This window comes from Eulemur rufifrons, chromosome 24 (genome assembly GCF_041146395.1).
Source record: "Eulemur rufifrons isolate Redbay chromosome 24, OSU_ERuf_1, whole genome shotgun sequence".
NCBI lineage: Eukaryota > Metazoa > Chordata > Mammalia > Primates > Lemuridae > Eulemur > Eulemur rufifrons.
Window position 1 is genome coordinate 35,773,503 of NC_091006.1, and position 288,358 is coordinate 36,061,860.

Consider the following 288,358-nt stretch of genomic DNA (forward strand, 5'->3'; position numbering starts at 1 on the left):
TAGGAGAGTGTTATTTGTTTTCAGGGAAAGAGATCAGCATAAGCATTTAGCTTAAGTCCAGAATGAGCACAATTAGGGAGATACATGTGCACTTTCCTGAAAGCTTAAAAGCCAAATAAGATTTCTGAGGTATAACCAATCTTTCAGATAATCCTCACTATTATTCTCATCTAAAAAAATGAGATTTGTGATTTTCTTGGTGCATGAGAGCTTGTTCTGAAAATGGCAAGATGTATTTTCAATGGAGTAGTCACTTTCAAATATTTGAGGACTAGAAAAATGAAGCTGTATGGAAACAGATAATTATCACTTGAAGGCTCAAAAGGAAGTGGATCTGTGAACATGCAGAAAGCTAAGAGCTTTGGGAAGAACTAAGTGTTCCCAAGGATACATTTTGTTTCTCTGCCTCAAATTGATTCTGAGAATGGTAAATCCAACCTGTGGATTCAGAGGATGCTTAATGTGAAATAAGTAGTTCATTATGTTCCTCAAAAAAACTTTGTTCTTCCAAGGTATCAAAAGACTACTAAAAGCAGTCTAAAACCACATTTGTCTCATGCCAGCCTGTATGTTTTTGGCAAACAGGGCTAAGTTTTCTGTGTTTGGTTGTTTATTTGTTACTTTCATATTCTTTTCAGGGGAAATGTGACCTGGTAGAGCAGGAAGACAGACAGTGATTCTATAACCTTTCGTGTTTTATGTTTTGGTGCTTTATTTTATGTTAGGAAAATATTTCTTCTATTCATATTTCTAAAATCAATGAATGCTTCACTCATAAAAACCAGACACTCAATTTCTTAGTGGATAAATCTAATTCTTGGGAATATCGACAATATTTAAACTATGTTCTTGCTCAAAAGAAGGCATAGGATGTTATTGGGGAGGTAGACAGAAATGTATTGAAATTCACTGGGGAGATATATGAAAATGTATTGAAATTTATTGGTTAGGTGTACAGAAAATATATTCAAATTTAAGGCCAGCAATCCTTTGCCTCTTAAAGTAAGTCACTTATGACATATGGTCATCCACTACATTTGACGTTGTTGATTGCTCTCTCTATCTTAAAAATTCTCTTTGTTTTCATACTCAGACCATTTCTCTCTCTCTCTCTCTCTCCCCCCGCGCCCCCCCCCCCCAGCCAACTATGGGTTAATTTTAAATTTGTTTTATTGTAAAATCCATATAATATTTACCATCTTAACCATTTTCAAGTACTGACAAGATGTTCTTTTGTGCCTGGGATAAGCTCTAGTCCCTCAGGTGGAGCCCTTGAATAACCCTGGCTTTGGGAGGGTCCCTGCGGCTCCCTGGGGGTTGCTTGATCTCCGCCATAGCCCATGTGGGTGGAGGAGGGAGGCTGGGTGTGGTTAGGTTGTGCAGCCTGGAGAGCTTTGCAAAGCCTTGGCAGGGCTCAGAGGTGGTTTTCCCCTCCACTGGCGGAGCCTCTGGGAGGAGGGTGCTCTCCAAACTGGATGATTGTTCCTGGGGAAGGGGCTGCAATTCCCTGACTGGCTGTTGGGAGTGAGCTCTGCCCCTGTTGCATTGCCCCTGCCCTCTGATGTCTGGTTGCCTGTGGGCATGCCTGAACACGCTGCACTCAGTTGCTCTAGTAGCTCGGGCTGGGATCTTCCCCGCCAGGGCACCCTCCCTAGTCCAACAGTGCAGCTTTGAGCCTCCATGGGGCTCCCAGTTAATTTTCCCACCACTTGGGAAAGCCTATGGGAGCAGGGTCAAAGCAGGGTCTCCAGACCAGGAAGGCTGTTCATGGGGAAGGGACCAATGTCCGGACTGGCTGTTGAGAATGAGTTCTGCCCTCTTGTGTTCCCCCTGCCCCCCAGTGTCTGCTTGCAAACAGGCATGCCTGAACATGTTGCACTCAGTTGCTGTGGCACCTGGGCTGGGATCTTCCCCGCCAGAGGACCCACCCTAGTCTGGCAGCATGAGTTTCCTGTGGGGGGGATGGGTGCTTCCCAAGATCACCAGGTCTGGGACCCCCACAGTATTCTCCCATCAGGTCTGCCCACAAGGGCTCCCTCACCTCCTGAGTGCACCTCCCAAACATCCTCCCTGTGTCCCCAGGGAACCTGCCTGGGTCCAGGGGGCACGGGATCTGGCCCAAGTGTCTGACATGCTGGCATGCATCTCTGAGAAACAGCAGCAGTCGGGGAACTCCCAGACTGGGCACCCCAGGGCCACTGTGGGTCCCCAAGGGGAAAGGCATGGGCCCCAGTCTCTGTGGAAACCTGACTAGAGGACATGCCAGCTGAGGAGAGGCCGTCACTTGCTAAATTCTCAACCAAACTGCTCTCCTGGTTGCAGTGGGTGGGGGAGGGGTGGGGAAGGACAAGAGTCAGAATGGAAGGAGGCAAGCTGTCCAGCCTCTTGGGTCACTCTCCTTGGAGGGGAACCCCAAATGGGATGGCCAAGCTCTGGGATCAAGCAAGTTCTCCCCATAATTCTGTGGTCACCACCACAGTACTTGGACTCATGGGGGTGGAAAAACTTCCATGTAACTTGTTAGCCCTCTGATCCCCAAAGGAGTGTGGGAGGGAGAAAAGGATCCCTCCTTACCCCTTCACTGGGCTCTGAGCCTCTCTGGGTTTGAGCCTCACCAATATCTTTTTTCCTTTATCCGCTTCCTTCTCTGTTTCACAATTTTCCTCCATGAGGTCGTGGCAGGCTCTCGCACTTCTCTCTCTGACCTGCACCTGAGCTGCATCCCTCTCCCCTCTCCTTTCTTCCCTCTGGGGTGGTCCAGCAGGCAATGTCTCTAGTCAGCCAGCTTGCCATGTTCACTGTAGTTTTGATTTGCGTTTTTCTGATGACTAATGTAGGGTAATTCAAGGAAGCTTTATTCACAGAGATAATTTCCAGAGGTTTGGGTGTGGGGAACCACAACAGATGGTGTAATTATCTGACCAAGCTATTACCACCTCTTGGTTCCATGGGATGAGGTGAGGGAATGGTTAGTGGAATGTGGAAAAATTAAGTTGGTAAGGCTGACCGCTTTGAAGGAAGCAGAGATCTTTGATTCATCAAGAAGCATACCAGCTCAAGGTGCCCTCACAAGGAGCAAGCCAGATCAATACTCTGCCCTCACCCCCACACTCCTGGTGTCCCAACGGGGGTTCCATTGGCCACCCAACTGGAAGTCAGCAGGTATGGGAGCCCCTGCTGTAGTCTGTGTAGGTCAGTTTCCTAGGGCAGGACGTAGAATTGAGAAGGATGAAAAATGGATCTGCAAGTGCAGTGGAACATTCAGCACACAGACCTTACAGTGTAGCTGCAATGCTTGTAAACATGTGGATTCTCCCATCTCCTACTGGACAAAATTTCTCTTCTTTAAGATGGAACATGATGTAGCCTTCATTGCCTTTTTGCCTGGCAGTCTGCCTGCCCCACCATGTTACCGAATACAAGTTGCTTGTGGTTCCATATTCATCTATTAGTATTTCTCACCTTCGTGCTTTTGCTCAGGCCTTTCCTTCCAGAGGAAACGCTCTCTTCCTCCCCCGACTCCTTCCAAGAGGTAGCTGAGCCATATCCATAACATCCCACTCCCTGTCTCGTACAATCATTCTGACTTCGCTAGTTATTCCTCCTCATTACTGTGTGAATCTCTCACTCACTGCTTTCATCACATGGTTTCATTATCATCTATGTGCATTTCTCCTTAACCAGACCCTGGATTCCTTGAATAAAGACATAGCATCTTATACATGTTTATAGTCACAGGGCTAAGCCCAGTACTTCTTTGTTGAAAGAACAAATGAATTAATAATTTCTCTCTGCCTTTTATCTCTTGCTATGCATGTGCTAATAGTCAAAAGAATCACTTTCACATTTCTAACAAATGGTGTGCATCTAAGTACCTCTCAGAGGGGCTGCAGCCGGCATTAATATTGAAGTGGTAAGTAATGGCCAATTTTGTTTCCACTGTAATGGAAATTGATAGAAGGAAGGTTCACTGTGGATAATTGGATTGATTTTAGTTTTACCACTTTAATATCCAGACAGTTCTTGAAAGTGATTGTTGTAATTACAAAAAGACAAGCTGATAGAGAAAGCCATTCTTTATTTTTCTCTCTCCAATCTAGATTCACTGTGCTGGTAAAAAGACTTTCTTAATTCTCCTTCTACTACGCATTCTCTGCATACCTTCCTCAAAAGAGTTGTGTTTTCATTTTTAATTAACATCCGATCAGTGTAAATTGAAAATGGAAGATTGAGGCCGTAATAAGGGCACAAAGAATCAGTCATTGTACCAAGCAATTTTCATTTAATGTCTATGGGATATATACCTTGCGTACAGAGTACATACAGAGAAGCATAAGGTAGACTTGTAGTCTGCGTTTTAGAAACTTACACCAAACTTGCCTCAGTAAAAAGATTGGCGGGTATTAGAAGGGAGACACTTTTTCATAAATCCTGCTTTCTGTTAGTCGAGATTTGCACTAAGCTTGTTCTTATTTCTGCTGGTTGTTCTCTTTGCTTTTAGTCCCTTTGCCCTTGGGGAGCAGGTGGTGCACCAAGTGTCTTATAGACACTGTTAATTTGGAGAGAGAACTATACCCATCTCAGAAAGGTTTCAGAATAGTGGAGAAAATTTGCCAGGCATTTGTGATATTTAGAAGGGGTAAAGCCTCTCATTCACTGTAATGATCTTTCAGTCAAATGAAGTGCCAAGGAAATAAATGCTAGCATCAATACCACAGTAAATTATTTTTTATGATGATGGCATTCTAGGTGCTATTAAAATTACAGTTATATACAGAAAACTTTTATTCACCTGTGTTTTCTCTTTGCCGTGGTGCAAGGCAATAAAAATACGGTTTACAAAAGAACCCATCTCTCATTTATGTTGGGCAGCAAAACAAATAGGGGAAGAAATACAGGAAGCTCACTTAGAAAATAATAAAATTACTTCTGTGAATAGAAATGAGAATAAGAAATCACAATTGAACACATTGTAACATCAAACCTTGCTAGCAGACTAATATATGTATTAAAACATCTCTTAGTTTTAGTTGATGTATATAATGAATATCAAATTCTGTTTCTCTAACGTCCACTCTAACAGTAAACTATAAAACAAGGCACTTTTTTTTTATTCCACAATTCTAAGTATTTTTATACTGCTGAAAGTTAAAAATAGAATTTCTGGGGGAAACTGTATAGAATTTGATATGCTACGAGAGTTAATATGCTTCATTAATCGTTCATGGAATTACTTCATTTCAATTGTGACTCTATCTCACAGTGAATTAAATGTCCATTATCATAATTGCCGTCATGTTATGTTGATGTTAAATTTTGGCTAGAGCCAGCACGTGACTAACATGTAGTGGATGTCTTCCTAATTGTACATGATTACAATTATAATAGCTTTAATTTGACACATTATCTTTTCATGAATTCATTGCATACTATTTATATTATCTTCCTTACTGGAGTTTAGGTAATAAATCCCAATGCTGTGCAGGGACCAATTTGCTTTGGAGAGTTTTATCTTTGTCTTTTGAAGGTAAATAAACTAGCAGCCCTCCTGGTAATGTTCAAGAGAGAAATGCCAACCATTCTAAGTAGATTTTCCTCATGTTTCTTCAGCATGTGTTTTGTCCTGAATAGAAATAAGATTGCTGCCCTTTTAAAGAACAGCATTAAAGTCAGTGCTTGGTAGTAAGCACACACACATGTGATAATCAAATGATAATCTTCACTTAGCTTTAGAATTATACTATAAGCATAAACTGATCCCCAATCAGACCTTGCGCAATCAAATCCCCTGGTCCCAGTCCCAAAGCCCACTGAAATCACCCTGTTTCTAAGTAGTCTAGGAGGCATTGCATGGAAAATTCTGGAGTGAGAAATCCATAGACAATGCCTATGTTTGTTCTTCATTCTGTTTCTTTGTATTTCACTTTCAATGTTGTAGGTGCCTCTGGCTCTTTTATGTGCTTATGTCAAAACACACTGAAAGAACATTTCAATTCCCAAATGAAATTCACATTATTTTGGGTATTTTTAGGGCATCAAATGAAAGCAGTATACGACTGCAAAAATGCTGCCTAGCTCCCAGAATGTCAATGATCTGTGGTGTTTCTTTTGGGGCAGCCCAATAACATATCAGGAACTGGACGTGAAGGAGTACCTGCTGTCCTTCACGTAACCTCACGTTTTCTCCAAGGGCTTCTTCAACAGTTCTCTTCTCTAGTTAGAGTCAGCTCATGTCTGAGCTTCAGGACCTGACAGTTGATTTCCTGGACTTATAAAGATCATAGGTATACGTTTTAAGGAAAAGAGCTATTATCATACAAAGTCATTCTGTAGGAACATGAATAAGGCAGTGGTTGAAGTTCAGTTGAAACCTGTTTCCAGAGAAAATGCATGAATAAATACAGTTGCATAGGTTTAGGCTGACACACACGCACACAAAATTTATAAAAGGACAACAACCATTTCTTAAGTATTGGTCCTCCTGGGCTGTTTATAGAGAATTCTGGTCCTGAAACTCTAGATCTTGCAAATAGGGCTGAAAGCTTTGGCCTAACCTGCTTACTCCCTCATACATAGCCCAAATTTAGCTTGCCTTTTCAGAGTCTCCACTTGGCACTGGTACCCCCCAACAACAAGAGGATGAACATGGATCTTGCTTGTGCTGCCAACTTCCAGCCTCTTATCAAAGGTGGAAGCAATAGGTAATGCAAAATAGATTGCAAAATATAAGATGGTGGGCATCCACCAGTTCAAAAGAAAGCAAGTAACAAAAAAGGGGAGAGGATAAATACAATCTGGAATCTGTAATGACGTATCAGCCTTCCAACCTATTCTGTCCAACTTTTAAGAAAAGGGGCAATTTTTTAAATAAATGCTTTATAGCAGGAATAAAAAATATTTATAAAGGGCCAGATGGTAAATATTTTAGGCTTTCTGGGTAACATGTTGTCCGTTGCAACTACCCACCTCCACCACTGTGGTGCAGAAGCAGCACCAGTATGTAAATGGTAAGTGTGGCTGTGTTTCAATAAAACTTTAATTATGGACACTGAAATTTGAAATTCATATAATTTACACATGCATAGGATATTAGTCTTCTTTTGACTTTTTCTCATCCTTTAAAAGACATAAAAAACATTTTTGGCATGCAGTCTGTAAAACATAGGTGGTGGATAGGATTTGGCCTCGGGCCTCAGTTTGCTGATTCTTGTTTATATGTTTATTCGATGCAGAAATAGAATGATTTCCAGTCATCCACCCCTCTTGGTTATGGATGTCTGGGTAGGTGGATAATGCTTTGAGCAGAGAAAAAAGTAGATGTGGAAGTCTTTGGTTTCCAACCTACAACATACTGGTGCTCATATATACGGCATCATTGCTGAAACTAGAAAACACCATCGTCCCCGAACAGACAAGATAGAAAAATGCACCATATCTCTGGACAAATTAAATAGAAGAAAGAGTCTCCTCTAGATTAATAAAAAAGAAAAGACCTCTGGGTGGATCCAGTATGCCCCTTGCTCCTGCGGTTGCCCTTCATGTCAGGCTCACCATGTTTGACAAGTAAGGGAGAGGCAAAACTTCAGCTCTCACTTGCCCTGTGCCACCATACTCAGGAGCTCTCTCCCAGATGCTCAAATGGATTTGTTCAATTTCTTTAGAAAAAAAAAAATTTATTGCCTGGAGTAAAAGCACCTACCTCCCTAGTTTGGGCTTTGGGTCATAGAGATGGCCAGTGAAGGGGTCTACTGGTACGTAAAAACACATTCAAATATAGTGTGCTTCAGATAGACCACACTGCACTCTGAATCTCCATTGGAACTGGAGTTCCTGGGTTTCCAGGAAAGGCAGGCTACCTTCCCTGATGAAGGCCCTTTCCTTATGTTGCTCTGTCAAGTTTTATAGGTTTCCGTTAGCAGTTCACTTGCTTTTCTTTTAGGGTCTCTTACTGGTTGGCAGCTTCCCACATTTCAATCTTCATTGTTTATACAAAGAGAAGTTTTTTGAAAAAATTTCTTATTTTAGAGAGAGTGGAGAGGAAGGAAGATAAATCCATAGGCTGGGTTTGTCACCATGAGCAATGGAATAAGACTTTTTAAAAAAAATTCTCACAGTGATTACAATGGAGGTAGACCGGACCATTCTGAGAACATCGCTGAAGGGGATGTGGATCCCCTTTGTCTTTCTGTGCCCCCTCCCACCTACAGCATAAGGTTATGGTTCAAATAGGAAGTCAGACCGTCAGCTACACCGTTCATTGGCTGTGAGAATGAACACTGTTCAAAGTAATTTACAGGTATAATTTTATTTAAACTTCACAAATGAAGCAGGTAACATTGATGGTTTTCCACATTAACAGATGAGGAAATTAAAGACTGGCAAGTCTGGCAAGATTAAATAATATATTCATAGTCACTACACTATATTACAGTCAATGCCCTATACTATAGCATCACACTGTACAATGATGTTGTCTCATTGGTTTGTTGTGAGTATCAAATGGGAAACAAAGGCAAAATGTCTGGTTCGTAGTGCTCAATAATGGTTAGTTTTTCTTCTCTTTTTTGGCTAGTCTTAAGACTAAAACATATGACACTTTGTACATAGCCTTAGCTGTTGCCCTGTTTCCGCTTACCTTTTCTGTCTTTTGAATGCTTGGCTAAACCCTACCCCTGCTTCAAATCCATCCTCTTCATAAACGCTGTTCTAACTAGTCTGGTTTTTCTATTTTTTCATTCCCACAATGATCGTATTTTCTAAGACAATTTAATCATGGACAGTTGGCAGTGTTCACTGTTACTTTTTAAAAATGTGTCTAAGTTTTATTAACATGTTCTTGGAGAGACAAGTCATATTAAATGTCTGTGTTCTTCTAACAACACATAGAAGACAACTGAGCAGAGATTAAGCATTCAAATATTGGTTGATAAAGCGTGTAAGTATAAAGTCCATGAGACGCCCACCTTTAGTTCTCTAGGTGGTCTAAAGGTGGATGTGCCCTAATATGGCATCATTTTCTCATGTGAACTAGTATAAGTCTGTAAAAACAGTATATCTATTAAAAGTATACATGTGTATAAAATATATATTATAGTATATATAAAAGTATATGTACTTATATAATATATAAGTATACATAAATATTACATATATAGTTAGTATATATACTGGCATATATACACATATTATGTATGTACTACGCACACACATTTTATATGTATATATTTGTAATGTTAATGTTCTGAGGGGGGTAAATAGTAGCTCATTTATTATTGTTTTAAAACAGAGTTCAGTCCGGTACCAAATAAGTAGTAGACACCCAGAACCACTAGTTAATGACTATAACAGGAAAAGAGTTCACCATGCAGTATGAATCCATTTCTAAAAGTAGAAAAGTTATTTTTAAGTACTGAGAATTAAACTTCACAGTTACCACTCACTGTTTCCCATTCTTTATTCCCCACTTTTCTCTTCCATTAATACATTCCAAATCCTATTTTCTGCGGTGTCAAGGGACAAGAAAGAGAGAGAGGTTACACTTGCCCATTTTGTACCGTTTGCCCTTTTACTAACCCCCAGGGAACTCTTTGACTATTGTCTCTATTTCCCCATGGTCACCAAAGGAAAAAATGAATAAATAAGAAATTCTACACAATTGAAATCTTTACTGAGAACAGTGTAAAAGAAAATTCAGTAAGGGACAACAATACTAAACACTTGAAACTAAACACCAGTAGGGAGAACAGTAATTAATGCTGATTAATGGATTTCTTTGAATACCTACATTTCATATAAATATCAAAGTCAGTTTCCCTTATTCAGCAGAACTAGATTCATCTAAATTCTCACCTTAATTAATGAATCTCCCCAAAAGAAGCCAAAAAAGAAAAGATTGAATAGTAATTAAATGCTAATTTTGTACGGTTAAAATTACTGCAAATTACATGCAAATTGGAAAATATCATCAATAACGAATCTTTCTCCATGAAATTCCTGGTGCCGTTATCTGAATTTATTTCATGTTGTGTTCAGGGAGCATAGTCAGACCCCTGGGCAGGGAGCAGACCATCATTTCAGGGGCCTGGAGTTTGCTGCTGTCAGGGCAGGAGGAGCCCTGGTTGATTATAGCTTGAACTAAAGCAGTAGCAGTGGGAAAGGAGAGGTGGAAACAGATATAAGAGTTTAGAGGCGGAAGTGACAACCTTTGCTGGTCAAATTGAGATAAGGAAATGACAGGTCCTGCTCGATAGTCGTAAGACCCTAACCAAAGTCTCTGATAAAACAGGAAACGGCCAAAACCAGCTACAACCCACATGGCCATGAAAAATGACCTCAGGTTACCCTCTCTGCTCAGTACACACTAGTTATAATGTCTTAGCTACTAAAAGAAACTCCCACCAGCACCATGACAGTTTACAAATGCTATGGCAACTCCGAGAAGTTACGCTATATGGTTCAAAAAAAGGAGGAACCCTCAGTTCTGAGAACTTCTCACCCCTTTCCCAGAAATCTTATAAATAATCCTCCCTCTACTTAATGTAAATTTAAATAGAAGATATAAAATAAGACTCAGGAAATTCACAAGAGGCTACTGTCTGTTGCTCTAAGACATGGCGGTTGCCCTGTCTCTGGGGAAGTCTCCCTTTTTATCTTTTCTTATTTTGATAAACTTGCTTTTGCTTTACTCTGTCTGCTTGCTTTTGAATTCTTTCCTGCATGAAGCCAAGAACTCAGTTGGCCTTCAAACAGACCCCAGTTTCTGGGCCTACTTTCCTGTATCAAAATGAACAAAAATGAAATCTCTGAAAAAGAGGTCACGAAAACTGAGTTGTTCAAATGGAAGTAAGTCACCTTGGTTTGAAAATTTCAAATCAGTAAGTAGTACTAGAGAGAACTGGGCCTACGAAAAGTGATGTGAATTTTGTATTTCAAAAGCTGCACACAAGATCTCTACAACTTCCATGTTTGTGTTGCAGATTTTAGTGATTATGTAGCTCTTCTAGAAAAGTCTGCATTTTGCCAATTTCTGACTGTTTCCTGTTTTCCTCGGAGATGATGAAGTACAAAGTACTGCCTTTGAGCAATAATTGAGTGTTGGTTCTTCTCTATTTGATCCTTCCAGATCCACACTCCATCCTTCTCAACCTGCGTAGGGTCCAGGATACTGACTTCTGTGGGCTACATCACCTGCACTCTCCTTCCCTGTGGCTAATAGAGGCACCAGCAGGAGCTTGGCAGATGGGAAGAGAATGAAGTCAGAGTACGTATTTTCCCCAGCTCTTGGGCTGTGGTTAGGTGGTGGCTGTTTTCCTCTAACCAGAGCTGCAGCTCCTGCTGGAGCAGACTCTCTCCCACCCTCACAGCTACTGTCAGGCTGCAGGAACAGCAATACCCCACCCCTCCAGATTAGAGACGGTAGCGACTTCTAGCTGCTGGAGTTAGTAAAGTTAGAAATACTTCTTCTCCCCTAGTTGGTGCCTAACTCTCTCCCTGACTCTGTATACAGTCCCTTTATTAAATGGTTTCAGTGATCACTTTTATGTGTCCCTGATTGTTAAACAATTCATATTTTTGAAGCATTAAACCATCAATTTTTCCATGAAGTAAAGGTAATAAATTTTGTTTTTAAAAATTCCCTTTGTTGGTCCCATTTTGGGGCTCACTCCATTTTCTCTTCCACAAATCTTCTCCCCTCCCTCCAGTGAGGGCTTCTCAACCAAGTGTAGTCACATTTGTGCCCTTAAAACATTTTCTACATGCTCTAGGCTGACACTTAGCTCATCCTGTTGTAATTAATCATTCATATGTCTCCTCCTTCTCCTTAAAAGTTCCTCTGCCCTATTAATCATTGTATTCTCAGACCTTGAAGGTTGTCTAGGAAAACATGCCTAGTGAATGAGTTAATATCTTAGGATGAACTTCCCAAGAGTAGATAGAACTCTGACTGTGGCTGTGATGATATTTTATAATAGTTCAATTATTTTACGATAGTACAACAGAGTGGTTATGAACCTATCTTTGGGCAGACCATCAAGCTTGGATTCTGATTCTACCATTTACTCTAGTAAAGTATCTTGAAGATATTTAACCTGATTGCTGTGGTACCTTTATCTATGAAATGGTGATAATAACAGTACTTATTTATTAATGCTGGGTTTATGGTTGTTATATAATACATGCCAGTGAGGAGAGAGTTAAAATATCAAATTTTTAGTAAGCTAAGAGACAATTTCAGAACGAATTACAAACTAGACATAAATACATCATCAGAATCTTAATACCTCCATTAAGAGTTTTAAAAACAAATAATATTGATAATGTGGAATTGCTGGTCAAAAGATTGGTCTGTTGTTAGGCTCTAAGAATCCAGCAGAAGACCTTCTTGGCCTGGGCAGTAGTCACAAGCCACAAGGCAACAGTCTTCAAATAACTCCTGTAGACTCTCATTCTCAGGTAGCATTATGTTGTGCTTACTTGTGCAACTTTTATAGGGTAGCCTTATTTCTTTGCTCTGAGTATTAGGAACATATATATCTCACTTTGCTTTCCTAAATACAGATGACATTCACTAACCTTCTAGGGGTTTGTGAAAAATTAAAATAGGAGTGTGGACAAGGCTTCTGGATGCTAAATCCTTCAACTGGCATCATTTTATTCTGACAACCATTTCCATCACTGGTTAGAAGCAAAAATTCTAAAGGCAGACTTTTTGAGAAATGCAAAGTTGATATGTTCAATGACTCGCCCCAGGTGACACAGTTATTAATAGTAAATTGCGGAGGTGGCAATACATACAGCACAAATTAGTGTTATAGAAAGTAAGGTCAGTTTAATAAATTAATTCTCTTTTTACCACAAACTTAAAAATATGTGAGCAAGACACTATAATCTTAATTTAACAGATGAAAGTACTGAACCTCAACTGAAATTTTAAATGGCCTGTGGTTGCAAGGCAGAAAGTTTAAATGTGATTATCGAATTGGAACTGTGGAGAACTGTAGTGGCTGCCAAGTCACAAGGTGAGGGACTAAAAATAAACTTGTTCAGCTCTTACCTCTTCTAGTGCAGTATTTCTCCAACTGAGTTTCATAGATGTCTGGATGTTGGTAGATATCCCACTGGAAGCTCTCAAATTCTCCAACCCAATTTTTAAAAATCGTTTTCTGTTTGATAATAACAAAAATTAGCAAAAAACCATATCCTAGATCATCTGGATGACTACATTATAATCAAAGAATGTTGGCAATTTCAGTGTCTGTGACCGCCATTTTCTTTATGATTGCCATGATTACCATACAGTACAAATCTAATTGTTGTGTACCAATTAGAAAACAACCACCGTGAACTTAGTAGTTTGAATTGATTCCATACAAAATAAAAATATGCCAGGCTGCACTGGAATCACAAAATATTTTAGTGGAGAGAATGGTGGAAGATTTGAGCCAACACAAGAGACATGATAGTGCAAGTTTGCCGAATTCAACAAATGCAGTAGTAATCAGGACCTTATTCATTTTAGACCTGATGACCTAATTCCAGCACAGCAACTCAATCCATCCCAAGGAGTAGAGTTAGCATAGTGACTATGTACATGGACTATGGAACCACATGATCTGGTGTAAAAGCTCAGCCATGTTACTAACTGAAAGTGTGACTTCAGAAAAATTTAGCTAATTTCTCTGTGTCTCACTTTTATCACCTGGAAAATAGAGATTGTAGGGATTGTAATTCATGGACTTGTTGTAAGGCTTACAATAATATCCATGAAGCACAGAGAACAATTCCTGAAATAAAGTAAACCCTAAGTTTAAGATGCTATTATTATAGACAAATTACATTAACTTTTAAAACTGATTTATTGAGATATAACTGATATAGAATAAAATGCATACACTTACACAATTTGATAAGTTTGGATATATGAATACGCCCACGGGCCCATCACCAAAATCAAGCTAGTAAGCATACCTGTAACCCCCAAATGTTTTTTCATGATCTCTTGTAATACATCTTTCCTCCTCCTTGCTGCTCCGGTCCCAGGCAATCACTACTCTGCTTTGTGTCTATAAATCAGTTTGCATTTTCTAAAATTTTCAATACATGGAATCATAGAATATGTACTCTTTTTGTCTGGCTTCTATCACTTAGCATAATTATTTTGAATTATTCAGGTTGTTATAAGTATCAATAATTTGTTCTGTTTTATTGCTAGATACTTTCCAATTGAATGGGCACACCACAACTTGTTTATCCATTCACTTGTTGATAAATAAATGGATTTTTTTCCAGTTTTTTGTGGTTATTACAAATAAAGCTGCTATTTGCAGAAAAGTCTTTGTATGGACATATGCTTTAATTTTTCTTGGGTGCAATAGCTGGATCATATAGTAAATGTATGTTTAGCATGTTACAGAACTATAAAACTGTTTTCCAAAGTGGTTGTGTTGTTTCACCTTCCCTCCAGCATGTATGGGAATTTCAGTTCCTTGACATGGCCAGTCTCTTTCATTTTAGCCAATCCAGTAAGTATGTAATAATAACTCATGTGGTTTTACTTTTCATCTTCCTAAAGATGAAATATGTTCAGCAGCATCTTTTTCTGTACTTAATTGTCATCCATATATCTCCTCTGTTGACTTGTCCATAAAAATATTTTGCCCATTTTTATTGGGTTTTTGTATGTTTATTTTGAGTTTTGGAAGTTTTAAAAAATATATTATGGATTCAAGTCTTTTATCAGAAATGAGATGTGCGGATTTTTTTTAGTCTGTATCTTGTATTTTCATTTTCTTTCAAAGTATAGAAGTTCTTAACTTTCATGATGTGCAATGTATCAATTTTTCATTTCAAGGACTCATTCTTTTGGTGTTGTATTTAAGAAACGACACAAAGACTTTATCCTAAGTTTTCTTCCAGAAGTTTTAGGTTTTATATTACATGATGTGAGGTAGGATAAAAGTTTATTCTAGTTTTGGCTATCCAATTTTCAGCACCTTTTGGTGATAAGACTCTTCTTTCCTATTGAATTGCCTTTACACCACTGATGAAAATTAATCATAGATGTGTGGGTTTGTTTCTGAAGTCTCTGTTCTATTGCACTGATGTATTTATTTATCTTTATACCAATAACCAATACTACACCCTCTTAATTACCTTAGGTTTATAAGAAGTGTTGAAGTTAGGTAACATTAATTCTCCACTTTTGACTTTCTTTTTCTAAGTTGTTTGGGCTACTCTATGTCCTCTGAATTTGCATATAAATTTTAGAAGAAATTTATTAATTTCTACAACAAGCTTATTAAGATTTAATTGGTATTGCATTAAATCTATAGATCACTTTGGGGAGAAATTACATTTTAACAATACTGAGTTTTCCAATCCAATCTGTGAATACAGTAAATCTCTCTATTTATTTTGCTTTTCTATTTCTCTCAGTAATATTTTGTAGGTTTCAGTGTAGATGTCTTTTACAAATTTTGTGCTATTTCATTCCTAAGTCTTAAATAGCCTATTATTTAAAATTTCAGCTTCCAGTTATTCATTTGCTAGGATATAGGAACATAATTCACTGTTGTATATTGACCTTGTATATTGTCATCTTGCTACAATTTATTTATTAGTTCTAGTAGCATTTGTAGATTCTGTCTTATTTTCTACCTAGCTGACATCACCTGTAAATAAAGAAGTGGGCCATGTTCCTTTAAAAGATTCCAGAGGGTGAAATTGTTCCCTGGCCTTTTCTCAGGTTCTAGAGGGTCCATTATTCTTTGGTGGCCTCCCAGGACTCCAAAATCCACCTCCCCCATCATATTGCCTTCCCTGAGTCTGATCTTTCTACCTGCCTCTTATAAAAGTGGGACACTAGGAGACAGGACTGAGACCAGAGGCAGGGGCTTGCGGAGTGGACGCAGGTGTTAGAGTAAACAATCCTCAGGTGGATGCCAACTGGGGGGGGCTGATAACCACAGGCAAGAACCAGCTTCAACCGGCTTGTCAGCTGTCTCTGTCACCTTGCAGGAACTTTGGCTAATTATCATGTCATTTACATTGTAGCTTTAAAATTTCTTCACCATTAAAGTCACCATGGGAGTTCTGAGACAACCATATAATGTATGAAAATAAGAGGGAACTCACTATTAGGACTCACTACCCAAATTCTTAGTAAAAACCAATCGTTTAGCCTTGAATATTCCTCCCCTCGATTAGTAAGACTGCAAAAGACCAAAAACAACTTCCTTTTAGGGCAGCTGCTCTTTTTGAGCCTGCCCCTCTCTCTGTCTTGAGAGTGTACTTCTGCTTTCAATCTTTCAATAAAAAGCTGCTTGCTTGGCTTACCTGGTGTGCTTTGAAATTCTTTTCCCCACACTCACTAAGAACTTGGGCAAACCTCCACTCAGAGGCCACTAATAGTACGATTATATCAGGTTCAACCGTTCAAATCCAGGATAATCTCCCCATTTTCAGATCCTCAACTGAATCACATCTGCAAAATCCCCTTTGCATAGAAGGTAACATATTCATACGTTCTGGGAATTAGGATGCAAACTTCTTTGGGAGGGTCATTATCCAGACTATCACGGAGCTCTTAGTTAAGTACAAATTTAACAAAAGTGAATAATGCAATATAGCTATTTTAAAAGATCATATTCATAGAAATCAATAATTCTGTTTTAAGGCCACAGGTCTCCCATATAACCACACTCTCTTTCTTAGTGCAAAGCTCTAATGTCAGATCAAACAAAACTCCTCTACTTAATTCACTTTTTTTTCCTTATACTTCTCCCTCGGGAATTTGGCATTAGTTATTATATGGGGCTAGTCCAAGCACTGATTGATACTCTCAGGGCTGCACAGAGCCCCCTGCTGACTGCCCCACCTCCACACCCCTTGATGTTTAAGGTTGTCAGTGTTTGTGACCCTGGCTGTCTGCTGCTACCAGGGATATCAGAGATGAAAGGTTTATTCCGATTTGCTTGGAAGTATTAGCTTCATTGGTTAGCCACCAAAGCCAACTTTCTCTCTTCTAGGAGGCTGCGTCCATTCTACCAAAAAGAAAGTCTACAATCTACATTCCTGACCTGCACCAACATATCTTCATTCACTAGGATCGGTGGAGAGGAAATGCCTTGAACCTGGGCTTTGCAGGCAGGTAGAATTTTGACAGGCACGCTGCACCCAGCTGAGGTGAAAGAAACCCAGGACCAATTGTGAAGTCACAAAAGTTTGAATCGTATTTGTAAAATATTAAGAAATTCAGTTCGATTGGAACCTTATTCACATGTTCAGTATTCCTAAAATGAAAGTAGACAATATCACATGAGAATTTTAGCTAATAAGCTGTGATTTTTGTCACCGTGGCTTTTGTATATTTATGGGCTCAACTTATCTGAAACATGAAGCGGCTAAAATTATTCTTTATGCATAAAGAAACATAATATCATTATTGTTGGAAAACTTACCTGCTGTGCCTATAACGCTCTTGTTGACTACCTGTGGGAGGTTCATTATGATAAATTGATTAGGTTTGTGAAATCTCTGATGCAAAAATGAGAATCACTGCTAAATAAAGATATCCCCTAGTTTCTTTCATGAAGAAGCGTATTTTGCCTCTGCAGTGGTAACTCACTCCTTAAAGAGAAGCTCATGACGTGTATGAAGGAAAGAAAGCCTATTTTTCTTACTTTCTCTTTTACTGAAAGCTCTTTCGGGCTACTTCTCAAACTTAAACAAATTAAAATATGCCCATCATTATATCAAGTAGATCGTATTTCTCAAACAAGCCATTTAAAAAAGGTTTTTAAGAGGTGTCTGACTTTTGGCATTGGTAATTAAGATCCTTGTCACCCATGTAAACGGATGTCTATTGGAAGTGGCAAAGTGGAAGCCAATGGGCCTAACACTGCTGGTTTATATGTTTGGTTTTGTCAGTAGGATGTTTAAAATGTCTTAATTTCACGAGACGTTTAGGTTATCTGTTTTCCCGGATAACAGGAAGAGCTCCAATTCCTGCACGGCCTCGGTTGGATTGAACAGAGCAGGGGGCACCGCAGCTGCCCACCCACATGGTCACCTGCTGTCTGCTGCCCACGCCCCTTCACTCCTTGCAGTTTCCCTCCTGGCCCCTGTTGGCATTTGACTTTGTTATCTGATTATTCTATGCTTGGTAGTTATGTTGGAAGTTGATTGTTTAACATTTTTGCCGTTTAAACCAGTCAAAATAAATGCCACATCCCTCATAGTTTGCAAGGAAAGAAATATCAAGCCATAGATAAATCCCTGTGTAGACTTCTGAAAAACCTCTAAGGGTTTCCACCACCCTACTCCCTACACTGAGCTTAGCTTTAAACTTCCTCTCTGACTGCTCACACTACGGTAGGGAAATATAAGTGGCAAGGTTTCCTTGAGTGCAGACTTCTTGCAGATGTATAAAGCTGACAAGAGAGAATATATGTCATGTTTCACTCAGTTTCATAAAGCCACTTGGGGGGGGGCAGAAACTGTTCAATGAAAACCAACAGTTTTTTGCTTTCAATCCAAAAAAAAAAAAAAAAAGAAAGAAAGAAAAAAACCTCTATGAGCAAAAAAACCACCCAATCTTCTCATTTTTCCTTAAAAAAAAAAACCTTTTCATTATTATAATGAAATGACTCTGGTGGTAGGAGTCAAGTAGATCTTAATAAGTAGATCTTTCTAGGCATTAAAATTTACTCAAGAGTTACTGAACCCATCTTATATTCAATTTTCATCAGTAAAATGGGCTGATAATATCTAAGTCATAGCATTGTTATGAGGCTTCCAGAAAATGTATTGCAATAGCTTAGCACAGAGGAGGTAAATAACAGGCACCATGTTATTATAATTTGAGCTAAATATCTGCTTCTAACCTCTAACTTCTGTAGACAGAAACAGTTGCCAAGAACTGGATTTAGACATATTGCAGTGTTAAAAAAATGACTTCTGGTTGTTAACCCTAACCTTACATGAACTCAACCATCTGCTTTCTTTACACCTGTGCCCATAGACTTGAGCACAGCTAAGGAAAAAAAAAAAAAAAAAGAAAAAGAAGAATCATGTAATTGGCCAGATTTCATTATAAATTTTGGTTGCTGAATTTAAATAAGGACTGAACACTAGTAATCCTACTGTAATTTTCTATTTGGCTTGTTCTTCCATTTTCTGCAGAAATTATAATTTTTCACTTTTCAAAACCCCCACCCCTACGTCCCCTTTGCTCACAGCTGATGCTCACGCCTTACGCTTCATTGACAAAAGACAATTAGTGTGTCAGAAGCTGCTCCTATGTTCCTAGCAATAAATCTGCGGGGCACACATCCTTTCCATCTTCCCTCTTGTTCCAGTGAAGTTTACTTCTCCCATCACAGGCGAATTTTCTCATGTTGCATCCTCATTATGCATCCTCAAGGACTCTGACCCTTAGATACTCTCTCCATGTTCTCATCACCACTCTCCCTCTATCTCGATATTATCTTTATGCACACAAATACACGCCTTTTATCTTAAACAATTTTTCTCTTGACCCTATTTTCCCTTTCGGCTCCTGCCCCTGTCCTCTGCTCCAGCTCCACTGCAAACCATACTTTTGTGAGGAGGTATTTACATGTGCTGTGTTCCCTCCTCACATCCCAATCCTTCAACTCATTCCAATCTGGTGTCCACCCCACCCCACTGGAATACCCTTTCAACACAACCAAAGACCTTAAAGTGGTTTAATTCAAAAGATAATTTTATGTCTGTTTCTGAAATGTGATATGCTTAGGAATCACCTGGGGATCTTTTAAAATGCAGATTTAGATTTAGGAGATTTGAAGTTGTGCCCAAGATTCTGCATTGCTAACAAGGTCCCAGCTGATAAAAATGCTGCTTGTCTGTGGACCAATCTGTGAGCAGGAAGTGCTTTCACACCTTGTGTTTTGGTTTGGGTGGGTTTTTTTTTTCTTTTTTTTTCTTTTTCTTTTCTTTTTTTTTTTTTTTGTATTTTGGAGGTTTTTTTCCTCCTGGTTCCTCTTAAAAATTCTTCTATGTATTTTGCAGGTGAGGTACTTCTGTTAGGTAGATAGTAAGGGACCTCGGTCCCTCCCAGGGAAGAAGGTGGGTGCCCTGAGCAATTGCCACACCTGAAGGAGGAGGGGGCGCCCTACCAATCTGCCAATCAGAACTTAGCATGCCAACTGCAAAAGATTGCAGAGGATTCCCCAGCCCATGAGCCAAGCAGCACAGGTACAATAGGGTTTGGAAAGTGACCTAAAACAACCTAAGGCTAATTATCATGTCAAGAGAGGCTCGTGGGAGATCTGCATGCGTAGTAAGACTCAGGTTACGTAAATCCCAACTGTCCATCAAAGTGGTTCGATGGTTGCATCTGAACCCCGAGGAGGGACCAATCCAGACACTATAAAGCAAGACCCCAGACCCTACCAAGGCCCTTTTGTTACGACAGGGGGTCCGTCCGTTGTCTGTGGCAAACGTGTCTTGCTCTTACTCTGTGTACCTGTATCTTGCTCTTGCTCTGTAAACCTATCTCGTCTTTCCTCAGTGAACATCGTTTCATGCTTGCCTTGCTTTTGGTGTGCCTGGTTATTCTGTGGCCAAGAGCACACCAAGAACTGAGAACAGACTGTAACCCGACAGTTCTTAGCTTTTAGGTCTCATTTAAAAATTGGCCTCTTCCTTTCTAGACCATCCATCTAGAATAGATGCTTGACGTATTTTTTTCATAGCATTCTATTTTTTCATTTTACATTTTTTGTTTGTTTTCTTGTTTTTTGTTGACTTCCCCACTAGACAGTAAAGTCCAGATAATGAGGACTGTGTCTTCCTAATTTACTACTCTACTCTTGCATAAAGCTAGGCATATAGTAGGAGCTCAGTAAACACTGACTTAATGAGTATCGGCATAGGTAAATCTACAGGGTCATGTTTTTCAAGTTCAAATTGGAGGTTGAAAACCTTCAAAAGTGCATTGGCGGCCGGGCGCGGTGGCTCACGCCTGTAATCCTAGCACTCTGGGAGGCCGAGGCGGGTGGATTGCTCAAGGTCAGGAGTTCGAGACCAGCCTGAGCGAGACCCCGTCTCTACTAAAAATAGAAAGACATTATATGGACACCTAAAAATCTATATAGAAAAAATTAGCCGGGCATGGTGGCACATGCCTGTAGTCCCAGCTACTCGGGAGGCTGAGGCAGTAGGATCACTTGCGCCCAGGAGTTTGAGGTTGCTGTGAGCTAAGCTGACGCCACGGCACTCACTCTAGCCTGGGCAACAAAGTGAGACTCTGTCTCAACAAAAAAAAAAAAAAAAAAAAAAAAAAAGTGCATTGGCTAATCTTGGTGCTTTTTTTACCCAAACCCATTACACTGCTGGATTCTTCAGCACCTGTCACAGCTCCCTCACATTGTGAGGGTTCAATAACTGGTAGCAAAAATCCTGGTCATATTCTCCCTGGAGCATGAACCAGCAGGAGACAAAAATAACTAGAGATTCCCACAACCATTCCAGTTTCCCAGAGGTGTCTATGCTAAACAGGGACGTCATGAACCCACTGATGTTCATGTTTTGCCTTTTTTGTAACCCTGCATCTTAGAGGGTGAAAGGAAACTCAAAGTCTCTCTTTTTTGAGAAAACATAGTAAACGTGCTCACAAGTTTTCTCATTTTTATGACAGTTTTTGGAGAATATTTATCCCTTTTGATAAGATAGTAAAATCTTAGAGGAATTAATAATATATAATAATCATTTTCTCCTTTAGAATTCATAACTTATACCTTTAGGAATAAAAAGAAACACTCTGAAATCAGGACTCTAATGAGAAAAAACAAATATTCCTTCTCAGATGAGCAGGGAATCAATTTAATCCCCAAAGTGGGGAGGGAGGTGGAAACAGGGCTTTTAATCCCTCCTGAGTGCTGTAAGGTTTTATTTAGTGGGCCAACTAAATCCTCAAACTTTCAGTAAACTCTCAAATTAAGCACACAGTTGGGAAGTATATTTCACCCAACCATAAAAAGGAGAACATGTCTGTCTTAAAAGTCTACTATTAAGCATACCCTAGAAGAGACTTGGGAATTACTTGCGAAAATCATACTAGATTGAGAAACAAAAAATAAAAAAATAAACTCGGGAAAACTTCAAAGTGAAAAATCAATACCCAGGTAAGTCCCCAAGCTGGAAGCTGTCTTAACAAGTAGAACTAAAGAGACATCAATTCCTGGTAATCTGGCCATCGTTCCCAAAACAGGTACAGGTAGCACAGAGAGAGTCCTCCGAAGGGATCACCCACAGCTTCATGTTTCTTTCAGACGCTGTATGTGCTTTACAGGAGCAATTTGCCCGGACACAAATAACTCCGGGATTAGTACTTGAAGGGCTTAATACGTATCTCTGTGTTGTTTTTTATTGTGTTTATTTTTCCCTTATTTTGGATTCACCCTGCCAATTGCCTTTGCCTAAAATGACTCATAAAATGAACTTCGGTTCTTTACCAATGTTGGCCACCAATACCTGGGCCCAGATAGCAAGGAATAGTTTATCCCATAGTTAGACACTTTCAGGGGGCAAGGAGAGAGGACGGTTGTTTTGAGACTCCATTAAATAATAGTAGAATACACACACACACACACACACACACACACAAAGAGAAAATTGAATATGCTCAATAACGATCTTTTGCATTTGTATCTCATGTGACAGTTTTAAAGTTTTCATATAAATGATTCAAAGGTCTCAATGCTTATTTCTACTTTTGTTTTTTTTTTTTCCCCTCCAGGCTCTGACCAGATCTATTTATTTTTTTAAATCTCCTTTTGCTTTTTCTGTCCAATCTTTTTCCAGAACCAATGAGATTGGGAGAAAATTTGTGTCAAAAAGCCAGTATCAGTACCTAGAAAAGTAACAGACTGAATAATCTATAAATGGAAGAGTTTATCCTTTAACAAATTTCTTCTTATGTTACCATAAAGGGGTAACATCAGAAGCTAATTGTGACTGAGTTGATGATTGTTATAACTGGAATTTCTCCTTCCAGAAAAAAATACATGAAGCCCAAGCAGTTTTTATTTTATAATGCCTCAGATGATTAGGAAATTGCTTACCAGGATGGTAAAATAAAGCTTTTGCGGGGAGGCCTAACTTATCTGACAGAATAGCTTGATTAGGAGAATTCTTCCCTGAAGATCTTGGGTCAGGGATATGACACATGTCAGCAAAGTAAGAGAAAGTGCCCGAGTGTCCCTAGCAGGGATCCAGCCCTTTGCAGAGTCCTGCACCTGTGAGAAGGTCACGTCACAGCTGGACAGGCAGAATCAGCAGAGGGTTCGCAGGAATGACTGATGCCTTTTAAGAAGGAGAGCGGCTTCTCTGAAGTCAGCAGGCGGTGGTCTTTCATATTTGATACTTTCTTGTTTTCTTAAGTACCATAAAACAAACAACTGCCGCAAGCCCAGCAATAGAGAAGCAGAGTGGCTGACAGTGGAACTTTCTAACCACTGGTTGATCCTGCCCCACCCCCAGCCTGACTAAACCACAGAACGTAAAGCAAACAATAGATAACTATAGAGTAGCCAACATCACTAATTATAATGTGGATGTCAGCTGAAGTCGCCTTATCTTTTGGAGTTTAAATAAAATTGGATTGAGTTCCTTACCTTGTACCCGGGGCATGGCCTAATGGCCTCTCAAAGATTTCTGAGAGTTTGGCAGGGGGTTCACATATTTATATGCATTAGGCAGAGTTCTCCAGAGAGACGACACCAATAGGATAGATAGATTAGACAGATGGATGGACGAGAGGGGATTTGTTAGTGGGACTGGCTCACATAGTCATGGAGGCTGAGGAGTCCACAACGGGCCGGCCGCAGGCTGGAGAGGACCCTGGGACGGCAGCCGCGAGGCTCCAGTCCAAAAGCCTCAGAACAGGGGAAGCCAGTGGTGTAATTCTGAGTCTGAGACTAAAGGCCTGAGGATCTGGGGGGCTCTGCATGTCTACATGTCTACATCTTTTGTAAGCGGTGTTTTTTGTTTTTTTTTTCCTTCTTGCTAGAAATGGTTTTCCACAGTTGCTCTAGAGAGAACAGGTCTGTGCATCAGTACCACAATGAACCAGGGGTGATGCCATCAAGCACCAGGGCTTTATCTGAACACAGGTTTGGTGCCAACCTCTCCCTCTGAGACTGAGTGGCAAATACTTAACGTCTCACAAGGACTTTTTTAATATGAAGAGCAACTGTACATTCTTCTCACTTTGTATTTCTGACTTTTTACAACTGTTCTTTAGGGTTCTTAAAATGACTGTTATGAAAGTTTTTTTAATCTTGGAAAATTCAATTTACTTATTGGATACCTATGCAAAGGTATCCTCTATGTACTAAAATCTATATGGGTTTTGTTTTGGTTTTTTGTTTTTTTTTTCCTGCCATAAAGAACCATGTGGGTTGCAAATAAGCAGTTGGAAGACAATGAGGATGAGTCTTATGAAGAAAGGTAGGGGCTGGGTGTGGTGGCTCACACCTGTAATCCTAGCACTTTGGGAGGCCACAGTGGGAGGATTGCTTGAGGCCAGGAGTTCTAGAACAGGCTGAGCAAGATTGAGACTCCCTGTCTACAAAAAGTAGAAAAATTAGCCTGGAGTGTTGGCACGCATCTGTAGTCCCAGCTACTCGGGAGGCTGAGACAGGAGGGTCATTTGAGCACTGGAGTTTGAGGTTGCTGTGAGCTATGATGTCACCACTGCACTCCAGCCCGGGTGACAGAGAGAGATTGTGTCTCAAAAAAAAAAAAAAAAAATAGATGGTGAGGACTGAGAAACCAGGTGTATCTGCAGGGCTAACAAATCATCAGGGAAGCTCCAAAGAACAGACAATAGGAGAAGGTACACACTTGTGGTCGTACTTGAAAAAGTGGTTGGGAAAGGGATACAGGGGACGAAAGAGAAGACTATAGACAGAAATCCCACTGGGAAATCTGGCTACCAGGACACATAGGTAGTCAGAGAGCCAGGAGTTAGCGCACAGGATGCCTTCTCTTAAAAAGACTGAAGAGACAGAGACAAACTTTCATACCAGAAGAATTAAGATCAAGGTATAAATTCTGGCAGTATACCAAGATAGACCTGTTACTTGAATTTATTGAAACCTTGTTATATGCCTGACATTTTGCTAGATGTCGTGAATGGAGCTATGAAGAAGGTCAGGTTTCTTTTGTTTGAGTCTTGGCTGGATTTGGAAGACATACTTTAAAAAACATGTTTATTATATAAAGTGATAATGTTATGATAAAAATAGTCCCCAGGTCATTATGGGAATATTGACAAGGACAAGATTGTCTTTGCTTAGGGAAATCAAGAAAATCTTCCTAGTAAATACTGAAGTCTTGTGTCTAAAGTCTCATGACAAATTATGAGGAAAACACGTAAGATATGTCCATTTCCTCTGTAAATTAGCAACTGTGAGTGGAGTTCTTAAGGCAATTAGGTTTGGCCTGAGGCAAAAATAACTTCTTTACCAGTGGAAAGAGCATAGACTATAGCATCAGATAAACATGGAGAGAGTTATAACCTCTCTCAGAGTCAGGCTTGTGCGATTGTAAATCACATTGTATAGAGTTCCCCTGCATTCAGTAAATGGCATTGCCCATCTTCTAAATTGTTAGGAAATTGGAGTATTGGTTTTTCATCCTTTTATAGTATGTTGGTGATGTATTTATAAGTGTAGATGTAGATACAGGGAAAATTTGAACACAAGTTTGAAACAGTACTTTCTGGAGAGTATACTAATAGTATTCCCATTTAATTATTATACTTGCCATTCTAGGAATGGCAAAGAAACCTCTTAATTTATTACTTTAAAAAATACATGTTTTAAGTAAAGACTTTGGACTTTGCAGAAGAAAGGCACTTTACAGATCAATATGTGCGCTAGTTTTGTTACTGTAATAGCTAAACATTAATGTCTAGTCCAAAATTGTATAGGAAGGCTGAACGCAAAAAACAACAGCAACAAAAAAACCTAGTCAATTGGTTTCCAAATGAAAAACTATACTGCTTAGCGCTATAATGGTTTCTGTTTTATGTAACATTTTTCAAAGAAATGTGGCAATATCCTAATGAGGAATAACTAAGAAATATGAGGAAATCTTGTCCTCTGAAAATAAACATTTTACGGATTAAATGGCTCCAATGGAGGAAATAAAGGTTCTCTCTGGGTAAAACACAGAGTTAGTTACGTGAACCTACTCCCTGTGCCTAGTGTGCTCAGAAATAAAACAAAACCCAAACACAGAGAACATTGGGTTCTAATGATAACTCTATAATACTAAGTTGCCCATATTAAAGGTAAGTCTCTCATAGTAGATAAAAACGTAAGCTATTGAGAAACACATTTTAATTATTCTGAAGGTATTTATTGAGCCTCTAATACATGCCTGACAATTTGCTGTGTGGCAAAGTCACGATGGTTGGAATGCAGAGTGTACATCCCAAAAATGGCTGCAACAATAGCTCCCCTCACACATTCTTACAATGTGACTTTGACATTCTTTCCATGGAGAGGGTGAGGTCTATGTTTCATCTCTTTGAACTGAGAAAGCTTATGACTGTGGGGAAAGCGAGGCTATATAACTTGTGCAGTCGGATTACAACAGGGGATGTAGCTTCTGCCTGGATCTCTCGGGCAGCTTGCTCTTGGAATCAAGTGACCCCATGGAGAGGCCCACGTGAAGTGTAACTGAAAACTAGCCCCCATTTGCCGGCCATGTGCATGAGTCATCTTAGAGTGGATCCCTGAATCCAGCCCAATTCAAGCCATCCCAGCTGATACCACATAGAGCAGAAATAAGCCTTCCCCACTGAGACTGCCTTCCTTGTAGATTTGTGAGCAAAGTAAGTATTGTTATTGTACTCTAACTCTATGTTTTGGGATGATTTGTTACACAGCTAACCGAAACAGTGAAAAATCAATTTGATTTGCCTCCTGAAGCTCACAGTGAATGATGAATGAAATTAAATGAGCAATTATGATATAATGTGGAAATTGTTCTAATAACAGAAATATAGAGTGTCCCAAAAGTCTCCATACAAAGGAAAAATTTTGTAAGGATCATTTTGTAGATAAAGGTACTTTTAGTTACTATTTCCCATTTTCCCCATCCATGGCGACTTTTGGGACCCCTGTATGTTAATATTAGTGTGTAGGTGTATTGGGGGGATGGATTGCAGTGACGAATAAACAGCAAAGGTGACACCTGCAGGGTAAGTGAGACACGGAAGCTGCGTGTGCGACAGATGGCAAGAGCGTGTCTTGCTAGTGTGACAGTCAGTGTGGCCGTGGGGATGGGGAGCCTGGGAGAACGAAGAATAGAAAGAGAAGAAATGTGCAAAAACTAAATGAAATCAGGCCACGAAGTTTGGATTTTATCCTAACAGAGATAGTTATCCAAAGAAATCTTTTAATTAGCTAAGGACTGGGTCAGGTTTGCATTTTAGGAAGGTTGAGGACCAAAGGGAGGTACAACTAGAGGTGTGCAGATTAGTTAGGTAGTAATAACAATCCAACCCTTCTCTACCAATGGAGTTTCTCATCTTGGTTAATGGCGACTTTAGATGCTCAGATCGAAAACCTTGGAGGCACCTTTGACTTCTTTTACAGCCTCTTTCCAATCTATTTGCAAATCTTGCTTTATCAACCTTTTAAATATATCTAGAACCTGATCACTTTTCACCATCTGAATTGCTATCATCCCGGCCCAAACCATCATCTCTTACACGACCGACTGCAAAAGATTTCTACACCATCTGTCTGCTTTTACATCTGCCCCACCTACTGCATGGTCTGTTCCCAACATGGCAGGCAGAGTAAACTCTCAAAAGCCAAAATCAGATCAGCTCACTCCTCTGCTCAAATACATGCAGTGCCTCCTGTTTTACTAAGAGTAGAACCAGCGTCCTTACAATGGGATAAGAGGCTGCAACATAATCTGGCTCCCTGTTTTTTCTCTAATTCTGTCATCAACTCTTGTCCCTGTTGATCATTCTGTTCAAGACTTATCAGGACACATAAACCCAATAGGGGCATTCATTCCAGCCTTGAGCTTTTGTTTTAGCTGTGGTTTCAACTTGGAAGCCCTTCCCACTGCATCTGCATGGCTAACTTCCTCAGCCCCTTTAAATCTTTGATCAAATCTCACCTATTTAAAACTGCAATCAACAGACCCCTCATTTACCATCCATTAAGCCCCCTTACTCTGCCGCACTATTTTTCTTTTTCTCAAAGTATGTGTTACCCTGTAACATTGTACTATATAATTTATTTGTTTATTATGCCTATGGTTAATTTTCTGCCTTCACCTCTGCCTGCCCCCATTCCTGATAAAATGTAAGGAGGAGCAACGAGAGCAGGAATCATTTGTTCACTGATGTAACCAATTACCTTGAAAAGTATCTGGTATATAGCAGGCCTTCCGGTATTTGTTGAATCAATGAATTAATAAATGGTGATAAAGATAGAGGAGCTCCTCTCATTCTTTCCACAACATCCTTTATAATTTAATATGACGTTTGATTTGTCTTTTTCTCTATTGAAATTTTACAGCTGGGTTGTTTGCGTTCTTTCTTCCTTCTCCCCTCTATGACTATGACTGTTAAGTTGAGTCATCACAATTGCTGTCAGGGCTTAGCTATAAGAAAGATGAGTCTTTATGGATGACCTAGAAAGGGACAGATCATAAAATGAAATAAGTCCAAAGTCAGATCTAAGTAGTGTGTGAAATACCTACCGTGTTTACGGTGGTGCACTGATACTGTATTCAGAGATCAAGACATTGAACCTTTTAGAATCTGGGAAAATGCTACAAATGTACATCTCTTTTATGAATACTGTATGTGTTTCAGAATGTTAATAAGACTGTTTAAAGGAGACAGGGGTTGGTGGAGTGAAATACTGTGCAATTCTTCTGTGCTTAGGACCTCCCTGCGGTCTGTCGGGTCCAGGATTAGACTATTAGGAGGTCTCTCGTGCAAAGTCAGTGGATACCAGGCAGCTAAGATGTTGGATCAAATCATGTAGATCAAGGATTACTTTAGTTTCAAAGGTCAATTTTTCAAAAAAGGACAACCATGAGCAACATATCACAGTGACAATAAAATTTTATGCCATAACTTGCTGAAATATTAGGAAATCCCATAAACACTTTGTATGTAAATGCATTTATCTCTTTGACTACTGAGAGAACTTCTGTTATTATATTTAAATTTCTAAATTTTGTTTTTATATGCTATACTATACTTGCTGATGTTTTCTTATTTGTTCTTTAATGACGAACACTGGAATAGGAGTGCAAAAAATACCATAACTCACATTTCTTTTGGTCTGGATTACTCCAAACTTTAGATTTTAAGTCTGCATATAGAGAAATCAGGAAATTGTTAAAATCCACGGCAGCTTCAATTAAGATGTATAGATTTTAGGAATTTATAAAATATTCCTGATTTCTTCAGTAATATGTGATTCAGATAATTTCACCGTTTTTTCTCTCTTTAAGTTAAACCCACATTGAAGGTGGGCTAGTTCACTTATGATTTTGAAAGTTTGTTTAGGTGTTTTTATAATTAGACTTTTGCAGGTAGCAGGAAATTTTGCTTTGCCTTTCCATTGAGCAGCTGTGCTCCAGCTGGGTCTGCTTGTTATAAACGAAAATGGCTCTTTGAATTTATATTCTCTGCATGACCAAGCTTGGCATCAGATGCAGCTTCTGGATGATGGCAAAGATAAGCACCAAAGGGTGTCAGATTGAAGCTCTGGATCATGATGTGTTAGATGGCATTATCAACCATAATTGTATATTTCTATTAAAGCCAAGCGATGTGACCAATGGATCTTTGAAAAGTGAATTGTTTCCAGTCATTGAATGCTTTTTTAATGTGATTGAGATGAATCCCCATGATATGTCTATGCGGCATAATGAACTGTGAAATAAACAAGAATAGAGGTTATGGCAAAATAGGACATTTGTTGACCTGAATAATGATATTCCTTTGCTTCAGGACATAGGCTTATGGAAGAAGTAAATCATTTCTCCAATAGCGCCCGTCTATCCTCTACCCATCTACCCTCACGGAATGGAATGATGTCTTCCCGTGTCTTGCTTGTTAGAGCTGTTTTGCCTCACAAGTCGCCCTCTCTTTGCCTTCCTCATTGAAATCAATGGGCCGTGCAGAGTTTCCACTGGAAAAGTCTCTGCAGCGTGTGTATCAAGTTCCTGAAAGTCCGCAGAGCTCTATCAGTATAAAAAGACTAATTAAAGTTAGAAATTGCATTGTTTTTTTCTAAGCAATATTTGTGATTAATATCTATGAAAAACAATAGAGGGAGAGAGACTACAAAAAAGCAACATGAATATAAAATGTATACTTTGACCTTCGTAAAAATTGTTTAAATTATTATTTTTTATTATTTGCAAAAGATTTATCTACTAGAAATCAGTTATATATAATTTAAAAGTGACTTTTCTCCATCTCTGGAGAAGAGATTATTAACTTGGGTCCCACGGATATTACTACATTCTTAAACCCACTAACCTTGTTTAAAAAAAAAAAAAATGTATGCATGTTGTGCATTTCTCTGGGGAGAAAGTTATCTAGTTCTTGGTTGTTTGTTTTGTGTTATATCTAAGATCCTCAACCAGAAATGGTTAAGAATCCTACCTATGGAGCATCTTTTTCTCTAACTCATTTTTGTGACATTTTTAATTAAATGAAATATGTTCAACCTAAAGCTTGTCATTCCACCTCTACCTAGCAGTCTATAATCGCAGCGTAGTACAGGAGAAAAAAGCCCCCCACTCATTCACTCTTTTTCTAGTTTAATAAATTTTCATCATTCATTGTGCTGTTTTGCATTATATAATAAAATTTTGAGTATTGAATATACCTAATTGAAATAATGCAAGGTATAATTCAAGACTCAATGAATTAAGCAGGCACTGTTCTTGAGCAGGAATTCTTGGATTATCTACTAATACTGTGGTTTTCCCTTTTTCATTTTTGTTATCACTAACGTTGTACAGTTGGATGGTTAGGTTTAAAAATACCTTGTTAGTATTTTCAGAAAAAGCTAGGGTTTATTAAAAATAGAAACAACTTAAAGCATATAAAAAAGAGATGAAATTTTAAGTCATGTGACCAGGTTTCTGTGCATTTACCTTTCAGCATTGACATCAGATCCTTAGAGACATGAGCTCATTTTTCCTGGCTTAAACTAGGCAAATAAAATTTGTACTAAGAGTTTAACTTTCTATTCCATTTGAATTAATGAAATTCTAGCACAGGGCCCCATTTAAAACTTAACACCTGCATATTTTAGTTAAGCCCCTCCAAATGACAGTATTGATTTATAATACTTCACGAAAATCATGTTTATGTTAATCTGTGACACTCTCTGTAACTGTTTATAACTCTTTATAACCAAAATTTCTTCTACCTATCCATAGAAAATATGAGGACACAGCAAATTATTTACTCAAATCTTCCCTCCTTCTCTCCACTCCTCCAGCATTTTGAGAGGTGTCTGTGAGAAAATTCCACTTATGTTAGAGTTAACTATTTTTGCTGTGTTTAGTCTGCCTTTATATTTATATTTTTCACCATTTAACATGAGTCAGGTGAACACTTTACATGCAGTTTCTCATTTAATTCTCATCAAAAATTCCAGAGGTGAGAGTTATTGTTACTTATATTTCACGGATGAGGAAACTGAGACTGAGAAGACAAGTCACTTGCTGAAGACTATAGGGATTGTGAGTCACAAAGCCAGTCTGTCTCCTGACACACCACAAACCCTTAACTACAACTTTATATGCTTGATCCTAACTATTCCTGGATTCCACATCTGTGAATTCATCTACCTGCTAAAATTAATTAACTAATTAATTAATTCACTTATTTTTAGAGACAGGGTCTCTCTCTTTTGCCCAAGCTGGAGTGCAGTGGTGCAGTTGTAGCTCACTGGCCTCACATAGCGTTGAACTCCTGGCCTCAAGCTATCTTCTCTCTTCAGTCTCCCCAGTAGCTGGGACTGCAGGCACAAGCCACCATGCCTGGCTAAAATGTATTTCTAACCCTAAAATAAATACTGCACTTTGTGGCCATTTGCAGACGTGTGTACAGTGGCAAAAACTTTGCAATGTGCTTGTTACCAGCTGGGGTTGAACAAGGTGACGCTTTGTCTTCTTGTTTCAGCTCTCATACCATAAGCAGGTATCCTTTTCACAGTCCATTTAGTGCCACATTTTTACATTTGTGTGGTGTTTTGGTGATTTCACTATTTAAAATGTCCCACAATGAGAGTGTTGAAGTGCTATCTAGTGTTCCGCAGTATAAGAAGGTTGTGATGTGCCTCGCAGAGAAAATACATGTATTAGATAAACTTCATTTAGGCATGAGTTACAGTGCTACTCGCGACGAGTTCGATGTTAATGAATTAACAATAAATATAAAATAAAGTGTCTTTAAACAGAAACACACGTACAGCAAGGTTACATATTGGTCAGTTGGCAAAATTATTGTGACCAGAAGCCCACAGGAACCTAACCCTGTACTTCCTCTAGGAACAATGGTTCAATGTATGCTGATTCACAGTGACTTTGTAAAACAAGACAACCATGAATTGCCATGAATAATGAGAATCGACGGTGCCGCCCTTCAATAATAATCACCCTTTACTGAAGACTCAGTAGTCTAGATCCACTGTAACAGTCTTACATTTTCTACTGGCTACTTCATCTCAACCTAAAGGCATCATTACTTTTCCTGCCTCCAAAGCATTTATTTTAACGCGGATAGTGTTAATGTATTCTCACTTATCCTTGTCACAACTGAACTTTGTGAATGACCGCTGCCTATATTCTCTCTGTTTACCAACTCTCTATCCTTTACAAATCAGCTCTTACTCTCACATCAAAGTAACGCATTTCCGAATACAAATACAAACTCCAATAGTTATTTGCTGTGTGATTTTGAGTGACTGATTTCATGTCCATGAATCTCTATTTCCTATTTTGTAAAATAAGAACAGTGTTAGCAACATCTCTTATAGAATTGCTTATACTAAGTTGTAAATTAATGTTTGATTTTTAGCTCTTAGGATTAGTAAATTTGCTATCTGCAAATTACATGTACATCAAATATATTATTTGAGGCAATGACCGTTATTTTATATTCAAGTCTGCCTTATATATAGAAACATTTAACAAATCAACTTACCTTCTCAAATGTATTGGTAATTTCTTCTTTCTTGTGGATATTTTGAATCATTTTGATATAGGAAAGTGGACCCCAAACTGGGGTCTGGCCTGAAGGCCAAGTGGGTTCTTGGCTTTGTGCAGGAAAGAATTCAAGAGAGAGCTACAGAGTAAGGCAAAGGCAAGTTTACTGAAGTAACAAAGAGCAGAAGGAAGTCTTGCTCCACAGGCAGGGCAGCAGCTATCTCTCAGAGCAACAGAGAGTAGCCGCTTGTGAGTTCTTGGGGCCTTAATTCATACCTTCTATTTAATTTTATTTTAAGTGGAGGGAGAATTATTCATAAAGTTTCTGGGAAAGGGGCGAGGAGTTCCAGAACCTAGGGTTATTTTCCTTTTTAAACCACATAGGGTAACTTCTGAGAGTTGCCATGGCATTCCTAATAGCCATTGGTGGAAGCTCCTTGTACTGTGTGAATACATTACAACTAGGGAGTCATGGACAGTGAGGGCAGCCTGAGGTCGTTTTTCATGGCCACTTGAGTTCTAGCTGGTTTTAGCCAGTTTCTCCACCATCTCTTGTTTTAGCAGAGACCTTGGTTCAGATCTTGTGACTACTTACAAAGCAGGGCCTGCTGGTTCCCTGTCTCAGTTGGACTGATCACCTTTTGCTTCCTCTAGCAAGCTCCTATGTTATCTGAGCCCAATTTAGGTCAAATTAATAACCTACACTATCAAATGTGTAATTATATTTATATTTCTTACTGGTCTCAATTTTGTTTGCTGTATTTCCTCATCCTGATTTTTAGCTATTTATATTTTTCTATAAACTGCCTTTCTGAAACAAGGAAAGCCATGGATTGGTAGATGCATAGTTGAATGGATGGATGGATAAATAGATGAGTGGATAGATATATCAGTGAGACAGCATTATTACTAACTAGTCCTTGTTTTGCTTATGCTATGATTTCAATTTTAAATACTATTCTCTGTCATCCAAGTCTATCAAAATCATATCTATCTTTCAGAGTCTATTATACCCATCAATCACCCACTTACCGACTTTTTTTTTTTTAGCATTTTCTAATCCTTCCACCAGAAATGCTCTTCTCTCTTCGCACTGACCTTCACAAAACTTTGTGTATTCTTCTGTTGCAATGTTTATCTTACTCCTTTCTGTAATTCAATTTGTAGTTATTTGTGGACTTGTCTAATTTTCCTTTCTCCTCTTTTAAGTTTGTAATGGCAAGATTTATGCCCTATTCACTTTTATAACCCGTGTGTACTTAGCAAAGTATTCATAGTCATGTGCCACATAAGAACATTTTGGTCAAAGACAGACCTCATATGCCATTGGTCCCATAAGATGATAATGGAGCTGAAAATTGCCTATTGCTTAGTGACATAGCTGTCATCATAACGTCATAGCCCAATGCATCACTCACATGTTTATGGTGATGCTGTGTAAACAAACCTACCATGTGGCCAGTCATCTAAAAGTGTACAGTAATGTTCTTGGACTTCAGATTCACTCACTGACTCATCCAGAGCAACTTCCAACCGTGTAAGCTACATTCATGTTAAGTGCCCTGTGTAGCTGTACCATTTTTACCTTTTCTGTGTTTAGATTCATTTAGGTTCACAAATACTATCATTCTGTTACAATTATCTACAGTATTCAGTACAGTGACATGCTGTACAGGTTTGTAGCGTAGGGTCAATAGGCTGTACCATATAGCCTAGGTGTGTGGCAAGCTATTTGGTTTGCGTAAGTACACCCATTTATGTTTGCCCAGCGATGAAATCATCTAATGATGTATTTCCCAGAATGCATCCCCCTTGTTAAGTGATGCATGACTGTAATGGATATTTAATAAATACTTGTTGAATTTTATTGAAATGAAATTTACATGAACTTAGATTTGAAGCTGCCTCAAAATTTATTGAAACTATTATATGACCCAAACCTAAATACTATCTTTTTTTGGATATTTGGGCTGAAGTAGCTAATGATTTCCTTTTATTAATCAATTTCCCCAAGGTTAGGCAGAAAATTTCAAAATTTCTGGTTTCATGAATGGCCATATTCATTGTCTTTTCAATATTTGAATAAATAGTAATATGAGAATATGTAATAAATGACAATAACATGGATAATAAAAATTAAAAAAAAACATAATGAATACTGCTAGGAAAAAAAAACAGTACTTCTGCAGGAAGAAGAGTGAACTTTGGAACACAGAGATTGAAATTTACGCAGTGGAACTATATCCATTACATGATGATCAGAGTAGAGAAAATTGTTGAAAAACTGAGTAACAAGTAAATCTTTAAATGTTCACAGATGTATTTGTGTTTACCAGGTCAGCATCTGAAAGATGAAAAGAGTTGATTCACTGTGGGAGAATGAAGGCTTGCAGATGTTCTAAGGGATGTTAAAAGAATGGGGAGTTCTGGATTAACTAGAGCAAAGGCAAATTGGCTGAAGCAATTTATTAGAGCAGAATAAATGATCATCCTGAAAAAAATGGAGATTCTTATTAAAAATGAAGGAAACACCTGGCTGTCCTTTCATGTCTTTAAATATTGGCTAAAAACTCCAGGCAGCCACACTACCGAGTTAGCGGCTTGCGCGCGCGTGTGCCTCTCTGTGTATGTTCCATGCATCACAATCAGGCATGCAAAGCCTACAAAACGTGTGCCACAGCAAAACACTATGGCTCTATTTACGGGAATTTCTGTGTATAAATATCATAAAGTGTATAATGGTATTTGATTCTCACAGCTTTTGTGGCAGATTGTACTTTCCAAAAATGGCCATAACAATATTTTTGGTCCCACATGTTCTATCAAAATGTTTCCCCTCTCTCTTCAAGCAGTAGTCTATGTTTCCTCCTCTTAAAACTAAGAGAGCCAAGGCAGTATATGTAACCAAAATGTTTGTGCCCCCATAATATTCTGAAATTAAAAAAAAAAAAAAACAAAACTAAGAGAGCCTTGTGGCTGCCTTGATTAATAAAAGATGACAGAAATGAGTCTTTGTGATTTCTCAGACTAGGTTATCAAACATGATACAGCTTCTGCCTGGCTCTTTCTTCATGGGCTGTGCAACTTTGGAGCCTTGAGTCACCATGGGGGAATGACCATATGCACAGACCTCAGAGAGAGAGAAAGAGAGAGAGACAGACAGACAGGGAGGATGAGCACCCCAAGGGCCCCAGCTGTTTCAGCCTTTAGCTCTTTGAGTCTTGAGTCTTCACAGCTGAGGAATCAGATGATTCCAGCCCCAGCCACTGTCTGATTTCAATCTTGTGAGAGACCTTGAGCAAGAATCAGCCATCTGAGCCCAGAACCAAAAAGATAAAGCTATTGTTGTTTAAGCCACTAAGTTTTGAGGAGGTTTGTTGTGCAACAATATGTAATCACAACAGTATAATTCAGAAGACGTTAGGATGTGTCCATTTGACAAACTAGTAAAGTGATCAGAAAAGATACTTGATCTGGGTTACTTAGTAAATCTGTATCATTGTTAGGGCTGGAATTAAAATTCAGAGTTCCTGTCTCTTGTTCAGACCTCTGGTCCACTCTAGTTATAATGGGGAAAAACAAAACACATCGTAACATTCATTGGAATGAAACTTTATAATACACAATTTACTCAAAAGCTAGATTTTTAAGAAGCTGTTTATTGAACGTGAATAACTTAGTGTACTATAAATGGGTTTTCATTAGCTGAATTTATACCTCATATTAAAATGCTCTCCCAAATTAAAGCATTGTGCTTTAATTGTGTTTTTAAATTCTGATTGAACTGATGTACTTTTTAAAGTAGAACCTAAAGATATACAAATACCAATATTTTCCTACTTAGCAGTACATGGAAAAATTAAACAGTACTGCTAATGCCTGTGAGTAGTCTCACTGCTAATTAGCCACAATGTACATAAACAATTTGCACATCATCGTTTTAGGCTTCCTGTATGCAAAGTACTGAAAAGAATATAAAACAACCAGAGAATAGTACCTATCTTCAAAGAGTTTGTTATCTAGGTAGAAAGAGAAAATAGACACATATGAATAATAATTCAGATCACATATAAACCAAAGGTAAACAAATTGTTTTTTGTACAAGCTATATTTAAGTGCTGAGAGAACCAAGGGAAAAGTGGTAGACAGAACTTTTTTGGGGAAAAATTATAAATATTTAGCACACTTAAATGTGTATGTTTAAAACTCAAGTTATGAATTACGCATTTCTAAATATTTAAGCATTTAGTGATATGGTACTATATTCATTGTCCTTGTTGCTGAAAACTATTACCAACCATATGAAATTTGCCATATGAAACCATACAACAAATATGATTGAACCATTTGAAATTGCCAATTTTTGAAAGTTTTCACAGAAGTGGATATTTTATCCAGTTCAACCTGACATGTCAATTAGATGAAGATCCTGTTCTAGGCTCAAATGCCCCTACTGTCCTTCAGTCATTTTACATATATTCAGTCATCCTTTTAAAAAATTTCTGTGATAAGGGTAGCAATTTGACATGTTAATAAATACAAACTATATATTTATATTTAAATGTTAATGTTAATACATATAAACTACATTTTACTTTATCAAAATACCAGCATTTCCATCCACATTCTACATTTATAATTTTATAGCAGATTACCTGGGAGCATTTATTTTAAATTTTTAATTGCTTCCTTTTCCATTTAAGATATCTAGTAAACATTTCTAAATATTAAGATTTTTTTTTTTTTTTTTTTTTGTTTGTTTGTTTGTTTTTTTTTTTGAGACAGAGTCTCACTCTGTTGCCCGGGCTAGAGTGAGTGCCGTGGCGTCAGTCTAGCTCACAGCAACCTCAGACTCCTGGGCTTAAGCCATCCTACTACCTCAGCCTCCCGAGTAGCTGGGACTACAGGCATGCGCCACCATGCCCGGCTAATTTTTTGTATATATATATTTTAGTTGTCCATATAATTTCTTTTCTATTTTTAGTAGAGATGGGGTCTCACTCTTGCTCAGGCTGGTCTCGAACTCCTGAGCTCAAATGATCCGCCCACCTCGGCCTCCCAGAGTGCTAGGATTACAGGCGTGAGCCACCACGCCCGGCCTATTAAGATTTTTCTAAACATTTTACTAACTGCAACATTAGATTGAAGGACTAATTTCTTAAATGTAACCCTGTACTCCCACTGGAGATAAGCATCATAGGCAAAGAATAATTTTATAATAACACCGTTTTATTTCCATAGTAACTTCATTCAAGGAGCATGAAGTTCCTTATAGTCATTTTCTAAATAATCCTTTTGAAAAATCCAGTAAATAGGGGCTATTATTTGAGTGTTTGTCCCCACTAGAACTCATGCTGAAATTTAATTGCCATTGTAATAGCGTTAAAAGGTGGTCCTTTAAGAGGTGATTAGGCTGTGCGGGATCTACTGTCATGGGTGAGTTTAATGCCTTAATAAAAGGGCTTTGGGCAGGAGTGCCCCTGCGTGCTCGCTCGTGCTCTCTCTCTCTTTCTCTCCCCCTCTCTCTCCCCCACTCCTGCCTTCTCCCATGTCTTGAAGCTGCAAAAAGACCTTTCCAGATGCCAGCACCTTGATCTTGGACTTCCCAGCCTCCAGAACTGTGAGAAAACAAATTTCTCTTCATTATAAATTGCCCAGTCTTAGGCATTTTGTTATAGCAGTACAAAGTAGAAAAAGACAGTAGGACATGAAGCTAAAAAGTATAGGAAATGATTGAATTTTTGCTATGATTAGGGTTTTTAGGATGGAGTCATTAATAGTCTCTGGCCAAAATAAGAAATATAAATTTATACTTTGGGGGCATTTCTAAGGGAAACTGACTGGCTTCAGACATTAACACTTTAAACCTATCATATATCTTACAGTCTTCTTATCAGTAATTTTCTAAAAAAAATTACAGTACAGATTTTATAAAATTTATATTATGCATATGGTATCACCAGTTTTAGGCTCCTGGTTTATATATTTTGAAAGGGCTTAGAGTCCATCTACAATCATTATATTATCCCCATTGTCCAGCCTAACTAAAATTGTTACCCAGAATGTTCTAAGGTTTTGTTGCCTTTTCTCCCAGGCTTTGGGGAGCTAAGCTATGTTTTAAGGAGGCAGTCAATTGGGCAAGATGAGATCCTAGACCGCCTGTAGCTGGCCACCCACTCAGTATACACACTCCCACACATATGATATATGGAATTAAATAGCTACTTCTAAAAATGTGACTTGTATGTCATATAAGTTAATATGGAAATTGTTTACAAATGATTTTATTTGACAAACAGCTGCTGATCACTTTTTATGTGCCAAGAATTATATTAAATGCTTAGCTATATTGAATCATAATCCATATAAACTTTTATGACTTTCTTGGAGTATCTAATTTTATAGAGTTTACCTAACATTTAATAGTATTTGCATAAAAATTTTAAATATAGAACAAGAACTCATATTGCATTGTATTAAGATATTTAGATTGCTGGAATATGCTATATAACATGTGCCTCAAGCATAGACATTCTGAGTTTCCTAAATACCTCATTTGCAAAAGTTTTTCATTTCATAAAATCATTGACATTCTGAAAATGGATATGTGAGCTTTTGGGGTAAACTGGTTTTTATACTTTGCTTTCCAACTTCCCCCAGATTCAATAGCCATTGTTGAATTGCAGATGGTCCTTCCCATTTTATCTTCAGTCTTAATCCTACAAAGGTTAGTCCTGCTTTGTTTGCTCTGATGGGAAACTCTTTACTTCTAACCTTGCAAGAGCCCATACACATAACAAAATAATCCCTGGCTGGTCTGCTTTCCACAAGAGTGTGCTGCAAAAAACTTGTTCAAATTTCACCATTATCGAGGGTTGGGCACGGTCCTGGGTGTGTAAGGAAAACCTAATTTCTTTAGCGATTACATTATTGTCTTTCTTCTCTTTAGAACTTTTCCTCATTTTTTGTCTAGAGAGATGCTTTGTGCTCCCCGTTCCATGTGGTAAGTGAGTCTGGCACTGAATTCCAGCCTTCTCTCATTGTACTTGTAATACAGCCTTTCAAAAGTTGTGTTTTCTTATCTAATCCTCAAAACACGTAGGTGCTTTAGAGTCGCACATGCTCTAGAGTTATGCTGTACAATTCAGTAGCCACTAGCCACATGTAGCCATTGAGCACAGGAAATATGGCTAATCTGAGGTGTAAGTGTTAAGATGTGTTATAAGAATAAAATACATACCACATGTTCAAGACCTTGTATGGAAAAATATAAATTACGTCATTAGTACATTTTTATATTGCTTTCATGTTGAAATGATAATATTTAGGATATATTAGGCTAAATAAACTATATTATTAAAATAATTTCACCCATTTCATGGCTACTTTTTAAATGTGGTTATAAGAAATTTTTAAAATTAGATATATGGTTCTATACACTGCTCTAAAAATTGCAAAGCCTCTGATACTGAAAAGAACTCAGGCTTTTTTCTTCAAATTACATGAGATATTTGAGAGGTTTTTATGTTTTTTGTTTGTTTTTTTGGTAAAATTTTCAAATGCCTTAAAGAAGATAAACAGATACCAAATGGTTTCCTGAAAATTAGAAGCACTATTGGCTTTGGACAAAAGAAAGCTAAAAGTGGTAATTAGACCACAGTCAAAAGAATGAATAAAGTTAAAAAAAAAAGAAAGAAAGAAAAGAACAGGATCAAGTGCATTAAATCAATCAAATCGTAGGATGGTAAAGTGCAAGAAGAGAGAGACAACAATGGATATAGACTGGGAGGAACATGGTGGTGTGGGGATGTTCATAATGGTGGTATGGCTGTGTGCACCCAGGCCTTGGGGTAAGACAACTGGAAGGAACGCAGGTAGAATTACTATCATCAAATACGTGCTTCTGAATCTTGGATCTTTCTAGCTAAGCTGTGACTCTTTTCCCGTTCCCAGAACAATGCTATGAAGCAGACTTAATAAATAAAGTGAACTCCATTAAACTTGGATGGCCCTGTTACAAAGCATCATTGCAGTGATGAGTCTGTGGTCTTTATTATTTCCACTGTGTCCATGAGGAAACTGAGTATCAGAGGGGTTAAGTAACTTGCTGAAATCACAAAGCCAGTAAGGAACAAAGTTAGATTTTAACCCCATTCTATCTGATTCTAAATCTCAGTTTTACCTTTTATGTTCTTTCTCCCCTATCGAAGAAGATATAGTTTCTGCCTTTAAGTAACTCTCTGCCAAGTGAACATATACTTTATTTGTTACTGTAAATTATAAATTATTTATGGGTTAAAATCTGGACTCAACATATCTGTTTTGTTTTGTTTGCTGTGCATTTAGAGACACACATTTTTGACTGTGTTATTTTAAAATGTGTTGGGCATGAGAACTGTTCTACTGTAGTTTCTAGTCAGAGAAGTTTGGTGCTGTGTCTTTGTGTAGCAACAGAAATCTTAAAGGACTCATTTCTGTGATCAAATTGTTCTAGAGGACATTAATGGTGTCTGTGGCTTAGAGCAAAGTGGTTCTGATTATGGTATTTGGTGTTGATTGCTCAGTTCACCAAATGGATTGCCACAACTGTGTGTCTGTCTCTTTTGTGCTTTCTCTTCTCCTTTAAATCTGAGTCTATTTGCATCAGATTCTTTTCTCACTTTACCTGATTTTAATTGCGAAGGATGGAGTCTTATTCATCTCTGCAATCTCATTGCTTAGCCTAGTGCTCAGATTACAGGTGAGACATTGCCATCCATTCATGATATGAACACATTTCTATGCAGTGAACAGTCAACAAATTAGAAATTGGCTACCTTTTATGGGTTGGGTACCACATTGGGGATAGACTAGTATATATGGCTGCATGCCATTCTTATAATCTGTTGGGAGAAAGTTATACATCAGTGTGATAAATCTTGCACATCTGTAAGCCCAGGGTCTTGTGGGAACACCTTAGGAGGGAACTTAATCAGATTGGGTAAATAAATGGAAAAATTTCCAGAGAAAGTGGTATTTAAACTGAGACCTGGAGGAAAGAGGTAATCAGGAGGAAGGGATTAGAGATCTAGTGGAAGAGGAAAGATATTCCTAGCAGAAGGAAGGACAAGTAAAGACACCGTGGACCTATAATTTGTTCAATTTGGAGTTTGGTTGGAGGATATAGTTGGGAGAGGGGAGAAGAATAGGAGGAGTATGAGGAGAGAAGAGATTAAGAAAAAATGTTCAATCAACGTTTGAAGAAATAATTTTAAAAAGCAATATAGCACACAATGCAATTCATTGTGAATTTCTAAGATGATTCATTTACAGTATACATTTTAGATCATTTTATCTTATAAACATATTTTATTTAATTAAAAGATAAAAATGGATTTCAACCAGATAATACTGGAGACCTCATATGCATGTACACATATACATATTTGTTATATACCCACTTCATTACAATTCTATGGTCTGCTCCATACTTATCATTAGGGACATTTACCTCATGATAAATGGGCTTCATTAGTTGTGGTTTAAGGGATTATTATTTATTCATCTATGAAGGTTATAAAGCTTCTATTAATTCATTTTCCAGGAACTATTACTTTAAATCCCAAATGCTTTTTTATTCTTCAAATGAGATAGAAAATAGTGTATTTGTCCTATTATTTTAATGCTTGAATTTTGCTTTTAAATGAAGGCTGAAATGAATTCTACTTAATGTGATTAATCACTTTATAAATTTGGGGGAAGGCAGTAGGTTTGGTTAAGAGAATTGCATGAAGATGCATACTGCAAATTCAGTTTTAAGTGTTAGTCTTTTGGTAAATACTATGTTCTCTCATTGGTCCCTCAGGCTTTCTCTGCTCATGTAATCAAACTTCAGAATTGGGATACCATTGTCTGTGGATGTGGCTTATAACGGTCAATGAATTAAATCTAGTTTGTAATGCTCCAAAAATAATTTTAAAAAATGATTCAAAGAGAAGGTATTGTAAGTTGGTATTTAGGACTTTAAAAATACTAAAATATATTAACTGTTCTTGGATAAAGTTCTTCTATAATATTGTTGTGATAATTTTTGAAGCAAACTACTTTGTGCCACAATATTCTCTTTCCACTTTTGTACCTCATAAATCAGTGATTCTTTATGTTTCTGAACACAAGCTGGAAGAGAGATTTCTCATTTGCATTTCTATTCTTCTTCATCACAAATAATGCTGATTTGGCAGACTGTACCTGTGCTACCCACAAATGGAAATTAAGGTGAGCTTAAATTCATATGATTTTCATTTGTGACCCGACCCTTAGGTTAGGAGACTAATAAAGTATAAGCCACTTGCTTTATGAAGTTGAAAGGGAAATGGAGAGATTCATGAAGGGACTGATCAGGATTAGAAACAAGGAAAAATAAAGTACATTTCCTCTCGAGGCTCCACCCCTACCTTTAAAAACATTTATTAAGCATCTACTACGAATCAAATTTTGTAAAGAGTTACGAAGAAAATAGTCAAGTTACATACAGTCCTTTATTGGTTTTTCGTGAACGGCAGTCAGATTTTAGAGTTTTACAAATTCTTCCACTCTATGTAGTGCATGCAGTTAATACGCAGGCATGAAACTGGACTGAAACAGAGGGACTGGCATTTCGCCTTCCACTTCAGAAAGCATAAAGCCACCACAAGAGCATCCCGCACCCCCGTCGTCTTTTGCAATCGCTGCTCGCGCGCCAACGTGTGCGGTCATTTCAGATCGGGAGCCTGACCTCTTCGTTATCATCGAAACGTGTTCTCCTCCCCTCCTGCTCCCCACTGCCCACCTTGACGAGAGTGTAAAAAACTAGCTTTGCTGGGCAGACAGGACAGGGAGGTCGAATAGTCTGGAAGGAAGAGAGGTAGGGAGGGAGGGGGACAGACCCAGGGAGGCGGCGAGATGAATGAATGGGAGGCGCCGTTTTGGGGGTGGCTCCGCCGGCCCCTCCGCGCAGGGGGCCGAGCCGCGCCTCCTGCAGGCCCCGCCCCCTAGCGGCGGGCCCCGCCCCCTAGCGGCGGGCCCCGCAGGCAGCGGCAGAGCCTGTCTCTTTAAGTGACAGCTGTGGCTCGGGTCCCAGTCCCGGGCTTGACGTCAGTGCCGCCTCCCGGGCAGCCCGGAGTAGTTAGCGCCGCCGTCCGCGCTGCGGCTCGCGGCGCGCTCGCAAGCTGCGGGGCGGCGAGTTTCCTCGGCCCCGGCCCCTCCTCCGCCCTCCCCGCGGGGAGCCGAGCGCCAGCCCCGCGCCGCTCGCCAGTCTCCCTCGCACTTCCCGCCGTCGCCCCGCAGGAGCGGCCGCCCTCTCCGCCGCTCCGCCGCCGCGGCCGCTCCCGCGGAGCCCTTCTCCCGCGCGCCGCTCCTCCGATGGAGCTCGGGCGCCGCCGCCGCCGCCGCCCCGCGCCCTGAGCCGGCTGCCCTGGCCGGAGGGACGCGCCGCCCCGCCGAGGTGCCGGGCGCCCGGGCGCTCGCCGAGGCCCGGGGGCCGCGAGGGGTGCGGGCGCGCGCTCCGGGAACTGAGAAGTGCTGCTCTCTCGGGTCACTCGGTCGCCGGCGGGCAGACGATGGCACTGAAGGACACGGGCGGCGGCGGCGGCACCATCCTGCCCATTAGCGAGATGGTCTCCTCGTCCAGCGCGCCCGGCGCGTCCGCGGCCGCCGCCCCGGGGCCCTGCGCGCCGTCGCCCTTCCCCGAGGTGGTGGAGCTGAACGTGGGCGGCCAGGTCTATGTGACCAAGCACTCGACGCTGCTCAGCGTCCCGGACAGCACTCTGGCCAGCATGTTCTCGCCTTCCAGCCCCCGGGGCGGCGCCCGGCGCCGGGGCGAGCTGCCCAGGGACAGCCGCGCGCGCTTCTTCATCGACCGGGACGGCTTCCTCTTCAGGTACGTGCTGGACTACCTGCGCGACAAGCAGCTCGCGCTGCCCGAGCACTTCCCCGAGAAGGAGCGGCTGCTGCGCGAGGCCGAGTACTTCCAGCTCGCCGACTTGGTCAAGCTGCTGTCGCCCAAGGTCACCAAGCAGAACTCGCTCAACGACGAGGGCTGCCAGAGCGACCTGGAGGACAACGTCTCGCAGGGCAGCAGCGACGCCCTCCTGCTGCGCGGGGCGGCGGCGGCCGCGCCCTCGGGCCCGGGCGCGCACGGCGGCGGCGGTGGCGGCGGTGGCGGTGGCGGTGGCGGTGGCGGTGGCGGTGGCGCGCCGGACCGGCGCTCGGGCTTCCTCACGCTGGGCTACCGCGGCTCCTACACCACGGTGCGCGACAACCAGGCCGACGCCAAGTTCCGGCGCGTGGCGCGCATCATGGTATGCGGGCGCATCGCCTTGGCCAAGGAGGTCTTCGGGGACACGCTCAACGAGAGCCGCGACCCCGACCGGCAGCCCGAGAAGTACACGTCCCGCTTCTACCTCAAGTTCACCTACTTGGAGCAGGCGTTCGACCGCCTGTCCGAGGCCGGCTTCCACATGGTGGCGTGCAACTCCTCCGGCACGGCCGCGCTGGTCACCCAGTACCGCGACGACAGGGTCTGGAGCAGCTACACCGAGTACATCTTCTTCCGTAAGTCCGCACGCTCGCGTGCCCTGTCGCTCCCTGTCCCCGCCGCGACCCCGGCGGGTTCAAGACCGGCCTGGGCCCTGGCGGGGGGTCCCGGGGGGGAGGTGAGCGAATGAGTACGAGCAGCTGTCGGGGTTGACGTTTCGTCGCTTCCGAGCCCCCCTCCACTGCCTCTCTCGAACTCGGTGCCACCCCGTTCCCACGTGGTGCGCTTCGTGAACTTTATGGATCTCGCCTCTCTGCCCCGTCCCCTCCTGCACGTTCGAGGCGTCCCCGGTGACGGAGGACCGGGGAGGAGACTGGAGCACGGGGCCGTGCACGGGTCCTCCCGCATCCCTCCGCTTCCGCGGGACCCCTGGTGGGAAACGCATGTGGCTCTCCGTGCTGTCCTTGCACTGAAGCGTCCCCGCGCTGCCAGCGTCCCCTGCTGTCGGTGCGGGTGCGGCGCGGGAGCGTCGGTCACCGGTGGTGTCGGGAGGGGCGACGGGACAAGGGACCGCGGCGCCGCCGGAGCCCCTTGGGGCGGGGCGCCAGGAGTCCGGATTGTCCCGCGCCGTCACCGGCCGTGCGACTGCCCGGCGTTTGGGATGCGGGAGGTGGAAGGAACTGGAGAGCTGGGGAGTCTGAGTGCTGCTCTGGGATCAGGAAAGGGCGCGCTGTGTGCGTGTGTGTGTGCATGTGTGTGTGTGTGTGTGTGTGTGATTGTGTGTGTGCGTGTGTGTGTGTGTGTGTGATTCTGTTTCCAAGGGGGGCCGAGCCCGCTTTCCCGCGGTGCATAAATGCAGTGATTTTCCGAACTGAGAGGAGGACGGAGAGGATTTGGGAGAGCGTTTGCAATGAAGCTTTTCGTAGGGCGCTTCCGGAGCGGGCCAGACCCTGCCCGGGGCGCGGGGCGGGGTGGGGGGTGGCGGGCACAGTTCTCAGTGTCGCTTATGGAGCCAGGAAGGCAACGGCCAGGGAGCGATGTGGACAAATGAGAAGCCAGCTGGGATGGCAGCGGGGAGATTATTTTGCAAACGTTTGTGTCCTTTGGCCACAGAGGCTTTAAAACTTGCCTGCAGCCTCGGAGAGTAGCGCTGAAAGCCTGTGATGGAAATAGTGTAGCTGTATTTATTTATTCAGCGACTACACTATTTGGGAACTGAACAATTTTCTACACTCTGTGTGACTGGAGAAGGGGAAGGGGACCTCTCCGTGCACGGGTGCGAGCTTGCTGGAGGATGGCTCAGCGCTTTATGTTCTGACAACCTTGGAGGCCGGCTGACAAAACCCAGCACACCGGTTCTTAGCTTGTCTTTTTAAACCGTGCCCGATTTCTTGAGAAAACCATTTCAACAGAAAAGCAAATGAAGTGTCCACTGAAGTGGTAGATATGAACCTATTGTCTTAATTATGTAGAAGTATCACCTGATACACAGTAAAACCATTGCTGGTCAGAAAAGCCACCCGAGGGAAGATAAGATTTTATTGCTTATATAAAATCGGCATATCTTCAATATGCATTAAGTACTTTAAGTATTGTAGCATCATTCTTTACATTTTATCCCCTATCATCGTGACCTTTATCAATAACTTTTTAGATTTTAAACACTTAAAGTCATTCAACATAGATTTCCAAGCATTTCAGAAGATGAGTTAAAGTGAACTTTTGCCTTTCTTGTGTTTAGTAATTTTTGTTAAAGATGTGTAAGCATGAGTTTTCTGCTAAGTTAAGTTTCTAAAATTTTGGAAATCCTTCAGAATTTTGGTTTTTCTTTTTCCCCTAGAAAAGTTGTAGTCTTGAAAATGGTCATTACTTTCATTATAAAGAGATAATACAGGTTATATCTGAATTAGGGAAAAAAATCCCTTATCATATTTAAGTTGGAAACTTAGCCAGTTTAACTAATAAGATAATTTGAGAGATATTTGAAATTCAGGACCTGTTTCACTTCTGGACTTAGAAGTGGTGTTAAATATTCATATTATGCATAACCACTTGCAGAGTACTCTCATTGCTGATGACCTCTGAAATTCATTCATAAAAGTTTCAGAAAATCTCAGGAAGCAACTCACAACTTTCTTCATTGATTATCCTAACTTTGGGGGAAAATACACTATTCCAGATTAAATGTTGTTCATTTGAAGTGGTAATCTAGTCATTGATCAACCAAATGTAGTTGTCATTTAAATTTTGGATGTAAAATTTATCTTGAATGCTAGTATACATATATTTATTTTATTAATTTGTACAACTTACTGATATTTTCACCAGTTATTTTAAATGTGATTCCTTTTAATATTTGGTGAATGAAAATACACTGTAAATTTTTTGTTTTTCCATTCTATTCAGTTCAGTAAAGGACAGAATATAATTATCTTATTTGGCAAGTCTCTATTTAAAAAGATTATCCATATTATTCACAAAAGTAAAATTATTGGATGACCTTTTTTCTCTACTTATGTGCTAGGTGTGAAAACTTAATATCTTTTATTTTCCTTTTTGACACAATTCTTTCAACAAATATTTATTTGTTGTATAACATATTTATTTAGTGTACAATATGTATGAGTGATACTATGTTTTAAAATTCATGTTGCATGTGAATTTAGTAGCCTGAAGCAGCAATAGAATTGTAGTGTATACACTTGAGCTTCAATTTTAATGTTCGCCACCACTCCTGAGTCTCTGCTATAGAGGGGAAGAAAGTGGCAAATGGTTCAGTAATCTCAGACACTGCTATTTTCCAGATGTGTGATCTTGGCTAAATTATTTACTTGGTCTGTGTCTTAGTTTCCTCACCTGTATAACAGGGATTATCATAGTACCAATTTCATAGGATCGGAGAGTACATGTACAGTGTTTAGACCAGTGTCTGACTCATAATAAAAACTTAACAGATGTTAGCTGTTACTGTTATAAGTAATACGTTACAGACTTTATGATTATTGTCAACATTAAGTTTTAATTTTGTTTTATAATAAATATAGTTAATTTAATTGTAAAGCTAATTAGGAAGTTATTTTGCAATTAAATGATACCATACTCTACTTTGAGAAGTTTGAAACAAACAACTAAATAACTAATTTCTTTCCTGGAACTTGAATTTTTCAGGTCAAGTCACCTAAGCTTGCTAATCATACTTCAGCTGGTTTTTCTGAATTGACTCCAGCAGAACTCCCTTTTGATTCAGGGCCAAGAAGTGTTTTAGCACTATGACTGGAAACTTTGGCAATATTTTCTGATAAATACCAAGCTAGATTCATATCTCCTTAAGTGCTTATATCCAAGTCATTGAGTTCTTATGCTCAAGGTTGTGTACAAACTATTAAACATTTAATATCAGGGTCATTTGGCTACATGGACACATATCTATTCTCAGTCTTAACTCATTATTTATCAAGGTTTTTTTTTTTTTTAGTACACTGCAATATATACTAGTACTGTTAAATTCCATATTACTTTTCTAATATCGAAGATGGATTGTCCTTTCTTGGGGAAAACAGAGTGATTTATTGTGCTTTCTGTTTTGGGGGGATGTTTGGTGAGTATAGTTGTGGATGCCTTTAGCAATATATAGGAGACAAAAGGGATTTTATGTTGGCAGTGTATTGCTTAGAGAATAGATAGTTATATGATTGGAATGTGATGCATAGATCACCTGTGGTTAAAACTAGTATTCCAGATTTCTTTTATTTCTTATAATCAGAGAGTTTACAGAAAAGATAGTGCTGATTTATTGCTTTTCTCTTTTTATGCTGCTTCAGCTTTTGAACTCCATAAGCAGTTTGTGTGTGAAAGTATACCTTTTTCTGGGTTATATTTGATATTCTTTAAGTTTGATATATCCTTTTTTGCTGTTTGATGCAGGAGAGTGCCAGATATAGGAATTAATGCTATTACTGAACTGGGCTGTGAAATCAAATTTGTCTTAATGGATTTTATATCTACTCTTTCAAATTCATTCTGACTCATTTCACTGTGTTGGGTTGAAGAAAGCTAGTTGAGTTGAAAACATTCAAATAGCTACTCAGACTCAATCCTGTGTTAGCATGCTTGCTGTGTTAAGAGCTTTGTAAGACAAATCTTTAAAAAGTCATTCTGTTCAGGTGCAAAGCTTTAAAATTGTATCTTTTTTAGTCTAAACCTACTTTTTTGATCACCAAACACTATTTTATGGAAATTAATTTTGTTAGTCGTATTTTTAAAGTTGATTCTTTTCTTCCTGATTTGCTAGTTATTTTTATAATTAAAATGTAAATTTTACAATTAACACATGATTGAATGTCTTTTGAATTAGCAGGAATAAGCAAAAAGAACGGATAACTCTTTAAAAGACCAAGATTTTGATTTCATGCAGCTAGTTCCGATTTTAAGGTGGACAAAATGACAAAAACTTTGGAGTGCAGAAAGTTTGGGGGCTATGCTGTGTGGCACTGGCCTCTGTTTAAAGACACTGAACTTTTATGTCTGGCATAGTCTTACCTTTAAACTAATCTTTTTTTATAGTGCTTTGGCTTTAACTTTCCATGCCACCCTTTTACAACGTTGTGTGGGTCAATCTGTATGAAGAGGCTGAAAATGGCTATAAGCCTTATTTGGCCAGATTCTTTCCCTTTTGTAGCTTGGGATGTTAGAGCTCACAATTTTTGTATGAGTGTGTGTGTGTGTGTGTGTGAGAGAGAGAGAGAGAGAGAGAATGAGAATGAGTATGCTTGAGTTAAAAAGAAAAAAATCCTCGTTGGAAAAAAGAGAAATAATATGTATGAAGTTAGTCCCCAATTTCAAATTATTATCTATTCTATCGTGGTAAGTTATTAGCTAGCATTAGTTAAAATTGTGAAAATGATTGCCTACTTGTCATTTAAAAGTTGCTCTTTTTATATTTAATAATTTTATTTATACTCAATGTATATTTCAAAATTGCTTAGAGAGTTATTTTCAAATGTTCTCACCACAAAAGAATAATAAATAAAAGTAGCAATTTTTTCACTATGAAAGTTATATATGTAATTTTGGGGGGCATTTGTAAAAGAAAAGTAAAATTTAAAAAATCACCACTGGTAACTGTCTACATTTAATTATAGATATAATTTTTAAAGCCTTTTTTGAATTAACTTTGGGGTATTTGAATGATCTGTTACCACTTAGCAGCAAGAAGTCTGCAAGATATACTGGTGGCTTCTCTAATTGAGTACGTTCTTTTAGTAGGGAGAGGCTACAACACCAGAGATTTTGCAAGGACTTACCTAAAGGGTAGACTGACTTTATTTACAGGATTCCAAAGTCATTCCAATAAGTAAGTTAAATACTTTATATGTTGTAAATGTAATGAGAAGCCTCCAGCTGCTGGCTTGAATATAGGTGCCTTGTGTCTATCATCTGTGCACTTCTCATCATTAGTTTCTATTAACTGTACCCATTTTTAATTAGTTTCTGACTACCATACAGATTTAGTTGTAGTTTGCATTTTCAAAAATGCAAATGTATGAAGTATTCTATGCTGAGTTTGTATCATATATAAGGTTATTCCCAGGCCCATTGGCTTTTTAGTGTTTCCCTGTTGTTATTAATATTAGCCATGTAATGCTGAGAGAACCTTTGCTGTGGAATCCTTCACACTTCTCTGTGGTTGGCTGGCACACTAGGTTGGGGATATTGCATTTTTGAGGGTGTGTCATCTGTGTTCGTGTTGATCTTCCATGCTAGCTTTCTTTTTCCTTGAGAATTGTGTTGTCAGCTCCCCAGTGCGGAGGCTAAGGCCATATTAAGAACTTAATAAATGTTTATTTTCTGTATGCAAGTACAAATTAAAGAATGAACTAGAGAGGTAGGAGTCTCCGTTGGGTGGTTATGGAACTTGAGATTTAGTTTAAAATGCACTTATGGAGCAACTACTAGGCTGCAGCAAAACGTACAGAGAGACATACGGGCAAGATGTACAAATATCAGTAAGAGACCCTGTGTTTACGGTGATCACAGTAAACTTTATGTAATTGTGAATTATGTTATAGAGGGGTTATTTCGTATGTTAGCAAAAGGCAGGAGTGATTACATGAGAAGTTTTTACATAAGATCCTATACAGAATGAAAATAAGTAAAATGCTAACTAAAATGTTGGGCAGACTAAAATAATGTTATAAATCAAGTTGTCAGATTTGTAGACACACACACACAGAGACACACATTTCTTTTTGTATTTAAATTGTTGGGGGAATAGAAATTGTAAAGGATCAAAAATTAGCTGATTTCATTTCTTTAGGGTGCTGAAGATGTTGGGCAAATGCTCCATGCCCCAGCTTTCCTGCACTCACTATGTTGTGTACTTGCCTTTAAAAAAAATCTTAGAATGTAGAGTCTAGACATGTCCGGGCCTTACTGTGGTGTAACTAAATTCAAGAAATACCTGGTTATACTGATAGGTATTTGCAAAGGTGAGGATCCCGTTAACTCTGTATTGCAGTCTTGACTCTGTATTCAAAACACATCTTAATATGTGCTTAACAGGTATTAATGTTTTGTGATCGATATCACAGTATCAGTTTTACTTATATTTATTAAATGTGTGTCAAGGTAGTTAATGAAAATAAACCAATTTTTCTGGCAATAACAGCACACAGCTTTATGATTTCTAACAGGATGCTTATTAGTTGAGTGCTTTTTCAACATTAAACTTAATTAAATGTTCAGCAGTTAACTTATGATGTTATTTCTACCATATTGTAACCATTCTCCTATTAAAACCTACTTACATAGAGAGAAAAGGAAGTTAATACAACAAAAGAATATAATGAAGAAATATACAGTGTTGACTTTATGTCGTCAGAATAGTGAGTGATTTAACCATTCAGTTGTGTTTTACTTTATTTCAGAAGTTACAATAACAAAGACCTCCTTGGACATAGGATTCATAATATATTGCTCTTTCTCATAATTTTGCATAATTCAATATGCTAATTGCTGGTACAAGTAGAATAGGGAGAGCAGTATTGTGATTAGGAAGAGACAATGCCAGAATCTCTTGGCCCCCACTCTTAAGAAGCAAATCCTTGTACACAATGAATGGTTTAATACTTTCTAGTCAGATTCCTCGAAAAATTCTGGCTCTGGCTCTAGCTTTGAGATCTTGGGAAAATAAATTGCTCTCCCTTCTGATGGGAAAGAGAGGGAAACCATACTACTCACTTTAAAGGCTTTTTTATAAGGATTAAATTAAGTAATCCATGCAAAACACTTCAAATAGTATCAGGCACAAATTAAAAGCTCAATAAGTGTTAGCTATTGCAATTTATTAATTTAAGGGCCTCCAAATACACAGCCAATCTTGTTTTTCTATTTTGTTAATTCTTTGTACCAGATTTCTTCTCTTTTTCTTTTTGAAGAAATTGAAGGCAAAGCCTGTTCAAAGCTGCTCTGAAAGGATCCTGTTATCATTAGCAATTTTTACTTTTCTAAATTATTAACCTGCTAAGTATAAAATACATTGTAACACATTGCTTAGGGAGGATAAATGCACTCTTCCTGGTCCAGTGCTGGTCACTGGTCGATTTTGACACAAAAAGAATACTAGTATTCAATGAAAATTGTCGTATACTATGGGGTGTATTTAGGCAAAATACCTCTTAATCATATTCTTTATTTATATTTCTGATGAGGGCTTTTAGCTTTGATTTTCAGCAGTTTTATGCAAGAGAACAAATTGTCGCAGAGCCAGGTGGGTTCCAACATTGCTCAGAGTTTGGGCATTCGGCCAAAATTTCAGGCTAGATTTTGGATTCTAATACATATATTCACAATTTTAGGAGAACTGTGTTAGCTGTCAACTCAATCAGCTCCTATTGAAACTGCTCTGACAAATTTTTGATATAAGTTTTCTAGTTGCTCAAAGTCCAGGTATTTGAAGAAAGCAGAGATCTGAGGCAGAGGGTGGCAGCCACTCAGAAGTAATTTTCCAGTATTCTGACCTCTTTTCTTCTGGTTGGTGAGTCTGCATCTAGCGTGTGTCTTTGCAGGTGGAGGATTAAGGATTCAGGTATATAATTGCAAAATGACTTCTGCTTTTTATGAGGAAAGTTGCTACATTGGCAACTTTATAATGAGTGGTAGGAGGAAGCAGGCATAGTGGTTACGAATTATTGGTGTCATCTGTATGGTGGTTTTTAGGATGAATCTTCTAATGTTGACCCAAATTTATTTATTTTTGCTTTTTATGTATTTTTTTGAGACACGGTCTTGCTCTGTTGCTCAGACTGGAGTGCAGTGTCACAGTTGCGGCCCACTGCAACCTGCAACGCCAGGGCTTGTGCGATCCTCCTGGCTCAGCCTCCCAAGTAGCCTGCAGGTGTGCATCACCACACCTGGCTAATTTTAATGTTACTTTTTGTAGAGACATGGTCTCATTATGTTGCCCAGGCTGGTCTTGAACTCCTGGCCTCAAGTTTTCCTCCTGCCTTGGTCTCCTAAAGTGCTGAGATTACAGGCATAAGCCATCATGCCTGGCCTTGATCCTAATTTAGAATAAAAAAGAAAGATATTTGGAGTCACTGGGCTTAACCTTTATCAGTAGGTAGATTTGTTATTTTGTGCTACTTTACTTTTCTGTACTTTAGTTCTTCATGTAGAAAATGGTAAAAGTTGATCTTCTTTTTCATCCTGTCTCCATGGAATACCATTAGTAGTATGTGCCAAGTAATCTGTGCTGAATAAAAATTGAGTATTTCTTCTTGTTTTATTTTTTTTATTTTTTTTTATTTTTTTTTGAGACAGAGTCTCGCTCTGTTGCCCAGGCTAGAGTGAGTGCCGTGGCGTCAGCCTAGCTCACAGCAACCTCAAACTCCTGGGCTTAAGCGATCCTACTGCCTCAGCCTCCCGAGTAGCTGGGACTACAGGCATGCGCCACCATGCCCGGCTAATTTTTTGTATATATATATTTTAGTTGTCCATATAATTTCTTTCTATTTTTAGTAGAGACGGGGTCTCACTCTTGCTCAGGCTGGTCTTGAACTCCTGACCTCGAGCGATCCACCCGCCTCGGCCTCCCAGAGTGTTAGGATTACAGGTGTGAGCCACCGCGCCCAGCCTTCTTCTTGTTTTAATGTGTCAGACTGTCATTTCTTAAAAAGAACAGGTTGAATATGTTGCTATTCATAAAATAACTTTTTAATGCACCATCTCATTTAATAAATTTTTGAAATAATTCTGAAATATATAAACTACCAAACGAAGGGAACTCCAGTTTAGATTAATTGTAAGGGACTGAATCATTCCTCTAATTTAGTTAATTTATATGTATTCATGCATTCATTAACTGATCTAATACACCAAGCAGTCTGTCAGATGCTGAAGATGTGGTAGTAAGCAATAGTGAACACACTTCATGACTTGCATGACCAGGGCCGTGACGTGTAGATTTGCAGGTTGTGTGCACTGCTTGACTTCAGATTGCACATCGTAGGCGAATGGCACAACAACTGTTAATCTATGCACAATACTCAAATTGTGAGGCTCTGTGTGATGGGCAGGCTCATGGCCAAAGACTGACTGTATCTCCTACTAACTTTGACCACGAGAGTCTAGGCATGTGTTGGGTGAGCACTGATGTGACTCTGTAGCCACTATTGGCAATTACAAACATTGCCCTCCTAACTGTGGTTGAATAATGACCAAGTTATGTTAGAAATGAGACATTTTATTGGCATTGACCTTTTGCTAAAAATCACCTCTTTAGAGAAAAATGCAGTCTCCTAAAAATTATAATCTTTTTGGTCTCTGTATTTTACCAGACTTTCTGAGAAATTTTACTATTTTCAGAAATGCAAAATCTATTCAAGAGTCCAGATTTTGCCATATTTCTTATAGATGCTGCCTATTCCCCATGAATAAATTCTGAAGGCAAATTCAAATGAAGACTTCTCCTGGTTACCTTTGACAAGTGCTCCATATTTAAGATTAAATTAGAATTTGAAATGGTTTTGAAATATTCCTTTTCATTTCAGTCAAGTGGACCTGGGACGAGCTGATTTAGCATGCTTCAGAGACAGTAGTTAAAAGATATATAATCATGTGTAACAGAAGATAGGGAGGGACCTTGTTAACAATGGTGAATGTTGCTGGCAAATGGAACCAAGAAAAATATGGTAGGAGACCCAGCATTAAAGTTGCTGTAGCATAGTGTAATCATTTGCTTTTCTTCTGCTGGACTGATGTGTTTCTAAAGCATGCAAGATCCGTTATGATACTTCAGTTTTTACTTTCTGCATTGGCATGGTTAGATTGTGGAACAAACTTAGTTCTTTCAAGATGTCCATTTTATAGCTGCCACTGTCAAGCCATATTTATCATAATTATCAATATCATTTGGTGTTTAGCATTCATACTGTGAAGCTCAGTAATGTCCAATATTTGGTTAATTTAAAAAAGGGGAAAAAAAGATTTATCCCACAGTTTCAGTACAATTACCAGAGTCTAGGGACTAATGGCTACATTTGTTGTTAAATTGTATGCAGTATGTTACTAGATGAATTACATTCTCCCAAAAAGATATATTGAAGCCCTAACCATGCCCCCCACCCCCTGCCCAGTACGTCAGAACAGCACCGTATTTGGAAAGAGTGGCTTTACAGAGGTAATCAAGTTAAAACGAGGTCATCAGAGTGGGCTCTAATCCGGTATGACTGCTGTCCTTATGGAAAGAGGAAATGTGTACACAGGGATGGGGGTAGACACGCACATCCAGGCAGAGAACCACGTGAACATGAGAGCAAAGGTAGAGCTGATGTTTCCACAAGCCAAGGAATACTGAAAATTGCCAACAATCCACTGGCATCCAAGAGAGAAGGGTGGAACGGGTTTCCCGCATGGCTCTCAGGGGGAACTAACCCTGCCAACACCTTGATCTCAGACTCTCAGCCTTCAGAACTGTCAGATAATGAATTTCCATTGTTTAAACCTGCGGTCCCCAACCCGCAGGCCATCATGGCTCAGTTGGTCAGTGACCTGTTAGGAACCGGGCGGCACATCATCCCCTGAGCTCCACACCCCACCCCCCTGCCCCATCTCTTGGAAAAATTGTCTTCCGTGAAACAGGTCCCTGGTGCCAAAAAGGTTGGGGACCGCTGGTTTAAACTGCCCAGTTCGTGGTGCTTTATAGTTACAACTCTAGCAAACTACTACAGTAGTTTCAAACTCCTTATCTTGTGAAAAATCTGGGAAAAGCTTGAGAAGGCAATGGTTTTCAAATTCCCTGTATTTTTCAGAGGTCTTAGTTATAGACAATAGACTCTACTGTAGCTGACTTAAGCTGGAAAGAATTTATTAAGTACAATAGATTGGTCATAGGTTGGTTGGGAGGGCTGAGCTTCCAGGAACAATTCCCAACCATATCCTAGAATAAGGCTGCCAAGGGACACGCTGCTTTGCAAGGATCTGGGCACTCGGAATGAGGAAGCTGCCATGCCGCTGCGGGATCTAGCCACCCCACCTGTGCCATGATCTGTGCCAGTCAAAATAAGATCATCATCTCACTTCCTGATCCCCTTGTGCCTCAGTTCACAAGCGTGGTTGTGGAACCTGAATCACAGCTGGAACTCAGCCCACAAGAGAGTCTAGGAAATGTAGCTTTAAAAATAAAACAGTAGCAACAAATCCTCGTAACACATTATTATTGTTTGTTTAAACTATTTAATCTACACCACTCATCCTCCATAGGTAACTATTCTGATGTATAATATTGAATGGGAATCCTTACTCCAGTTCTTGGACAATGAGGATTCTGTTCTGTGGTGTTTATATATTTAATTTACATATGTTATCTCTCCCATTAATCACTTTCTTTTTAAGATCAATTCATTTTCATGTGCTCATCTAAGCCAATTGATTGTTTCTAAGGGCTTCATGTTACTTCCTGGTGTGTATTTTATGGAACTAACCTCTCCCCCGCTGGATCTGTATTCCGTTTGCCTTCAACCTGATCATGGCCAAGTCCACTGTGGACCTGTGTGACAATTATTTAAAATACACGTCTAGGAGGGGAATTGCTGGAGCACCGGGTAGGCATGTATGTCATTTGAATTAAGTACAGTCAGATTGCTCTGCAAATGGTGCACCATTCTGCACTCCTGGCCGCAGTGCGCGAGGATGCTGTTACCCCACCTCCCTGCTAATGCTTTGCAAAATTCAGTTTTCTAATTGTTGCAAAAGGAGGAGAAATGTGACATTTCATTGTTGTTTTAAATTTCATTTTTCTAATGATGAAAAATGGAATTTTTAAAAGCTCTCCAGCATTGGAAAGGTTTTCAGTGAGCTGGTCAATGTAAGGTTTAAGACCGGAGTCCACAGGAGGGGCGGCACAGTCGAAAGTTAAAGCACCCTCCTGGGTTTCGGCACCAAATGTAAGGTTTTTTGGAGTGGCCAGTGCCAGAGAAAGAAAGATGAGCAGAGTTGAAAGAGATGAATAAAGAGGCTTTATTGGAGCCCTCCCGGGTCAGGGTAACGAGTCCCAAGAGAGGGACCCAGGCGAGCTTCACGGGACCCACGGAGTGGGACCAGAGAAGTCGCCCCGCCCAGAAGTCTGAGTGGGCTTATATACGTTTTTAGGGCTGGGGGATGGGAGTTTTTCCGGAGGGAAGGTTTCCGTGGGAAGAGTGAGGAATTTCTTTGTTTCAGCTTTAGGGCGGGTATTGAGGAATAGGAGGAGCTTCCTCTTTTTTCATTAGGGAAGGGAGGGGTGCCTGCCACCAGCCTTACAGTCAAGAGGATGCATTAGTCCATCTCTTTGGCCACCTTCTTCCCCTATGAAGTTTCCAGCCACAGCAATAGCATGAGCAATACGTGCTCCTGCATAGCATGATGAAACTGCCCTTCGTGCAAATGCATATGTATTAACCTTCCCCTAAAAGGGAGGCCCCAAGTCTCATCCTCCATCTGTGGGCCATGTACAGTACATTATAGGAGGTCTGAATGTGATTCCTTGTGAAATGGTCACCTGTGATTAATGTATATATTACTTGTCCCCAGTGCATTCAATAAGCAATATCAAATAGGAGCAGAATGACTTCAGTGAAAGCTTTTCTTTCTAGAATGGGAAAATGGTAAACTCACAGCAGCCGTAAGTCTATAGCAAAGCCTTCTGTGCATAATGAAAGACTCCTTTTTCACTGGCCATAGAATAAGGTTCTTGCTAAACTTATTTGGCAGCACCTGCTTCTGCCGTTGAGTCAAATTCCCTTGCCTGTTGTCTGTCCTTCCTAGTCCCTTTCTTTGCTTTCCGGGAGATTCTTTCCTGTTAGTTGTCCCCCCTTGTCCACTTCTGGGGCCACACTGGGCAGGACACTCTCCCTGCTTCTGCACTGTACATAGCTTACTTTCCAGCTTGCAGGTTCAGGGGCTTTTGAGTTGCTTTAAGGATTAAGCAGCCTTGGCAATTCATATGGTCAGTCTTGCAGTTTTGCTGATAACAAATTCCTTCAAAGTCAACGTGCATTTTTGGTTAGTTTCGTGAGTGAATTCAGGGCAACCAAAATCTTGTGTAATGTAATTTTTTAGGGTTGAAGACTCTTCATTTTATGGCCTCTGTGAATCACTCATTTCCCCCTCTCTTAAATTAATGGTTTCAGAGGAAGGTGCCAGCTTTGTCAGCAGGGCAGTGGCCTTTGTGTGAAAGAGCACCAGTCATACCTTCTGCTAAGGCTGCAGTTTTGCAGTCACCACCTAGATTTTTGTTACCATCATTGCTTTGTTTTTTTAAAAAAAATTTATATTATGAAAATCTTAAATGTAATGAAAAAAAAAAAGACAGGCTCATTCAAAGTAAACAAATCTCCCATATATTCATCTCCTAGATTGAATAAAAATCAAAACATTACTTCATCTCTGTTTTTTTATTTTTTGCTGAAGATTTTTGCAAAGCCAAAATATTATGTTATTTCACCCCTGTACTTTAATATCTTAAAAAGTGGGTATTTTCTTGTATAATCACTATTCCATTATCAATTTATATGATTATAAACTATGTTTCAGATATTGACAAGGCAAACAATTTCTTGGGAATATCTGATATATAAGCCATAATCATATTTCCAAGATTGTCTCAAAGTATTTTTATAGTTTTTTTCTTTTTTTAAAGTCAGGACTATAGATTTGATTTTTATGTCTCTTTTCTCTCAATATAGAATGGTCCCTCCTCTCTGTCTCTCACTCTCTCTATTTCTTTACATGTAGCACCATCAGTTTGTTTATAGAGATAAGATCTTGTAAACCTGATTAATGTTCCATGTTCTGGATATGCCTGCTTGCTTTCTTCTGGTATCATTAAATTGTTCCTTTGTCCCTATATTCTGTAAATGGACATTAACTCAATCTTGACTAGATTCAAGTTCTTTTTTTTTTTTTTTTTTGGCAAGACTGTTCATAGGCATTCTGTGTACTCCATTTTGCGGACAGTGTCAGGTTGCCCCATTATTACTGATCCTCTGTGGATGTGACTGGTGCCACCAAGTGTTTGTGGTATGGTCTCATCATTGAATACTATTGCCTGATGCAAACATTAAATTAGGGGCTGTCACATTCTGACTTTCTAATGTTACTATGTTTTCCACATTTATTATTAAATAACTGGAATTTTGTAATGTAGAATTTTCTCTGAAGAATTACTTATACTGTTCGTGGAGGAAAGGTGGGGAAAATGCATAATTCTTTCTTATTTACTGCCATTTTTTCACACTGGGAGGACAGCTTATGACATACAGAAGACTATCTCAATGGAATCCAGAAATGTAGTTTTTAGCCGTCTAGCCTCTTCATGCTAGTACACAGCAGGCCCATCCACCATATCCTGCACTCTCTGTGCCTCATTTGAATTTGGGAACAACATCGGAGAGACTACAGTTTTTATTAAAATACTTACAGCTGTATTCATATTCATCCACGTCTCTGCAAAGACATCTTTGCATTACTCTCCTTATGGCATTTCTTTATATGCTAATGCATGTATAAGAGAAATGAGACTGGTAATCTTAATCTTACCATTTCCAGTGCTGCTTATTTGCAAGTTATCAATGATAAAAAGTGTAGGAAGTAGAATCTCAGTTTGGATAATAAAAAATACCTGGAGAATGTTTATGTTGTGAAAATATGTAATTTCAAAATAGGCATATTAGAGTCCAGAATAAATGAATAGCTGCTAAATTGTAAGACAGTCATAGTTGTAGTTATGTAAAGTGTATAAGCATTCTGACAAGGATTAGAAAACATCAGAGGATCTTGGTTTACCTATTGCAAATTTTGCCACTTTCTGGTTATCTTTGAGTTCAAGAAAATCACTTAAATACCATGAGATTATTTCCCCATCTCCCATTTGAAGAATGATCTGAGCATAAAGTAGATGACACTCGTTAGGTGTGTTTAGCATCCCAGTTTGAAAAAAAACACATAAATTGCTTTGCAGTATTAATAAAATATGAGGAAAGAAGGAGCTGAGGAGCTTTCCCATCCTCCATAATTTAGGCAAGATACAAGCAGAAAGGTTCTGCCTCAGCTACTTCCCAGGTGAACAACTTTTGCCTGGCATGGAATTATGAGTTTAAGTCACTGAAGTGCAAGATACAGGGCAGATAGAGGAAAATTGCAGCCGATAATAATGTCGGTACATTGTAATAAATGAACCCACAGAAGCCCATGAATGACAGCCATTACTAGGTGACTTTACCCAGAGAAATTCCCTGTTAAGCCTAAACTGGATGTTTTGGCCAAGCAGGACAAGGGGGGTAATTTCGCATTGGGCCTGCCCTCCCTTCCCTGTGGAGCGGAGCGTGTCCGACCCTCAGTGCTATTTCTTGATTGGAGTAGTGAAGGATGGTATGTACTAGGTAGATTTTTAAAATGAAATTAAAACTGGTGATTTTTTTCAGTTAGAGTGGGTGATTTCTTTTTTTATTCGATTTACTCTCCAGGCTCAGTAAAGCTTCACACTATGTCTGGCACCAAGTTGTCACTTAGCAAATGTTTATTGATTTAAGTAGGGAAGCTGTGTGGTGGTTGAGTGGAAGCATCTTACGACTAGGTGTAAGGGGGAAGGCGCTGGAGCATACCAGGGCTACGTCCACTCCCTAATCCTTCTAGTTAATAACTGTGTGACTTTGGCTAAGTCATTTATTTTCTCCAATCTTTGGTTTCCATTTTGTAAAATCATTGGAGTAATAGTACATATTCCAGAGGGTTGCTCTGAGGATTAAATGATGTGATGCATATAAAACACTTGGCATAGCACTTGATTCAAATCTAAGGTTCACTAAAGTTAACTATTTTACTTATTATTTACAGAGTAATGATGAAACAGGAGGAGGTAATTGCCTAAACTGGATGGAGTGTTCAGGGAAGGCATCAGAGAAAAGGTGACATTGCAAATTGTTGACAGAACTGTGGGCATTCAGGTGAGAGAGTTTGGGAGCTTAGCTAGTTCATGCAAAAATGGCATGCTCAGGGAATAGTTTGATTTGGCTGGAAATCAGGGAATGTGTTGGAAGAAAAATCTGGAAATGTAGGCAGAAGAAAGATGATGCAGCACATTAGATTTCAGGCAAAGGATTTCAAACCAGAAAGTGAGATGATCAAATAAGCGTTTCCAAAAAGCAACAATGGCAGCCTAGTGACACATAAAATTGGGGAAACTAAATTTGTTTGGCTAGTTGGTGGGTATTGGAAGGGTGCAGACTAGAGATGAGTCAGTGTGTGCTAGTGGAGAGAGGCAGGGAGGGAGGGATTCTAGTGCTCTGTAGATGGTGTAATCAAATGAATTTTGGGAGGAGGAATTAAAGCACCTGGCAGCTGGCCTGTGATTCGTTCATTTCCTTTACCAGGGGATGTGTTGGGAAAAAGAAAAAGAGGTAGGTGGCCTGGACTTATCTCCTTGTTAAATAGCTGGACAAGTAAAAGATGAATAATATTTCTAGAACGAAGAGACCTTATCTAGTGAAGGACTTTACCAGATGACCCAGGCTAAGGGATGACTTTCAGTGAGTAAGTGCAGAATCTATGAGGTGTGGCTCACTGGAGGACATCATTAAACTATTCATTTTTCTGAGTGGATAAAATTTCAAAGTTTTTAAACTTGCACACTTCCATCTGTGTGTGTAGCCCCATAAAAACGCCTTTGAATTCCTCATCAATCATTCTGGGCCAGAGAATGAATGTCCCATGTGCAGTAGAAGGAAGTGGGGACATAAGTGGGATGTCCCAGACCTCTCTTTGTTTCATCTGTGCCTCCATTCTTGAAATTATTAGTGACACTTGATACTCTGATCTCTGATTCATGGGAGTCTAATTCAGTCATCTGATCCTGTGTCTTAGGTCAAACTTTGTGACCTATTGGATGTGGAGAAGACCGAGAAAGAGATACAGGGAACCACTCCAGAGTCAGTGGAGTCCTTATCCTAGAGAGTTTACACTGGATGAGGGAGGCCCTGCCTCCATCCCTAAGGAGAAGATCATGAGGTCAGTTGAGACCTGTTAATTTGGGGTGTCTGTGAGTTTCAGGTGGAAATGTTCCATATGCAGTTTCTGGAGGTTGGGTAAGTGATCAGTGAGTTTGGAGCAGAAGAAAACTGTACTGAGGCTATTGAAAGAGTAGGGGGATAAAGAGGGACTTGGAAATGATACTGAGAAAGTCCAGTTAGGCATGAGAAGTATCAGAAGAGAGTAGTAATTGTGGAAGCCATGGGAAAAACGAGTTTTAAGCACAAAGAAGTGTATATTTAATGGTGTAAATGCTACAGAGAGTTGGCTGTAGATTAAGACTGAGAATATCAATTAGCTTTGCAGATCGAGAGCTTATTAGTGATTTTAGAGATAATTAAGGAAAATTATAAATTTGTAGCCGTAACAAATTGCATAACTGGATGTCGTCCCTGGTGTGGATACAGAGGTAGAGAGAGTAGATAATGGGTTGAGCCCATTTGTGGATTCTCAGTGTGGGTGTTATGGAGACTAGATCAGAGCTAGCTAAGGATGCAGAGTGGCGGATGCGAATAGTTGCTTCACTTCCACTACAGCTTTCGCCTCACCATTATCCACCTTGGTCTCAGTTCCCCCACGTGGCTCATTTTCAAGATTAAAATCACCAGAATGGAACTTCTTAAACCATCGAGGTGTATTTTGCATTCATTAGCCACATCCTTCCCAAACATTTCATTGATATTTTGAGCTGCCTTTGCTGCATTGGTTCCACGATGGAACTCATATTTGAAAATAACACGAAGTTTTGACTTATCCATGGTTTCACATAAGTTGCTCTAAGAAAAAAAAAAATGTGAAAGATAATCACAAGCCAAAATGTGCATTTGAAAGAATGAGGATGTACCTTCACAATAAAAACAAACAAACAAACAACAACAACAAAAAAAGAAGTGTCCAAGTGAAATGTCAGAGATAACAACTGTCAAACTTAGTACTTAAGGAAATTGGACATTCCATACTTAATAATCTAATAGTAAATGGTCATTCTATGCATTTTGATACACAAACCAAAAATTTAGTAATCTACCTTGGTACATTCTTCTACTTATTTTTCTTTTGGAGTTGAAAGAAACTATAGGTATTTTCTAGTCCAGAAGTATTTAATGTAAGGTACAGGGACCTTTTGGAGGTCTGTGAATACTCTAATATATATTTCACAATTTTATGTACATAATCTTGTGCACACCCTTAGGAGAGAAGGAGGTTCCTAGTATTCCTGAGATTCTCAAAGGTATCAATAATCCAAAAAATACTGATAACAATAACCAATATTTTGATTAATTTCTTCTTCATGTATGAGGAAACTGAAACCAAGGGTGGGTAAGTGGCTTTACCAGGATCGTAATTCTGGCTAGAGACAAAGTGGTCACTAGAGAAAGCTGGGCTCCTGACTTCCCCGCTGCCCTTTTCCCCTTAAGGCATTTAGTGGTCAAAGTTAAGTTGTTTTCTGCAGAGGTCATCACCTCTTATCGCAAATGCAACTACGCTGATACTAATGTCAGTCCTTAAGATACTTGTTCTATGCTCTGCATAAGTATTGAAAAATTCTGTTTATAATTTATCTTAAATAGATTTGTTTTATGCAACATGTTTTTAAAAAATTGATGCTTTTAACAAATTTTATCTTTATATTTAAAAATTGTGATAGAATGAACTTCTTTTTAACTTGTTTGTACAAATTTCCATTATGTTTCATGGCCCTGATCTGTCTCTGACTTGATTCCATTATTACTCAGCCTAATCCCTTAGTGCCTATTTTACTCTTCAAAGTAACAATTAGGCCTCCACTTCTATCATAGGATGTCAAAAATGACAAGGGGAACATTGTACAAGACATTTCTTTTATTAACTTCATAGTTTTATTTTTCATATTAAAGTCTTTTAACCATCTGGCGTACTATTTTGTATGTGGTATTCAAAGGTAGAAATCTAGTTGTTTTTTTTTTCTATAAATTAAACGATTTATTCTTTTCTCCTTATTTTATGCGCCCACATGGCTCATCACCTTGGTTTGTGACATAGCCTTACTTGTGTATTAAGTTCTTTTTTATGTTTTGGAGAGTTTCATTTGTTTAGTTTTTATTACTACTATACTATTTTTATTTTGTGATTTTGTGTATTCTTTATTAAATTGAGTCCTTTGTAGTTTTTCTTTTTCCGTTATATAGGGTATTTTATTTCTGATTATATTCTCTAGCTGGTTATTTGGTTATTTCTAGTGCAGAGAAATATTCACGATTTTTATAAATTGATTTTGCATCTGATTAAACTCTTGTTAGTTTTAAGTTTTTTTTGGTCAATTCCTTTGTTATTTCTATTCTAGACCATTATATTATCTAAATGATGGTTTTATTCTTTCCCTTCCAATATTTCTGCTTTTATTTATTTTTTACAGCCCTTGCCAGAATGTATAGTATTATCCAAAGCATATATCACCTCATTTAACCTTAATTACCTCTTTAAAAACCCTGTTTCCAAATGCAGTCACCTTCTGAGGTAATGGGGATTAGGACTTCAAAATGAATATTTGGGAGGCATAGTTAAGTCCAAAACAATGAGAATTGTCTTAAGAATGGGAATGTACTACCATTTGGTCCAGCAATCCCATTACTGGGCATCTACACAAAGGAAAAAAAGATATTCTATAAAAAAGACACCTGCACTCAGATATTTATAGCAGCACAATTCACAGTTGCAAAGATGTGGAAACAACCCAAGTGTCCATCAATACATGAGTGGACTAATAAAATATGGCATATGTATACCATGGAGTTCGACTCAGCCACAAAAAACGATGGTGATCTGGCACCTCTTGTATTATCCTGGATAGAGCTGGAGCCCATTCTACTAAGTGAAGTATCACAAGAATGGAAAAACAAGCACCATGTGTACTCACCATCACATTGGTATTAACTGATCAACACTTAAGTGCATATATAGTAATAACATTCATCTGGTGTTGGGCAGATGGGAGGGGGAGGTGGGGATGGCTATATACACACCTAATGGGTGTGGTGTGCACCATCTGGGGGATGGACATGCTTGAAGCCCTGACTCTGGCAGGGAAAAGGCGATACATATAATCTAAACATTTGTAACCCTGTAATAATTCTGGAAAAAAAAAAAAGACAGAGAATGGGAATGAAGTACTTGTTAATGTTATTAGAACAAATGTTCCTGGTAGATAGTCTCTGTGAATAAATTAGCAGATCTATATATCATTTCCATGTGCTTGGAGTTGATTTTTTAGGGTTTATATTATTTCTCTGTTCTTGCAGTTGATTTTTAGGGTAAAAACCATATGACTATGTGTTTAGCTTTTCAAGTCTCAAGTCGGAAGCAATTGCTAAACTTATTTTTATGGAAAAGCCTGATTTATAGAGAGAAAAACCTCACACCAAACAAAATTGCTTTCAGTCGATATTTCTCAAATGGTATTTAAGTGTCTTTAATAGTCTGTAACATGTTAATTTCTTCATTCTTCTGTACTAATTTCTGTCTGTAAGTGTAGAGCTGAAATTGGTTGACAGAGAAAAGAGAATGGCTGTTTACATTGTGTATCTAACTACATAGAAAAGCAGGGTCGTGTAGGAGAAAGAGCCCTGGGAGTATCTGCTACTATGTACAGAGACAAATGTAGCTAAATGGCCAGATGGCTGGATGACCAGAGGAAGAGTTGGGGAGATGGTGGGAGACCCCAGATAGTCTCCTTAAGGCCATAAGTATGTCTTTAGAAAAGATTTTCTGACCCATATTATTAAACAGTGTCTCTCTGGACCTAAAGAGTAGATGATATTCATTGAGAAAAATCAAACTGGAACCCATTTGGCTGGATTAAAGATAAATAGTTTTAAATAAGATTATCAAAATTATCTACCCAATACTGCTTTGTTAGGTATAAATTCAAGATGAATTTGTGAGATCATTTAAATATTGTTTTTACCATCAGAACCTGAAAATATGTGAGGTCTCTCTAAATGAGCTTTACTATCAAATCAAGCCACAAGGATAATTCAGAGATCTCATTAAAGACTTATTCTAGAAATTAAATTTCTCTTCAGGATAAAACTTCCGAATGTAACTTCAGAATGGGAGGTGTATGAATTTGCTGATTAGGACTCTGTGTGTTTTAAGCAGCTCACCTTCTGTTGACAGCTCAGTGGGATTCAAAAAGCTTTTACTTTTTATCACTTTTGATTCAAGTAAACAATAATCTCATGGTACATTTATTACTTACGTTTTTTTTTCATGCTAACTTTCCACCCTTCATTTGTTTTTAGATTCTGGGTTTGCCTTTAAAGGGAGACGAATTCATTGTCTCTTGAGGGCCATTGTCAAAAACTTCTTCCAGCTTAAATGAACAGAGGAATTGGGTCACTGTTTATTAAGCAGACAGACTTGTAGACAGTTTCTGGAATCACAGCTGTGTCAGTTAATGAACTGCAGCAAAGCTCTTGTTTCGCTGATATCTTGACAGTTCACAAAATAATTAGCAGCATAGCTGTTTTCACTAATGGACTATTTTGCATCTACAGTGTTGTCATTGTTTACTTCAAAAATTTCCAGAGAGGAAAAGAGCATAATCTGTTCTGTATAACGGGTATTTACTGACTGAATGAAATAAGCGAGTCAGCTTGACTAATTGAGGTCAGGGTTTCTCAACCTACCTACCACTGACATTTGGGGCCCAATAATTCTTTGTTGTGGGCGGAATGACCTGCGTAGACAGTTCAGCAGCATCCCTAGCCTCTACCCAACAGATGCCAGTAGGACACCTCCCTCCTTCCCCTCTTCCTGCTTGTGACAATGGAAAATGTCCCCAGACTACCAAATGTCCTCGGGGGGGACAAAGTTGCCCTGGTTGAGAACTGCTAACTTAGATCAGCGTTCAAATTTACCCTGGAAACTGAAGAAGTCAAAATTTATGGTTGGTAAAATAGAGTTTTAGGAGGGTCTCTTTGTTATCTAAAAACGGCAACAGCAACAATAGCAGCGGCAACAGCCACTGCAGCCACCCCAAGGCTGAGGAGATGAAAAGGAGTATTAGCCGGATATGAGCCAGCTACCAGGTACTATCCTAGGCCTCTTGGGCTGTGTTATCTGGTCCTCCTGAGAGCCCCGTGAAGGGAGCATCTTCATTCTCATTCTGCTGCCATGGGAACGGAGGCTCAGGGGGATGAAGCCCAACATCTGGTGGGTGGTACACCTGCTAGCTCCATCCCCAAACTCCTGTTCTTTCCAGCTCCTTCTACTGCACCTTTAAACCATCTTCTTCTGCAAGTTTCACTATTTCTGTCAGTGGTGACATAGTTTAAAGCATTGAGGGTTGTATTAAGTTTTAATTTTGATTTTTTTGTGATTTGTATACATTAATACAATTATTAGCTCCAATTCACATGTGATATAGTTTCCTGTTTCAAATGCTTGCAATAAAAACTGAGAGGGGAAAGCCTCCTTTAAACTACATCTATTTCATACCATTTGAGGACTTCTAATAGAGGTTCCTCCTTGGCTGTGGGTGTTGGTTCTATCTGCCCCTCCCTCCTATTTTCCCAAATTGAGAACACACTAATAAATGTACCTCAAAGGTACCCGCTCCAACAACAGATAATCGAGAAAACATTCTCATATATCATACAGCTTAATTCCCAAATTATAAGAACTTCTTTCTAATAACAAAATTTGATAGATTTAAATTGGGTACTTTTTATTGTTTCCTTTGAGAAAGGGGTCTGATAAGCAATGAGGTGGCTAGTAAGTACATGTGAAATCTAAGAGGGGCAACATTCTCAGCTAAAGATACGATTGTCAAGTTTGTGAGTTCTATTTCATCACCGGAGAATGCAGTTTATTACATGAAGTATAGACACTTAGAAGGATGTTAAGTAATAAAAATAAGCATGAATGGCATGTATTTTTAGGAACAGTTAATGCCCAAGCACAGCTCAGATGATTGTTGTTATGCACAGAGTAAATTAAATAAGGGAAAAAAGATCCATAGATAAAATTGGAAACCGTAAGCATTATCATGAATAGTCCATTGTGATTTTTTTTTTTTTTCCTGTAAGAATTCTGGGCTTTCTCCCAATAGTAGCTACATCAAACATTGCAGTATCAGAAACAGATGTTGCATGTTTTTTCTCCATGCTTTCCAAGGATTTTGTCTATTGCAGAAGGTGGGGAGGGAATAGGTAGTGATCTAATACTCCTACTGGGCATATGTTGTGATTGAACTTTTGTGAATCTATGTGGATAGGGGCTCTCCAAAGCCTAATCTTCAGCAATTTGTTCCATCTCCTGGAAGGGAATGTACACTAGATGTCACACTCGGTAAATATAAAACAAGGGGATATGAAGAAACCTAGGAACATCATAGAGGCCAGAGTTTCTCACAACTACAGACCAGAGCCGCCACTTGCCTCTTTATCACCCAGGGTTCTTGTTGAAAGGTACAGATGTCTGGGCCTCAACAGACGTATGCTGAATCACAATCTCGGTGGTAAAACCTGGACATTTGCATTTTAAATAATCTATTCCTGGTGATCCTTATGCATGTTAAAATTTAAGGACACTCAAAGTTTGAGGTCCTATGGTCACCAAAATGGGATGTATACACCCAGGGAATGCACCAAATCATCTACTGAGGAGCAGAAAGGAAATAATAAAATTTCCGTGCATATATTTTTTCTTAACCTTTAAAGTTTTTTGTTTTTTTTTAATTTGCGTATATTTTATAGTGCAGAGTACGGTAGTACATATATTGAGGGCATGTACTTAAAACTGGCTTTATGATAGGGAGTCAAACAGTTTGGAGACCAGTGATCCTCTTGCTTTGAGGAAAACCCATTTTCCGGCTCTCTCAGTCATCTGAATTAAACAAAAGAAAAGAAACAAATTAAAGAGTACCTTCATGGGTGGGGACATTTCGTAAGTCCCTTGTCTTCTTGTTGGAAATTCACTGCCTAGCTTTGTTTTTCCACCCTTTCCTAAAGAGCACCTTACACGTGCCTCTGGGTAAGAGTCATCCTAGGGACTGAAGACCACTATCCCTACTCTATTTTAAACGATTTGAGTTCTGTTAGAACCTTCATTTTCTGACTTTTTAATTTAGCTTTCCTGAGAGTCTTATAATCCTTCCTTACTTCTGTAATAATATTGTCTGAATTATTCTATTAGGAATGGTGTTTATTTCACAAGGGAGACTTTCTCAGGGTCTTCTTGATCTTTTCTCCAAACACCGGTGTTCCTGGAAGAAAATGTGAGCTCCCCGTATATCTGCAGGTCCCAGGGGCTTCACCTTCTCTTGCCAGTGTATACAGTAAGTCTCCAATAATTCACCATATGTCTGGCCCCAGGGTGGAAAACCAAGGCCTGCTTTGTGTTTTTTGTAAATAACACACCCGTGTCCAATGGTTTTACCTATTAGCTATGTCTGTTTTTGACCAAGTCTGTATGGCCTCGAAAGCTGAAAATATTTTTTTATTTGGCCTCATAAAAGAAAATTTTGCCAATCCTTGATCTTTTCTTACCAGGATCCAGAGGTAGCTTGGCCAATTAAGTCATTGCTCACCTCTTGTCTCTTCTTGTATGCACCTGACTCCCTAGGTTTTGGGCCAGTTGGTTGCCTTGTGACCTTCACACTCAAATAAGTTAAAGTTGTCAGCCTTCTATTTATCCATCGTTTTTTGTTTAAAGTTGTGAGTGATGGTCTTTCGCTCTCTATATCCCCAAGTGATTCCCCAAAGTCTCTGTCCTCCCCTGACTTTTTTCTTACAATATATTTGTTAAAGGACTGAGTAATTCAACTGATAGATTTTTCCACAGTTTGTTGTTTCTGTGTAGTATTAAAATAATATAGTACCTTGTTTTCTAAGATTTCTTGGTTTGTTTCCCAAACTCTACCTTTTTTCTGGGCCTTCTCGTTCCTTCCTCCCTTTTATCTCTATACTGCTGTTTTTTTTGTTTTTTTTTTTTTGGGGGGGGTGGGGGTGGGGGGAGACAGAGTCTTGCTCTATTGCCTGGGCTAGAGTTCAGTGGTGTCATCATAGCTCACAGCAACCTCAAATTCCTGGGCTCAAGCAATCCTCCTGCCTTAGCCTCCCGAGCAGCTGGGATTACAAGTATTCACCACCATACCCGGCTAATTTTTCTACATTTGAGTTATATGAAAGGTAATTTTCATGTGAAAAAACTGGTAATCCGTACATACATTTAAAAATTATAGTAATGTTAACTACTTTTTTTGAGCATTGACTGTCAAGTTCTGTGCTAAACACGTTGTGTGCCTAATCTTAATTAACCTTAGCAGATGCATAGCATTTGCTTTTAGCACTTAACACATGAGGAGACTGAGGCTTGACGAGACTAAGTGTGATTTGCTCAAGGTAACACAACTAGTAATGGGAAAACTGTAATTCTAACAATGGCATGTCTGATTCCAAAGCTTTGGCCACTGTGATACACTTGAATTTGCTCAGCAAGACCTGTTTTCCTTTTTTAGCTCTTCTCCATTTTCTTACCTACTGCTTTAATCCTCTCTCAAAACTTCTAAAAATAACCACCTGATAGTTTCCCAGCTTCCTCCAGGCTTGCTGCCATTGACCCCTTGCTTAATCATAAGAATACAAAACAAAAAACGTAATCTGAGATAATTGGTCAGAAAGATATTTGAATGGACAGTATTACGGTTCACATTTAATTGCCACATGAGAAAATTTCGATTCCTCTGTTGGTTCTTGCTTACTTTTTGCCTCCATTCCGATTACTGTCCTGCCCATTACAAATCCTTTGTTCTGACCACATCAGTCTGTTTACTTTCTGTAGGGCTGCTATTGAATTTCACCCTTATCTTTGCACGTGTTGCCGTGTTTTCATTAATGTCACCTCCTTTCATTGTCATGCTTTAGAGCCAGATATTCAGGTGGCCTTCTCTGTAAAGCCTCCCCCAATTTCCTCCAATGCTAAGGCACAATTTATGGCTCCTTAGTGGTCCTCACGTAGTCATTGGAAAGGATCTGTAGCATAGCTTTTATCAGAGCGTGTTTAGGTGAGTTACTTGCATGTCTCTCTGCTTACTGAGGGGTGGGGCAGCACCTTACTCATCATTCTAACCCCAGAGCCTCCATAGTGTCTGGAACACAGCAGCTATTAAAATCCATTTTGTTGGATGAACCCTTAGTATTCAGTAAGATTGTATTGCTAGTTATAAGACTTGTTTAGATTCTTGGAAAACAAACACTTAACAATTGCATACTTGTTTTATCTTTCTGTTATTACTTATCCAAAGCTATACTTTTATAAGCACGTCTAAATAGGCAAACAGTATTTTGTTTACCTATATTGGCCACAAAATCAGCCTTTTATCTTTCATGGCAGTTCTCTGAGAATTATCTGAGTGTGAATAATTTTTCTTCCTGTAGCTCATCTTGCCCAGCAAAATTAAACATTTTTAATTAACATTTGTAATCAGCTTTTCCTATTCTTAGGTCTAATGGTTTATATTCATTAAAACAAATTGAATTTTAAAGAGAAATTAAATATTGCATTTATAAAGCCAAATTTAGATTGATTTTCTTCTCCTTTCTTCCACTTCACATACTCCGTCAATGACGGTGATCTACGTTACCATCCATTCATTTATTTATTCATCAGTTTAACAAATCAAATGTATATTGAAAGCTAATACTTTTCATCTCTAGACGAGTCTAGCATTTGCCCAAATCAGGGGTGACGGAACTCTCTGGATAAGACTCTACTTTGATTTTCTAAGCCACAATGTGACAGATGTTTCAGGACATCAAAAGGACTAGACGAGACAGAATGGTTTTAGTATTCATTTCTGATCAAATACAATCCTGCACAATGTTCGCAAGTTGACTGAACTTTTCCTGGCACTCTGCCAGAGATACGCTCACACATTTTAGTTGTTCCAGTGAATTTGAGCTCAAAGTTAGTGTTATGCTCTTCCTGGGGGTTGAAAAGTGGGGGAGTCAGACCTGGCAGAGTGTCCACTGTTTCAAGGGCAGAGATCTTTGCTCCTTTCAGGGCAGAATTTTTGGGCCTTTGGGTGATACCAAAACTTAATTTTTTTTTTAAACTTCATTTGAGACACTGCAGGGCAAATTTATCTATTTTAAAATAGAAATAGGGGCAAAAGCTAGAACATTTTCTAGAAAGAAGGCTTTTCCCAGGAAATGTAAGGATATCCTATGGTTTCCTTCCTCATTCCAATGTGTAGTCTCTCGTCTTGGGAAATGGCATGTGGCTTTTTAGGGCCGCTTGTTTAGGACAGTAGGTACAGTAGAGATAGTTGGCTAATGCCACCAGGGCTGCTTGTTTAGGACAGTAGGTACAGTAGAGATAGTTGGCTAATGCCACCAGCTGCCTGCAAGAAAGGAGGCTTGTTTCTGGTGGGTGCTGGTGTGTTTTTTGTGCCTCGTGGAAGAGATTTTTCTCAAGGATCTGCTATAGACCAGGTTTCTTCCCTGAAACAATTTATAATCTAACCAGGAACACACATTACCATTGATTACAAAACAGTGTGGCAAGTTCTTTTGAACCAGTAAATTCCTAGAATAGATGGTATTATTATTTTAAAATCATTTTCAAAGATAATGTTTTCACAAATCACAACTTGTAGATGAAGTAAGTGCTCTCCTAGTGAGAAATATCATGTGAGCTGTAATTTAGACATAATTTTTAATGAGCTTTTATTTCTAATTTCTGTGGGAGACATCAGTTAGATTCTGATAGTGAGATACGAAAAAAAAAAAAAAAGACTATTCAAGAATTTAAAAGACTTACCCTCTTGGGCTATTAGCTGTAAGGGTGAAAATCCAGAAACACCGCAAGTTCCCCAACAAGACCATATTACAGTGATCACAGTTCAGAGCTGTGATCAGGTACACAGGGAGGGATTCAACCTCTGGCTCCTTATGAATCGTGTGACGTTCGACAAGTTACTTAACTGCCCTGAACATCATTTCCTCACCTGTGTGATGATGCAGAAATTATTTTGAGGATTAAAAGAGATTATGAGTGTAAAAGCTTATAGTATAGGGCCTCACATACAGCAGGCCTTCACAGTATATTTATTGCCTTCACATTATTGCAGCGAAGCCCCTAAAGTAGTTTAAAAACATTTTGAATAATTTACAACATCTATGTATTATCTTGGAGTTTTGGTATATCTACTTAAGAAAGTGTCAAAGTGAAAAATGGTGAGGTAAAGGTGCTAGGAAGAGATCGTGGCCGGACATTCTGACCTCAGAAAGAGTGTCTATGCCTCTAATCCTCAGCCTTGAGGGGCCACTCAGTTTTGTCAGGGTGCATCTTGTTAAATGGGTTCAGGAGAACCAGACTCCCTTCTTTTGACTCATTTATGATAGAGGCAATACCATGATTACAGAGATAATACAGTTCATTACCCAGAGCATGTACTCCCTATTTTACATCTCAGAAGTCAGTGTGGTCATTGGAGGTTTGAATGGTGAGCACAGAGGCAGTTCAAAGGGAGCTGCATTGTTTTGTGGAATTTTATATCCAGGTTTCTTAAAAACTCAAGGAGGTCTCCTAACCAAGCAGATTATACCTTTCCCATAATCAGAATACCTCACGGTTTCTTTCCTTGCTCAGTGAAAACCTATTGCACTTTTTGGTGTTCTTTTTCAGGACTCTGAAGACCAATGTACTGGTTTCTTATTGCTGCTGTAAACAAATTACCACAAATTTAGTAGTTTAGCACAACATAGGTTTATTATCTTACAGTTCTGGAGATGAGAATTCTGAACTGAGACTTACTGGGCTGAACTCCAGGTGTCAGCAGGGCTGTGTTCATTCTGGAGGCTCACGGGGACAGTCTGTTTCCTTGCCTTTTCCAGCTTCTAGAGGTTCCCCACATTCTTTGCCTCCTGGCACCCTTTAATCTTCAAAGACAGCAGAGTAGCATCTTCAGATCTCTCTCTCTTTCTCTCTCTCTCTTTCTCTGTCTGATTTTCCTGTCACTCTTTTTCATCTATAAGGACTCTCATAATTACATTGAGTTCTCTTACTTGCCAACGATAGATCACAAGAATATAGGTCCCATATTTTAGAGATTTCCATCTAAAGGAATGGGGATTTCTTTTCCATAGTTTGTTCTTTAAAATTGCAAGTTTCAGTTACCTGGAAAATTTATTCCATGAAACTGTGTGTTTTCTAAGAATGCTAATTCAGCTCATTATTGTTGCATATATAGAAGTTTCTTAAATTTTAAAAATTTGATAATTTGTTTCCTTGTTTAGGTGTATTCATACTTGTTGTTCGTTTAGGTAAATTATATAATAAATTTTCCTTTCTGGGAAAATACTTCCATATACTGATGCAATATATAGACACTGATGTGGTAGAATATAATAGGTTCTGTTAATATGGGATTTACTGTATTAAACGACAAAAATATAAGGGTAGAATAAGCATCTTTTGTCTGGAGATGATTTCTGGTTAGCACATAAATGATATTTTATGGCATTATCTGTTCATCCTATAGGTCCTGAATTAATATATAAATTGCAATGGCAGGGAAGCATGATCATGACAAGATGAGATTGAAAGAGTTCAGAGAAAAGAAGTCTATATTTTATTTTGTGCTTTGGACTAGCCCTTTGAATAATTGAAAATTACACGAATTCCTGGGACAATAGCCTAATCATATTGAATAATTTAACTAATTGACAATATGCCTGAAGAAATAATGGCATTAATTTTAAATTGTATTTTAAGTGTTATTGTAGTAAGTCCTTTCTTTTTCATTCCATTATTTTTTGATAGCTGTTCTGTCCAATTAAATACTATTAAAATGTGTAATATTTGGCCTATCAAGTTTATCCCAAATAAGCAAGTCTTCTAGGGATCCCTTTCATAGAAGGCTAATTTTCAAAGATATATGGCTTGATGCCCTCTCCTAGTAAATGCATTGCGTTAGGAAGTTGTACTGACTCTTCCAAGCTGGTAAACAAATGCTTAGTATCTCTTGGATACAAACATTTTTCCCATGTTTGAGAAATGATATTTTAATTGGGGAAACCATATCTTAATCAACTGTTCTTTCTTTATTAGAATAATACTTCTGCAGTGCCTTTGAAGTTCTCTAAAGTAACTCAAAAAGTCAACAAAAGGTTGGCGGCTGGAGAGAGAATGACGTTGTAAAGTAGCTAATGTAGTATTTCTCGATTGCTTCCTATTTGCCACTTAGTTAGCCTTTATAGTAATATTGTAGGGTGGAGCTGGTAGCCCCATTTGCCAGCTCAGTTTCAGAGCGATGTTAAAATATTTAATCTAGATTAGTTTGTTTGGTTTTAATCTAAACAAGTTCTCTTCTTGGTTGACCACATGAATACCTATTCTCAAGTCTCTTTCCACATTATTTACCCTGCCCAGTGATGACATAGTGCCTTCACTCTCAGTGTTCTAGATTTTCTCCCAGGTTCCCAGTATGAAAATTTTGCTTCCCTGTAATCCATGCATAGTAGCCTCCTACGGCTGCTGTAGTAAAGTACCAAAAACTGGGTGGCTTAAAACAACAGAAAGTTATTGCCTCACACTTCTGCAGCCTAGAAGTCTGAAATCTAGGTGTCAAGCAGGACCATGTTCCCTCTGAGACCCTAAGTAGACTCTTTCCTTCCCTTTCTTAGCTGCTGCTGGTGGTTGTCAATCCTTGTCGTAATTGTAGGGTTTAATAGGAAACAAATTTAGGTAGTCCTCTTCTCTCAATAACAGACTGGAAAGCTTAAAATTGTTTCTGTAGGTGATGATGAATTATTGAAGGATTTAATTCAGGGCGATGGAATGTCATGATGAAATTGGTGAAATAGAAAAATGAATGTCATGACTATATCAGGGTAAGTGGAAAGCACGAAAATGAATGAAGAGTTTATTGTAGTAATTGAGATGAGAATGACGAGAACCTGGATATTAATCAAATAGGAGATTGCTGAGGGCAGGATCTTTAGAACTTGGTTGGGGATGAAAGAGGTGAACAAGAGGATGCTGCTGCTGTGATTTGTTTTAAATAATTGGAAGAATTATGATATACTGATTGAAGTAAGGACAATGTAAAGTAGTACTTTTTTGGGAAAGAAAAGGCAATGCCTTTAGAGAATTGTGAGGTGATGTTTGGGCAGTGAACTGGACGTATCTACTGGCTGTTAGATTGATGGAACCGAAATCAAGTGTTGGCTGATGATTACAGAGAACTTAGTCGTCTGTATGTATTCAACATCTGAATTTGTGTTCTCATATTTATTTAGCTATGCTTAATTCAAACATTTAAATACCCAACTTGAGCTCTTAAAATTAACCTGAGAACAGAAACATTTGTAAATACAATATGTAAATTTGAGGACAAAAATAATGTGACAAGAAGCACAGATGGGATCTTCTTCACTGGAATCACAGGGTGTTATTTTTTTTTCCCAAAAAATGTTACTTCATTTTTTTATTTTATTTTATTTTGGTCAACACTGTCATTCCCATCGATATTTATGCTCCTAAATCCTTTTCTTGGACTTGGTATTTTATAGATCATGTTTGAGTTAAGGAAAGAGAAGAGTAGTATCTTTCAGTGCATAAAATTTTGCTTTGAAGTGAATGGTCTGAGCTGTATTTAACCCACGAAAGACACCCATTATATACTCTGATGCTGCGTGGACTACCAAGCTCAGAACTGATACTGTCTATTCACTTTCCTGATTTGGGGTATTATCCCAGTGGGGGAAGAGGAAAAGGGCTTCCCAGGTATTATAAAGAAGGAAGTGGCTGAATCTAAAAGTTATATGATACATTTTTTTTATTAGCTTTAACTTTACAAAGAAATGAAAAATGTAAGTGTTGATCCCAAAGGAAGCAAAGCTGCTAAAATATCATGTCATTCTTCTAGCATGAGCATCCATTTCTTCTTTTCTTGTCAGGTTCCCTGCAACCAAAACTTATTAGAAGGATGGCTCAGAGTGTCAACCCACGCTTCAGGATGGGAAAAACTGTACTATTGCTTGTTCTCTGAGAAAACAGGGCAAGCCCTTCAAAACTCATAGCTAGAGAGATGATTGATACACAAATTAACATTGACCACCATTAAGTTACTTTGTAGTTGTTATCTTAGGGTAAGATGAAAGTGGATAGCACCTTTTTCTTGATATGTGGAATTGTTTTTGAGCAGAGTTCCGGAGGAGAAAATAGAAGGGAAATAGAAGAATGAGATTGACCATGGCCATGCCTTCCTCTACTTTTGTGTGATTCGAAAGACCTGGCTGATCAAATCTCTGACCCTTAATAACAGAACATTTTGCAAGTGATATTTTTTTTTTAACTTAAGACCATGTAGGGGTGTTGTAAATTCTTGGTTGGAACAAAAGCTAGTATGTTTGGTTATGAATATTAGATTACGGCAGGCAGAAATTCAGATCAAAATTAAGAAGCCTCCTGATTTTTAAATTTGGAAAAAAATTACGGTTATCTATTTAGAACTGTAATTTCTTTAAGCTTTGCAAAGTAGTTTTGTCCTAAGAATCCTAGAGTATTTTACATCAAACATTGCTGAATGAAGGTGAACTGTAATTATTATGAAAGAAGAGAGGCATTTAGCACCTAAAAGTTTGACCTAAATTCTCAATATTTCGAGGACTGTTTAAAGTGAGATTGCTTGACAAGCTTCTTTACTTTTATGTGACTTTAAACATGAAATTAAAGGTAAAATGATAGAATCCTGAATGAATGTAAGTTAGGGGATTTCTTGAAATGCAAAACTTCAGGACTTTATATGTTAAACACTAAATTTCTATATCTCCTTATTTCCCTGGGTATTTGTACTTTAGGTCATTCAGCTTATTTTTCCTTCCGGATTCTATCTCCTTTGCCCTGAGGCAAAACTTGGATCATACTCAAGGGCATTCTGATGTTCCAGGAGAGCTCTGTGCAGAGTTTATACAATTAGTGCCCCATTGCAGAATGATGTGTAGACTTCAGTATAGAAATACAAAATGTCATATACAGTTGTCCTCTTGGCAAGGTCAGGCTCGTGTAGATATTGTTGATGTCACTAGTCAAGATTTTCTCTGTTGGTATTTTCAAAACTTCCTGCATATGACCTTTATGTACTTATGTGCAGAGATAGGAACAAGACATGAAAAATAATATAGTAAAACACAAGGAATGTAATGCCTGTATCTTAAGGACAGTTGAATGTCATAAACAATAACAACTCTTCCCGTTATTTTTTTTATCTTGGCCTTATAGGAAACAGTTTCAATATATGACATTTTAGATATGATTATTTCTTTTCAAAATGCAAATATATTGTATTGAAATGGACTCCTCATGTTTTTAAATATCAATAAAATGATTTCAGTTTTAGAGATTAATCAATTGAACTCTGACACTCTATAAAGATGTTGAATCTAAGAGATGTATTGGATCTCACTTCTGTAGGCACTGAATCCAGCGTAGTATCAGAGGGCTCTCTTTAAACATGAATACAAAATAAATTATGCATACAAAATTAGGTACAAAAGTGAATATATATTTCACATGAGAAAATAAATTGCAACAAATTGCAAATTCTAAAAAGATGGCTAGTGCCAGAAATATCACAAAACAACATACTTTTAAAAATTATTAATTCTCAAACACATGACTTTGGTATCTTTTTCGGTACATGTTGTCGCCTGCATGTTCTCAGTGGTTGTTATAGGCTGAATTTTGTTCCCCCAAAATTTATGTGTTGAAGCCTTAATCCCCTATACCTCAGAACGTGACTGTTTGGCAATAAGGCTTTTGAAGAGATAATAAAGTTAAAATGAGGCCTTTGGGATAGATCCTAATTCAGTCCGACTGGATCATCATAAGAACAGGAGATTAAGAGCTACAGAGAGACGTGAAGGATGTGAGCTTACAGAGGAAAGGCAGGTGGGGCCCCGGGAGAGAGGTGGCAACTACGAGCCATAAAGAGTGGCCTCAGGACAAACCAAATCGCCTGACACCTTGATCTTGGGCTTCTGTCCTCCAGAACTGTGCGAAAATAAATTTCTTTTGTTTAAGCTACCCAGCCTATGGTATTTTGTTATGGCAGCCATAGCAAACTTGTACAATGCCTCTATCTTCTCGTATTGAAATGATTTTAAAATATTTCCTATAGAAAAAATAACGGAGTCTTTCTTCTTGTAAGGTTGAAATATATTTTTTATAATTGGGATGCATAAAATATGTGACTTTACACACAGATATACTCACGTTTGACAGTACTGCTAGAGGTTTGTGATTAGCAGGGTAATTCTGATAAATAATATTTTCTCAACTTCCACTCCCCCTGCCAAAAGAAATGCTGTGTGATTGTATGTGGTGCATTGTTGCGTATATCCAACAAGAGCTATTATATCTTTAGTTTTGAGCATGTGTTGATGAATTTTTCAGTTTTAGTTTTACATTGAAATGTTTGGCAAATCAAAGAGTTTCCCAAGACTGGCTTCTGTTTTCCATGCATTTCCAACCTTGTTTCTCCCCTGATCATACGTTTCTAGTGCTGGGTGCCAAAGGGCACATTTATATCATGATACAATCTTTGGTCCTTGCCTTTGTATTACAAGGCTAAGTCAGGCCAGTGGACAGTTGGTGTGGTCTTGGAAGCCATTTGTACACTATGATGGCTAACATAATGGAATTATTTCCATATATCCCACTAAAAGCATTCCTAATTGAGCTTCTCTTTAGCCAGATTCCTGAAGTGCTTAGAACCACTTCAGTGCCAACTGACATGAGAGGAGGTGGAACAGAGTCAATGTGGGAAAAGAGAGCAATTATAATGAATTTCAGTTAAAATATCTTTTGCAAATTTTGTGAAAATCTAGTATTAAATACATTTCTAGGGTCCTTCATAGCACGTATGAGGGAGACTTGAAGCTTAAGCTTGGTTAACTTCAGGGTAAGCAGGCTTCTGAGACTCAGGAGGTTTACCTGAATTCCCACCATCCTAGACTTCTTTCTCTGTGTAGTTTTCTTTTTCTCTTTTTTTAAAGCATTGGATTTATGCATTTTTATTCCTTCAAATATATTTAAATGTCATATGACAATTAGTTTCAACTAAATAGTGATTAAACATTGATCTTCTATTAAAGGCTCTGATGACAGGAAGAAGTAGAGTCTTGGAACATTTACATTAATAGATTATTGTTTATATTACTCTACTGAGTGTAGGGTCTGTGCTTAAATGAGAAAATAAACCTTTGAGGTTGAAAGGCTTAAAATCAGAGACACTAAAATGAAAAATCAAATAACAGCATAACTAAAATCTAAGTTAAAAATATAACTCCTTGAATTGTCCTTTATTCTGTTGCTGTTCCCTAGTTATATCTTTTGCTATATAATCATTCAAATGCTCAGTCTGCTTTACCTTTATGAATTCAGTTTTTGCTCCAGAATATAGATTTTCAGTCTAAAATTTAGGATTTTAAAAATAATGTAGAAGCTTGAATTAATTAAAAGGATCATTATTGGACTACCTTATGTTTAATTCTGTATTTCAGTTTGTGGAACTTCATGGCCCTTTGTATAAAATTATTTTGGGAGAGCTATGTTGCTCTTGGCAATGTGAAAAATAGAATTCATTTATTCAATACCATAATAATGTGGCAGTTTCTGGATGGAGCAGTGAATGCATTTTGGGGCTTAGAGCGAGTATTAAGGAATGGGAATAGGAGGAGATGCCTAAATAGAATAGTAGTTGCTGCCATTTATTCATGATTTATTATGTCCCGTCCTATGTTCCACGTTCTACAAGTATTAACTCATTTAATCTTTGATACAGCTGTAAGTAGTATTTCCATCTCCATTTATAGATGAGGAGACTAAGGCCTAGAAAGGTAAAGTGACTTACACAAAAGTGACTTAAATATAGACCTTTCTGACTTCAAAATCGGTGTTCTTGACCTTTGGACTATACTGCCCTTTGTCTTTGACAGTGAGCCAGTGACAGCTTGTAGGAACAGAACAATACACTTAAAACAAGCAATGATAAAAATTCTAGTCATTCCAGAGAGTTCTGAAGGATTCAGACTTTCTGATATGGTGAGCAGAGAAAAAGTACTGAAAATGGGAATTGTAAAGTCTTGCTTGAAAGCTCTCGGCACCGTAAGCCTACAGCATGTACTTATCATATCAAACTGCATCTTAAGAAACTCAAGATAAAAAAATTATCATGAAATTTATGCATTGAACTAAAATAAAGTAGCCATTTAGTGAATTCCCATGAGATTGAGCTCGCAGAATTGAAGATGCTAAATGATCCTCTTTTCATGTCTATTTTTTTTTTTTTTCTTTCTTTCTCTCCATTCTGAGCCTGGTAACAGCATGCTAGAAGAGCTAGAAACTAGGAGATAGGAGTATCATGCTTTTGACCTGACAGCACTACTGATTGCAGCATTGGGAAAGCAGAAGAAATTCTATACTTGAAACAGTTTTTAAATGTCTTATGTCTGATTCAAACACTCAACAGTTGCTAATGGGTAGGCAATAAAGGCCCCTATTTTAGAATTTGAAGAGATTTTAGAGAAACTTGTTATTAGAAATTAACTATGACTCTGAGAAAATTTGAGCCTGTTTTATTTTAGTGATAAAATGATTCAGATTTATGTGAACAGTTACAAGCCATTGCAATGTCATACAATTTGAAAATGTAGTATAACAGTGGAGTTGGTGTTAATAGATTATCTGTTTTCTAATTAGTGTTAAGGTCTCTTTTTATCACAGAAAAAATGCAGGGTTAAAGAATGGTAGAGGGACATTCGAAGTAGTTTCAGAGGCTATGTGAAAATGTAATAAGATTTGGGTTATTTACAAAAGAACATATTTTACTTCAATACCTTTTAGAGTAGATATTCAGTCAAAGATTATCCCCCTTGCAGCTGGAGAGAGGTGAAGATGCTCCCACTTAAGTTTGGACCTTTTTCTTCTGTTGTGTGATTCATGCTATCCAACCTTAGTTATGCTCTGCCTGTGACTTGATCATTCTTTTTTTCATCTTGAAAGGGAGACTGTGATATTTAATAGAGTACGTTCTCCCAATTTTACTTGGCCAAGTCCCCAAGCCATATGCTCACTGTTGCTTTATTAGATCCCCTTTATCCTGCTGGGGGACCATCAAATGTGAACTCTCCTAGCTTTTTCTGATCTTTTCAAAGGGGTCATCGATCTCTATTTTCCTTGAGCCTTTGCCCAGGATAACTTTTCTACCTCTGAATTAGATCCCATCCTCTTCCTCCTCTGGAATCTCGCTTACATCCTCACTCTCTCCCTATTCCACTGGGTTGTTTGTCTTTACCTGCATTTAAACTAAAATTTCCACATCTCGATTTTTTTTCAGCATGACTTCCATCTGAGTGGTTTCTTTTCACTGCTGTGTCTCTTATTCCCTTCGCTTCCAAAATCTAGTTGCCTGCATTTTTTATTTTTCACTCCTCCACAGTTTGACTTCTGCCTTTTACTACTTTCTTGAAACTGTTCTTATGTAGTGGTTGAATGGAAAGACCTCCATGTGTTCCTGTAATGTTTCGAAGTGTTGATCAGCCCCCTGAGCCCCTCCCCAAATTCTCCCCTCTTGGCTTCTGTGATACAGGTCTGACTTGGTTATCTCCCAAGTGCCCAAACTTGGTTTGCTGGTTACTTTTCTTTCTCCTGTCCACTACATGTATGAAGGCATTCTTGAAGGTTTTATCATCAAATCTCTGTTCTCATTTGTTTTACTGACTTAAAATTAAATCCAACTTTCTTACCATGAACTCCAGGGGCCTGCATGCATGATCTGGGCTGGGCCTATTCTCCGACCTCGAGTCATGCTTGTCTTCTTTGGAATCAATATGCTTCCGACATCCTGGCCTTCCCTCAGTTCCAAGAGCCACGTGTGCGCTTTCTTCCGTACATGGAGTACTCAGTAGGTGCCGTGTCTTCCACACGGGGTACGTTGTGCTTGGCTCATTTTGCCAGTGTCTGTTTAAATGATCACCTTCCACAGAACAGGCTTGTTCTCCTGCTCCCCCGTGAAATCAGCTGTAGAATGAGCTCATCCTAGATACTTTTGAGAGTTTGTTCTGGATCTTTAATTTTGTGATAGACCCAAGTAACCTAAAATGATAGACTTGAAAGGCTGTTATAATGGCCAAGCGAGAAACCTTCTTGTATCCCCTTCATCAATTCTGTGTCCCCAACAGCTGGAATATAGCTGATGCACAGTGGATGCTTCATGAATAAATTAGTTGTCGTTGTGTGACTTGTCTAAGTCACTTCACTTTGTACTTCTTCATTGGTGATTATGCTTCGGTTTTGCTTCTTCTTTTTTTTTTTTTAATAGAAAAAGGGTTGGTTTATTGTAGTTCAAATACATAAACTGAACATTCAAACATCTTAAAATTAAACTTTAGAAACAAAAGTTTAACATTCAAACAGGAATATAGTTTACAGGGAATACCCAGAAGGGTAATTTGTTGTCTAATGCAGAATATTGATAAAGATCACTTAATGGTGAATAAAGTATGTTTAACCAGTGGTTCTATTCTGGTCAAATGCTTCTTATATTTCTGGTGAGAAGTGACATAGAAATTCTAATCCTTTCAGGAGTAAAGGTAGCAAGGGTTAAAGAGGATGCATGAACTCTTTGAGGCAATTGGGCATCATTTCCTTACATTCCTGATTTAGTGGATGCAATAGTCGCCTTTTTAAACTTACTCTGAAGGACTAACTTTCAGGTAATAAAGATACCTAAAAGGCTTTGAGCTCTTTAAAGGCATGGAACCATATAAATTCCAATTATTTACTTAACATATGTCATTTTAAAGATTTTCTTGTGACTTCTTTATAAAATATGACTTTTACTTTTAGCTCTTTGCCCATCAATATATGAGTGGATGTGGTATACGTACACCATGGAGTTCTGCTCAGCCACAAAAAACGATGGTGATCTAGCACCTCTTATATTATCCTGGATAGAGCTGGAGCCCATTCTCCTAAGTGAAGTATCACAAGAATGGAAAAACAAGCACTGCATGTACTCACCATCAAATTGATATTAACTGATCAACACTGATGTGCACATATAGTAGTAACATTCATCAGGTGTCGGGCAGGTGGGAGGGATAGGAGGGGTTGGGAATATTCACGCCTAGTGGGTGTGGTGCCTGCCATTTGGGGATGGACAAGCTTGAAGCTCTGACTCAGGCAGGACAAAGGCAATATATGTAACCTAAACATTTGTACCCCTGTAACATGGTGAAATAAAAAAACAAAAACAAGGAAACAAAAAAATATGACTTTTGTTTTCTGATTTTATTCTCTTAACTTAAGGATAAATACCTCAATTCTCTAGTAATGATTTTTCTACAGGAACATGCTGTGCAATGAGTCTTTTGCACTCAAAAAGAATGCATGCAGCCAAAAGGAAATTTAGTCTCTATTTTTGTTTAAATATAGAGTTAACTATAATTCATTATGCTACAACTGCTTTGTAACCACAAAAGAATTAATTCCATTTGTTAGGTACTATAATTGTAATAAATTGCACTTGAAAGAACAGTTCAAAACTCCTGTAATGTTTTCTCGCATATTAAGAGCATTTGCCAGTATATTTTAGTTTCAATACATTAGCAACAAAAATAAATCCTAACTTCTTTTTTCTAAAGAGTTACTTCATTTTTTTTTTGTAAGAAAAAGATCTCATTATTAGAAAATAGATAAGTAATAAAGGACTGCATTAAGAATAGGAAAGTTATTCAAATGTAACCATCCAGAAAATATTATTGCCAATATTATGCAGATGACATTCTAGTCATCTCTTTATATGAGACTTGATCCCTTAGCTTAATTTTGTGCTATAAGCATAAACGTTTATTTACTAAACTGATTATTTTCTTTTGTCTATATGTATATATGTTTATATGTGTGTGTGCCGGTGGGTGTATATAGAACATCCATAGCCACACCCACCCATATACACACACACACGCACACACAAACATAAACTTTCTATCTACATATATATGAATGTTCACATGTATGTGTATGCAAGTTAATGTGTGCATATACATATGTATTAGAGAGATGGGCTTAATATTTGCTACTTATAAATCAATAAATATGGTTTCTAATTGGCATGTGATCTATAAAAGAGGCTGTTAACTCAGTATTTATGTGGTTTTAATTTTTATATAAACTGATTCATTCAGGTATAGGTATGGTATCTTTATGTTATGTCCAACCAATAGCATCTCATAATCTGGCTCACAGAACCTGAGAAACCGTGGCTTAAATACATTAAGGGGTTGTTTTTTGTTCACGTCAAAGGGTCTAGATGGGGGCAGCATAGAAATGTTATCAAAATGCTATCCTGTCCCCACAAGCCAGCTACTGTACTTAGAGTCTGATATGTAGTTTGCAAGTTGACCGCTAGAGTTCAACCACCAGGTTTGCATCTTAAGCTGTAGGTAATAGGAAGACAAATAATAAAATGGGCACATTAGCTAAATTGATTCTTTTCTTTTGAGAAGCTTTCTCAAATCTCCTTCTAACAGTTTGTGTTTTCAGTCCATGGGCTTGAAATGTGTCATGAGGCCATTCCTGGATGCTAGAGATATTGGTTCTCTTAGAAAAGAAGACATGGAGAAATGATACTGAGTCTGCAACAAATGGACTCTGATGCAGATATTTCCCTAAAGGTTTAGGACAAACAGGAATTGACCTGTTTGATTTTCTTAGATGTTAATCAAAACGTTCTTCTGTGTGTGTGTGTGTGTGTGTGTGCGCGCGTGTGTGTGTATATGTGTGTTTGTGTGTATGTATGTGTATGTTTGTCCAGAATTTTCCTGTTATGATAAAATCCATAAAAAAGTTGATGAGGTTGTTTTAGATTTTTCTGACTTGACTTTGAGAATAAACAAAGTTTCAAGTATCTGTTTTAATGTGAAGATTTTAAAAACATTCCCTAAATAGTTCTTGAGGCAAACACTGGTGGGATCACACAACGTTCCTTTACCTCTCCCTTCTTTCATTGCTGTTTTTTCTATAGAGATTCAAAATCTAAACATGCCCTTTTCCTGCCTGGCTGCTAGGATTGGAGCAATCACATAGTTCTGGTTACTACATGTGGAAGGATGTCTGTTGGGAATGTGCCCAGGAAAGCTTTTGCTTTCCCATTAAAAGGGGAAAATTAGAGGTTGATATCACCCCTTTCTCCTTCCTCTTCCCGTAAACACAACTATCACGGCCAATACCTGAGCAGCTCTGTCTTGAGAACATGAAGGACCATCATGAAGGAAAAGCCTAGATAATCAGAGAGTTAAGGCCCAATATTGTTGAGTTCCTGGTCCAAGGTCTGTAGCAACATCTAAATGTTTCTGTGACATGAGAAAGTGTTTGTCACACTAAGTTTTTTCACTACTTTTAGTTAAACTCATGCCCAAATGATGCAGTATCTGATTCATAAAGTTTTGTTTTTGAGACCTTCCTCTGGTTTAGAGCTATAGTCAAAAGACCCCAGAGAAAATGCTTCACCTGTCTTAGAGCACAAATGAAATAGCAGAATGGAGTGTGGGTCAAATTATCTGATTTGAGCTCAGTGAGGTTTTATGATGTCAAGGAGACTTGGATTTGAAGCCAGGATCCTATTCTGAGGAATCAAATTAAAAATAGGAATAATAATGATTATATCATAGAGTTTTTATGATTTATATTAAATATGATAACATGAGAATACATATTGCACAAACATTGGCTTTCTTTTGGAGTATGTACTTGCAAAAAGACCAAAAAACTCTTTTTTTTCCCTTTCTAAGGTTTCTTTGAGACATATTATGGTTTTATGTTGGGGTCATGAAATTGGAAGCTTAAAGAAGTCACGTACACAAATTCTACTTCTGTGAAGTTGGGCTAGCTACTTGATTTTCAGAAACTGTGTTTCTTTGCTTGTGTAGAAGGGCAGAGTAGCACCTACCATGAACTAAACGAAATGACGCATGTGAAACCTTCGAGAGTTTACCATGTCATTGGGCAATCAGTAGATGTTAGTTTTTCTTACGATTCATTTGAGTTTGTTATTCTTAATTAGGTTTCTGGAATGAATGTTCCATTTTTTGAAATAAATATTTTTGGCACTTTCTAATGACTTAATGAGAAAGTAAAGTAATAAGAGTAAATGAAGAACACAGAATGTTGGGACAATCTTATGTTTTCTTGAACTCTATATTCTTATTGACCTATACTACATAAATTATTAGCACATTTGAAGTAATTGGAGAGCTATATATATACTTAGTATGGGCATACTAAATATCACTTATTTTTATATTAATAATATAAAAGATAGTTGAATATTCTGATGATTACTATTCAGAAAACCCGTTGTTAATGTACAATAGTTTTAAAAAATGCTCATTTGAATTTTCTAATTGAATTTTTAAATATTGAGTTTAATATTTAAAATGTTAATATTTATAATGTAGGCCTCTTTTTCATGTATTTTTCAAGTGTGAACCTTAATAGGTATTCTATTTTGAAAATATAGTATATTTACCAACATTATTGGTATAATTTTAACAAGTTTTTCTTTGTTTCATTATTCATCTTTAGCCCCACTGATGTGTGAATAACTGTTATGTAGTTTTGGAAATTTATTTAATACTAATTATTTTAGGAATATATTATTTTCAAGATCAAATCTGTATTCTTCTAACTTTCTTTATAACTTCAGGAAAATAGAATAACCTTTGTCTTTTTCCCTACCTACCATATCTCCTTTACTGAAACCTGACCCTAGTTTTGAAGAGCCAGAAGAGCTATATTTTGTTGTTATAATGCTCCTAAAAATATCACACTCCTATAAGGCCACGGAACTCTATTCACTATGATCAATGCTTAAATACGAAAGGAGAACAAACAACTCTGCTATCGTCACAATACTGCAACTTTCCCACATTTTGTGGTGTGACTGTTTCCAGCAGGAATTGGGATTCAGTGTCAGCACTTTCCGTACGACAGTGGTGATCAGTATTCTTGCTTTGTAGGCTGGAAAGAAAGTGCTTCTTTGTCCATATCTTTTCTGACAATTTGATATATTTAGGTTTATCTCATGAATATCATTTGGTGATATTTTTGGTGTTTAGTAAAAATAGATGTTTTTCAGCTGTACAGAGCCATAGTTTATAATAAAATTTATATTGCAGTGTTCAAGACAGAAATTATGATGAAGCTAGTCTGTTCTCTGTGTATAAGCCAGTCTCACCATTTTTATACTTCTCCTCATTCAACCTAGAGGCGAAGTTATATCCACCATTTGAGATTATCTTACCTGGTTATTTTTAGCTCTAGAAGTTTTTCATCATTAGCATGATCAAAAAACACTTACTAATCATCTTTTCTATGATACTTTTGCAAGCAGATCAGACTAATGGGGCCTCTAACCTTTAGATGTTCATGAATATTGCAAGGGAAACCAAGGTGGTTTGGAGCAGTTCAAAGTCTTCTCTAAGCACACCTGAACCATTGACGTAAGGTTTGACTTTGATGTTTTGGGTAATCTAACTCAGCCATAGTTGGAGCTATGTAATGACAGTTTAAATCCCAACCCACAAGCTCAATTTTTCTTTTATTAATATGCACAATATGTGGTAAATAAATGTTATTTAATATTTATTTAATGCCTTGTTTTGCAGAAGGCCAGGTCCTTCACTATACAACACTTCTGAGGCACGAGAGGGTGACATGATATGCTGACTCAGAGGACCAACTCCGTTTTCCTCAGTAGTTCTTACTGAGCTTAGGCACCAACTTAAAGGAAGGAAGAGGCTTATTCAAGGCTTTTGGGAAAGTAACAACCTATAAGCCCAGTTCTATGGGTTAATGAAATATGCACAAGTCTAAATAATATGATCTTTGCGGATTGAGGGAATGCAAAAAAGGCCACTTCACTAAATATTTGCCCTCTACTTCCCTGTCCAAGTTTTGGAAATTCTCACAATTGTCAAGGCTCATGAAGAGTCTTTTTTTAGGTCTGTACAGAACTTTGGTGTAGGTCTGGAAATTGAGTTCAAACTTACTTTTTGGCTTTAGCTTCAGGCTGAGGTTTTAGAAGGTTGATTTGCTGAATGGCAACTCTGAACTTGTGTGGAATCATATGGATTACCATGATATCAAATCAGTGTAATAGTAATAAAACAAAACATGCCATTTGTATTGGTTCTGAAAATCTGAACATTCATTTCTTTATTACTCTTGACCTTTTAACAATGTGGGGGTTATGGGCACAGACTCCTTGCACTCAAAATCTAGATGTAACTTTTGACTCCCCCCAAACTTACCTACTAATAGGCTACTGTCGATTGGAAGCCTCACTGATAACATAAACAGTTGATTAACACATATTTTGTACGTTGTATGTTATTATATACTGCATCCTTATGATAAAGTAGCCTAGAGAAAAGAAAATGTTATTAAGAAAAATCACAAGGAAGAGAAAACATATTTACTGTTCCTTAAGTGGAAGTGGATCATCATAAAAGTCTTCATCCCTTCATCCTTGTCATCTTCACATTGAAAAGGCTGAGGAGGAGGAGCAAGAGGAGGGGTCAGTCTTGCTGTCTCAGGGTGGCAAAGGCCGAGGAGGTGGAAGGGGAGGAAGGAGAGGCAGGCACACTCAGTGTACCTTTTATTGAAAGAAATCCGCATCTAAGTGGACCTGTGCAGTTCAAACCTGTGTTCTTCAGGGGTCAACTGTATCTAAAGAGTTTTTAGTTGTGGTAAAACACACTTAAAATTTACCATCTTAACCATTTTAAAGCATACAGTTCAGTGGTGTTAAGTATTGATACATTCACACTGTTGTGCAGCCGATCTCCAGAGCTCTTTTCATCTTGCAAAACTTAAACTTTATACCCATTCAACAACTACTTCCCATTCCACACCCCCGCCTCAGCCCCTGGCAACCACCGTGCTGCTGTCTCTATGAATTTGACTGTTCTGGGCAGTCGAATGGAATCATACAGTGTTTATCCTTTTGTGAATAGCTTATTTCACTTAGCATGATGTGCTTAAATTTCATCTATGTTGTAGCATGTATCAGAATTTCCTTCCTTTTTTAGGCTGACTAATAGTCCCTTTTGTTTATGTGCAATATTTTAGGCATTCATCTGTGGGTGGACACTTGGTTGCTTCCACCTTTTGGGTATTGTATGACTGCTCCAAACATGGGTGTAGAACTATCTCTTAGAGATCCTACTTTCTATTTTTGAAGGTTTATACCAAGATGTGGAATTGCTGAATCATATGGTAGTTCTATTTTCAATTTTTTGAGAAACTACCATCCTGTTTTCTGTAGCCACTGCACCATTTTACATTCCCACCAATAGTGCACAAGAATTCTGATTTCCCCACATCCTCCACTAGTCAACCCTTCTTCTTCTTCTTCTTTTTTTACTAGTAACTATCCAAATGGGAGTGAGGTTGTATCTCATTTGTGGTTTTGATTTGCATTTTCCTAATGGTTGGTGATTTTGAGCATATTTTTATATGTTTATTGGTAATTTGTATGTTTTTCTTTGGAGAAATGTCTGTTCAAGTACTTTGCTTATTGTTTAATTAGCTTGTTTTTTGTTGTTAAATTATACGAGTTCTTTATATATTCTGGAAATTAATCCCTTCGATCCCATATCAGACATATGACTTAAAAATATTTCTCCCATTTCCTGAATTGCCTTTTCATTTTGTTGATTGTGTCCTTTGATGCACAGTTTTCAACTCTGATGGAATCCAATTTACCTACTTTTCTTTTGTTGCATGCACCACATCTATGAGATCATTGTTAAATACAGTGCTTTTCCCATTTTTATCTAAGAGTTTTATAGTTTTAGTTTTTACATGTATTTCTTTGGTCAGTTTTAGTTAATTTTTATATATAGTGTAAAGTAAGAATCCAAATTCTTTCTTTTGCATGTGGATATTCAGTTTTTTCCAACACCATTTGTTAAAATCACTTGCCTTTTCCCATTGAATTAATTGTCTTGGCACCCCTGTCAAAAATCACTTCACCAAATACGTGAGGGTTTATTTCTACGCTGTCTATTCTATTTCCTTGATCTCTATGTCTGTCTTAATGCCGTACCACACCATTTTGATTACTGTAGGTTTGTAAAAAATTTTGAAATCGGCAAGTGTGAGACCTGCAATTTAGTTCTTTTTTTAACTTTTTTGGCTATGAGATTCCATATGAATAGGCTAAATTTTTCTTTTTCTGGAAAAAAGGGCACTTGGGATTAAATTTATAGGCCTCTTTGGATAGTACTGACATCTTAACAATATGTCTTCCAATCCATGAATATAGAAATGTCTTTCCATTTGTTTATCATTTCAAAAAACCAAGTTTTTGTTTCATTGATCTTTTGTATTGTTTCTTTAGTCTCAATTTTGTTTATATCTGCTGTGATCTTTATTATTTCTTTTCTTCTACTAATTTTGGGCTTGATTTACTCTTGCTTTTCTAGTTACATGGGGTGTATTTTTGGCTTGTTTATTTGAAATTTTTCTACTTTTTTGATGTAGGTATTTATTGCTATATAATTCCATCTTAATACCGGTTTAGCTATATGGAGTACAAGACAGACACAAAATACTTCCTCCAGCACTTGCTGAGTTGTGAAGACAAAGGATATTTCCTGGTGTGTGGAAAAGAGAGGCTAAGCGTGAAGTATAATCCCCTAAAGACAGGCAACCAATATGTTTTTGTCAAACATCTCATTGTTGTCATGGCTGAGAAACCGTGCACAAGGGCCGTCTTCTGTTCTACCTTCCCCGTAGTCTCTCCACCTGGGTCTGGGCACCAGGAAGCTAATCTTTATGGATCATTTCAAAGTACACTCTTACTTCTGGCTTCCGGTTAGATTTGGCAATGGAGGGTTTCTGTAGGCAATTGTAATCCAGGTGAGGTTAGAACTGGGAGCTGGAGATGCAGATCCTGGAGTTTTAGTATTTGACTATTGCTGAAGCTCAGGAGTCTTACAATCACCTTGTCAGAACTCAAGAGCAGACTTAGAAATCACACGCATTCTCCCAGTCAGCACCTTCCCACTGCACTTCTCTGCTGACTCAATTGTCTGTTGTTTTACCGCTGCTCTCCCACCCGCTCTTATTTTCTTGATTTCTCTTCTTGTGCTTCCTTCATCTGCATCGCTGGGCTACCTGATTTCTGCCTTTGTCACTTCTGTGTGGAACTGCCTGGCACTTTATCCCCTGCCTCAGACATCACCAGAACTTCCCGGAGGTCTGTCTTTCCTGTTTCTTACCTCACGCTCCCAGCTTCCACCCCTGTGTTCCCCAGCAGGTTGCCTCTGCCCATCTCTTCTAGTCACAGTGTCTGACTCCTTTATCGTTTTATACCCTTTGCTTACTCGGAAATAATTTACATAACATCTAACTCTCCAACTTGCGGTCTCATAACGTAAAATAAAAACAATTTAGGCTAAAGAATGTGATAATATGGTTAAATTATAGCATACCTCATTTTATTGCACTTCATTTTATTATGCTTTACAGATACTGTGGTGTTTTCTTACAAATGGAAGGTTGTGGCAGCCGTGTGTCAAGAAAGACTGTTGGTGCCATTTTTCCAACAGCATCTGTTCACTTCATGTCTCTGTGTCACATTTTGATAATTCTCACAATATGTCAAACTTTTTCATTATTACTGTATCTGTTATGGTGATCTGTAATCATTTATCTCTGATGTTACTACTGTAATTGTTTTGGGTGCCATGAACTGCACCCACAGATGTTGGACTTAATTGATAAATGTATGTGTTCTGAGTTTTCCATCAACCAAACATTCCCTGAGACACAGCAATATTGAAATTAGGCCAGTTAATACCCTAAAAATGACCTCTAACTGTACAAGTAAAGGCAAGAGTTTTATGTCTCTCACTTTAAATCAAAAGCTAGAAATAAGTGCAAGGTGAAGCAGCAAGTGCGGATGTAGATGCTGCAGCATGTTATCCAGAAGATCTAGCTAAGATCACCGATGAAGGTGGCTACACTGAGTGACAGATTTTCAGTGTGAATGAAACAGCCTTCTATAGGAAGAAGATGCCATCTAGGACTTTCATGGCTGGAGAGGAGAAGTCAGTGGCTTGCTCCAGAGCATCAATGATATCTGTCTTTTAGGGTCAGATGCAGCTGGTAACTTTAAAGCTGAAGCCAATGCTCATTTTCTATTCTGAAAATTCTAGGGCTAAGAATTATGCTAAATCTACTATTCTTGTGCTATATAAATGGAACAACAAAGCCTGAATGATGGCACATCTGTTTACAGCACGGTTTATTGGCTAATTGAAGCCCACTGTTGAGATCTGCTCAGAAAAAAAAGAATTCTTTGAAAATATAATTGCTTATTGACAATGTCCTTGTTCGCCCAAGAGTTCTGAAGTGGATATACAAGGAGATTAATGTCGTTCTCCTGTCTGCTAATACACAACATCCATTCTGCAGCCCATAACTAAAGGAGTAACGTTACTTTCAAATCTTATTATTTAATAAATACACTTTGTAAGGCTATGGCTGCCGGAGATAGTGATTCCTCTGATGGATCTGGGCAACGTAAATTGAAAACCTTCTAGATGCCATGACGAACATTTGTGATTCATGGACAGAGGTTAAAATAGCAATATTCAGAGGAGTTTAGAAGAAGTTGATTCCAACCCTCATGGATAACTTTGAGAGATTCAAGACTTCAGTGGAGAAAGTAACAGCACATGTGGTAAAAGTAGGAAGAAAACTAAAATTAGAAATGGAGCTTGAAGATGTGATTGTCTAGCTGCACTCTCATGATAAAACTTGAATGAGTAAGGAGTTACTTCTTATGGATGAGCAGAGGAAGTGCTTTCTATTGTGGTGGAATCTACTCTTGGTAAAGATTCTGTGAACATTGTTGAAATGACAACAAAGGATTTGGAACATTACACGAACTTAGTTGGTAAAATAGCAACAGGGTTTGTGAGGATGGACTCCAGTTTTGAAAGAAGTTCTCCTGTGGGTCAAATGCTATCAAACAGCAGCACATCCTACCTAGAAATATTTTTGAAAGGAAGAGTCAATAGTTGGAGCAAACTTCATCTTGCTTCATGTTGTCTTATTTTAAGAAACTGCCACGGACTCCCAGCCTTCAGCAACCAGCACCCTGATTAGTCAGCAGCACGTGAAGGCAAGACCCCTCCAGCTGCCGAAAGATTATAACCAGCTAAAGGCTCAGATGATTGTTAGCATTTTTTAACACTAAAGTATTTTTAAATTAAAGTATGTTCATTGTTTTTTTAGACAATGCTATTGCACACTTAATAGGCTATAAATAGTGTAAACATAACTTTTATATGCACTGGGAAACAAAAAATTGCATGACTCACTTTCTTGTGATAGTTGCTTTATTATGGTGGTCTAGAACCAAACCTGCAATATCTTCCAGATATGCTTGTATAAGGGAGTTTTTGGTTTTACCTAAAACACTATGATTTTAATAGGGTTCCACAATATTTAGGAAGCCATGTTTTGTTTGAACATAGACCATTGAGGGGGTAAGTTAGGCATAAAGTTGTTTAGACGATAGGGTGCCAGGCAGTAAATTGCTGATTTAATGTGCTAAATGACATATTCATGTCCAGAAAGAATGCATTATTTTGTTCTCTCATAGCTTACGTTGAGGAATTGTTTCTTTCCTCTCTGAATTGGCTTCATTTAATCTCAGCTTACATATTAATTTTTTTTTCCCTAACAAAGTTCCCTGCATTAGCTATCATTTATTTCCTACTCTTGAACACTTCTATAAAGGGAGTTATAGAAAATATTTAAGATATGACCAGAATTTATAAGCAGCTTACCACCATGCAGTCAGATTTCCTTAGCAGAAATTTGAACAAGAGGAGTGATTTTTACCCAAGGCTTTTCTGGTCAAAGCCATATTTACCAATTTCTATTTTGCCCAACAATGTTAGCTTTAGAGATAATTCTTTTATAGATAACTACATAAAGTATCCAATTTAGAAAAAATATATACACGTATATCTCTATATATGTTTCTTTAAAATGAATAAGATATTTTTATGTAACTAAATGTTAAAAACACAAGAAACTGAGAAATGTTCCCAGAAAACACAATATTAAAATGGTTAAATGTCTGATTTACCCATGACTTGTTCTGGATTTTAACTCGGCAATCTCTACTTGTTTACAGGTTCAAATATCACCCATAGAAATGATGTTTATTTATTGCTAGGTGTTCTATGAGGGACACAGGTTATTTTCCTTATTCATTTTTTGTAAACACTATAACCACAGATTTTTAATGCGCAAAACCAAATTCCGATGTTTGATTACTCTTATAATTGACTCCTAGGGTCAAAGCTGCCGTAAAACATCTAATATTCTTTTGAGCATCTAATATTCATCTGGTTTTGAACTACGGAGCATATACTGAATTTGCCATTATGCTCAGTTCTCCTCTATAGAAGGCAGGAAACTGTTGTTTGGGAATTGTCTCCTAGAACCCTGAACATGACCTAATTAGAATTACAGATACAACCTTTACTGGAGTTTGAATGATTCTCTGTCCAATCAATTATGGAAGACTATGCTAAGGGAATTCACCTCCCTCTTTAATCTGTTTTCATTCCTTTTATGCTAGTAAGTACTCTGACTTTTTCCCCTCAACCAGAATGGAAGCTTTTCATTCTGTGTCTTCCTTACACTGGTGTGCATTCAGCTACCACCTGAATGGAGTCACTGGTGCATAAAACCTGGGCGACCAGCTTGAAGGTAGCTTTGCAGAAAAAGGACAGAAAGAACTGAGCGGTGTCAATACCGATGACTCACTGAAGTCCAATCAAGTGTAAAATCAAGTTAGAAGCATCTCAGTGCAGATACTGAAACGTGTCAGAAGGTAGGATTTCTAGAAAGTGTGTTTTCTTCATGATTATGGAAACTTTAATCCTTTTTCAAATTATCATCACTGCCCTTCATATTGAATTATAACCTGAGCTGAGGTTGCTTTCTCTGAAACAGGTGATTTTGCAAATGCTTGGGTACAAAGAGGAGTCTAACAGGGTTATTGTTTGTTGTCTCTAGGCTTACTTCTTTACCTTATAGTTTACATAACAGCTTTTCTCCTCAAAAAACCTGTTCCTATTCTGGGTGCCAAAATCCATATTTATCTTTCTACTGCTGACTAATTCCAACAGTCGGGGGATCTACGGCATAGCTTATTTTGTCTATATTTATAGGGGTTCTTCATACACTCAGATGTGGCCCTCCACTTAATCTCACCAAAAAGTATTAATGTCACTGAGTTTTAGGAGTAATTGGCTAATTCCAGAATATGACTCATGCAGATTCCAGTTTGCCTTTAAGAAAGGTGTAAACCAGACACTAGAGAAGCTGTTCAAGAAGCTCTATCTGATGTCAGCGGAAATCATGATTTTTTATCCTCAATCTCACTGGCTGAGCATGACTGTTCATATCAGAGGCCTTCAGCTCAATGCTATCTTGATTAAAGCAAGCAAAAGATTTTCTGAAGAAAAGGTATTTTTTTTTTTTTTTACTCTGTTGGTTCATTTTTGTTTGGCGGTGGAAATTCCCTATTATAGTTTAAGGTACGACCTGTAGTGATAGCTTTAAAGATTTTATCAAATCATAGATAGCTTTGGATGGGTGATGGCTTCTATGGTGCCATTTGCTGTATTTTATACATCCAATAGCTGGAAAGGTATTTATTTAGGTTATTAAGTACGAAATGTCCGATTTCCTTAAGTACTAAGTTCGACGGTTTATATCTCTGACATTTCACTTTGACACTTCTTGGTTTATTTATTTATTTATTTATTTTTGTGAAGATACATCCTTATTCTTTCAACCACACCATTTGGCTTGTGATTATCTTTCAAAATAAATTTTAGAGCAATTTTTGTGAACTCATGGATAAGTCAAAAAATTCATGTTGTTTTTGAATATGAGTTCTGTAGTGGAACCAATGCTGTGTAGAAAGCTTGAAATATCAATGAAGTATTTAGGAAGGATGTGGCTAACGAACACACAGTACAACAGTGGTTTGAGAAGTTCCATTCTGGTGATTTTAATCTTGAAAATGAGCCACGTGGGTGACCTGAGACCAGGGTGGATAATGATGAGCTGAAAGCTGTAGTGGGAGCGAATCCATCTCAACCAACGTGTGAATTACCAGCAAGCTTTGATGTTACTATTCCAACAATATTGGACCATTTGAAACAGATGGGCAAGGCAAAGAACCTGTATAAATGGGTTCCACATGCATTCAACGAGCATCAGAAGATAAATCGTCTGGAAGCTTGCCTTTCTTTGCTGTCATGACCTAAAGGTGAGCCATTTCTACACCATATTGTTACGTGTGATAGGAATGTCTAGCTGCTTTTGAGTAGTCTGCTTAAAAGCCATAGGAGTGACTGCTATGGATACTAAGAGTCTCTAATTTAGGATCCCTGCAGGACCATTTCCACAATGAACCAGTACGTTATTTTGAACACATAAAGGACTATTCACAAGTTGGCGCAAAATTACAAGTGTGCCTAGAGGAGAAATTCTGTTTTTAACATCTCCTCTCTCTGTTCTGGTCCTTCTTACAGCATCTCATTTTACTGGAGCCTGTGATCTCTCTCTGTGTTGACTTGCAGTGAACTTCATTCACTGTTTGATGCTGGAGGCGGAAAGTTTTTAGTTGGATGCCCTAGCTCCTGATCCTTGCCCTTGGAGACTAGCTCTAGAATTACTATTACAATTTGCAGGAATATATCAAAGATATGTTTTTTAATGCCCCCTTTAACCTTAGCATAAATAACTTGGAAGTATTTCTCTTGGTTCCTAAGCTTTGATATGGCTTACAATGGAATGAAAAAGGCATAAGAGTTTCAGTTCCTTTTAATGTTTCTCCTCTAATAGTTCTGTGATTTGATACCATGGTGACAGGCATCAAGGAAATACTTAGAATTAATGATGCTTTCAGTTAATTTGAAAAAGCAATGTATTTTTAATTCCTCTAGCTTCATGGTTAAATTACCATCTTGCATACCAACTCCTTTCCAGCATAAATAAATTGAAAATAATAATTTTAAGAATCATTTTAATGCATACAAAAACATGCTTATTTTGGCCCTAATTTTGCCAGGTTATTTTAATCCAAATTATACAAAGAGAAAAATGTTAAGCAGATGGATTAAACATAAATACATTTTAATACTTTTGGTATTTAAATAATTATATTTGGAGTTGCTGAGCTATTTCTTAGTGTTTAAATATCTATTTAAAATTTTTTGGGGGTCTTAAATCGGTTAATGTTTTAATGAGGTTTTTTTTAATTCACTTTAACACAGAAGGAAGTAGCCACCTGAAGTTATCCTGTTATTCCCTTTATAATTCAGTAAAGAAGCTGTGTAGATTCTTTGTAGTACCATTTGAAATATTCTTTTTCTGTTATATTCTTACCACAATTACCCCTGGTTGGACTATTTTTATTTTAACTTCATGTCCCTCACTTTAGTATTTTCCTTCAATGTTTTTTCCCACATTCCACACCACTGTTTGATTTTCCACAAACTACTACACTGCTCATATTATTATAGTAGCTGTTCTGTAGTGTGTTGTGGAAAGGCTGTGTGTCTATCCATGTGATTTTGGACACACTCTGTACCCTCTCTAAATTTTAGTGTCTTTAACTATAACATGAGGTATTATCAGCAAACATATAAATGTTGAGGTTAAGATTAAATGAAAATAATGCATGTTCTCTTAATGCTTCTCATCTGCCTAGAGTATAAAGTTCTAAATTCTTAACTTTGCATCCAAACTCAACCAAATTTTGGGCTCAGAAAACCACTCAACCCTTACACTGGCTCACCTACATGTGGCTAACATTTTAGCTAAAGCCCATTCAGAACTCTCCTATCCCACCTTTGACTTCTCTATTTCTATACCTTCACCTCTATTTATATTTCTTCTGCCTGGAATTTTTTTCTTTCTACCTTCATCATTTGTTGAAATGCTACCAACCCATTAAAACCAGATAACAGGATATCTCCCAATTGCTGATTAAATGTAGCCTGAAGTGATCCATTTGCTTCCTGTAATGTGTAGGACACTGAGATTTTTACTTTCGTATGACACTTATCAGTTATAGTTATTTGTGTAAAGGTCTTTTATGACTATAAGGTACTCTCTAGCAAGGCCATATCATTTAGATTTTTAGTATCTATGCTTATCCTATTTTTTGAGGATTCTCTCTCATAGAGACAGATCTTTCCCTCATTAAACCATTAAAATGTTGGCAAAGTTTGGTATATTGGTGTTTTCTCCTGAATTGACTGAAGGGGACTTATTATAACATTTCAGCAGTGCAGATTATGAATCATCTGGAGTATTTTAAAATTATTATTGTCTAAAAAACTAGCTCCAATTGACTAATAGCAGAAATGTCCCCTACTGTATCAGGATTTGACAACTCTATTCCCATTCAGGAAAGAACCTGAGACATCACTAGTTAATACTTCATATTTTAAAAATATCTGTCTTATTCCTGACCCAAATCCATCATAACACGTAAGACTCTATTAGTGAATGAGTGTCCTTTTGTTCAGAAAAACATGTTAAACAATGACCCAAATAATGCATAATATCTCATCATACACAGTAAGACTAAGAAAGACTTAATAACCTGTCTAGTGCATTTTCCATATTTTCAGGCAACTTTTACCTAAACCGTTTCTGATAGGAAGACAACTCTTCTAGTCTTAGTGATCCCAAGGGAAGCTGATTTCATAGCCTCTCTTGTAAAATAAAGATCTTTACAAATGAATATGGCAAATGAACCCTAGAGCTATTACAGCAACAGAACAAATGTCAGTGAAACACTTGGAATGAGTATAATCAGGGAAGAAAAATCTCACCTTGCTTGGGATTAGGTGAGCATAACGCATATATGAAGGTTTTTAATAATGGCTTTTAGGGGAATTTTGCTTTGAAATAGAAAATGAAGAGATGGCAACAATTTGGATGGAAGGGAGAGGAAAATAAAAGAACATTTGAGAAAAATGGAGAAGAAATACTGAGAATTAAATGGAAAAAAGCCATGTGGAAAGAAATACACTTATATATGAGTAAAATATAAAAGTCATCTTTTGTTTGGTCTCATGATCAGTGTTGAACTTATTCAGAATGGTCTGTGGAGCTAGAAATTTTACCTAGGCCTAAAGAAATGATGATTGCTCTATAGTGGATTTAAGTCATGCTGTCCATGAATTAGGTCTCACAGGCAGCAAAACCAAAGGAAGAGAGTTAAATAACTAAAGAAATACATGATATTTGAATAAAATGAGTTACTTATATTGACTGTTTTGAATTTTATATTACTTCGATGCAAGAGAATGTACATGCAAAAGTAAGTTCTGCTGATATTTCTTAGATATTTTGTTTCCTCCTCTGTCTCTGAGGTGTATTTGTCCAATCTACAAATAACTGTTGACTTAAATGATCAATGAGTTTCATAAATAAATTAGTGCGTTCAAAGTCTAATTTCTTTACAAATTTTATTCTGGCATTAATTCCAATAAAATATCAATAATAAAATCATAGGCTGTTTAAGGGAAAACCAGTTATTAGAAGGCATAGTGTTTAAAAGTCTTGATGAGTACATGAATCCATGCAGGAAAACAGGTAATAAAACAAGACAAAAAATTAAGTAAAATGAATTTGCTGTGCTATTTTGCTAATATATATGGGGCTTCCAGATTTTAAAAAAAAATATTTGAAGAGTACAATTTCCTCATTTTATTCACTTTTCAGTTTTTAATTTGGATTTTTTATTGCTATTAAATATAAAATATTCAAAGCAGTCTGTGAAATAAATTTATACAAAACAAAATAACCGTAGTTCTGTGGAAAAGCCAACACTTGTGCAACCACATCCAGAACAGGAAAGACCTTTGCCAACACTGCCGTCCCCACACTGGCCTTCTCCACCACCATCTGTTCCTTGACCTCCCAAGTTAACTTTTATGCTGACTTTAATGTTACTAATTTATGCTGCTAATGTGCTTGCTTTACTTTAGAGCTTAAACTCCCAAGTGTCCATTCCTAAATATATTTAACCATGTTTTGAAGAAATGCAGTCACAAAATGTGCATTCTTCCCTGCGTAGCTTCTTTCTCCGAACATATGTGTGATACTTGCTATGTTGTGTGTATCTATACTTTGTTCATTTTCTTTGGTTTCTGATATTGATTGTATGGATATCTCACAATTTTAAAATCCACTCTACTGTTATCGATATTTGATGTGTTTCTAGTTTTTTTAAAACTTTAAATTTTTTTTTTTACTGATACATTAATATTTTGGTGAATGTGTTTCTAGTTTTTATCATCATGTCTGTTGGGTGTATGCTAAGGTGTGAGGTGTGGAATTGTTAGGTCTGAGTGTCTTCAGCTTTAGTAGCTAATGCAAACTATTTTGCAAAGTGTTTATAACTGTACACTCCCACTAGCTGTGTGATATTTTCTTCATTGCTTTACCTCTTTACCAATCTTGGTACTTGCCAGGTTTTTAAAATTCCAGCCACCCTGATTGGTATGGTGTAATATCTTAGTGTAGTTTAAATTGGCATATCTAACTAATAAGATTGAGTTCCACTGGACCTTTTGTGAAGTGTTGTTTAAATCGTTGGCCATATTTTTCTTTTGGGCCCTCTTTTTGTTCTATGTATTTGTATGATTGATAGACACACACACACACACACACGATATGAAAACCCTGGGTTGGTTATGTTTGTTATATATATTTTCTCCCAGTATGTGACTTACCTTTTCCCTCTCTTAATGCTGTATGCTGGGATCATAAATTCTTAATGTTTATGGAGTCCAATTTATCACTCCTTTTCTTCATGGTTAGTGCTTACTGTGTCCTGTTTTAAGAAATGTTGCCCTGCTCTTTCATAAAGGTGCTTTCCTATACTATATTCTAGAAGTTTTATTACTTTGTCTTTTACATTTTACTTCTATAATTTACCTGGAATTGATTTTTATGTATGACGTGAAATAGAGGACAAGTTTCATTGTATTCCACCTGGGTATTAAATTGTCCTGGAGAAATGTATTGAAAGGGACTTTCCTTTCCCCATTGTATGAAGTGCTAACTTTGTTAAAAATCAGTTGTCCATGTAAGTATGGGTCTGGTAATGGACTTTCCATTTTGTGTTCACTTGTCTGTCCTTGTGTCAAAACTGCATTGTCTTAATAATTGTATTTTTATAATTCCTGACATCCTGTAGAGCTGCAGTCCCCCAACCCGTGGGTCCATGGAAAAAATTGTCCTCCATGGAATCAGTCCCTGGTGGCAAAAAGGTTGGGGACCACTGCCGTGTAGAGTGTGTAGAGCATGTCATCCTGCCTTGTTTTCACTCAGTAGTGTCTTGGCTCTGTGCAGTCCACATTTTTGTATTAGTTTGTCAAATTACACACACACAAACACAAACAAACATAAACACACACATACATGCACCCATACACACAGTTGTGATTTATATTGGGACTTCATTCAATCCCTAGAGCAATTTGGGGAAAATCAGTCTTAATATTTTGAATCTTCCAATCCATGAACGTGATATATCTCTTTAGTTTTTTAGGTCTCCTGTAATTTTCCTTAATAAAATATTATATTTTTTCCTGTGGAGAGGTCTTGCACATCTTTTTTGAGTTTTAATCCTAGTATTTGATTGTTTTTCCTACTGTTGTACGTGGCAAGTTTTAAAAACTAAAATTAATTTTTAAAAACAATCTAGCACCCGTAAATCTTTCTAAAATGATTTTATACCTGGTTTAGTAATTCTCGCCATATATCTAAATTTAGTACTAGAACTATATATTTTATCATTTCCCTGTGATAATCTATGGATTTTGGTTTCCAGCAATAGGAGCTGATTTTGGCTACCTTTTGCAAAAGAGAATTTACAAAAAGAATATAGGTGACATTAAAGATTTCTGGATTTCTGAAGGATGTGTTTTGAAAACAAGTGGGAACCAAAGCAGCCCTACAGCACTAGGTAGCAGGAAGTAAAGTTTGATAGCACATGGCCCCTGTGATGACTTACCCACAACTGTTCTTGCTCATCCTTGCACATTTTCCGTAATTGTAATATTCACCACAGAGAACATTTAATTGGCCAGGCATAGATCTCTTCCTTACTCTTCTTAGGCAAAGAGAGTGAAAATTTGGTTTTGGGGCTTCTTTAGTAGGAGGCAATCCCTAAGAATTTATTATTGTTATTTACTACACGCATATTTTTCCATGTCTACACTCCTGACCAAGAGTGGAAGGAGGTAGGTGATGTTTCCTTTTTGAGGGGTTCCAGTAGGGCTCTATTCACTGTAAGTCCTGGGTAGGCAGTGGAGGGCTTGACTTTTTGCTCTTAAGGGGGATGTCAAATTCTACAGTCTGGTGGGCCTAGCGAAAGAATAATCTTACCAAGGCCACACACAATAAGAAATAGAGAGGAGACTGTGACTCCTTGGGTGTTTTTGAAAAGGAGATTTGGATTCTGGAGAGCAAAACCACAAGTCGCCACTCCTCCTTAGAGGAAGATGAGAGATGACAGTTTGATGCCCATCGGGCAGTTCTCGCTAAAGTTTAGTAGTAAGTGCTTTTGCTAAATGTGAGTCAATACCGTGATAGGATTTCTGGGTCTACCTTATTCTTAGCTCAATAAATAGAAATAAATATGCATGAATATATTTAGATAGATATATAGATTCAAGTAGAAGATTAGATAATTAGGAAGTCAAGACTTGGTATAATCCTTTTTAACTTCTTTTCTGTAGAAAACTATATTATTAAGTTATCTAAGAGAAATCTACCCTATAACTTAATCTTTCTAAGAGTTAAGATAAGATGTACAAAGTTTGTTTTTTTTTGCAGAGCAATGGAATTCACTTAGGGTTGGTATTTTGCCCCTTTCCTATTCCCAGGGATGGCTCCAATTTCGACTGTTACCCACAAAATGAATAAAGCTCTGCAGGTGTTTCCAGATGTGTTAGACCTGTGGAGATTAATTACATTTAGAATAATGTTTGTACATATGCAAGACTAAATGTCATAATACCATGGTAGTCTATTGCACTGCATAAGAAATTCAGAAATCTTTAAGGGCAATCGCTATCTAAAAAAGAAACTTGGCCTAGATATTGCTGGACTGTAACAATTGTCTAGTCTCCATTTGGAAGCTTCCTGGGGTGAGCAACAATACTCTTTGAGATGGCTTTCTTCATTATCAGACAATGCTGAAGTCACTTTCAATATCAGCTGTTTAAGAAAGAGGTCATGACCCTTCCTAACTTATCTTTTTTTACCTGAATGTGACTTTTTTTAATTCTAAAAATAATATGTTTCTTAAAAATACCATACAGATAGCAGAGAATTGCATGAAATAAAAACTGAAAGCTTGGAATTTTCTTCTAGTACTAAAGTAATGCTTCCTCTATGCCATTTCCACAGGTTTGTCTAAGTTCAGCCTTCTGAAGCAGGAAAATGTGTGTCTATTCTTTCTTCACATGACAACACTGCAGGTGTTTGAAGACAGCTGTCATATCCTCATTTTAGCATGTGTGTCTGTGTGTGTGAGAGACAGTGTGTGTTTCCCTTTCCAACTGAGCCATATGTTTTAAGTTGTGAAAATAATTGTTTTAGGTATAGACAAGACATTCTTAAAAGAGAAAATTGAATCATTTACTGTGTAAACGCTTTGTATGACATTTGTGCAATTTGATTTTATCACTGAAATTCAGGACAATATTGAGTAGACTGACTTGACACTCTGAATGATGTTTTAGCTGCTGCTGAATTTGTACATGAATCCTCAATATGAATGCCTGTCAGTGGAGGATAGGCACACAAATGGCATTTTTATTTTGGACACCGACTCAATAGAAAGGAACATCATTTTGTCATTAAAATGTTATGCGTCTCTATTGCAGTTTCTAAATGACGGAACTGAAAATCACAAGTCTCCTTTTGATAAAATAAAAGCCAAAGAAAGCATCACTTTAATTTGCGACATAATTACATTGAAAGATTTTTTAAAGTGCCCATGTCAGTACATGTATCACCTTCTTAATGAATAAAGGTGTCATTTCAGAGTCACATGTAAATATTCTAGTTCCCATGCACACAGTAACAGGTATTGTCAACTCTTCTCAGTAAGAAAAAAGTTGTTATTGAGACACTTGACACTATAGTAGAATGAAGAGCAAAATTGACTTGAGCCCATGATTGTCATTGAGAGATATTTCTCAATATTTTTTCTCTAACTTGTATGATTTATAAGAAAGTTATAAGATCATATAACTATTTAGCAATATGTTTTTCTAAACAGTGATGTTAAGTTAGTATCAGTAGATCTATCCTTTTAAAAAAATTACTGCTTCATAATCTATACCTTAGGTGTCCTAAAATTTATGTTCCCTTTTTAATAAATATGTAGGTCCTTTGTTTATTTGTTATTACAAATAAGGTTGCAAAGAACTTCTTTGAAAATATATATGAGTATTTCTATAACAGATCCATGGAACTGGAGTTACTGGATTCAAAATACATGATTTAAATTTTTGTCATTAATCTCTTAATGACATTGTGAAATGTCTACTCATACGAGGAGCGTCATGATGGAGCACTCGTTTCCCCACGTTCTCTCCAACACTGGAAAACAACTGCAATCTTTTACTTTTGGACAAATTGATAGTCAAAGAAAGATATCTGATTTTATTTGTTATTTATTTATTTATTTATTTTTGTTATTGAAGTTATGTATATGTGACCATTTGAATATCTTTTCCTGGGAATATCCTTTGCTCATTTTCAATTGGGTTATCTTTTATTATTGACTTATTGGAACCATTCTTAAATTAGGGTTATTATATGTTGTCTATTATGTATGATGCAAGTATTTTATTTTAGTGTGACATTTGTTCTTTGTTTATGGAATTTTTTTTGTTTTTACAGAAGACTCTTTTTTCTATTTTTTTTTTTTTTGTTGTTGAGACAGAGTCTCACTTTGTTGCCCAGGCTAGAGTGAGTGCCGTGGCGTCAGCTTAGCTCACAGCAACCTCAGACTCCTGGGCTCAAGCGATCCTACTGCCTCAGCCTCCCGAGTAGCTGGGACTACAGGCATGCGCCACTATGCCCGGCTAATTTTTTCTATATAGATTTTTAGTTGTCCATATAATGTCTTTCTATTTTTAGTAGAGACGGGGTTTCGCTCAGGCTGGTCTCGAACTCCTGACCTTGAGCAATCCACCCGCCTCGGCCTCCCAGAGTGCTAGGATTACAGGCATGAGCCACCGCGCCCGGCCTCTTTTTTCTATTTTAATCTGTCAATCTTTTATCTTACATCTTCTGGTTTTATGTCATGTTTAGGGCAGCCTTTTCCACCCCAAGATTATGAACTATTATTTTCTTTTTCTCCTACTGATAATATTTGTATTGTAACTGGATGCCAAGATAGAAAAAAAAGCAATGTAATAATTGCTAATATATATTATGAAGTGCTCACTTTGTGCTAAGTGATTTCCTGAGATCTTTAAATGTGCTAATTCATTTAATCTTCAAAACTACCTGGTAAGGTAGATTATCCCCAGTTTGGTAGATAATAACCCTGCAGCACAGAGAGATTAAGAAACTTACCAGAGATCACTCAGCAAGTAGGTGATGAGTCAGGAATCAAACCTCTGCAGTTTGGCTCTAGAGCTTGTTCGGCAAACCATAATTCATTACTCACTAATACAAACAGTTTTACTGAAGAAACCCGGAGGTGTGATATTTGAATATCTCTTTGTTTCCAGCACTATATTGCATCCGGTGGTGAACGTGGTAGAAACTTAAGTGCTTCTTCAAACTGAGTAAGTTGTAACTTGAGAAAATAAAGGAAATCAAACCAGTAGATCAAGCCATTAAAAGCCAAATTATATGTTTTGGAAATGATAAGATCTTGGTAATAAAATTCACAGATTACATAGCAGGAAGGCTTTGGTTTTAGAAGTGCTTCTTACCTTTCTCTAAAACAACAAAAATATGTTGAATAAAAGGGGAGCTTGGGAGGAACAGAGATCACTATATTTATGATTGTAAAAACAACTCTTTTCACGTAAGAAAAATATAGTAATTCAATATAATACAGCATGGCACCTAGAGATTATCTGAAATAATCACTTTATTTTACCAAAGAAGAAAATGAGATTCACAGGGGAGCATGGTGTGCATGTCCCTTGGTAGGGATTCTGAGACTAGAACTCTGGTTTCTGTCTCCTGAATTAGTGTGCTTTCCACCACCCCATTTTTCTGCTGTATATCCTTTATAATATGGTCTTGATAGAAATAATTTTTAAACTGGTAATTATGCAGTGACCCTAACTTGACATTTTATGTTTATGCTGATACTAAATTGAGCATATTAAAGAAGTGTATACCTTCAGGGCGGGGTAGGATTGGAATCTTGCCCTTGTTGAGTCCTTCCTCCATGGCTTTGGTAGAAATTTCCAACTCAGTTCCATCTTCTATATTTAGATGTTTTAATAGCATTCAAGGTTACCATAAAAAGTATAGCTGGCAGTATTTCTTTCTCTTCACATGTTGTTTTTTTACCATACCATGAAATAGAAAAAACAAACAGAACAGATGAAATCTAGAACATCTAATTAAAGAATATTTATATGTTTAAATAGGATCTTAACTATCATGTCAGACCTAATTATTCTTTAACTCTTATGTTTTATTTTATTTTGATGATACCAGGGGAGAGCATTTATTTAAAAAATGTACAATGTATAAAATAAATTCTCTACTGAAAAATATATATAGAAGTTACCTTTGTCTCCTTAAGTTTTAGCTAAATTACAGAATGGTGACCACTATATTTAGTAGTCCCATGCACATCCTCTGAAGGATATGTCCAATTCTATTGATTGCTGTAAGCGGAGTCCCCTGTGGACTTAAGTTTAATATTCTTTGTTCCCTTTTGTCAGAGAATTGGCTTTAGAAGGAGCGTCCTCTGCCATTAGGCAGTGGTGTTTAGTCTTTTGTACTGAGAGCCATTGTAGTTATTTTATGGAATTATCTGTAATTAATCTTGGGTTAATCTTAGTCAAGAGAAGAAGAATGCTTCATTCATTCATTCATTCATTCATTTATTCATTTAAATATTTATTGCACTCTTTTTCTGTGCCAGGAGTTTGGTAGTGATGGAGGAAAGGGGAGAAAAGGAGAAAAAGGTAGACTGGTGAAGAAGCCAAAGTCTTAAATCCGGAACACAGTCTCTGGACTTAGATTACTTGAGCTCCACCACTTGACCAGCTGTATTCTCTTTGTCTAATTGTTTAACCTCTTTGTTTCTCAGTTTTTTGAAAAGGGAGCAGAATGGTGTTATAGAGGAAGAGATATGGTTTAATTCATATAATGTAAATGTTAACTATATTTAGATCTTTGTTTTGCTTCAAATGCCTTTCCTTGAAGGCATTTTTTCCCTTTAAAATTGAGTTTTGAGAAAAATGACATCTTACAAGGAAAGTAGTTTACAAACGTTATATCCTACAATTTCATACTATGTTAAAGTATACCATGTTAAAGTTTTCAAAATATAATTTTAAACATGGAATCATTTGGGTCATATCTTATAGCAATCTTAAGTCATAGGCATCATGGCCATTAATTAGACTAAGCCTCTCTTCCAAGTTGCACAGACAGCAAGTATCTGAAACAAACATGGAATATGGATCATATAAATTGAATTATACTGTTTATTTCACTTGATTTTATTAATAGTTCCAGGGAACCTGACAGGGAGTAGTGAAAATGGGGATCTAAGAATATGCTAACAGATCTATAGATGAGATTAATTATTCTTTTATAATTATCAACTTATAATGCTTAGTCTTTACATATTATTTTGTCATGAAAGCAGAAACTGTTTAAAGAAATATAAGGACAGAGACTACATCAGTCATTCTTAAGTCATACATAGCAAACTGCTTGGATCTTTAGGATCTTGCTAAATTTTTGGTAAAACAGGTTAAAGATTAGAGTTGAGTGAAAATCAGTGAAAAAAAAACTTTTGATGGAAAATTAAACCTTTTTAAGCTGTAGTCAAATTCTGAACACTATGAAAGATTCAGAATAATTTAGAGACTAAGTCAGAAGGATGTATACTACTCAAGTATGAGGAGCAAAGCCTGTATGGAAAAACATTGTATGTAGTTTATGTATATTTAGGGTTCAGTACACATGTGTGTGTGTTTGTGCAATCGTATTCTAAGTTTAGATAGTGATCATTTTGCAAATGTTGATGATAATTCTCAGATTTTGTATTTAGCTATTATATAAAATATAGTGATTTATCTATACTTTTTGTTAATTTTCTTTAATGATTATGCTTAACTCTTTCAGTAACTTTATTCATTTATTAAACATTTTAAGTAACTGCACTGTACCATATGGAAGAAGAATAAGTCACATTCTTGTTTTGATATTGATATTATCAACTGGAGAAGTATTCTAATTTGGATTTCTTAATTGATCATGTTGTTTTCCTCAATTGCAAACCAAATAATTTTCACAAAAGATACTGGATATTAATTCATTCTATTTATCTATTCTATTTACGCAGAAGTCACATTCTGACAATCCTAGCTGTCAAAAAAAACTCGGGAATGAATAAGAAAAATTTCTTAATGGAAGACATTGCAAATTTCATATACGATTAAAATGGTGTTAGAACCACATATATGACAGGGAATATTTTTAAATTATGTGTAAAATTATGTTAGCTAATTTAGTAATTTGGAGATCACAAAATATTAGCAGAATGGATTAGAGTTACTAAAACCTAAAACATCGTATCATAGTTCCTAATGAGGCAGAAAACACCAGAAACAACATGCTCAGTTATAAAGCAAATGTCTTATCGATCTCATTAACTCTTGAAAAAATGACCTTATCACTGCATACTTTAGCAATCAATATTTCTAATGCTGCCTATATTGCCAAGAGAAACATAAATTACATTGTGATGTTCTCTGTTTTCAAAGTCGGAGGATAGCATATGTGTTTTGATAAATCTGTTCTCAACAATAATTGTAAATTTTAAAATAATTCTTTGTTGAATAAAGGAGTAAACTTTAATTATCTGGAAACAGAATTTCCATCATAACTGTCAGTTACTGAATTCTTCTTAGCTGACTCTAATGGTCATAAGGTTTTCGATTTGAATTTATTTTTTTATTTCAGCATATTATGGGTATACAAATGTTTATATATATTGCCTTTTCCCCACCCAAGTCAGAGCTTCAAGTGTGTTCATCCCGCAGACGGTGCACACTGCACCCATTAGGTGTGAATATACCCATCCCCTCCTCCCCTCCCTCTCTGTCCGACACCCGATGAATGTTACTACTAAATGTGCACTTAATTAAGTGTTGATCAGTTAAAACCAATTTGATGGTGAGTACATGTGGTGGTTGTTTTTCCATTCCTGGGATACTTCACTTGGTAGAATGGGCTCCAGCTCTATCCAGGATAATACAAGAGGTGCTAGATCACCAGGGTTTTTTGTGACCAAGTGGTAGTCTATGGTATACATATCCCACATTTTATTAATCCACTCATGTATTGATGGGCACTTGGGTTGTTTCCACATCTTTGCAATTGTGAATTATGCTGCTATAAACATTTGAGTGGAGATGTCTTTTTTATAGAATGTCTGTTTTTCCCTTGGGTAGATGCCCATTAATGGGATTGCTGGATCAAATGGCAGTTCCACTTTTAGTTCTTTGAGGTATCTCCATATTATTTTCCGGAGTACTGTTTCCTTGGCTGTGCAGAAGCTTTTCAATTTGACCAGGTCCCATTTATTTATTTTTATTGTTGCTGTAATTGCCTTTGGGTCTTCTTCATAATGTTTTTGCCTAGGCCAATGTCTATAAGAGTTTTTCCAACATTTTCTTCTAGAATTCTTATAGTTTCATGCTTTAGGTTTAAGTCTGTTATCCACCATGAGTTGATTTTTGTCAGACGTGAGAGCTGTGGATCCTGTTTCAGTCTTCTACATGTGGCTATCCAGTTTTCCCAGCATCTTTTATTGAATAAGGATTCTTTTCCCCAGTGTATGTTTTTGTCTGCTTTGTTGAAGATTAGATGGCTATATGAGGATGTTTTTATATCTGGGTTCTCAGTTCTGTTCCTTTGGTCTATGTCTCTGTTCTTGTACCACTACCATGCTGTTTTGGTTATAACCACGTAGTATAGCGTGAAGTCTGATCAATTGAAATGCTTGGAATGATTCATAGCTAGTTTTCCAACCCTGATAGAATAACTGGGACTAGAGTAGTTCTGGCTTAGGTGGCAACTGACAACTATTTGTCTTAGTAACAACTATTTGTGGGGTCGAGGCAAATAGTGCTTAGTGGTAGTATTAAAAGTTTATGTTAATGATCTAAGTTTCCATTTTAGATGCTGAAAAAGAAAAGCCAGTAAAACAAAAGCAAAAGAAATAATGAAATCAATAATGTTGGAGAAATAAAATGAATTAAGTGCCAAAAGAATTAGAGAAAATCTTCATTATGCAGTTATTTAAAATTGAGTTAAGAAAGTGGAAGTAGAAAAATAGAGCTTTGAGTAATGCTTTACTTTTCTAATATTTAGCTCAATTAACTGTGCCATTTTCTTTAGTGATTTTCACAGCTGACCTACAACAGTCTTTACCATGCAAAGTTGCATGCTCTTTTTTATGTAATGCAATTATTTAAATTATGGCCTTTACTCTGTCCTTCTATGTTATTTGAAGCTAGACATACTCATTAGGAAGGAAAAGTGCATTTCCAAGCAAAATTGGGCTATAATTTCTATACCTGCTGTGTGTATTCAGAGAACATTTCTCCAACTGTGATAATAATATTACATTATTTATCATGAAGGTAACTTGATGACTTATTTCACATGAAAGGCCAGTATTATGCCCTACAGGGATAACAGTGACTTTTTTAATATAAAAGTATTGATCTAATTATTTCTTTAATGTTACCAGGAGAAATATGTTGCTGCCTGCACTACCAAAGCATGATTCTGTTTTATACATATAATATAGTTATATTCAAAGTTAATTTTAAAGTCTTACAGCTTAAATGTTTTATATCATATTCTATATTATATTCTTATCTGTAACATATAACATATTCTTATTATTCTATTCTATTTATAACATAGTCATAAATGTTCATGTTGACAATGCTGACATTTTTATCTAATATAATTTTCTCATTAATTCTATTATACTAAGGATATATACAAAAATTACGACATAAAATACCTTACTTGTTAACAGTTTATTGTGTTTTAGAGTTAACTAAACATGTTTAATTAAAAAAGCTCAGGAATACTGCATTAAACAATATGAATCACAATTACTAAAAAGTCTATTTTGTTTCTCATCTACATAATATATAAATCATTTTTAAATTATGTCACATACTATAAATCAAAGAGTATGCAAACTAGTTGAGATGATAAGAAACAATTAGATTAGAAACCAACAAACAAACATGAACCTCTCTTGATGAGAGAAAAGTATCTTTATGTTTGGGGCATAAAGAGAAGGTGTAAGCTTGATCAGTATATATACTAAATATATAAACTTTTTGATTTTTTATTGTCAATCAAATTGATCCTGATTATTCTAGCTCTCTGCAGCACTTAATGTTTTCCAAATACTATATGGTAAATTGGGGCATATCAATAGTAATTTAGATAGCTGAGATCTATAGTATATTTTTGTTTAAACTATCTATATTGGTTGAATATACCTCGAGAATTTATTGCTTAATTACCAATTCTTTGTTTTGCCTTGTGTGATTTTGACCAGAGAGTACTTTTGAAACCATTTCCTTAGGGCATTTTATTCCAATCTGCCAAGAACATGTTTGAGAAAATTTCTAATCTTCTTTACTGTGTTTGAATCTGTATGATATTCATTCCCTTTTTACATTCATTATTCATGAAAATAGTTTATATAAAAATAAGGGATTTTAAAAATAACTCTTATGATAAATTAAAACCTAAATGATGACGTATTTTTCTTACTACTTAACAAAATGTACTCAAAGTAAATACTGGACTACTAGAAATAAACAAAATAAGCCCTAGAAATACCCACTATAAGATAGTAGAAATTGTCTAAAGTATTCATGGTTGAGAAACATACTGAAGTAGTTCAATTGTAGTACATCCAGAAGGTATAGGAAAGACAGTGAAGTGGTCTCTTGGGACTTGATGAAAGAATATAAAAATAAGGAAGAAGAGAATAATGGGAGCTGAAGTTTAAGCTTAAGAACAGTGAGAAAGGGAACAATTCAACTACTTACTTTTCTGTTGTTTAGAGACGTGTATGTTGCTAATACAAAGTGGGAGTTTAAAGCACTGTTTCTCAAATGGTAGCCCCATAAAATACTTCCTTTTCACATGTTTATAAGAATTCCTTAATATTAAAATTGTTTTTTAAATTCAATGAATATCTTTGAAAAATGAATGTAAGCATATTCTGAATCAATTGCTTGGCCATTATGTCAGGACTCCAGATCCTATGCGTGTTCGTACGAAGAGAGGGAGACTAAATGTGCAAAGGATGCATCTGAACCAAACCAAGCCCCATAGTGTGATGTGATCCTCTGCAACTGAAGGCTCCATAGTAGTTTGAAAAGAGAAAAATAGAATTAATTCAGTAGTTAGCACACAGGCATACGAAATTGAAAAGAACCTGTAATGTTGTGGCCAGTTAATTTTCAGGTAGTAAACACTGATTTAGTTCAGCATAATGTTATCTATTGCATTATATTAATGTGAATATTACCATCTTTTATTGGCATATAATGTAAATTATATTTGGGTTTTGTATGTTTTAAATTTATAGTTGCTAAAGCCCTAAAAAAGCTTTATAGCTCTATTAAGGCAGGACTTGTTTTATGGTGCTTCCCTTTATTGTCCTTTGCAGATACTGCATTTTTTACAAATTGAAGATTTGTGGCAACCATGCATCAAACAAGTCAATCAGTGCCATGTTGCCAAGAGCATGTGCTCATTTTGTGTCTTTCTTTTTGTTAAGTATCTTGCTTAAAAATTATTTTCCATTTCAGTGAGAGGACCATCTGTGTTACAATACAATGGTGTAGAGTATCATACTTTTCAAATATTCTTTATATCAATTTTATGGTAACTTTCTTTATATCAATTTTATGGTAACTTTTTAATCCTAACTTTATGCTTTCTACCTACCTCATTAAAAAATGTTTTGTCAGAATCAAATCTTGATTGTTTATTTGTTTTTAGTTGTCATCAAAACCCATATTTTTATGTTATCACTTATCTAATTGAAATTTAATCATTTTATGAATTTGCCTCCTATGTGTTAACATTTAGTAAGTTTTGATATGCTATTTTCATTTTGGGTTTATTCCAGATAATCTGAAATTGTATGTTTGGGTTTTACTTTGATTATAAAGCAATTGAACAAATATTTTAAAATTTACAAAGTGTATTTATTTATATAATGGACTTGTAATCTTGACACTTCCTGTTCCCTAATACTTATGGTTCTTATTTTGATGTTTTATTCCTTTGTGATAAAACTATATATAGCAGTTTATAGCTTGGGTTTTTGTCATCGTTATTTTCAAGGATTTTCTTATTTCTCCCCAAATCCGTGTTTCAGATGGTTATACATTGTGACATTATATATTTGTTTAAAAATGTTTCCATAAATTTATAACTCAATCCCTATCAGACTTTCATTAATGTAATTTATGCCTGATCAATACCCTTGTAAGTAAACCTTTATGCCCATGTCTATTTTTTTTTTTTTTTTTTAGAATAAATTCTCAGAACTACTTTGGGTAAAATTGATATAAACATGTAAAAGAACAAACCGGTGAGGATTTTGTTTGACTATGTCTAATTTAACTTAGTCCTTTATTATGTAGTGGATAGAAAATATGTTCTGTACAATTTCTGCTTCGGAATTGATTGCGGGTTTCTTGGTGACTTGGTACCCCAGGATGTATCTGCATGAGGAGGAGAATTCTGTCTTTTGTTCTTTGCCATATCATAGTAACTAGCAGAGTGCCTGGCACGTAGCAGACACCCAGTGTATTGAGTGATTTTTAAAAAATGTTCAGTGGTTCATTGGAATACAAAGTACAATATCTCCCTGTAGGGTGCTAAGTTCAATATACTATAGCTATTAACTCAACTTTATTAATTCTATTCTTCATATTCTCTACAGATGTCTTAATTTCTATCTTTTTAATTAGCTATAAATTGGTAGTGCTATCCACAATTGTATTTTGTTCAATTTTTCTCATATGTCTAATAGCCTTTGTTCCATATATTTTGGTTTTACCTTTTATAGCATATGAAGGAAAATGAATATTATATCTTCTATGAGTATTAATTAAGTGGTCCACCCTCTATTCCTTAATTTCTTTGGCACCTACTAATGTAGCCATTACTCCTGTTTGCATATGGATTTGCCTTATGCTTTTGCCTTTCATTTTAAAACATTTTCTTTCAAAAAGAATGTCCATCTTCATATAGTCTTTTTATATCACCTGTCTCATTGGCCTCAATACACCACCTCCTTACCTTAGCTCCTATGTCATCTTCTCTTTACCTTCTAATCTCTTACATGTTACTAGATAAAAAAGATCACTTAAGAAATGTGTAAAGAAATGGATGAGTGAAAAGGTCAGTTGCAGGTAGCAATCAAGACATCCCTGGAAAACTCACAGGTATACACTGCTGCTAGGGAGTCCTGGAGGACTTGACCTTGGCGCTATCTACGCAGATCACAGGCCGCTCTGCCCTTGTCGGTGGGGACAATGAGTGTGTGTCCTCAGGAGGGTGTGGATAAAGCAGGAAATGTAAGTACTGACTTACGCCTTTGCTTTAAGACGGTAGCCCAGGTTTTTATCCAGAAATTCTTCAATATAAATCTTCTCCTGGTTTGCTGGTGACTTAGTAAAGTTCATGACATTCTCTCTATGGTCTGCTATTGTGTGTAATTTGAGATGATAATACTGACTCTAGGTCACACATCTTTCCTGGTCCCTGTACCAGATTTTCTATCTTCATTTTCTATCTTCATCTTTAATATCACTCAAGAGATACAGTGTTTTCCAAGGTCTCAGATTAAGGTTGTATATTCTGTGAAGTATTCATTCTGCTGTTTCCTTATGATTAAAATGAGAAGAGTTCAGTGTCATCAGTTGGCTATTTGGCCAGTGGGGAAAAAAAAAGAATGAGATTAATCTGTGTTCATTATGGACATTAGTTAGACTATAGGGGACGTGTTGAAGTGAATAGCTCACTGCTCTTGGCCTCAGTGTTTGTGTATCAAGTGGTTCTCGATTGGGGGTAACTTTGCAGCCCCGAGAGACATTTTACAATGTCCGGAGACCTTTTTGCCTGTCACAGTTGAGGAAGTGAAAAACGAGTATGGAGGGTAAAGGCCAAGAATGCTGGTAAACATCCTACAGTTCACAGGCCAGCACTACACAACAAAGAATTACCCAGCCCGAAATGTCAGTCCTGTGGAAGTTGAGAACCTCTGTCATGTAAAACAGAGAACGTTTTTGAAACAGTGATTTCAATTTGAAACATGTGATATGTGGTGCTATAAAAATAGAATCGTTTGTGATGGAGTTTGTATAATGGATTTTTCTTTTCCTAACTCTTGAGGGTTTTAAATATGTTTGTTGTTTTTTTTTAAAGAGAAAGGCTAATATTGTGAGAAGGATCTTATTCCTCTTTTATTTCCTCACTTAAAGCTGTCCTGCCTACTTCATTGCTGGTAAAAAGCAAGTGACATAACGAGAAACTCTGTGGAAGTGCTTTTTAAGAAGTAAAATAGTACAGAAATGTAAGGTAGAATTGCAGACGAGGCCATTCAAGTCAATAACCATTTGCTGAGAACTTACCTTGTATGAACCCACTGACAATAAACACATTGAATAATATTCCATTCTTTCTTGTGTAAAGAGACTGAAACTTTTAGTCAGGATTAATAACTTTTAGAAATAGAAGCACTTGGTTGAAGCAGTGTTTAAGGGATCTTATGTAACAGCCGTGTGCGGGAGATGTGGTTGAAGGTCTCCTCTTCATTCCAACAGAGCAGATCCAGGCATCTGTTAGGAACATATTGAGATTCCGCATAGACCGTGTTTGAAAAAGAGGAGTCAACTGCTAAAAAAAATATATCAATAAAACAGGAAAAACACTGGCTGATCTAGTCCCACTCCTTCCTTGATAGTGAAGAACGCTGAAATTTAAAGGATGGGTGACTTACCCAAGACTGTAGCTAAAAATTTAATGAAATTTAGATCTTCTGACTCTGTAGAGAATTTCTTTCAGTGCACTACTTTAAACTTTATGTCTGATAAAGGTATGATGATCTGAGAGAGATTTGGTCTGTGTTTCAGTGGAGGGAATCTATTTGTTTCTGTGGAGTAACTGTGTTGTAATTTCTTATCATTTGTGCCTTATTTCAGGCTTTTGAAAAATCGAGTGCAGAAAGATGCAGTCAAATGTGGATTCTTGTAGGGCTGCGCGCGCGCTCTCTCTCTCTCTCTCTCTCTCTCTGTATATAATGTCAATCAAAATACACAAATTTTATAAAGTGCTGTCACCTCCAAAATCAATAAGAAAGATTAGCAGGGAGTTCTCTACTCAAGAATCATAATGAGTTTTGTTTGCAGATTGATTTGAATTCATATTGTGTTTATCATCAAGAACAATATCCCATTGTTAGCAGCCTTTCTATGATCTGTTTCCTCTGACCAAATCTTTTTCTCAGTGCTTCATAATATAATAAAGAATATTATATGGGTCAGACATGTTTTCCAAAAGAATATAATCTTACAATTCTAAGATGGTTAAAGTGTGTGGGAGCTAATTTTATTCCTATCAGCTTTGAATTAAATTATCTTCAACACTGGGTGTGTCCGTATGTGATTAATATTCTAGTCTTCACTTATTCCTAACAGTATGAGAGGGTAGAAAATGAAGAATATGCATTTGGGGAATGCATACAATATTCAAAGAGCTATTGCCAAACTGAGAAGGAGCAGATAGCTTCGAAAATGTTTTTTTCATATTTTATTTTTTCATGGACTTTCCTTAGAAATCATGTGAAGCTGCCATGCCTTCTCAAGGTACCTAGGATTATGGTGTTTTCCATGGATGGAAAAATTTTAACATGTTTAATCCACAAAAGTGAGAGTTTTCCTGTCTTATCATAAAACATCCATTATGCCTTAATGACATGGGATAGGATGGGAGAGGGGAAGTGTCACAAGGTGGCATGCCTCCAGCACCCTCCTCTGTGGCTCAAACAAGCAGACTGAGCTCTGAATTATCATCATGGGCACATTGTCTTTGTCATCGCCCCGTTACCATCTTCACAAGCAACTCCAGGGTGAAATTGAGTACCTGCATCTACTGCATGTTATGTCTCTTACGTATAGTGCCTCATTTAATTTTCACAGCAAGCTTTTTGGTAGCCATTTTTTATACCTGATTTATAGACATATTCACTGAGTGTCAGAGAAGTTAAGTAATTTCACTCAAGTTCACACCTCTGGTAACTGTCAGATTCTGATTTATTCCCAGTTCTCTTTGATTTTAGATTCTAGTTTTTACTTCATAGCTGCATACCATATTTTAACTACTTATTTTTTATCAGAATTGCTACTGCAAAGATGGCCTAGAGCCCCCTGCAAAGTCGCTCATATTCTGATACTGATGACTTCCAAGAAAAACAAAGCTCTGATGAAAACTGGAATTTGAAACTAAACCCAGAGATGTAAACTTTCTAAAAAGTCATAAATTAAGAAGAGAAATTGATATATTTGAGATCAGGAGAAAAAATAAAACATTAGAATTATCTAGTGACAGTGTTATGGAAAGTAAGGACAGCATTGGTCTGAGGTTTCAAGCTAATGGTGTGGGTATAGTTTTTATAGGTGAGGTCTGTCCCACATTTGTAAATCTCAAAGGAAATTCTAACAGTGCCTTACTGGTGGCTGGAAGACTCACCAAAAAATCCACCTATGTGATTCAGACATATCTAATCTGAAATCAAACATATCTAATCAAGGCTTTTAGTTATGATGAGAAATAGAATGATAATAGAAAAGCTGACAGGCTCATTGCATTTTTTTTTTTTTTTTTCTGAATTGGTGGAGCTTTTCTATATAGAACACATAGTGGATGTAGTGGCCAGATTGTGAAGTATTGAGACATGAGGTTTTATGATATATGTGTCATTTCTTGTATTTTTATATGTATTTTATTATATATATGTCATAGTATTTCTGGCAAATTTCAGCAGATGAAAGTTTCTGTGGTCTTAAATGAAAAGTCAGAGTTACACTCACTGTTGTCTCCTGTAGCTAAAATCTATGAGGTCCAATTTAGAATGGATATTTCAATGTTATGTGGTAAAGCTTATTTGCTATTTATTTAGATTTTTAAAAATGATTTCAAGATTTAGTGCCTGCTCTTTCATGCATGTTTCCCTATATGACCTGTGCAAAACATATTATTAATTTTAATTACATTTTTAAAATCTGCTTTTCTTCTTCACTGGTTGTCACCACTTAGTTACGTTGGCTTTATGACACTTAGCAATAAAATCAAGCAATTTGAGTTCTTTCTATTCTCAACTCATTTTGTTCTTTATTCAGTAAATTTGTTTTAATTGCTTATGATATAGTACAAATATTTGTGTTGGGTGCTCATGTTTTTAATCTGATTGCACAAAGCAACCTAAGGATTAATTGTATGTCTGATTATAATTAAGAATATGACAATAATGGATACATTACTTCTCTATAGAGCTTTACAGTTTATAAACTGTTTTGATATTCATTATAATTCATTTTTTAACACTTCACCTTACCTTGCTGTTACTGAAAGTAATGCTTACAGAGAGACCTTCTAAAAAAAAAAATAGAAGAGAAGGTGATATGAACTTACTAAGAAATGTGTAAAATGAGAGAGAAGGATTTTTCTTTTTCTCAAAGAATACTGTATATGAAACCTAATCTTTGCCAGAAATGCAGTGGACTTATGACTGTTCATTTCTCGATATCTCAACATGTTTTAAATACAACCAATTTTAGAAAAGAAACCAGCAAGATTGTTTTTTATCTTTAAAAAAATAGAGAATTTATTCTTAAAATATTGAAAGCCATTAACTTTTTCAATATCCTAAGGTAATACTTCTCTAATGTAATGTTCCAAAAGGAATGCTGTGCTTCTTATGGTGCCTAACCATGACCCCCAAATTTAGCAAGATTTTAAGAAAGAAATTTTAGTCTGTCAGCTATGTAGATGGAAAAACAAAAGCCCTGGGAGAGTAAGTGACTTGCACAGCAAGTCACCTAAGTGGCTACTGAATGAGGAATGAAACCCACTTCTCTTTCCTTTTGTACATCTTTCCTCTACCACCGTGGAGTGGCAAACTCAGTCTCTACTACCAGTCAATAATGAAGTAAATTTCAGAGCTCTAAAATTTTAATGGTAATGGATTTTCCAAAGTAACTTGTGGGTAGTTAAGATTCAACTTAACAAAAGCTGAAACTATTTCCCCAGCTCAGTTCAGCCACATCTATTGTTTGCTGGAAGCTTAAAAGCAACTTTCTGGATGGCACTTACCACTTAGGAGCTTGATTCTCAGGGTCCTTTTTTTCCTTTTTTTTTTTTTTAATTTCAGAATATTACAGGGGCACAAACATTTTGGTTACACGCTTTACTTTTGTGTAGTTTGAATCAAAGTTGTATGTCTGCCCATCACCAAGATAGTGTGCATTGTACCCATGAGGTGTGAATTTCCCCTTCCCCTTCCCACCCACCTGGCTGGTTTCCCTTGAGTTTTACTACTACCATGTGCACATGGGTGTTGATCGATTAGTTCTAAATTGATAGTGAGTCCATGTAGTATTTGCTTTTCCATTCTTGGGATACTCCGCTTAGAAGAATGGTCTCCAGTTCCATCCAGGTTGTTACAAAAGGTGTTAGTTCACCATTTTTTTATGCCTGAGTAGTACTCCGTGGTATACATATAACACAGTTTATTAATCCACTTTTCTATTGATGGGCACTTAGATTGATTCCACATCTTTGAAAATGTGAATTGTGCTGCAATAAACATTCTAGTGCACGTGTCTTTTTGATAAAATGATTTTTTTTTTCCCCTTTGGGAAAATACCCAGTAATGGGATTGCTGGATCAAATGGTAGGTCTACTTTTAGTTCTCTGAGGTATCAATTCTCAGGGTCTTTACTAGTGCAGAATAGTTCATAGTTTTGTATTTCTAATGGAAAATCTTTATTTTTATTGAGTATCTACCATGTATATTTCTGTACATTTTATGGCTGTCCTACCTGTACAGAGTAAAAATTGCTTTAAGCTAGGAAAAGATGTATATAGTAGAGCCATTGGGATTGCCAAAGAGTTTGTTAGTGATGTGGTCATCCAGTTCTCAGCTGTGCATAGACCTTTCCCTAGTGCAAATCTATTTGTCATAGTCAAGGAAGAAACATTTAGTAGATGTTAGGAAAGATCCTTTGAAAATACAGTAAGTCAATACAACATGGTTACCATTGCCATCAACAAATTTAGCAACTATTTGGTTTACTGGTTTTCATTTACTTGATTTTCATTCAAGTTTATTGAACCTTAATTTACATACAGCAAACTGTGCCTATACTTAAGTATACAATTCTAGGGGTTAGTTTACTTTTATGTTGATGTTTTGTCCAAAGTGCCTTCTACAAGCAATAATTCTAATCATTATGTGTTTGTATTTGAAAATGAATGCAAGGGCTTGGATCTATATGTGGGTCATCTAAATATTAGTAAAAAATAATAAATTAGTATTTAATGTGAGGCATTACTTTACTTTCCTATAAAAGAAATATCCTGGAAGCAATGTGTAAATCCTTAGTGTGCTTTGGAAATTAATATTTTAAAACTTTCTTAAATTTACTGAATATGTGTATTATAAATTGCTTAGAACAGTGTCTGACACAAAGCAAGTGCTCAATAAATGGTGGCTCTTTGTAATGGTACAGTAAATCTTCATAACAATTGTATGAATTAGAAATTATTTTTGTTGAGGCACAGAGATGTCGAATAACTTGCCCAAGATAAGACAGCTAGTTAATGGAAAATCTGGGATGTGAATACAGAAAGTTTATTTCTAGGGACTGGGTATTCTTAATTCCTGCTGTCTATAAAAATTTGAATAAAATAATAATGATGATAAGTAAATTTATCTTAGACTTGGGTGTTCTTTCTGAGCTTTGATTATTTCAATATACCCTTAGGGTTTGCTCTCAGTTCCAATATTTATAAAAATTCTTGCAACTAGAGCTATTGTGGGGAACATTATGCAAACATTCTTTATTACTCCATGTATCATATTAGAAATATTTCATTTGCCAAAAAGTACAAAGCAGAGAACTATAATTATAAGGAAATAGAGATGGTGAAGCTGAAGTTAATGTGTTTAATACTTGGAAAAAAAATGGATTCTGAGACGAATGTGCGTAGAAAACTGACAGGTCCAAACCTGACTTGATTTTCAGCTGTTTTCGGATGAATTTCTCAAACTGTTAGAAGTAGAACACAGCAAAGATTGTGTTTTCAATTTCGCTTCATGCAGAGTTTGAACTTCCGTGCTATAAAAATAAGAAAGTCTTTTGACCCCTGACTTTATATGCTTCAACTGTTTGAACTGCATTTTTATTTTCTCACAAATTAAAAACCGTATCTTTCGGCAAAGAGCCCATTAGAGGAACAAATCTTCCTTGAAAGTGTTCTGAAACAGCCTTCATTTTCATCCTTGGGGAATTTTATTTCCAAACTGAGAGCCAACTGGAGCACGTCAGAAACAGCCGATGAGTAGATGAAGTAATGACTTTCTTACATAACAAGATTAGTTTTCTCATTTGGAAAAATAAAGGGACGAGGAATACGAGCTGGTTAATTTCACTGTCAGAAAACCCATTACTCATGCATGGAAATCTTTTTGGAAAACAGCTTGCCTTCAGATATTCATATATTGGAAAGAGGAGTATCAGTTGTGGACATACATAGTAAATAACAAGAAGAGACAAACAGCTAACTAGACGAACCGTTAGGGCATACAGCGGAGGAAGAAAACGCAGATGTTTTGTGTAAGAATAGAGGAGCAGAAATGTGAAAAATAAAATGATACTGAAGCTTTAAATTGTTTAGGTAAATGGAATGGAGAGTGGAGGCAAGTATCTTGATAATTCAGTCCCCCAACTCTGCAGGTAAGTAAAATGCATGGGAGTAGATCTGAGGTTTTTTTTTACAGTGGGCTTCAATTAATCAGTTTCACTCAATCAGACTAAATTCTAACCCATAAGAGTTCAGGGCATACAGTACAAAATTGAATTCTGATTTTAAGAATAAATTAATCGAGAAATGTAGACACCGACACCTACCAAAATGGACATGCACACGATCATGTTTAATCATAGTGTCATTGGTACTGTGTTATTGTTCATGAAGATAAAAATGGCCCAGAATATAAACTAATATATGTTCAAAATGTATAAAAGACTCACTGAACATAGAAGATGCTCAGTCTCTTTAATGAATAAAACGAACAAATGATAGATACAGTACAAGGTTGTAAACATAACAGAAGCAATGGCCTGCGTGCATCCCACACAGTTTAGAGCATCTCTGAGATCTGGGCATTTGCACAGTCGCTTCCTTGGTCATAGTTGTCTTTCCTTTATATTCAGAAATTCTATCTGGAGAAGTTATACACTGAGCTGAAATTTATTTTCACCTCGCCACTCTTCAGGCAGATTAAAGGCATATTTTATATCTGCCAAGTTTCTTTCTGCCTTGTTCTTGGTGTCTTATGCCTCATTTAACAGTAGGTTGATTCTATCCCCCCATTAATTAAGGAGATGGGGATACACCTCCTTCTGTAGGGCTGTATATAAATATTTTCTAAGGGTGGGGAAAGAGCAAGACTAACCAAGCCTGCCACTAACATTTTTGTGCCCGGGGAAAGGATTTGTATCATAAGTCTGAGTATATAAAATCACATAACTAATTAGCCAGTTATTAAATAAAATAGGTTTTATCTTCATACCTTGACCAATATGTTTTCACAAGAACCTGGAGGGATAGGTTTAAATTTTGACTTCTCCAATACCTCAGAGCTGTAGAATATGGCAGTGGTGGTCCTCAGCCCCCAATCTGCAGTCTTAATTCCAGGCTCTCACCTTGCCATCCGCCTGTGTTTTAAAAGGACTTACGTACATACCTGAGGTACTCCAGTTTACACATCCCAGTTCCATACAAACCACAAGAGAAACGGCTGTGGCTAGACATCTGCATTGTATATATTCAAACAGACAACCGTATTTTAAAGTTCTTTTGGCCAGAATTGTAGAAATATAGAGATATGACATAGAAATTCTTGCCTTAACCAAGATTATTCTTTCCACCCTATTTGCTCTTATGCTGAAGTAATCTGATCTGATCTTTAAAACAATAGCATGTGATAGGCTTGGCAGATATATCACTGGATGAAGAAAATACAGTTTAAGAATGTCAAGTGATTTGTTTAAAATCACATGTAGTAATGTAAGGCCAGCCTGAAATTGGAACATGCAGATTCCAAATTCCTTACTCTTCAAAAGAGGGTAAATTGATAATATGTCGGTGAGTGTTAAGCAACCAAATATTCAGACATTTAAAAAATTCTTACATGAAGAAGATAACACATTTATCAAAAGTCTCCAAGGGGAAGCCAATATCAATATAAGAACATGAGTAGAAAAATCTTTATTCCTAAAATGTTATTAGGAACAACCTAAGGGTCAGTTGAGGGAAAACTTAATCAAAAACTTGGAAGGAAATTTTATGGTGAATATTTATTAGTAAATTTTAAGATTGCAAACTCTGAATAGTCTATTATATACACTCTTTATCAATATTTTGTAAGTATGCTGGAAGTTTCTAGGGGAACTTGGAAAAAATGGGAACAAAATTACTTTCTAAGAGTTAAACTGTGAAGTAAACATATCAGATCAGAGATATGCAAATTTGTCCTAAAAAGAAAGAGTAGCTTCTTCAATTACAAGACTAAACTTAATCTTATTGAATACAGTAAAATATCAGAAGAAAGCATGTATCCATCAGTTAGTCAGAAAATGACATATAGGAAAGAGAGGATCTCAGAAATAATAGTGGACTGTGTCAATCCAAATACAGTCTGGGGAGAGGATGTCTTTCTCAACAAATTTTCAATATTTCTGTCTCATTGTAACGGATATTTTTAAAGTGAGTATGTACTCACCAGACTGTCCGATCCTGTCATTAAGTGTTTAATTCACTTAGCCGTCTCTCTTAGTTCTAACTCAGTACTCTCTGGACCTTTTTCTGATAAAGACTTTGGTTTCTATGTAGAGTAGTCTATACTGCCTCCTTGTGCTTGCTGGTGTGATACAGACCATGAGATGATGATGTTTTATTGGGTTTCTTTCAGTTATATATCAATCAAGAGGTATTTTAGTGTGTGTTTGAAACAATTCTCTTATTAACAGATTCGTGATATTTTTGTAATGTCCCTAGCTTAAACAAACACACACAAAAAAATTACATTTTCCGGTTCTCATAAAGGATACTAAAGATAGGATAACAACAACAACAAAAAAATCAAATGATCCAAAACAATGGTGATGTTACAGAATCGTCGTATCTTTCCTGAACCATTTAGCATTTGAAAATAAAATGTCTATACTACCCAAAGTGATCTACAAATTCAGTGGAATCCCTATCAATATACCTCTTCAGATCCTCTTCAGGTACTCGGCCAGCACAGAACATGTCCCTTTCAGCAAAGTACTGGTGGTCACGTCTCCAGTGAGCAGTTTGGACAAGCTGACTTTGACTCCAGAATGATGCATCCTCTCTAACCTGTAGTACAGGACGTTCCACTCAGCATCACCAATCAACTGATAATCCTCAACTGTGTGGACCCTCATCTTGGCATTATCCTTCTCAGCTTTCAACTCGAGTTCAACATTTAAAGGGGCGACCATGTGATTACCGTACTTTTGGGGCTGCTTCTCAAACCCAGCGTAAGAGAAAGTCTTGAAGGCAACACCAGCTACCAGCTGAGACTGCGCTAGGGCTTCGCCCTGTACCTTCTTCAGTCAGTCGTTTTAAGCTGCAGCAACTCATCGGGCGTCAGCACGACATCAGCCACCGTCCTAGTGAAGAAGGCTTTGTGCTGGGAGCTCAGCTGGCATCTCAGAGCAGTCAGGGCACACTTGTCCAGCGACTTCCTCTGCTTCGTCTTACCCACCTCCTTCGTGGTCACAGAGATCTCTTTGTTCTTGTTAACTGCCAACTGGGTGGCTGTACAGAAAGCTCAAATGATGAGCTGGAGGTAAAAACCTCCCTCTATGTACATACGGTTTTACCTGTTTCAGAAACTCTGCACCAGCAAGGTCACTGAGGTGGTGCCATCACGGACTTCAGCATCTTGGGATCTGGCAATGTCTGCGAAAGTCTTGGCTCCAGGATGGACAAGATCAAGGAGTTTCAGAATTACGGCCCCATCACTGAAAATTGTTGCTTTGCCTCGACCATCCATAGTAAGCTTGTCTGTGCCGCATAGACCCAGGGTGGTTCTTACTGCTTCAGCAGTCACCTGGCAGGCACTGATGTTACTCACAAGCTAGAGGATGCCTTGGGAGCTAGCAGTCCCCTGTTTCAACAGAATAACTGCTGTGGACATGATTTTGGAAGCTTATTCAGTGGCCTGTTACTCTTCCTCTCTTCTCTGTGTCCAGGCTGCCCAGCAACCCTCAGTGCCCACTCAACAGAAGTCCCCTAAACTTACTTTCTAGGTACATCAGGATGCATTTAGGAGTTAGTTCTGTATTCATACAGTGACTATACTTCTTCTATTGCTATTTTTTTCAGGTTTTATTCCTCGGATAATTTCATATACTCTTGCATTGGGAAAAAAGTGAAGGATTGAAAGGGAAAAAAAGACCAACATTAGTATTAATCATGTCTTTATTTTATCCTGAAAAGATAACATATTATTGATCCCCAGCGATTCAAGTCCTGGCTTGAATGGCTTTTCTATTTGCAGATGCAATTAGAAAGTCTATTCAGTTCAATTTAACTCCATTCAAGTGAGTTACCTGACTTTAAATCCCCAACATTTGTTGAGTACCTAAATGTGCTTTGAGAAATAAAGAGAAATAAAACACTCCCTCTGCTCTCAAGGAGTTTTGAAAGAGCTATATACATCATTTGAAAAATTTTGAGAGAACATTCTCCATGATTATCTGAAAAGATACCTCTCCCTCCAATACGTATCACCTAACTTTTTAAAAATCATAAGTAAATACTCCTAAAATGCAAAAGAGAATCTGGATTTTGTAACAGAGTGTGGAGAATGACACATAGAAAATAATTGTGGTCTTTGATTTCTGATGGATGTCTATTTAAAAATGTATGGACAGTCTGGTTATGATTACAGGTCTCCATTAGTTTCTTCTCTTAGTTCAGTCCATTTAAGAATCTTCTGTGATGATGTCCTGTGATTAGATTAGATAATGGCAGTGATATAACCAAGAGGGATAAAAAGGCAGTATTCTACTCTTTTAATTCAATTGAGGAGTCGAGAGATGCAAATGCATTAATTTGGCCTTTGTTTTGCAGATCCTGAATCACTGCATCTTACTTCCACACTGTAAAGCACATTTGTTTCTTATCCTCTCACTTTGGATTTGTTTGGTAGCTTCATGTTTTGTTGAATGTTAACTACTGTGGGGTTTCACTCAGTTCTCAGCATTGCAAGGACAGTCTCTCCAGGTGATTGGCAAAAAGGATGGGTATTCCTGCATTGCACTGAACATACCATGTCATTTTCTATTGATTCCAGCATTTTAGTTCTGGATTTTTTTTTTTTTTTTTTTTTTTTTTTTTGCTGTTTCTATTAAGTAATTAAGACATTACTATTATTTTTCTATATAGTCAGTGTTTAGATAAAACAGCATGTTTATCACTGTCTTTTCACAACATTCTTTCTTACATCTGAGACTTCCATTCTGAAATAATTTTGCCTCTTCTTGAAGTTTGTTCATTAGAAATTCCTTTAGTATTTAATATATGGGCTGCTGGTAGAATCTGTTTTGCTTGTCTGCATATGTGTTTATCTGAACATTCTCTTGAAAGGTAGTGTTCTTGGTATAGTATATCATGGTATATAATTCTGATTGACAGGTATTTTTACTCTTAGAACTTTGAAGTTAGTAGTTTACTGTCTTTGGATTTCCATTTACGCTATTGAAAAGTATATCTGTAGGAAATTAATCATTTCTCTCTGGTTATTATTATCTTCTGCTTTTTATTACAACTTCAAATTGAAAATTAGTATTTTAATCATCTGAAAAATTCTCGGTCATTATATCTTCAAATGTTCCATTTTCCTTTTGTCTCTAGTATCTTCTCCTAAAGTTCTAATGATTCATTTAGTACAATTTCGATTTGTGTTACATGTTTTTTAATCTCTCTTTCAAATTAACTGTCTTTGTCCTTTGCTGCATAACCATTAATTACCTTTTAATTTACCTTTTTTGTCCTCAAATATATCAAAATCTACTGTTTAGCCAATCCTTTATATTTTAAAAATTTAATAAACATTTTGTATTTCTATAAGTCCTCTTTTGTTCTTTAAATTTTTTATTATGGTATAATTTACATGCAGAAAAATTGACTTAGTGTACAGTTCTGTGAGTTTTGACAAATGATATATTTATGTAACCATCATAACAATCAAGATACAGAACAATTCCATTCTCTCCAAAATTCTCTGTGTCACTCCAGGCTTAGTACAAACAAAGAGTGATTGCTAGTTGTATTTAAATATAAAGATCCATTTCTTGTTTCATTTTTCCTAACCTTGATTTGTTATATCCTATGCTTTTATAACCTCAGCTATCAACATAATGGTGGGAAGTTATAGTAGTTTATTCTAGGGACATTTAACACAATAGAACAAAAGGGTATCAATGGCATTATATTACTTTTAATCACAGTTTATTATACCCTTTAAAGTGAGTAGATTTTATGTGAAACTTCTGAATAGGAGACTGAAGATCTTCAAGGGAGTAGAGTCTAGAAGTTCTTGTAAGTGTGGTAGTCATTGTTAATGATTTCTACCATTGTTAATCATTAATGATAAGTAACCACTTTAAAGGGGAAATGAAATAAAGAGAAGACATTCATGAGCTGAGGTCTCTTTAGGCCCTAATACATAAACTTCTTTTATTCTTCCTGTGAAATCTCCTATTCACTGAGCTTCATTTCAACCAGTTGTTGATTTGACTAAATTTATTATCCCTTATTGCTTTTTAATTATCACCAAGCTGGAAATAATCAATGACTTTGCATCGGGAGTTTGCAGCACAGGAGTTTGTTGGCCCAAATCATGCTTCCAATAGTAGGAAAACTATTTTGTTTAAATGGAGAACTTCTATTTTACATAATCAATTCTGCTTATTGTCCTGATTGCATGTTTTTTCATGTGATCAACAGATATTTATTGAGCACATTGTCTGAGTCAGACATTTCAATCCTTGTGTCACCTAGAAGGATCTGTGTACCACTTACTGATCTGTCCTCATTTTTGCTTTATTCTTTTTGGGCTTAGTAAAAATAAAAAGGCTTCAATAGGGGAAAATGGATTCTCACAAATCTAGGAAAGTAGGTGGTCACTTGAGATGTTTATAGAGTCAAAATTCAGGTGTCTGGTGGACAGCTGTGTTATGTGAAGTTTTGTCAATGTAACTTCATACATGTTTCATTATTGATTTGTAACCTGAATTTGTGCTTATCATGCAGGTGAGATATTGAAGCACAATATTTTTTTTGCTAACAATTTGCTAATTTAAAGAATTTGTGCTTTTTGCTTCCCTATTTAAGAAAATTTTAAAACATTTAAAGTCCTTGTTGATAATGCTACTCGTATAGGATTTGTTTGAATTGAGCATTTAAAAACATACCATAATAGTTTATTTTTCTAGTTGTTGCATATGATTGTATTTTTCCTTGTTGCAATCAGAATGCAAAGCTGATTATTCTTTTCTGCAATCCCTAAATAGAATATTTCAAAGAAGTTTTCATTTAAAAAGAGATGGCAATACAGAGAATAATTTTCTCATAAAATACATGAGTATAATCTTTTTTTCTTCTTATAGCAATTGTAATTAGATCCATTGTGGACAGTGCTTTACGTTTATTATTCTCTCATATAACTAGCAATAAAAATCATGATTAGGAAATTACAAAAGAAGCTGTATCTCTGATAAATATCAGACCTTTGGAGGGCTATAATTTATTCTATTTTACTTATAAGTGGGCACACAATTTTAATTTAAAACAACACATTATTCTACACCTCTACAGGTCATTTTAGACAGCTCTGGATTTCCATTACTTAGGAAAAAATAGACAAGAGTCAGTTATTTTAAAATCATCTAAGGCAGTAAATTTTTATGCAAGACAAAAGGAACACACAACAGTTGTTTTATCTTAAAATTTTTGTGAAAATATCTTGGAGTTTCATCATGTAAGGATGTTGTTACATGAAAAAAGACTTGGTAGGTGGGCATCAAAACAAAATGGCATGTATATGATTTAAAGAGAAATAGGGAAGAGTGTTCCTTTGAAAAATGAGGCAGAGAGGACACTTGCAAACAGATAAGTATTTATATATGTGCTTCTTACTTTTATGTTTTTTGAAAATTTGTAAAAAACAAAAAAGTACATGTATTCACTTCTATAATTGGGATAAATGATACCTAACTAATGTTTTTGAAAGTAAATTTTAGCAATATTTATGTCTCTAACCTAGTTACATGGCAATTTTTAAAAAGGCTTAGAATAATAAGTAAACTAGTTAGATTTTATTGCCAATGATGACTTGGAATATTTTTTTACAATTGTTTGTATTTTGCCATGTTTTCACCTTTGTAGATCATCCATTTATATGAAATAAATGGGTTGTTTTAAAGTTTTGTGCATTCATTCATTATTTTATTTACTATCATTTAAAAAACACTTCATGTGTAATTTCTGTGCTATGTTCTGTTCTTTTGCATCTAATGAGGGTTACTCAGACCAGAAATGTCGTCGCCTATTTTTAAGATGGTAGCATTTTTGTCACTGGGATACAGAGCCAGTGGGCGTGAACTTTAAACTGACAGCTATCCTCAATACTTTAAAAAAAGTTCAGTGAGCTGAGGGGGTGTGTTCATATCGAGATTGTCAAGATAACTACCCGGAAGCAAGTTTTAGGGATGTTCTCTGGGGAGCTGTCAGTTCTTCCCCCGAGGTGATTTTAACATTTATTTATACCTTATTGCTGCTAAAACAAAAAATGTAGGCAAAGTCAGTGGTGGTGGGGATGCCTTTTCCTCCCTTTCCCCGTAATTCATCTTAGTTTATTTTATTAAAGAAAAAATAAAGGGATGGGATTAGGTTATTAGTGTGGAGGAGTTCTGTGAGGAAAAGTCAGAGACCTCGCTATTTCCCTACAGAAATCCAGATCTGTTCCAGGTGGTATATGTAACTGAACCTTATCCTCTTCTAATTCCAAAGCATAAGAAGCCTGATAGACCATTTATGAGAAAGGAAGGTGTCTTCAGCCTCAGTAGATCTGGAAAGACTACTATAAATCCCCATTTGAGCAAAGAGAGAAAAAGAGAAACTTCAGATCCAGGATTCTTTTTTCATTCTTGCATCTTCTCCTGGTGCATATTCCCCATTATAACTTTCATTCTGCACTTGTTTTTTTGAGTACTGACAAACTCTGCATCAGATACTATGCTGCTTGTGAGCGTAAAGAGACGACGAAGGTGATTCTTGACTCCAGTGAGTTCACGGTCTGATGGCAGGCTCAAAAATGGACACACAAACTAGAATATGTACAATGAAAAAGATATTATATCTACTGTGGGCTTTAAAAGCAAGGAGTGGCCTCTAATTATAAGAGGTCAAAAATTCCATGGAGAACCATGAACGTTTGCTGTATGGAATTACTCACAAGTGTTAGAAAGGCATCACTCCAGTGTTGTGTTCATGGAAGTTCTTACATTTGTAAGATAAACTTATTCCCGTGGACCATAAAGAATCTAAGAAGTATCATATCTCTCTATTCAGGATCTTGGAAATCTTTGCCTTGGGAGAATCAGATACAGTGTTTTACTGATACATAATTAATAATCACAGTCTCTACTCAAGATGCCTCTACGGTAGCCATAGGGAAATTATATTTCAAAGATGTTTTAAAGTACAAGGTAGTAGTAAATTAGTGTTTGCCTTAAGAATGGAACATATGCACATATATTATATTTCATTGATTCTAAGATGCTATTTAATTAATAGTTTATCAGAAAAAAGATATTATAACTCTTATGTAGAGATCTATTTAAATGTGAAAACTGTGCATCTTAGACATAGGGAACCACGTTATGCTTTAAAAAACGGTGAGTTCTTTGCATAAAAAAGCCCAAAATGTAATTTAATTTGCAAAGTAAATCAAAATTTTAGATGGCTGTTTTATTTTTACATTTGTTATAAATACTGTTCCAGTCCATTTGGATTTAATTTGTTCCTTTTATTGGGCTTATCTATTTATGGCATGCTTTTTTTCCTATTTTAAATCATTTTTTTTCAACTTAGTACTTTGCATTGGTGGCATGCTTTATGTATGTTGGTGTCTTAATTACTGAAGGTGTTACGTGGATTTTTATAATATCAATCCGGTGCTTGGCACATGGATATGCCAAGGATATATGTGAAAGTGCTCTGCTTCCGTGGTATCAAATATACTCTTTAAAATATGGAGCATTAATATTGAATGCATATAATAGTATGTCTTCACTGATATAAAAGAAAATGGAAAGGGGCCATTTTCTATTTTCTAAAGTGACCCTGAGGATACAATAATCTTTGGGTTGTCATTTCTCTTGAAGTTTTTCCGAGGCAGTTTGTATCTCTTGATTTTAGGTTGTCACTCTGGGAAATACTTAAGAATATTTTTCAGAAAATCACAGAAGCTAAAGATTAAAAAAAAAGAAACAAATACTCATCCAGCTTGTCTGGATGAATTGCCTTTACTAGAATCCAGGGAAGTAGTATTAGTGGAGCCTGCATGATACCGTTCCTCCATCTCTGTGCCATCAGAGGAACAGGGTGCTCTTGGGAATTTACTAAAGGGCAGCAAAATAGTCTACAGATTATATTGATGTCTGAGATATTCTTATTTTTTTTGAAAAATCAGAACTGATTTGTAAATTACAACGTTATGTAAGCCATTAATATATTAAAATGTCAATTTTAAATAATTTAGTAACATTATAAATGACTATTGGATCCCCATTTCTGCTCACAAATGTCTAATTAACCCACATGATACTGTTATGATACCATTGAAACTGATGCTCTTTATCGCATTAATTGTATGGAAGTGTCATTTCCAAGGTCAATCACAGGTCTTCTGTCAGGGGGACTGAATTCCCATAGCCTCTTCTTATATTGGCTATTGTGGCTAGAAGGGAATTCAGCATGGTTAGGATGGAAAGAAAGAGAACTATGGCTTCGTTGAGGGAAAGCTTATCTCTTTCTTGCCCAGCAGAGGAAAATTTAAAATCTTTCACATAGTTGTATCTAGATTTCAAAAAATGCGTTCGTGATCTCTCTTTGCACTATGCTGCCATTTCTTAACAGAATATTAGCATTCGTTTTGCTGCAAAATTGCTTTAAATACAAATATGATCGGATAAGGATTGAAAGTATTTAAACCAAGGAAAACCATTATTAATGGCCAGGCAATTAAGGGGAATTGGGTAGAGTACTTTCAAGTATCTTGGCACTTAGAATTTTTTAATTTATCTACCAAATGATTAGGCCAACTATTTTACAAAGGGAGAATCTATTGAAAGTGAATTAATGTTTAATGGATTAGCAATATTGTATATTAATGTGATCTGAATGTGTCCCCCCCAAATCCACGGGTTGGAAACTTGATCCCCAGTGCTGCAGTGTTGGGAGGGTGGAGCCTTTTCGGGGGTGTTTAGGTCATGAGGGCTCTGCTCTGACGAACGGACTCGTGCTGCTATAGAAAGGGCTTGGGGCAGTGAATTCATCACTTCTGCCATCTGACATGTGAAGACACAGCAGAAAGTTCCCACAAGATGCTGGCACCTTGATCTTGGACTTCCCAGTTTCCAGAACTGTGAGAAACAAATTTCTGTTCTTTCTAAATTATCCCGTCTGTGTTATTCTATTATAGCAGCATGGTCTGACACGTATCAAAGTAAATGGTAGATAATACTTAGGTCAAAGTTTAATGAAATATACCTACACTCAGGTACAAATAAAATACAGGTTTATTTTAAATATTTAAAATGTTTTAAGTTTTTTCTTAGCTTTCCTTCTCCTTCCCAGAAAGTCAACGAAATGATAAGGACAACTTCAGAAGGCCTACCAGGAGGGCCCTCTTGGGGCTCACATTTAAGAACCATTGAGCTCAAGGCCAAACCTAACATTGCCAGCATCTTAGTTCTAGAAGGCCCCATTAGCAGATGTGTTAACAGCCCTCTAGTTTCACTGTCTCTTTTGACAGCCTTTTATTTGCTCTTGTCTTGGAGCATTTTGTCTTACCTTTTCCCTAGTTCTTTGGTATTTTAACTGCATTCTCCTCGTCCTTAAGATTCAATGGATGTGCCTTAGGACTTTACCAGAGGAAAGTGGAACTTTAATCATGAAGGGTGCTGGTTTCTCACTCTGCTTTTAACAAATCAGCTCCACTTTCCTCTGTCCTGTATGTTGGGCTCTGCATAATATTAAGTTAAGAAAGCAAGCCCAACCTCTAAAAATGTAAGTTTGAAAACTGTACACAAAATTAACACCTAGGGTGTTACAGAGAGGCAAGGTCTTTCCGTTCTACTGAAGATGGTGTTGGGTGAGGATCCACGTAAAACCTTAGGGGACAAGTTGTGAAGAAAATCAGACTTCATCAGGAAATTTTTTTCAATATTCAGGAATAGGCACTCTATGTCAAAGTGAGCCAATGCTTTTGCAAATCAAACCCAGATAATCTCACCAGCTGCTATGGTACTGGAGAGTGATAAGGAAATGGTTTTGAACTTGATGAGAAAAAGAATAGATAATTGTTTAAAAAATATTTTTTAATTACAATAAGAAAATATGGTTTTGATTTATAAAAGCTTTGGGCAGAATGTTCTCTTATATGCTGATCTTAAGAATGCTTTGATGGCTCCTAGGCACCAGTGGGCAAATGAGACTTAGGAAATCTCCTGTTTCACAATGTCAGACTGGCTTCCATTTTTTCCTGCGTTACCACAGGAATTGGGACCCAGACACACTAAGAGGAGGGATGTCCTGAAAGTAGTAATGTTATTGTTCCCTTTGCCTTTTGTATATTTATATAGAACTTGCATGTGTCAAATCAGTCTTACGATTTAGCTCCACAATAACATGACATCAGTTATAATTTTGTGTTGGTTAGTTTTGTTAAACCCTTGCCAACAATGAGCATCATCCTTTTCCTATCCTTTGTAAATTTTTAAGCAGAAGAGCCTTTAAGTGTTTATTGTTAGAGATGTTAAACCTTTGTGTTAATAAAACAAAAATTTCAAGAAGATTATTAAGCAAAGGAATAAATGGATTTATTTTACTGTCAATGCAATAATTCTTTTCACATTTATGATAAAGAATTCTCCTTTTGGTTGGCTTTCCACAGACTATTTGACAATGTTTTCATGCTTGACCTTCTCTAACTCCAAAATGCTAAGATAATTTTCAAGTAGCTATGCTCCAGTATTTTTAACAGCTTGTTCTATTTTTGGCAGTGCTAAAAATGTTCTTGGAGTCTTTTATTTCCCTTATGTCATCAAACAATTGATTAACAACTAACCTATCTTGCCAGATTCCTAGAAAAAAAATCAAAGGCTAGAAACCCAGCCTATGAAATAATAAATATAATTTGCTTTTCTCTGACATTTTCCTATACAAATTCAATTTCTTTATGTCCTCTATGTGCTGTTTCTACCAATTACACCTTTACTACTTCTAGGCTTGAATCTATAGCTACTTACAATTGCTTTCCCAGATCAAACATAAATCAAAATGTGGAGCTGAGTTCAGAATCTTGGCAGCAGATAAGTTTAAAATCCTCCAGTAAGTATGGGAGACAAATAATCTTGTTTTAAATTTGAGCAAGTTGAGTATTTCTTTTTGGAAATAATTTGAATTCAGTATTTTGGTTGATTATATTTGATAACTGACTGAAAAGGAAAAGGTCATCACTGAGAAGAAAAAAATGCTTAAAATAGTTTTCAAAAGAAAACTACATGTTATATGCATGGAAAAATATCAAATTGAAAAAATTGAGGTGTTACTTTCCATAATAATCCTGTGCTTATATAAGATTTCCATCTGTTCAGATTCTGTTTTTTTTTTTTTTTTTAACTAGCTGAGTATTTATTTATATTTTATTTGGGTATTTTATCAACATCTCTTAATGATCTGCAATAATTTTTTATAAGCACTTATCTACACCAAATCTTGTAGATTTATTTATAAGGAGGCTTGAAAGGGACTGCAAACAACCATAGAAGCAGCAGAAAAATACCTCCCAGAGTCCCTATGTAAACATACAGCAGAAATTAGTTGAACCACTTTAGAATTCAAAATTATAATTAAAACAACTTTTAGGGGGAATTACTGGTATGTTTGATATAGAATTTAATCCTATAAGAAATCCTGTAATGATTAGGAAAACATAGGCTCTTTCAAGGTCAGAAATTATTAACGAAGACTAAATCTTACTTGATACTTCTTGGACTCTTTTTCCCCTCAGTATACCTAGTTCTTAACTAGTCATTAAAGGAAACAAATACATCACCATCTAATTGTATTTTAATAATGTATAAGTTGTTCTAAGAGCAACTTTACCAACTTTGTACTTAAATTTTCTTATACTTTTTTCTGTGATTATTTGTGCTCGGGTAATTGTATTACTATATGGTGGCAGTTTATTGCTAATGAGGTATAATATCCCATATAACATTAATATTATAACATATATTAATATATATTATAATACAATCATAAAATAATATGGGAATAATGAATTAAATTACATGAATATGAAACACTTGACAGAAAGCAGCTCACATACATCAATTTGCTTAAAGCTCACAACCATCCTAGGAGATAGACAGTATCCCTATTTTAGAGATGAGAATTCTGAAGATATCTGGATAAATAAGACTAAAATAAATAAATAAGACTAAAATTCAAATTATAGATTTTTAAACTATATCCTTTTAAAAATATGATTATTATTTTTGTAGAAAAATGTATATACACTCATTAGAAAAATTCAAACAAGTCCCAAAATCTGACCTTCTAAAAATGATTTTACCCACCTCCTCTGACTATATTCCATATAAACACCTCCCAATATATATACAGAAAGGAAGAGAAAAATTTAGACAGTTAGAAGAAATGATTTTTGAAAATGGGGTGATATATTTTCATATAAAGATAGAAAACATTGATTTAATTTTTACTTTAGTATAACTGAAATAGAAAGAACATAAGTAAAATCGAAGGCATCATTGACCTTAAAATGAGTGTTTCTTCATAAAAAGAAAAAGTTACCTATGGATTTAAGAAAATGACTATGATGACAGGGAATTGGCATCAATATGTTTTTGACTGTTTTCAATTATGCAGAGTATCCACTGCTTCTCTGCTGGAGAGAGGAGAAAATGATCACTTTACCAAACTCGCAGTTGCTATATTTCTGTATTTAAATGGACTCAGTGCTCACCGTTATATATTTTTTATTTATCACTATCTTGCTGTTGTTGAGCTATTCTGATTACTTTCTTGGCTGGCTAGATTTCACTGTCGGTTTGTGTGTATGTATGTTTCTAAAGAAAAACTTCCCTGTGCTGATTACCTATCTTTTGTGTAGCTGTCAACGTCTCTGTTGATTGTAGAAGGAACTCTTGGCTGAGGATACAATTCTGGATTTATACTTTCATGTTAGAACTGTACAGTCGTTTCTCAACCATTTTCTAGTTTTAATTATGTACAAGTTGTAAGTGCCTTTTACACAGAAATGGATTAGAAATCCTTCCCTAATATGCTAACATTTTCCGTTAGCACATGAGCTTGAAGATACTAGAAGCATTTGGCCTGGAAAAAACTTGAGAGATCTATAATAACTATGCAACCAAAGAGCTGGCAGCAAGCAGGCAGCTCTTCCTTACCCTGTCTAATCTAGTCCAGACACCCCCTTTTCCTGTGCTTTCATAGTATTCTGTGCTTCCTTTTATCCTAATATTTATGTGGTCGTTTTATAATCATCTCCATACAGGTGTAGATTGTGAATTCCTTGAATGAACGCAAAAACGTAGTAAGCATTCAATAAATGTTTCTTTGATTTGAAGGGATTAGTTTTATCTTCTATTGATTTGTAGAGGCTGCCAGGAACGCTGTTGAGTGTGATTATGAAGCTGCTGGATCAGCAAGAAAGGGAACAGACATCAATTAGTAATGTCTGCTGTGAGCTGAAGAATTAAAAGTGGTGCCAAAAGTGACAAATGTTGTTTATCCTAGATTACACACTGTTTATTTGCCACAGATGGGCAGAATCAGGACTATTAGATAAATACCCGAGGAGGTAGACTTTGGCTGAATGTGAGGAAGAGTGCTTTAATGATTGGATAGGTTTAAAACTTGAGTTTGGTGCTAGAGTCGTTGGGGTAGGTGAGTTTCCTTTTTCTGGAATTTTTGGCACATAGGTTAGCCAAATATTTGAGAAATGATAACCATTATAAACACTTCCAGCTCTATGACTAAGCTTAGAGGAAATAATTTGTCAATATGCCGAAAATATGGTTAAGAAATTAATTTTAAAGCAGAGAAACATTGGGTTTATGAAAACAATTTCTAAATTTTCAATTTTCATGAGCTTATGCATGTTTTATAGTTCAAATCTATAGAATATTTAAATGAGAATAAATAAATGCTTTTGTGTTCCATGCTTAAAAATGCTTTGAAACTATATTAAACAAATCTCCCCTAACTTAGTAAATAATACTATCATTTACCAGGTTGCTTAAGCTGAGAACCCAGTAGTTACATTAATTTCTTTTTCTTTCTCTTTCCCTCAGTCAATCAATCAAGTCCTGTGGTCTCTACCTTGGTCCTGAATCCGTCCTCTGCATCCACTCTCATCATCCTCTTTCCCTGGTTCATTGCAATGTCCCCTATTTGATCCTTCTCTTATTACCCTTCCCCTATACCACTCATTTTCCTTCCGGGAGCGAAGTTATCTGTCTTAAAACACAGATCTGATCATGTCACTTCTCTACTTAAAATACTCCAGTAGTTTCCTATCCCAGTAGCATAAAATCCAAACTTCTTACTTTTTTTTTAATTTTCGTGTTTTTTCTCTTTATTGAGCATTTTGATCTGCTACCTTGCATTAGGCAGGTTTTTAAAATAACACCATAAGCTGTATATATGACAGATAGTGACCTTTTACCTACTATAGAAGTTGTGTATATATTTTCTAATCTAGTTTCTATTGTTTTTTGTTTTTTTATTTATGGTATCCTTTATCATATACAAACATTTTCATTTAGTCACATATTTCTAACTTTTCTTTAAATTTAAGAATATTATCGGCATACAGATGTTTTGGTTACATGGATTGCTTTTGTACTGCTTGAGTCAAAGTTATAAGTGAGTCCATCACCCAGGTAGTGTACCCCCAGATAGTTTTCCCTAAAAGCTCTGAAAGAATCTCTCACTGGCCTTTCTCTCTGATATCATCTCTCTTCCTTCATCTACGTGCCTAGATACATGGGACTTTTTTTTATCTGTTAGGAAACCATTGCATTTGTGTAAGTGAGAAGCAAAGCAGTCGTGTTGGAGATGGTGAAAAGGAGTCAATTATAGATGCATTTTGAAGGTAGAGCCAATAGCAATTGCTGACAGATACTGTAACAGAGAGGATTTAAAGAGGATTGCAAAGTTTTTGGCCTGAACACTTAGAAGAGTTGGCATCAATTAAAATGAGAAACACTAAGATTTGCAGAAGATTAGGAATTCAATTTCAGAGGTGTTGAATTTGAGATGTCTAAGAGTAGGATATATGAGCATAGAGTTAAGAAGATAAGTCTGAACTTAGATAACATTTTGTGAGTTGTTGGAATATACTTGATATTAGAAGTTATGAGACTTCCTACATTTACCAATGGAGTGAATGTGGAGAAAAATGAGAAAAGGCTATCAATTAGGCTAAACAGCACTGGAATATTAAGAGATTTTTGGAGAAAGAGAGGAATCTACAAAGGAGTGTGAGAAGAAACAACCTGTGAGATGACAGAAAGCCAGAAGAGTGTGGTGTTCAAAGTCTAGAAAAAGTCATGTAACAAGGAATGGGAAAGATTAACTGTGTCAAATTGTGCTAACGGGTGAAACCAGATGAGGACTGAGAAAGGACCATTGGATTCAGTAGCAGGGAAATACCTGTTGATCTTGACAAGAGCAATTGTGGTGGAGTGGCGGAGGTGAAGATTTGAGTGGGTTTAAGAGACATAGGAGGAGAGGAATTGGAGACAGAAAATATAAACATCTCTTTCAAGGAATTTTGCTGCACAGGTAAAAAAATGATATGGGTCGCAGTTACTCATAGGTGGGTAAATATAGAATGGTGCAGAAATCTATGAAAGTTTTTTTCTGATTTTGTTTTTTAGGTTTTTCAGAGAAATAAACAGCAAAGCCATTAGTTGACAGAAATCCTCAATTTTCTCTTCTGTAAAAATGGGAGGATTTCGGTGAGCATTCATTCAATGAGAAAAGAAAATTGTTCTGCAAATTCAAGTGCGCTGTGTATAGCTATACATACTTTACAAAAGATAGTAGCTCTCTGGCCTTATGTTTCAAATGAAAAAATTTAAGTACTGTAATATTATTTCATTTTTGCAAAATGAAAAAATACTGAAATTCCTTAAGTTATAAAAGTTAGCTGTTAAAATGGTTGACTCGTAAAAAGCATCGCTTTCTATAGTAGGTTCTAAAAAAATCTTTCAGACTACAAATACCTTCCATTCTTGAAATTATAAAACCCACCAAGTACACTGCAACTGTTTTTCTAACCATCTGGCATTATTGCTTTACTAGATACAGCGAATAATCACTCCTTCCTATGACAAAGATTTTAAAATTGATTTGTCTCTTGATATATACACGTCAAGTTAAGTTTAGTCAGAAATGTATTTTATTCTTTCCAAAATTCTTATAGAGTTTTCTTCAAATTTATTCAGTTTAAAGAAAAGAATTATTATGAATCACTTTGATCTCTTAGGTTCCCTGTAAATCAGGTATTCATATAATTAAAACATTAAAAACCTACTTTCAATATGATTAAAAATATTTCTCACCTCATATTAGATATTTGGCTTGTACATTTTTACATTCAAATCTATCATTGTTGACTTTGCAGATTTGTTAAAAATAAGAGCCTGAAGACAATATTATGAGTCTGGCATTGAAAAATTATTACTATTTTTGCATTTACATGCCTAAAAAGCAAAGATGTAATTGATAGAGTACATCTTTTTGATTTGTATGATCTCCAAAGTTTGTCTCTAATTTCTCACTTTGCTGAAAACTAAAGAACATAAAGGCAAAAGAAATAATTTTTTTTCTTATAAAGACCACAACACATAGTGACTACCTAATAAAAAACACAGACATTTTTTTTTTTTTTTTTTGAGACAGAGTCTCACTCTGTTGCCTTGGCTAGAGTGCCATGGCGTCAGCCTAGTTCACAGCAACCTCAAACTCCTGGGCTTAAGCAATCCTACTGCCTCAGCCTCCCGAGTAGCTGGGACTACAGGCATGTGCCACCATGCCCAGCTAATTTTTTTCTATATATTTTTAGCTATCCAGATCATTTCTTTCTATTTTTAGTAGAGATGGGGTCTCGCACTTGCTCAGGCTGGTCTCGAACTCCTGACCTCGAGCAATCCTCCCGCCTCGACCTCCCAGAGTGCTAGGATTACAGGCATGAGCCACCGTGCCCGGCCAGATCTTATTTAATTTGCTTGAAATTATTCATCTCTTAGAGGTATCTTCACTTATATGGTCAGCTGGAAAGCTCAAACAACCGTAATTTATCAACTTTTTAAAAATAATGACTCAAAGTCACTATGAAATTCTAAAGCGTATGAAAGTATGTTTCATTCGCTGTGGCTTCAATATTTGGTATTTTATCCTTCTTTGCTTCTTTAAATATTGTTAATTCTTATTTAATTGTTATAGCACGTCAGTCCTAAACTGTTAGTCACTATAATTTCTCAGCATTTCCAGAAAAATTGACATGTGCTATATAAGATGAAAGAGAACGATCCCAAATACGCTTGATAATTTTTAAGGGATTAGATACAGGCATACCTTGGAGATACTATGGGCTTATTTCCAGACAACTGTAATAAAACAAGTCGTACACATTTCTCACTTTCCTAGTGTATATAAGTTACGTTTACACTATCCTGTAATGCACTAAGTGTGCAATAGCATTGTGTCAAAAAATGTGCATACCTTAATTTAAAAATACTTTGTTGCTAAAAAATTATAATGATCATGTGAGCCTTCACCAAGTCTTAATCCTTTTGCTGGTGGAGGGTCTTGCCTTAATGTTAAAGGCTGCTGACTAATCAGGGTGGTGTTTGCTGAAGGTTGGGGTGGCTGTGGCAATTTCTTAAAATAAGAAAACAATGAAGTTTGGTGCATCGATTGACTCTTCCTTTCACGAAAGATTTCTACATAGCATGCGATGCTGTTTGATAGCATTTGACCCACAATAGTAGAACTTCTTTCAAAACTGGAGTCAATCCTCTCAAACCCTGCCACTGATTTGTCAGCTAAGTTTATGTAATGTCATAAAGTCTTTGTTGTCATTTCAACAATGTTCACAGCATCTTTACCAAGAATAGATTCCATCTCAAGAAATTACTTTCTTTGCTCATCTATTATGTAAGAAGCAACTGCTCATCCATTCAAGTTTTATTATGAGATTGCAGCAATTCTTTCTCATTTTCAGCCTCCACTTCTAATCCTAGCTCTTTTTCTATTTCCACCACATGTGCTGTTACTTTCTCCAGTGAAGTCTTGAACCCTTCAAAGTCATCCATGACCCTTGGAATCACCTTCTAAATTCCTATTGATGTTGATATTTTGACCTCCTCCCATGAATCGCAAATGTTCTTAATTGCATCTAGAATGGTGAATCATTTCCAGAAGGTTTTCAATTTACTTTGCCCAGACCCATCAGCGGAATTGATATCTTTGGCAGCGGTAGTCTTATGAAATGTATTTCATAAATCATAAGACTTGAAAGTCAAAATTACTCTTTGATCCCGGGCTGCAGAATAGACGTTGTATTGGTAGACAAGAAAATAACATTAATCTCTTGTACATCTCCATCAGAACTCTTGGGTAACTAAGTTCATTGTCAATGAGTAGTAATGTTTTGAAAAAAATCTTTTTTTTTTTTCCTTCCTGAGAAGCAAGTCTCAACAGTGGGCCTAAAATATTCAGTAAACCATGCCATAAACATACTGCTGTCATCCAGACTTTGTTGTTCCATTTATAGAACATAAGCAGAGTAGACTTAGCATAATTCTTAAAGGCCCCAGGATTTTCTAATAGGAAATGAGCACTGGTTTCAACTTAAAGACACCAGCTGCAAGAGCCCCTAACAAGAGATTTAGCCTGCCTTTTGAAACATTGAAGTCAGGCATTGACTTCTCCTCTTTAGTGATGAATGTTCTAGATCAATGGTCCCCACCCAACCTTATTGGCATCAGGGACCAGTTTCATGGAACACAATTTTTCCATGGACTAGGGGATTAGGGGGTGGGTTGATGGCTTCAGAATGATTCAAGCACATTACATTTATAATGCACTTTATTTCTACTATTACATTGTAATATATACTGAAATAATTATATAACTAACCACAATGCAGAATCAGTGGGAGCCCTGAACTTGTTTTCCTGCAACTAGACAGTCCCGTCTGGGGGTGCTGAGAGACAGTGCCTGACAGGCAGGCGATGAGGTGAGCAATAGGGAGTGGCCATAAATACAGATGAAGTTTCTCTCTCTTGCTGGCTGCTCACCTCCTGCTGTGCAGCCCGTTCCTAACAGGCCAGGGACTGGTACCGGTGGGCAGCCTGGGGGTTGGAGACTGCAGTCCTTGATGGCATCTTCCTCCAATATAAGTCTATTTCAAATACATTGAAAATCTGTTTAACATAGCCACCTTCATCAGTTATTTTAACTAGATCTTCTGAATAATTTGCTGTAGCTTCTACATCGCCACTTGACGCTTTATTTTTCACTTTTAGGTTATGGAGACTGTTTCTTTCCTAAACCTCACGCACCAGCCTCTGCTAGCTTCCAATTTTTCTTCTCTTTCAGACTTTATAGAATTGAAGAGAGTTAGGGCTTTGCTCTGGATTAGGGATTGGCTTTTGGAAGTGTGGTGGTTAGTCTGATCTATCCAGACCACTAAAACTTTCTCCATATGGCTGTTTCGCTTTCTTATATCATTTGTTCACTGGAGCCGCACTTTTAGTTTCCTTCACACTCACGACTTGGCTAACTGGCACAACAGGCCTTGCTTCCCACCTGTCTCAGTTTCGGCAAGCCTTCCTCACTCACCACGCTTAATTATTTCTAGTTTTTCATTTAAAGTGATGTAGGACTCTTCCTTTTGCTTGAACGCTTAGAGGCCATTGTAGGGTTATCAGCCTGATTTCAATATTGTGCCTCAGGGAATAGGGAGGCCTGAGGATAGGGAGGGAGGTAGAGGAAGGGCCATTTGGTGGAGCAGTCAGAACACACAGAACGCTAAGTTCCTCATCTTATATGGGCATAGTTTGTGGCACCTCAAAATACTTACAGTAGTAACATCAAAGATCACCGATCACAGATCACCATAACAGATATAAGAATGAAAAAGTTTGAAATACTGCGAGGATTACCAAAATGTGACACAGAGACACGGAGTGATCACATGTTTTTGGAAAAACAGCACGAACAGTCTTGCTGGATCCAGGGTTGCCATGAATCTTCAGTTTGTAAAAATAACGTAATATCTGCAAAGTGCAGTAAAGTGAAACGCAGTTAAACGAGGTTATGTCTGTACTTTGCATGGGATTTAGAAGAATTAAACTATGATGTGACCATAGTTAATACATAGTTAATCAAGCCAGATTTTCCTCATTGTTTTTGAATAGCTTTCCATTCATTCTAGAATAGTCATCAACGTATTTATCCTCAGGGCCACTTTCTTTTAGGCCATCCATTTGGAAATAAAATAGAGTCATAGAACTAGAAATAATATCTCACGTGTTAGACCAGCATCTTCATTATACAGATGGGGAATGCAAACCCTGAAAGCCTGAGGGACCTCCGGTTCTCATCCTTTTATGGTAAAGGATTACTCCTAATATTGATAGTGTTTGATACCAATGCTGTACCATTAAAGTTGTCCAGTCTTGGTGCAAAGTTCTTTATAGCTGCTCTCAATCTTTTCTCTGCTGGTACATTGTTAAGACTAATTTCTACTAGGATTGCTGGGCTAATTAAATGATAGTAGAAAAGCGTTTTCCATCATTATGGCTGGAACAGCAGCAGTAAATCACTGCATGTACAAATTGGGAACTCTGTCTTAATATCGTTAGGCAAAAGGCCCACAGAAAACTATTATCAGTCAAGCCCCAATGTTTAATGAGTGTACACATCAGTTTGTTCAGAGCAGTGTCCAGGAAAATTAGCTGGAAGCAAGTATCTCTGACACTTGAACCATGTGTAGTTTAATATGTGCAAGGAAGAAATCAAGACATATTTATTATGTCTTGATTATTTTCAGTAAGTGTCATGAAATAATCAGCAATATTTTTTCCAATTCATTCTTTGATTTTAAAACAACTAAATGTTTGAAAGAACATTACCTTTGAACTTCATTCAAATTCATTAAAATATATACCCATCATTTAGCTCCCATTTATAAGTGAGAATATGTAGTGTTTACTTTTTCATTCCTGAAATACTTCACAAAGGGCACGTGATATAATGACTTGTTTTCCTTTTGGTAGACACCCAGTAGTGGGATTGCTGAATGCAATGAGAGTTCTATTTTTAGTTCTTTGAGGAATCTCCATACTGTTTTCCATAGAGATTGTACTAATTTACATTCCCACCAACAGTGTGTAAGCCCTCCCCTTTCATCCTTGCCAACATCTATTATTTTTTGCTTTTTGATAATGGACATTCTGACTGGGGTAAGATGGTATCTTGTCGTTTTAATTTGCATTTCCCTAATGATTGGTGACACTGAGCATTTTTTCATGTGTTTTTTGGCCATTTGTGCATCTTCTTTTGAAAAATGTCTGTTCATGTCTTAGCCCACTTTTTAATGAGTTTGTTTGTTTTTTCCTTTCTGATTTGTTTGAGTTCCTTGTAGATTCTTCCTACTAGTCCTTTGTCAGATTTGTCAGTTTGCAAATATTTTTGTCCCATTCTGTAGGTTGTCTATTGGCTCTTGATTATTTCTTTTGTTGTGGAGAAACTTTTTAGTTTAATTATTAATAGTTTCTATTTATTTATTTTTGTTGTTGCTATATTTGCTTTTGGTGTCTTAGTCATAAATTCTTTGCCTTAGGCCAATGTCCAGAAGAGTTTTTTCTATGTTTTCTTCTATGGTTTCAGGTCTCATATTGAAGTCTTTAATCCATCTAGAGTTAATTTTTATATATACTGAGAGATAGAGATCCAGTTTCATTCTTCTGCATGTGGCTATCCAATTTTCCCAGCATCATTTATTGAATAGGGCATATTTCCCCATTGCTTTCTTCTGCTTAGTTGAATATCAGTTGGTTGTAGGTATATGGTTTTATTTCTGGGTTCTCTAATCTTTTTCATTGACCTATGTGTCTACTTTTTTACTAGTACTATGTTGTTTTGGTTACTACATCCTTGTAGTATAATTTGAAGTCAGGTAATGTGATGGCTCCAGATTTGTGCTTTTTGTTTAGGATTGCTTTGGCTATTTGGGCTCTTATTTATTACATATGAAATTTAGGATTTTTTTTTTAATTCTGTGAAAAATTATATTGGTATTTTGATGGGAATCACATTAAATCTGTAAATCACTTTGGGCGGTATGGACATTTTAACAATATTGATTCTTTCAATCCATGAACAAGGGATGGTTTTCCATTTGTTTGTGTTATCTATGATTTCTTTCTTTTTAGAGCTTTGTAGCTATCATTGTAGAGATCTTTCACCTCCTTGGTTGGGTATATTCTCAGGTATTTTATTTTCTTTCTAGCTATCCTAAATGGTATTGAATTCTGGATTTGACTCTCAGCTTGACAGTTACTAGTATATAGAAATGCTACTGATTTACGCACATTAATTTTGTAACCTGAGATTTTGCTGAATTTGTTAATTCTAGGAGTCTTTTGGAGACGTCTTTAGGGTTTTCTAGATACAAGATCATATCATTGGCAAACAAGGATAGTTTGACCTCCTCTTTTTCAATATGGATGCCCTTTATTTCTTTCTCTGTCATAATTGCTTTGGCTTGGACTTCCAGTAAGTACTATGTTGAATAGAAATGACGTGGGCATCCTTGTCATCAAGACATATTTTCTTAGAAAGTCACTTCACCTCCTAAACGTCCCATTTTTATTTTGGGTAATAACAATGTCTTTACAGTTTTATATATATGTAGAACACTTTAATCAGCATGAATGATAAATAAGCATTTGTGAACTGCAGTATACTGCATTCCAATTTCGGAATTGGTTAAACTTCCTTCAGAAGGCAAAAGAGTATATATTTTTTGCTTTGTAGCAAGATGCCTAGCCAATCTAATCCTTGCTTGAGACCATTTTGGAAAGTAGATAAAATTTATTAAGGATATACTTCCCAGTTCAGACTTTAAACTCACCATGAATGATACAAGTAATTTTCAGTCAGATACCTGGCATAGTCCAAGGAGTTACTATATAAATATTAATATAATATAGTTAAGTTCAGGTACCCAAAGCTAGTATAATTTGGTAATTCAGTATGGTAGAAACACTGTGAATATCAGAAGACTGGCTCACAAAAACTAAAACACAACATCAGAATAATCTGAGGATTAGCATTGTATCTGATGTGGAAGAGCTTCAGACTTTATTGGCTCAGGAAAAACTGTAAGTTGTTAGTTGGTGATTATGGGGATTAAAAAGTGAAAATATTAAATTAATTTGATTACTTTTGAAAAAGAAAGGGATGAGTAGATACCTCTGTAAAACATATGCTATCATTTCCAGGGATTAATACCACATTATTCATCTTTCCTAAGGCTAGAAGGTGGTCTCCCTAAATTAATCCAAATAGACAAGCAAGAATTGAAATTATTTATGAAGCCTGTGGGACCTCTCCATCTAAACCCAATATTATAATGTCTTTGTTACTTTCTCTAAATTTTGGCCAAATATTCAATTTTATTAAAACAACCCGTGGAGTTAAAGTTAGGATTACAGGGACTGGCAGTACTGATATAAATCAGGTAGAGTATTATAATCTTATTAAATTTAGAAAAGTAAACTTACTAGGTCTTTCTTTTTATACTGTGGAGTATTTGCATGATTTCAAATTATAGTAGGATGTATTCAAAGAAATAGAAATTTTTAGATGACAACAATCTATGTTTGTTGTCAAGTGTGGCTTTTAACAAACCTATCAGAATCCATTAACATATGCTTATATTGACAAGATAATTATAAAGGACAATATCATTATAGCATTTTGGATTATTTATCATTTTTATCATTTTATAAATACCCAAATAATTTGGCTTAACTGATATGTTGAATTTGCCCTGTCACATGTATGTTTTGCTTTTAACAATGTTATTTTGTAAAAGACATATTTCCCTCAAGATTTCACCATCAGTGGGAAAAATTAAGAAATGACCATCCATGAAGTATCCTAGCAATTTAATTCATGAGATATTTTTTTTTTTTTATTTCCTGAAAGGTGACTCCTTTTTCCCAAAATCTTCATCTTTTTCCCCTCCATAGTTCAATGATTGGATTGAAAACATTTCCAACTTTTCATAAGACTTTAATTTGTATTCTAAACCTCTGCACTCCTTCAGTCATAAAAAATTCATTAAGGTTTTACAATGCTAACATTGAACATGTCTTAGTTGTTTTCTCATAGAAAATACTTCTGTAGAGCTTTGTATATACGCATGCTTTTTTGGCTATAAACTTGCAACTATGAGAGTAAGATTTTAAAATCAAATGTCTAATCAACACCCTTTCAATATACTTATTTTGACCTGTATAATAATTTCATGGAGAAAATGATGAATTATATGTGACACACAGACACAATGTTACCTTCTAGATATTTATGAATGTTCGATTTTTTTTTAAATTGGGAAACTTTTTTAGGGAATAAGCTGCTCAAAAAATAAACTGTCATATAATATTCAGAATTCTTTAAGTAGATTTGTGATTCATTTATTATTCTTCCATTTTCTTTCTTTTTTTTTATTTCAGCTCATTATGGGGGTACAAAAGGTTATATATATTGTATTTCCCATGCCCCCCCATCCCCCCGAGTCTGAGCTTCAAGCGTGTCCATTCCCTAGACAGTGCACATCGCACTCATCATGTAGGTGTGCACCCATCCCTTCCCCCCAGCCCCATCCCCTCCAGTCAGAACTTCAAGCATGTCCATTCCCCAGGCCGTGCGTGTCGCACTCATCAAGTAGGTATACACCCATCCCTTCCCCCCCCTCTGTCCGATACCCAATTGGTGTTATTCCCAAATGTGCACTTAGGTGATGATCAGGGAAACCAGTTTGCTGGTGAGTACATGTGGTGCTTATTTTTCCATTCTTGGGATACTTCACTTAATAGAATGGGTTCCAACTCTCTCCAGGAGAACCAAAGAGATGCCATATCGCCATTATTTCTAATAGCTGAGTAATATTCCATGGTATACATATATCACATTTTGCTAATCCAATGATGAATTGATGGACATTTGGGTTGTTTCCACATCTTTGCAATTGTGAATTGTGCTGCTATAAACATTTGGGTGCAGGTGTCTTTTTTATAGAATGACTTTTGTTCTTCTGGGTAGATGCCCAATAATGGGATTGCTGGATCGAATGGTAGGTCTACTTGAATCTGTTTAAGGTATCTCCATAATGTTTTCCACAGGGGCTGCACTATTAATGCAAATCAAAACCACAATGAGATATCACTTAACTCCAGTGAGAATGGCCTTTATCAAAAAGTCCCAAAACAATATATGTTGGCGTGGATGCGGAGAGACAGGAACACTCATACACTGCTGGTGGGACTGTAAACTAGTGCAACCCCTGTGAAAAACATTATGGAGATACATTTTCTAATCTTATTAGCTATCTAACTCTTCAAGTCAAATAAGAAATTCTGTGGTTCTTAACAGGTGATGTGACTCATAAATGAAGATGAATAATCTTCCACCAAAGAACCATTTATACTCTCTTTTTGGAAATATCAACAACCCTGGCCCTATTAAATGCTCAGTAGAGTGAGAAAAGGAATTGTGTTCTTGTATTTAAGGAATTTTCAGTTATCTGTGTTGGTGGCATTGCAGTAATAATAGATTTCAGCAATTCCAGTGATCTGTGTGTACTTGAGAGCAGAGATTCTGCCTGTCACTCACCATTTTGTCTTTAGTGTCTGACACCATGCTTGAGTGACGTGAAAATAGATCTGTCAATTTAATCTGTGGGTCAAAGTGCACAATGCAGTAACTTCTGTTACCCTTAATACAATCCATATGCACATACACCACCTGTGTATGTGAGTTTATGCTAACACAGATTCTTTAAGAATGCTTAAAGTGATAAACTAACTTCCTACAGAGATTATCTCAAATATTCTGTAGATTATCATTTTTCAAAGAACTTAAGTACAAAAGAAAACACTTCATTCTATGCGTATTTTAAACATACGATGATTTATAGTTCATCAAGTTCATGGGGTGCTTCATGATGAATTGGCATTCTATAATACTTAGAAATTTGAGTATGAATGGTTGGACAAGTCTATGCTGATCCACTATATCCTAGAATTATGGGTTTTCCTTGTTTGGTTTTTTGTTTTTAGTTTGGCTTATTTATTCATCATTTGTCTTTCTGCAAAAGGTCTATGGAAAAAAATGTTACTGTTGTCAATTTTTATATGGTTTCTTTTGAAGTCCCTGTAGATTGACTCTGTATTTATTGAATTGGACCATATGAAACTGACAATATTTGACAGATAGACAAAACAGAAATTACCTGTGGCTCAACTTCCATATATATCCATGTCAATATTAATATTGTGGGTGTTTATTAATGGACCATTATGAAGTGCTGGAATTTAATGTGTGTCTTCTCATTTGATGCTGAGAACTACTCCCTGCAGAATAGGTAGTCTTACGATCTTCATTTGGTGCAGGAATTAATAGGGTCACAGATTCAGTAAACTGTGGCGTTGGGATTTGAACACTAGAAATCTGAGTGCTGAGCCTATAGATCATTATGGTGTTCTGTCTCCCACAGTGAGACAATTATTAGCAAATTAATTATGTGGCATACTCAGTATTTCTCTATCATGATTGATTACTATTCATTAGCTTGAATATTCTTTCTGGAGGACTGGCATTATATGTAAATATTGATTGAATATGATCCCTAAATGAAAGAATTTTTAAGTGTATTATCTCTCCTGACAGGCAATAACATTATAATAAATTAAGATTTTAATTAAATAGTGTAAGTGCAAACATGACATTGATTTACTTTTTAATAGTTATTCATTATTAATGGCTTTTAGCCTCAATTTTGTTCCTAAGTTTATGCCTTCCTAACAGTTCATTTAATAATTCATGTAGTCAAACATGTAGGATAACTGTTAATATTTTCACACTCTTAAAGTGTGAGAGGAAAGTAGGAAGGAAATGAGAAAATATTTGGGTGAGGCACATTGGGGAAAAGGAATGATATTCTGACAATAAATAGATGTCAAAGAACTCTCTTCTTATTGAAAGGGAGTACAAGAATGAAGAGAAAGTTGTAATCATCTTGACATGAGAATCACATGGAACAAGCAAGCATCAATACTGTGTATATAAACACATTTCTCACAAAGTAAAGTGAAGTTATTGGGGGGAGAATGGTTGCCAGCTCCATGTTTGCGCCTTGAGCAGTTTCTCCTTATGGAAAATGCATCACCTATGTTTTTTGCAACAGCATTACCCAAACCATTTGTCAAACCCCACTGCATGGACTTACTAAATATACAATGAAGATTTCTAAGAACAAGCCTAATATTGCTTTCTAGGAATTTACAGTTTAATGCAGACACTCTGATGAGGTTAAACAACTGCCCTAATGGGAGGCAAACAAGAAGATACATTGATTCTAGTGGCCCTATTAAGTGATTTAAATTTTATAGTGATGAAGTTACAAAAGGGCAAAGTACTAAATTCTGGCCCAAGTATTATAGCTAATACTTTTAAAAATTCCATTAGAGACAGCTAATATTCAAAGTAAGTTTCAGTCTTGAACATAAAGTTTGTGAGAAGTAGGTGGTTCTTGTTCGTTATTTAGGGTTAATAACTAATATTCATTGAGTTCTTAAAATGTGTCAGATACAATTTAAAGCATCTTGCCCTCGTTAATTAACTTAATCTCCATAATAACTGTTTGAAGTAGAAGCTGATATTTGTGAATTTTACAGACAAGAAAACTTAGGCAAAAGGAGATAACTTACATTGAGTTATTAAGTTACTGAGTCATAGTCACATGTGGCTGTATATCCCAGTCACCGGGGAACAGTGGAAGATTGGAGACAGTTCCTGGCGAAGAAAAGAAATTCCAATTGACATCATATTACCAGTGATGACAAAGAGCTTTCCTTGGAATTCCTTAGGTTTCTACCAAGGGAAAAGTACAGCTACATTTGAATTATCAGAAGCAATTGGATGTTGGAAGCAAGCGTGTTGACTACTGAATGTTTCTATTATACTTCCCGTCTTGGTGGCAAATTTGACCTTTTGTGCCATTTAATTGGTGTTGACTGTGGTTGCATTTCAAAGCATCATTAATCCTAATAACTGTTTTCCATATTTTTAAACCATTTTTCCCCAAATTAGTATTGTTCTACTAACCCTACTCTCCTCTCTCCTCTCCTCTCCTTTCCTTTTCTCCCCTTCTTTTCTTTCTTTTCCTTTTCCTTCTATTTTTGCTACTCCATTCTTTCTAACATCAAAGTAAAAAAATAACTATCAATCCATCCATAGACAATTAAAATGCAGTGTTTATATATCTGGGTTTAAGCAGCTTAACACAACAGCAAACAATTAAGAAGTAACCATTGTTAGAGCCCAAAACATCGGTACTTTCTTGCAGCTCCATTAAGTATTGATTCCATGTCACGATAACATTGGCGTTCCATTGACTCTCTTTGAAATAATCCAGAGATACTGTCATGGATTGCATAGCTAGCATTCTTTGAAAAATAAAACAGATCAATTCCCTCATCTACCTAGATTTTCAACACAGAAATCCGTGTTTAGTAGAAGAAAGAAAGAAGTAGATTTTCAACTTATTGTTATGCCTAAAATGTGATAAAGATTATCAAAATACAGAAATAAAAAGAAGAAATACTATATGCTTTCCATTGCTGCACAGACAGAAGAGAGAGCATGTCAGAGTGAAATTTAGAATTGTCATGGGCAGAGTGAGAACAATTACACAAAGATCTCATAGAGCAAGCGGCCCCCAGCCCTAAGCTTATCTTTTATTATGGTAATTTAACATATGTCTAATTTCATAACACCCGGTATTCCACTTTCCTCAAGTTTTCATAGAAATTACACCACCACCAGAAAATCTCACTTTGAAGTCTGAAAGACACCCTTGAGAATACGGAATATTAATTTTTGAACAAGCTGTTACACTTTCAATGGGGAGGAAATTTCTAGGCCATGTTTCATCATTTTACCTGTGTGCAACTATCTTTAGTGACAATTAATTAATATTTTTTTAAAAACCCAACATGGGGAGCAAAACCATTTTAGACATTGATGTTTTAGAGCTATAACAGTTGTTTTATCCACCTTAAGACATTGACAAAAAGGTGATCCAAATTTAATGCACACTTTCTGGAAGTTCTCTCATTAAAGACAAAATAATAAGTTCTCTACTTTTCATTAATTTAATTTTAAAGAAATAAAATGCTTTTTTTAAACCCTAAAGCACAAGTGACTTACTATAGGAGAAGTATATTTTCTTTTAAGTAAATGATGTCTTTATATATTTTTAATGTGAATTCTACCTTTTATTGCTTTTTAAGAGATTTTGCTCATGGAATTATTCTCTCTTTTTAAATGGTCATCTCTCATTTTAAATTCCTTCTTCTTGAAGTGCTTTTCCCCCTTGGTTTCTAGGACACTATGCTGCCCTAATTCTTCTATCTCAACACTACTCTGGCTCAGCCTCTATTACTGGGTCCCTCTCATCTTCAAAAGATTGATATTTAGAAGTGCCCCAAAGCTCAGGGCTCAGTTTTGAGACCCCTTCTCTCCTTTTTTTATTATTTTATTTTTAGTGGGCAACTAAAAGTTGTATATATTCAAGATGTACAATGTGATTACTTGATATGCTTATACATTGTGAAATTATTACTATGATTAGATTAACACATTCATTACCACACATAATTGCTATTTTTTTATACAATGGAATAGTTTTCAGCCATAAAAGAAGAAAATCCTGCCATTTGTGATAGGTTTGAACCTGGAGGATATTATGCTAAGGGAAATAAGTGAGAAACAGAAAGACAAATACTGTAGGACTTCACTTATTTGTGGAATCTAAACATGTCAAACTCACAGAAGCAGAGAGCAGAATGGTGGTTGCTGGTGGCTAGAGTTGGGGGAAATGGGGAAATGTTGGTCAAAGCGTATAAACCTTCAGCTATAGGATGAATAAGTTCTGGGGATCTAATGCGTATCATGGTGACTATAGCTTGTAATACTGTATTGTTTACTTGATGTTTTCTGAGAGTAGGTTTTGATTCCTCTTCTCCTCTATTTACATCAACTTCCTAGGTTCCTCCTCTTTCCCCATAGTTTTAAACAAAGCCAAGCATTTTATTTTTCCTCCCAAACCTCTTCCTCCTTCATTGTTCCCCAACTCAGTGAACACCACTATTAGTTCACTAGTGGCTCAGGACAAAATCTTGCTGCCTCCCTTGAATCCTGTCCTTTGTTTCTCTTAGATCTCCTGTACAAACCATGAGAAATTCTACTAGCTGTGCCTTCGAGAGAGAAGTCAGATCATACCACTTCCAATCCCACAGCCAAGATCGTGGACTTGCCTCTCCTGCGTGCACTAGCTCAGTAGGCTCTAGCTGGTCTCCCCGCTCTCACTGTTACATCACTGAAGTCTGTTTAATCACACAACAAGAGTAATGCTTTTGAAAACAGAATCCCTATCATGTCACTCACTTGCTCCTAACTCCCAGTGATTTCCTTCTCACTTACAAGTTAACCCTAAATTTTTGTCATGCCTGTATGATCCAGCCCCTGGATAGCTCTCATAACTCATTTTCCATCACTCTTCTCCTGATTCACTTAACTCCAGCCACACTGCTCTTTTTTGCTATTTTTTGAAAGTTCTAAACATGGTGACATTTGAAGCTCTTTGCTTTTTGGGGTTTCTGAGCTGAAATGCTCTCCTTTGAAGATGTTTGCATGGCTTAACTCTCATTTTATTCTCGCCTTTGTTAAAATGACGGCACCTCAAAGAACATTCCCTCACCGCCTGTGTTGAGTGGTATCTCTCTTCACTCTATCCCCTTACCCTGATTTATTTCTTCTTCAAAGTGTTTATCAGGTACCTGACACTATATTTTATATATCTTTGTTTATTATTTTGTTATCCACTCCTGTGCCTGGAATGTAAATCCCATCAGACACATTTCCTGTTTTACTCAATGCTGAATCTCCAGCGCCCAGAACGTAGTAGATGCTTAGTGCACACATGCTGAGTAAATTATGGTTATCACTTCCGTGTTTCTCTTAATTTCCTACCCCGGAATATTTTCTAGAAAATATTGAAGATATTTTCTGATTTTACCGCACTTGCTTTTCTGCTAGCCATTTCTCTTGTTTACGTCAATAATTATTTTTACATTTTAATATAAAAACATTTATTTCCATTTCATGTTCTTCTTTTTCTTACAACCAGGTTAGCCTTCTTAGAGTTTGAAACGCTGGTCAGTAATTCCTTGTTTTCATTTTCTGCCTGTCTTCTTAACACCTAAACGACTTGTGGAAAGCTGAAGTATATGTAGAAACAGTCTTCTTGTCATATTTAAGCCTACTATATAGAATTGAGCATATAATCATATTTTCAAAATGTTTGATATACACCAATTGGAATAAATATTTAAGGATGTTTCTTGGGTAAGAGAACTCATGAAAAACTCAATATATCTCAAAGAACAGATCCATAAGGACTTTGGAATTTCATGGCTCACATGAAAATTTTCTTACATTAATAGCTTTGAACATTTCACAAAAATGGGGATAAAATTAAGGCAACTTTTATGGAAGAAAAATAGGGAGTGTAGAGAAGGAACCAGATATAGAAGTGTGGTTGAATGTTTTACTCCTGTGCTTGCTTTAGAAAGAACTACTTGACTGTACAGATTGTAAGAAATTAGAACAGGTTGCCAAGGAAAGCTGCATTTCCATCTCAAGAGATTTTTGCGAACAAAGCAGACCGTTAATTTTTGGGATGATTTTGGTACTCAAATGCAGGAGGGTCAACTAAATAAATCTAATTTCTTCCTGTTCCATTGAACTTCTCTTTCTGTAATGTTATGGCCATTCCTACTTGAATAGGGACATAGAAGCTTTATTTGTACATTCAAAGTGTTAATGTGGCAGGTTTATACTTGATTTGTAATAGGAACTTGCTGATTATATTTGAGGAATACACTATTTCCTCATGGTGCAGGAAAGAAACAAGTAATTATCCTCTCTTTTTCTGACTTGCATGTAAAAGATTATGCATTATCACTCTGAAGAAAGAAACTCACAGAAACAAATGATCAAAACAGACAAAATCATACTGCAGAATCTCCTGGGAGGGAAGGAGAAACTCCCGAGGTACAACCTGAGACCCAGAATGAAGTCTTTAGGCTGAGGTTTAAATGCTTTTGTCATTTGGGGATTTTGAGAAGGCTGCTTCACCTTCCAAGGCAAGCTTCCTAACTCAGCTAATTAACTGCGGAAGCCATATATTTAGAAATTATTGACTCCCAATGATACAGTAACAGTTCACATTTGTGAGGGCTTACTGTGTGTCAGACATTTCCCACCAATTTTACAAGGTACGAAGGGGTCATTATTATTTCCATTTTACAGATGAAAAAGCTGAAACACAGAGAGGTTAAGCAACTTGCTCAAGAGCACACAGTTTTTAAGTGGTGGATTCAGATTATAACCCAAGTGGTCTAGCTAGAGAGCTTCCATTTTAAACCAGTTGACTCATATGTCAATATAGGTATCAAACACTTTCCTCATAATCAATATGGATTAAAGGAAGAATAGAATCAGTAACAGAAAGTGGGGTGAGGTGTTATCCAGGAAAATATATTAAATATCATATTTGGATTTTAAGGAAAATAGCCTAAATCACGTTAAAGTTTAAGATGTTTAATAGTAAGCACATGTGTGATACGAAGGGCGTAGACTCACCTTCATCTGTAACTATGCAGACAGGTCCACAGCCAGAACTTGTAGACACTCGCAAATACTTTAGCTGGGCTATAAGGTGAGACATAGTTTATGTCTGTCATCTTTACTCCCCTCTCTCCAGATACATGAGTTTGTTAACCCCTTTTTAAACATCTTTATTGAGATTTAATCCACATATCATAAAATTTAAATAATAGAATTTATATTTTTTAGTGTGTGGACAGAGCTGTGCAGCCGTCACCACAATGTAAGTATAGAATATGTCTTCTGAACATACTGAACGCCTGTGTTTCAGCTCCCAGCTCCAGTCCCCATTTCCTGAATATTCACATGTTCCCTTAAATTTCAAACTTCACAGTGAGTTGGAGAAATACCATAGCAATATATCTGTGTCAATGAGCCATGACTTGTCCTTCCTGTGAGCATCTTATTTCTTTGAGTGCAGAAACTTTTTTATTCGTTTTGTGTTACCCCCTCAGTTTCCTAAAACAGCATTTCATACGCAGTAGGCAATTCAAAATATATTATGTCTAACTAAAACGTGGAAAGGAATTCATGAACTGGAAGGAATTTAGGAAACCACAATTTAGTAAAGTATCTTTCTTCCCGTTGAATATGAGGTTATTCACGGATGTCATCAGCTCGTCTACATGGCTCTTAAATAGGAATCCAGGTCAATGGATCAAGACTTGTATCCTGACCGCGGGATGCTTTTTCTTTCTGTAGAGGTAAAGAAGAAAAGCAGAGGCCTCATCCATTATTCTGAACTCATCTTTAAGCCTGGGCTATGGCTGCCTTGTATCCTCATTGTTCTGCTCCCAAAGCAGAGAGCAGCTGGCGCTGATGACGTCACTGTGCCTATTAAGCAAAAGTACACAAGCCTTGCTAAAAATTGAAAGACATCTAACTAGAAGCGACTATAACTAAAAGTGCTATATTAAGGTTGTAGTCTCAATAGGGACATGAGAAATAATAATTAGAAAGAAAAACATTGCCATCATGTTAGCTTGGGGGGATGTTTTTCTATGTGTATTTCAATTAACTGTTCAATTAAATATGCATGTCTGGAAATGTGGCTCTAGGGACAGCCCTGGCCTCAGGCCAGGCCCTCGGTCCTTGAGAGAATGTTTCAATTTTTTAAAAAGACCTCAGAAAGACCTTGGTTAATATTTTTGATGAATTTATCCAAAGTGACTTTGTAAATCATTTTAATTTTAAAAAATGTTTTAAATGTTCCAAATATTTTAGTTTTCTCTGTTGTCAATAAGAAGAAATTTCTAGGTTACATTTTTAAACTTATTTTTTAACTTTTTATTGAAGTATAAAACATATACATAAAACTGATGGATTTTCGCAAACTCAACCTTCTTGTGTAACCGTAACTCAAACTAAAGAACAGACATTAACATCACCTGAAAAACCCTCCTTTGCTCCCTTCTAGGCTATTCTGTCTCCAGGAGTTACATTCATATTTTCTATAACCATAATTTTTGTTTAAAACTATGTAAATTCGATCATACAATATTTACTTTTTTGTAAGGAAGCTCTTTCTCTCAACATTATGTTGGGGACACTCATCCGTATTATTCCATGATTCATAGATGGCTCATTTTCATTGCTGCATAGTATTCCACTGTGTGAATGTACCCCAGTTTATTTATGGATTCATTCTACCATTGATAGGCAATTGGTTTCAAGCTACAGAAACAAATACTGTTTTTATAAACGTTCTAGTCTCTCTTTTGGTGAATGCATTTCCTACTGGGGAATACTGAAGAAAGTAACTGTTGGTTTACAGAGTGTATTAGTTTTTTTATTGCTTCTGTAACAAATCACCATAGACTCAGCAGCTGCAAACAATAAAAATTTGATACTTTAACAGTTCTGGGAGTCAGAAGTGTGAAATGGGCTGTCAGGGCTGCCTGCCTGCTCGACGTGCTCTGCTTTCCAGCTTCTCAAGGCCCCCTGCATTCTTTGGCTCATGGCCTCGTGAACTTGTGAGTATATTAACTTACCTGACAAAAGAGATTTTGCTGGTGTGATTAAAGTAAGAGTCCTGAGATAGGGTGATTGTCCTGGATAATCTGGGACATCCAAGGACCCTACAAGAGGGAAGCAGGAGGACAGTCAGAGGGATGTGAAGGATGGAAGCAAGGGTCAGAGTGGTGCCTGATTGAGGAGTAAAATTTGAGTTTTTTGTTTGTTTGTTTTGTTTTTCTAATGCCCAGAGCCCAGGCGCAAACAAATAAGTGCAGCTTATCTGTGATGGGAAACATTTTTTTTTCCCTAACTATCCTTTCACTGTGGATGCAGCTTACCTTGGCTAATGGAGATTTTGTGGTTTCAACACCTCAACTCAAGCAAAATCCCCGTCTTCTCTTCAGTTCTTCTGTGGCTACTAAAACCCACTCAAGCTTCTAAGTCTAAAAAAGCCCTTAGTCGAGTCCCCAACCGCCCCATTCTCTCCTCAGGTAACCAGCAATATCAGCTGTCTGAATATAGTTATAATTTTTGCACCCTCTTGTTTCCAAATCTTGGGGATTTTCTTTTTGCTTCTTACACACTCTTCATGTATTTAAAAGAATTTTGTTACATTTCATTCAAAAGTTCTAAGTCATCTAAATTACTGAATTGTATCTCCAGGTGCAGTATTTTAATAATTTAAGTATTGCATAGATCTCTATTTTCATAATATAAAACTTTTTATCACAACCCTTTCCATGTCCCTGTATCAGTAATCCAATCTTACTACTTAAGAGTTTTGGTTTTTTTTTTTTTTTTCTTTTCGGGAAAATAAGTCATTTGAGCTAGAATTTTTTCCCATTAATTAAAGTTCATTAGATATACATATAAAAATAATTTTTCACCCTTACTTTTTATCATATGCAAAAATCCATTGTAGATGGATTCTAGACCTAGATGTAAAAAGAAAACAATAAATCTTTTAGTGGAAAACATAAGAAAACATCTCAGTTACTCTGAAATCAGCAAATATATCTTAAACAGGACACAGAAAAATGTGTTCATCATAAAAGAATAAAGATTACAAATAAATATTTGACCACATTAAAATAAGAGCTTCTGATTATCAAAAGAAAATGAGAAAACTATAAAAAGATAACCCACAGAGTAGGAGGTGCTCTCAATTCATATATGTGACACATAACTTGTATTTAGATGTATACAGATATTTCCAAAAAAATACAAAAATCCTATAGAAAAGTTGCCAAATGTCTTGAACAAATACTTCGAGAAAAAAATATCCAAATGCATAGCAACGTATGAAAAGTGTTTAACTTCATTAGTCTACCTACCAGCAATTGAGGAGGATGTGGAAGGCCTGAACCTGGTAATGTTATTTCACATCTTTGAGTCTCTGTTCCCTTGGCTGTAAATGGAGAGGAAAATAATACATTCCTCACATGAGTAAGTGCCTTAGGATATAGTAACTGTTTAGAATAATGCTTGACATAATAAGCACCCCCTAAGCTTAAGCAATTAATAGTAAAACAACAATGGGATTTCACTGAACTCTCATCAGATTGGCAAAAATTATTAAGTGAGACAACACCACGTGTGACAAGATACGAGGAAACAGAAACTAATATATTTCCGGTGAAAATATAACATCAGTTTGAAAAGCAATTTGGCAACAGTAAAATTGGAGATGCACATACTGTAAATGCTCAGAGTTTCTACTTCTAAGAGTCTAAAAATAAATCTTACCCATCCACCTGTAAAATCTTACACACATGCATTTTCGCAAGTGTACACAGATGTTCATAGTACCCACACTGCTAAATTTTTAAAACCAAATGCAACGTTGAGTGATAAGCCTGGCTTCAAAAGATTGTATACAACATTCATGGTATTTGTGTAATTTAAAAAACAAAAATGTTAATTCACGTCATTTACAGATACACGTACATGTAGGGAGGGAAAGAAAGGAAGGGAAGGAAGAAGGGAGAGAGGGAAGGAGGAGAGGAGGGAAGAGAGGAGAAATAGAGAGAGGGAGAGAATATGTCAAAATATTAATGTCCTTACAATTTCTATGGTGTTTATACAGGCACTATATAGCTGGGTAAAGATCACGGAGTTGGCAAGACCAAATCTTGCCTACCACGTGTTTGTGCAAATGAAATTTTATTGGAATTTAACCATGATCATTTGTTTATAAGTCATCTATGGCTGCTTTTGCATTTTAGTGGCAGAATAGAATAATTGTAACAGAGACCTTGTGGCCTACAAATTCTAAAATACTTCTTATCTGATTCTTTACAGAGAAAAATTACCAGTGCTTGGTGTAGAGTATAATACGTACTTTTCCCAAATATTTAAAGTATTTTTAATTTCAAAAATATGTATGATAATGTGGTGACGTGTGAAGGAAATTGATTTTTTGAGTGATTGTATTCAAAGCCCTTGTTAATGGTAACTTGTTAAATTCTAATTTCTTTCAAAGGTGAAAGTCAGAAAAACCTATATTTAGTCATGAGAAAAATTCATTAACCTATATTTCTTCATTTACAGAAATAAAGAGGATATAAGTTTTTTACATGATAATTCATGCCCCCAATAAAATTTAATGAAAGTCCTACTTTTCTCGCTTCAGCTCTTAATCCTCAGAATCATTAAACCTCCTTCATTTAATTTTTACATATTTCTGTACTCCAGAATTTGGAAGTCATCATAGGCAATATTTTAATAGGAAACATTTCCATAACAGGTGGTATTTATTTAACTGAAACCTGAATATGAGGGAGGATAGTAAGGTAGTAAAATTGATCAATTACACCCTGAATGTAATGGCTCGAGACACCGTAGACAGTTTTTATTTTCTGTTTATGTATTTATTTTTGTTCACAAACGTCTCGGGCAGGTGCTTCAGGAGGGAGGAGGAACTCTGTTCCGGGTCGTTTTTCCGGGACCCACGCTGATGGCAGCTGGGTCGTCATTCACATGTGGATTTAAGGTCCCTCCCTGTGTCACCATCCCATAGGACAGTGAAGGGCATCCTTTGGGGGTTTTTTGAAACAGGACTCAGTTGTAGCACAGATTACATGTGCTCCCTTTCGTAGGAGATAATTGGGTCACGTGGCCACACCTAACTGCCCGTGCATTTGAGAAACGAGGGTGGCTGGTGGCCCTGTGCACAGCTGTCAGGGAGCAGGGAGCTGTGGCAGGCAGAGAGGACGGTGCTCCAGAGCACTGGCAAGAAGAGCAAAGTGGGCCACTAAGTTTTTCTTTTTCTTGTCTTGCGGTGGTGGAGGTTGGATGATAATGTACAGAGGTGGCAAGTAGAATGTTTATGGGAAGTGAGGAACCTAGAAAAGAAACAAGGGCCCTATTGTTGGGGTTGCCATAAAAAATACAGGATGCCTGATTAAATGTGAATTTTAGATAAATTATGAGTATTTTTTCAATGTAAGTATTCCCTAAACAATAATTTTATTTGCCAAATCTGATAACACTACATATCATGAAATTCATGCTGTGCTAAGAAGCTTACATTCATTCTGGTGGGTGATACTGAGTCAATAAAGGTTTTGAGTAGACCATATGAAAATTAAAACTATTTTATCTCTGCAAAATCCTGATTTCCATTATTTTGGATACATAACTATAAGTGAGATTGCCGGATCATGTGGAAATTCCATTTTTAAAGAAGTCTCGTGCTCACTGCAGCATTATTCATCGTAAAGGAGATATGGAAACAACCTAAATGTCCACTGATGGATGGCTGGATGAAAAAAATGTGAAATGTATACGTTTTGTGTGAGAGTATATATACATGTATAAAGGAAGATGATTCTGCCTTAAAAATAAAAGAAATCCTACCCTAAGCCACAACATGAATGAACTTGGAGGTCATTGTGCCGAGTGAGTAAGTCTGTTACAGAAACAGTACTGCATGGTCCCCTTACATCGTGTATCTAGAATAGTCAAACTCGTAGAAACAGGGAGAAGAATGATGGTTGCCAGGAGCTGGAGGGAGCTGCTTGTCAATGGATATAAAGTTTCAGTTATGCAAGATAAATAAGTTCTAGGGATTTGCTATACCACATTGTGCCCATAGTTAACAATACTGTATTTTACAGTTAAAAATTTAAGAGAGTAGATCTCGTGTTAAGTGTTCTTACCATAAAAAAAAAAAAAAAAAAAAAAAAAAAAACCTATTGTAGCAGCCCAGTAAAGAGACTTTAGGGGAAAAATGAGCAATGGCAAAACTAGCGCTGCTAGTGGAATAAAAAATAATTAGAAACTGAAACTATTAGAAGTGAGTAATCAATTGGATGTGGGGAACATGGATCACTAAAAATTGTTTTAAGATGATCTTTTTCCTTTTGGAACAATTGATGCCATAGACAGAGATAAGGCATACAGAAATAAAACGCAGCTGTAGGGAGGTGAGGGGCAGAGACGTGTGGGGAGGCATAACGTGGTGAGTTTTGGACGGGTTGTTTGCAGTGATTTGTGAGCGGCTCAGGGGGCGATGATAACCCGCTGGCAGATTTATGTTCTGTTCTGGAATTCCTGTAAGATGTCTACACGGCGGCTGTAAATTGAAAATGACCACCGTACAAATACTACTACCAATAACGGGAGTTGTCCGGTTAAAACAAAGCAAAACAAAGGTCCTGTGACACAATTTGTGGAATGTCATTATCGAAGGGCAGGCAGAGCAAGAGGACGCAGCCATAATCAAAATGGAATAGCCTAGAACAGAAGGAAAACCGGGGGCAGAGACGGCAGGAAGGCCACATACATGCTTCACACCTGAAAGGCCACAGGAAAATATAAAAGGACCGAGGAGTGGCCACTGGATCTGGCCACAGTCTTAGCAGTTGGTTTTAGCCAGAGGATTTCCAGGGGCAGATGTGGGGAGGGAGGTGGAGGCTGAAATAAAACAGATGATTGAAAGTGAATGTGAAGTGAGAAATCAGAAGCATCAAGGGTTGATAGCTCTTCAAGGACGCCTAAATAGGAAAATTAGGAAAGAGAAAAACAGTGCCTAGAAAGTGAATCCAAGCCAAAGAAAGGTTTTTGATTTTCAGAATGGGAGAAAATTAAGCATCTTTCTTATGAAAGAAAGATATTTTTAGGTAAAAATCTGGGGAAAATTAGATAACACACAGTGGAGTATGTGCCTTGAAGAAATGGACAACAATGGGTTAAAAACCGCACATGGAAGAAATATTGTAACTGGGAACAAGAAGAGAGATACCTCGTCTGAAGAGATGGAGAGAAATAAGGGATAAAATGTAGATAAGTTTGATTATTTGGACAGTTGAAGTTCATACCCAATTGACTTCAAATTCTTTTTTAAGCAGAAGATAAGAGTCATTTGCCAGGAATGAAAAGCATTTGAGTTTGGCTTATTTTGAGGATTGGTTAGGGTTGGATTTCTAGACTGTTTGAACCAATGGAATGTTAGAATAGATTAGAAGGAATTTCCTTGTAACAGAAATAAGTACACTATACAGGTATCTTCACATACTGGAATCTATCATAATTCCAGCTCAGCAATTTTGGGGGGGGGGGTCAGTCATCGTATTTTTTTCCTAATACTGCCACTACTAGGAGATTATGTTTTTTGCTTGTTTGTTTTAGTGTTTACTATTACTATTTAAAGAAACTATGAAAAGCTGAAGTATCAGAAGTATATGTGAAATGCACAGGGAGAATTTCACAGGTTGTATATTATGTTCTGAATCCTTAAATTATTCAAATTGTTTCAAGCATTTTCTATTCTATCTGGAGGCATCTTAGTTTTAGAAAAACCAATTCCAGAATGTTTCGTAAGAGTCAGCTGATTTTTCTGCAGTCAGTCTTCTACTTGATATATTGCTTGACAAGAAAAAATACTAATTAAGTTGAATTTACTGCTGGCTTATGATTATTGGAATATTGACATTTTAACACAGATTAGAAGACTCTTCTAATCCTATTTTCTTGATAGTGTCTTGTATCACTTCATTGGATTATGAGAAAATTCTTATCTTTTTTCCTACTTATGTCTTAAAAATGTTTTTATCTAAGTAAAATTAAAGAAAAAAACATATATGCCGTTCATATTTTCAATAAAAGCTATCACATATATGTATGTTAACTCAACCACTGTGTATGTTATTATAATAGCTAAGTGTAAGAGGTTGTTTTTTTTCTGTCAGATAATTTTCTGAGGCTTCCAAACATAAATATATATATATATATATATAGACATATATAGATAGCTGCCAATCTTAGTCTCTTGAGTATGGTACATTCTGCAATTTTTTCTTCAGTCTCAGTGTACTGGTGCTAATATTTTATATATTTTAAAACATGCTGAGGACTATTAGATTCATTTCCAGTCTCCCTATTTCCTTCCCTAACCCAGGAAAACCTGGCTATTTTCATTATACTACCTATAATGTTCCTTCTGGGACACATTTTGTAGAGTTTTGAAAATCACAAATCCAAAAATTTGCACTTTTTTTTTTTTTTTTTGCTATGTTAGAGAATTGCTGGAGGAAAGAAAGAAAGGTTGACTAACTATGTTTATTTTACTCTAAGAAAAACTGAAAAAAAATAAAAACACCCCACAAATATGTGCTAAAAATTTTTTCTGCAGTTGTAGGGACAGAAATACCTTCGTTATTCATAAGGGTCTCAGCCAATGCTCCTATACCAAAAGGCAGATTGACAAGAGAAAAGCATAACAAATCTATTTAATCATATGACTGGACAAAAAGGGTGTGATATGAGCATGAAAGTGCTTTCATTATAGGCATAAAGAGCAGGCAGGTGTTTTGTGCCCAGTCCTTTGTGTAACTCAGAGACTATGTGCATTACCAGGTTACTTTGTGTGGGCTGGACTGTGTGGGCCTAGGGATCTGGTTAACTCTGCCTGCTATTCCAAAGGTAGGACCCTTGGCGGCTGTGACCTGTGAGTCTAGTCTACTTCATTGAACTGAGAATTAAATACTGTGCAAGATATTTATTTGACTTTAGGTAGATTTTTAAAAATAAAAAAGATTTCATAAATAATATTCATCTTTGTATCCTGCCCACTACATACGGTATGTACTCCTTAAGAATTGCTTGACTTTGTTCTGGAACCAGACCACCTGGGTCCAAACCTGATTCTGCCATTTATTTAGCTGTTTGACCTTTGGAAGTTACTTAATTGTTCTATGCTGTACTTTCCTTTTTTTGTGAAATGGGTATAATCATAGGGGATTTTCTGAGGACTAAATGAGCATGTGTGTGTGTATATAATTTATGCGTGGGTATGTTTGTGCATTTGTGTTGTTCACATTTAATTAATTTATACTAATTTAATTAAAGACTGTGTGTGTGCATGTCTGTAATCTTTTGTGTATCTCACCATAAAATATATGCTCAATAGATTGTATATGTTTGTAATTTTATTTCTGATTTTACATTGTCTTGAAGAGCCTCCTAATTTTGTTTTAGAATTATAACATTTCACAAAATAAATCTTTCGGCCACTCTATAGCCGTATATATTTTCAAACTTTTATGAAGTGTCCCAGTGTTATAAATGTGATATAGTTTTCTTTTTTATAGATTAAAAGAGAAAATGCATGCAAAACTGATAACCAGTGCTTGCAAGCTAGTCTAGCGGAAAGTAATTGAATTATAGATTAGGGATTTAGAAGTTGGCAAAAATGAGGACAGTGTGACACTGAGCTTTGAAACTGAGAGTGAAAAGAGTTGGTGTGGTGGGAGTTATATTAATACAAAAATGAAGTGGGGGCCTGGTCTCAAGACAGATTGTGTTTCTGCCTGAAATCATGGAGAAGGGAATAAAAGGTAAAAAAGACCTGTTGCGCGTCTTCCTCTGAGTGCCTTCTGACCGATTAGGCAACAGAGATTCAGTTTATTTTATGCAGTTGAACAAGAGCCACTGGTGCCGTATAGATGCTGCACTTCCCTAAATACGCTATTATGACCCTGGCCAGCTGATCTTTAGACTTGTAACAGTTTCAGTATTAGAAGCACTTTAAAAGCTGTTGTAAGGATGGGTCTGGCTCCGAGTTCGTGTAGATACTGGATTCCCATCACAGCCCTTGAAAGGATCAAGAAATCATTCATGAACACAAACAAGAATAAAATCCCACGGCCGATAACATTTCTGATTCATGGGTGGAGTTAAAGGCGTGCATTGAAAATGTGCCTGGAGCAATAAAAGCTGGTGATGAACGTGTGTTTGGTCCTGCACAACAAGCCTCTGGCAACCACCTGCTCTTCAAGCTTCCTTTGATCTCTGCAAAGGAAGAGAACAGGGAAAGGAGCTGCCTGGATGAAACGAGTATGAACAAGGAAGTCCGTGGGTCTCTTAAAAACAAATCATGCAAACCTCACTTGATTGCTGTTTTGATGGAGGAACAGCGTTTGCGGCTGCCACGAAGGCGATAGTTATACCTCAATTTCGGGAAATCATCTGTTAGTATCTCAAGCAGTTTTACAAATTGATTCCAATGGGCTTCCGAGTGAATCTGTGTCTCATAATGGAGACGGGCCGTGGAGTCCTGATCAATGTCATTATGCAAAATTCTAATGATTTCTGCAGGAGTTAGAATTAGGTTACATCTGTAATTTCTTTACTACTAAATCCATACAGGGAGGTAAATTAGCATGAAATGTGGAAGACAGTTTAACAAATCTTGAAGTGAGGTTTCCCCCAACACCCAGAGAAACCAGGTAGTAAGGTAGAAGCCAAACCACTGTGAAAATTTGGAGGCCTAGTCTCAGAGACCAAGTTGCAAGCGAAGCAGAAGAACCAGGCACACATCTCACGGGGGGAGAAGAGAAAACCGCAGTAAAGGGGAAACAAAAAGATGGTAGATATGAGCAACAAATGAAAAATGATGAATGTCTTTTAATTAAATTCTTATTGGGAAAGTTATATTCTCTTTGATAAAATATTCCTGAAGTGTCAAATAGGGCTTTCTTTGTTTTTTCTTTTCTCCCACTAAAGGCTGCAGAATCACGTGGTGAACATCTTAATAAACTGCCACCATCCATAACATCCAGTATTAGAACCAGTATATCAGACCTGGAATTCTCACACAGCCCCATTCTGTGAATAATTGTTAGCCCTTAATTGATGCCTACTACAGTCTTTGGACTTTCCGTGTGTTACCCTACTTCATCTGCTTGACGGCACTGTGGGATCTGTGCTATATTGTCTGCATGTCACTGCTGAGGAAACGTAGGCTCGCAGGGGTTAAGTTTCTTGCCTGAGGTCACACAGCCAGCAACTGGGCAAACTGGAATTTGAGACCAGCAGTCTGGCTTCAGAGGCTGTGTTCTTAGCCCTAGCACTTCCCTGTTTTGAAACAGTATAATATGTATCTTCAGAATCTCCACCATGAAAATACTCTCTGAAATTTTACAGCATAGAGATAGATTACAATTATCTTAGCTTTGAATCATGCTTTGGATTTTTCCAACAGATGAGACTATGTTATATTTTATGTAACCCTCCCTTGGTGAACAGACAGTGCAGGCATCATTAACCTCCTTCGTACAGGTGTTCAGCTTATTTAAATTTACCCTGCATCTGACTAGCAATTTGTGGAATGCATTAGAACCCAGGTGCTCTGGGTTTCTTTTTTTTTTTTCCACATAGCAATCTGCTTCTACTATTCTGCTTCCCAGCATCATATGATTTTATTTTATTTTAAAAAAGCTATTATAAGACTGTTGGATATACAGCATTTATTTTGGGAATAATTTATAATTTTAGAAAATTTATTGGAGTATCTTGATGGTTAAAATAATATATAATAATACTACTATATGTGTGAATTATATGGATCAAAAAATAGAGTAATTATATGAATAGTAAAGAGATAACTTTATTGTATCACAGCAGAGATGATTTTTTAAAAAAAAACTTAAGGCTACTAGAATGAAATAATTTTTTTCTTAAGGACGAGAAAATAAACTATTAAAATCTAATGCAGAGATCAATTCATTTTTCAATATAAGATTTTCTGGAGACACACTAAGATCCTGTATCCTAAGACCCATAAAATCTATTTAGTCAGTATTTCTGCGTCTATATATGTGGTATGTTAACACTTTGATGATAATATTTTTTTCATTAACTTGCATTCTTTTTATTCATTAATTCAACAGATAATTATTAAGACTCTGGTAAATTCTGTTGTACATAGTAAGTTAGCAAAATTATACATGGTTTCTACCTTTATGAAGCTACAGTCTGGATTGAGAGAGAGAGGGACAGGAAGGGAGGGAGCGAGTTGGAGCCATGAGAGCATATAACACCATCCACACCCTAAGCTGGGGGGTCAAGGAAGCTTCCCTGAGAAAGGGAAGCTGAAGCTGAAATAGGAATCATTAAGTAGCAGTTAACTATTAGATCATTAAATATTAAATGTCTGATTTCAAATCAAAACTTTATTATACCTCAAACAAGAAGCAGTAAAATTAATCAAAGTGTGTACCTAAAACTATTGACACAGTTTTGCCATCTCAACGATAGCTTGCTTATGCCAGCAGCGAAAAAACCTGGAGAGCGAGTGGTGATGAAACTATGAAAGGCGCTTCCCACAGGTTGTTGAGAATTGAATATTTTTCCTTGCAAGAAGTGGCACAAAGCCTGGAAAAGTGGTAGTCAGTTGGTGCAAGGTCTGGTAGATACCGTGGATGGCAGAGAGTTCCCAAGTCCAGTTTCTGTAGTTTGAGCAGCGTTGTTTGTGTGACACGTGGTCAAGTATTGTCTTGCAAAAGGATTGGCCTGTCCCTATTGACCAATCTTGCTCCACTGCTTAATCACAAGCATTCTCATCATTGTGTCCAATTGGTTGCAGTAGACATCCTCTGTAATCGATTGACCAGGTTTCATAAGGCTGTGATGAATATCAGCGCTGAACCACCAAACAGACATCATTAGCTTTTTTTGATGAATATTCGGTTTTGGACTTTGTTTTGGCACTCTATCTTTATCCAACCATTGTGCCGAATGCTTGCAATTGTCAAAAAGAATCCATTTTTCATCACATGTAACAGTCTGTTGTAGAAATGGGTCACCTTTATGATGTGACAACAAAGAAAGGCAAGCTTCCAGACAATTTCTCTTGTAACTCTCATTTAAGTCATGCAGAGCCCATCTACCCAGCGTCTTTACCTTGCCCATTTGTTTCAAAATGGTCCAATATTGCAGTAGTAATGTCAAACCTTGCTGCTAATTCTCGCGTAGGTTGAGATGGATTCGCTTCCACTACAGCTTTCAGCTCATCATTATCCACCTTGGCCTCAGTTCGCCCACGTGGCTCATTTTCAAGATTAAAATCACCAGAACAGAACTTCTCACACCATCCAGGTACTGTGTGTTCATTTACCCACATCCTTCCCAAACACTTTGTTGCTATTTCAAGCTGTCTGTACTGCATTTGTTCCATGACAAAACTCATATTCAAAAATAACATGAATTTATGACTTATCCATGGTTTCACAAAAATTGCTCAAAAAAAAAAAAAATTTAAGAGAAAATCACAAGCCAAAATGTATGTTTGAAAGAATGAGGATGTACCTTTACGATAAAAAAAAAGTGTCAAAGTGAAATGTCAGAGAGACCAACTGTCAAACTTGATACTTAAGGAAATTGGACATTGCATACTTAATAACCTAATAAAAGAAGGGTGAGGAGAACATGCCAAGGAGCGAGAACAGCACATTCAAAGGCCCGGTAGCAGGAGGGAGAATACTGGGTTTGAGGTGTTGGAGAGCGTGGAGAATGGAGGAGATCGTGGTACAAAATGAATCCAGAATAGAAGAAGGGGACGGATACCCTGTCAGAGGTTTCAGACTTCGTCTGAGAGCAGTGGAAGGCATTGGAAAGTTTATGTTTTGTTTGTACTTCTTGTTTTTAATAGGCTGGTTGAGGAGGGAGCAATAACGGGAACGGATTTGGGTGTTAGGTACATGTGAATGGAAACTGTGAGATTTGGACCTCAGCTGTTTCATGGGTTTCCCCTTCATCTCTCAGCAGGGCTCCTCTCCTCTAACACCTGAGATTTGTTTAGTGAGTCATCCTGCTCTTTCTGTGATGTGCCTGCTCAAAGCAGCTGGGCAGATTAGAGTTCTTACGAAATGTGCATATGTTCTCGGAGAAAGAAAGAATCAGGAGAGATTTCTTACATGATTTCATTCTTCAAATAGTTGTTGCTGGACTTCTTTTTAGAGTATAGTAATAAGATCCTTCCCCCCTCCTTCTCCTAAGTTACAAACCAGTCCAAATGATAGGTGAATTAGACAGGTGGAGCTCAAAACACTTGCTTTATTATTGGTCTGTCTGAGTTGGAGACTGTGGCTAACATCTAGGTCACGATTGGTCTTCCTGATACTGTTCCCTGAATTAATAATTTTGCTCACCCAGCACTACAGGCCACTCCACCCCATTCCACCAACTCCCACCTCCTAAATCATAACCTGTAGGGTCAGAATCTGTTCCGGTAAGTTCCACCCACAGAAGAGCAGGGACTGCGGTGTGTCTTGTAATGCAACATGGGAAGACAGAGAGGGGAAGAGAGGGAGAGAGACAACCCAGAACCGCTCACCAGTCAGGTATCATCCCTGTGTCCTGGGGGAGGAGTGAGAAGGTATGAAAAAATAGAAGCATGAAGGATTCCTCCCATATTGTTCCTTGTAGGGGCATAGTGGAAATTCTTTCCATACTGTAGAAACAGAGTTGTGCTGAATAAATGCCATGCCCCATAGCTTTTCAGCTGTTTTTATTTTATTTTATTTTATTTTGCTTCTTCAGTGTCTTGAACACCAAGGTCTGGATTCATCCTCCTGGTCCTCCATGTAGACACACTTACATAAGAATATATATCAATGTGTACCTTTTAGGCAAATTTAAACATAGTATCCCAAGTGGAGAATAGTTACCACTTTTTTCTTTTTTATATAAGTAGCTCCAAAATTACGTGTTCTTATATGCAAGAATTAAATACAGTCAACTCACAATTATTAAAAGTTCTAAAAAGGATCGGCAGAAATAAATACATCTTCCAAAATTGAACTCATCTTAAAGTGGACATGCTTCGCTCCAAGAATGAACTCATCTGTCTCTGTTTTGAGTGTGTATTACAGTCGCTGTCCACTGGGTGGCCAGGAACCGTAGTAACACCCGAACTCCTACCTGTGGCTCTTCCCCACAGACTCTAGAAGGCTGACTCTTTGTACTGCATCAACCAGGCCTCCTTGCCTTCTAGCTTGTGGCAGGGTTCAAGCAGTGGGAGGTGCTGAAGGCTGTTGGGAGCATGGGAGAGTGATGGTCATTCCCCTGGCTCCCTCTCTTGTGGCCGCAGGGGGCAGTACCTGAGTTCCTGGACCTTTGGCCAGGGCCCATGCTGGGTAGCCCTCCCCTCAGTTGCAGGCACTGTCTCCAAGTCAAGGTGACCGCTTCCCTCTTGCCCTTCCCATCTGGGGTGAGTAAAGATTCTTCTATTACCAGCCTCGTGGTGATTCAGCATCTCTTGTTGGGTTCCCTTCATCCCTGCTTACCCTTTGTCAATAGTCAATTCACTAACATCTACTCAATGAACACCTTTGAGTGCCCTGTGTCTGGCCATGACCTTGACTGATTCAGGGGCTTACTGTAATCAAGGTAGAAGCTGTGTGCAAAGTGAAAGCCTGGAATGGGCGTGATAATACCTTTTGGGGAGGGCTGAGTCAACACTCTCTGAATAAACACACAGGTATGCCACATAATTGAGAAATGTATGATATTATATCTCTTTTAAATTCTGTGTACTCTTTAAAATAGCTTGGCCACAAGTATTAAAATAAAACAATATTGTTGGTAGACTGGAAGCTACTTTGTCTGTTCTCTGCTTAGAGACTGGATTTTACCCAAACCCCTCTCCTCTATACAGATATAGATATAGCTGTAGATATATGTACATATGTATCTATCCTAGTTTTAATTATATACAAAAATTATGACAAATAAGAACTTAAATTTTGCCACTTTGTTGCTGAATGACCTTGGACTGGGCACTTGACCCTTCTAACTCTCAAGATTCTCATACATGAAAGGTTTTGAGGGTTGAATTAAATATCGTCTATAAAGAAACTTAGCACACTGCCTGACATGTTTTAAGTGTTTATTTTTAATTATTACCAGTGTATCATCATTATCATCATCATCACTCAATAGTGGTTAATGTTAATTCCTCCTGTTTTGATTTAATGACTTTATGATCTTGATTTGCTGTTAGATTAAGAAGCTGTTAGAAGCAAACTTCACCTTCTGCCTAGTGATTTTTCATGTATTCTATTCATTCTTTGCACCGTGGTTCCAGGCTAAGTTCATCTGCCAATCGTGTCATTGAAGGAAATGTCAATTTGAACTGAGCCTAGGTCTGCATTTTTTAGAATGTTAGTTAAAAATTGATTTCCATGTGTAACAGTGGTAATTTCAGTAGTGAAGGCCTTACTTCTGTTAGGTTCACATAGGAATGCACAGGCCCTGAGGGCAGGGACCTCCCCTGCAATGTTCCCTGCCGGGCCCTGGCAGAGGGTGATCTCTTCCATGTTCATTGACGAATGGGGCGCAGGAGGAAGGGCAAAGGGGAATGCCTTTCTGTTCTGACCTCTCGCCACGAGTCAAAGCAGAGAGACACAGTGAACCTAGTTAGACCCTGCTGTCTGCCCCTGGCCAGGGACCCGTTCCCCCGTGCTAATCTTTCCATGTCCAGTTAGACTTCTTAATACCACTTAACTAGAGGAAAACTAGCTCCAACTTTCCTCTATTCGTGCTGAAAAGCCTTTCTTCAGCTCTCTCTTTCAATAATCATCTTCCAGCGGGCACCTAAAGGGGCCATCACTGCTGTCATCTTCAGAATTGTCACCTTTAGCACACGTGGACCTCAGCGTTTACTACGTCATGTACCTGAGGTGTGTTTCTTCATACTCCAGAGTAAACTGGAGCCGACTGTTGTCTCCGGCCATCCCCCGTCACATGTGCCCATCACCAAGCACTAACCACATTTGATTTTAATTGTTTGTCTTCTCTGTAAGCCCCCTAAGAGTGGAAACCGTGTCTGTTGGGGACACCGCTGTCTGTCAGTTGCCCAGCATGAACATTCCGAATTTATAAAATCCAGACCTTTGGAAGAGTAACTCTCAGGGATTGTTTTGAGGACTAAGTAAGTATATTAGGTACAAGAGGCTAAAACCAGTGCCTGACACATTAGGCAAGTGCTGTGCATAAAGGTTACCTCCTATTATTAAATTTTTGTAATCTTATATTGATACTATTATAAACCTCTTTTTACAGAAGACAAAACCGAGGCACAGAAGTTAAGCAATTTTGTCAAGGTCATGCAGCTTGTAGGAAATACTCAGTATTATCAGTAAATAGGAAAGTCTTTGAAACCACCGTATGTACAGACTATTTCTTTATTGAGATGTTCTACGTTGTGTTTATGTCAATGTATGATTTTAAAGAAACTCTGTTTCTTAGGAAAAAATAGTTAAAATTCATAGCGTCTATATATAATGTATGCCTTTCCTTTTTCAGAGAATAATAGAATTCTTGTGGTAAATTGTATTCTTAATCTAAATGTTGATAACCTCAAGATACAAGATTTATATACAAAATGAAACAAGGACAGAGTAACATGGTGTGCCCGACAGTTTCATATGACTACAACCCAGTTTCTATCCTCCAGTTCATTGTATCTAAACCTGGGGGCAGCTGTATTTGCTACATTAAAGCAATTTTAATCTTAATGAAATCAGGGATTGACAGATTCACATGCTCTCCAGATTGCTGAAGTGGCAAACAAATCCAGTGGAACCGGACACCCTACAACATTGAGATGAATTAGGAAGCTACTTGAAAAAGAACAAATTATATTTTTGATTATTAGATTCACAGAAACAGAAACTCTCTGAATTTAAATGAGAGACAAAAATAGTAAAAGAATTGGTCTTTAATAAAAATATTTTGAGGCTTTGGAAGATACTGAAAAGGCAGAAAATATTCAAACAAATCAAAAAGCTCACAAAATAACCCAGATCAGACTAGTACAAAGTTAATAACTAAAATGAACAGTAAGGAAAACATACATTATTTTTTACTCTTTCTCTAAAAAGAGTTTCATAAAGTGAGCTCCTAAACTAAGTAGCTCACTTATACAAAACTATAAAACAAAAAAATTAAAAACCCAAAACCAAACAACTTAAAATTTACCTAAGTTAATATGTTTAAAATTTTTATTTAAATTTTATACGTATTAAATAATGCATTATATAGTTTAAAAGACCAACTAGTACTATAAATTTTGTTACAAAAAGAATTTCCTATGTCTTCTTCTATTCTTTCACTCCAACTTTAGCTCCTCAAAAGCAACCATTTTCTACTTATTCACTCGTTCCTTTCATCATTTAGTTCCATATTTCTAGATAATAAGCATCTAATACCATTTTATTTATATATATAATTAAAATAGGTATAAATAATGTAATATACTTACATCTCAACTTCAGAAATAAAACATACCAGCTATAGTTAGATTAGCCTTTCCCCAAAGGAAACCACTATCCTAAAGTTTGTTTTTTATTATTTTTATTTGAGCTATTTGTAATAGCTCAATCTATTTATTTTTGTCATCATATATTGGAGAGCAAAACTAATGTAAGGTTGATTCTTCTGTTATGGAAGTGTGAACACTGCTGAATTCCTTTTCTTTCGTAAATGGAGTAGAATGTGCTGGCTCACTTTATTGTCTAGCCATGCAGGTACCTTGGAAACTGAGGTGTGCTAATGACTCTTACAGCCTGTTAGTAATCAGACTCCACAGAGGGATCTAAGCAAGTAGATTGGGTCTATGAGGGAGCAGAGTAACAGATGGGAAAAGTGAGTTAGAAGGGTGAGTTGGAGTCTCTGCTCTGCTGCTGAGTTTTCTTGACAGCTGCTTTGACCGCTTCAATCATTAATAAGATTAATGAGAATTTGGCTGTGGGAAGAATAAAAAGAAGATCTTGAGAAATTAACTATTAAGAGAGAGATGTACGAATGTTTGAATAATATAAAAGAGGCTTGTGGTCTAGAAATTGTTTCTGAAAATTTTATTTCTGGATCACTTACTTAAGACTCATCTAGGTGTTTTCAAAAAATAGGTTTTATTCAGACCCATTGAATCAGAATTTCTACTGTGGGGGTCTAGAAATTTGCATATTAACAAGCACCCCTTCTGCCCAAATGATTCCGATATATGTATGTATATGTATACATACATATGTACATATAAAAGCTTGGGATAGTGAAAATGGTATCCTATTTCAAGGTGTTCATTCCATTATATAAACACCCAAAGCTGCTGCAGAGGTTTCCATTTGGTTTCCATTTTAGCTCCTGACTTTTAGAGCAGCCACTCTGATTTCATTTCTAGAGTCACTACCTAGAATAAACCTGAATTGGTAACAACTTGCTATTCTATTGTGGGGAGGGAAGACCTGGCGGGGATGGAGAGAGAAAGAGACAGAGAAAGAGGCATCTTGATTTATTCATTCCAGGGAAATTTTTTCACAAGGACTGGAAATTAAATTGATAGTGTACTTTATTTTTTGTAGTATGCCTCTCTGATACATGAAAAGCTTTAAAGTTATTTCCCAAATGGAATGTAAAACTGGCTTTCCCAGTATTTCTAACATAGTGCTGAAAATGTTTAGACTGCATATTCAAAGACAACTTTCCATTTTTCTGAAATACAAATTTAGGTAATTATTCACAATCAGTTTTTCAACAACAACAAAAAAAAAATAAGATAAAGGCCATGATGTGTACTGCCTTAAACAAACAAACAAAAACCCAAGATTGAGTATCAACCAAGTCAGTATTGGTAAATGTCATAGGTAATTTTATACAAGTTTTGTTATAGACAAATCCCTTCCTGGAGTTGAATGCTTTGCATCAGCATCTCCAGGCTTACAGTGCTTGCTAATTATAGTGTTCTGAATTGATTTTCCATAAATATCCACTTAATGTGTTATAGCATTGATTGAAGCAATTATAGAAAGACCTGAAAATCAGAGATAGAGCCCGTGTGGGGAGGCATGGGGTGGGATATGTGATCTTTGCCTACACGGGAAGCAAGTCACATGGCAGCTGGAGGATGGCTGGGATTACTGAACAGCAACCCACTCTTGGAGCAGGTGTTTGGAATCCAAAATAATTACCTCGATGTGCATATCTGAGTTTGTCATTGCCACTTAGCATCTCTGCTGCCCAGTGGAGGAACACTAAAAACAAACACAGAGAGTTTGGGACCAAATTTGTAAATTTGCAAGCAAAATCAATTTTTTCAGGGTATTTGCTTGGATCTGTCTAGCACAGATGACCAGATGGGCTCAGAAATCACACTATTTTCCATCCATTATGCTTAAGAGTCTGGATATTCCCCATTGGTAGCTGTTGAAAATGGTGTGTTCTAATAAGATCTCTAAATCCTGAAGGCAAGCTCTGAATATTAAGAGATTTTAATGGTGAAGCTGAACTGATAGTTTGGCTCAAGAATTCCTCCATGAGAAAGAACACGTAGGGTATAAGTAGCGTCTTGGTCCTAAAGTTTTAGGTGCCAACTGAGAGGCCCTGAGCCATCTGGTATACTGCTGGATGTCTCTGCCTGTCACTCTGTCTCTTTACATCATTAAAGGATATTTTTTAGAAATAGTTCAGGATTTAACATGTAATCTCCAGTAAAATACTTTGCAAATAGTGCTTCTTGTAACACAGCTTCTTAAGCCAAATCATGAGATGGTGAAGTCAGTACTAGGCTGTACTGTTCACTTGAGAATAACTATCTGATGCATAATTATGTTAATTATCTTCATTTTTGTCCTAATTATTACTTCAAATATTTTATACTTATATTATCTCATTTGCTTTAAATTGGTCAATTGAATTTTATATGAAAACTTAACTTATATAGTTTCTTTAGCTATATAGTAAAGTCATTGTGGGAAGAAAAAGTGATGTTCATCTCTTTTCATCAACTATGGCAACTATTACTGTACCTTGTATGTCCTAAATAATAATAACATCAAATATTTATGCAGCATTTATTATGTGCTAAGTGTAGTTCTACATACTTTATATACAACTCATCTAATGGTGATAATAATCCACTACCATGAGGACAGATATTATCTCCATTTTGTAGATGTGGAAATTGAATAACAAAGTGGTTATTGGACTTGTTCTCAGTTCAGAGCTACGAAATGTCAATGGTGGGATCAGAGTCTGTGTGTTTTCAATCCAAAAAAATGAAAAGCAGTTAGAAAATATTTGATGATTTATTTGAAAAACACTCCTACTTTATATAAAGCACAAGGAACCATCATTCACTCATCAATTGTTTATTGAGGCCCTTTGATTTATCATCACTGTACTATGCACAGAGGGACTAAAGCAATTAATGAGTGGAACAAATACATAAGGAGGGAAACAGACAATAAACAAGCTGAGCTCACTTGTGCTGAGAAAATAGGGGGCGATGATGGTGCTTTAGATTGGGTGGCCAGGAAAGAACCCTGGGAGCAAAAGGCAGTGAGAGTGAAAAAGAAAGAGGAGAAGTCAGACATGCGAAGAGCAGAAAAGCGCTGGAGGTAGAGGGAAAGCAGGTGTGAAATCGTTGAAGCAGGAAAAAAAGTGTTAGAGGAACAAACAGGAAGCCGTATCATTTGCAGATGTCGAGTAAGAAGGAGTTTTATAAGTTAATTTTCATATGGTGACACTCTAACCCTAGTCCCTAAGAGTATGACTATATTTGGAGATTGGGTCTCTAAAGAGGTGACATGAGGTCATGTGAGTGGGCCCTAATCCAGTATGACTGTTGTCCTTAAAATAAGAGGAGATTAGGACAGGCACAGAGAGGAGGTCACGTGAAGACACAAGAAGTAGGTCATCTAGAGCCAAGGAGAGAGGCCTCAGAAGAAAACAACCTTGCCCAAGTCCTTGATCTCAGACTTCTAGCTCCAGAACTGTGAGAAAAGACATTTCTGTTGTTGAAGCCACCCAGTCCATAGTACTTCGTTAAGGCGGCCGTGGCAAACTGGGACAGGGAGGATGGTATGAGGTGGAGCTGGAAGGAGAGATGGGGCCAGATCATCAGTGTGGTGGTAAGAAGTTTGGATTTCGTTTTTGTTTTTGTTTTTGAGACAGAGTCTCACTCTGTTGCCTGGGCTAGAGTGAGTGCCATGGCGTCAGCCTAGCTCACAGCAACCTCAAACTTCTGGGCTCAAGCGATCCTACTGCCTCAGCCTCCCGAGTAGCTGGGACTACAGTCATGCACCACCATGCCCGGCTAATTTTTTCTATATATATTTTTAGCTGTCCATATAATTGCTTTCTATTTTTAGTAGAGACGGGGTCTCGCTCTTGCTCAGACTGGTCTCAAACTCCTGACCTCGAGCGATCCACCCGCCTCGGCCTCCCAGAGTGCTGGGATTACAGGCGTGAGCCACTGTGCCCGGCCTGGATTTCGTTTTAAAGACAACGAGAAGCCAACAACAAGCATTAAGCAGGGTAGTGGCATGGTATGATGGAGGCTTTGAGAGGATCACTAGCTCTTTGTGCAGAAGAGTTCTCAGGTAGAAGGAGTCACAGCAGGAGTGTGCCTTTCATCAGAAGAAAGAGGGTGATTATCTGGATGAAGGTGTAGGCACTGGAATCTTAAGACATGTAGATATTTGAGGCATATTTTAAGAATAAAAGTGACAGAACTTGTGGATGGATTGTATCTTAACAGTGAAGGGAGACCAGTAATCAACTCTGACTCTCAGACTCTCTGGTTTTACATGTTTGTATCAAAACTATGCTGTTTGATGGATACTTCTAAATGCTATTTTTACGAGGTTCTGAATTATGCTTCTCCACAGATCATGAGAATAGAATACTGGTACACAATCAAAGAAAATGTCACTGGGTGACATTTTTACAATGGTAGGTGGATTTGACCAAACGCAACTACATATGCTCCATCATTTGAGCCCTTTGAAATCAATGGTTAAATGGTTGCATCCAAGAATCTATAGCTGTGGACTGAAGGAATGATAAGCTGTCGTTGAGTATCACTCTACCCAGACATTCCTAAATACCACGTATAAAATTTTTCCAATATTGTCAGAATAAATCAGCGGTTAGTAAACTATAGCTCACTACTTGTTTTTGTAAATAGACTTTTGTTGGAGTACAGCCATGCACACTCATTTACAACATTGTCTGTGGCTGCTGTTGCCTTGTAATGGCAGAGTTGATTGATTGTGACAGAGACCATATGGCCCACAAAGCCAGAAATATTGATTAAAATGTTTATGGACCCTTGGACTAGATAGTGCAGTCGTTAGAATCATAGATACTGGTTCCAAGTTATCCCTGGAGAAGTCTTTATCTGGCAGTATGTTCACTGATAACCTGGGTCTGTATCAGCACTGCCCACATAAAGACCAATGTGTAAAGAAGTTCTGAGGGCACCAGAGAGAGGACTCAGTAGAAAACTAAGTGATGAAATCCCCAGATCATGTATTAGTTTCCCAGGGCTGCTGTAACAGAGTACACCACAGTATGGCTTCGAACAACAGAAATGTATTGTCTTTTATTTCCGATGGCTTGGAAGTCCAAAGTCAAGCTGTCAGCTGAGCCATTTTCTCTCTAAAACTGGTAGGGGAAGTACCGTTTTTTGCCTCTTCCAGCTTGCACTAGACCCAGAGTTCCTTGGCTTGTGGCAGCAAAGCTCGAATCTCTGCTCCATCTTTCCATGGCACTCTCCCTCTGTGTCTTCAGATCATCTTCCCGCCATCCGTGTCTATCTCGGTGTTTAAATCTCTCTTTTTTATGACTCCAGTCATATTGGATTAAGACCCACCCTAATGACTTCATTTTAATTTTATTACTTCTGTTAATACTCTATTTCCAAATAAGATCATATTCTTGGGTACTGGGGCTTAGGACTTCAACATAACCTTATTTAGGGAGACAAAATTCAACAAGTAACAGAGAATTGTATAGTCATACACATTCTAAGATTGTCATGTATTTGTAGCAGGGACTATCTATGAATCTCACCTTCCCTTCAAGGATATTATCTCTCAGAAAATGTTCACTAAATCCATGCCCTGCAACATCCAAATATCCATCTTGGTAGTGTATGGGCAGGAAAAATTCTGGATCCCTTGATCATAAAAATTATTTCCTGCACGGCAAATTCAGAATGAAATGCAATGCAAGGGTTTTTCGCTCATCACCACAGTAGATAGAAAGGGTATTGTAAGTAATCTAAGCTTAATAAATGATATCTTCAGAAAATAAAATAAAATAAATCAAGTTAAAAAAAACAATATGTTAAATACCTGATAGACCATGATAGAACCTAATATTAGATTTTTTTTTTTTTTTGAAGTGTTGCAAAGATTGAACGGAGGACAGAGCTTACCTGATTGGGAAGGTGGTATGAAGATGTGCCATGTAAGATGGTTTGATAGAGACCACTGACTTCCCACCAGAGGTTCATACTCCCTGCTAATAACATAGAGCTACAGTTAGGGAGTAGATGCTTCGCCAGGGACCAGGTTTCTCCAACCCCCTTGAAATTGTGTAGGGCCAGATGACTAGTTCTGACCAGTGAAAAGCAGACAGAAGCAATGTGTGTGACTTCTCTGGCTGAGGGGATTGAGATGCTATCTCCCTTCCCCACCACCTCTTCCCCATCTGCTGGCTGGGCATGGATGCTGAAGTTGACCTTGGAGCACGTGTGTTGAAAATGGTCCTCTTGCATGACTCTGTGAAGCAGAGTACCACCCTCACCACCGCACCTCACGCCACTGACCAAGAATACTTGCATTGAATGATTGTATGGACAAGAAATACATCTGTATTCTGTTAAGTCACTGAAATTTTAGAATTTATCTGTTTTAGAAGCTAATATTATCCCAACAAATGCAGATGGGTAGCATTGGAACTGAAAGATAGGGGCAGAATGAGGAGCTTTCTGGTATAGACTGGCCTAAGGAAGAAAGGCACAGAGGTGAGAAATTACGAAAAAGGAAGAGGGTCAATTTGCTAGAGCACCTCTACTAAGCTATAACTGGAGATACTCCTAAACAATTAGGTCTTGATCATATAATGGAGGCTTTTGAATACCAAAATGGATATTCATATTTAATTCATAAGGCAGTAGAGAGCTGTTAAAAAATTATGACCATGGGTGTTATATATTCAAAGGCACTCATAGAATGATTTTTTTTATACTTAAGTGTACCATGACTCATTGACGAAAGGAATAAAGGATTATAGCAGCTTTTCAGTTATTAATCTAGTGGTGATGTGTAGGAAGGATTGGATGGAGGAGAGGAAGTGAGAAACTCACATTAAAGGATGTTGCTGTATTTCAGTTTGAATCAGGGATCTACAAACTTTTCTCACAGGGGCCAATAATAAATATTTCAGGCTTACAGATTGTAGTCTGTTTTGCAGCGACTCCACTCTGCCTTTGTAGTGTGCAAGTAGTCACAGACCACGGGGAAATGAATGGGCATGGCTGTGTTCCCACAGAACTGTGTTTGTAAAAGCAAGTGGCCGGCCCACGGGCTTGAATTTGCCCACCCTGATCTGGATGTAAAGGCAGCAAGACTTTAACCATAGGGACAAAGAGGAAAGGAATGTGATACATATTTGCAAAGCAATCAAATAAAACTTGCCACACTAGTGTAGCTCTTTCCACGTGGACTTTAAAAGCCAATATACCTCTTTCTCTGCCCCTAGACTAGGAGGTCTTTGAAGTAAACTCTCTGCACCTTTTTATTGAGAACACGGTAAGTACTCCGTTAAATATTTAATTAATTGGATAGATTTTGACTTGACTATGGAGAGTGAGAAAGAGTTAACAAAGGTTCGAATTGTTTCAGAGTGTCTCTTAAGCTTGAGTGAATGGGAAATGGTCATGCCGTTATTAGAAATGTGTATGATTTTGAACAACTCATTTAACCCTTCGCCACCTGGATGTCCCAGTGGCATCTCAGAATGAGCAGGTTTAAAATGCCACCTTCGATTTCCCTTCTTCCTGCGCCACAGAATGTGATCTTCCAGTGTTCTCTGTCTTCGTCATTTTCTTTGCCATCTGTGCAGTTACTAGAAACAGAAATCCTATGAGCCGCCCTTGTCCCCTTCCTTAGGGGAATAAATACAATTTGGGGGAGGGAGGACTCTAAGTCTTTAGACACTGCCGTAGGACCTTTGAATTGCATTTTTAAAAATCCATCTATTTCTCCCTACCATGATTTTTCATCTGTATTACTGCAAAACACTCCTGCTTCCAATATTGCCCTCCTTGCATTCTCTACATAATTGAACCCGTTACTTTTCTGGTTAAACTGTTCAATGATTTCCTGCTGGATTTGTAATAAATCCATAGTCCATGTCATAACCTACAAGGACATCCATGATTAGTCTTTTACCCACATCTCTCGTCCAGTGTCAAGGCCACTGTTCACCTTATCCAATATTAGTCACTCACCGTTGCTGTTATTTCCTAAAAATCCTCACGCGCCTTTTTGCTTCCTGGTATTTTTGCCTCCCCTTCTTTCTGTCTTGCTCTTCCCTACTCTCTTTGCATGGTAAGCAGGTGTAATGCCTTTGTGCTTGATCCAATAAGGTAAAATTCCCCCAGGTTCCCTCTGTGTATAGTTTCAGGTTAGCCTTGCATGCAGGAAATACTTTGCATGAGATTATAAAGGTGGAAGTGAAGTGGCAGCCACGGTTTTTCTTAACTCTCTGAGTGACGGACGGTACAGGGCACCAGGCACTCAGGGTACGTACCCCAGGTGTCTCACTGATACGGCGGCTTGAGTTCTGTGGTATGGCGGCATCCCAATCCACAGCTCTTCCAGCTTTGGCCGGATCTCCTTCTTCACCTTCTCTGAGTCCTTGGCCTATGTGTGCAGCTCTAGAGAAGGGACAAGCTACTTCTGCAGGACACCTACAGGATCAAGGTTGGAATTCTTGAATGACAGACATGCTTCTATCACATCCTTCCTCCCCTGGTCAAATGTTGGTGAACTCTTCAAATCTTGATGAACTTTAGGATTTACCCTTTAGATCAAATAAATTTGTGTTTTCACCTCGTCTGAAGATTTATCAGTGCCTATGCTATGAATACTGCATTCTAGTTTTTAGACAACATTAGGTGTAATGTTGTCTAACTTACTCCCCTTGTTGTAGACAAAGCAAGTGAATCTTTCATCTTCACTCTGATTATCTGTCTACGAGGGACTATCTCTATATTCTCATCCCCAAAGAAACCCTTAACTATCCCTTTTTTTGCTATAGGCTCCTACATGGTAGTCAACTCTTTTAAGCACCACCCTGCCTCCCCTCTGAAGTTCCTTTAGCCCTTCCTGCCTCACTATCCAGATCCCCATCGTTACCACTACGATGGAATGGGCATGATTTTTCTAGATCTTGTCATGGATACTATTTATTGAATTCATAAGGGCACTCAGTCTTTTAGTATAAGTTTCCCTAAGAGGGCAAATTATTTAGACCTATCACTTGGGTAGCTTTCCCTCTTTCTCCACCAGCACTTCCTATGTAGACATTCCCCTACCTAGTGTAGTGCTAGACGTCAGCTCCAATATCTCAGGCCTTACTGGAAATATTTGAACCCACAAGAAAACCCATTGTTCAGCTTGGAGAATCAGGTACAACAGACAAGACTTTATACTCTGTATCTCTAACTTTTTTTTATTATTATTATTATTTTTTAATCTTTTGTCACGACGGGGTCTCGCTACACTGCCCAGACTGGTATGAACTCCAGGACTCCAGCGTGTGTTCCTAACACTTGTGTGAGTGGCCTGCACTGACCCAGGAGAATCAGAGGATGAGGCTCAAGAAAGCCTTTGACTCAGCAGCCCTAACCAAACATAGATATTTCATTATGGCTCTCCACATTTCTTTTCTTACCTTTTGAGACTTCCATGTGGCGTGCTAATGTTTCTTTGTTTCTCCCACAAGTATTTCTCATCTAGCCAATGAAATTTTCCTACAAACCAATTTAACAATTTCCATATTCTGCCAGTTCCACCTTTAATTTTGAGTAAGAATCAATCCCTGTGGCCTGTCATTCCAGTAGACTACTTTTCTCCCAGGAGTCTGAGAGAGTCTTTAGAAAATGATGCTTTGGGGGATTAGACCTGGTATCTCAGTATGTGTGAAGGGAATATGCCAGCTGGAGTTTCTCCTAATTCTCACTGTAGTCCTCCAGAAGGCTATCACATATAATGGGCTCTCAACAAATGAAAGTCCTGGTGAGAACTGTTCACTTCACTCTGCATATGAGGATTGCTCTCGCCTCCAGCTTGTCTTGTCTTGAATCCTTTCTCATTTGAACAGTTCTAAAGGTTAGGGTGAAAAAGAAATTGTTAATTGCTACCTGGTATGATGAAGAGAGACCTAGGTGCATTTCTGCACACCTTGATGGGCTGAAATAAACAGGAACGTTTATGTCTTCATGAGTGGGAAGATAATTTGATCTTCAGGCTAAGAAAGATGAATCTCCATTGACAAAAGATAAATATTAATAACTTCCAATGTTTGTTGGATCCCTTGTGTATATTGCTAATTTTCTGTCTCTCTCAAACACACGGATGCACCACAAATACACAATTTTAAAACAAACAAAACAAAGCAGCCGGAACACAATGAAGCTGTTTCTGCATGAAGCCAGTGATGACTTTAATATATACTGTTAAGCCCTGTCCATGAGCCTTTTGTTTTTTCTTCAGATGTTCTCAGACCTCGTCTTGTGACACACAGGTTTTGTTTTACAATAGAGGAAAACATTTTTTTAGCTTGTTTCACCCTAAAGTGAAAAATCACAATTGTAGAGTGTGTACGGTTTCCATCTTTCCACCACCCTTCAACACCACACCTGTACCTCCGATCCATTTGGAAGTATTGGGATGTCTCCAATAACTGCGGGAACAGTGCCTGTTACTTTAATGGGATAGGGGTATTGGATCAGCTATACCTTCGACTTTATGGAGCTAGTGCTTTCTACTTTATTGGGTTAGAAAATAGGATCTTAGTTGACCTTGTGACTGTGACTATTGTTGACCTTTTAATCCTAGCAAAGCCTGGTAATAACATCACAATGAGATTTAATATATCGACTTTCTGTGTGAAGTGATAAAAGGTGAAAAGCCAACATTCAAACATATCTACTCATATCCATGAATTAACTGGAAAATAGAAATTGTAAAATTGTAAGATATATATACTGATTATAACATAGTGAAGTCTACATTGTCCTAAACTCTAGTTTAGGGTTGTCACTCAGAACAATTTAATAGCAAGAGACAGTTTTCACAAATAGTAATTTTCTGTTCTTCACTATTTTCCTTCGTTCAGAGTCTCTTTCTATAAAAGCTGAAAGAGCCCTTTGGCTTCAGCGAGTGTTAGCAGTTGCTTCTCTCTGCACCTCACCATGTTGTCAGCCTTTGGTGAGTTTAAAGCTTCTGGTAAGACATAACGCTGCACAGAGGACCTGTTTCTGGTCTTATGATCTCAGAAAGACCTATGGGTTTGGGCAGACGTCCTGCTCTCTCACACGTGTGAGTTCTTTCCTTTCAGGAGTGGTGAATACGGGTCTACTGGTTTCCAGAGGCCCCTTTTGTATTGTACAATTTTTGGATTCATTAAATCTCTGTATAAGGTTAATGAGCTGTTACAAATTGGGAAGATACCAGTTCTCAAAACAGACCTTGGCTAAAATTCATGATCAATTCCATGCAGCCTTTTCTGCTAAGTCTCTGAAGAATTCTGAATTGAGGATTTAACTTATTGACCTCCTAATTAAATATCATAATTAGAATGTAGAAACGTGAAATTTAAATGCCCTTAACTTTCCATTAAAACTGACAAAAGTTTCCCTATAAAAAATTATAAACAATTTAAAAGAGAATGTTGTTAGCATTTAAATACATCAAGAATTCGATCTTTATATAAATTTTATTTAAAACTGAATTACCACCATCTATATTTTTTAAATTAAAAAAGTATTTAAAAAGCAAAGCATATTTCTCTCTGGGTCGTGGTGTTTTGTTATTTTCTTTAATAAATAGTTTGCTATAGATTTAGTTTTATACTGGTAAAATACTGAGCTGTCTATAATTGTTCTTATTATTATATGTACAGAAAGAGAGAATACACTTTCAGGGAAAGAATTGTGATGAAAAGCTAAGAGATAATGATGTGTTTAACTGTTAAAATATTTATACAATGGCCAGAAAAAAATATATGTTGGGCATTCAAATAAGAAGGTCTCAAATTGAGTTCAGAGATGTTAATTTGCCTTCTGGTCTCTCTATTAGAGCCCTGCTTTTTATCTACCATTTCTTCCTCTCTAGGACTCACAGCAGCTCTCAGCTCAAGGAGTCATTTCGTCCGAACTCCATAGTCTCCATGGTTCTCCACAGTGTAGCTCTTTTATAGCCAGCTAACTTTACATTTTTACTGCCTCAATCTGTCCAGACACCTTAGTGTGCCTCTATCCATATATTTATTTTTGTTTTTTGCTTTTCATTCACAAGCTTACATTTTTATTTTATTTTTCCCACTGAGTTGTCCGTGTCAGTTCAAGTCCCACCATTCCTCAAAATAGTAACACACAGTGAACTGAGTAATTAGAGGCAAAATAGAAATCTACGTAAGGAACCCATAGCCATGTCTGGCAAATAGATGAAGCTCGGTGAATACTGGTGTGTCTGTATCTACATCTACCTTTGTCTATATCTATGGAGAGAGGAATAAAGAGAACAAATTATGTATATGGCAAAAGAAGAAGAAAGGAGACCTTCTGAAGTCCATAAAATAAAATGTTGACTAGTTCAAAGGGTGAAATCAAAGATATGAAAACTATATTTGAACCTGATATTCCCTAGGGGTATCTTGCCTTTGAACAGAAATTCCGAATCTCATATTCTCTTATTAAATGCTCCAGCCCGTCACATGGGTTCTCTGTTCCTCCTTGCAAGAGAAGCCATTCTAAAGCAAGCCCTGCTGTGTGTGCATAATGAAAACCCTTCAGAAAGCCCCGTTTTAACAGATCATTAAATATTATTGCTTGTGAGGGGGTAAAAATCCAAGATTCCAGATCAATGCATTTTTATGCTTTTTGGTTTAATTTTTCTATTAGGATACTTAAACAGAAAAGTGCATGCCACTTCTAAAATAACAAGCCCTCAAATAAAATCCATATGCAAGGAAATTGAATGTTTCTTAATAAACATACAAGCAGAATCCTCCCTATATTGCCTAGAGATGTAGATGGTAGGTGAAAGATGTACCTTAAACCAGCCTGTTGAAGGGACATCTGGTCTGTCTGGACGCCAGGCCAGTTATCAAGTGAGATCCAACAAGCACTGCAGAAATAGACATATCCTTCCTCGTCTTTTCCGAACTCCTAATAAGATGATGCAGCTTTACTTAGCAGTTGCAGTATTTACAGGTAGCGGAGAATCCAGCTGAGTTTTATGGGGACAAATGGATCAAAGGGAAGGGCAGTGTAGGGGCGAGAAGTGGAGAGGCACAGGACTTCAGTTAACTGCAGCCCCAATTATTCCACTCCTGGACAAGATCATTGTCTTTTAGGATGAAAAATTTGCATATATCATACTTTTCGGAGCATACTAAACTTCATTTGGTGTTATTTTGCAGTTTTTGATCTAATTTGTATTCTGTCTCGTGGCCTGATACGATGATCCTAATTAGGGAATGCTTCATGTCATGGAAGTGGTGCTGAGAGGCAGAGGTGAAGATGAAAAGGCTGTTCATTAAGATGCATTCTGGTGGTGCTGCGGTTCCCTGAGGGTCCCTGTGGCTGTGCCCCCAGGGAATTACTTCCCCTGCTAGCTGGTCCTTCCCAGTGCCGGGATACACAGGGGCAAACACGAGAGGTGACACCAGTTGGTATTGACTCAGTAAAACTGTTGTAAAAATAATTACTAGTGGTGCCTTTGGTCAAACACTGGATGCAGTTATATTACAGTGATGGTAATGATGAGAAACTCTGTTTCAACAGAGGAAAGAAACGAATGCTAGAGAGAGAATTGCTGGAGAAATTGAGAACATTTTTTTTTCTAAGAAAGCTAATTGGAACCTCTTCTTAAAGACTGTGTTCATTCACCTTTTATGTCCGAAGAGGAAAACTGATGGACACAGGACTTCTTAGCCTGCCTCAATCCCCTGGGATTTCTTCAGTAGTTCTCTCTTGAGCTCCAGAAGTTCCGAAGTCACCAAATAGGTGAAGAATAATACAGTAATCACATCCTGGTTCTTGTGTCTCCGCTTCTGGTCCCTGCTTACTCTGCGTGTGTTTACACCGCCAGCGACGCAGCAGCAAGCCGATCCCCACGTTCCCAGCACCTAATGCAGCTCCTCAGGCAGAGCAGTTTCATCTTCCAGCATTGTCCTAGGCTTCCCGTAGAGAAAACAGGGTGGGGTTTTTTTCTGTCACAAAGAAGTTTTTGTTATATTATGTTCAGTCCTTGTGTCGCGGTTGACACAGGTGTCAGATGCTGGCAGGATTTTCCCACTTCTTCTGCACAATTAAGGAGATAGATGTTTGTTTAAATGCATTAACTTTCCATGTTGGCACACACATTTGCTGAAAAACCAATTTTGTATTCCAGAGATACAGGAGAGAGGAGAAAGATGCATGAGGACTTTGCAACCATTCATTCTTTGGTTTATTTAATCCATACATGTTATCAAATACCTATAATGTACCGGATTTATGGGATACAGCAGGGGCTAGAGCTTATATTCTAATGGGGGGGGGAATAAAGAAGAAACATAAAAAGTACATTCTAAAATTAGGAGAGGAATCGGCAAAAGGTATAGGTGCAGTGTGATTTAAAATAGGGTGGTCAGGATAGATGTCACAGAGAAAATGACGTTGACCAAACAAGTGATGTAAACATTCATCTCATGCTTACCACTCGCCTTGCATTGGAAGATTTATTTATTTACTTTAAAATATTTGTTGAGTACTTGCTGGGCACAAGGCACAATGCCTTGTGAAAGACACATTGTAATCTCTGTTTTATATACTGTTAATCCAGTGTGTGGATAGTTCAAGTAACTTGCTCATCGTCACCCAGCTAGGCAGCCTCTCTACAAGTGCCAGGGCCAAGGCCTCTGACACCTCCAAGTATTAGGTTTGTTATCTGATAGTTGGGCACAAATACAGTATCTCACAGTTTGTCCTGGATTGCAGCTTTCTTGAAAGGACCTGACAAAGGGTAAAAGTTCATTTTGAATGGTTCTTATTGTTATTTTTGTTTTCTAACTTGTAAAATCATAATGCAAGCCTGCTGTGTGAAAAACGTTTCACCTGCCCAGCATATCTCGTATAATACTTACTACAACCCTTCACAGATGAGAACACTCTGGAGGGAGATGTCTAAATAACCTCCCTAAGGTCATCTCCAGCCAAGAGGTGGCCAAGCCCAAGCCTGGACCCAGGCCTATCTGTCTTCAAGGGCTGGGCTTGTAGCAACTATTCCACACACTATCCCTCCTAAATTGGGAGCTTCCAGTCTAACTTGGGATGAACAGAGACTCGTCAAAGTTTCCATGAGATCATCTGGGAGAGGTCTCTGGCTCCCAAAGTGCGCAAGGAGAGCAGTCAGCAGGGCTGACCAAGGACCACCTGGCTGCAGTAGGGGGGTCACTGGACAGACAGCTCTCCTGTCCATTTGTCAACCCATGCAAGGCCCTGGACAGAGACAGCAAAAACCCGAGCATTTAGTGTGCGGCAGCTGATCGTGATGGCCAGCAACTGTGAACACTGGGTACACAAACTGTGGGACTGTGGCTGGAGGCTGTTTCGAGTCGAGTGGATAGATACCACCTCTTTTCTGTAGGAAACCTGGGCCCTCAGAAAGTAGATGGACCCACAGTATTGTTTCCTGTGTATATTTGTATCAGGGTTATTCATGCTTACAGAATTGTTTGAAAAACTCTCTTATTTTCTGTTCTTTGGATAGGTTTGTGTAACATAGATCTTATCATTTATCACATACTTGTCTTTATAAAGCCATGAGTATATGCTTCCTTTTTAGTACTAAATATTGAAATTATTTCCCATTTATTTATATGCAATTTCTTCATGTTTTCTGTTTCTTAGTGGCCACAGTTTGTAATTTATATATTTTAGATAATTTGAAATTTATTGATGTAAATTTACTAATAGTATATTTTCTCATTTAAACACTCTATGTCTTACTTATTCCCATTTTCTCATTCTTAATAATGTCTTCTCCCTTTTCTCTTTACTGAACATACCACAAAAATTGTTCATCTTTACAGCCACAAGCTTTTCATTTCTGCCTCCAAGTTTTTAATAAGTAATCATAAATGTGTCTTGTAATTAAATACAGTTTTCCAAAAGTATTTTCAGTGCAAATTCTTCCTTGACATGACCATTTTGATTGATCTACACAGAAGGTGTTACCGGTATATCTTTTTACCTGGTAATGGTTTCATTAGTAACATTTCACCATCTTTTACTTTTAATCTGTAAGGCTTTAATGTCAGAAAAGAAGATGGATGTTACCGGCGCTATTGAAATACTAGGTTTAGACTAAAGTGCACTGTGAAGTGACATGACAAGTTCAAGGCTTCTCAGCACTGACAGAATCAACTCATTATTTAATTAGGCTCTGAAAGCCCTTAGCAGAAATTTCTGGCCTTATGTCAGAACCTTTCCTGATCAAGAGGTACACATCCCTGAAAGGTTCAGTCTTAAAGGTGCCTTATTGTGCAAATACAATTCTGATATTTTGAAAATTGTAGTACCTGACAAGTCATGAATCCTGATAGTTCTCTTGTCCTCTCTGTTCCTTCTCTGTTATGTTCCTTCTACATCTTCTCATCTGTTTCCTTAATTTCATTTTGTAAAATTTACAGTGGAATTTGCATTTTAAATATATAAATTTCCTTTTAATCATAGTTGTTTCTTATGATAAGCCCATCTATTTAATGTAAAATAACCTTTATTATCAGTCTGAATTCAACAAAATATGCATTTCAGAGGATATTGCAACCTAACCATTTGGCTTTGAAATGGAAAAAACTTAACTTTGATAAATAGGGATTGTTTGGGTAAAGGGGCTCAGTTCAGTAATGGTCACAATGAACTGAGTTAGAAAACACAAGTCTGTTAATACATTTTCACAGCCTCTTAAATGCGTTTTTGTTAAAATAGCTAGATGTGGTATAAAGTAATGTTGCATCACCAATAGTCTAAGGAAATGCTAATACTCAGGTCCAGTTAAGCACTTTTGCCCCAAAATAATTTTTTAAAATATGCATTTTAGTTTAATCCTATCAAAGCTTGAAATGAATGAGTAGTTATATCTCTAGTTTAGAATGTCAAGAAAGCTGGTTTTAACACCGTTTTCAGGATTTTTCAGGTAGCGCATCTCAGAGCTTAACTCAGCGTAAGCTCTAAAGCCAGACACACCTGCGTCAGAACATGGCTCTGCCGGTTCCAGGTGTGACCTGTGCAGTTTCATAACCTCTCTAAGCCTCGATTTCCTCATGTGTGAAATAGGCATAAGAGGCCTCTGCTTCGTGAGGTTATTGTGAGCTGTCAATGAGATGCCGCCTCTAGTGCACAGAACACGGTGCCTAGTCCACAGTAATCACTCAATAAATGCTAAGTGTTATTACAACCTTTAGCTCACTTGGTAAATTATGAACTTAGTACAGTTGTCCTGATTCCTTTACTAAGTTTGTTTCTCTTAGCTCATTATCTCCTTTAACTAGTGCCTATACAGGAAAAATAACACATAGTGACATATTGCTACAGGATGGTGTGTGTGTGTGTGTGTGTGTGTGTGTGTGTGTTTACCTTGCACCCCTCTCCACTTCTTGACATAGATCTTTTCCCCCCAGGACACAGGAATGAATAAGAAGCTCAATCTAGGCCAATAGTAGTAAAATAATGGTTCCAATAATGCCCACCCTGGCCCGAAAGGATGGGGATGCATGACCCTTTTAGTAGAGTAACAGTAAATACCTGGGATTCTTTATATGGTGCACGTTGCTATCATAGTGATCTGCTCATAAATACACACTGATTGTGGTTTTCTAACTCCAAACGTTCCCAACTTCTCTGGTCAATAACTTGAAATGCACATTTAAAAAGTTAAGTTTATGCATTCAACATTAAGTATCAGAGTTCTCCAGTGACAAATACAACCAACACAACACATCAGTCAACTTGTTTCAGAAAGAGTGGTTTTCATTATATTTCAATGTTAATTACATCTAATAAAACGCCTAAACAGTTTTATAAGCGGAATTTTTCTCATAAGATTTACATTTTATTTAGTGTAAAATACCTGTCTAACAGGCGCTCTAGCCAGAGGGATGGCTGATTCGAACAGCCAAACACTGTTAGGACTACCTTTCGGTTCTCTCTCTCTGTTACTGTGCTGGAGTCAGGGAACTTAGTCACCTGAGAGTTTTTTTGGCCAGAGACGTGAAGGCCTTTGCTTTCTTTACTCTCATAAACAGTGTAAAGTTCTCCAGATTATTTGCCTCCCAATCCTCATCTTTGCTGTAGATTGGGGGGCTGACTTGATAGGGTATATGCGTTTTATGGTTGTCCCAGTATAGGTTATAGACATATTACTATAGCTTGAAGCTTGGGGTCTGTCACGTAAGGTAGATTGGTGTCCCAAGTATATTCTCAGACACACATACACAGACAGCAAGGAAGCTACTCCATGTATACAAGTATAATTATAAAGAGAAATCCACTTACCATTCACATAGGTGAAGAATTAAAGACAGGAATAGATGTGGCATTTATGATATTTTTAATTTTTCCAATTTGGCTTGAATAGAGGGTGGAAGTAAGAGAAAATGAGTTTTAGAGTTCAAGTTGGAACCAGGCCATGGAAAGTCTTGTCTGTGGAGCCAAGAGCTTTGGATATGTTTCTGAAAGCCGTAGATGTTTTCTGAGAACAGGTACTGATTTAGTGCTATGTATCTGGGATCGTTGTCTTAGTATGGGTGTCAGAGGTAGAAATTAGAGGTGAAAGGGTCCCTAGAAGGTCATTGCAATAGATTCAGTAAGAGTTAAAAAGCATCATAACTGTGAGAGTGAAGACTGAAGATGAGGAAAATAATTGAGGTATTATCAAAGTACGTACACTCAACAGGATTAGGTAACTGTTCACAGAGGGAGGGAAGTGGTAGAGGAATTGGAAACAAAATAGTGAAGATGACTCCGGAATTTCAAACCTGGGTGATTACAAAGATTGTGTGGTACTTTTATAAAAAAGAAAAAATAAATAAAAAACCCAGGAGGAAGAACTGGTTTAGAGGGAAAAGAATACTGGGGTTATTTTTTGACACATGATTTTTGAAGTTTAGGAGATATCCAAAGGGCAGTAAAGACATACGACTGGAACTTCAAGACATTACCAGGTGCCTGAGATGAGTGTGGAGTCAGCTATAGAGAAGAGACAACTCAGCTATTATACATACGTGTATTTGTGTTTGTGTGTATGTGTTGGAGTGGGTAGGTGGGTGGCTGTATCCGTGTGATTGTAGAAAAAGAGAACATGGTGTGTTGTGGGAACAGAGAAGAGGTAAAGAGACTATACATCTCATTATTTAGATACAAGGGTTGATCTATATGATTGAGGAGAATTTAGACTAGATACGATCATTGTTTTTCAAAATTTTAAGGACTGTTAGTTGAAAGAGGGGAATAGATTCATTCTATATTGCTCCAGAAGGTAGAAATGGGACCAATGGATGGCATTATTGTAGGAGACAGATTATGGCTGATTATAGGAATCTTCAAACATTAGGGAACCCTCCAAGTAGGAAGATTTGCAATACAACGTTATGGGCTTATCTTTGCTAGAGGAGCTTAAGCAGGAACAGGATGACAGCTTGACAGAGCCTGCCAGAAATTATATTTTCATAGAGAAACTAAGATCCTGTAATTCATATTCAGTATCATCCATTTATTATGGATTATATTATGCTCACTTACATAAGATGAGAAACGCAACATCTACCAGTGGCCAGGCATTAAACTAAATGCACTTGTCTTAGTTTCCAATGGCTACGGTAACAAATTATATAAACCTGATGACTTAAAAAAAGACAGAAATTTATTCTCTCACAGTTCCAGAGGCCTGATGTCTGAAATCAGTTTCGTTGAACTGAAATTAAGGTGTCAGTGGGGCCACTCTATCTTCTGAGGTTCCAGGGGAAAATCTGTTCCTTGGTTCTGGTGGCCGCCGACATTCCTTGATTTGTTGCCACAACCCTCCGATCTCTGAATCTGTGGTGACATCGCCTCCTTTCCCACTGCGTGTGTCAGATCTCTCTCTGCCTCCTGCTTGTAAGGATACTTGTGATTAAATTTAGGATGCAACCGGACGATCCAGTATAGTTTCCCCATCTCAAAATCCTTAATCACAACTGCAAAGACTTTTGTAATATAAGGTGAAATTCACAGGTTCCAGGGACTTGCACCTGCTGTCTTCTCCGAGGCCAGTTTTTGGCCACTGCAAAGGACTTGCTCACATATATTTTGACTTAAAGCCACGCTACGAGAGAGGCGCCATATTTCTATTCCATCTTAGGCAAAACAGGAAAATGAGTCTTAAAGGCTCATTTGGCAACCAGCTAGTAGGTGTCAAAACTTCCTTGCAAGCACAGTTTTGCTGCTTTTCAAAGGCTAGGCATTTTTTTTATTGCACCACAAAATGAAATTAAGCTTTGCTATGCACATACAGGATTCCATTTTCCATTCATTTCAGTGATTCTGCACCAAGCTGTCTCCATCACAAGCACACTTTTATAAATCTCAAAGTGAAAAGAGACAGCACTCACATTAAATGGTATAGCAGCTATGAGAAGTTGCATCTCACTGAACATTGTTGGAAATATTTGAAAACATTTATTGGCAGGCAGGCACTTAAGATCCGAAGAGATCCAACAAATAAAAATCCCCTCAACTATGGCTTTTGCTGGCTCCTGCTCCCATTAGCCTGGTTTTTTGTTTGTTTGTTTCGTTTTTCGTTTTCTTTCTTTCTTTTTTTTGGCTGTTGTCACTGAGAGTTTTTTCTCAGGCTCAAGGCAGCTGTTCAGTATTGTATAACAGGTAACAATAATTTGCAACCAGCATGGTTTTATGTTCACATAAATTTGTTATACACAGCACATCATAAGTGCACCTCCAACCTATATTTACAGAGCACCTTTTCTTTTCCCCCTTTCCAGAGCCATCAGACGTGTTGTAGAGACAACATCTCATTAATCCTTGCCAAGTACCTTGTAGGTGTTACGATCCACATTTTATAGATGTGGAACAAGCAAGCATGGGCTTGTGTTCACAAATTTGAAAACCATATAAATCTTCCCTCTCACCTAGCATATGCTTGTGAAAAAGGAGGTCATTAGAAGGTGGCTACCTAGGATGTGAAAAATAACTCAGATAATGTCGATATCAAGGAATGATACATTCAGACGTGCAAACCTAGGGATGAGTAAGGAGTTGTTTATCAGCCTTAATCCCAGCATCAAAAAGGAGTCTCGGCATCTTTATGGAGTTTTTGTGTTTGTTTTAAGCTCCAGGAGTGTGAGTGTGGCATAGAATCCCAGCTCCCGTGGGAGACATGTGGAAATCAGTTTTACGTGAAGAGCTCCTGCAAGGTTTCTGTAATAATGTTGCATGTTATAGGGCTTCTGAAAGGACGAGTGAACCCCAATACCTTTTCTACTAGATATATTTAGGTGCAGGTACAATCATGTAAATGATGTAGAATTCTTCTGCAGAGCAAAAAATCATTTTTCCTTATGTATGGTTCTCAATACTTATTATCTCTCTTTAATAAGCTAAAAGGGATAACCTAGGGACTTTCCCAAATGAATGATATTTTCATTAGCTAGAGGGACTGTGAGGTCCTTCTTACTACTGACTGCTGAATCTTTTTCCATTCCTTCATTTCTTTCTTTGTTTTTGTTATGCTCCTTAAGCTTCATTTATTTGGGTTTATCTCTTTTTGTTAAAACAAAACAAAACAAAAAGGAACTTCTTTGGGAATAAAATAATCCCCTACATGTCTAGACATTGTTTTGTAGATAATACTAATTTCACTTAATTCAGGTCAGTAAAGGGTTACCAAATGTTTACAGGCTTAGCCATGTGGTGGTGCTTCAGGAAATACAAAGATAAAAAAGAAAGAATCTCTGTCCCATAAATGACTATAGGAGAGAGAGAGAGAGAAAAGAGTGTGTGTATTTTGTGGGGCAGAACATGGGAATGAAAGTTAAAATTAGTATAGAAATAACTGTTATTTAAGATCAAATAGGCTCAGTATTTGAGACAGATTCAGACAAACTGCTATGGGCCATTAAGAGAGCAAGAAATCGTGAGAAATCATATCCAAATGTGAGAATGGAATATTTTATGCTGAAAACAACATTTGAAACAGGCTTGAAGGACAGTTAAAAAGGGTACAGAGTGTGGAGCAAGGAAGGAATACAGTCCAGGGGGAAGGAAGCACCAATAAACTGAGGCGTTTACCAGAAACCAGCGTATTATGGTCACTGTATAGGGAGCACTGCGGGGTGAGCTGAGATAATCATTTCGGTCACACCGAGGACAATCTTGAAGGCTAAGATACCGTATTCAAATGTTATTTTATGTGCAGAGGAACTATTTAGAAGGTTTTTGTGCAGGGAGATACTTGATGGAATTAGACTTTAGGAATATTTATTTCACAATCATGTGGAGGATTGTTTGCAGTGGGGCTGAAGTGGAGTCAGAGAACTGGTTGGGAAATAATGAGAAACCTGTCAATGGGAACAGAAATGAAGGGGTAGATTCAAGAGCTGTTGTGATGGTAGAATTGATAAGACTTGACAAGGACTTGAAAATAAAATACGAATCCGTCAGGTAGCCAAAGGTGACCCTGACCATCATCTAAAAAAATAGCTGAGTCATAGCGAGATGCAGATTTGTAGAAGGAGAGGAAGGCAGGAAGATTGCTCTTGGAAGCCTCTTCCAGTATATGTTCCCCTAGACAAATGTATTTTCCCTCACATTTTTTTCTAATGCTACATTACATTTGCTTATTCACTTTAATAGCACCGTTTATTCAGCGATAAAACAAATCAGCCCTATGAACTGAGTGATACAAGGAAACACAAGACATCATCTTTTGCCCTCGTGGAAATAATACATTTTTGAGGGATTCACGACACCAAAAAGTATGACCTTGGGGCCAGTTTTTGTGTGGGGGAGAGACTGGAGCATTCTTACTACTCTGTGGCCATCTCAGTGACTATTTAGTCACACTTAAGGTGGGAATGCTGAGTACCAAATGAATGACCTAGTTAATAGTAGATGCTGGAGAAATTTAGAGGTGTGACGATCATTTTACTAATTTGGTTAAGCAAGTACTCCGATCAAGGAATCATTACAGAATAGAAAAACAGAGTTTCTGCCTTTAAGGGATTTACAAGTAAGGGCTGAGAGAGACACGATAAATAAGTAAGTACAATAAAAAGTTAACAAGCACAGAGAGAATCAAAAGAGTGAGCTGGTGATGACATATCATGATGAAAAAAGGAGTACCACAAGGCTTCCCTTTTCAAGTCATACTTCTTTCTTTTCTTTTCTTTTTTATAGTCTTTCAGTCGTTTAAAAGGGGTAAAGTCATGCTCATAGAGATTATAGACAACATAAAGGAATGAGTTTAGTTTTTCTCAAAATAAATTAATTTTTATTTACCGAAATAGTCTTTTACTCTAAGATGAACACATGCCCTTTGTGACCTCTACGTTTTAGTTTAGTACGGCATTTTACTGACGAGTTAAAAATGACTCCCATTCCTTAGCTCACTCCAGTCGCAAGTCACCCTCTTTTTATTTCATTCCTACTCCCTTCTCCTGGCCCTGTTCACACTTTCCTTACAGCTGCACTTGCCACTCCAAGCCTGAACTACTTGGTATCAGGGATGTGGTCGTGTGGGTGTGTGTGCACATGTGCGTGTCTCTCCCTCTGTAACTAACCTTATGCCCTGTTCACTGGTGCACGAGTATTTGTCAAATCAAAATGGAGGGTTTTTTCCCCTTTTGATGCAACTGCTTGATACTTAGAAGCATGTGGTGCTGATATTTAAGATAGATTGGTTCGTTCTGTTCAAGTACCACATAACCATTCACACACCATTGAGTTTAGTACGATTAGAGGATAATTTCCCTTCGAGGAATTGTGCCTGTTGCAGACACATTTTACATACCCGGTCATTTTTATCATCACTAGGCAGGTAAAGATATTAAAATAAAATGTTTTTTCAAATGTGCAGCTATACACATAGACTTCATTTGGAAACGCTTGTATATTCAAAGAAAAATACAGAGGTACTCTTATGCCCACCCCTAAAACTACCCAGAAATCACATGGCTTTTTAAAGACAAAAGTATTAACATCTAGTTTCTGAACTGCACTATCTACGCAAATGACTGGAAAAGCTCTTTTCCTCCATTCTAGTTCAATGTGATAAAACCCAATGGGATTAATCAAAAACCCTGTTTTGCTAAGTTTTACAAGTTTGGGCCCATTGTAATACCTTCCATTTGTTTTATTTTACTTAATGTAATGTTTTCACTGCTGCTTTTAATTCACACATTTTTTGATAACCTGTAATAGGGCTTTTGTGTTTTATTTTCCTAAATAAATTTCTGTTGGGACATGAAAATTTAACACTTGATAGCCTCTCAAATCTAAATCTATGTAACATTAGATAAGTCTAGACTATAAACTAATAATAATTTATGTTACATAGAACTTTACAGCTTACAAATTGCTTTCATATAAATGGTCTCATTTGATTCTTACCATAGTCCCATGGATAGTTATTACTATTCTAATGTCCTTTTTAAAAATAGATACAAATTTGAGAACTAAGGAAACTAAGAGACTTGCCTACAATTCATAAGTACATAGATAATATGTGCAGAACCAGAATTAGAATAGAAGCATTTGGATTTCTTAATCAGTACGCTCAATATTCAAGCGAACAAACATGCCACACCATGGCCAAATAGAACATGTATATTTATGCTGAATAATAATTAACATTTTTTTGCATTTATATATGCCAGACTCATTCACAATACTTAACATGTTCATTTAATCTTTGCCACAACTCTTCCAAGTTTAAACATGAGAAAACTAAGGCTCAATGAAAGTAAGTAACTTACCCAAGAAAACAAATCTAGTAAATTGTTAAAATGGGATGTGAACCCAGTCAGTCTTCACTTTGCTGCCTTAAGCACCATTCTCCCTGCTGGTGTTTGAACAATGAGAATCGATTAAATTAAACAAGCACAAATTGATGATGTCTTCTGGGACTACACTTCCTATCAGTGAACTCACATAAAGGTATCCTTGACCCCTGAAATTCTGTGAATTAATACCTTAGTGGGAATCAAACTTGTTTCCCCATTCTAAGAGGTAATTTCTATTCATGGCAACCTTGTAGTGTTTAATATTTAATGAGAATTTTACAGCTTAGAAATATCTTTCTATTCATTATATCACTTAGAATTACAGACCTGTATAACATAAAAAACTTAGGGGCCAACCCCAAAATATTAATCAGTAAAAACCAACTATTAGAGAGGTTCATGACCAGCACAAAGTACTTGCTCAGTTGGACTGGCTGAAGCAGGCTCAAACTCAGATCTCCCAAGGTTATTCCCACTGTGATTAATAAAAAAAAGTCAGCATATTAAATGAGTATCATGTATGTGTGTATGTGCGTGTGTGTGTGTGTGTGTGTGTGTGTACATGCATGTATGCACTTACATTTTCTTTTTTATACCAAGTCTGATGAGTGCTCTAACTCACAGGGCAAAGTGCTTTCAGGAAGATCAGTCAGATGTACCTTGTGTATTTGATTCTGTTACTAGTGGAGGAGACAGAGAAGTTTCTAATAGTCATGCTGTTGCCATGTACTCGAGACTTGGTGATACTTAAATCATCATTCATGTGGTGCTCAAGGCATTTCGAGTGGCTTTGGACCGTCGAATGGAATAATGTAAAATTAAAGTTTTAAATTATCCCTGAAAGCCTACAATTATCAGGCATCTTCAAGAATACTAGGCAATTAGAGTAAATCATTATTTCCTCTGAATTATTTTATTTTTCTCAATTTTGTCATAAAAACAGATAAATCAATTTAAATTGTAACTTAGCCGCAATTTGAATGCACTAGATTATCAATAATAATTTAAAGTATGCTAAGTCAAGTAACAAAAAATGCTGGCATAAATCAAAAGGAGACTATTAGTCATGCCTAATAATTTATACAAAGAACTATAATATTATTCTAAACATTCAAAAGTGTGGACAGAATAAACTAAGTGTTCTCCGTTAAGTCATAATATAAACCTCTGGATCTATTTGGTCTGGTTTGGAGTCCATCTTCCCTAAGGATAGCTTATTAAATAGGAATCATGAAATACAAAACTGTATATATTTGTTAATTCTCATTAATATGTATAACCACTGTAAATTTTTTTTGTTTGTTTTTTAAAGCAGCTCTTAAAAATCATAGTAAATTCAGATTCTTACCCCCTTTTCTTCATAGTTCTTAAAGTCTACAAAGAGAGATATTCTAAGTTGTACTATGCATTTTAAACAATTATTATAAAATACAATAAAATAGACTGTATTTCTGGCCACGCTCTGATCCATCTTATTTGTTATTGGGGGTGAAAGGAGAGGAAAGGGATATAGGTGGCAAAAAAAGTGGCAAAGAAAGTGGAGAAAGAATTGGAAAAAATTTTTAAAACTAGTATAAGAAATTCTGTTAGGAACCCTTGGTATGGAATGCATCTTAGCTCATCTTTCCAAAATATTATAGGGGTCCTTGCCCACACGTATTCAGTTGTTTTCTCTGCATCATTTTGTGGGCAATTGTGTAAAAATACTGATGCCTTCCCCCAAATTCTGTTTTATACAGTGTGTTCATAAAAGTTGACTCTATGGAAAAAAATAAGATTTGGGTAACTTAGATCTCTGAATGGTTGGGCTGCACTTAATCAAGGTTTCCTTATGGTTCTGGAGTGTGGTAGTGTTCAATAAATGTTCAGTAGGAGTCCTAAGCCTGCAGTGGAGTCGAAGAGAATAAAATATTCTCCCTCTTGGAAATAAACTGTGTATTTGAAATAATTATCTTGGCAAACTATCACTTTCTGAGAAGTGTCTTCCTAGGTAATTTACCTCAAATTGTAAGCCTTGTATTTTAAGAGAATACTATATTTCACGTATATTTTCACACCATGATATTAGGCCCATATATATCTTATAGCACTTTCATAATTCTTTCCAAGAAAGTAGACAGGAAACAAGATTAAGAGACTAAGGATAAGATTGAAGCCAGCCTCCCATGTAGAAGCATAAATGATGCCACTGCAGCTCTGGGCCAGGAAAACACTGCTACTTTGTAAAAAAGAGCGATGGCCCTTTCTAGCTTGTACAGTGGCAAAATACATACACAAAGGACACCTGGTACAGTGGCCAGAACATAAATGAGCCAAGTGTCTAGTGAAACAGATAGAGGACTAGCAAGCAAAACGTTTCCGTATCTCTTTTTCGGATTTCAGGAGCTAGTAACTAAAATAACAAAAATCTTTTTTTTCAGTGTAAAGCTATTGATGATCTATTATGGCAAAAATGCTCCTTAAGCAAACCTCTTTCAACGTATGCTAAAGGCTGCCGTGGGTATCGTATTTCCTGCCTCACACGTGGACCAGTGCAACAAGGAGCATTTCTCTTAAGATAAATGTTCTTAGTTTAAAATAGAAAACTTAGAATTTATTTAATTTGAACTTCCCACGTCTCATTCAACTCTTCTACTCCTTTTCTTCCCTTCTTTTTTAGGACCTCCTCAGAAAACAGTGTCCCCCAAACAAGAACACGAAGATAGGAAACACGATAAAGTCACCGATAAGGGAAGTGAAAGTGGGACTTCCTGTAATGAGCTGTCCACTTCCAGCTGCGACAGCCACTCGGAGGCCAGCACCCCCCAGGACAACCCGCCCAGTGCCCAGCAGGCGACCGCCCACCAGCCTAACACCTTAACTTTGGATCGCCCCTCCAGAAAGGCCCCCGCGCCCTGGATGCCCCCGCCGGACAAACGCAGAAACAGCGAACTCTTTCAGACGCTCATCAGCAAGTCCCGGGAAACGAATCTCTCCAAGAAGAAAGTCTGTGAGAAGCTAAGCGTGGAAGAAGAGATGAAAAAGTGCATTCAGGATTTTAAGAAGATCCACATTCCGGATTATTTCCCAGAGCGCAAACGCCAGTGGCAGTCCGAACTGCTGCAGAAGTATGGGTTATAGTGACGGTGACGTGCCTGCAGTGTGTTGATGGCATCAGTGTTTGCTGCAGTGTCACCGCCTGACCAATGTCCCCACAGTGGTCTGTGTGATTCTTGCTGCTCTTCCTTTCTGTGGACAGTGGATGTGGGACAGTCTTTCTTTCATTCTTTTGTTGTTATTTTTAGAAACATGATGTAAACAAGGGGGAAAAGTGAAATCAATAAGTGTTAAATTAAAATGGTATATTTGATTCAAACCATTTTGCAAGAATGAAAGTAAAATGTGCATGATCAAGAAGCGTAGAATCTTGATTTTTGAACTGTGGTCAACCGGACATGTTTGTCATTTTGCAACGCGCCAAAAACGAGCCATCGTATCTCATCAGCTAAAATGACAGTGCGGACGAAGGAACATCAAGTAAAATTTTAGATGATGGTTTTAGGATCCAAATCCAAAACTGTCTAAATGTTAATGCAATAAAACAAGTATTATTTCTGCATGAGCACAATGTTACAAATAACTCACAAGAAATAGGGAAGATCTGTTTGTTGCTTGGAAAGAAAAAAAATACAAAAAATAAAAGAAACAAAAAAAAAAAGTTTTAGGCAAAGCCTATAAATGTAAGCTGTCTAGAAGACTGAATTTTCTTTGTTCTGGATCTGTGATTTTTTGTGTATGTGTGTGGTGTTTATGTATGTTAAGATGGTGTAAATATGCCTTATACTGTTGTGTTATGGCACCAACATTCATCTATTAATGCTAGTCACGATTATTTCTGTGAAATGAGTCTTTTACATCGGGCTATGAAAATTGGTATAATGATGCTCCGAAAGGTCCTATTATCATGTTAATCAAAATAATTGAGGGGAATGGTAAAGAGCTTTATGTATTTATTAAAAAAAAAGAAAATGTATTAGAATTCCTCAATTTCCGTTGACTCTTCTTTAAAAATATTCAGCTGTTAAATTGTCTTCAATGATCTATTCAGACTTCATGGTGACGAGTTTAAACATAATTCAAAATGGAGATAGAGCCGGACCCAGATAGCCTTGGTATTGATTAATACACCCTTAGCCCACAAGGGAAAAAGACCTCATCTGAGAATACACTAAAATTTTATTTCAGCTGACAACCAGATTGAAAGCCTTTCCAAGAACAGCTGGGAAGTGACCTCTTACAAATCAAGACACAAAACTGTCCCGTTGCAAGCTAAAAGGTCAGCCTTTATGAAAAGTAATTTCTTCCTGCTCGTCTGTGTCATGATAAGCTTTCTTATCATAAGCCACACAGTTTTGCCTCACCATCTCCACAGAAAGAAATGGATCATGAAATTTTCTCTTTAATAGGCTGAGAAAGGGTAAAAATATCTTCAACAATTATGCAATTCAGTCTCTTCTGTGGTTAGTCGCAATGACACTTGAGCAGCATGTGTGGTATCATTTCTTTCAGCATAATAGGAAGAGACAAGCATCACCAACTCAAAGTTAAAAAAAAAAAGTGTTTACTTTTGAGTTCTCGCTGTACCATTATGAAAAAAAAAATAAAAAAATAAAAAAAATAAAAAAATAAATCACCTGCAATGGACTAGTAAAGAACACCAAGATACATGACTTACCTTGAATTATCTATTAGGCTTTAGGAAAAGAGCTCTTGTCATGCTCTGCATTTCATTGGGGGAAGGTGGGCGGTCCCAGTGTGGCTGGAGGGAGCTCAGCACACTGGCAAGTGGGCAGAGCTTGGTGGTTCCATTGCCATAGTTCAAATCCCACCTTCACCACTTGCTATTTGTGTGATTGCCAAGATAATGGGGTAATAAAGGGATCATAATATCATAGAGAATATTTAAATGATGTTATTCACGTAAAGCATCACCACTACTCCTAGAGCTGGAGGGAAAAAGGAAGGTGGTCTTACTGTAATAAAATCACGGAGCCGGCACTGTCAGAGGGAATACAGAGGAGCAAGCTCTCCGTTAAGAACTCCAGCCTCTAAGCAGTCACAGTCCTTTCCAGAGATGCCTCCCAAAGCACAGAGGGGGAAATTACTCTACTTTCCCGCTTCACCCCACATTCTAACTTCCCGCCAACACCTTCCATTTTCCAATAGAAGTAGAAGCCAGTTGGCAAAGGAGCCCAGAAAATATAATCTGTACAAGTGATCTCCCCTGTGGTACAAAACACAGCAGCAAACGGCAAGGAATGGATCTGAAAAATACCCTCTCCCTGCTCTATTTTTTCCCAACACAAAAGTTCAAATAGAATTGCAACGGAAAGAATTTGGTAGCTGAGGACTATTTCAGATCTCCATATCTCTACAGCCTGAGAGAAGAATGTCTGTCCTTACAGTCCTTCTTACTAAACTAGAATACAAGTTCTGAACTATGATCCATTTCAACAATAGTCTAGTGAGAATTTACAATCCACCAAGAATTTGTCTCAAAGATCAACAGCATAAAAAAAAGCAACTGGTTGTTGCTTTTAGGAGGAAGCTTACAGTCTGATTCTCTTAAATCATCATGCTTTCCCCAGAGGCTAGAACCTGGCCGGCCTTAATTGGGGTTACAAAGGTATCAAGGTTGGCAGCTAGAATGAGGACTCTCTCCTGAAGGAAAAGGCGACACCAAACTTTAAAAGCGGGTTGGGCTAAAATGGTTGTATAAAACTCCCTTTCCAAAGATTCAGAAGATAAAATCAGATGGTCACCACAACTCGAAAGACTGGAACCAGGCACTGAAGTTGAATATTTATTCTCTCACGTATGGTTTGCCTTTTGTTTGGTATACAGTAGACACTCACCTTGTGGCCTGATGTGTTTCTGTTGGCTAGTTCAGGTGGAAACATTGAGTACTAAAATGAGAAAAGGAAATAAAAGTCAATTGTGAAATTTTTGATTCTGGAAAAATGGAGTAAACATATTTTTTTCCCATTCTTCTTGCTAAGTACAATTAAAAATTCCAGACATTATATACAAACAAACTTAAGAAAACTCTGAAAAGCTGAAAGAAGAAGGAAAGCTGGCTAAGTTATATGGGGTGGCGAAGTCCCTGGGTTTTCTTTTTGTCTCGTATATAGCAGACCTGAAGCAAAAGAAGCTGGTAACCCGAAAACACCAACAGGTGCAGACAAAACAAGCCCCAGCAAAAGGCTGCTCTCTCTAGCCAAAGGATCAAGAAAGGGTTAATAAGACAGCAAACTTTCATATATGAACGTTTAGGGCTGGGCATAGTGGCTCATGCCTATAATCCCAGGGCTTTGAGATGCCAAAGTGGGAAGATGGCTTGAGGCCAGGAATTGGTGATCAACCCGGGCAACGCAGCAGTCTCCGTCTCTACGGGCACAGTGGTGGACGCCCGTGGTCCCAGATACTTGGAAGACTGAGTGAGACAAGAGGATCCCTTGAGCCCAGGAGCTCAAGGTTACAGTGAACTGCTTTTAGATAATAACTTCTCTGCTGTGTCAGGTTGAGGGAAGGTGGACACAATTGTATTACTCATTTTAAGGTTCCCAACTTTTCACAGAATGAAATCCAAACACTTCGTGGGCCCCCAACAAAATGGCTCCATGTCCACTGAACTTTGTTGGGCAACAGACTGCTCCAAAATGTAGTGGCTTAAAAAAACAACCATGTGTCAGCTTGCAACTCTGTGCATTGGCATTTTGGCCTGACACCAGCTGGGCTGCTCTTTTACTGATCTCACCTGGGCTTACTTCCCTGGAAAATTCGAATGATTTGGCAGGGACTGAATAATTCATAATATAGCTTTACTCAGTGTGTGGCCACTGACAGGCTTCCGCCATGGCCCTCACGTTCTCCACACGTCCTTGCAGTAGCCTAGCTCAGATTTATCCACACTGTGGCCGTGTTCGGAAGAACGTTCCAGGCCTCTCAAGGCATGGTCCAAGCTCACCCATCGCTCCCCTTGCATTCTATTTAGCATGGTCAGAGCAAGCTGTTCCAAATTCAAGGGGTGTGGAAATATGCTCTACTTCTTCCTGAGAAGAGCAGCAAGGAATCTGTGACCATTTGCAATCTACCAGAGCCCTGACCCACTCTTTCCAGATCCACATCTAGAAGCACACTCTGAACACCAGCCACTGTGATTTGCTATGACTCTACCTATGTACCAAAATCACCACCACCCCCGCCGCCCTCCATCCCGAAGGCATAGAAACTTCTTTACCCACCTTTTGAAATATTACTCGTACTACATTTTTCAATTCAGATGAAACCTACTCTTCTAAGCTTTCTTTAATTTCTGAGGGCAGAATTATTAATCATGACAGTCTCAGATGTCTCAGATCCCTTTTGAAGCATCCTTTCTGTACCCATCATTTATGTTTTATAATGCATAAGAATAAGGGTGCGCATTTGCCTTTTTCATTAGATTGAAAGATGTTTTATATAGGTGGAGATCTTTCCTCTGAATGGGAAAAGTAATTAGTAGACAGTGTCTGGCACACGGTGGGTATGATGATTTTGGCATATTAATAAACACCCTTTTCCATGCAAGAATCTCATCAACAGTCCTTTATAAATATTATTCCTGCCTCCCTAGACTTGCTAAAAGCCATTTTACAGAGTTTTCAGGCCATATTCCACTCATTGATCCTCCATTGCTGATCCCCCACAGAGAGATTGCTCAAATGGGTATTTTAAAAATATTTCACAGTTTATTGCAGTTTGGACGAATGTGATTTTGGCATCTCCGACTTAAGAAGCAGAGACCCAGCCTGAAAATTACTTCTCCTCTCCGACAGTGTTCACCTCTCTCGTTTGGCAAAGAGTAAACATAACTTGTGACCCAGCATGGTAGTATTTTTTAGTTTAAATTAGTCAGGCAGAATTTATGAAAGAATAGTTATATTCATTTAAAAATGGTACAATTTGAAAGGCTTTCCTATAAAACCCTTAAGCATCAAATCTATTTTCTTCAACTGTACTTCTCTCCATTCTTTAGTCCTAAAAACAGTTACTTTGAATCCTAACATACAGGAGTTAAAAGAATTACACCACGACAGGGTTGGAAGAATCTTAAGAATCATATACATTTTCTATATAAATGATTCAGAGTAATCTATGCCTATTGCTATAATGCCTCCTGTGGTCTAGGTACTTTACCAGATATATCAAAGATATAGCAATACTAAAGATGCCTATGAGTTTATAGATTTAATTTCAACCATAAGATGTGTACACAATGACCATGATGCAGGGTAGGCAGTGGGGGTGGCTGTAATAAAAGCACAAATATTGCTACATGGATTTAGAGGAAAAGACAGCTTTATGGAGAGAGTGGAATGAGACCTGGGACTTGAAGGAAAGAGGATTTAGATTTGTAGATGTAGGCATGTTGAAAAAAAGACTGCACAGGGAAAGAGACAAGTCTGTAAGCTTAAATATGTGAGAGAACTGTAGTAGATGAAGGTATTCCAGAAAAAAGTTTTAATGAATATATATTTTTATGTTAAAGAATATATTAACTCTAATAATATTCCAGAAAAAAATCACAAAAATATTATTAAATATATTTTTGAATACAAAGTTTTAATGAATATATATTTTTATGTTAAAGAATATATTAAGTCTAATAATAATCTTCATATTCAAGACATTCTCGTGAGTAAATTCTTTTTATACCGTTCAGTCTCTTTTTCTCTGGTCTGCGGTTGCAGCCCCAGGGAGCTATGGTGGAGGCTAATTGTTTTCTTTGAAATGCTTTTAAAAAGATTAAATGGAAACTGATCAATTAAAATCACTGAAAAGAAGCAAGTGAATTAGAACTTAGACCCATGAAATAATTTTTGGGGGGGAGGAAGATTTTAACACTGACATTGTTTTGAATTATTGAAGTGCATGGTGATAATAAGAAGCAGATTAATTTATAGTCAGTTTTATTGACATTTTAAAATTATCTGCCTTTATTGCCTGGACCCTGGGAAGATTGGTCCAGTCATCTGTGCTTAATACATTAATGCAGAAAACAGACAATTATAGTAAAATTTAACAAGTGCTAAACTAGAAGCTCATAAAAGAACTGTCTTAACTGCAACTGCAGGTTCCTACCTTCATTTGGGCCAGTATTTGCATAGCTTTTGTGGAGGTGTTTTGTATGGTTAAAACAAGGAGGTGCAACCTAGGCAATATAGTGAGATCCTGTCTCTACAAAAAATAAAACTAATAAAAATAAGCTGGGCATGGTGGCAACACCTGTAGTCCCAGCTACTCAGGAGGCTGAGGCAGGAGGATCGCTTGAGCCCAGGAGTTGCAGTGAGCTATGACAGGGCTACTATCCTTCAGCCTGAGTGACAGAGAGACACCTCATCTCTTAAAAAAAATAAGTTGAGAATAATGAGAACACATTTCACGGGGATACACTTGATAGGCAGGTACATTAAACCATATAGTGAGTTCCGATTTTGGAGTCCAGTTATTAAAGGCTGGTTGCTCAGTTAGGATGGAAGCCGGCCGCTATGGACGCAAACCCCAATCGAAGTTTGAGGCATTCTTGGATCAGACGACTTAACCAACGTGATGGAGGTCTGCAACAGCACGCCACGTCCCTTGGTACCAACGAGCAGTCCCGGCGCTGGTGGGCAAGGCTTTGGAGAACAGCCCAGAGCCTGGCAGAGAGCAGCCACGCCCTAGCCTAAGCCCTCATCGAGTCTCTCAGAGTCTTGGGTTTGTGTATATTTTGGAAGTCCCACAGTTGAAGCAGCCCATAACTCACATATGTGGCCTGGTGACGTACGAAGTAGCATTCTCAAGGGGAGGGGACTTACACTCCGTGTTCTTATCACAGCAAAACAGATGTCACTCACGTGGCAAATCATGTGCGTGTCTGGAATCATTCCAAAGCTACGTTAACAAGGGGAGAGGATTTGGGGAGGTCCTTATCCATGTCTGACCCACCAGTGTTTCTGAAATTGATATAATCTTAATGTTTCTCTTTCCCTAAGGAAATTTTTTCATAAAAAGAAAATCACCTATTTTCTAAGCACAGAAACTCTGTGCTCGTCCGGTGGTGTTATGCAGAATCCTACAGGGCCAGGTCATTCCTGCAGAAGCCCCAGTTCACATTCAGCATCATTTGACTCGGATGGAACAGAGACCCCAGAAACAATCATTTTCCTCTTTGGTTATATTTTTTCCTTGATTTTATCCCTCTGTGATTGTATTAAAATCCCGTGATGAGTTGCGTCCCTCGCAAAATCAGACTGCAGCAGAATAACATAAATCAAAGAATATGTGACCTGCTGAGAGTTGTAGTTCTCATAACTGAAGCCACGAGCAGCTCTGATCTAATGACAATGAAACACAACTGACTATTGTATCTAGATTTCCTTTCCTGAGCGAAGAATGATAGTCATCGTCAAAAAATCCATCTTCCGTAACTGCGTCTGTTGTTCTAGAGTTCCTTGCATTCTGAACATGACAATAATCACTTCCCTCTGTACCGGGGTCGCCGGGGCCTGCCCGACAGAGGCCCAGCCTGCAGCCGTCAGACTAAGTGATAAATCCAATCACTTCAGAAGCCTCGTATCTTGGCCTTGATTAAATCAGCCTTCAGTAAAAAGTTTGCTGTGCAGAATAGTCACCTTGCTCAAAACACTGGCGGGCGGAGGAGTTATTTAGCATGGAAAGTACTATTAAGAGAAACAAAATCACCAGCAGCCACTGGAAGTGGAGGTTCCGAGCTTTGGTTTGTGGCTGCGGGTCTAGTGCTCCTTGAGCAGGACATGCACAGCAACACGTGGACTTACTGGTGACGAGGTAGTATGACGTCCTTTTAGAATTTTTTTAAATAGTCCTTTTCAATAAAGCCCAGACACAATGCTTTCGATTTTGTTGTGCTATCAAGATCGTTAGCATGTTTGATAAGCTGCCTTCTCACTTTCCCCTCACGACTTCCACGACCTCCGACACTTTCCTGTTTGGACACAGTCCCTTTTCCCCACGGCCACCCCCATGTCTGTTCATCTCGTCTTTATTTGCAAAACATCGTATCTCATGTGTTAAACAATCACTCCACAAAGCACTGTGAGTATAGACACTACCCCCTAGGTTGGCACTATGTGCTTGCCATATTAGTCTTTAAAGTATTTTTTTTATTTGAGCAATTTAAAAAAAAAGCTAAATGGAACCTAGGCTAGAGAACCATTAGTTTTTATCCAGATTTCTACCTTCCGTTTTATTTGTCCATCTATTCATTCATTGCTGGCTTTTATTTGTTTAGTTTCCTCTTTATGAATTTTTTTTTTTTACTACCAAATTAGACATTGGTGCTACAATCATGAGTAAGAAAGGCACACTGCCCTCACAGAGTTTATCATCAGTAAATAATTCTGGTGTCCACACAGCTAACAAAATAGAAGCACAAATACTAGAGGAGCTACATGGACCTCAAGTAATCTGGGTCAAACGGTTTCCCAGAAGACATCTGGCCCCGCAGCAGAAAAATCAGTAGGGATTTTTCAGACGAGGAAGTGAAGAGGATGACTTAATGCTTTTGCCAAGAGAATGGTATTTTCAAATTCAAGAGAGAGGCTTGCACGCATGAGAAACTGAAGGATACCCAGAAGGGAGAAAGGAGAGAGACGAAGCCGTTGAGGTCAGCAGAGACCTACACATGGGGTGAGCCTTTTAAGTCGTGTCAAATACTATAGATTTTTCCTAGGGACAATGGGAAGCCAGTGAAAGTTTAGAAACTTGAAAGTCCATGAACAAAATCTTTCTAGACTATCACTTTGTTTGCAGAGGAAAGTAAGAGTTTGGGGAGAGACTCCATATAGGGAGGGAAATACCAGGTCTGGAGAAAAGGGAGGTCATCGGGAAGACGCAGGGCTGTTGGGAACATAGTCCCTCCGCCTCCGTAGGCTCCCCCGCCCATCCTGTGCAAATGCCTCTGGTGGGCTTAGCCCTTTGATAAGCCTTTTATAACCTCTATAGGTAACTTTGCGGTAGGAATTAAGCTGTCAATAAAGACAGCAGTGGATGCAATCGGATCTCAGCTCGGTTCATCTCTACCCACCACCACATCTTGTAACCCTTTGGAATTAGTTCTTCCAGGTTATATAGTGGAGAAACCCACTATCGACCATATAATACACACACAAAGTAGTTTATAAGTTACATATAGAAATAGCACTCTTATTAGCAGATAGTAAATTCAAGTAGATTAGTAGTAATAATTAATAATTATGCACCTGGAGGAAGGTAGGTGTGTAGATGGGGAATAAGCTGTTCCTAAGGAGGCGTTTGTGAAAGGGGAGTTCAATACTGCCTCACGCATCTAAGTGACAGTCTGTTGACTGTTTCGCCTGCTTGTCACATAAACTCCTGCGAGCCCATCTGCCTGCCCAAAGCAGTTGGAGGCTGGCTTTGCAACTGTGATGCCAGTCTCTCTTCCTGTCACGTATCACGTGAACCTCACCACACTTCCTTCGCCCCCTGTGGAGACCACCAGAAAGCTGAGCCAGCCTCCTCCCCCTGCTGTATCTACCGCACACGGGTAGTTTGTAGCGTGTATCTCCGGGGCCAGAAAAATGAACGTCCAGTGGCTCAAGTGCACCCAGGCTAGTGCACATACGTCTCATATTATTATTTACTGGCAACAATGATGCATCTTGAATCATGGCATCACGATTTGCAACTGCCTCTGAGTTAAATGGTTCTGCAATTTCCTGGCGTGAGTCTGTTATTTTCAGAGTTCCCAATTAGGAAGTAACCTAAGTAATTAAGGATTGACTTTGAGTCTTTTCATTTAAATCACTGTTGGCTGCAAGAGTAATTCTAAATGGCCACATGCAAACATCCTCCTATTATTTGAGAAGATGTTGGAGTATTTCTCTGGATTCCACTAACTAATCTATTGAGTGGATCTCAAATGCAGCAATATTTAGAAAGGGTCGTCAGCTTGTGCACAGAGGCCGTTCTAGTTTACCGCCAATAACTTTCTTTCTTGCTTGAGGGAGGCTGTGCATTTGTTTTGGCCTGCAGTTCTGTGAGGCACAGGCTGAAGGCGGATAGGACTTTGATCCTACGATGCGCCAGTTAATGTCACTGGAGGTTGCCCTAAAGGGCTTTGTGTGTGCGTGTGTTTGCTTTCCCTTCCCTGCGTGACTTTGCTGCATTATTCATGGTCACCTTTAGTCCATCTGGCGGTCCTTTTTTGTCTTTATTCCTACCTCCTCATACACGTGATATCGTCGCCAAGTCTGGCAATGTTTGTGTAACGCCCTCTAACGCAGAAAGCAACTAATAAAAGGCATTTGGGGGAATCTCACTGGCTTGTCTCCTGACTTCCCTGGTAGCAGAGACTGGCTGCTTGGACGGACCTGCCATGGAGTCTGCTCTGCTTTGGGTGGATCGGATTTGTCCTCCAGCGTCATTTCCAGTTTGATGCCCAGACAACCGTAGCTAGTAAATTTGCACAGAACTTCACATAACCGTAACTATGTGTATGCTTTACATAAGCTGAATCTTGTTATGTAAATGGCAGTGTGTAGATAAGTGAGAAGAATTCTAGGACACACATTATGACAATGTTTCATTGCCTTGTGTCCTTGTGGAATTTGAGGTGTCAATGAACAGCCAAGGGCCCTTTTCATTTTATTGATGATTTTTTTTTTTTTTTTTAGTTTTCAAAGAGGTCGTAAGGATCTGCTTTCCTGTAGATAGATTTATCATAATAAATCTGACAGAACATGCCTGACACACTGTCTCAAGAGTGACCACCTTGTTGTGCTTTAACCATTAACAATTTCAGCTGCTTACATAGACCTGCCAACAGGCCAGGATGGTCAGTTGAACATTTATGGGCCTTTAACCCATATCAAAAGGTAAGAGTAATTTGCTGTATTTTTCCTTATGTTTCTTAGTCAAAGAGTTACCGTAAATATCTTCGTATAGTTACCATTTTCAGCCTCTTTGCCTTGAGCACACAATGAACCTTGAATCCTCAAGCTGAGAAGAACCAAAGCGCTTTGGTTTTTTGTGCAGCATAATTTGAGGGACGTTGGAGGACCCCCACGCAGCGAGACCCCAAAACTCACCCACTCTGGTACCAGGCTCTGGAATCTTGCCGCTGGGAGTTCATTCTCATTTCCTTTTATCGTATTATTTCTTCTTTTCTCTTTAAATATGCAAATAAAGAAAATTAAACTGTTTTCACAGCAAGGTGTGAGGGACCCAGGTCGTTTTTTTCTTCCGAAAAGATTGAGGCAAGTGGAGTGTTGGGAACGTGCGTTGTGCTGGTTGGCGGCTGAGATAAAGAAAGAGGCGTTGAGACGCCCCTAATGCATCTTTCATCTGTTCCATGATGTGTCCACAAAATGGGCCACTATCTCTGGGACCTAATGCCAGCTGTCTAGGTCTGCACTAAAAATAAAAATCCTAATGAGGGGACTTGTCCTCAGCCCTTTGTCAGTTGTTTAGTCTTACTTGTATTATTTCTAATTCACCTAATGAATATTTAGCAGCTTTTTCAGTTAACCTATCATCTTAAATTTGACTATAATCTTGTTCTGCATTGCCCTTGTGACAGGGTGACGGGGGATCACTGTGCCAGAGGGTCCCCAAACAACCCATCCTGGGCAGGCTGAGAGGCTTCCTGGGCATGTGCCACGAGGCAAAGTTTCCTTCAACCATGAACTCAGGGACTCACCAAACTCTTCCTGTGAGTCCCCGTGACGGTAAAACCCAGGCCATTGCACGTCCGAGAAATAATTTATAAAATTTATAACGGGGGGGAAAGAACAAAAGAAAGCAAAACATTTCTTCAGTGTTTCCATCTTTCTCTGTCAAGAGAAAATTTTATTTGCTTTCAACTCTGCAGTACCTTTGCTAAGAAATAGAAGATTCCCACACTTCCTCATACACAAGGCATTATATTGTTAATTTTGGAAATGAAAGAAGAAAGCAAGTCACTGAAAAGGAAAGAACAGTGAATAGGGCGTGTCCTTTGACCTTGTGCCATGTTCTATAATTTGTGGTGTGTCATAATTTATTGATGACTGTTTAGCTTGCCTCCAGTTTTTGCTATTACGTATACTAATAATACTGATAGCAGTATCCTTGAAAGTATATAACAATATTTGCAGATTTTATTTTTTTGAGGTGGGATTTTGGGTCAATGGGTACATTTGATTGTAGTTTTAGTATATCACACTAAATTAATTTCAGCAGAGGCCACAGCTGTGCTTGGTGGTCCCTGTTTCCTTACTGCTCATCTACATAAGATAGTGCCGATCTTTTAAATTTTGTTCCGAATCTGATGGTAAATATATTCTACAGCATTTTAATTTGCATGTCCTTTATTAGTTAGCATTTGTCTTTAGCATAGTAACTCTGAGCACACACAGTTCCACCACCCCAACCCTTTTCCTTTCCCTTTTCTAGTTCAGAAATCATTTCTCCAACATTTTGGCAGTGTCTATGTGAATAAGGCTTTATGCTCTCTTGCCTAAAATGCAAATGAAGGAAGAATGCATTTACATAATTAGTGACATGATAATTTAATTTCATCTATCCTGTTTACAAAGGAGTGGGGGAGGGGAGGTGCTTACTTTGTATTCTTCTCACATACCCCCGAGTCCAAGGCATAATTCTGTGTACATGATTGCTATGAAATAGAAGGCCAGTTTGTCTAACTTACACAATGATCTCTTGGAGTGTCATTATTTCTATCCTCACCATTCTCATTCTACATGGTCAAGGGCTATAGGAAAATAAATAGTTAAAAATATAATTTCCAAAATGTGCTCTTATATGCGTATGTCTAAAACAAGTTATACATGGTGTTTATAATGTTCATATTTATATGGCCTATATTTGTAAAATTGCATGCTTGTTTTTCAGTACATTGCAATTATTTATATATTGAATATATATATATTTAGTAATATATTCAGTGTTGTTTTAATAGCCTTACTCATTTTGCATAGTAATTTCATTTTATCTCCAGTATTTATGCACAGATACATTAAATGTAGATAACCGCATTATATATCACTAATAATCTTCATTTAATTTTATTTTACTCTGTCGTCTTCTGTGCTCTGCATCTCAGAGTCAAACCTCTTTCCCTCCTTATCACACACCCTGTCAACTGTCTTGTGTCTGAGTAATTTTAAATGAAATTCTACTTATCACATACTTGGTTTCATATACTTTTATTGACACAAGGATTATTAGGCTTTATTTTTGTATGTACAAAATAAGAAAAAATCCTTTGAATGACTACCCATGAAAATCAGCATTGTGCCTATATTAACTTTTATTCTTTAAAAAAATGTTTAATGAAAATTCCTAAGACCGTTGGTACTATTTCCTCTTTTTTGCTATAACTGATAGATGTTAATTTTTCGAGTGACATTTATAGATTTTGAACATAGAAAGGATTCATTTTATGAAAAGAAACAGAGTTGTGTCCAGAGACAATAGCAAACCACCGTCAGGAGCCTCCGGCAACCGGAACGGGCTCTGGTTCCGGTGCTGGCTGGTGACACAGAGCCCCTGACTGGGTCTGTGCAATTGTAAAATTACAGGCATGGTTACAATGTAAAAAAATCCAGCCAAACAATGAATTTTTTAGAGCACAATGTTAAAAAAGAACTCTTTAATAACGTATATTCCCCAAATTGTTTCCATTCTATTTTCTCTCCATTGGATCGTATGCATATTCTAAATTACCAAGATTCATCAAAGGAGGCTAAATTATCCTTTCCATTTAAAAGATTTATCCATAATCAGTCACTAATGCCGGAAACTACATTTAGCAATATGAAAAGTGGGAAAGAAGCAACTCCTGGGATCCATGATATTCAAAATCTTGCTAGAAAATCCAGATTATGTAATGAAATGTCAAGGGAATTCCAAATGCTTCTGGCCAGTATGTATGTATTTAAAAAAAGCTTTGAGGGAAAAAAATATATTCAATTACCTAGAGCTGATAAGCTCGAGGGTTTTCTATCCTTTCTCTTAGAATTCTTATTTAGATTTTCTATTTTAACCTGACCTTCTTTTTTGAAGAGAGTTTTAGCTTTCATACAAGTATGCCTAAATCTTTGTTTGCATATCACCTGTAAGACAGAAATAAGAAGCTGCACCTTAATCCAGAAGAATTTTATACCCCCATAATGAGCTGAAATTAAAAAAAGAAGAAGAATTTTAATTTCTTTCAAAAACTAGAGATTTCTCATATTGTGTGTCTTCCATTGTTGAGGTTTTTGATATTTATTTTAATTCTTGATATTATTGTATAATTTTATGGCATTTTGAAATGATTGTTCTATTCTTTTTATTATAATTGTATGTGTTGTCTTTATCTTTGCACAAGAAAGTTGAAAGTTCTTTCAGTGTAATAATTGTTAACATTGGTCTTGTGTCCAGTGGTGCTAGGTTTGTCCGGACATTCCCTGGTCCCCTGGTTCCCAGTGTCAAACTGAGCACCAGTACCGAGTCGAGCCAATGACAGAGTGATCACAAACACAGAGCAATTTTATACAAACTGTTTGTCACATAAAGGAAGAAAGAAAGTAAAGAAGGAAGCTACACAAAGTGAAAATACATTCCAGAGAGAGTGGAGAAAGAGCCTGAAGTTTGAGCACAGTTGCCTTTTATAAGCTCACTGGTTTGTCCCGCCTGTCTCCTGGCAGGATTGGCTGTCGTTTCCCACCTTTTGGAGTTATTGACAGGTTGGGGTTGTAGAACAAGCTAGGTAACAGGTTGGTTATTAACAGTTTCCCTTTCTGTGCATGCGACTTTCCCAGAATCCTTCACAGATCTCCACCCATGCCATGCTAATTAGATGTTAACGAGCTCTAGGTCGGTTAAGGGTTCCTAGGTACCTTTTACTAAGTATGTTCCCACCTGGGAAGAGTTCCCAGCCACAGTTTGGTTTCTAGCTACAATTCGGTTCCCACTCTCTACCCTTAGCCACTTCTTTGCCGGCTGTTTACCCTCCGCCAGACCTAACAATGGTGGCCGTTACACTGGAGAATGTATAATCCAAATCCAGATGATGGAACATGTGTCCAAAGCAAATGGTGATAATTACTTTGCAGGCATTGATCTAGTACCTACAGTTTGTCTAACGCTCAATCACTTCTCTTGGGCTCCTTGTCTCTTACCCCTTCTCCAGGGGTGGCCCCTCCCGGGTGTCCGAGCCTCTGCAGTTCCACCACTCCATGCATCGTCTCTCGCTTGCATTCTCGTGGCTTGTTCTCTCACGTGGGCACTTCTGTGGCTTCCATCTCTTACTAACTCACATGCCCCCTCCTGTGGATCCACGTGAACCCCCGGTCCCCATTCTGCAAGGCACAACTTCTGATGCAGGGCGCGGCCTGAGATTGCTCCCATGTTCCCTCCCTGCTGCTGACACCGGTCCTGATGTTCACTCTGCCACTGTGGGCAACGCCAACAGGATCCAGCAGGCTTCTTGCCTTTATTAATTGTGATAAGAAATTGCACAAGTCTTCCTTCCCAATTTTGCCTGAAACCTTCTCTAGACCTTCGCATAACTTTTCTGATGAATCTCTCCTTCTTGTCTGTTGTAATGCAGGCATAAGGGGCGTTTGGCTCCTGTCGGTCAATATTCAGCCAAAGAAGGCAGTCTTGATCTCTCCTTCTTGCCGTTATCCAAATGTGAAAGAGTAATTCTCTTCAAGTGCTCGTCGCCTACTTTTGCTTCAGGGAGATGAAAGAGAGGGAAGAGCGTAGGCTGTCTGCGTGATGCTCTGTGAAGACTGAAACTTTCTGTGCGAGACTTAAACTGCCTTGCAGTCTGTTTTCAGGTTAACTGAATGAATGGGGCGAAGAGGACGAGTGTGTCCTGTTCTAGTGAATCACAGAAAACCTCGCTGTGCTTAGAATGTGGGAATAGCTGGAGCCTTCGCTCGTCGCGTTTCAGCCCTCACTGAAATTTTGCTACTAAAAGAAAATGCCACTTGACTCCTCTTCGAAACACAACCACCGTCTTCCAGGCATGCTCGGCATCTTCAACGTCACAAGCAAATGACTTGTTTTAACTTTCTCAGTCAAGGCACACTGCCGTGGCTTCATTCCCCAGAGGTGGTGCTTAAATAGAATTTATACTTCACGTGCTTTTGGTGGCTCCTACTGTTTGTAGCCTAGCATGGTCACAGACGTCTGCAGTGTCTGAGAAGGTGCTATTCAGACGGACGCTGGGGACGAAGGCTTCGCCTTCCTGCAGATTCCACTCTTTTACCTTATCAGGTTCCCACGGGCCACAGTCTACCTAACAGTAACATTTAACAACCGTGCACATTCCTAAGAAGAGGACTTATTTCTCTAATTCAGAGTTTTATGGATACAAACATTTTAATCTTAGCAAACTTTTAATTCTTCTTTACCTCGCAGACACTGGTTTCCTTCCCTCCCTCCCTTCCTTTTTCTTTTATAAATCTAGCTTCCCTGTGTTACCGAAAAGCTCTTGCCTGAGATGCAGGGAGCTCATCTGTGGTTTTTGTTTTGTTATTACATGGTTCATGGAGCAGAGAAAAGAGAAGGCTGAAAATAAAACAATTTTAGAAGATCCTGTCCCAAGGTGCTTAACTGAATATGGATTCTAAAATGAAGCCTTAAAAAAAAACTACTTCTGGTGAATTTATCGTTTGCTCTGATTCGCGGTGGTTGGGAGTCCCCTTGGCAAACTGTTCAGAATGGATTCTCCACTCACGAGACTCCAAACATTACCCAGACTTTACTGATGAGCTGTCCCTGCTCGTTAGAATTTTACATTCCGAGGCAATGAATTGTAAAATCCGGTACAACATCATCATTTAAAGGCTGAGGGAGAAGCATGAGGGTGGGAAATAAAGCATTACTATGACACAAGAGCAGAGAAAACTGTGATATCATTTTATATTACAGGGTGTTGGGCTGAAACAAGACGGCCTAAAGGGATGTAGAACACTCTAGAGAAAAAGAAGCTGTTGAGAAACAGTCATGCAAAGGAGGAAGTACCAGAGGAATAAAAGAAGGAAAGAAAAGGAGTAAATTCTAAAGAAGATAACTTAAGAGAGGGGAGGGGAAGGAAAAGAATGAAAGAAAGATAAACAGAAAAAAGTAAATGGTAAAAGGGAAAAACAGGAAGGAACAAAGAACAGGTGAAAGATTGAATTTATCAAATCAAAGGTAGGGTTTTAATGAGATACAAATGGAAATAATGATATAATATCTAATCCTTTCTCTTTGAATTTACATCAAAACTGAGTTATTCAGGGTCCTTGCGTCATTGAACATGAAAACAATAAATAAAATGCAAACTATTCAAATTATACTTTTATGAAGAATATTATTTTGTCTTCACCATTCCTGATTCTCCTACTTTTTCCTTTGTATGTATGTGTGCGTGTGTATGTGTATGTGTGTATGTATTTATAGATGCAAAGCTACTTCCACTAGTAATGTTCAGCTATGTCTTTGTATTTGACAGAAATGATTATTTAATTGGAATTTTCTAAGGAAGTTAACATGGAAGAAGGCAGAGAGTTTAATATTCATTTCAATTCCACTGATTTGAGGTTTTGAAAAGAGAGACCTGCCTGATTTTAAATGATTAAGTGATTAATCAAGTTTTCCCAATAGAGTGAAACTTCTATTAAAATTAAAATTTGTTTTATCAGGGAATAGCTGTCTGTAATTTCTATTATATTAGTAACCAAATGCAAAAGAAAATCATGAGAGTGACTAGCCCACAGGAGAAATAGAAACCATTTATTTCAGAGGCGGTAGCTATGATTCAGAGTTTAAATTATTTCACAAATGCAATGTAAGACATCCATATAGTGACAGAAACAAAGCAATGTTCAGATGGTCAGAGAAAGTGTGGCCGAGGTTTTATGAGTAGTTACAGGATGCATTGGAGAGGGTTTTGTTGTTGTTGTTAAGTAATTAACACTTGCACATGACTTAGAATCAATGTAATTAAGGAGCCATTTTCCCTGCAAATTCGCTTTCTGTGTTGCAGGAAGAAATGCTAAGCCTCAGTGGCGAAAAAAATAATTGAGGCAAGAGCAATGCACAAAAAATAAAAGCAAAGTCAGTCAAAATAGCTCCAGAGCAAGTCCAAAAGGAGCCCAGTTCTCTTTCTGGATGTTGCCTCTGACAAGGAACAGGGGAGAAAGGCTTTGCCCACACTTACTGCAGATTTTAAAATATTCTAACAGAAGTGCACTTCCAACATCACTGATTTGTAAAATGTGCCCAGAGCTGAGCCTCTAGGAGCACCACCCAAGAACGACAGATCATTTTCCTCTTTGCTAAATCTATTTATTATGGAATTCACACAATGCACCGATCGATCCTCCTGGTATCAGGACAGACTTAAACACACACACACACACACACACACACACACAAAGAAAACACTAGAAAAAATTCCACCTCTCTATCTGAGCACTGAAAATTGTAAGGAAGGTAAATATAACAGAAAAACACAAAAGCTGTGCTCTTTAGGAAAAACAGTCCTGGTAAAACCAGAAAGACTCCTGGTGCTAAGGCAGGAGAGGAGGCAGAGGCCATGGCCTGGTCCCTGCCCTCAGAGCTGGCGAACAAAGAGGATGCAAATTTGAATTCTGCCTCCCGGACACCTGGGTCCTCTGTGAACTAGCGGGTTGAGATGAGGAAGGACGATTGCCCAAGTCTCCTTCCTCTGCCAGCTGTCACAGCCACCGCGGGGAGCAGCCTGTTCTCCCCGGCCCCGTGGGGCTGGCTGCGGGGCTGGGGAAGCACCCTGTGAAAACAGAAAACAGAGACACGGTTTTCTGTTCTCCTCTGTTCTCCTCTCCCATCCAACCCATCAGGGATCTCTGCAGAGAGCGAGTTGCTGCCTCCGGGCTCGGCAGAGACCCCTTCGCTGAGCTGCGCACTAACATGGCCCGTTTTCTCACTAAATGTATCACTGAATCAACAGAGGCTTTTGACATTTTACTGTGCAAAAGAAATTAGTAAATAAAGCAAATTACTGTCTTGAGTAAATCGTACTGTTCCTTCATAAACGTTTGAGAAACGAGGGGTTCCGAGGCCAAGGAAAGCGGCTGGGAAGTCAGCCCGGAGTGTTTCCCGCTGCCCTGCTGTCTCTGCGGCCCTCGTGCAGGTGAGCCGAATCCTGCATCAGGGGCATCAGCAGGAGAAGAAAGGGAGCCCCGACACCGAAGTCTTTGGCTCTGGTGCTGCAGCCAGGTCGGATGCGGCCGCGCCTTCATGGGCCAGATTGTGTCCCTCCAACCCCAAACTCAGTGCTGAAGCCCGAACTCCCAGGACCTCAGAGGGCGACTGTGTTTGAAGGTAGGACCATGAGATAGTAATTAAATTAAAATGAAGTCATGAGGGTGGCCCTCAGACTTCCAGCACTGCAAGAAAATAGATTCCTGTTGTTTAGGCCACCCGGTCGCTGGTGCTTTGTTAGGGTAGCCCTAGCAACCTACTGCCCCTTGTACTTCCAACTCCAGGTAGAGACTTCACATCTGCAAGTTGTGGCTTGATTATCTGTGTTTGGAGCGTGGCCAGAAACTAGGCTTAACAATGACCAGTTCTTTCTTCAGGATAAACCTTCATTCGTTGGGGTTCTGCGCGGGAAAATATTTGTAAAAGGCCTAAATGAGCCACCGAGTGAGTTAAGGAAAAAAAACAAAAACTTTGCAGGGGCCGGGTGTGGTGGCTCATGCCTGTGATCCTAGCTCTCTGGGAGGCCGAGGCGGGTGGATCATTTGAGCTCAGGAGTTCGAGACCAGCCTGAGCAAGAGCGAGACCCCATCTCTACTAACAATAGAAAGAAATCATATGGCCAGCAAAAAATATATAGAGAAATATTAGCCGGGCATGGTGGCACATGCCTGTAGTCCCAGCTACTCGGGAGGCTGAGACAGGAGGATCGCTTGAGCCCAGGAGTTTGAGGTTGCTGTGAGCTAGGCTGACGCCACGGCACTCACTCTAGCCCGGGACACAGAGTGAGCCTCTGTCTCAAAAAAAGAAAAAAAAAAAAAAAAAACTTTGCAGGAACAGGAAGCTTTGATTTGGGATTAAAGGAGCATATGACTTGGGCTATAGACATGCCCCCAACTTTGTTACTTTGTTGTCTGCCGTTTGGTTACACTAACAAGGCAGAACAGTGGGCTAGGTTTTAGCAATGCCAAATTGTGGCAAGGACAAGCTGAGTGAAAGAAAATAGGTAAAGCAAGTGGGAAGCCAGGCACTGTTTGCACCAAATTCATGATGAGTTTATCCTTTCTGACAACTACATTCTATTGTAAGACCAATGAAATAATTAAGGTTAGGAAGTTTGTTTAGCATCCACTGCCTTTTTTCTTTTCTTTTTTTTTTTTTTACCGTTGACTGACTCTCCCAGCCAGTGTTTAGCTTTGGAAAAGTCTATTTTCTTCTGTCCTCTAAACACGCTTGTTAGTTGTTCTTGGGGTGCTCTGTCCTAAAACTACCTGGAAGTGACTCATGTGTGAATCACTGACGGGGATGGAGGGTGAGCAAGTTGTGAGTGCCTCCCCTGCTTCCTCCTTCATCCCGCCACCTCCGGAAAATTCCGAGTTTATGCACTTGCTCCGAGGACATCTGGCGTCGCACTTACTCCGTGACTCGACTGTGCTGAAAAGCTGGAGATGCATTTTTTATTTAATCCTCTATCTTGGCTAAGTGTACAGATTCGGAATTCACACATACCTGAGTTTTTATTTAGGTTTTGCTTCTTCCCAGCTATGTGACGTTAAGCACATGTTATATCTGTTCCGGATTTTCTCAGTTTTCAGGTCTTTAAGGCACACTTTATGGTATTTTTCTGAGGATTAAATAAGATGATGTACATAAAACGCTTAGTACACAGCGCTCCTGGCCCACAGTAAGAGAGACAAAGCTCTTCGTCAGATACATCATCTGCTGCATGTGGTGAAGACAAGAGGATGCCTTATTTTACCTATTTTTTAAATATAAATATTGAAGCTCAGAAGAGTTACATAATCTGTCCACGGTTACACAACTAGTAGGTTACATTACTGGCATTTTAGCCTTAGCCTGAAGACTTAACCGCTTGGTTATATTGCCTTTTAATTGATGGTGTATTGAGCTTCCGCTCTGTAGAGATGATGCCAGCTTTGGAATTATACAATGCATAATGATACGAACCTCTAAACTAAAGAACACCTATCTTAGACCTCTTTTCCCTAAATATTTTGGTGATTGATGTTGAGATATATATTAGGCTTTCATTTTTACTGTAAATGGGAATGATTTTAAAAAAGCATATGTACTAATATTTTATCGTACATCATTTATTTTTGCTGTTTTGAGAGGGTCCGCCCCAAGGCATCCTGTGGCCTGATTCCAGGCTAAGCACTATGTTACACAACACTGAGTCTAGTTTCAAGCTTTCCGAGTTTCACAGCAGTATTTCTTTTTTTAAAAACAATGTCTTATTTATCTGATACCTTCAAGGATGCCTTTGTTGGTATGAGCCAACAGTATGCACAATTTGCTATATATTCAGAAAAGCCAGATAGCTGTCTGAGGAGAATGAACAAAAAAGGGAAGCTTTCTATTATTAAATGTTACAAATGTAAAAAAATCTAGCAATGTTGTAACAAATGAATTAAGGGAAGGCAGCGGAGAGTTAAAACTGTGAGTCTGCGGTTAATCCACCCCCAAAGAAATTGCACAGTCTCAACGCACTGAGCAATGAAAGTAACGCAGTTGCTTCACTCTCAAATACAGCGAGTTAAGAGAGACTCTGACCCAAAGTTATAAAAATAGATGTTTTGCTGTTTTGGTTTTCTTTCTTTAACAAAGCATTACATTGTATGATACCATTATTACTTTTGAAAACTGAAATTCAAGTAGAATTATTTTGAGTGAAACAATCCATCTGGTACCAATTTGATACTGTACTATAACAGTTCTTCTTTTAGTAACAAATTGTACTAACTTTTTGAGAACGTCTTGAGACATGTAGACCTATCGAATTGCCCTACTCACTTGATAATTATAAGAGTAAATAAGTTAATACTTGAAGAATCCATACTGTAATAGCTAACCTACGCATGGTGTTAGGAAATAGAAGAAAAACCTAAGGGACACAGAATAGTTGAATCAACTGTTTAAATGCACTTACCTTTGGAGGAGGCAAGAAATTAAATTTATAATCAAATGTAAGTTATTAATATCAGAATCTTTCTTGAGGGTATATTTTGATAACAAAAGCAAGTTAACCAGGGTTTTTTTGTTTGTTTGTTTGTTGTTTAACACAGGAAAACAAAAAGAAAGAAATATAATTCTAAAGTCAATCTTCACTCATGTTAATATCCCCCGGTGACTGCTTGTGAGAGAGAAATCCTAAATTGTTAGATAAATTATTAAAGTCCTATCTCAGACTTGCTACAGACATAAAATGTTAAAATGTATTAGTAACATTACAATGAAAACAACTATTTGAGTGTGGTTTCTCTTATTTTATATTACATGTAAAGCCAGAGGGCTTTTTAACAAGTAAAAATAGATATCTAGTAATATTTTATTAAAATAATTTTAATTTTTTTTAAATTCATAAAGAAATTATTGTTTAACCTAGTCTGGGTAAGTCATATGTTACATAATGTACATTATTAATATATTTTTCATGCATATTTTTTATATACATAAAAAGATTTTCTAGAAGAGCGTTATTTTTAATCCTAGCAATGGTGGGCAGAAGGAGCAATGTCTCCAAGAGAAAATGTTTTCTGACAGTCCCACAGGGAGCCCAAAGAGTGAAAGTGATAGGAGATTGTGATTTGTTTGAAGGAAATAAGCAAGATCTGCCAAAAATAGAAGTATGGTGCCTTAAGAGAATCAAAGGCCACCTTAGGATTGGACATGATTTTAAAAATAAGAAAAAAAAAAAAGAGACATTAGTGTGGAACAAATCTGCAGTTTGTAAAGTCATAAGACGCTTTTGTATGAGAAGTGAGACAATGTCGGCAGCTCATCTCTCTCCTTTCTAAGTAGTCTTATAGTTGACACCATTGCGCTTCTTAAATTGGAAAAAGCAGAAGTGGATTCTTTTCATACGTGGGTGATCAGCTGTCATTCCAGCTATCAGCTAAAATAAATGTCAAGGCTGGCGACGAACCATACAGTAAAATATGTGTTTGGCTGATGAGATTTTAAAGAAATGTTTCCCTTTGCACTCTTTAAATGAAAATTCTTCCCACACATCCCTTGTTTTTTATGGTTTCTCAAAGATTATTAACTTGGCTTTTGCAAGCCCCCTGCGGGTGTCTCCAGTCTTCCCGGATATGTTGAACAGTTGAGCCTTAAGATGCCGTCCGGAGATTGCTGGACCTGGAGCCCTAAATTAATTTTAAATGGCTGAGTACTCTTACTATAATCTTTCTTATTGAGGCTTAATTTCTTTTTAATGATGTTTGCTTTAGCTTTTCCTGTTTTAACATCAATCTTTTTAGGGAAGAATTCCGAGGTTAGATGGACCTGCCTTCTTTTCTACTGATAGTACAACACCGAACAGCTGTCCTCTTGATTTCCTTCTTATTAATAAACTATCATGAACTGTCTAATTCTTAACAATGTATCCTGGGTCTTCTTCCCATTATTGTAAAACTGTAAATGGCCAAAACTACTAGTGCTGAGTCAACACTCTCTATGTCATCAACTGATTGTTGGGTCTCGTATCTCTGATAACATTTTACGATCTTAGCCTTTTCGTGGTCAGTCTTGGCTATAGACTCTCAGTTTTTTCACAAATACGTTCCCTGCACACTTGTATTCTTCGGAAAAACTCAGCCACATTTACCCTGCAGCCAACTCCCTTTTATACTTAATTTGGATCATTAGCATTTGTTTAATCTGATTTTTAAAAATCTTCTCTGTCCTCTAAAATTCTTCTTTACGACACTGACCAAGGTGGATTATTAAAGCTCAGACAGGCTTCTTCCTGACTCTAGACTCTTTTCCTAGAGCATTTACTCTAGAAAACTTGTATTTGTAAACCCTGTTTCTGCCACCTCGAGATGTAAATCTTTTTGAAAGCCCTTGGCCGGTTTTTCATCCCAGAAATGTCTTTCTCCAGAGCCCAGAGACTCTCTCTTTGAAAGGTGACCATCAAGGGGCGTAGGGCCTCCGTCTGGCAGTTGCTGGGGGAGGCCGGCTCTAACTCCTGACGAAGCCTTTGTGCGGGCCCTGAAGATGCCTCGTGTCTTGAAAACAGTTTGGAGGGAATTTCCTTTCCTTTGGGCGAGGGCAATTAATCAGCACAGGTGGCCTGTGCTCCCTCCCACACCTGCTCTGAGAACGCTGAGCCGCCCCCTGTTCCCAGGCGCTGGGTGCAGACTGTGTTTCGGTCTTTCTCCCCGCCTGCAGTAGCCTTGGGCAGAGTCTTCCTTGCCTGTGTAGCTTTGGTCCACTTTTTGCTTTGGCCCTGTCTTACTGATTCTCTTTTTTTAAAATTAATAAATTGTCTTCTTTAATTTTTAAATAGATGGGACAGATCTCTACTTATTCTTTGAATTCGCTCTTTCCCTATTATGAAATTATAGTTAATAGCTTTTTCATCCTTCATTTCCCTCACTCCCTCACATACTGCCAATATTCTGTGCCAAAACTGTGTCATCAGGGCAATACTAGGGCTTAGGTATAAAGCTTTTATCTTTTATTAGCCTATTTTTAGCCACTTGCCTATGGCCAGCTTTGAGTTGAAAGCAGAAATTCCTATCCACTCTTTATTAGAGAAGGGGCTTTTCTTGCTCTGTCCCCATGTTTGCCAGGGGACTTCCATTCCGCTTTCCAGAGGCAGCAGCGTTAGAGTACCTGGCGCTCCTTTCTGACCTCTGCACGCCCATTTCTTCTCACGGGAGGAGAAGTCTCTCACCTCGCTGCTGGTACCGGCCACGTTAAGGTGAATAATTGCTTTAAAAAGCAGTGCTGGTTGTCGCCTTCCTCTTCTTCTGTTCCACAACTTGCACGGGGCGTGTGGAACGGGCTTGACCTTGCTGGCTACATGCATGTAGCGTGTGCTCTGCAGCCTCAGCCTTTTCCCAGACAGACCCCAGAGCCTACGTTAGGGGCACTTTTGGAGGGATAAAGAAGGACAGGTAGAGGCGTTCCATGTAAACTATGTCTTTATCATATTTGCGAGTAACAAAGTTTATATTAAATATTATTCTTTAATTCTCATATTCATTTTTGCACTACTTATTAAGTTAGTTAAACACCATAGAGGAGAAGGCATAAAACGACGAGATCCCTGAAATCTGAAACAAATCCCTTCATCTTCTGAGGACTGAAAGTGTCATCAAGGTAGGAGGTTAGACGAGGAGATGCTTTTAGTGCAAGTAGCAGCGTTATCCTAGATGCAGATTATTCCATATCTGCGGTTCAATATATAGTAATATGCACGTTATTTTTACTCAGTGCATCGATGTTGAATCTATTCTAATCCTAAGCCCAGATCCTAGAATTTAAATATCCCCATCATGAAGGTCTTTCCGCACCAGGAAGAAAAGATAAAGACAGGAAAGAAATAATTAAAAAGTGCAAATCTTACCCTCTGTTTTCTTGGATACGTTGCTTCCAACTCGCATAATCATATGCTCCCTGATTCCCTCCCATTCTCACCTTCCTGCTTCTACCCTTAGGTTTCTAGTTCCTTAGCATAAAAGAGACTACAGTGAAAATAACACACAAGTGCCTTATGTAACATGCAACATCCAGAATTAAGTTTGACCCGGAGTAGCACAGGTCCTGTCTGGAGTGTGAAGGCTTTTTGCACGAGACACACTTTCAACTATTACAGTTACACTATTAATTTGCTTCCCACTTTTCCTCAAATTTGACGGTGAACTCATGGTGCTAAACTGACAAACCTCTTTCTTGCCTCTGACATCCCCAAAGACACAGCTGTGGGAGGAGAGGGGGCAGGAAGGAAGAATAGCACATTTATATTTATATTTTCCGCTCTGTACATCCTCTCTGCTTAAATAGATCTCGCCTTCCTGGTGTTTGCATTGGTTCTTAAAGTTCAGCCTCCTGGGGCTGGCGTTAATGACTCTCCCATAAGCCGTGTTTTTCTAAGGGTGTGGATGGGGGACTTCAATGAAACATTAGCATCTGAATATGTCAGGAGTCCTCATATATAATATGCTAAAGATTTCGGATATTTATTCATTTAATTATAAATCAAAAGTGTCCGGACTCTCATCAGCATTTGAGGTTCACAAGCAAAGTTTCCTGCTGAAATTAAATAGAATATCTACCATATGTGCCATTCAAGCTATAAAGATATGTGTCTATATCTATATCTCTATACATATATATCCATATATATTTATATTTATATATCCATATATATTTATGGGAACATAATAAAAGATTCATAACGTTTCTTTGCAGAAGTCCAATCCATGATTTTACAGAGCGGTTACCTACTATATAACCTTCCTTTTCCTGCCACATGTTTATGCCAAAAACCTGCTATCCCCGAATCTGTGGCCTGTCGTTCTGTCTACGTGCCTTTTACCAGCCTCTCTGCTCCTTTCACAAGCTGTCACATTTTAGGGTGGCTGTCACCGAAGTTCCTAGAGACTGAATCAAAACACGAAGGAGGCAGCAAGAAGAGAGCCTGATCTCTCTCTAGGTTTCACTGCTCTACTGTCCTCACTCCCAGAGGAGATGACAGCTGTCATATTTTGTGGCATATTAAATCTGCAAAGGATAAATATAAATAAGAAAAAGCAAATGACCTCATCTGCAAAACAGAGGGTTTGATAAATTGAACAAGGGTTAAATAATGTGCCCCCAAGGATTTATTCGTGATAAACGTATCTTAGACACTTACTATATGCTAGACATTCTAATGGGTACACCTTGGAGTGAAACCTGGTACCTTTGCATCAGGCAATGTGAGTATAAAAGAGAACGTGTGGTAGGTTCTACCTTTGTCTTACGTGTTCAGCTTTGTAAAATGGGAATGGTATTGTATCTAGTTCACATTATTAGCATGGGAAGTGTATCATTAGCCTTTGCTACAAAACAAACCTGCCAAACTTAGCGTCTGCAATTAGCTGGGTGATTGCTCCACTGCTCTAGCTCGGGTCAGTCCTGCAGCGACAGTGGTCTGGTGAGTTCTCTGAGGATATACGGTGCAGGAGCTTCACTCATGTATCTGGTAGGTCGTCAGAGCTGTTGGCTGGCCCGTGTGTCCACGTGGTCTCCTGTCTTCATGGAGGCCAGTGTAGGCGTCTTTACATAGTCTCACGGCAGAAGGAGAGGAAGAGCAGAATCGGAACTCTTGCAGCTTCCACTTTGAACTCACAAAATGTCACTTCTGCTGCCTTCTGTCAAAACAAATCACAAGGACAGCCCAGATTCAAGGGGATAAAAAATAACTTAGGGGGTATTGCAAAGTCACATTAGAAAGAAGTGTGCAAACACAGCTCAAAGAAATTTCAACTATAGTTTGCAATCTTGCTGAAGGATTAAATGAGATGATACTTGAAAAGCGCTTAGAACCGAGCTTGAGACGTAGTAAGCACTATATACATGTTTATTAAAAATTATTAACACATTTTCCTGGAGCATAGGCAATATTTACACTTTTTAGGAAATAACATTCTGGGAAAAGTGGTGTGTGTGCTGGCACAGAGGATGACTTGAGACAAAAGGCGAACTCCCTTTGTTTTTGACGGACAGCAAAAGTTCACAGAGGAAACAGCCTTTGAGTGTGGCCTTGGAAGAAAAGTAAACAATGGAATCGGCAAACCAGGTTTTGTACAGGATCCTTCTGCTCCCAGCTAGAGTCTCGGGGTTACTGTACCATCTTTACCAATATGCCCACGCAATTCTTCCTCCATTCCTTTCTAGAGGTAAATGATGGGGGCTTCGAGGGGAAGCAGTCATGCAAGTCACTGGGGTTGCTTTGACTGAGGAATTTTAGATGGTCCCGCTCACCCTTCTCTAACACAGGATAAATAGCTTCGATGCCCATGGGCTGAGGTTTTCACTGGGCTCATTTCATTCTTCCTACTTAAGCAGGTGAGGAAAATAACAACAGCTAATATTTATTGAACGTGTCAGACATTGTTCTTAGTGCTCTGCATGTATTAATTAATTTAATCCTAACAGCAACCCTGTGAGTTTGGCATTTAGTAGTATTATCCCTAGATGAGTAAATTGAAGCACAGAGAGGTTAAGCAACTTGCCGCAAGTCACATAGCTAATAAGTGGTGGTGACATGCGTCAGCTGTAGATGATCTGGTCCCAGAGCCTGTGGCCTCATCAGTGCCCTGTGGGACTGGGACTGTCTTTCTGTTTGCGTCCCTGCTCCTTCATGAGATCGTAGATTCTAAGGCTGCATGTTTTGAGTTTGTAGTTTTTTTTCAAACAAAATGAAATTTCTAAAGACTGTCAGAAACTGAAAATCTGCAAAAATTCTAGAGCAGTGAATCAGAATATGAAATTATAGAACATTATAGCTGGAAAAGATGATAAAGCTCATCTGATTTGGCTACCACTTTTTATAGCTAAGGAAACTGAGTGATGTTTCATTTATGATACACTGTGAACCACAGGCACTGGCTGAACGCCAAAGAACGTTCCTCTCTTCGCACCTGTCCCCATGTGAACTTAGAATTAGGGCACCCGGAAGCCGGGAAGGGTTCAATGATTGCTCTTTGTCCATTTTCTATAGACCACCAAGGTCATTTTAAATTCTAATGCTTTGCTATAAAGCTCAATTTCCCCAGCTTGATTTTTTTTTTTTTTTGGATTCAAATGTAATAAAATTCATTTAAAATTTGCATTCTAAATCATAAAAATACACATATATGTAAACACAAAAAATACATTAAAATCAAGATTACACATAACCGTACATACTATCCAGAGCTAATAGCTGCTAACACATGGCTCTATTTTCTCCTAGAGTAAGATTAAACTTCTTTCTGAATTTTATTTTTCTAACAAAATCACCCTCAGACTAAGATCATACTTTTCCATTAACCTATCAGTAATGTTTTCTAAAGTAATTAAATATTTTAAAGGGAAAATTTGTCATGGCTACATAATATTTCATTTCCTAGATGCAGCATCGTCTTGTAATGTCTTCGTTTAGTGAATCCACTTGCTGTGCACTTTCCGCGCCCCTGGCTTGGGTGTGACGTCCCATTTCCCTCCGTATTTTAATGCCAGTGCAGATGTCACTGTCTATATCGAATTTTAAGCTTTGGTGCTGCCCAGGGCACCCTCACTGAGCCTCCAGAAATCAGAAAAGGGAAGGTTGTGAAGGTTCAGAAATACACAAGTAGGAGACAAGCAGGAAGGGTTATTTTTGCATTTTAGCCTAGAGGTGAAATCATCTTTTACGATGCAAATTTTTTGGTCACAATGATGTGTTCTTTTCTATACAAAAGCCTCATCAAGATCTCTGTGTATTTGTCATGTCAAATAAAGGTAACAAAGTATTGGATACAAATAGACTTGGATTTTAAACCAACTTCCTTAAATATTCACTCTGTATTCCTCTCCGGCTTCCTAGGAGGGATGTTATTAATGTACTCTTTACATCCTAGTCACCATGTTTTTATTACATAAACTTACTTTTTCCTTTCTATTGTTATGTTGTTTTGAAATTTTAGCATTAGGCACCTGTCCTGTATCGGTTATTGGGTAGCAGTCCCCATGCCTCTATTTTACCGTCTTTCAGAGCGTTCTGTAGTTTTGATTTCTGAATTCCTCCTCCCCTAGAAAATCGTCCTGAGTGAGTAGAAACACATCAGAATGTTTTGCTTTCTTGCTGGCTCTAGGCCAAAGACCACTCTCGGCCCTTGGAGGGACCTCAGGTCCTAGTCTGTGGCCCCTCCCAGGTCCCCTCCAATGACCCGGTGGCTGCTTCCCCAAGGCCGGCGGGACCGCGTCTGTGCTCAGAGCAACTCTCCTGGCTCGGGCCCTCTGGGCTCCTTCTCCACCAGGCTTCTCCCTGGGCTGCTCGTCTGTCTCCGCTGGGTCCAGTTTCAGCAAGAATCCCGCCAAGTCTGCTGAGAGAGAATCCCCCACCTGACACCTGAGCACGGTCCTCACCCCCGTCTTTGATGTCTCAGTCTCTGACCTGCCTTTAGCACAACTGTGGTTTGGTCAATTAGGCAAGAATCTCCCTTGGTAATTTTCTTCTCTTAGTAATTTTCTACCCACCGACACCCCGCCCTGCGCATTGGCGTAAGTCCCCAGTCGTCCTTGTTGTGCTCAGCGTTGAGCCCACTCCCTCTCCCTGCTGCAATGGTCTTCCCGAATGAAGTCTTCTTTTCCATTTTAACGAGAGTCAGAATAGCGCTTGCTTTACCGGCACTTAAGGGAGGCGTATGTTTCCTGTGGAGGACTCCCCTTCTAAACCAGGAGAGGTCCTGTGGATTAGAGTTAACTCACTGGAGACCATTAATGAAATCCGAAAGTCCTTCAGCCTTGCCGTATAAAGTGAGCTGCTCCATCACGTTCACGGGTCCCGCCCGGCTCAAGCACCCGAGGGGACAGGATTTTACAAGGGCCAGGGCCAGCGTCACCGGGAGTCACCCAGCATCTGCCCAGGGCCCTACTCCACCCTGCCCGATTCCTCTGCCCGGTGACACTCACCTGTGCCCTCTTCTAAAGGGCAGACATAAACTTGATTGGTAGTTGGTGCTGGCATATTTCAGTGGCATCTGGGAAAACTGTACACACACGATTTAGAGTAAGCCCTACGTTTAACTCGCGCCGTCACAATTTGCTGGCTACTGAGGTAAGTTGTTTAACCTCTCTAAATGAGTCTCGTCTGTCTCTTCTAAAAATGGAGACAATGACATCATTCTCCTGGGCTGCCGCGGGAACTGAGACCTTGACTGTCGGGAACAGAATGTAGCATCTGTATAGCGAAACTCCAGCAATGATAGTTATTATTAATAGTGCTATTATCACTATAATCTTACTTTGTTATGTTAGAGCCGGTTCCCCTCGGCCCCAGGAACAGAGAGGCAGAGTCACCGAGGCTGCAAAAAGGCAAAGGAGTTTATTGACTAGCCCCGGGCCAGGGTCCAAGTCCCAGAGCACCAACGCAGTGGCCTCTCCATGAACTAGGACCCCACCCTGGGGTAAAGGTTAAGCTTTTATACTTTTCTGTATGCTAGTTTTCACACGACACGTTAGTCTGCACACGACACACTAGTCTGCACACGGCACGTTAGTCTGCACACGACACGTTAGTCTGCACACGCCACGTTAGTCTGCACACGACACGTCAGTCTGCACACGACACGTCAGTCTGCACACGACACGTCAGTCTGCACACGACACACTGATCTGCACACGACACACTGATCTGCACACGACACGTTAGTCTGCACACGGCACACTGATCTGCACACGACACGTCAGTCTGCACACGACACGTTAGTCTGCACACGGCACACTGATCTGCACACAACACACTGATCTGCACACGACACGTCAGTCTGCACACGACACACTGATCTGCACACGGCATGCTGGTCTGCACACGACACGTTGGTCTGCACACGACACGTTAGTCTGCACACGACACACTGATCTGCACACGACACACTGATCTGCACACGACACGTTAGTCTGCACACGACACACTGATCTGCACACGACACGTTAGTCTGCACACGACACACTGATCTGCACACGACACGTCGGTCGGCACACGACACGTTAGTCTGCACACGACACGTTAGTCTGCACACGACACGTTAGTCTGCACATGACACACTGATCTGCACACGACACGTCAGTCTGCACACGGCACACTGATCTGCACACGACACACTGATCTGCACACGACACGTTAGTCTGCACACGGCACACTGATCTGCACACGACACGTCAGTCTGCACACGACACACTGATCTGCACACGACACACTCGTCTGCACACGACACACCGATCTGCACACGACACACTCGTCTGCACACGACACACCGATCTGCACACGACACACTCGTCTGCACACGACACACCGATCTGCACACGACACGTTAGTCTGCACACGACACGTCAGTCTGCACACGACACACTGATCTGCACACGGCACGCTGGTCTGCACACGGCACGCTGATCTGCACACGACACGTTAGTCTGCACACGACACGTTAGTCTGCACACGACACACTGGTCTGCACACGACACACTGATCTGCACACGGCACGCTGGTCTGCACACGACACACTGATCTGCACACGACACGTTAGTCTGCACACGACACGCTGGTCTGCACACGACACGCTGGTCTGCACACGGCACGTCAGTCTGCACACGGCACGTTAGTCTGCACACGACACACTGGTCTGCACACGACACGTCAGTCTGCACACGACACACTGGTCTGCACACGACACGTCAGTCTGCACACGACACGTTAGTCTGCACATCATCCCCCTTTAGTTTATTTGTTCTTTTAGAAGTGGCTGATCGCGTTGGCTCCTGATTGGTTGACTCTAAGCTTCGGGCCTTTCGCACTGGCGCCAGTTGTAGTTAACATCATCCAGAGGAAGAGGAGGGTCTCCGACGGGGAGGGGGGCTGTTGCTGCATACCTTCTAGGTTTTGGTTACAAGCGACACTGGGAACACACGCCCTGCACAAGCCGTTCATGCGCTGATCATGTCTTGCTCTTCTTATCTACTTAGTTGGTTGGAGGCCCCTGGACTCTCCAGCCCTTTATCAGGAAATAACTTGCGGTTCCCTCCCCGGGGCTTTGTTTTCCTTTACTTTAGTGAAGTACGCTAAGCACCAAGCCAGCAAGCCATATATACAGAAGCAGAACTAGGCTTCTCACATCCAGGAAGCCTAGCCTATCATGGAGTTACCTTTGCTCTTATCCCTGTTTTTCATTCTGATTAACTATATTTATTAAACAACTAAAAGCAAGCACAGTCACAGAAGCGAATAGCATCAGTTAGAATCAAAGAGAGCACACATTTTCCTACTATCAATTCCTGTTCTTCAGTTATGCATGAGGGTATTACTTATTAGTTTGTGATAACATTGCTTATCTTATAAATATCAGAGGACAAGGACTGGGTATGTGTTTTTTTGTTGTACTTGTGTACACTTTTACTATGAGAATTGATAAATTCTTTAAATATTACTTAAAATATTAACCAACTAAATCAGTGGTTCTCAACCTGCTTTATTTCTAGAAACACATGACAAAAGATATTCACAAATAAGACAAATGCCCCGGGATATACCTAGGATTATAAGCAAGTATGGGTATAGTAGCTGTAACTTCAACCCTTTCTCTGCTACTTTGAATTTGCATTTCAGAAAGCAAATGGGTGAGATTGGTGTTTTTATAGGACTACCTGGAATCCGTGCTAATTAATAAAAAGTGCTGTAATAAAGTTCCAGTGACATTCATTTTTCACAAGTGATATGGAGACATTCTTAAGATGGAGGTCCTTTGAGCTAGAAGATAGATTTTGGTGAATAAATGTTTTATTTTTGATCTTCTTTTGCTTCAAAATTAATGAGGATTTACTTTCTGTATAGTTTAGAGCTCAAGGCTATCCAAAGGCTAAATGCCCCAGCAGGGAAGAATACTTAGCGAATTCATTCATTATCTGTTTACATTTTAATAACCAGTAAGGCGCTGTGCTCTGCTTTCTACCACCAGTGTGAACTAAGGCAGGAGCATTCATTTAGGCTGAGGCTGGCTTCCTAGAGTGAAATTCCAAAAGAGTTTCCTGTATTATTAAGCCAATGAGCCAAGGAACGTCTATTCTCTAAACAATTAGCTTTCTTAAATGAAGTGCAGGAAGAAAGGCGATCCATGAATTCATTATTTGTTCTTCCTGGGTGCAGGCGTTAGCTGGCATTAAATAGCTCTTTGCCTTGTGACATATGAGGTGTGATTCAGAAGGAAGAGACTGATTGCTCCCAGTCACCCAGGAAATCAATCACAGCCCTTTATAGTTACGCCCTCACGCTCATTTCTCTTTATGGGGGAATACGTTTTACTCTGAAAGTAGAAAATTGTGGGTTTTATTTGTTCCTGCAATTTTTGACAATTTATACATTGCATTTCGAATTCTCGGTTATCAATATCTTTTATTAGCCATCGTTTGACTTAGATAGTATACAGAAACATCCAGATGCCACCCAAATGAAAACTGGCAGTCTCTCGAACGGTGCAATTCGATTTCAGCAACTATAAATCAGGACCTGCGGCTGCGATCCTGGTTCCTTCTGCTGTTTGTACGTTGCCTCTGCTTTCCTAGCTGGCCCGTCTGCTCGCAGGCGACATTTATGGCCTCACCCAGGAGAACTGACGTGAGCAAAGAAAAGGAAATATTAATACTTCCACCAGTTTCAAATTAATTCAAAATTGATAGTTAAAAACTTTCATAAAATGTCCAGTGTGATACTGGAAACGGTTGCGTAGAACACAGGACTTAAATGCTATCTCTGTTACTTCTTTGGAACCTGGGTTTTCAGTCATTAAACACCTATGGGTCTCACTGTACCCACCCACAAAACTGTGATATGGATTCCACATGAGCATCAGTGTTACAAGAGAAACGGAAGACGGTGTCAAAGTTTCTGGCAAGTGGAAATAGTTACAGGAAAAGTGGCCAAGTTGTCAGGCACATGAACTCTGGAATCAGACTGCTTGGGCTTAAGACCCAGCTCCAGTACTTATTGGGGTTATGACCTTGGTCACAGCGCCTTAGTCTTTGTTCCTCAGTTTCCTCATCTACAAAATGACAATGAGTACCTGTAGTGCTATGACATGTATATATTTGGTTTTGCCCCACGGTCCCTGACTCATAACCCCCATAACCCTTGTTATGAGGTTAGGGGGCATCAGGCCTCAGGAAACATAATCTCCGTCTCTGACCTTCCCCTGCCCTCCCTTCACCACCCAAGGCAGGACGCTAATCTGCTTGTGGGTCAAAAGACCCTCGTTCCAGAGGGGCCCTGCCCCCTGCCCTGGAGGAAGGATGCTACACATAGAGGCCGGGAAGAATCTGAACAGACAGGCCTTGCTGGGTTTGGATCCTGTGCTTTTTGCTCAGTAACATTTCTAAATAGTTGTCAATCATGCCTGCCCAATGAAGCCTCCATAACACCCCAAAAGGACAGGGTTCAGAGACTTCCGGATAACTGACCACGTGAGGGTGCTGGAGGGGGCCTGGGGGGGTGGCGTGGGAGCTCCATGTTCCTCCCCCCGTACCCCGGCTGGCATCATCCTTCATCAACAGTATCCTTTATAGTAAACTGGTAACGTTTCCCTGAGCTCTGTGAGCCGCTCCAGCAAGTTAATGGAACCCAGAGAGGGGCCACGGGAACCCCAGCTTGAAGCCGGTTGGTCAGTTCTGGGGCTGGTGGGAAGTGGGGGGCTGGGCGGGGTAGATAGTGTCGACAGTGTTAGAATCGATAGTGCCGTCCAGGTAGATAGTGTCAGAGTGGAATGGAAGCAGAATTGAGTCAAACCTTTTTGGCACCAGGGACTGGTTTCATGGAAGATAGTTTTTCCACCGACCGGGGTGCAGGACGGAGGTGGAGGATGACAAGGGCTGGGGGGCTGTAAACGCAGATGAAGCTGCCCTCGCTCTCCCACCCCTCACTCCTGCCGTGCGCCGGGTCCCTAGCAGGCCACGGTCTGGTCCCCGTCCCCAGTCGGGGGTTGGGGGCTGCAGAATTAGAGGACACCCAGCCGGCGTCCCCTGCTTGGTGTGTGGGGAAAACCCCCACACTTGGCCACAGAAGTCGTCTTCCCTGTTGGTGACTGTTGTTGTGGTCCGAGAGCAGAGGAAAAACACAGACACGGTTTGGATTGTTTTTTCCACCAACGGTTCCTCACAGTCAGGATTAAATAAGTTAAATGTATGGAAACCACTTAAAACAGTACCTGGGGCATTGTAATAACTATGTAGGTGTTTGCTATGAATATTATTAATATTGTTATTGCCATGATAATTATTACATCTTTTCAAAACATTTATTCCCCAAGTCGGTCAAACGGAAAGTCATAGTAACGGGCTTCCGGCTTTAGTTTGTATTTCCTGGGATGTCTCATCGTTCCTGGCTCTTCTTAAGCCACCAAGCAGCATCCGGGAAAATCATCTGAGGGAGAAAACAATCAATATCCTCACAGCATTTGGGGTTATCTATTCTCTTATTCTCAGTCACCTCAAGTCTTCTTTCTGCAATAATATACTTCACATAAACTGAGAAAGCAGTTGGGAAACTTCTAACGTGCATATCTGCAAACATACATGCGATCTAGGCGTGCTTATGTGTGAAGGGCTTGGCAGACAGTATCTCGTTTAATTATCCATTTATATTTTAATCATACAACAATCCCATGGATACAGGACACAGAAAGGAAAACAAAACAGGGCTCTAATGACTTTTTCAAAGTCACACAGCAGGATGGCTACTTGCAGCCACATCTGCTGGAATCTTCCTCAGGCCTGGGAGTCGGCTGGCAGCTCGGGAAGGGGGTCCTGTTTGTTTAGGGCGAGAGCCGGTCGTGACCAGTCCCCCCAGGCCTGAGGGGCCAGCGTCCCTGTTGTTCCCATGGTTCACTTTTTCTGCATTCACCCTGCCCTGGTGAATGGACAGTCTTGTTACTATGTTTTAAGTGCCTGATGTTAAGCCCGGCGAGGGTTTTCAATAATCGTCTGCCCATTTCTAATAAACTTCTCCAAGGAGATTTCTGTTAGTTCTAGGATTTGAAAGGAGTCAGCCATTCCTGTCCTAGTTTTCAGGAGTCAGAATAAAGGATCTCAAACATCTGGTACCTGAATCCTCTGAACAGGCTGCTGGAGTAGGTAGAGATGTTTTGGAAGCAAAACAGAGGGGAAAATTAGCTCCAGGTTCAGTTGCCATCAACTTTGACCTTAGAAAGATGTCATGACCTGGACTCCATGGCACTAGAGATTCCGCAGCTGCGGGCTGTCAGAATGTGCCCCTGGCCAACAGACAGCGAGGACCCCCGTGGCTAACTGAGGTGCTCAGAGTTAAAATAGAACCAGGAGGCTGTGGCTGGTTGAGGGACAGTCAGTACTTAGTGTTCTCAAAAAGATGCTGTAGAAGTGCCTCGGGGCCTCCTTTTCTATCATCAGGCCAAGCCGGTTCCTGCTGTCAGAGCTGAGATAGACTGAAGTTCCCCACCTGCCCACCAACAGACCACCTGGCACCAATCAACTGACCACCTGGAACCAGCCAATTAAAGGAGACTGGTGGCCAGACGCAGTGGCTCACGCCTGTAATCCTAGCACTCTGGGAGGCCGAGGCAGGTGGATCGTTTGGGCTCAGGAGTTCGAGACCAGCCTGAGCAAGAGCGAGACCCCATCTCTACTAAAAGTAGAAAGAAATTAGCTGGACAACTAAAAATATATAGAAAAAATTAGCCGGGCATGGTGGCGTATGCCTATATTCCCGGCTACTCGGGAGGCTGAGGGAGGAGGATTGCTTCAGCCCAGGAGTCTGAGGTTGCTGTGAGCTAGGCTGATGCCACGGCACTCTAGCCTGGGCAACAGAGTGAGACTCTGTCTAAAAAAGAAAAAAAAAAAACTTAAAAGAGACTGGTGATTTGAGTTTAAAGATCATCCAGTCAACACCTGTGTTCCTCACTTCCCTGCCTCCTCTCCCCTGCCCCGAGGTTTTTGCCTCTATACTCTCCGACTCAGAGTGTGCATTTCACACCAAGGCCTGCATCTCCCCAGTCTCCAGATTGCCTTTAGGAAATAAAGTTCTCTTTGCCTCCACAGATCTCATTGGGTTTTTTTGCTAACAAGGCTTAGAAATGATCATAACTTATTTGAAGTGCAGTTGTTTAGGTTCCAGATAAAACTAATGAACCATTTGCTGGCAAACATGGAACATTTAAAACATCCTAATACTCATCTTGAATTTTTATAAAAGTTAATCATTTGAGCTGAACTCATTTCTATGATAAGCATTGCAGTTGAGAACTGGGGATTCAAAGCAACGCAAAACCCAACAGTAAATTTTGTTCTTTGTACACCAGGTTAAAGTCTCCTCTGTGGCCTTTAAAAAAAAAAAAAATCAGTTGATAAACAAATATATCAGCAATGTTTTTGGGGGTGTGTGCTTTCAAGCATTTATAATCTTTAGCTTTCAATGGGCAAATCAAAAAGTCTAAGGCCCAAAGGATGAATAATCAGGAAAGCATTTTCATTTCGGCGTTCTTGCAGCTAATTTCCTTTACAAAATAGCAAGAGGAAGAGCTTAAATACAACTAGGTACAAGTTGGCTGGCTCAAATCTTTGATGCACAGCAATAAATTCTAAGTTTGCTCTAGGTCTAAGTCAAGTTAGTCATCCTTTGAGGGCCACGTAACACATTTTGTGTTGACAATACCCTACACAGTGGATCAGGACAGTGGTGATCATGAAAATCTCCCAGGACCTAAGTGGTGGGTGAATGTCCAAACCTAGTGCAGTGTATTTATTAATCCACCCTGTCAAGCTTTCTCCCAACCTTCCTGCCAGTAGACACTTATGCAAAATAGCTGTGGTTTCATTCAGAATCAGTTACATTTCTGATTCATGATATTGAATATAAACTAGTGGCATTATTGGCCTAATTATGCCCCCAACCCCGCTCCCCATTAAATTTATATGTTGAAGTCCTAATTCCTGGTAGCTCAGAATGTGACCATATTTATAGATTTTAGAGATAGGATCTTTAAAGAGGTCATTAAGTCAAAATTAGGCCATTGGATCAAATGGTAGGTCTACTTTTAGTTCTTTGAGGTATCTCCATACTATTAATACTTTCCACAGAGGCTGTACTAGTTTGCAGTTTGAATAGAGTTCATAAAATAATTTCCTTTATTTCCTATTTATTTTGACATTCTTTAAATGTGATGTTTTAGAGACCTTATTAAACCCATCTGTCCTTCTTCTATAATCTTTTCTTTGCCACTCTTGGCTAATGTATTCGACCATGACATATCTCTGCCAATGATTTTCATTTCTAAATTTCTTCCCTCATCATGTTCATCACGCTTCTGCTTGCCATTTTAAATAACTGTTTTATACCACCAGCAAGGTAAACATATTCACCTCGATAGCTTTTGTCTTTACAATTCTAGGTAATCTTTTATTTAGTTTCTTAGAATGAATTTTATTTTTATTAATTTTTCTGCTTATAGAAGACATCGATGATTTTTACTTCTAAGAATGATATCCTGGTAATTCAAACCAACATTTCTAAAGAGGAAAATTTTTAGGAGTTGACAAAAATACTATAATGAATCACATCTCTAATAAGTTAGTAAAGTATTGACAAGCTAAGATCTGCAAAAAACAGTTGGGAGCCAGAAGTAAAGGGAACAGCATCTTCCATGTATTGAAGGAAAACACTGCCAAGCCCGACTTCTACACTCAGTGGAAAACATCTTTCTGGATTCAAGATGTGCTAAAGGCATTTCAGAAAGTGAAAACTGATAAAATTTCTCAACAGCATAGTCACATGAAGGGAAATACTGAAGGATATTCTTCAGGGAAAAGAATCCACACAGATAAAGAAATGGAAATGTAGGAAGAAAGGAAGAGTAACAGTAGGTAAGTTTCCTACTAGTGTGTAAACTCACAAGAGCTAAGATCTTGGTTTTATTCACTAATATCTTTCAAGCACCCAAAATAGTCTCTGCCCATAGCAGAAACTCATTAATACTTGGTTAATGAATGAATATTCCTTTTTTAAAGAAAAAATAGAGAGCCTGTTATGTAAAGCTAGTATTCTATAGTTTTCTTTTTTTCCCACTAACATCACAAACAGATTTATATGTGGTACCTATAGAGGTAAGATTTTCAAGGCTATTATCTAGATCAACGCAGAGTAATTTAATTATTTCTCCATGTGAGGACATTTTGGCTATTTCCTAATCTAATTTCAAAAACTATTGCAATTAATATTCTTAAACCCTATCTTTTAATTCTTAAAGTTGTATCATCTAAAAGTTAAATTAATAGATCAAATAGTACATATAATTTAAATTTTGATGCATATTAGGAAACTCCCTTCCAAAAGGCTTAAATTAATTTATACTCCTACTAATTTTATGGGCGATTATTACATTCTAAACTATAATTTTCTTCCCATCTTTGCCTCCAGGAGAGAGTCTTAAATACATCACTTACTATTCTAAAATTATCTCTTTATTGCAAGATCAGGAGGAGGTAGTGCAGTGTGTTAGAAAGAGAGCACAAGCTTTGAAGTCAGTTACAACTGGGCTTGAATTTGGGATCTATAATTTGCTAGATTATTTTTGCCAGAGGTATAGTTCGTTTATGGAACAAGTCTCTCAAATTCCCAGAGCCACCATTCTGTAAAACAAGGAAACTAAAATCTCACCAACATTATTTCAAGACTTACAGAAGATATTTTGAACATGACTAGTCACAGAATGCATGGCAAAATCAATCTATAAAAATATATCATTTTCATATTCGCCCTATTTTCAATAAAAGAGATGATATTGTCGCTGCACTAAAAGTGACTTTCTGATGTGGTCTTGAGTGATCCTTGGTTCGATGTCTCCTTAGTAATTATTTCTTCCTCCTAGTTTTTAGCAAAATCCAGATTTGTCCTTAGGAAATCCAGTCCTCTTTTCCTGTGTGACAGTCGTGTGATTTGGGTGAGAGGCAGCTCCATCTCTAGCCCCTGGACCCACACGGATGGACGTGAGCAATAGGCAGATTGCAATCCCTGCTGCCACAGTCCTGGGTTCAAGGATGCTCAGCAGCGGGTCCACGCCAGGACCAGGCTCTGGTAACAGCTGTTGGTCCACCTTGGTCCAAACTGACCAGGCTCTGGTAACAGCTCTTGGTCCACCTTGGTCCAAACTGACCAGGCTCTGGTAACAGCTGTTGGTCCACCTTGGTCCAAACTGACCAGGCTCTGGTAACAGTTCTTGGTCCACCTTGGTCCAAACTGACCAGGCTCTGGTAACAGCTCTTGGTCCACCTTGGTCCAAACTGACCAGGCTCTGGTAACAGCTGTTGGTCCACCTTGGTCCAAACTGACCAGGCTCTGGTAACAGCTGTTGGTCCACCTTGGTCCAAACTGACCAGGCTCTGGTAACAGCTGTTGGGCCACCTTGGTCCAAACTGACCAGGCTCTGGTAACAGTTCTTGGTCCACCTTGGTCCAAACTGACCAGGCTCTGGTAACAGTTCTTGGTCCACCTTGGTCCAAACTGACCAGGCTCTGGTAACAGCTGTTGGTCCACCTTGGTGCAAACAAAGTGAAACTCAGAACTGTTATTTGCCAGTTGTGGACAACTACACTCTTGCTACAAAGTGTGAATGGAGACCACAAATAACAACCATCTATTCACATTTTGCAATGAAGGAAGACAGACTCAGGGAGAAGGCACAGTTAAAAAAAAAATTAAGCTGGGAAAATTACTAAGAAATTGATTACTCTTCTTGTTAAATAAAATGGTAAGAAAAAGGAAAACCTTAAGTTTTCTAGCTCAGCTCTGTGGCTCTCTTTGCATTTTCTCTCAGCTCTCACTTCTCCGCCAAACTTCACTAAAAAGGGTTTCTTTCCACTTTGTTGATCATCGCTTTCTTTGGAAACTCGAACAGCAACTGTGTTTCACACAAGGACATCATCTCCCTTCGGGTCCCCTGCCCGGCTAGAGTGAAGTTACTGCAGCGTCTGGATTTGCCCGTCCGGTGGAAGGAACCGGAGGGAGCTATTTGCAGAACTGGTTTGTAATTTCGGAGCACAGCCTAAATGCCTGGGAAGGTCACATATGGGGAGCTCTCATATCCTCTGTGAATAAAAAAATAGTAATAGAGGCTAAAATGTATGGGTTTCGTACAATGCACTCTTGTATATTGAGATGGTCCTCTTGCAACTGTGTTATGAAGTAGGCACTATAATTATCCCCAGTTTACATTTGGGTAATTGAGATTTAGAAAATTTAAATAACTTGCCCAAAGCCGCACAGTTAATGATAAGAGATCAGGAAAGCGTCATAGAAATGAGTGATTTGAACTTAATAAAACCTCTAATTATTTTGGGGATATTCAAAAGCCTTTCAGAACTCAACGATTCAGTTAAACCTTCCTTTCATTCACAGTGAGACTAGTAACCGAGAATAATTCTTTGCTGTATAGATATTTCCATCTTCTAGATGGCTTAGATTCCAGGCCATGCCTTTGGAACTGGCATTACTCACTGTAGACAGCATTTGAAAGAAAGCCTCTTTCAGAAATAGACATGTCCGTTCTAGGAGTAAAAAGAGACTTCGGGAAGTTGATTGCAAAAGCTGTCGAGTTAGGAGTTGAAGTGAAAAGTCAGACCCTTTCAAGGCCCGTCTGGAATCACGTCTCTGCAGCATCCTGCCAAGGACTGTCGTTTACATGGAAGTTTCCAGTTTAAGCGGCTGTCTCCTCTGCGGGCTAAGTGGTGTGAGGCCAGGACTATACCTTATCAACCTTTTTTTCCCTGCAAGTTGCTAAGCTTAAATAGTTAATACCTCTGTTTTTTATATCCATTATCTCATTTGATTTCTAAAACAAAACTGTGATGTAGCTGGGAACAAGTTTTTGTTTTTTGTTTTTTCAAATGAGGACACTAAATTTCCAAAAACCACCCAGCGAATGACGGAGGGGACCTAGGTTTTGGATCCAGGTCTTGTCACTTTAAGATCAGATTCTTTTCACTATGCCAAACTTTCTCAGATTAAGGCAGACCCACAACTAAATAGGGATACAGAATAGATCTCTTCAAGTCAAATAAAACTGTTAGTAATGCTTCAGCTATCTACAGTAATGGTGAGTGCATGGCTTGATGCTTCTGTCTTCTTGTATTATGGTAGGTTTATTCTACTGTGTCAAGGTCATGGCTTCAGTTTCTATGTGAGAGAGTCGTGTTTGCTCTGTGCTAAGTGCCTGGGCTGTGGTCCTGATCCAATCAACCACTGAAGAAGAGGATCCATACAAAATGCCTAACACGTAACAGGTGCTTAACGGATGTGCTGCTTTCTTCATCCAGTAAAACCATGGTTTTATTCAAATCTCCTACCCTCCTATATTAAGATAAGGTTTGCTCAACTAACATTACCATTCACTTGGTCAATAAATATTTTAAATCATTTTATTTTTTAAGAACTGTGCTGGGATTGATGCAAAAAGAGAAATCAAGCTTCATTTCCTAATGGAGAATCATCATGATCCAACTAATTTCTATTCCCTAAATGCAACGGGACTTCTGCGGTAGACTTCCTCTCTGGAGAACGGCTAGTTGGTTTTCCAGACTATAAAATAGTGAGCAAAACGTGTTCTGAAAATACTATCGCCTGGACAGTTTTCTTCTCTTTTAGAGACCCAGGAGAAAGAAATGGCATGAAGGAATTACCCATTGAATCAGACTTTAGGAGTGTATGCAAGTGAAAGCTCTCAAAATCGCCTTATATTTTTTCTTTGGGAATGAAGTACCGGCAGTAATTACATTAAAATGTTTATTGATTATCTTTTATGTTAAGTGTCTTTTGTGCTTGTTACTGGAAGGCTTTAGGTTGTGAATACACAAAGACACATTGCATAGATTTTCCATATTTAAGACATTTATAAACTTGTTGGAAACTCCCTTTTCTTCTTTCCCTGATGTTTTCTAAAGTATAGCATTGTTTCTAAATAAAGCAGACTCATTCAACATTTAGTGAAAAATTTCTATATGCCAGATACTATATTATGAAATATAGTAGTATAAAAAATTAAAAACATCCTGAAACTTGTAACCTTGTGATAAGAGAAAATTATATGGCCAAAAATATGGGGAATGATCATCAGAAATACAGACACACCAAACAGGTGACAAAAAGGGTGATTGATTAATATCCATTCAGAAAATGAACATCAACTGAATTAGATCTGAAATCAAATAAGCCACATTCGTTTTGGTTTTCCCCTTCCCTCCATATTGCATATTGATGTAGTCCCTGTTTTTCTTTCTTACTTAGTAAATTGACTTAGTATATTTATATTATTTCCATTATTGCTCTATTATAAATCAGCCTCCTTGATTTGAAATATATGGGAGGAGAATTATTTATATATTACAATATTTTGGTTTTTACAAGCCTTGTAAATACAGGCTTCTGTGAGTCCAGATCAGACCACAACATTGACTGATTCAAACAAAACTCCACAAAACAGCAACAATAATAAACAAAACAACAAGAACAAATTTCTCAGATTCTTCAAATATGTTCCTTTAAGGCACCCCAAGAGTCTAACCTGTCTGGACGACCAACAAAGTGGAAGATGGCACCATAGAGCTTTGCTAGAGGTCGTTTAACCAGAAACATTTGTTTTTGTTTTTTTACAAAAGGATAGACCCTACTTTATAAGGTTCCTTCTAGCATTTGAAACTAGTTTAAATGTAAATGTTACATTAATACATTAAATTCTACATGGTCCTGTGGCAGAAATATAAATTTGTCAAAACTTTGGTTAGACAAGAGGGTAGATGAGAAGGAACCCTGGTATTTCCCTTGTGCTATCTATCACCTGTTTTTTTTTTTTTTTAAATTAAAACTTGGTCTGGAAAATAAACTATTTTGGAGAGGAAACTGATAATCCCTTTCCAGGAAACAAATAGTATTTCCATTAAGATGCAAAAATAATGGAACTCGCCCTTTTTCTAGTAAAGTAGTAACCTAGTTATCCACAGTACTGCCAGTCAAGAGTCTAACAATAATGTTTTTCTAATCATAGGTGATTGTCACAGTGAGGAAATGGGACAGAATCCGGGCCAATTGCATTCCCCAAGTGGGTGCCACAGAGGACAGTGATAAAGTGTGTTATGTGATATTTCAGGATTAATGCAGAGGTCTGTAGGAACACAGAGATGCTTGACCCGGGCTCACCAAATGCATAATCAGATCCAAAGACCACTGGGGAAAAAAAAAAGAAAAGAAATCTGGCATTAAACTATTCCAGTGTTGCCTTTACTCCCAAGTACCCAGTATTCACTGCTTCCGGAAGTTTCTGTTCTTGAATACAGTAACTGGAGAGAGGTAAACAGGGAGATGCTCCAGATGTTCTTCTACTTCCTAACCTCTTCTAATCTTCTGATGACTTCATCTTACTTCGTAGAATTGACTTCTGTACTTCTCGATCTAGGGGAGGCCAGAGTGAGAGGAGAGGAAGAAACTACAAGCAGAGTATGGAAAAGGATTTTCATTTTTGAGAAACAAAGAGGCTGGAAAAAGTATAATATGTTTATTTTGGACAAATGAGATGAAAGGCTTCAGTGGAACTGAGGTAAACATTATTTTATAATGCATAGTGCATCTGTGCTAATAAAGGGATATAAACTTTAATTTATTTTGAAAATATAGTCACAGTTTGCTTAAGAATGCAAGAAGAAATAAGACTTTTCTTTGGGAAATAACCTTCTGATAATTGGAACACTTTTGAAAATGCAAGCCACTCAAAATACCCTGATTCCAGCAATAAAATATGCTTGTTTAATTATATACTTGCTCAGCTACTTTAAAAAGCATACTTTTCTGACAATTGAGAAAACCCAGAAACTGGACATCATTAACCTTGAATGCCTGAGGGCACAAGTTATTTATGCTTAGTATAAAACAATTGAATCCAAGTCTAGACGCTTGGGAACAATTAGAGAGGAAGATGTTTATTTTCCATATCCTATGATGTCTTTGGGGAAAATTTTGACTTCCATTTTAAAATCAAAACAAAATCCTCTCTAGATTTTTCTGGTCACCTAGCTTCATCTCTCATCTTCACCTCGTTTCATCTTTCATCTCACCTTTTATTCACTGTTTCCATATGCTCACTTCTGTTCATTAACTCAAATGAATGAATCTTTCTTCAGACATGAATTTAATTAGTTTCTCTGAAGCATTTGATGTAATCTCTCCTTCACCTGGTTTTCAGACGCCATTCTCTCTGATTTTCAGTTTTGTTTTCTCTTATCTTGGTCCACTCCATATTATTTCTTTTCAATTCAATTTGATTTGTATCCACACACACCCACCGTCACTCAGAGGACAATGTAGACATGCCAACTAATCTAACATGCGTGTCTTTGGGATGTGGGAGGAAAGCGGAGGACCCTGAGAAAACCCACACAGACATGGGGAAAACACGCCAACTCCACACAAACGGTAGTCTCAGCTGGGAGTTAATTATTTTTTTTTTTTTTGGTCATCACACATAACAATACAGTGTAGAAATGGTCTGCTTTTGTAGTGCGACAGCAAAGAAAGGCAAGCTTCCAGAGGATTTCTCTTCTGATGCTCATTTAATTCATGTGGTGCCCATCTAGCCAGCTTCTTTACCTCGCCCATTTGTTTCAAATGATCCAATATCATTGGAATAGTCACGTCAGACCTTGCTGTTAATTCTCGTGTAGGTTGAGATGGATTCACTTCCACTACAGCTTTCAGCTCACCACTATCCACCTTGGTCTCAGGTCGCCCATGTGGCTCATTTTCAAGATCAGAGTCACCAGAATGGAACTTCCCGAACCGTCAAAGTATTGTGCGTTCATTAGCCACGTCCTTCCCGAACACTTTGTTGATATTTAGATCTGTCTGTACTACATTGGTTCCATGATGGAACTCGTATTCAAAAATAACATGGATTTTTGACTTATCCATGGTTTCACAAAAATCTCTCTAAAATGGACTGTGTCTGTTCTCAATCCCGCCACCCTTCAACCTTTACAACACGGCTGTTTAAAGGTTCTGGAGACTCTATTCCAGCAGGAGGGATCTGTCAGATCGGCTGATGCCAGAACAGGAGTGGGGTTTCTCACTGGTGGAACAGCCTTTGGACAACGAGGGACTGGATGTGCAGTGGTCACGGCAGTGGCACTGCCACCTGGGACTTCAGCCCAGGACGCTGAGTTGCAGTTACCAAGAGGAAAAAGGTAAACATCCAAGTGTGCTTTTATGATTGTTCACGCACATAGTGTCACTTGAAAGAAAAGGCGCCTCCTGACAGTAGGAGATAAGAACACGAAGTGTGCCACTGAGTGATGGCCTCGATCCAGGCTGTGGCTGAGCCCGAGCAGGTGGCCGGCAGGGCAGAAAGAAGGCAGGCTGCCAGAGCTGCTAAGGAGGCCACTGGAGGCGATTTTTTATTTGAAAGCCATTGGAGGCAACGTGTTCTCTGGGCCTTGATGCCCCGACTAGGTTTAGACCCCCTTTAAAGCCAAAGACTGGGACCCTCCATTTGGGATGGCAGAGCTAGGTGGACACAGGTTCTCAAGGACTTGCTCTCCTACTTGAAGTTTTGGTTCGGCCTCTTTTGAGGCACTTACACACGTTAGGGGTGAGATGCTTTAATGGATTTGGGGAGCGAGATGGAAAATGTATGAGAAGCGTAAACGGAAAGACGTGTGATTTGAAATACCTGGGCCAAACTGGAAGACTATATTCATAATGGACAAAGAGTTTGCGTCTGGAATTTGTAAAAATGTTGATGTATCAATGAAAAAGAGACGAACAACTCAAAAGATAATAAACTAGGTAAGTTTTCAAGAAAAATAAAACAAAAATATTTCATCTGTCTTATAATAAAGGAAATGAAAATTAAAAAGAAAAACATCTCACAATATCAAAAGTTTAGAAACAGAGTGTTCCTATTTCCTGTCCTCTAAGTGGATGGAATTAACTGTGAGAGTGCAAATAAAGCATTGCACATGGTGTTACCTATGTTCTGTCGAAGCAAATATGAGCGTATCCAGCCAAGCTTAAAACTGCAAAGGGCCTGAAGTTAGCATTTTTAGGAGAAAAACAGTGTGAGTGTGACATTTGCTCCCCATTATCCTTTAAAGAATTAAAATCACACAGAGAGAGGCTCTTGCTCCCATCAGCAAGAAAGGCAGCGCCCCGCCAGCTTGCCTGTCAGCCCCGCCAGGGACGTTTATTACTCTCTCTGGGGGGCTCTCTCTAGGGTGGGGCCCTCACCTCCCGGGTAAGACGCTGCCCTGATTCTGATGGACTGGTCTTATTCTCTCTGTAAATACAATTTTATTCATCAGACGCATTAGACTTGTGCCAAATTTCAGTTTCAAAACTATCAAGAAAATGTCTATCATCAAGTTTACAATAACAAGATGGTTTATTAAGATTCTATGGTAAGCTGATTATTTTCTCAGTCCTCAGAAAACAAATTTTGCTGTGATTACTCGTTTGAAAGTGTAAATCGTATCGCTCAGTTGTTGGAAAAACATGGCCCCGGTTCTCTCCTTAGATGTCTCACGTCACTTTATATTATGTATTAGGGTGACCCTGAGGCATTCTCAGCCCTTCACTATTTGCCAAAATGGAAAATGAGTGGATGTTATAAATATCACCAGTGTCACCCTAACAAGGTGGGTGGGGCAGTTGAGTTTATTTTCATTTGCATATCTTACAACCTTTATTATAAAACATTTGATCAGCTATAATTATACAGTGCATTTGTTCCGTCAACTAGAAAGAATTCTAGCCTGCTGAGTAGAACAAGAAATTAATGACAATACCCAATACTCTTAAAATGCATCTAAATGCCATAAACAGGAGTATGTGTGTTCTAGAAATGCAAGGCCAATATGGCTAATGTGGGCTTCTAAACCAACCAAGCCAGTGCTTAGAAAAGAAACTATGAACGGAGACTACATCATGCTTTATGAGTTAAACATTTAAAAAAAAAAAAAAAAAGGTAATTTTTTAAAAACAAAACTAAAAGCAATTTTAGCCCCGGGAATTATATACAATAGGCAGAGCTTTTACAATGCTATTAAGCAAAGAGAAATACTAGAGAGAAATAAATAAGAAACATGAAACTAATATTGGCTCTAATATGTCTAAGAGCTCTGACATATTTAATTCTCTTTTATGTTTATCTTTAATACATATATAAAAAGAGAACTTGGCAAAGTAACCATGTTAAAATAATAAAGACATATAAAAAACACAAACTTATTTTAAAGGGAAATGCATATAAATCTTGAAGTTTATCCAAATATGATAAAAGCTTACCAGTGAATGGACTTTAAGCAATTGAAAGTTTGATGGTAATTTAGAGAGAAGAGTTATGAATTGAGGTAGATAAGAAGAATTACTCTAATGGGAAAATGGAAAGCCCTCAGAAGATACTGAAATAAATATGTTATAATGGGAAAAACCTTCCACATTCTGCAGGCCAATAGAAATGTAAACATTTAGCACCCACAGTACTAAAATAATAAACCTCCAAAAAATCCAAATTTATTAAACCTTGTATAATTAATAGAGTAGAAATTACACAGTATTTGGATTTCTTTAATCTTTTTGATACAGGAAATGACATTTTATTTTTATTTTAGATCTAATGAGTATTACAACATAAGCTATAAACTTAGTTGGAAGCTGTAAGTCAAAATAAAGTGAGTGAGGAGAGAAGAGTCTAGTTATATTCTGAGGCCCTGAATTGCTTAGAACTGATTAATTTGTATGAGAATAAAAAGTCTTCCATGGCAAAGTGATAAACCAGAGTTGATTCATCATTCTTTTTTTTTTTTTATGGTATAAAATACAATTTTATTAGTAAGAACAACTCTGGGCATTCAATTGTCATTATTGTCATTCTGTTGTTTCTTTTACACTGTTGTTATTTTCTTAATGTTTTAAAAATAATAAAATACAATTATAACTTTTGAAAAACATGAATTTAGGAAATCCAGAAAAATTTGAAAAGAATAAAAATTATTCATCATTTGGTAATTTAGAGATAACCATTGTTACAATTTTGATACTTCTCCATTCTGTATTTTCCTTTTATAGTACATGTCTTTTTATATACATGTATATATATACACACATATATTTACACATATAAAATTTAACATTTTCTTATCTTCGATTTTTTTTTCTTTATTTCAGCTTATTGTGGGGGATACAAAAGTTCCGGTTACATACGTTGCCCATGTACCACCTGTCCCCCCAAGTCAGAGCTCCAGGCGTGTCCGTTGATTCATCATTCTTGAATTAATATTTTGTAAGGCAAAATTAAGGGGATAAATCTCTCCTGCCCTAGATGATGAGAAAAACCAGCAGAGCAAGAGAAGTTAATTTATGACATCATTTCTTTTCTTTCTCCTTTTAAGGTGAATCAGACAACAGTATACACTGGGAAAAAGAAGCCCCGTTCAATAATTGGTGTTGGGAAAATTTGATAGCCACTTGCAGAAGATTGAAACAGAATCCATCTCTCACCACTCACAAAAATTAATTTGAGATGGATAAAAGACTTAAATGTGAGGCATGAAACCATAAGAATTCTAGAAGAAAATGTTGGACAAACTTTCCTAGATATCTGGCTAGGCAAAGAATTTGTGAAGAAGACTCCAATGGCAATCACAGCAACAACACAAATAAATAAATGGGACTTGATTAAATTAAAAAGCTTCTGAACAGCTAAGGAAATGATCAACAGAGCAAATAGACAATCTACAGAATAGGAGAAAATACTCACAAGGCACACATCCGATGAAGGACCAATTACCAGAATCTACAAAGAACTCAAGAAAATCAGCAAGGAAAATGAAACACCCCATTAAAAACTGGGGGAAAAAAAGACATGAACAGAAGCTTTTCAAAAGAAGATAGACAAATGGATGCCAAACATGTAAAAAAAAAAAAAAATGCTCAACATCATTAATCATCAGGGAAATGCAAATCAAAAGTACAATGAGATACTGCCTTATCCCTATCAGAGTGGCCATTATTAAAAGTCAAAAGCAATAGATACTGGCATGGATGCAGAGAGAAAGGTACACTTATACACTGCTGGTGGGACTGCAAATTAATACAACCTCTCTGGAAAACAGTATGGAGATTACTCAAAGGAATAAATGTAGACCTGCCATTCTATCTAGCAATCCCACTACTGGGTATTTACCCAAAGGAAACGAAGTCATTTAATCAAAAAGACACCTGCAGCCTAACATTTATTACAGCACAATTCACAATTTCAAAGATGTAGAATCAACCCAAGTGCCCATCAATTCATGAGTGGATAAAGAAAATATGGTATGTGTGTACACACACACACACACACACACACACAGTACCATTCAGCCACAAAAAGGAATGATACAATGTTGTTTACAGTAACTTGGCTAGAACTGGTGGCCGTTATCCTAAGTGAATTATTCCAGGGATGGAAAACCAAACGCCATATGTTCTCACCAAGTGGGAGCTAAATGACGGGTACACATGGGCACAATGTGATAAAAAGTACATGAGAGACCAAGAAGGCATGAGGGTCGGGGGCTTGAAGGACAAAAAGTTACCTGTTGGGTACAATGAACAGTATTCTGGTGACGGGCACACCAAAAACCCTGATTTAAGCATTATACAAGGTATCCCTGTTAAAAAAAAAACTCATGTACCTCCTTAATATTTTGAAATAAAAGAAAACAAACTAAAAAGAATAGAAAATGGAGAGGATTATAGCAAATTTACAGTGGAGGCACCTGTAAAGGGAACACCTGCTACTTAGGAACCGATTGTCACCAAGAGGCTGTGTTGGCCCAGAGCTACTAACAGTCTTCTCTTCCTTCTTCTCCCCTGTCTTCCCCTCCCCTCTTCTCCCTTCTCCTTATCTTTCCTTCTATTCCCCCCTTCCCCCAACCCCTACCCTCATCTACTTTTCTCTTTTCTCTTCTCTTTCTTTTTGTTTGCATTTTCTTCAATGGAAGTCAAGAAGACAGATTTTTATGCAGGTGCCCAAATTTCCAATGTCACCAACTATTAATATAAGAAAAGTAACACGGGAAGGCCGTAGAAAACATGTATGTAAGTGTGGATGTAATCCATGGTCTGCCATTTTCCATCGCTGGTCTACACAGTTTGATTCCTACTATCTCAATTATTTAATTAGTTTTGGATCAAGAACAATTCACAACACTGCTGGTGAGTTACTTGTTCCATTAAGATAGCGAATGTTAATTAAATAGAATTGAGATCGTCCGTAGGAGTGAATTTCTGTCTGCATTCTCTGATGGCAGATTTAGGGAACAGCACTTACGGTGGGTTCATCTGTTAATGATGTTTTACTCCACTCTTAACAAATGAGTGTGGTCTTTTGTTATTATCATTATTTAATTTAGTGTGTGGCTGTAAATTGGGAATTGTCACAGATATATGATTAAGAGAATGAGGAAATTATTCAGATCTTCAAAGATTTCTTAAGAAGAAGATCAATTGTGCAGAGATTGCCTTCTGCAAGGAGCACGGTGGAAGCCCCACTGTGGAGGCAAATGGAGTCAGACTGCACAGAATCAGAGATATTAAACCGTAAAGAACAACCCTGTCGGTCCCTCGGGGTATGGCCTAGATAAAGCAATAGTTAGTTTTCATCTTTAATTTAAATTTTCCAAGACAGGGTGAAATTCATTATTAACATCTTCATTGTGGCTTCATCTATTTTAAACTCTATGTTTAACCAAGCTGGTTACTCGAAGTGTGAAAGTATAAAATTCTGTTCATTGTTATGAATGCCCTTTAAAATCTTTGCCCTTTGATGCCTCTTATTTGATAGAAAATAATTAATCATATTCTCAGTCATCATTAAATACCTGCTTCCTGTCCAGAAATGTGAGGAGCTTTTATAATTTAAATGACCAAGTTTTCTCTTCCCCGTTTCACCATCTTTTCTGGATCCCTTGGGCTGGCACAGAGCATAGAGCATCTAGGAGCTTAGTGAAACCTTAACAAATTGAATTAATTAAAACTGAAGCTTGTGATACAGTCAGATGCTGCTATAAACCATGTGAGTATCAGGGCAGATAAGAGATGAAACGGAAATAAAGATACTGATCTATATGTTTAGATTAATGATATTTACAGCAATTAAATAATGACAAGCATATTTGATATTTTTTGAAAGCTGAAATTTCATAGTTCCTGCTTTTCACTGCTGCAGGACACTATTTATAAAAAGAAAATAAAAAATTAAAACTACACGTCCCATTTTATAGTTTTTGGCACGGGATGCATTCACGGTGATGAAGTACTGTATTTTTGTTGTTGTTTACATGACTGGCTCTGCCTTTGTAGACCTGACTTGCCACTGTATCCTTTATCGAGGAAGCTGGCCTGGCCAGGTCAGTCACTTTTCTGAGAATCAATTTCTTAGCAACCTAGAAAACCAATGTTTATCATTTCTATGTCTGAAATGGTTGGGATTTTGATCAAATAGGAGAATTGATACAGAAGGATTTCTACTGCGGAAATACAGGTTGTATTTTTCCTCCACGGCCATAGCATAAATATAATTATGTAATTTTTAAGGATACTTGCTAATCTTAATAATCTCTGAACACAGACAGGTGGCGGCCACAATAGGTTGGGTTATGTTGCACTACAACGCAATCCAAATCTCTGCGGCTTGGACAAAAAGGATTTATTTTTTGCTTCCTCCACGTCTGTTGCAAGATGCTGGGACTCTGTTCTGCATCGTGCTCTTCTAGGACCAAGGCCGACCCAGTAGCCACCACCTGGGATCCCGCCAGGGCGGCAGGGGAAGAGCAGGTTGGACAGATGAGCAATTCATGCTCACGGTTCACGGGAACTGAGTTCTGAGTTCTGAGTTCTGCCAGGGCTGCCAGAACAAAGAACAGAAACGTGTTTTCTCACCCTGCTTCAGGCTGAAAGTCAGAGATGGAGATGTCCTCGGGGTCGTTTCCTCTGAGGCCCCTCCCTGGCTTGTAGACGGCCGTCTTCTCCCTGTGTCTTCCCGTCATCTTCCCTCTGTGCGTATCTGTGCCCCGACCTCCTGTTCTTCTGAGGACGTCAGTCACATTGGTTAGAGTCCACTGTGGTGGCCTTATTTTAACAAAATTACCGATCTGCAAACACAGTCATGTTCCGGGTACCAGGGCTTAGGACTTTAACGTACGACACTTGGGGTACAATTCAGCCCAGGACAGGGCCCCACCTAATGACGGGGGTAAGAAGCAGGTGAGCGTCTTCAATACCTGCACCTGTCTTTTCTCTGCTGTGTGAAAGTATCTGCCATGTCGTTGGCACTTAATACAAAAAATGTTGCTAATAAAATATGAATATACCACACATCTTTTTTCTTGAATTATGTGTTTATATTTTCATATATAATATGCAAGTATGATTTTATATATAATATACTTTATGCCATCTGCTTTAATCAATGTGTGCCACAGAAAGCTTTAAACAAAGGTCTGCAATAATTTTTTCCTCTTTGGATTAAAAGTGCTGAAAATTATCCTTTTGTTTTAGCCAGTGGTCCGTTTCCGACGTCCTAGTATAAATGGACTTCTACACACCCTTCCCAAAGAACTTGAGCTCTGTCTATATATGGTTTCGCTAAATCACATGCCACCGATAATAAGAAATCTATTCATTTCAGAGAGCAAAACCAGAAACCATCCGTAAATCAGCCTTACTGGGCTAATACCTCGTGGGGCTCATTAGAACATGGGCTGGCTCATCTTGAAATGAAACTTCTCAATGAGCTTAGTTCCAGAGAAAGTAGCAGGCAGTAATTCTGTAAGATAATTTATTCTCTCAGTTTTCTATTTCAAATGTTAACATAACGTTACATGGGACAGAGGATATGAAAGTATGTTTTTTTCACCTGTGTGGAGCACTTTGTCTATAATTTGTGCCATTCCTTAAGAAAACCAGAAGCTTCAGGGAATTTCTTTAAATACAGCAGGGCAATAGGATCATTACCTTGTCTGTGGCTCATTTACGATATAATCTTATCTTTGGTCCGACCATCAGAGGCCGGAGATGGATATTGATCAGCTGTTTTAGCAATGGAATAAGAACTTCAATTTAATAGCTGTGTAATAGCATTATAATGGTGTAGACTGGTATCAAGACATGTTCATTATTTCACAAGTTGGGCAAATACCCTTGGCTTGCTTATAATATTAATTTCCATCTGATTTGATTATGGCAATCTCTTCAATATAAATAAGCTGCAGTGTGCAGCTAACTCAGTTCTTTAAAAATAGAAAAGAACAGCCAATTTCAACAGTCCTGTCATCAAGAACTCCATTAGGTTATTTTATTTGAAATATTAGTCCTTTAATTTTATTATTTCTTGATATGCATTTTCAAAGTAGTAAACAAAGCGGGTCCCAAGAAAGGGAACTTTCTTAATTTCCATAAAATTGAAGGTAATTTCTATCTCAAGATCACATTCTGCATGCTGGCAGAAAAAGTAATCTAGTAAATGTCAAATTGTATAAGTCACTTCTGGGTCTTGTAAATCATTTCAGGTTTCAACTCAGTCGAATCTGGAATCCCCCGAAGGCGTAAAGAGGTGTCCCCTGCTCCAGACCAGTCAACGGGAGCCTTCGGGGGACTTGCAGCTTTGATCGAGCCTTTTTTCCCACTTCACCCTGCAAGGAGACTGCCTTCTTCTCATTCAAAGGACAGATGTCAGAGTCAGGGTCAACCTGAGACTGTAGCTACCGCCCAGAGTTACACCGTTTAGTTCCACTGTAGTCACCTGCTGGGATTTCTGACTTTTCTGCACGGCTTGATATTTCCTAGACCTCAACCCAGGAAGCTAGGCAGAGGCTCTCTGTTCTGTCAGATGCACCGATAGGCCTAAACGAATTCCAGATCAGGGGTGAGGGTCAGCGTGCATGGCTCCCAGCCACATTCAAATGTCTTGTGACTTCCGTTACAACTGCCCTCTCCCTCTCCTTCTCAAAGAATCTTATCTCATCTGGGAATGGGGATGGGGAATGGGAATGGGGATCAGAAAACTAATACACCTTTTGTTTTTCTGTCTCTTGACATAAATTGAGACTTTTGAATATAAATATTAAAAGATGGTGTCATTTTCTTCTGGGTACGCTCTCTTGCCCTTTCCTTGGGACAGTGGCTGTCCCAGAATGGACAGAAGGTTGAAGGAGGGGCTCTGGGCAATAAAGAGTTTATCAGGATGGAAAAGCAAAAGCAATATTGGAACACTGCTTCTCTACCGATTTATAGGTTGGGAGTTGGGAAGGGGATGTTTGTTCTGGATTTGGTGGGAAGGACTGTGTGCTGGAAGGATTATGGGCTTCAGCGGCGGGTGTTTGCATCTGGATTTGGCACTTCTAAATGTCTTCGTCATATTTTCCAATATTCGAATGTACTGAAAGATTTCAAAAATATTGACTTTTAGGATTACACATAAATTATTAACATTGTTCAATATATAACCTTTGGGTAATATATGGTAGCTATCTTTATTCGCATCAAAACTGTTCGTTATCCAGAGTAGCTCTTAACATTTTTTTCCACTTACATCTGCTTTGGCTTCTATATGTATAACTTGAAAAGGCTATTTCTAATGTACTCATTTTACTGTTTCAAAATCTATATGTTTTATTATTCTGGATCAGCCAGAGTTAAGTAGATTTCCTTGAACTCAATTTCTTTTACATCAATTTTTTTCTCTTATTCTCATTTCACTCTCTGAAAGCTATGCTCTTATGGTCTAGGACAGTTAAGTAGATTTCAAAAGCCCAATTTTCTTTTTATCAATACAGTAATCCATTTGAATTCTATAGTCATATTCTTCCATCATGCCGTTTTGTTTTAATTCTTTCCTGCTTGATGTAAAATACTTTCCATAAATAATTTTGCATGAAATTTGAAAATGGGTTCTCCTCTGGTTGAAATGTTATGAAATAGCAGATAAGAGCTAAACTGAAATAAGGTGGTATCGGATCTAGTTTTTGTAATGTCACATGAGTTGTGCATTTGGTCAAGTCACTTCACCTTTTTGGGCTTTCGTCACCTCACCTGTTAAATAATTAAGTTGAATTAGATATTCTCCAAGAGTTTTCGTGCTGATCCGAATTGTGTTCTGCTTTAACCTGTGTTTTAGGGAGATTGAAGTTAACAGTTACTATCCACACCTGTTTTAGGCACTATATATACTAGGCGCTTCGTATACGCTACCTCATTTAATACTCACCCTGAGACACGGGTAGTATCATTTGCACTCTGCAGATTAGGAAACTAAAGACTGGAGCAGCTAACTTGCACAAGGTCATACAACTGGTGAGTAGGAGAGAGTTTTTTACTTGAAACCAGGTCTTTCTGTCTCCAAATGTATTTGTTTTTATCTGTTATTGCTATAGTGCTCCTAAAGGTAGAGAAATGAGAGTTAGAAGATGAAGTAAAGAGTCTGGGTCAGTCATGAGGATTCGAGAAGTAATATTTCCTAAAAATATAGTATTACCTAAATGATTGGTTTCTTTTTAGTTTTCTTTAATAGGTTATAAACACATGTTAATGGTATAATTCTAATTTTGATAGAACTATCAAATTAGATTCTATAATACGCTGTCTTTTGAAACCCAATTTTATTTACTATGAACAAATGATACTTAAGAAAGTTGAATGAAACTAACAAAAGCTGTGAAGCTGTTGGTTAATACTAAGCTATGTATCCGGGAGTAAAGTTGAAAGCAGCTGCTGTAAAGATTCAGAAAGCAGAGGAATGTAACAGAGTGGAATTCAACACGTCTAAACAAAATGCAGAACGTGGACTTCATTAAAAATTCTCTGGTTCAGGTGGGCTCTACGCCCGTGTACGGATACGTTGTCCTCTTCATAAATTATACTGATACCGTATTTCACGTTGGCTTGCTTTCTTCAAGAGAAGAAATGGAATTCTTTCCTGTTAAATATTCTTGACGTACAAGAGAAGTTAAAGGGTGAAATCTGGAACAACAGGAACAAAACACACACACTCACACACACACACAATGAGGAAGGCACAAATGAATAAGATTATTGGAAAAGCTCAAAAATGGAATGATTTGATGCCTGTTTGGTATTCATTAGTAAATAAGCAAAATATCTCCATAGAAAGTTTATGGCTATAGACAGAGGTCAGGGAAGCCACAGCTTGGTGTTGGATAGGCTTGATTTTGTACCTAAGCTCCTCTACTTTCCACTGGATACCCTTGGAAAAGTTCATCTCCTTTAATAACAGTACCTACCATGTAGGTAGGTATTTATAGGTGAAGTGAGGATAAAGTGAAATAATCTACATGTAGCTCTTGACACACTGCTTGTTATATAATTAGCTTTGATAATTTCTAGTTGTTTTAAGGAAAAAATAAAATACAGAAGGGGCAGTGCTATTTTTTTTAGAATAAATGTAGTAACACATGATAGGAAAATTGGAAATTGGAAGCTTCAAAACATCTATTTAGTCTCTGTGTTCTCCATCAAAAAGAATGATTTCAAAACTTGAAAAAAAAAATAAAACGTGAAGGAGGGCTTTGAAGTCAGGGATAAATAAGGAGCAAATTAGAGGGTGAATGACCTTTGGGGGGACTATCCTCTCTCTTTGCCTTACTTAGGCTCATCACCTCTTATTGGAATTACTGATTGGTGTGGTACTCACCTGGCCCCTGGCTGCCCACTGGTTCCAATGTTCTGTTCCTGATGCCAACAATCACCAAATAAGAAACTCGCCACAGATCTTATCACTTAACTCTCTGTTTAAAGTGTTAACTTCCACTACAGCTTTCAGCTCATTATTATCCACCATGGTCTCATGTTGCCCATGTGGCTCATTTTCAAGATTAAAATCACCAGAATGGAACTTCTCCAACCATCGATGTACGATGTGTTCATTAGCCACATCCTTCCCAAACACTTTGTTGGTATTTCAAGCTGTCTACACTGTATTGGTTCCACAACAAAACTCATACTCAAAGATAACATGAATTTAGGGCCAATCCATGGTTTCATGAAAAATGTTCTAAAAAAAATCTGAAAGATAATCACAAGCCAAACCATGTGTTTGAAAGAATGGGGATGTACCTTCACAATAAAAATAAAACAAGAAGTATCAATGTTAAATGTCAGAAATATCAACTGTCAAACGTAGTACTTAAGGAAATCAGATGTTTCACACCTAATAATACTTTAAAATACCACCATCAACAACAAGGTTTTACTACAGCAGTACAGCACTAATTTTAAAATTTATTTTTTGGGGGGGAATGGATATTTACTATAGGATTCTTTAAAAGAGATAGGGAAGGCTGGGCATGGTGGCTTGTGCCTGTAATCCCAGCACATTGGGAGGCCGGGGCTGGAGGATCCCTGGAGGCCAAGAGTTCAAGACCAGACTGGGCAGCACAGTGACACCCTTTCTCTACAAAATATAACAAAAAAATTAGTTGGGGATGGTTTTGCATCCCTGTAGTCTCAGCTACTTGAGGAAGCTGAGGCAGAAGGACCTGTTGATCATGCCGCTGCACTTCTCCTCCAGTCCGGGTAACAGAGCAAGATTCTGTCTCAAAACACACACACACACACAAGGTAGAGAAGAAATTATCTTCCCCTGTTTTTTTTTTTTTGTTGTTGAGAGTTACATTTTAAGAAGAAAAGTACCTTGTGTTTTATAGTATTCTTAGGTACATAAAACTGCTTCTGATTCATTCAATTCCTTATTTCCTTGATATATTTCTATTGAGGTGAGTAATTGATTCACGGGAGCCCATGTTCAGTGGGTCCTTCATTCTGAGTGACCACAGATAGTAAATTAAGTTTTTTGGTTTTTTTTTTTTCTGAGACAGAGTCTCACTTTGTTGCTCAGGCTAGAGTGAGTGCCGTGGCATCAGCTTAGCTCACAGCAACCTCAGACTCCTCCTCCTATATAGATTTTTAGTTGTCCATATAATTTCTATTTTTTTTTTAGTAGAGACGGGGGTCTCACTCTTGTTCAGGCTGGTCTCGAACTCCTGACCTCAAGTGATCCACCCGCCTTGGCCTCCCAGAGTGCTGGGATTACAGGCGTGAGCCATCACGCCCAGCCAATAAATTAAGTTTTCACCGTTGTGTGCCTCCGAAAAACAGTCCCTTTCCATCAGTAGGTGGACTTTTATTGTCTTCTAAGCCAATTAGGACACACAGTCATCCTCAGAGCCTCATCACTTCCCGACAGGGTGCTGACAGATAGTATCGCTCAGCTTGGCCAGGAAGCAGAACCTGAGAGCACATTAACAGTACAAGAAGGTCCAAGAATTTTATTTGGAATAATGCCTGTGAAAGGTAAAAGGAAAAGTGATCAGGGGTAGACCAGCATCTTGAGACTGTGATACAGATCTGAAACCTGTGAAAAGAGAGCAGGAAGGACGGACGAGTAGGGAGCTAGAGCCTCAGTCTTGGTGTGGGCCTGCAAAAGTCCTGGCCGGCCTAACCGGAAGGTCAAGCTCAAACCTGTGCGTGAACAAGTCTCACCTGTGGCCGACCCGGCCTGGGCATAGTGCTCGCCCTAGCATGCTCGGTTATTGGCCGGGGGCTGCCCAGCAAAACGAGGCCTTGGCTGAGATGTTACAGTGGGTCTCAGCCAGCTGCCTTCCTTGCAGCTGATTGGATAGTTGTTTTCTGGAAAGTTTATCCTGGCGGCGTGTCTCCATGGCTGCCAGGCAGCAACTCCTGGGTCTAGTTTCTGCATAAACCGAGGGCCTCAATTTTAAGCATCAGAAACATACTCTAGTAGGCTTTTGTTAAAAGAAACCTATTGGAAAGCTATTGGGCTGTCAGAGAACTGTTTAAAGAGCTGGAGAATAAGGTTGAGGAAATGGATTAGAAAAAAGGGAACTGAGGCAGCCAGTATTTCAAACACGGAAATGGTCCAGTGAGGAAACAAAAGCCGTTGACAGACACACTCGTATCTCTGCTGCTGTTACACCTTGACTGGAAATCTGAAGAATGAGGAATCTAAGGAACCGAATGTGTAAAGCTGGAATTGTTTTAAATTTCCAAAGATACACGAAAGCCAGAGATGGAAAAACATATCCATATGTCTGTTTTTCTAATTAGACTTCATCATATCCATCATTACATGCTTTGTTTAGTTTCTTTTCTCGACTCAAAACAAGTAAATATACACTTCTCAGAGATGACTAGACTTTTACTTAGTGATAAAGCAAAACATTGTGATAGCTTTCCTGTGTATTTGTTTTCTCTTCATTTGCATTAATATTATGGAGGTGGTAATTAGTGAATTATTTACCAAAATATCTTCTCAGTAATCAGGAATGCACATTTTACAATTATTACTAAGTTTTTCAGCAACAACAACAACAAAAAGCATTTGAAACCATGAAATATGTCATTTGCTGAAATTAAAACGCTAGCTTGCCAAAGTGTTACACATGATGACACACTGCTCCGTGGAAGTCCATTTTGCTAGGAATAAGTAAACACTGGTGTGAAATAAATCTCTGTTCCAGATTTCAAATACAGTTGTTTATGATATTGCACCTAAGGGTGAAAAATAAATGAGGTAAATGAATTCGTATATACATCCCATGATTTTCCAGCGGTGTTATAATTAAGACTATAAAACTTTGCCTTTAGCAAACAGCTATTGTGGGAATTCTGTCATGCAAACTTATACACGGCAGCCACATTTTGTTTGTCTGGATTTCCTCTGACAACGATTGCAACTGTCTGCTGAGAGAAGGCAAAGTGGGATTGTTACACAGAATTGCGTTCACGGAAGACAAATGCTGCCAGGATTAGCTCACCCTGATTTGCTTCTGAAAAATAGAGACTACTTATGCATTCAAAATAAAATTTTCTTTATAGACTGGAGAAACACCATTCCTGTCTCTTGCATGGAACCACTGAGGGCCCGGTCGTCACCGCTCAGAGTCTCAGCGTACTGTAAGTCATATACAGAGTTGCCCAGATTCTACGCTGTGTGGGTGGGTTTAGTTTAATCTCTCCATCGTCAGTGTCTCTGTCAATTCCTTGGTATCTTATCCTGGATATGACTGTGTTTCCTTTATCTTTAGCTAAAAGACAGCCTGCACCCACATCTTATTAATATTGACATTAGTACCCCACATGTAACCCTTGGTGTGCTGGTGGGAGGTGACATTCCAAAGCCATCTATGTATTCCCCACAAAATCCTTGTTTCCTCATCCCCAGCTGATTGCCCTGTTTAGTCTCTTCCTTTGTCTCTTTCCCTCCTTTCTGAGCTGGGACTACAGGTGCGCAACACCACGCCTGGCTAATTTGTGTACTTTTTGTAGACATGGGGTCTCACAATTGCCCAGACTGGTCTTGAGCACCTGGCCTCAAGCGACTCTCCCACCTCAGCCTCCCGAAGTGCCGGGATTACAGGTGTGAGCCACTGCGCCCGGCCTGGCATTCAGATTTGAACATGTAGGAATTGAATTCCTAATTTCTATCTCCAAACATGCTCCCTGCCCCCAAGTCTTCACCATTACATTTCACTGGAACAAAATTCTGTGGTCATATATGTTCTTTTTAAAAAAATTAATTATTATGGATACATAATAGGTATATGTATATATTTATGCGGTACATATGATGTTTTGATATAGGCAAGAAAGTCGCACATCTAATTAGAAATAAATTTGGGTTGCCCTGTTCATATTAAGATTAATATTTATTTCTATCATGTATACTATTGATCAAAAGCAATGAAAAAACTTAGTGTACTAGATTTTAAGAAATAATGTAACAATCGCTGTCAAAATGTAGTCCACTGGCCAAATCAGCAGCCCCTGAAAACTTATTTGAAATGCAAATTACTGGGTCCTTTCTCAGACTTACTTACTTATAAATTCTGGTGGTGTGCCAAGCAATCTGTTTTAACAAACCCTCTGGCTCTTAAAGTTTGAGAACTATTGGTATATATTAATAGAGCTGCATGGATAATAGAGTATGTTATTCTACTACCAACTGAGAAATTGATAAGAACAGAGAGAAAACAAGTAGAGCAGCTGAAGGGTTGTGGACGTAGCAAACACACGTGAGATTTGCATCTGATTGTAAACTCCTCTGACAGAGGCTTGACTGTGTTCCCCCATCTACAGACAGAGCATATAATGCTTTTATTGATCAGAGTAGTACTTTATTTTTTCTAAGACATGCTGGCTGTGGCAAATGATCCCTCAGTAAGTTAGCAGGAAATGAGAAATAGAAAAATTAAAGCACTTCACAGATATTAATGCGAACTCCAATGCATATATATTTTAAACAGCAGAGATGAATTATAAAGTGCAGCTTCTCCCATTAAATAGCAACATGTGGGATGGGTTCCTTGGCATATCTGAACTTTAATCAGAGGAAATAATTAGAAATTGCTCACTGCAATAACTTATTTCTAGTAATTGGGAGTGTGTCATATCTCAACAGAAACAAACCAAAAGAGAAGGGCAATGGAGAGAAATTACGTTAATAAAATGTTCAAAATATTATTAAAGGAGTAATAATTCTTTTAAATACTGATCAGATGTAAAAGCAGAAATTCTGATTATAGCTTAACTTATTTTACATATTGCAAGGTGCTGAACCTCCACAGTCTCTAGTTTTGCCATAAATGTGTCCATACATAACTGGATTGTTTGAAGGTTTTTAAGACACAAGGTTCTTACAGCATTAAAAGGTGTAGTTTTGAAGGCCAGAGGAGACTTCTCCATAAATCCAAATTATTGTCTCGCTGTGTTTTTGTTGGACAACTGAGTATCAGGAAATAGTATTTGTTGTTTATGATCCCGGACACCTTTCTCATGAGGGTGCATTCCAAAGGGCTCTTTGCCCAGTGGTGTGATGACACGGGCCCAGCCTGAAACGCTCAGCGTGACAAATGAGAAAAACTGCCAGTGGCGGGGGGGGGGGGAGGAGAAGTTGTGAGTTTCATGGCAGCAGGGACTTGAGAAGGGAGATTGGTGAAATTATACGCTGTGTGTGGTAATGTCCTTCCACAGTCTCTTCCAGAAACCTTCAGTAAAATGTAAATAGGTCTCCACTGTATAGTAGGCTACGATGAGGCCGGTTGCGCTGAAAATACGAATAGACCTCATGGTTCAGGAAGAATTGGAGTAAGGAAAGGTGTCACTGTGGTGGGACAAGATTTTCCTTCTGTGCTCACAGGGTGAGTCTTTGATTTCACACTGTGCAGCCTTCAGTGTCCAAGTTTAAAGTGGTGCAAAATTCTAGGCCTTTTCTGACCTGGCAAATCCTGTTTGCATGTTACACGTGGAGACCGCCCGGTGACTGGCCTGTCTCCCGGAGGGACAGCGAGAGGCGCTGCAGGACTGTGTGCACTCTCTGCTTTCCCAGCTGGTTTGAACTGGTCTTTCCAAAGTGAGAGTGTGAGTCAAGTCTAAGACATCTGTGTCCCTGATCCTCAAACCTGGACCCACCTTTGTGGACTTGCCTAGCTTACTCTTAGATTAGACATTCTCTGGAGAAATATAAAAATGTGTGTCTCTTTCAACTTTGCTAAGTGGATACAGGCAGAAGATATAGTTGGTGGCAGTGAAAACCTAAAGTGGACGGCAAGCTAGGTGAGTGGAGTGTACCAGTAGCGTGCATAAGCAATGAGATTATACACATGAGAAGGAACAAGGCCGTATTTACTAAAGTGCCGAGAAGAAAATAACAAAGAAAATTGTTTTTGATATTTAACTCTGGCCTATCTGGTAGCCACATGAAAAAAAGAAGGAGGAGGAGGAAGGGAGGAAGAAGAAGAGGAGGAGGAAGGAGGGATTGAGAAATTGGTGGTGCTTTTATACTTCTGAATCTCCATCATGAGCCATGTCAGAAGTGCTTTGTCATCTATAGGCTGACGACTTCCACATTTTATCTTCGGTTGAAATCCTTCCCCTGAATGCTAGACTTTTATATTCAGCTGCTCTTCTACATCTCCTCTAGCATATTTAATTGTCGTCTCATACCCATCCAAAGCTGAACCTTGCATATTCTCTCTCCGAACGTTCAGGCTTACATAGTCAATGAAGGACACAAGTTGTGGGTTCCGCCCACCTCTCGGAAGTCAAAACCACAGAAAGTGAATCATTGTGTTGACACCGTGGGCAGATAGTATATATTTTGCACGCTTTCTTTTCTTTCTCTTATCTCTTTTTCCCCTTCTTTTCGCTGCTTTTATATCTCGTTGAAAAATCTATTGACTTGTAAGTGGAATCTTTTCAAACATCAGATAATGCCAGTAGAATGTAAACTACCTGAGGCAGGGGCTTTGGTAAGATCTGTTTACTGCTGTGTTTTCCAATCCTTACAATAGTGACTAAAGATTCAGTCAGCATTTATTGAAAGTTGAACGCCAGTTGAACCCACATATCTTTATGAACCTATTTAAAAACTGGATTTTGTTGCCATGGGGGTATCTGTTGGATGAGGACTGGGTGAATGTGCAGACTTTTCTAAGAATCTCTTAAGTATGGCATGTTTTCACTGAAAAAATTTAAAATGCAAAGTAGCGTTTTGAATATAAATTTTACATATTTTAATTAATGTGCGTTCCTGACTTTAATTGTCAACTTCTTCATTAAAATATTTTCCGGAATTATGTCAATAACTTTCTGGGAAACTATGTCGCATAGGAAATAGGCAAACTCCTAAAACCCAGGTGACAGTGGGGTTGCATTTCTGCCGGAGGCTTCAGGAAGAATTCACTTTCTTGCCTTTCCCAGACTCTACGGGCCACCTGCATTCTTTAGTTTGTGGCCACATGGTCTTCAAAGCCAGCAGAGTAGGTTCTTCAGATCTGTCTTCCTGACCCTGACCTCCTTCTTCCACTTACAAGAACCCCATGATTATGTTGGGTCCACCTGGTACCCCAGGAAAATCTCACCACCATCTCAAGATCCTTAACTTAATTATATTTGCAAATTGCCTCTTACTGTATTTTATTCAGGTTATTTTAATTTTTTATTTTAGAGCACCTGTGACAAAGAAGCCCTTTACTATATGAGGCTATATATTTACAGATTTCAGATCTTTGCGCATCTTTTAGGACTAATTAGGTCATTATTCTACCCACCACATATACACAAAAGATGAAATAAAGAATCAGCCTAGGGAATAATAAGACATATTTTATATGTATCCAGGTTAAAAATTCCAAGCACAATGTTCCGTTTCATCTCTCAGTCATTTTCCTTTTCTTTGCTCATTAGCAAAATCACTAAATCAAAATCAACAGAAAGGGAGAAAGAATATGCCAGGCAAAGAAAATGGCCCGAGAAAAGATAACCCTGGAGCAGAAATAGGCTGTATCTTAGTCTGTTAGGGCCGCAGTAACAACGTAACGCAGACTGGGGTGATTTATAAACGATAGGAATTTATTTCTCACAGTTCTAGAGACTGGAGAGTCCAGGATCAAGGTGGCTGCAGGTGCAGTGTCTGTCGAGGGCCCAATCTCTGCTTCCGAGTTGGAACGTCACTGCGGCGTGTGCCCTGGAGGGGACCGTGCTGTGTCCTCACGCGGGGGAAGAGATGGGAGGGCACCGCCTCCCTGCAGCCTTTGCACAAGGCGCAAATCGCGTCTGTGAGGGCAGAGCCTTCACGGCTTAATCCTTTCCCAAAGGCTACACCTTTTAACATTGTTGCACTGGGATTAAGTTTGAGCATGAGTTGTGGAGGGGATGCCAACATTCAAGCGACAGCAGGTTGCACATGGTTGTCTGGGTTGTGTACGTGTGTGTGTGTTGTGTTGTGTGTGTTGTATATGACTGCTGTGTTTGAAGGATGCTGTTGGTACAGATTTACAGAGGGGATGATGTAGGAGTATAGCATTCTGACTGCATCTCTATACAAAGATAAAGTTCTACTAATTCTGTGGCAGTATTATTTTTGATTTATGTACCAAGTTATAACAGTATGTCCAAACAAATTCTCTCTTCCAAATTTGAATTACAAAAATAAGGAAATGAGGATGTTCTCAAAATAACTCCTAATGAAACTAATACGACATTACTAAGAAAGCTTGAACAGGATTTTTTGACTCTATGTGATACAAACCGGACTTATAATTTTACATATATTCAAACATGATAGGTGAGAGGTATAGAACCAAGTATAAATGATTCAGAAATAATGAAACTTATAGCAGTCAATCACAAGGTATTTATTAACTAGAGTACCTTCATTTATAAAGCTATTATAACACTTCATCATTTATAATGGGTAAGTACTTATATTGTGCTATGATTTGACAAACAGGTGAGTGTGGACAGTTTGTTAAGATGGAAACAATATTCAACAGTAATTCTCAAAGGATCTGGAATCTGGCTTTTAGAATAAATATAGAATATCTTTAATTAAGCCCAGTGAAAGCTCAATTACTAACTTGGTTCTAAGAGGTTTGTTCCAATACTTATAGAGAATTAGACAATAGTAGAATATTTACAGTAGCCCCTTTCCCCATTTACAATTGTTAAGTGGTTTTACTGGGACAATTTCCCTCCTGTGTCTGGGAAAATATGCAGAAGTGTAGACCTTATATTTAAGGTGATAGGATGTGCTTCCTAGCCATGTATTTATAACAAGAGTGGAGAAGGAGGAAGTCAGAAACCACGTTTGATCTAACCATGAAAATAAACATGCAGAAAACTTAGATCATCTCACCCTTTCTTAGTCAACTGTAGTTCTTGTTTATATTGCAAACAGTCAAATAAATGCAGACATTTTTCTTTGTACTATTTTCCCAAAATAGAGAACATCTATAAATTATTTATGAGATACTGTATAATGATTTCATAACTAAAACTGGGCAAACTAAAAAGTTTCCAGAGTAAGACAGATGTAAAATTCACTTTGCTACACTAACCAATAATGTTACACATTTGGCATTTTCTTGGTTTTTCGGATATAATACTTGATATTGCATCCCAAATTGCTGTCAGTGTAAGGAGCTGATGAATCTATATTTGCTATCCCTGAGATATGTATGTTTCATAAGGTTGGTAAACAGTTGTGAGTGTTAACTCCCCGCTTGGTTACATAAAGCTATTTAAAAATATACTTTCATTTATGTCGTAGTTCGTTCTCATTTTATTTCCCCCTCTCCCAGTAATTAGGACATTGTTACCGTTAGTTTATCTGGAGAATTTTTATTCTTGCATTTCTCCTTGTATTATACTGCATTGCATTGCATTATTTTCCTTTTCTCTCTGATTTTCTATTTTCTCTCTCCAATAGCATCCACTTTAATATGATATACACACACATATACACATATATGTATGTATGTACAACATATATTCTTAAACGTGTGTGCATCCTTATAAAACATATTGTATGAATTTGGGGGGCACAAACATTCAAACCATAGCAAATTCTGTAGAGCAACAAAACTAACAGGCTTTAGAGAGAGAGAGAGAGAAATAGAGATACAAGGGGAGGGACAGGGACCTGACAAAGGAGAGAGAAGGAGAGAGGTCATCCTCCCGACATTCTCATCCCTGGTTCCAGCTATTCCAAAGGCCCAGCTGTTTCTCTCCCATTCTTAGAGTTTGTTTGTGTCTCCTTCCCGTGGTATCTGCAATTCAATACATTCTCCTTATTCCCTAAACTAGGTTGAGTTTGTCACTTAAAATTAACATTCTCCTGACGAATATTATAATATATGCTTAATGTTTATGCAGCAGAAATTTCAAACATCTAATTATGTGACATTTCATAAAGGTAACAGATGCTCCTAGTTAAGGAGACAGAGGAAATAGACTCTCTCTTTAGCTAATTTGAATGATCACACAACTAAGTGGGCATCTACTTCACACAAACGCTCATCAATCTATAAATCCAAATGAAATCCCACAAGAAAAGTAGGAAATTACAAAGAAAACCATGCAGTTTCAAATAGATTGACATGAATGCAAATAAACTGTGCCCACGTATGTGTGTGTGAGCACGCATGGTGTATTTGAGGGGCTAGTAATACTCTAGACAATATTGTTAATAATCCACATTCTGACCTAGAATCATGAATCTCATCCTAGCTTTCTGTTTACCAGGAGAAAAACTTAGCCATGTCACTTCTCTGTGTTCCATTATCCTCAATGACTAAGTGATAACAACATGAAGAGTTTTCTATAATAACTGGGAGATTTAAATGACATATAGATAGATAGATAGAGATAAAGATCAATTAGAACAATAACTGGAAAGAGAAAGTGCTGCCCAATTTTATTTTATTTATTATTTTCTTTAACAGCTAAATACTGACTTTTATGTGTTTTTCTCCTATGACAGGAGATATATGAGCGTACATCAATTCCCATTGTTCTCTCCCAAAGCAACGTACAAACTCCATCAGTAACTCTTCTCTGAGCACAGCTGCCCCAGCACCAGTGTCTGGGCTGAACCTCTTCCACAAAACAGCAAAACAACAATGGCAATAATCACCAAAATTGCTTTTTTGTGAAGGTTATTATAGTGGTATTTGTCAATTTTATTTAAAATATTTTGTTGATATTCTCCTTAAGTCTGCTTTTTTCTTTCTAATTGGCAAATAATAACTGTACAGCTGACCCTTGGAAAACACGGGGCACTGATCTCCTGGGCAGTCAGAATTCTCATGTGACTTTTGACTCCCCCAAAACTTAGCTACTAATAGCCCGCTCTTGACCAGATGTCTGACCAAAACACTGTCAGTTAGCACATCTTGTGTATGTTACATGTACTGCATACTGTGTTCTTGCAATAAAGTTGGTTAGAGGAAAGAAAATATTAAGAAATCATAAGGAAGAGAAAATACATTTGCTAATTACTAGGTGGCGATGTCTCATCATAAACATCTCCACGTTGAGCAGACTGAGGAGGAGTTGGAACAGGAGTAGCTAGTTGGTCTTCTTGTCTCAGGGGTGGCAGAGATGGGGAAAAACCCATGTCCAGGTGGACCTGCATAGTTCAACCCATGCTGCTCAGAGGTCACCTGTACATATTTATGGGGTGCATTGTGGTGTTTTGATACATACATACATTGATGCATGATTAAGTCAAACTAATTAATGTATCCATCACCTGACACACTTTCAGTTTTTTGTGATGAGAACATTGGACATCTGCTCTCAGCGATTTTGAGATATTTTTAATTTCATTTTTAACTTGGGGTTTTTGTTGACTTTTTCTTGTATCTGAGCTGCAGGGGTTTGTGCTTTCTGTGATTTATCCTTCTAAACTATGATGGTTCCTATATATGTAAAATGAGGGCGTATCTATAGACATATCCATATCTAACTATATAATTTGTTTTATTAGATTAGAGAAGACGAGAGGATACATGTTTATCTTTCAGGATATCAACTCCAGTGCAAAAAAAAAGACAGTTATTGAATAGGTGATATTGAATAACTGAAGCAAGATGGTGGTAGTGATTGCATTTCTGAAACCAAATTGAGAGTAAATAAATAGACCTACAGATTCACTTAATAGTGCGGTTTTTGAGTGCTCTAAACTTAAGTAACTTTATAACACAATTTTAGAAGGTCATCTTAATCTCAGGACATCCATTCTGTGTTGATATAAATCATACCTATTACTTGCTATCTAGTCATAACACAGCCGTTGGAAAAGATTTAAACTTTAACACCATATGAAATTTGCTTAATTTTGCAAGAGTTGAAAAGACTATGAGTGTACGCATGTCTGCATATGCAAATACGTATATACAAAATATGATTGTATGTCATCCATATGCACATTCATACATTAAGGACACATATTTCTGTGAACTCATTTTAACTTTAACATAAGTAGGGCTAAATTTTGAAACAGCATTAAATGATTTTTTAAATGTGAGAATATAAAAACTAAACAAAGGGAACCAGGTAAAATGACTATTTAAGAATATATGGGGAAAGAAAAGAGAAGTAGCATCAAGGGAAAATCAGCAAATTTATGACGAAATGTGTCAGGATTAATGGTATGATGTGTGGTTAAGGGGTTTACGGAGTTAAAAACATTAGATAAGAGCTTTATGATCAGGATATTGAGTGATCTCATTTATGTCAAATTCTCTATGCCATTTATAGTGAGCTTTGAACTTGGAAATATGTGACTAGAGAAAATGCCATGAAAGAACAGAGCAGACCGGATCAGCGCCTCATAGATGTGGCCGTGGAGCCCCATTTGAGAGATGGAGGCTATTTTTAGCCCACTGAAACATGCACCTCTTCTTTCTTCATATTCTCAGCACGAAAGGCTCAAAGATCCTCAGATCCCTCCTTACACATAGTAGTCGTCAGGTTCCTCCCCTTCAATCACGTATTCTCTGCTGGTTTCTTTAATATTTCAAAAATCTTTTTGCTATATATAATCTGATTATTTCTGCTTGCGATGATAGTAGTATATAAGAGAAGAACTGTAAAATCTCCCTTCCTCTTAAGATTATATAATCTTCAGTGAATTGGAAAAAATTTAATGAAGAATTTTCTTATACAGTCAGGTCTGAATCCAATTTTTCCAATGTACTTGACGTATTTGTATCTCTCCATGCGACGAGAGTGGAGCACCTTCTATGGACCTGAATTTAAATACTGCCCGTCAACCGCATATACAGTCTAGGAGGGAAGATAATTTATATGCTTAGGGCAATAAAAATAAGCCCCAACACCAAATTATATATTTGCTGCTCCTGTACAATAAAGTCCAAACTATCTGGTATGTTTATAAATTTTAAATTCTACTTATAGGGAAGATGTGCTTCTAAATAACTCTGCCTTCATGGAGGAATTAGGCTTCAGAGACATGACTCCAATATGTACTTACTTTTGATCCTACATAAGAAGATAATCTTTCTGTATCCTGGGCTAAATATTTCCTGAGTATAAAGTATTTAAAAGACTGTATTTCTCAGCAATATGGGAGGAAAAAAAAAAAAAAAACTTCCAACAGTTCTGGAATATTTTCATATGAATTTGTAGTTCCTTTTGATCATTAAATTAGAAATTGGCACGGGCTTTGGTGTATTTACATTTTAACTAGTTAAGATATAGAGATGGTTAAGAAAGAAACACAAGGGCAAGTTACTGAAAGGGAAAGAGAGAGGATTATGCAACATGACGTCAGGGTATCTTAGATCTAACTCTCCCTCTAGCATGTGAATTTTTAATTAGAGATACAGGGCAGAGAAAAGCTAGAGAAAGAAGGTGCTATTTAATTTATGCATCCCTAACCACTACTGAAATCTCAAAATGCATTACGGTCAGCATGCCTCCAAAATACAGAGAGGCTAGATTACCAGAATTCATTTTGCTATGTTTTGAAATACAAAATACATTTTCCTGTGCCAATATAATAATGGCATTATAGTGTTAAAAGTGACAATTATGTTTCCAAGCTAGGCAACATAATCTTATTTAACCTGCTACATAGTTTAAATAGGGGGGCTAAAGAATATTATACAATTTGGTTAAGATACATATTGATAAAATTAAGTCTGTGGGAAGTGTCTTCAAGTTCTAATCTGATATCTGAGAAACATACCTCCCCCCGCCCCCGCCCCCGACTTGGCAGTGAAACTTCTAGAACTGATGGTTCTAGTGGATGATCCACAGCTTTATATGCTTAAAGTGATTTAGAACCTGAAGTAGCCATGAATCACTCAGCTCATTACATGTCCTCCCGATACTATGTTTCTTATCAAGATAATGGCATTTTCAGTTGGCAGCTCTGTGCAACAGGAAACAAAATCCACAGTTTGCAGATAAAGAAATAAACCTAGAGTGATTGAGCGATTTTTCCCAGGATCACACAGTGAGTATTGCAGATCTAGAATCAGGGCCAGCTACACAATCTGCGGGGCCCGGTGAAAAATGACAATTCAAGGGCCTTTGTTCAAAAGGCAGACAAAAAAAACCCTCTTTCTTCTACATTCTCTCTCTCTAGTAATCATGGTGTTTTTTATTTCCTACTTAATGAAACGCTCCTTTGGGCATGAATACTTGTGGAGAAAGTGCAGACCTGTGAAGGTTTAGAGGTGCATGGAGTCCTGCCTGCAGCTCTGTGCCGAGGACTGTGCTTAACCCTGACCCTCCCCATGCCTGGGCCTCGCCCCCCACCGTGTGTGAAGGACGGGGGCAGCTGCTGGGTGGGGGCAGCAGAGCAGATGGCAGAGAACTCACCCAGGAGAGGCAGGAGGGTGGGCTGGTGTGGGAGGCAGGGTAGGTGACACCCAGGCTACAAGCCCCCAATGCCTGCATGCGACACTATCCTACCAGACTTCACGTCCAAAACAAAAATTCAAAGACAAAAGTAGTCAGAATTTCAAGACAGCCACTGCAGAGCACAAAACCCCGTGTTTGGGGCCCCTTTTGGGCTCCCTGTGAAGGTTGCACGCAATTGAAACTGGTCCTGTTCAAGACACTAACTCAAACGATTTTATTTCCAAACTTTAGATCTTCCTCTGTATTAACTGCCTTTCTATGTTGAGGTTTATTTGTAGGGTGATCTTCTTAAAGTATAAGATTTCCATGCAGAGGGCCTGAGATGTGATTTTTCTAGGAAAGAGAAGCCTGGACAAATGGGTCATAGACGTTGGCTTTTGAATTTACTCCAAAGTTACGCCCTTCATACCAAAGTACATGTTGTTGATCTTCTTGCCATCAGCAACAGTTGGCTGCCCTTAGCAGAACTGCCCCTGACTCTCGATACCGTAAGACTCACCGGGCACAATATGTACCTTCCACTTGGGCCTTCTGGAGGATTCGTTACTGGAGGTGTCAGAAGTAGGCGTTAGCTGTCAGTTTCCTGTTCGACTCTTTTCTCCCTTCGCCACACAGCCCTGGCCTCAGCTGACTTTGAACACTGAGCGTTGGTTGGTTTGTTGTGATATTCTAGATCCCTCAAGGATCCAGTCCATGTCGTAGCTTTTAGTTATGTTTGTGTAAGTGTTGGGAATTAGTTACAAACGGGGAGAAGGAATGTGAAAAAGAATTGCTGTCCGTATCAATCTCAATAAACAAATCAATTAAACTTTCTCAAGAAGACTACTGATGAAACTTCTATTGTTGTGTTTGTTTTAGCAGTTCCCAAATTCTAACGGAAAGAATTTAAGAAAAGAAGCTTGGTTCTATAAATGAAACAGACATTTATACTTTTTCCAGGAATTTCTCTTTTGGTTTTGAAATATCAAATATCTAAATATACTGCCAATTTTCTTACCGACAGTTTCTCAGCTAGGTAAGGAGTTTGTGCTCATCTTTGTTTTTATCTTAAGGGTGACAGGTGTATTAATGGTCCTGGCTTGATTTAGAATGATAGTTATAGCTTTTTCCCTCTCTCTCAAAAGCACTCTAAATCTTTGTAAGTAGAGGAAGATAGTTAAGATTGACTGCGGTTTCCAAATTTGCTGAGATAGAATTTTCTAAATATTTTATGTGCTCAGGTACACGTGAAAAGCTGTAGGACTGCAGTATTTGTTTTGGAATGGATTAAAGGGTCAGCTCCATCTATGATTGATTCCAGTTATTTCTTATTGAATCGGTTGAAAATGAAGACAGCGCTGCTTTTCTAGGTTTTCATCTTCTCCTCGCCCTACAATTGCCCACGTGATCTACCTTAGTTGTCTAAGAAAGAAGGCTCCATTTTGAACTTCTCTTCTGTCTTCTCTTTGAAGATCCACCAAAAAATTACAAATGTGGAATGATGAATAAATGATTCCTACGTCTTCAAGTCTACTCAGTGAGAATATTCAAGAACAGGGCACCAGGAATCCTCATAAGCGATTCATTCCCTGCGTAATTTCTACGTGGTCAGCCTACGTCTGGCATGCCTTCTTCATTCAAATGGCTGCAGTTCCTCTTCTTGGATCATTTTCCCCTAGATCGTCACATCATTGCTGTCTGATGTCATTCAGATCTCATGTCAAATGTCCCTTCTGTAGAGGGATTTTCCTGTTAGCCTCGCTAAATTAGATATCTTCCCTTCATATACTATCCTCGTCAGAATCCATTACCCTGGTCACCTTTCTTGTTGCATTTATTTGAATTTTTTTAAACTTACTTATTTGTTAACGTGCTCCTTGTATAAATAGCTCTAGAAATTAAGCTGCACCAAGGTCTGTTTCTATCGTTCATTGCTGCAATCCCATCATTAGAATGGACCCGGCTCACAGTAACGATTTTTAAAAGATAGCTAATGAATGAATGAATGGTTTAACTGTGCTGCGTTGGTGACGGTCACAGATTAAATTTTCAACCTCTGTACAAAACAATCCTACTCCATTGATTTCTCTACCCGGAAAAACTATGCCATAGGGCTAGCAAATACTTTCTCTAATATCTTCTTTCCGACTTAGCATTTTACATTGAATGCTAAAATGAAGGCCAGATGATACATGCCATTGAAAGGGAGATTGTTAGAGCTAAAAGGGGAATTAGCAGATCATTTTTATCGTAGTTTTTATTTAGTAAATGATGAGGCGGGTCCAGAATGAGTCATTGATTTATTCAAAGACACAGCCCTCTACGGGAGAACAAAGTCCAGAACTCCGATTCACTAACTTTCCAATCTAGCAGTGTTTCCACAGCTTTCTTTCGTTTCGTGAGAATTCTTAGTGTTTGAAATACAACTCAAATAAAGGGGATTTGCTCACCACACAAGAGAAAAAGAACTGACTTCAGTCCCTTCTTGATTGTGAACCTTATTCAGGGCATGTGTTCATTCTCTCTCTCTCCGTCCATGTCTCCTCTGCTTTCAACGTGATGGTCTTTGTTTCTAAGACTAGAAATAAACTTCCTCAATGTGGCTTGAGGCAAGGCCAGGAACAACCCACCCATTCTGTAAGATTTCTGGTTAGCAGTGCCTGGGAAAGACAGCGGTGCTTTCCCCCGGCCCACACATAGCTATATCATGCCAGGCCTCTGGGGGTTCTTGCGTGGTCCACATGCATTTCTGGACCGAGCTCTGTAGGAGACAGATTGGTTGTGGTGAGCCTAGTTAGGGTTGTAAACACATCTTTATGTCCACGAGAACAAGGCTTATTAATATAACTAAGAGAAGAAGAAATGTTTTTTTAATGGGTGGACAAAAATCATAGTTAGTTACTGTAGGCAATTATTTACAACTTATTTTTCTATATTCACATACGTTTTACACATACACAATTTATATAAAAGGCATTGGCCAAATGCCTTCTGACTGATCATTTTCTAGCTCTAAGCTCAGTTATTTCTTTCGATTTTAAGCTTCTGACACCTCTTTTGGGATTATCATAAACTTTATTGGTGATCTTTTCCAAACGACATCTCAAAAGAGAAACAAATTTGTATTGTTGAACATACATGAGAATTCAAAAAGAGAAATCAAATATCTTCATAGCAGAGAAAAAAAATGTAACAGCTAATGTCAGCTAATAAATAGTCATAATTTTATGACAAGTGTTATCCATAACTATTATGAGTAGTGGCCCATATTGTCTTCAAAATACAAATTCTAGAGCAATCACCTGGTTCAACTATGGTCATAGCATTTAAGAAAAAAAATTATTCTGTGTGAAAGGATGAATGTCCGGCCTCTGTGCTAGCTCCCTCTGTAACCAGGGCTCCTCCCATAAATACAGGTGTCCCCGCGATTTCCCGGGGAAGGAAACACTGCTCTTCCCTTTCAACTGTATCTTCAGCCAGAGATAGTGAGTGGGTAGTTTCCTTAATTCTGCTCAGGACAGTCAATTCTAGTTATCATAGTGACAAGAATTTTCTAAAGGTTTAGAATTCTGGAAAAGAAGTAAAATATAGCTTAAACTACTGCAGAATTTCTGTCTTCAGAGATCCTTAATTTACCGCTTTCCTGCCTTGTTCTTGTACCACAACCACGAGGCATTGGGAGGGGTCTACACATAGCCATGTTCCAGAATCCCCCTCTCCCCAAAAAAGATGATAATATTTAGAGAGAAATTAACTTTTCTCTCTCCAGTTGAAGCCCGGTCCCTGCGCCATTATTGCCTGGATAATTTCCCAGATAATCTGCAGAAAGTAAATGTCCCTTGTAGGGAAATCTCAACTCCCACATAGGTGGCTGCGGTTAAGCTTTCTGCAAGCCTCTCCAGAGCCCATGTACGAATTTGGAAAAGGCGTCCTCTGCAGGCAGACAGGAAAAGATGCCTCTCTGAGGACCAGATCTACAGGACTCACAGTTCAGTGACTAGATTACACTTCTGTGCAAAAAACCAAAACTGCTCCTTCCTCTGGTGGGAACTAATCTTGTGGCAGGCTGGATTCCAGCCTCTCTCTGTCCCCAGACAGGCTATATTTTTCACAGTACACAAATTGCACAGCTGTGCATAGCAGCATGGGGATGGTTTTGCAGGAGTTATCAGAGAACAGTCATTCAACATTTGCACATTTTTTCCAAGATCTAAAAAGTTCTAGTCAGAAATAATAGCACCAGTGTCCTCTGAGCCTAGTACAGCATCATTCTGAGCCAGGTCACGCTCTGCCAATTCCAGTCCAGGTTGTTTGCATCAACTTTCCTGTACCAGGTGGCGAGGTGCACACCAAGTTGAGGACCCTGTTGTTGTTGTTGGTTTTTTTTTTTTTTTTTTTTCATCTTATTATGGGGGATACAGAATTTCAGGTTAGATACGTTGCCCATGTACCACCTGTCCCCCCAAGTCAAAGCTCCAGGCGTGTCCGTTCCCCAGACAATGTGCATTGCACCCATCATGTAGGTATGTATCCCTCCCTTCCCCTTCCCACCCCCCCTCCCCGAGTCAGCACCTTCAAGCGTGACCATTCCCCAAACGGTGCGCAATGCACTCATTGTGTAGGCATACACCCATCCCCTCCCCCACCCCCCACCTCAGTCTGATATCCGATTGGTGTCGTTCCCAGATGTGTATTTAGGTGATGATCAGGGAAACCAATTTTCTGGTGAGTACATGTGATGCTTGTTTTTCCATTCTTGGGATGCTTCACTTAATATAATGGGTTCCAACTCTCTCCAGGAGAACCGTAGAGATGTCGTATCTTCATTATTTCTTATAGCTGAGTAATATTCCATGGTATACATATACCACAGTTTACTAATCAATCATGAATTGATGGGCTTGTTTCCACATCTTTGCAATTGTGAATTGTGCTGCTATAAACATTCGGGTACATGTGTCTTTGTTATAGAATGACCTTTTTTCCTTTGGGTATATGCCCAATAATGGGATTGCTGGATCAAATGGTAGGTCTACTTGAATCTGTTTAAGATATCTCCATAGTGCTTTCCACAGGGGTTGCACTAGTTTGCAGTCCCACCAGCAGTGTATGAGTGTTCCTGTCTCTCCACATCCACGCCAACATGTGTTGTTTTGGGATTTTTTGATAAAGGCCATTCTCATTGGGGTTAAGTGATATCTCATTGGGGTTTTGATTTGCATTTCCCTGATGATTAGGGATGTTGAGCATTTTTTCATATGTTTGTTAGCCATTCTTATATCTTCTTTTGAGAAATTTCTATTCATGTCATTTGAGGCCACTGTTGTTTTAAGGGTCTACGGTTCAGGTCCTCCAGGAGCTGCTGTTGAATAAGAGCGTGACTTAATGACACAGGACAGTCTAAATTCTTCTCCAGAAAAAATAAAACAAAACAAGACATGAATCTAAGCGAAGCCTATGCAGGGGTATAAATCTGCTACAATAAGTAGTAAATTTACCTTGGTAAATATAACACTTAAATCTTTGATCCATAAATTCTTTTCTTTGGTTGCTTCCCTATATTCGTGTCTTGCCTAACTCACGAGGTTCCACTGTGTGATTTATCTTTCACCGTCCAGAGAGAAATGGCACAAAGATAAATTCAAGTTTTAACACTTAGTTAACAGAAATTCCTTTCGGTTTTTAAATGACAGTCTTCCTACCCCAAAACAGTCAGCGATGTAAGCTCAGTCCTCAACTAGGGACATCCTCACATGGATCCCTATACTGGCAGAGGAAATGTTGATGAGAGACATAAAGAAGTAGGTAGCAATGAATTAATTAAGTTTCTAAAGCGATTTTGAGAATAACAGAGCATTTTCTCTCTCCCCCCCCTTTTTTCTTTCTCTTTTTCTTCCTCCCTCTATTGAAATTAGCTATGAGATATTCCCTCCTACATTTTCACCACTCTCATAAATGTACACTTACGGAGAAACATCCGAGATAACCTTGAATTCAACCAGAAGTAGAAGGAGGATTGCGAGATATAGATTATGTTATTTCCATGTTTACAATATAGTCAATACCCCGTCTCTGATTTATAGTTGAACTCCTGTGAGTTGGTCCCCATAATAAATGTGATTGGGCATCAGTGGGATAGAAGTGATTTTTTTTTTCTGTATTTCAGAATATTATGGGGGTACAAACGCGTTGGTCACATGAATTGCCTTTGCACCACCCACATCAAAGCTGCAAGCGTGCCCATCCCCCACACAGCATGCACAGCACCCACGAGGTCTGAACTTACCCATCCCCAGAATGATTTTTTTTCCTCATGTTAATTTTTCACAAATACTTTAGCAATTAAACCAAAGTTTTCCTTAGTCACATTTCAGTTGACCAGAATGTGGAGTATCCATGGTGGAAGGGATGCCAGCTCCTCTAGTGCCTGACTTCTCTATGTCCCATACAGGAAACTTAAAGAAAAGTCTATTTGGGGATTGCAAAGTTCACTTACAATATTACTATTTTCTCCTTTTTAAATTTATGAATCTTGCTAACCACCAAATTTGTGCTCTTTTATTTAGCATTTAATATTTTCAGCCATATTTTTCAGACAGCATAAACAATTAGCTAGTTTATATTATGAATATCTAGAGCAGGGCAAGATGTGAATATTTTAATCCATACATCAATTATTTAAAATGGGTGCATCATCTCTATTGATGTGTCAATAGAAGAGAAAACATAAAAAAGTTGACACTTGATTATTGAGCCAATATTGCTACTTGGATCCATTTAAAATTATTAACCTGCTTTTGTACGGAGAAGTCACTAGCTTATTTTCTATTATGTATACAATGCAAAGTGAATTATTATTTATTAAGCATAAAGCAATAGTAAAAGAGTGCCACTAAATTATAAAACCAATCATTGAGGATGTGCTAGTATCAGCAAATTCAATCTCAAACAATTTTGATGAACTCTGATTGATTTATTATTTGTTATATTTATTATCCCACTTTCCTTCTCTATAGAATAAGAATAGTAAAGGTATTTTTAATTTGCTAAATAAAAATTATAGAAGTAGAATACAAGGTCCAAATATTTTCTTGTATATTATCAGCATTTGTTGCCTTTATAAATTTTTCATCAGCTGAGATTTTCCCACTTATTAATTGTGTGTTTGCTTATATTCTCCTTTTACTAATGAGAATGTAAACTAACAGGTCACTTTTATGCTCTGTTTAATAAAGTGTCTCTGGCACCTCATGCAACTCTGACACATACTAGACAACTCATAAATATTTTTTGAATGAAACAATGGATAATGAAGTATAATAAACTCTAGATATATTAAAACATTCATTCATTAAATACACATTTTCACCTCCTAGATGTACATTTATAAAACATGAAAAATTATGTTATCTTAAAGAGACGTGGAGAATAAAATCAGATACACATATGCTTAGTTTTCCAAGTATTGTAAGACTTATTTTACTTGGATTACAGATTAGATTTCTGATTTTAGAATCCATATAGGTCAGAAAAGAAAACCTTTTTTATTGTCTGGTAATCTACTATTAACTCTGAGTTGAAGAAATACAAGCAAAATAAAAAAGATCTGTTTAAAAAACTAAGAATGTTTTAAGAGACTTGATAAAGAAAATATTTTTAAACAGTAAAATTTCACTATAAATGTTATGACTTCCAACGTTCAGTAAAAGGACTAAAAATTTATGTCTTCATTAAGACAGGAGAAAAATAGAACCTGCTTTTAACTGAGATGTCTGAGTTAGTGTCGAGTCATATTACGGACAACTCATTCAGTCAAACCACAATTAACTAACATTCTGCCAGCCGATAACTGACTCTCCCATCAGTAGTTGTTTATATGCATATATCCATTTACATAATATTCCCTTAACTGTAAATATTGGTCATTCTACTTTCCAAATCTATAACACAGCTAAAAGCAATTTTATCCTAACTCGTCAGTGTCATGAAAACGATGAAATATTAATGTAATTATCCTGTGTTCTCATCCATTATTCAGTCACTCGTTGTCCTTGCATTTATTGAGTGCCCGCACTGTTCAGACATCGAAAGGTTCGCTACGAACAATACAAATAACAACTATTTCTTGCAATAACCTCAAATCTTACATATTGATGGTTAAAGTAAAACACTTCACTCTGAAATGACAAGATATCTACGAACAATATACTGAGTCCCCTGATGTGTAGAAATAGAGATTAACTTTGATGATTCTTAAATGTATTTTATTATATATATTTAAGGTGTACCACATGATGTTTTAATATAATATACACAGTGAAATGATGAGACTACAGTTAAGCCAGTTAACATATTTCTCATTTCATGTAGTTATTCTTTTTGTGCGGTGAGAGCATCTAAAATATACTCTTAGCAAATTTCTAGTAAAAATATTGACTATAGTCCTCATGCTGTGCTTCATATCTCTAGACTTACTCATCCTATGTATTTGCAGCCTTGTACCCTTCGACCTCCATTCCCTATCCCATCCCCACCCACCCACCCACCTACTCCCTCCTCTGGTAACCACCTTCCTACTCTCCGTTTCTACGTACGCCATTCCTGCCATTTGCAACAACATGGATGAAACTTGGGGACGTTATGCCAAGTGAAATAAGCCCAACAAAGAAAGAAAAATACTGCATGATCTTGCTTATAGGGGGAATAAAAAAATAACTGAGTATTTTGGATAAAACTGGTCAGTGAAATAATTTCTACGATTCTAAAAAAAGGATTACATATGAAAACCAACTACATGTAAAGTATTAGATCTTTTTTATTCATTAGCTGCTTCTCAGTTAATAATTATTAATCAGTTAGTAAAAATAGGTACTAGCTCAGCAAGGGTTTACATCGGTTATAAATGACTTCACTGAGTGTAAATAAGAACGAACGCTCACTGAGGTGTGTGATTTGCAATGGATGACTGCAAGGTATTCCAAAAGTGATGCCACTAGATATCTTTATAAACAGGATTCTCGGGAGACACAGTGTATATGTGATACTTTATGGCGAAGGAAGACATCCATGGTATTTTCCAAGGTCATGTCTACTCGCTATGCATGGCAGGCACATTCGTAATATCCCATAACTCTGAAAAGTGCTGGATCAAGGTTTTGCCGGGGCGCGATTTCATCACCCAGAGTCACTGGCTGCTGTCTAAAGATTTGCAACTACAGCAGAGACATTGAGATTTGTTACAAATGTCTAGCAGTTCCCATTCCAACTTCTGCCATATGAAAGGATTAATGCTGTGCCATTTAAAAAAAAAAATGTTTTATCTTGCATTAACTTTCTTG

The 288,358-nt window shown here is 38.0% G+C and overlaps 1 protein-coding gene and 1 pseudogene across 1 annotated transcript; one reads left to right on the forward strand and one right to left on the reverse strand.

The window, feature by feature from the left end:
• Positions 1 to 44,843: 44,843 nt before the first annotated feature.
• KCTD8 (potassium channel tetramerization domain containing 8) lies at positions 44,844 to 206,035 on the forward strand. The gene is made up of 2 exons (XM_069458211.1): positions 44,844 to 45,837; positions 205,575 to 206,035. Exons 1-2 carry the CDS (start codon positions 44,844 to 44,846, stop codon positions 206,033 to 206,035), a joined length of 1,455 nt encoding a protein of 484 aa, XP_069314312.1.
• On the reverse strand, positions 127,310 to 128,312 carry LOC138374897 (T-complex protein 1 subunit eta pseudogene; annotated as a pseudogene).
• Positions 206,036 to 288,358: the final 82,323 nt, after the last annotated feature.

Excerpts from the sequence above, each read along its gene's own strand:
- KCTD8 (XM_069458211.1), top strand. The coding sequence starts at position 44,844 with ATGGCACTGAAGGACACGGGCGGCGGCGGCGGCACCATCCTGCCCATT. Across the intron at positions 45,838-205,574 it reads CACCGAGTACATCTTCTTCC|GACCTCCTCAGAAAACAGTG; the intron begins GTAAGTCCGCAC and ends CTTCTTTTTTAG.